Consider the following 240,954-nt stretch of genomic DNA (forward strand, 5'->3'; position numbering starts at 1 on the left):
TCCCAGATTCAATCACCTTTGAGGCTGTCCTGATGAACTCGGGTTCAAACCAATCAAAGGGGTAGATTGTAGGCTTCAAGGCTGATGTCAACCAAATCAGATTTATTTGTCTTGAGAAGGCACTGGTAAAACTTGAGTGATCTTTTCAAAAGTACAAAGAGGAAAACTTTTGGTCGAGTCATATGAAAATGGAGTCGCTTGGACAAAGAGACAACATCATCGTTTTTCTGGAAGAAAGGGGAATTATACGACCGCAACAACTCTCCAGTAATGGTAATTGGAATCTAATCCGTTGGGCTTTTATGTAAGTGTGTTGGTGAAAAAACAAGCCAGAGTAAACTGTATCATTGGAAATCAGGAATACGGTATTATACCAAGAGAAAACGTAAGATAGTCCGCAGAAATACTTGGTTTCTGGTGTGTATCGATGGCCAACTTCTATGGACTCCATTTCCCATGAGCTTTAGCAGCTGAAATCACAAGGTCCATCATGGGATCAGAGCTCTACTTTTTGACAACACAGTGTTAGGGGCTTTTGGTCATCTTTATTGGCATTATGGCGGTGGAAACCATTGCACCTGACTGGGAATTTGACCGTTTCGATGATGGGTCACAAAGTAAGTGCTCCAAACAACCCCGGCAAGCGGAGACAGACTGACGGAACAAAAGTTACCTGCATTTTGCAGCCAGTGCTAGCTAACGTTGCTAGCGAGATGCTTTGCCGCAGAGGATCACGTACTCACCAGAGGGAAACACCTCTTATTGTTCAATTCAGACATTTCTAACTTAAACAAAAACCTTTGGAATTAGTTTGTATGTGGTTACAGTGGGCGTTCTGCTGTCTACTTAAAACGTAGAGTGTCTGTTCATTAAATTAAGAGCTAGCTCTGGCTAAGTTAGCCAACGTTAATCATGACAGCTGATCGGTTTGACAGCTTGTTGTGACAGCACCATCAGCGATGATATTATTCCCTCTCTGGTTTGTCGAAAAGAGTTAACAACAGTGTCTTGTCTTTGGATTTCGATCTTTGCTTTGTGTGTCTGCTGCTGTATTTTTTTCAGTTTCTCTAACCTGATATTTAAGCTAGCGATGATTACACCATGACCACCTGCTGCCATTTTCAGGCAAAATCACAAGACGCGTAGCTCAGCATTTCATTTTACTAATGTACACAGAGTAAAAAGGAGAAGCCTCCTTCAAAATATATTTTCATCATAATGCTTTTTTTCTTTGAGCATTGCCTCTTTGTAGTATCACATGTAAACATGTGGCACTAGTTAATATGACAATAGTTATCACAAGCCCAAGGTTTTTGAGTTAATATGTCATCTGCTTTTGGCTCAGTGATACCCTAAATAAGGATTTTTAAGATTTGTTTTGTAAAGCTGACTGTTATATACAATTGGGTAACTGCGGAATGCATGTTGCTCTATGAGAGTGGCTGTTAATGTGGTGGAAAAAATAAGTATTTTCCCTGATATGTATTGGAGCCGATTTAAACACTGTTACACTCAGTCTCATTATCAAAACTTCCACCTGACAGAAATACACACAGAGGTTCAACTGAAGAACTACAGCAAGTTTCTGGAGGAGTACACCTCTCAGCTGAAGGGCATTGAAGAGGCTCTGGATGACTCCATAGGAGACGTGTGGGACTTCACTCTGGACCCCATTGCTCTGAAGGTAAACCACCAAAATGGAGTTGCTGTACATCCACCTGAAAAGGCCAATATTGCTGTCACACAGATGCCACTTGTAATTTCCTTCCTCTATCTCTCTTCTCTCTTTCAGCTTCTTCCTTATGAGCAGTCATCCTTATTAGAATTAATTAAAACAGACAACAAGGTAAGTAAACACAAAGTTTGTCCTTCTTCAAACTAGAATCAACAGCGTTTTTATACTTTACTCTATAGTGACCACCTTTGTTGTGTGCAGGTTCTGAACAAAGTTATCACAGTTTATGCTGCTCTCTGTAGTGAAGTGAAAAAGCTCAAGTATGAGGTAAGCATGGTCAAAACTGTGTGCTCTCCACTACTGTGAAGATGGTTGTTTGTTTCAATAAAAGTCAAAAGCAGTGGTTACAGTCACATTGCGTATATCCTTGATGTAGCAAACCCATTTAAGTTCAGCTCATGTTTTTTCTGTGCAACACTTACGTGAAAGAGTTTATTTTCCAGGCAGAAACCAAGTTCTACAATGGCTTGTTGTACTATGGAGAGGGAGGTAATCTGTCAGCTCTTATTTAAAGTTATTGCAGCATTGACCTCAGTAGTACACTGCACTTCTGAGACTATACTAATGAAAACAAAACACACATGCCCATTTTTGTTGCAGTGTCAGAAACCAGCGTTGTAGAGGGAGAGTCCCAGATTCAAATGGGCAGATTCATTTCTTTCCTACAGGTGGGTAGAAAATGGTTTCTTTCATAACTTTTTTCACTTGAGTATAGAGAATGTTGTTACAGTAGCTTCTCTCTTTGTCCTTTCACAGGAACTGTCCTGCTTTGTGTCGAGATGTTATGAAGTGGTGGTCAGCATTGTTCATCAGCTGGCTGCCCTCTACAACAGCAGCAAGTAAGCTCCATGAACAGAAGCCTGTGGTGTCCCACAGCCAATGTGCCGTTCTTATTAGATTAACTTAAATGCACCTATTGTTGAGAGAGGCATCTTGTGCTTTGCGTCCAGAGAAAAAAAAACAATTTAGGAACCACAATCGGCAGTTGCTGAGAGTCAGGACATTGCCCAACTTTGACATCTTCCCTGAATTTTCCAACAGCTTTAAGCCTCCTACATCATACATTTGAATAGATGAACAGCAAACACAAAAGCACGCACAGCTGTCTTCTTTTGTGGTTATGGAGTATATGCTGGTCAGGCATGATGATGCTTTTCCATCATATATGCATTAGATATATCTGTTAATACCAAAATCTTTGCCTGTCCTATGAGAGCGAATGAAGCTCATGTTGTGATAATGCTGCTAAAATCTTTGTGCATTGAGCTTTCCATATTATTAACCAAATAATCTGAATATAAAGTTTACCACATTTATTCCAGAAAGCTTGATGTTATAACGTTTTACTGACCTTTATAATTATGACCGAGGCATGTGGTAGTGTAATGACTGGGTGTTTATTCTGTGTAGAGAAGGTCTGCTCACAGCATGAGTGAACCAGTTAAGACAAAGGTCAGAGTTTTTGTATGAAGTCTTACAACTAAACAAGGCTGTCATGTATTAATTGCAGTTCATAATTCTGGTATATTTGTGTTGTGGTTCTGATTTAAACATGTACTGCATGTTTTGCTCAACACTAAATGTGCAAAATCATTGTGCTTTAATATTTTAGGGGTGCAACGAAAATCATTGAGTCTTCAGGCGTCCATTTCCAGGTTAGTTTTAAGAGTTGCTGACCTCCTAAGTCAGCATTTACAAAGGCCCAATTCCAGTTCCTTCCCTTGGTCCTACCACTTGACTCTACCTCTCTGTTTTGCAAAGATATGGTGCCCTTTTCTTTTAGGGAGCAAGGAATAATTGTCATCTAGCCAACCAAATGGTCATGAAGCCCATCAACTCTACGGTTGATGGCCTTGGGTAGGCCCAAGTTATAGGAGTAAACAGAGGAGCTGCGATTGACTCTAAGTCTATTTTTCACACTAAACATGTTTACATGACACTATAAAAAGTTAGCTTTTGTTTTGGTGTTACCAAAATCTGTTGTTGATCTGACTGAAATGGAGCTTCTCAAAACAGCACACCTAGATAATGTACATCCTCAACAAAACTCAAGTGGGCCTAGGTGCTGTGCACATGCTCCAAAATCTTTTTGCATCTTTTTGTAAAAACAGTCAAAAGTAAATGTTTAAAAGCAGTTTGATATGAAGTTTCTTTTGTCAGACAATAAACGCGTGAGAAATTGTGCTTGAAAATCTGACCATTAAGACTGTGTCCACACATGGTCACTTAAAGCATTTCCAGACTGTTGCTCTGCTCAAATAAAATCCAGATTTTTATTTTTATTTTTAATTTTTCTTTGTCATCTGACCAAATCACTTTTTCAAGTAAATTAAAGATGGCGTCTGTGCAGTGAATTCAGCTCTGCTTTCAAGGATGACGTTAGAAGCAGCAAAATGTCTCAAATGGTCCCTCATGTATTTACAGCATTGCATGGTCTGACTTATTTTAGTGAAGAAGTTGATTTCCCTTCCTGTGCATGTACACTGGGGCCAGGACAACGGTTCAGTTGAATGGGCAAGTCGATCTGTAAGTGTAGCTCAACTGAACTGTGCATGAAACTGTGCTGACTATCTGTTCTACATTCCTTCTGCAGATCGTATATGAACACCTGGGGGAGTTGTTAGTGGTGTTGCTCACTCTTGATGAGATCATGGAAAATCACAGCACACTTAAAGATCACTGGAAGATGTATAAAAGGTTAAAACACAGATACACAAACACACACAAAAAAACAGTTGTTTTTCTTTCTTTGTAAAGATTCACAGTTGGAAAACAGAACATGGGACTTGAGTGGCAAAAAACAGGTGCCAAACAAACACAAAAATTTGACAATTATTTTCCTTCAAATAAGCTTCGACTCTTCGTTCAGCTCTGGGGGTTTTGATTCACTCAGGCTGTGTGAGGTGGGTTTAGACTCAGATTTCAGCCAATGAGATGACTGTAAGTTATATGGCCTTTTCTCAGGGATTTAAAGACCTAGTTCAGTCTTCATCCTCAAGTTAGAATTGGCAATTGTGAATACTTCTATATCACCATTGTCTTGTCTTAAATCACATTTGTTTCAGAGCGGACTGAAAAGTATATTTGTAAAATGCAGAATAAGGCTAGCAACATTTGTCATGGTGCAAAACAAACAATGGACACAATATTAAATTATATGCACAGTTACATTTGTAGATAAGTTGAAAAGCAAACTATCTAGTCTTAAAAGTACAAAATACTGAAGATTGAGTACTTACTTCTTAATAGTGAAACTATTTAAATACTTTTCAGTCCAAACTAGTCAGTATATGTGTGTGTGTATGTGTGTGTATATATATATATATATATATATATATATATATAAAATTACAGCTAACAATAAGCTACATAGAGGGAAACCACTAGTCAGACTGTCAGTGGTGACAGGGGGGACAGTGTAGCGATAGAGTTCAGGCATAGAGGGAAGTACAGAAAGATAAAGTGCAGTAGAGGGGGTAGGGAAGTACAGGGTAAGTGCTTGGATAGGAGACGCTCTCTGAAGAGCTGGGTCTTCAAGAGTTTCTTGAAGATATTCAGGGACGCCCCTGTTCTGGTAGTGCTCGGTAGGTCATTCCACCATTGAAAATTGTGGAACATGAGTTGACACGCATAGCAGACTAATGGAGACTAATGAATTAGTTGAAGTTTTCTTTCAGATGTCTTATTAACTCATTATTTGAGGCTTAAATACACCGTGACAATGACCACTAGGTGGCAATATGACACCATGGAAGAATTGATCATTTTCTAACTTCCTAATTATACATCATACAATCTGGTAAACTGTGTCAGCATTTCTCAATCTCATTTAAAACCTTAACTGACTTGTACAAAGATAATAAGCACATTTAACATAGTTTCAATAATCCAGATGACAATTAAACCTGAAGAGAGTTGTCCTCTTCACAAAAGAAAAGGGATGAAGAAGGTCTTCTATTTGTCACCTTGATATCCCTTAAGATGAGTTAGGGTAGGTGTCAAAGAGTTCTTGATTTACGGTTGTTTGTTTGGTTGGGGGGAAAAAACATTTGGTCTCTCCTAAAACTCAAACTCCCATTCTCTCATGTTTTAATCTCTTCATCCATTATGTCCATTATGAATTATGTTCGCACTCCTTTGTGGTGCCTCATTTACCCTTGAACTGTTTAAGTTCAGCTAAAATCTTCTGCTTGTAGGTGCTATATCTGACCTGTGTTTTGTCAGGATTAAAGCATATCTACACATTGATAGATATTTTGGATTATATTGAAGGACAACTGCTGGTGAATTGAAACCAGTATATAGCTAGAAAAAATGATCAATGTTCAATATATATATATATATATATATATATATATATATATATATATATACTAATTACAGCATTAATTCAGGAAATATAATGATGCTAAACATGTATAATGAGCTCGACTCATTAATATTGCCATCGCAGTTTATAAAATATGTACATTTCATCAAGACAGAAATTATTTTCCATTATTTACTACAAGCTTTTATACCTTATGTGCAATTGTAAAACCTTATATATAGTCAACATTGTGCTCCTATGTACTCATCTTCTATGATAGGTTATTAAAGTCTGTGCATCATAATCCTGGAAAGTTTTCCATTCCCGAAGAGAAGCTGAAACCATTTGAGAAACTCATGCTCAAGCTGGAGGGACAGCTGCTGGATGGCATGATACTGCAGGTGACTCTCAGGTTTTCTTTCAGGCCTCTGTTGTCATGTTGTTAGGTGAAACTAACTCTTTTTAAGTGGGTATGAATCACTTGTCTGTATCACGTTTTGAAGTAGCATGCCAACAAAGTACTGATGTGAACATTAACCTTGTGACGTGTGATAGGCTTGTGTGGAGCAGAGATTCGATGATCCAGGGGAGGGAGTAGCAGTTGCCAAAAACAGTGCCTTCGCTGAGGAGTTTGCCTCCAATATTCGCACCATATTCACCAACGTTGAGTCCAAAATTGGTCAGTCTTTCTTACCAGAACAGTCCGGTTTATTTTCTTCCCTGTTTCACTTTGAGATGACTTATGGCTTTGTGTTTGTCCTGTTTTTTTTTTTTTTGTTTTTTTTTTCAGGTGAACCATCAGAAATTGATCAGAGGGATAAATATGCTGGAGTCTGTGGTCTTTTTGTGCTTCATTTTCACATTTTCAGGAGTGTCGACAAAAAACTCTACAAGGCGCTGCTCGATGTCTGTAAAAAGGTAGAGTTGTCTTCTTTGTCCGCTCTATTTGTCCGTGAAAACCCTCACCTTACTCTTTTCTTCTCACATTGATGTGTTTTTGTGGCCACATTTACTCGTAGGTTCCAGCCGTCACTCTGATTGCACATCATCTGGTTTCCGGACACGTTCCTCATCGCTAAGGTCCCGGCTGCAGCTAAACTGATGGACAAAAAAAGTCTCCAGGCAACCAGAGCACAGAGAGACGCCTTCCTGCAGCAAAGAGCTCAGACCTTAACAAAGTCGGTACAGCCGAAAATCAGCCATAGTTAAACACCATAAATAATCTGATGTTTTTCAGCTTTGGCTACATCTACTGCACTGAAATGTGATTTATAGACAAAGAAACTATCGTGTATATTCTTTGTTTCAGGGATGTGCAGTCGTACTACGTGTTTGTGACTTCCTGGATGATGAAGATGGAGTCCATCTTGTCCAAGGAGCATAAAAGTGACAAGCTGACAGAAGATCTGAACAGCAGGTGTAATGTGTTTGTGCAAGTAAGTGATGAAAGTTAATCTTCAGGGAACTATTTTCAAAGTATTGGGAAACGTGGCGTCTTATCGTGAGCGGTCTGATGATGGAATTTTGAGCAATCACCTTTTTAAAAAAAGTTTTATTGTTAGCCAATATTTCTGTTGTCAGAGAAGATGTACGTACCAGCAGTCGTGTAACTGCGATGCATAACTCGAAGCTTGCAAAGTGGACTCTCTAGTTATTGTGATCTTGCAAATCTCATGAGAATCCAACTACTTAACAGAAAGTAAAGGGTTAAAATCTGAGGACTGAGAAGACCTTTCTACTAATAATACTTTATATCCTTATTTGAATTCACCTAAATTCTTTTGCAATATTGTAAGTTTTTATGGCTTTGTTGTTCGTTTCATGCGATGTGAGAATTTTGTGTATATGTGTGCGTTTTATTGTAACAGTTGGTGTTTTGAGCTACTGCGTGTGTTAGCCAGGACAGTCTTGTAATTTTCAGTCTCTGTGCTTTCTGTTGCTCACAGGGCATCCTTTACGCTTATAGCATTAGCACCATCATCAAGACCACCATGAACATGTACATGTCGATGCAGCGGCCCATGACCAAGACCTCTGTCAAAGCACTTTGTCGACTAGCTGAGTTGCTCAAGGTGTGTGTGTGTGTGTGTGTGTGTGTGTGTGTGTGTACATTATTTACCAGAGCTTTTATTGGCAGTTAAAGTAAAACCTGCGACGTAACTCTGCCCTCAGGCTGTGGAGCACACATTTCACAGGCGGTCCATGGTTGTAGCCGACTCCGTTTCTCACATCACTCAACAGCTCCAGTCTCAGGCCCTCAATGCCATCGGCATTGCAAAGGTAAGCGGGAACAGAAGTCACGTTGTTGCTGTACACAGGAGGAAGTTAAATGTTTACTGTATATTATCTTTTTTTATTTTGTCAACCCCTGAAGAAAAGGGTTATCTCTGATAAGAAGTACAGCGAGCAGCGGCTGGATGTCCTGTCATCTTTGGTGCTGGCAGAAAATGCTCTGAGCGGGCCGAGCACGAAGGAGCGACGCCTGGTGGTGTCTCTGGCTCTGTGTGTCGGCACTCAAATGGTATTTTGGGAGGATTCATTTGGGAACCGTATACACCCAGCTTCTCTCTAAACCTGCTTTAATCTTAATTTCCTTAACTTTTTTCCTAGAAAACCTTCAAAGATGAGGAACTGCTTCCCCTGCAGCTTGTGCTGAAGAAGCTGGATTTGATTAGTGAGCTCAGTGAAAGGTGGAATGCTTTTATCTTGTCATGTGAAGCTAATTTCCTTGTTGGTGCATGTCACAGATGATTTTCACTCCATCAGCCAGGAGCAGCAGCGACAGGTTGAACATTCAAACGTGACAGGCAGCTTTGTGAAATAAAGAAGTTTTGCCCAACAACCTTTTTTCTGGTCATCGGGCAACTTGCTCATGTTAGAACTTGTCAGGTCAGCGAATAAGACTGTGGTGCTACTTTTAAGTTGCAGGCTGGGCTTCTTTGTTTTTCAGGGTCAAGCTGCAATGTGACTGTAGTTTTCTTTACTGGCACCGAGCCGTGTTTCCCATTTACTTAGATGATGTTTACGACAACGCCGTAGATGCGGCACGAATGCACGTAAGCACTCAGGATCTGGATGCACATAATTCACAGAGAGTAATAATAATTTATTTTGACACTGTTTTTTTTATTTTTTTTATTGTTAACTCTTCTGCTGTTTGTGATGATTGGCAGTACATGTTTAGTGCACTAAGGGACAGTGTGCCATCCATGCTGCATGCCAAACACATGGAGTCATGTGACCAGCTGCTGGAGAGCTATGACAAGGAGATCATGGATGTGTTTAACGAGGCAAGTACCACAAGTGAGCAGCCATTGGGAAGAAATGGGCAAATTGGAAGAAATCACTCTCTTTTGTGGGGTGTTAATTGTTACATCAGGTACAGAGACTGGATCAGGGAACTCAGTCATTTTATGGCTGCTACACTTAGCACCTATGTGCAAAACCATAACCTTCCCAAGTTTTGCCATCTGTCTAAGGGGTGGTGGACAGACCTTGGAACCTACATTTCTTACAAAAAGCTTTCTTCAAAACTACCGTCTAAAGAAACAAAAAATTAAAAAGCATTTGAGAGGTCAAACCTTCAGCTTTCGTTGGTAGTTACAGAATTTGCCCTCATTTTGTCAATATTTTTTAAAAATTAGAATAGTATAGTTGAAAATATTGATTCAGTGTGTTAAAGAACAAAGAAAAGTCATTTTGTCTCAATATTCTTTATCAGCACTCCAGTGCTGTGTGTTAGTGATGAGCTATTTCATTTAGAAGCTAATTCTTATGCAGTGAATGACCTTAATGTTCCTCCTGTACCTGTTTTTATGAGACGTATATTTTCAGTTTTGGGTCATTCTTTTCCTTCCTGCTTCATCATAGCACCTCCTCAAAAAGCTCTGTAAGGAGATTGAGAAGGACCTGCGTCTCTCTGTTCACACCCACCTGAAGCTCGATGACAGGAACCCTTTTAAAGTTGGCATGAAGGACCTGGCCCACTTCTTCTCCGTCAAGCCCATCCGATTCTTCAACCGCTTCATCCACATCAAAGGTGCAGAAAAGTGGCAGAACATTTTAGTGTTAAAGGTGCACATTTTAAGGCCGAAATTTTCTAGAAAACTATATGGGGTTGTTGAAGGTGACATATTTGTTTTATTTCTAATGCTCTTGCAGCCTATGTGACCCACTACCTGGATAAAACTTTCTACAACCTGACCACCGTCGCTCTGCACGACTGGGCCACCTACAGTGAGATGAGAAACCTCGCTACGCAGCGCTATGGACTCACAATGACAGAGGCGCACCTTCCCAGCCAGACATTGGAGCAGGTCTGTGTGGTTGCACCTAACGCATCATAGCAGAAGAGATTTAGATAAACAGTTGATTAACTGCGTCCTCTGTGTGTTCTCATCAGGGTTTGGATGTTCTGGAGATCATGAGGAACATTCATGTTTTTGTCTCACGCTACCTCTACAACCTCAACAACCAGGTAAGACTCCGCCGGCCCAACAATCCACCACACAGTACTGTTGTCTCTGCTTTGTGTGCAGCCTGCGCTGAAATCAAAGCTTTCCAACAGATCTTCATAGAGAAGGCAAGTAACAACAAGCATCTCAACACCATCAACATCCGCCACATCGCCAACTCGATCAGGACGCACGGCACGGGCATTATGAACACTACTGTGAGTTTAGGAGAGACATGTCTGCAAGTTCTATCAGACATGGATGCGTGAAGGGTTTCACAACTCTTCTCTTCTTTCATTAGGTGAATTTCACCTACCAGTTCCTGCGGAAGAAGTTCTACATCTTCAGTCAGTTTATGTACGATGAACACATCAAGTCCAGACTCATAAAGGACATTCGCTTCTTTAGAGAAACAAAGGACCAGTCTGATCAGAAGGTAAAGTTTTTCTTCTGTCCAGATTGATTTATTTTATGAAGAAGGATGCTAATGTAAACTAGACAGATGGGGATGTTTATCAGTTTATATCCATGTATACCTCAAGTGTGAGAAAATAGAAATCAGATGCACAACTTGTCAGTAGACTTTCTGTGTAGCTCTGTCAGCTATTGCCCAACTTTAATTGTTTATTTTTTTTATTGTTTAAAAAATGTTTGTAGTATCCTTTTGAGAGAGCCGAGAAGTTTAACCGTGGCATCAGAAAGCTGGGCCTCACTCCTGACGGACAGAGCTACCTGGATCAGTTCAGACAGCTCATCAGCCAAATTGGTAAGAAAAAAACCTCTAGAAATATAAACTCACACATCCATCTGCAGGAGTAGGGGGAGGTTGCGCAGTTTAACACTGATTTCTTTAAGGTAACGCCATGGGCTATGTGCGAATGATCCGTTCTGGAGGCCTCCACTGTTGCAGCAGCGCAATCAGGTAAAACAGACTCCATCAAAGAATGGATCAGAAAATGTGTGAACGCAATAATGTTGTGTTTGTCATCAGATTTAAGATGAATCAAGTTCATCAAGTCTTTTCTGTTATATCTCATTATAAAGTTATTGCCTCTGCATCCTCTACAGATTTGTCCCTGACCTGGAGGATATAGTCAACTTTGAGGAGCTGGTAAAGGAGGAAGGACTGTCAGAGGAGACCCAGAGGGCTGCAAGGTAACAGCTTGAGCAACAAAAATATGCATATGTTAATTTATTGTCGTTGGGAACCATGAATTAGAAAAATCAGACTGTTTTAAGTCCAGTGTCAGCGTTGATTGTTGAGAAATATTCACATCATGCACCCCAACAACTGTCCTCTGATTGTGTAGTGGTTTTCCATCATTTAGCCTGCAGGGGGCAGCCCAGTCATCCAAATTAATAACAAGGATAACCTGTTGTTTACGCACTCCTTGCTTTACATTGCGTTTAATTCCCAGCGTCCTGGATTCAGTGCTGAGCGATCTGACAAGCAACTCTGCAGAGGGGACGGAGTACTTCAAGATGCTGGTAGCTGTGTTTGCCCCAGAGTTTCGCAGTGCAAAGAACATGCACCTGAGGAACTTCTACATGATTGTCCCCCCTCTGGTCAGAGCTACAACCCGCCACACTCCTTTTTCCGGCCCCGTTCTTCCGTTAAACTTTTGATATTTAATAAACAACAATTCTCACTTGCAGACTGTGAATTTTGTGGAGCACTCCATCAGCTGCAAAGAGAAACTCAACAAGAAGAACAAAACGGGGGCCGCTTTCACAGATGATGGCTTTGCAATGGGTGAGCAGGCAGGAGAGACTAAAGGATCATTCAGAATCCTTGTTTCTGTAATGGGCTCTTGACTCTCCTCTCCTCTCTCTAAGGTGTTGCATACATCCTGAAGCTGCTGGACCAGTATCTGGAGTTTGATTCTCTGCACTGGTTTCAAGCCGTCCGAGATAAGTACAGGAAAGAGATGAGTGCGGTGGTGAAGGAACAGAACGTGCAGTCCGCCAGCCAGGACGAGAAGTTGCTTCAAACAATGAATCTTACTCAGAAGAGGCTGGATGTCTACCTGCAGGTACAGTGGTCCATTTGTCTGGGAAAAGCACGGCATGTTTATACATCACAAGTTGTATAGCAACAAAGACCTCCACGTTGAAGCTGCTGAAGTGTTTCCTGTGACTGGATTTTAAAGTATATTGCTCAACTCTTTGTCTTCCTTTTATTGCAGGAGTTTGAGCTGCTTTACTTCTCATTAAGCAGCGCCCGGATCTTCTTCAGAGCTGACAAAACTGCAGCCGAGGAAATCCAGGAGAAGAAGGATAAAGGTTAGAGTGCTGTGGTCATTAATAGACTTTAAATTATGCAAAACCACCGACTCACCCACCCTGCTGTGCAGGGCTCAAGTAGATCATTTTTCTGATGTAAATTGAAATTGATGAATGAATCATTAAGTCCAAGTTTGATATATTCCTCTTCTAGAAAAAGCTGCCAAAGCAGGAGGTTCATCTGAAGGCTCCACGTCCACCGAACTAGCCTCAAAGTGAGCGCCATTGTGAGATCAGCAGAGCTCTTCTGTATTAGATTATAACTCGGAGAGCGCTGCACAGTGAGGAGGATGCACCCAACGAAGGAAGCTGAAGTGGGAGACTGCACTGATCTGTGTGTACAGTTCATGGTTTAAGACTGTAAAATGCATAAAATTATTAGAATAACACTTTTATATCCCACAACAGTTATCTTCATTAAAGACTGTGTACTTTAAAGTGCTAGTACAGGAAGTCTTTTTACAGAAATACCAGTGTAACATCTAATAACTGTTTTTGTTGCATTTACATGAGCGCCTGTGATTTGTAAAGGTTTGCAGGTGTAACGAGAAGAAATGATCCCTCCCTTCCTTTTTTTTTTTTAGTTTGAAGGAAGGACCATTTGTACTCGACCTGCACAGACTGGTTTATCTTTTTAGTTTGAAGTCACAGCAGTTTTTTCTCCTGATGCTCAGAGATGAGCTCGCTCTTATAGACTAATTTGCATCTTTGCTTTAACTCACCTGGTTAGTTGCCTGTTTGCTGGTCTGCAGTGCACTAAATGATTGATCGTTGACCCATGAGAATGTTTTCATCGTATGATCTTGTGTTGTGTGCCAGACTAAAGAATTGTATTGTATGAATGATGGTGCCTTTTTTAAACTGTTTTGATAATCTACTTTAGAAACGGTGCTAAAGTTCAGTTATTTTTCTTTACATGTTGCCTAGTTTTATATCTTTGAACATGTGGCACCTCTGAAGTAACATTCCATGAATTCATTTTGTTTAAACTTTAGTCGTCTCTGAAGGCCAAAAAAAGCTTTAAATGACTTGTGGGATTTGTATTACAAGTCTTTAAATATGCTAATAAAGGTCTGAAAGCACAGGTTACCTGTTCACTGAATGTTTGAATGTGTAAACCTTAAACCCATGTGTTATTAAATGTGTATGAAAAATAGTCCCACACACCTCTACATTACTCTTTAGATCTCAGACAAAGATGTAATAAACGACACACAGCGGTTCAGGAAAGCCTTTTCTCCTTTAATACAAAGAAAAGAAGCTTTTAACTTCAAAAAATACAAGATTGGTCTGGATTTTTTTTTTTTTTTTTTTTCCTTCTCCGCAAATTGCCAGTTTTCCGTTTCCTATGAAATGCTGCTGTTGCCTGCAGTTCAGCCTGAAGTGAAATATATCCCTTATTTTGCTTTGGACTTGTAACCCAGGGGTTGATCACATTTTATTGTCTGTGGGTTTTTTGGCGGCTGAGAATCGGGCCTTTCCTTTAATGACATTTTATTTGTAATATTTTGATTTAAGTGCCCATAGTGCCATACGACACCCTGACCAGCAGATCCAGGAAATTTCTGTTACATCCACATATTTTATCCATGCTCACCTCAAAAAAAAAATGAGGTACAAGGCAGGTCAAAATTTCTTCCAAAATAGATGTCATATATATACCTACATATATGTATATATGTATATATATATAGCAATCATATATACACATTCGTACATACATACACTAATTTATGTGATGCAAAGAAAAAAAATTTACACATTTCTTACAAAGTCGTAACAAAGACTGGAAAGTGTTTTGTTTGCTCTGGAGCAAAGTTGTGTAGCTGTTGAGCCTCTGTGAGGATTTATCCACATTTGTGGAAACCAAAGTAGTCTCCCAGATTTGTGTCCACGTTTGGCTGGCAAGGAAGTTAGAGACAAACAGAGGGAGACAGAGAACAGTTTGTTAGTGCAAATCCAGGACTTGGAGGAAATTATCTAAAATGAAGGGAAAAATAAAATTTTTAAAAATAAGATGAGATGAAAAAGACTGCATGAAGGAAACGGTACAAGAGCTTTCTGACCGAAAACAAAAGAAGACTTGAAAAAGGGGAAAAAAGGAAACCATAAAGGAGTGTTCACATAAAAAAGCACAAACAAATTTTGTGTTCTTTTATTACTAAATATAGTGCAACAATAAACATTGCATTTCTTTCACCCCTTCACTTGTGTCTGAGGATGTTAACTTAGCTTTTTTCCGCCTTTTTTTGTGTTCTTAACACTTGCTGTAAATATATGAGGTGGAACTTTTGTTCTGTCCCTGTGCCACAAGGTCAGCCTGGGAGAAAACAGGCTTCAGGTTCAGAGACGTAAACATAACACAGACCTTGCTCTAAACAAGACAAAAAAAAAAAAAACAGGAACAAAATGAATAAAAACGGAACAAGTGTAGGTGTTTTGGGCAGCATGTAAATTCAGAAAGGCAGGACAGTTTTAAGGTTGACGACGACCCCTGCAGTCAAAGAGCCAAATCCTCGAGGAATAAAAACCAAGCTGTGTGTACCACAGCGCCCCTCCTGGACAACAGTGCTGGGACAGCTGCGGCCTTTGGACTGGTTGGGCCTTAGAAGGCCTGCTGGGCTGGATTGTAGTTGAAGGTTGTTGGCACGTGAGGCCTCTCTTCCAGCTTCTCATACTCCAGATGAAATTCCTTAGAGATGCAGGCAGAGTTTTAACATGACAGCTCACATCCACAACAAGAGTCGGTAAACTCAACACGGGGGTCTTTTCACCACATAACAACTCATACCTTTGCTACTTTCCTCCAGTTAAGACAATCAAAAAAGTAGTAGGTGCCTCTCTCGTAGTTGTTGGTCTTGAGTGTGGGCTCCATGCCAGGTGCTCTTGTTATCCAAACCCGCTCCTCTTTGTGGTACCTCCAGTCCCGGTTGAAGCTGGTCGGTGAAAGGAGTAAGACAGAAGGGGAAGTAATCCAGTGGCTGACCGCTGACAGTTACCAAAAACATCAAACGCCACAGGGATCGAAATTTGTGCTGACAATTGTAAAAATGTACCGTTGTGTAACCACTGCTGATACAAATCATTTGCCGCATTTCGAAAGGTTTACAGGTTTTTCCCACAATGCACCACGTTGGCTTTTTCTAAGTGTTCTTTCAGCTTCATTTTGTTGGTTGTGCCTGAATCTCTGTGGTTTATTGTTAATATACCAGCCTTAATTTGGCTGTTTATTAATTAACAATGCTGAGGGTGCGAACAAACAACTTTTCTTGCAAAACAAAAACGTGTCTCATCTCTTTAGCATTCTTTACATTTGACTTTCAAGCCAGAACTGATGCGACTTTGTAGCGCTTCGGAGGCAGCATAGTGGGAGTCGAAGTTGATCCGCAGTCAATATCCGTCGTGAGAGATGCTAATCTAACCCACAACACTGTCATCACTCAGTTGATTCTGTGACGCCGGCTTGATGTGTGTCACCACACACCGATGCATGGCTGAGGTCCCTCTGTCTTGCATGTGTGATTTACCAAAGAAAAAAAAGCTGGGCCACAACCACAATGTGCTTTTTTTTTTTTTAGCTATTAAGGTGCAAATGATATGTGAAGAGAGCTTTAATGACTGTTGCTGCTCAGCATGACTATCCATGCCAGATAAAAACTCTCCGAGTACTCACAGTTCTACTGCTGCCAGAATCTGTAGCAGATCACCACCATTCATGTAGTACAGGTAGAACAGCAGATCTTCACCATATCGGGCCAACTTAATCGCAGCCAACTACAGACAAGACAGCAGAGCATAGGAAGAGTAAATATGATGCCAATACTTCAATAATCAAATGATCAAACACTCACTGTGGCGCCATTACTGAGCTCATAGTTACCTTGTCCCTTATGTGGATATTGGTTAAATACTCCGATGGAACATGGAAGTCTGAAAATGCAGGTGCAGATACAAGTTATGCCACAAGGTAAGACAGAGCCTTGTCAGGACATAAATCTGATAAACTATGACACTTTTGCTCAAAACCAGCTTCCTGCAGTACTAACAGCTTAGTCACACGAACACAAACGGCTTCCCACTGCCCGTCTTACCGATGTCTTGAGGTCGACACGGTGATGAGGCCCAAGGAGACGCGAACTTGGGGTACAAGTTTCTGTCAGAGAGGCAAATTGCTCCTGTTAATATCAATATCGTTAGCAGATGATTTGCTAAACACATCTGAGATAAAAAGTACTAAGAATTTGAAGCAGCTCTAAAATGATCTTGAACATTTGGTCAAGTTAAGGCTCCTTCTCCCTGTGAAGAGACACCTTTGAGGAACAGTTAAGACTTTAGATGCTACAAATCTGATGTTTTCCATTTGTAATGGTCTCTTTGAAGAGATTATACCAATGCCAACACTGGCAGTAATTCATTTTAGTCAAATAAAGCACATTGTAAACAATATTTTTGGCTGGTAGTTTTCTTTATTTCTGCTGGAAAATGAGCCAACTTTCAATTTTAGACCCTGAATTCAGTTTTTAAAAAAAACAACTTTCAATCAATAAATTTTTTTTATTTCAGTTGGCTTTCTCTTCAAAGAAACTGGAAGAAACTCAGGAGATTCATCTCAGCCGCTACAGACCTCAATTAGCATGTTAAATGTTAAAATTCATGACGGTAAAATTAGAAAAGACTGAACAAGTATGGCTTGTTTGGACTTGTTGGCCGGAGAGTCTCTTGAACAACACAGCGGCACGACTTTTGTTTGCAAAGCTGCATCTGAACAAACCAGAAGACTTCTAGAACAATGTCCTTTCAACAGACCAGACCAAAGCAGAGACGTTCTGTCACAGCGCACAGCACAAACACCTCATACCAACTGTGAAGCACGATGGTGGAGGGCTGATGATTGGGGCTTGTTTTGGGCTTATTTTCACCATGGCTGTAAATCCTAATCTTACCCTTTTCTATTCAATCTGTAATGTGAGCTGCATTCAAAATTCAAGTCTCAGAGGTATGGTAAGTTATTTGGATTCACATTATGATTGCTTTAAAATAGTTGGCTCATACTGTTAAAGATTTCTAAACTTCATGCCTATTTCTTTTTTTCTTTTCTTTTTGTAAATCTTCTGTTAGAAAAAGAAAAAAGCCACTACGTGTTATACTGTGAATTTAAAGGATTTTCTTTTTACGAGGCTAAACTTGGCATACACTTCATGGATACTGAAACCCTAAAAGTGTCTGTATTTAGGGTAAAATGGTCGTCTTACTCTGGTGAATTTAAGTTGAGTCCCAGTGTCGTGAGGTCACTTCCAAGTGCCAGATGGACCATCCCTGGATCAGTCTCTGCGGCCCTGATAAACGTCAGCAGACCAATCATGCCAAATTGGTCTGTCACCATTCCTGAGGGAATGTTCGTCACCCGACCTGCAGCGGCAGGAATATCCAGAGTTTAACGAAGCACAGGTCTACAGTGGGGCTGTGATATACAGTAAATACTTACTGTCAAATCATCCCCGTATCTCTAAACTGTCATTTGTGCAAACATTGGAGAGCAAACCAAGCCGATTACTTTTTCTTTAAATTGATGATCAAAGGCAAACTAATAGAACGGCGATGATCTGTCTCACACTGAACATTATTCTTTGTGTCTCCTCACTGTAGCCTATCCGATAATTATCTAACCCCAAATGCAGGGTAGAGAGCCCAACTGCCTCACCCAAGTTGTGCGATTAAGAAGGGATGTCTCTGAGGAATTGGAGCGATACGATTGGCTGTGAGGTCTCACCATCGGGCAACACCTGGATCCCTTTCTTCTGGTTGTTGTTCTGTGCTGAGGCCGTCTTGTCTCCGGGGAACTTTGGCCCATCTGTGCTGGATGTGCTCTTACTTGTGGAGTTCAAGTTCTAAATGAAAAGAAAAAAAATTAACACAAAGAAAAAAACAACACCATAGATATTGAATAACATCTTTTTCTGATCCGTGCCCATGACACATATAAAAATAAACATCCTGTCAGGTTAAGCTGTCGGGCCAGCGGTGGCTCTCACTTACAGTTTTACTGTCATCGTTGTTCAATGTGGGGTCCTTATAGTTTGGCCCAGGCAGCGCAGGGAAGTCCTCATTATGGATGGAGAAATCCTGCGTCTGTTCCGTCGATGGCTTTGTCACCATGCCAACTTGATTGTTTTCCAAAATGTGAGAGCAAAAGATTACAGCAAAAGAGTTTCATAAGCCACTGTCCTCAGCAGGCATATAATCGGGATTGACCCAAATTCTTTGTTGACATTATGAACCGAATGAAGACGCTGAAAAGTCAGCATTTTGCGCTACCTAATGGCCTACCGTAAGGTGCCCGTCCAGCCAGCGGGTTGAGCACCGTTGTGGGATTCCCAGTCCCTTCTCTCCGACTCCTGTCTGCTAATGCAGGGAAGTCTGACAGATCCAGTCCTGTTACATTTTCACTCCCATCTGCACCAAAAGGACAAGAACACATAACATGTAATGACTTGAGGGGATTTCCGATTGTTTTTAAAGGGGAGTCGTGTGAAGTACTTATACATGATACGTATAGAACTCTTCGCAGACAGCATTATCAGCGTGGAGAGACCGAAAGGAGACACAAACCTTGAAATTTCATGGTGATTTAGGCCAACACTATATTGAGGATTTTTACACCGCGTCACTATTGTACCAGATAGTTATTTACTTGTTTCTGTCACCATCTTTTCTTAACCACCGGACAAACTCAGGCAGTGTAATAATCCACAATACAGCGTTTGATTAAAACAGTCATTTTATATTCATTCTACTTGTCTTTGGCAATAAGTTTGATAGCAGATCATTATTACACAGTAAAAATGGCCTAGCCATGCAAAAGTCAATTTCAATTTCAGGAAAGATAGTTTCATTGTATTCTTTCGAAGGAGCAAACCTATATCAAACCTAATTTTCCAACATCTAAAGGTTGTTTTGTTTCATGCTTCAAACAAAATACGGTTAGCCTCTGATAGCGTAAAAGGTCCTCTTGTAACTATAATGTTTAAAAACATGTTTTCAGTATTAGAAAAAGAATACTGAAGAGCAAGTGGTGTTAAATTATTGATAAGATGCAGCTTATATTTTATGATCTTTGCAAACACAGAAATACTGTAGAGATGTTTTTGTAAATCAAACCCTAACGTCTGCCGTGTCAAACACACCAACCTGTGCCATTGAAGATGTTGCTCGATAATGAGTTGTTCATCCCGAAAGCCTGATTGCGATTCATACCAAATCCTGACATGCTGCGGAAACAGAAGCGAACCAAAAAGGAACAGAGGACCATTTAACAACAATTTCCTTCAAATGAAATTGGGGTTTTATTTCTATACTACGAGCTGAAGAGGACACAACCGATCTCCGCAGAGGAAGAATCACATGAGTGAATGCGTGCTGTTACATTAGCTGCATCTACCTGTTTATGGTAAATGGCTGGCGTGCTGGCTGCTGTTTGGGCATACAGATGATACTGGGTGAGCTGCGGTTGGGGCTTCCCAGCCCTGAGCTGCCCATACTATTGGTCCTGCCGCTCATTCCAATGCCTTGACCGACCTGAGAGTGGTTCAGCATGTTCCTTGTATTCATTGGTAATGACCCCCTATGAAAACATCATCCCATTTTGATCAAGTCGTGCATATTGCTTTTATTTTAATTTGACAAGTATGCATCCAAACTGTGCATCCAAATCCATAAACAAGCAACAACACACACACCTGCTTGGTGATGGTGGAGTATGGAGAGACATGGTGGGAACACCTGTTGTCGGGGTGATATGACTCGGTAGCTGCGTGCCTTGTGTTAGATTTCGGTTTAACTGAGGCGTACTGTTTCCCATGCCCCTTACCGGGAAGCCGATTGCACCTGCAGAAAAACATAAGCACAAACAGAGGAAGAACAACAAACGCTGTCAGACAACCCAGAGGATATTCATTTTGCTTCATGTCCAATCGACATCCACGTAATGGGACTAATTCATGCTCACTTTGTGGACCGTACAAACTCGCACCAAGGTGCGACAGCTGACCAGACGATGATGGCGACGGAGAAGACAGCATCTGGAAGAAACCATTCAATTTACCGGATTAACTCAATAAGTTAATGCAAGAAAGAAAATAAATAACTGTGCAAGTATATGCAAGGGACAAAACTCACATCTTTGTCCGATCGATGTGGGAACATCGACGGCTGGTTGTAGTACATGCTTTCATCAGTAAAGTCGTTATCGACTACCTCGACGAACTCAAATTTCTTTCTAGCACCAAACATGCCTTTTGTCACCTGAAGACAGAGACAACTTCGATTAAAGATGTGCAAGCCAAGGAAAACGGGCAATAGGTCAGTAAAGGAACTAAGAAAACATTTGCCATGACATACATTCGTCTTCTTAAAACACTGATTTCCCCATGAAACTTTATTTTGTCAATCTGATCACACGTTCCAGTCATTGAGGCATGATTACAAAATAACTGAAGCCGAGAGAGCTACATTGCAATTATTGTGCATCTACACTACAGTTGTTCAACTGACACTAAATACAAGATGTCTATATAAGGTATTTAATTAACTTTTTATAAAGTACATAGGGCAGCATCCATCCTGGCAGATCAGATCACATGTGGACTGCTCTGATCATTTGAGTTTTTACAGAGTCTTGGCGCTCACTGAGACTGCACCTCTGTTGACCCAAAGACTCAAAAACTGAACCACTGAGAGTCTCTGCAGTTTTCACACTGACCAGACAGTGAAGAAGAGCCTTTACGTGCAATAAACCATAATTTTACAACCTGCAATGCATGATATTTGAATCTAGGTTTAAAAGTTTACTCCCAGCACCTACAGGGGCGATTCCGAAGCTTTGATATGCCGAAATAATCACAAACAAAGAGCAGGAGGATTTCTGTCAATCATACATTCATTTAGAAAGCTTTTTACAGAAATCCAAAGGGGCAGAAAACATCGAAGTCTGCACCCCTTTATGGAGGCACTACAGGTAACTTGATCTGTGCAGGGGAGCAAGTGCTTTTTCAACGTGACCCAGGACACATTTCTTTACACTATTGTAAGAATGTAGCCCAAGCCTCGAATGTGGTCCTCACAGTCCTAAGTGTGTTTACACCTGCACAAAGCAGTCCACCTGCAGCTCAGCCAAGACACGAGAGCATACTAGTGGTGAGTAAGTTTAAATTATGACTATGTTATATATATCATCTTTAAACTTCTACAGCTAGATACTTATATTAAGGCAATTATGTTTTGCATTACACAGGTTTTTTTTTTATTTTTATTTATTTTATTCTAGATTTAAATGTGCAAATTAAGCACTACCCATCATAATATGGACACATTTTCACATAGTTCCAGGCCCAAAATCTGAACACTGGATTATGTAAAGTTCAACCGTATGCTGTCTTTCTGTAGGATAGTATAGGCAAGTGCTTTATTGAGTAGACTTGGATGTATGTTTTAAAATACCATGAATCAGAAACAGCCAGTATCTTCAGAGTATAAACAGAAATAAAGTTGGAAAATGTATCTGCAAGAAACCTGAGATATTATGGTTCTTGTTCTGACTTTTTTTTTTGCGATGATGGCCTAGTTTTTTTTCTAGTGTTATAAATAAACCACATCCCCTGTATGTTTGAAACCTTCCCTAAAAGCCCACACAAATGAGTTAAATGTAAGCATGATGTTTAAAAATAAATAAATAAATCAAAGAGTAATTATTAAGTTTAATAACTGATGTCAGTATTCACCAAAATAATCAGGATTATAATTTCAGCGAGCTGAAAACAACCTTCAAAAACATTTGGAGTGGAAACTTTTAACAGCTATCGCTTGTGTATTACAAGATTTCAGAAATGTTGTGTCAGTATCTGCTGGTTTACACGAACAAACAAACAGTAGTAAAAGTGAAAATCTAAATGTGTATTTTAGAGGTTTTCTTCCCAATTGTTTGAAATGTTAGGGGAGTTTTTTTTAATTGCGAAGCCAAAGTTGTTGCTTGCAATGTCTCATCTTAAAAAATTTCTTTTCATAAACAAGAATCAAGATATATCATCAGGTGTAAGTTATTTGTAGCTCACTGTGACCTACTTTGAGTCTTCATTTTGTTCAAAAGTTTTGTGAGATGTCTGTAAAACTTTGTCATAACGTGGACGAATAATGGATGGAAACATTGAACTTTCAAAGCAGCATAAATAGTAGTTTGAGCTCGTATAAATAACTGGTAATTAAGTCAGCTGGCAGCACAGCTGGCTGCTCATTTTCTTGAGTTTGACTGTTGATGTATCTTCACCTCTGAATAGTTATCTGACGCTGTTAAGAGCATTAACAGCAGCAGCACTGCTAAGAGGCTAGTTAGCCAACACTAGCGTAAATAGCTAACGTTAGCAAGCACTCGGCTAGCGCAGCTTAATGCCAGTTTGCAAATGTGCCACTCTAATGAGGTGTAAAGTGTGGCAACCTCTCAGGAACTAAAGACCACGATATAGCGACCAAGCAGCAGTCACTATCAGGCTATAATGGGCCCTCTCTGCTTCCATATCTCCTCGGTCAGCTGTCCGTTTTCTCAGCTCAGTTTACGCTCCGTTCGCAAGCAGATGCACTAGCAGCGGCAATCTGCTTGTGCTAAAGGCTAACGACCTGCTACTTATGGAAACGGGAGAAAACAGAGGGACAAAGGGCTCCAGCTGAGAGGATAAATGTATGCCAAGCCGTTGAACGTAACGAAATAATAATAAGTAAAATACCCTCACCGCATCAATTTCCCTTCGCTTCGTTAGATCCAAGATGGCTGTATGTACTTTCAGTCGAAAGAGGTGTAGCATTTACCCTCTGACCTTAGAACCTGCGGAGCACTTCCGTACACAAAACTGAACAAGTTTCTAATACAGTATCACGGACGAGAGCATGTCCCATCAAATTAGCCCTTTCCAAAGCATACACTGTAAAGATTATGTAGATATTTCAATAATACTCATTCACAACTGATGCCTGTGTCTCCCTGCTGTGGGAAGCAGTGGAATATTTACTATATTCACATCCTATATTATTAGTACAGCCATGTAAAAATACTTCATTACAAGCAAAGGTTCTGCATGAAGAATCTTACTGAACTAGAAAAATATCAGGAATGTAAATAAAATTAGTCTATCAAAGTAAGTAGCAGTGATATGTTCAATCATTCTCACAAGTGGTAAACACTTGTGAGAAGTTTGAAGGGGAAAATCATTATGTGGTGAAGCTATCATCACATAAACTAATGAAATTTGGCCCCATGCACATTCTGCTCTTAATAAAACATCTAAAGATTAGATAACACTAGATTAATCTTCGATAGTAGGTTGTATTGAAAAACTTTACTAAGTTTTTTTTTTGAAAAATCAGTAGAGTATTTTTATTGAACACATAGAGGAATGAAAGTATGAAAAAGTGTAGAATTTAAGCATTTTTGTAAATTGTAAGTACCACAACAATGCACAGTATTTAGTCTACTGTCAAATTTGACATCTGCTCTTGTCAGCAGAGGGCTCCTGAAGCTAATTGTGATATAAGCGGCGTAAAATGTATTGCAGTTAATACAATGCTAATATCTCTGGCCTGAAGAAGAAAATCAAGTCAAAATCTAGTTTTATGATTATCTTTATTTCAGTTGTGTGCTATGATTATGCATTTTTAATCAAGATCACACAGTAAATGTAAATACAGTGTGCATATAATAGACTGGGGAACTGATGGGTACCCTTTACTGCAGGATACTTCCATTGTTAGTAAATTAAAAGAATTTCTTTTAGCTACTGAACCAGGAGAAAACGGCTGCACACAAGCTGCAAATTATTGGTTGGTTCTAAAACTTTTGACCGTGCATATATTGGCCTTCCTGAATGGATGGAGTTGTTCAGTTGTCATAGATATATCATTTAGAAGTTAGATTTATATCATTGATTTAAGCATCTCCAAATGAGAGACCTCTCTGTACAGATGGAAGCTGCTAGGACATTTCAAGACGCCGTGAAGCGGTCTATTATTGGAGTCACGCGCTGCTTTCTGTGTCCTTTGTCTGATTGAGAGTGTGCCACTGAGTGAAAGCAGATGAGGGTCAACCACTGCCCTTTCTGATAAGGAAAATGAAATTCCTTTCCATTTTATCTGGTTTGAAAATAGCTCTAATGAAGGTATGCAAGATAGCAGGGACAAAATCACACCTCAGGCAGGCAGGGATGACATGCGATTTACAGTCAGTTCAGGAGGACGATTTCCCCACGATGGATGAATAGAAAATGGTTTTCCACTTTGAACTACAGGCCTGTCTAGAAAATCAAATCAGAATCTGTGGTATTTTGGGGATTTTCAGAGTAGTTATGTCTTGACTGCACAAAGACCATATTGTTGAAGAAGGGATGTGCAGTGTGACAAAACTCAGATTTACAGAGACACAAAAAAAATACTCTGCTTCAGTACGGCTTAGCCCTTCCTAAATAAACTTTCTTAGACACCCAAAGGTTTACCACAGTCTAAGGAAGTAACTCAGGCTAGTTGGTCTTGGTGGCACAGAACCAGAGCAGCATCCAGGCAGATTATAGCACAATGTCAATTACCTTTGCTGCACTTTCAGCAGGAAGCTCTTCTTCTTTTTCATGCCACCCTGCCCCTCCCCGTCTCTCTCTCCCACCACTGTCATGTTGGAGAAGAGGGGGGAAAGTCATTATGTACAAATGGGGAGGAGAGATCCAGTGGTTGCTATAGCCATGAAAGTCAGCACCACTAAGAGACAGTGAGGACACCACTGGGGAGTGTCTGCACGGGGAATGTAATACATTTTCAGCTCATTAAGTTGGACAAACAAATGGCTTACTGTAGATGAGAGTCACCCACATCATCAGGAAGACATTGAAAAGTAAGTTTTTTGATTACCTTTATGCTCATTATTATATTTAGTTTTCCTTCTTTAACACTTGTGATAATTACTTTTAGTCAACATCATGGCCTTTTTGTGTGAGATAATGTAATTGCATCATAATCATGTAATAACTGTGCCATGCTTCTTTGCATAGCGTAACATTGTTACAAGGATGTTTTAAGTCACTGCTAATTTGTTTTGTTTTTATAACACGATCAATAAATCCAAAAGGGGCAGTGGAAGAGCATTAATGGAACATCACGAAATTCACTTAAAGACATCAACAGCCCGCTTGAGTGCAACACCTTGACTGGCACCGACTTTATGTGGAGGTCCAGTGTTGCGGGAGAGGCTCTGAGAAAGATGGGCAATGCTGTCCGAAGCGTCATCGCCTTCATTCCCTCTGAGCGCTGTCAGCGCTTCTTAGTTGGGGACCTGAAGGAGATGCCGTTGGACCGAACTCTGGACCTGAGCAGCCTTCAGCTGCGTCGGCTGCCTGTTGCTGCCTGTGCCTTTGATGAGCTGGTGAAGCTTTACCTGAGTGACAACAACCTCAGCAGCCTTCCGGCCGAACTGCAGGGCCTGAGGAAGCTGCAGCTCCTGGCGCTTGACTTTAACTGCTTTGAGGAGCTCCCTGCAGCTGTTTGTAGGTTGCCCCATCTCAGCATCCTTTACCTGGGTAACAACAGGCTGTATCATCTTCCCAGGGAACTGGGAGAGCTCAAGGAACTTAACACTCTGTGGCTAGAGACTAACTGCTTTACTGATTTCCCTGACGTGGTTTGTGAGCTTACAAATCTTAAGACCCTGCATCTCGGTTACAATCAGATAGATAGTTTGCCCGAAGAGCTAAAACACCTGGAAGAACTACGAAGTATCTGGCTTGCTGGGAACTTGCTAACAGAGTTCCCACCAGTATTGCTGGAAATGCACTTTCTGGCTGTCATTGATGTGGATCGGAACAAAATACGTCAGTTTCCAAACCTATCTAACCTGCAAGGCTTGAAACTCGTCATCTATGACCACAACCCCTGTATTAACGCCCCAGCGGTGGGTGAGGGAGTCAGAAGAGTTGGGCGCTGGGCTGACAGTCCAGATGATGAGCAGGAAGAAAATGGGACAAAAGCAGTGAGTGAGACCACAGCTGAGGTGGTGGAGGTCGACTCTGAAGAGCAACACAATATTTAAGGTAAAGGAGCCAAAAGACCCTCAGCTGTGGCGAGCCCAGGCTGCTTGGCCTCTCACTTCAGTGGCGTCCTGGAGCACTTAAAGCAGAGTGGTGTGTGGTGCATCAGACTGCTGGTATTTCATCCATATATGGTAAAGCCAATCACTCTTATGTAGCCCACAAAATATCACATAGTCCCAAAATGCATCCTGCATGAGAAGAGCATTATGAATGCCAGTTTGTTGTTTTATTTGTCAAACCTTGTATGCCTTGAAATGATCAGCTGCAACAACGGGAAGACAGTAAACTTATTATTCATTTTCACCAATATCAGATGTTATTAATCTAAAGTTTTTGGGTGTTTTATTTCATGGTGTAAGACACATTTTTTGCAGTATTTTTAATAATTTTACAAGTATTATGATATATGTACAATGGAAAGGTTGTATTTTCACTTGCTGTATGAATGGTGGTGTATTTGCTGGACAGAAACGCACGATTTTCTATTAAACTGACTATACAGTTGTAGCTGTGCCAGCATCACATCAGGATGAAACATAATTATGTTGATCCCATCTCAACTCACTATTTGTTGTTATTTGTGGGAGTTCTGATTTAGTGCGGAGAATAAGACCGTAAAAGACTTCCATTCTTGTTTCAGTAGCGTCTGAAATAGTATCTGCACCTGCTGTGGCTAAAAACGGTTTTTAATACAAGTGATTGATGGCTTAAGTCACAGTGAGCACTCCTTATCCAGTCAAATGCATAATTCATCTGATAAATTGGGGCTGTGGCTTTGAACAAAGACTGCTAATGGGCCTTAATATCATCACCATAAGCTTCCGGTTTGAAAGAGATAATAAACGGGCTTTGTAGTTCCCCAGTGTACCAGGAAAATGGTCTCTAAACAAGACTAAATGCATTCTGAAGTATATGATGTGACGCATTTTGAACTCTTATTCAAAAAGTACGAAAACACAAATCAGTTAATTATCTTGAATTTTGTAAAACTTTTCACTTCAGTATTTTCAGTTTTCATTCAGCTTTGTATTAAACTTAATACCTAATTATTTTGTGTGTTTTGGTATTCTGAGCAAAATACTAAATGCTCCCACCTAAGACACCTAAATACTAAACTCATGCACCCGCAGCTTCAGCAGGGAGCCGTCAGGCTCTTTTTGGTGCTAAAACAAAATCAGGCTTCTTCTGATGTTTTTGAAACTTTTGCAAGCCAACCTTCACATGAAGTTTTTTATATTATAATAGTTTAAAAAGAGGTCACAAAAAAAGAGTAAATAAAGATTTAGACTTTCTGTATCATTGTGTTCATGTAAGAACCTTTGGGCTGTTTTGAATGGTATCAGTTTTATTCATAAACTGGGTTCCTGTTTGCATACCCTGCTACTCTACAATGTTATCATTCACTGTAAATAAATATCAACGGATGATTTTTTTTACTTCAGTTTTTCTGCCGGTTTCAACTGACCTCGTTGTTGCAAATCAGCATTTTCTATATAAGATATGTTGATTTTTTTTATAAATAATTATTATTTATAAATAGTATCCTTTCTTAAGGATTTCACCAAGGATCCTTCTAATATGTAAAATATGTGATGTGTGAATATTCAAGCATCTTAAGAACTGCATTTCCATCATGAATCTTTCTGAGTCATATTTTATCAGTAGAAAATAGAGAGGAAAAAAAAAAATCAGTAATTGGAGCATGTTTAATTTTTTCATTTTAAAATCAAATATAGTATTTGAGACAGTAGATTTGTGCATGTTGAAAGAGTTAACTCATCTTCAAAAGCTGACAGAATTTGTTTAAAATGCACACAAACTCCACTCTAAACCACCAAACTTAAAAGCAGAAATTCTGTTTTTCAGAGCTGTGTTATTAAGTGACAGGGGTTAAAGAAAGAGAGGTTCACTGCCATTTATTTATTTTATTTGTTCAATGCATAAATAACATCTGCTCATGAATCTTCAGCAAATCCATCATATTTAACAACATCTTTGGTGCAAAGTCCTGTAACCAGTTACACAACTTATACGGTTTCCGACTTAAACATCAATCCAATGGCTTCTCTGAGGCGTAGGTTAAACACTTAGAGGCCGAACCACACGCCAGCAACACCTGCATCACCTTTGATTCGACTGCCTCCACCAACAGCATCAGCTTCAAAATTGTAACTTTACGTATCTCTGTTATCCTGTACACTCAATGTTAATTACAGACATGTTCCACACTTAATAATCTTATAGTACTTAAAATACCCATCTAAAATAGTCTGCACCTCGTGGTAATGAGAACAAATTTTGACAACATCATGCGGCAGACTGCAAACTGCACTTCACAAAGACCTGGTCAGGGAATGAACTCCAACTGTGTAAGAGCACTAAAGCTTAAAGTCAATACTTACACTGTGATGGAACATGTATTTGTTGCATGAATAGAAAAAGAAGCGGAGCATATTGCATAAATCCTGCAAGCTTGACCGACTCTTTTTTCCCCCCTGGGAAATTAAAAACAAAGATGCTTTTTCTCGAGCAAAATTTCCAAACCAAATCGCTCTGAAATACTAAAAGGGCTTCTGAGAAAAATGAAAACAAAAACATCACGTGAACTTAACAATTTAGTTTCAACCGCAGGTCATCTACACATAAAAACAGATTCAACTCTATTGGTGCTTTCAGTAGGCAATCAACACAGTCTCTGTCTATTATGAATTCAAGGACTGACAGAATTTGTAACTAATTCATCCAGGGGTGGCTGCCGTGTCAGAAAATACCATCACGCAGACACAAGGACACAAAAACACAAGCGGGTTCAGTTGATTTAACAGGGTGTGTTGAACTGTTGCCAAAACACCTGCTGACATACAACAATGGACACACCAGAGCTGGAATGTAACACCTCAAGTAATGGACACTAGAAAAAAACAAATGGTTCAAACATAAAACTTGTAATAGTGCAGTTTAAGAGGAAAGAAATACAGTCAAAGTTACACCGAGGTAAACTGTTATCAGTACAGCGAGCTATAATGTGCCAACTAAAACAACAAAGGCAGTATATTCTCAGGCATGTGAATTTTGTCCAACAGGGGGTTTTGCTTTAGCGTACCAACGTCTGACAAATCAGATTCAAGCTACTACGTATGAGACTATATGCAACACTTGAGGATTTATTGCATACTTTATGGTTTAGAGACTCATCCAGGGTCCAGGTCTCTGACGAAGTGCTGTCTCTTCGAGCTGAGACGGAAGGCCTCCATTCGCCACGTCTAAACTGTTGATCTCCTCAGGCGCCATGTCATGAGACTCTTCTTCCTTAATATCTGGAATTTCGGCCCCAGACTCAGAGGCATCAGGATTTACAGAGGGCATCTCTGGTGGGGACTCGAATGCAGTGTCATTTGCCTGTAAATCATATGTCCCATTCATAGATCCAATCTCTGCAAGATCTCTCTGCGAATTTTCCTTCTCAATGCGCTTTCGAGCCTCTTCCCTCCTCTTCTGGATGCGGGTGTTGTCTCCCATCATGACCTTGACTCTAACTTGATCTGGAGGCCAGAGCCCACCCCAGATGAACTGCAGATAGCCAAACAGGGCAATGATGCTGAGGAAGGCAAAATTAGTGGCCACGCCGATCACTGCAGATGTCAGGGGGAAGTTGTACAGAACATATCGTATACCGGTGAAGTAAGCGTGGATACGGAGCTGAGAGGAGTAGATCTGCACCCGTTTGGACAGGATCTCAATAACAGCACCGACTGTGGGTTGATAAGCATTTGTCTTGTAGTCTGAGAAGAGTTCCACTTCTATGAGCTGCTTCTGCTCAGCCAACCCAGTCAGGAGGAGAGGAGAGAAGAATAAAGTGCTCAGGGACAGCAGAAGGTTGGAGCGGTAATGCAGCATTGTGGACCGTCCCACAGTCGAAACAGTCTGCCCACCCCTGATATAACAAGACATCTTGACCATGAACATACCCAGCTGTTCATTCACTGGAGACTCTGGCATTTCTAGCTCCAGAGATACTCGGTATGGTTGACCATTAGCCATCACCTGTTCTCTTTCATTCTTCATGAAAGAGATGTTGGCTGTGGGAAAGGAGCAGAGCACCGACTCTGGGCCATCACAATCCGAGGCGTAGTAGAAGTGTACTGGGGTGGAGAAGCTCACAGACGGCATGTACGAGTAATAGAAGCTCCCATAGAGAAAGATGGACACCCAGAGCAGTAGAATCAGGGTACAAAATAGGATGGCAGCCTGAAATAAGGTCCGACGGGCTTTGTGGAACGTCACAGATGTCACATGCTGCAGCCAGTGCAGAACCGGTCCCACTGTACCCCCCATCGTGTGTGGCCAGGAAAACACTGTCCTTCCCCTGGTCTCGGTTTGGACTGTTGTTCTTCCTGCGAGTCCTGTGAACTGTCGCATCTGTGGCGGATCTTTATGTTCATCCATGAGTGGGTGGCTCCACTCCAAAACTGTGAAATCGCTTATCTTTACCTCCCATGTCAAGACTGCTGAACTAGCTACACATTCAGAGTCCGAGTGTTAGCAATTCAAGCTAGTTACAGCTACTTTGGTCCTCAAGTCGGAAGAAAATACTTGACAAACAAAAAAATATTATGTTCCAGTGAATGTTGAGCGTTGACGTTTGCTTCTGACTAGCTCCAAGACTGTTCAAGCTCATAGGGAACTTAGTGTCCAAATGCGGCAACACACAAAACACAACTCCGTGACCCGGAAGTTGTTGGAAAAAACAGGCAGGCTTCTTCTTTTGTGTCAGCCCCGAACCTCGACGCCGGAGCAGGGAGCAGGCACCCCAAAAGACGGACAATAATGGGGAAGAAAAGTCGCCTTGCTGGTGGAGCCGTCGGTCGAAGAACAATCCTTCAGCTTTCTCCTCCCGGGAGCCGCGGTGGGAATCCCGGAGAGAGGGAAGAGGCGCCCTCGGGCTCTGATGGTACTTTTTGTAATATGTTAGCATAGTAGCATGTTAGCAGAAGGCTCGTTCAATGCTAAATGGTTGAAGCGTGAAAATGGGCCTCGTTGTGTAAAAAGAATATGAATCTGTGCTCAGATTTAACTAGCTGCACATTTATCTTATAATTACTATAAACTGACTCTCAACACCAAGACATATTCTGCTATTACACAAGAACCGACACTTATTACTTTAAGTAGTTGATCATGAGCTAATGGTTCGTATGCTAAACTTGCGTTTTATACATCCACGGATAGGCCCAGGAACAGAGGCTTCTTATGAACAAACACTCGATCAGTCCAAACGTAACTAATCTACATATACCTACATTGTGACATTTGGGTTGATCTTTTTTTCTGGAGATAAAGCATTATGTACGTGTCGGTGAATGATCCTTTTCGATTAGCTAATTGGAGGCCCCATCTGCATTCTCAGCTCTGCTAATTTACTGAAGAAATTGATGAAGCTTTACATTATCTCTTGTCTATTGTCTCCTAATCAGATGAACAGGACGGTGATGGACACAGATTCGTGAGACGCACAAACATGAAGGCAACAGCGATGAAGGCTACAGGTGAGTTAAGTGTGTGTTAAGCTTTGTTGTTTCTCGTGCAGTGAGATTATGTCACTCGATTCCATAACTTTGTTATCTTTTCACGTAGAGGGATTGTCCCTGCTTGGAGCCTATGAAGACAGTGATGAAGAAGATGCAGGGGACTCACATCGTTCAGCTGGAAATTCTCAACTCAACCAGTCCACTGACATCGACAGTACACTTGCAAATTTCATGGCTGTGAGTAAATTATGTTAAAACATCTTATTATGCCTCACTTTGAACTTTTAAGTAGTTATGATGGCTACATTTTTTTAACATGTTTTTAAAAAATTATGATTCAATATTTATCATTGTAATAATATACGGTGTCAATCCAGTTATTTCTGTGCACATTAGGTATGTTTTGAGTCAGCCACGATTCACTTTTATTGGACTTAGACTTGTACTTGAAGGTCAGAAGTCACCCATCCACTAAATATACGTAGAATATTTCAAAATCTCATAGGGAATAAACAATTTATGTATGGCATCCATTATTTATTTTAGAGAGCCCTACATTGTGCATCAATGTAAAGAGGAGAAACAAGATGAAATCATTTGTGATGGCAGTTTAGGTAGTTTATAACTGAAAGAAAAGGATTGTGTGGACCTTGGGCTAAGAAGTAGACTGCAGGGATGGACTTTTCTGACTTGAAATCAAGTGACATTTGGGTCCAATTTGGGTCTATTTTTTCTATCAGTCAGAAAATCGCATAATTTATGTTTGTTTTGTGTATGTTATTAACTTGTATATGTTGATCTTATCTCCAGGAAATTGATGCAATCACAACTCAGCCAAGTACAGACGATGTAGAAGATTGTCCCTCCGTTAAAAACGCCACTCCACCTAGACCTGAGGTTAAAACTCAGCAGCCAGCTGCCGATAATGGACAGAAACAAGAAAGCCCGGAGTTTGAGTACAATACTCAGGACTCACTAGCTGGAGGTAACTATTTTTGTGGCTTCAAAGTGCAGATGTTTTTAGTGGACTGTTGACGTTCTTAAGCAAAAGCAGCCCCAACACTGTCATTGTCTTGATAAGAAAAAAGTATGTCAAGAGTTTCAAACTTTAAACAGATTATTAAAAATCACTCTGCAGTGGAGATGTTTCGACTTTGTTTCAAAACATCTCAAAATGTATGTTCCAGTGGGTGTGGAGATGGGAGACTGGCAGGAAGTATGGGACGATAATTCTGGCTGCTACTACTACTGGAACACACAAACCAATGAAGTGTCCTGGGAACTGCCACACTATTTAGCTGACCAGGTGCAAAGCCTGGGACATTACGCAAACAGGTAGGGTTAATCGAGAAACAGTTTGGAGTATTATCGCATGTTTGTCAGCACCATCTTTTCCTACACAATCTAAGTTTAATATTCTTATTTTGTTCCCGCTACATACATTCTGATGTCAGTGGTATGTTTTGTACTTTTCCTTGTAGCACGAATGTCAATGGCAATGGCACAGCCCATGCAGGTTATTACACAGAGGAAAATGCTGCCGCTGCTTCAGCCCCAACGACAGCAAAGGAGACCAAAGTGAAGGCAAGTTTAATTAGAATTAGCATAAATGTGAATCAGGTTGTTTATGTGCTGTTAAAGTGTTGTTAGTTTGAGTTTAAATGTGTGACTTTTGTCTAACAGGAGGTGATAGAGAGTGTTGTAGGCCTTACAAGTGAAGAGGAGGAACGTCGCGGAGTGGCTGCATCCCTCCTCGGTCCTCTAATTCCGTCTGAAGTGAAAGAAGCAGAAGAAAAGTGGAGAAAAAGACTGCTTAAAGGTTTAGATGAGACGGAAAACAGTTTTGATTCTGATGGAGAGAGTGTGAAGCCTGCAGGATCTCCTGCTACACCCCTTCAGGAGTCAGATTCAGCCCTCACTGTCCAGAAAGACCTTTGCAGCAAGAAGCAGTCTAGAGAGAATTCAGATGCTGATGAGGAGACGGAAGAAGACACAATGGAGCTCGAATTGGCTCTGGAGAGGAAGAAGGTGGGAATTTAATGCTTTTCTTTTATAACTGACAGTAATTACCAAATAACTGTCTTTTAATCCTCTTTAAAACTTGCAATTCTTTTGATTAATCTGACCAAAACTAGGGATGCACCGATCCACTTTTTTCACCTCCGATACCAATACGGATATCTGAGGTTTAGTGTCAGCCGATAACGATTTGATACCGATAAAGAAAAACAGTGCGGAATTATGGTAACAAACAGTGAGTTTCATTGTGTGGAAAAGACTGGGATCATTCTTTTGTGCAAGGCAACATCAGACTTGACTTAAACATTTCTTTCCTATTTTTTCAAGAACAAATAAACAGATATAAATGTACTGAATTACTTATTGTGCACCAGTAAAATAATCTTAACCATAAAAACATAACAAGTGTAACTGGTTCAGTCAGTGCAATTAGGGATTCAAAATCCAATGTAAAACAAAAGATTAAATAATAAAGGAGCTGAAATTTAGAAAAAAAACAATAGCTTCACTAGCTTGGTTGGTAGACTTTCAAAATAAATAGCAATCAGCTCTTTTTATAGTTTAGTGCAAATAGGAATTAAACATCCATTACAAAAGCATCTCAACAAAACAATAGCTTCTCTAGCTTGGTAAAAAACAAAAACAAAAAAAAACGCAGATATGGATCGGCCCATTGTCACCGATACCCAATCTCGAATTTTCTTCGATATCGGTACCGATATCCGATCCAAAAATCGGATCGGTGCCTCCCTAACCAAAACTAAATGTGTCTGCTTCATGTCTGAATGAGGTCACTGGTTACTTGGTCCTGGAGTTGTCAACTCTAGAAACCTGTCATGTTCACTTGGGCTTATTGTTTCACTAAATCAGGATTCTGTGTTGCTCACTCCAAAGATAATGGAATTCAAGAAGGGTGGGAATCTTTATACACCTCAAGATTAGATCAGATTCTGCTGCGATGCTGTTAGAAAATGATTATTTATACGCAGAACTTGTTTTTCTCTTGCTGTGTGACTGCTTGCTACTTTCAACATATTCATACCAACTAGATATAACTAGTCTACAAGAATGTAGAACGTTTATGATGACTTTTCCCTTTCATTTAGCTCTGATCTCATAGAAAAAACATCATGTGGTACACCAAACAATGATGGCATCGGGCATTAAGTAGGGAAACTTTGGAGAGGGATTTCTCTCATTGTGGTTCTCTCTCTGTCCTATGTAAATCATAATGAAACCATAAAAAACTTTAAATTAAAAGCCACTGTCTATCAACCATAATAAATGTAATACAAATTTTATTCTATGAGATTAATCTCAAAATTGGAAATTCTTTGTAGCATAACAATAGTTTTCAGTCGCTGTTCTTAGTCATTGTGTAGAGTTACTGCTGTTGGCAGGATTGAATTCCTGTAGTTGAGTAAGCTTTTACAGAATGTCCCTTCTTTGTTTGATCACTATGTTGTGTAGAGAGTGTGCAGTGCTGTCCATTATATTGAGCAGCTTGTGCAGCATGATTCTTTGGATAATCAGCTCCAGGTCATAACTGATACAGCTCCGGTTTTTAAAAATGATCAGCTCAGTTTAATGTCAGAGTGACCTAACTTTAACCCAACTCAAACATCTGGCTCTTAGGCTGAGCTCCGGGCACTGGAAGAGGGCGATGGTAGTGCAGGGGGCTCCAGTCCATGTTCTGAGGCTAGCCAAGAAGCCACGGCATCTCGTGGTGTTCCTCTGAAGAAGAGCCGGTGGAAAGCTGTCTTCCCCTCTGCAGCCAGCCCTGATTCAAACAGTAGAGGCTCAGAACTACTTGACAACACAGAGATGGGTGAGATCAAGTTTATTTCCCTGTGTTTGTGGAGCTTCCCATGCATGACAGGAGTGGTTAAAGTAATAGTTAAAATTCTGCTTGTTAAATTTCTGCATACATTAATGTTGCTTCATGTGTTTTTTTTTTTAGCACTTCCTAAAGTTTTGGAAAGTGTTGTGGAGGGAGAAAACAAGGAAGCAGATGATTCTGAGGACAAAACGGGTTCCAAACCACCTGTGAAAGAGGAGGTTGAGACACCAGAGCTGAAGGTGAGCTCAAGAAATGTCCCCTTGGCTAACTTTAATAGCTGTTGTAGTGTTTTAACAATTTTTTGATGCTGTAACAATGTAGTTCCAGATTGGAGAACTGGCTAACACCTTAACCAGCAAGATGGAGTTCCTGGGCATCAACAAGAAGACAATTTCTAACTTTCATTTGCTCCTACTCCAAACTGAGGTGAGAGGATGGTTAGTTTTCCAGCTTTCAGTTGCAGCTATCCCTGTGTGAGATCTTAAATATTTAACATCTCATTTTGATTCGCAGGATTTTGCACAGGCATGTATCAGTACTTAATATTTAAAATTCTCATAATAGTCCATCATAAGGTGTCGGTTCAGAAACTTCCTGTAATTACTCTTTCAACTTACTCATTTATCCTGCAGCTGTTTTTATCCATCTATTTGTCTCTTTGACTTTTTGTCATTCATCTCACGATCGTTTCTCTTTTTGCTTCTTCTTTTATCAGACACGGATTGCTGACTGGAGGGAAGGTGCTCTGAATGGGGTCTATCTTCGCCGCAGGCTGCAAGAAGCTGCCGAACACATAAAATATTACGAACTTAACGCCACCCCTAAAGGCTGGTCCTGCCACTGGGACAGGTACGCGCTCCTTACCTTTCACATCTATAACCTCCCTCGACCCCCAGAAATCTTACAGTGTGACTACGCCGCGTTTGCAGACTTTGTAACATGACTTGGGGAGAACCTTAACCCATTTGGATCAAAATCCTTACCAGAAACAGACTCTTCAGGTTTCTGTGATGCAGTCCTTGCAAATACTAATAAGGAAGCATCCACTCTGAGCCAGCTTGCTTCCTGTTAAATATACCTGCCACAGAGAGGACTCCATGTCCCTTTAACTGACTCTTGAGCCCTTTGTTGTGAGGGCATTTGTAGACTGAGTATGGGTTCCTACAGAGGAAAGAGGGCTGTATGTTAGGAAGGTTGGTTTTCGTGGGAGAGCTTTGCACTTTACAGGACTACAACTCCTCGAATGCAAAGCAGACAGAGCGATGAACTGGAAGCAACAAAGTGTCACACGTCAAATAAAAGGTGAAGATGGAGCATTGACGGGAATCCAGCAGGTCAGACCAACTCTTATTTCATATGTCTTCCTGTTTCTTTTTTTAATTTTTATTTTCCTCTTTATGATGTAAAATGAATTGACTGTGTGACTGTTATTTTCTGACCTATGATTGTTATTGTTGTTGATGATGATGGTGATGATGTTGATGGTGTTTCTTCCCTGGTGTCTTCCTTTATCTGGGAGGAAATGGTTGTCAAAAACAGAACAAATGTGACAACCATGATGTGAGCTGCTGAAAGCTACTTTCAGGACCTAGAGATGATTTGTTTTGCATTATTTATTCTTGAGAGCAAGGTGGGTTCCCTATCCACACCCATAACCACACTCAAATTGGGCCCTCATTCTGGATGGCTAAAACTGCTGTCCATACCAACAATCTTACTCCCTATTGTGGCCATTATGTCCACTCCCTTTCCTGACTGTCCCAGGGTGTCATGCTACTCTTCAAGTTTCAAGGACCTTGGTTGAGACTTGCTTTCTATCTCTGTTGTTCCACTCTTTAGAGAGCACAGGCGGTATTTCTATGTGAGGGACCGGACCGGAGCCTCCCAGTGGGAGTTTCCAACAGAGGAGGACGAGGACCTTAAAGGCAACCAAGGTTCCCAGACACAGACTCCGAGCCAAGGGGATACCAAAACAACGTCTGGGTTAGCTGGTGGGTTTACGGGTCAGTCTATTACTGCTGGACCATATATTTTAGTGCTGGTTGAGGATTAAAAATAAATGTTTGACTGTTGCAGTAAGTGGATTTCCTGTTGAAAGTATATAACTGTAACAAAATGATGTATTCACTGCCCTTTGTTGTTCTCTCTTAAACAGAACCTTCCACGTATCCTGCTGCTGCGCCGCCGCCGCCGCCGCCGCCACCACCTCCTCAGCCAAGCGAATCCTCCCTTTTGTCCCCATCCCAGCCACCGCTTCCTGACAGCCCTCCTCCGCTTCCACCTCTCCCCCCAGGCTCACCACCTCCTCCTCCTCCTCCTCCTGACAGCGATGGAGAAATCATGGAGGTTGAGATGGAGATGGATGACGATAATGACGATGAGCCACCAGCCCCTGGAACAGAGGAAGATGGCAGCGGGAGGCCTCCTTTACCCCCTGGCTCTGCCAGCATGAAGGTGTGGGAGTAATCAAGTTTAATTTTTCCAAGTAATTTAAACCTTTTACTTGAGTATGTGCTCAATTCTACAAAGTCAAAGTTTAAACTTTTATTCTACTTCTTGTTTTCGTCACAGACTGTGGAGTCAACAAGCCCTTTGGGGAGGGGGCAGAAGCGTAAAGCTGGTCAGGCTAATAAAACCATTACTATAGGCAGCAGTCCCATTCTCTACTCCCAGCCAGTTGCCACTGCAGGTAAAAACATTACACAACCTCTGCAGCAAATATTTATCAAAAACGGTATGTTCTTCAGTTAGCTTCTGTTCGCATTAGCCTCGGTTTAATGTGCTTTTTCGACCTACAGTCAAGACCTGTAACAATTATCACATAATTGTCTTCATCCATTTGTATAAAACAAATGGGTGAAGATACAGTTGATCTTTTAGTGTCATCTTGATTAATTCATTAATTGATCTTTATTCTCCAATTTCCATTGTAAATAAATGGCTGTTCTCAAGGGTTTCTTACTAAGTCATTGGTTGGCTTATGCAACAATCCCAGCATTAAGATGACTAGATCATCTCAAAATATTTGACAGGGATAACGCAATGATTTATTTGTGATTTGCAAAGAGGATGAGGGAGATTTTAAACATATTTATATGTAAATGGTGATCATTAGCAACATTCAAACGTTCACTCAATAACTAAAGGTTTCTCTCTTTCTGCAGCACCTCTTATGTCAGCAACTGCCTACTGGGGTGTGCCAGCTGTCACTGCCCCTTTGGTCCCTTGTGAACCTCCAGCACCACCTGCCCCGGCCTTACCTCCTCAACCACCACTGCCACCATCCCAGCCACCCTTTGAACAACCCGGAGTCAAGGCTCCGCCAATAGACAAGACCAAGAAATCGAAAAAGGATAAGGTTAGTTCTGAAGCTAACGATGTATACGTCTGTCCATTGGGATTTTCATGAATTTTGTGAAGAGTACAAAGGGAAGGCATCCTTTGTAGTAACCTCTCTCCTGTATCTTTAGTCAAAGAAGAGTAAGACCAAAATGCCTTCATTGGTGAAGAAGTGGCAGAGCATCCAGAAAGAGCTGGATGAGGAAGAGAAGAGCAGCTCCAGCGATGAAGACAGAGATCAGCTCAACAAGAAGAACATTGAGGAGTGGAGGCAACAGCAGCTTGTGACGTATGTTTCTGCACTCATTCTAATCACCTTTTGTAAATTATTCATCTGAAATTGTGTCGCTGATTATATTTTATTTGCTAGTTTCTGCCCCTATCCTACTGGTTATTGTAACTGTTGTTCTGTTTTTTTTTTTTTTTATTCGACAGAGGAAAAGCATCAAAGAATGCAAACTTTGAGGCACTTCCTGCGGACTGGAGGGACCGCGTCAAGAAAAGGAAGACGATGAATAGCACGTAACATCTAGCCCCGGTCATACAGTGCTCAGGCAGTGTTTGTAAACCCACTTCTACCAGTACCATAAGGTTGTCCTTCCCCAGCAATCCAGATTTGTTTCACTATTGGTGGGGTTTCTTAACCATTTTCTTTGTTCATGATGGAGACATTTAGCAGCCCTTACATGGCAGGCCATTCACATACAGGGGTTTGAATGTCCTCTTTTGGTTTTTGTATACAGAACTGTAAATGTGCCAAAAGTCCTGAGTTAAGCAGTTTGTCAATATTTCAATGTGCAGACCCAGTGTGGATGTCCACAGTTTAGCAGGATTGTCTATTTTATGGAGCATTTTTACAATTGTGCACATATAATGAAAAAGCTGATGGGGCAATGTTTATGGAAGGGAAGGGGAGGGAAGGAGAGGGAAGGGGAGGGAATATAATGGAACTTGTATATTTTGTAAAAAGTTATTAAAAAAGTTTTTTTTCCAAAGAAATGTCTGTATCAATATGACTAAAGAATTTTTTTAAATACACCTGACACGTTTATTAGTTTTATTTTAATCCATGTATACTTAAAATATTTACTTATTACAGATTTATGCATTTAGTTAAAGTGACAAAATCATATGGCTGTAGTTTTTATGCCACTTTGTACCCGTTTTACGAAGCATTGCCTCCCGTCTCCATGACAACCACGGTGTTTTGGATTACCTGGCAACGTCGCCTACTTACAGACCCTCGTGTTGGCCATAAGGCTTCTCGTTCAGACGAAAACATTTTTCATTTATTATCTGAAACTGGTATAATGAAACATGAGCGAGGTAAGTGTCCGCCAGAAAACATCAAATACAATCTACCTTCGGGTATCAATAAAGTCAACTTAACTTAACTTGTAGAGAAGAAAATTTTGTCGTGTGAAGCAGTAACTGAGTAAAGAAGCTAATGAGAACGTTAGCATTAAGGAACAGCAAGGACGGAGTCACAAATGAAACTGGTGTACGGTAATAGTGACGATTACAGACTGCGATAAATGAAAGAATTAAAATTTAGTCCTGTAGAAGTATGGGAAGACATAATCTGTAGCGAATATATTGGCCAGTTAGCAGAATTAAAGTGTGTATATGCAGAGAGAAGATGCTAATGAGACATTCCTGTACCATGCGAGTTTCGTTAAAACTATTTTGGTCTCCTGGAAATTCACCCTGAAGGTTGAGAATTTTGCGGTTTGAAAGTCACTTCATGGCCAAAATACAGTATAAGCAGTGGTGGAAGTTATCAACTCAACAATGTTTAAAAAAAGCAAAAGTCTTGTACAGAAAAAGTAAATGTACAGAACAATTTGTATTGAAGTGTTCTGATTATTTTATATTTTATAACATGCAAATACATATACATCATAGTTGCTGAAATATTTGGGCACTGACACAAGATAGCAATAAACATATTCATTATGAATATTTGCATAAAATGCAGTTTTATTTTGAGAGGCTTGCATTATTTGCATTATTTACCAAAATTGGTTAAAGGACAAGACCGTTTTTTTGACATTGGGCCCTTGATTTCACATTATAATATGATGTTCTACTCACCCCTGCTTGTTGTTGGTAATTTGGAGCTGTTCCGAAGATATTCGAGAGGTGTCTGGCTTCTCTCTTGAGATATTCGGCCATGAAACGGTTTCCTATGGGCAACGTTATACAGGCACAAACTATGCTGTTTATAATTTATTAATTACTGTACACTAGCACTGATAACGTGGAGGTGCGTCGCTTACTTAAAAAAATCCGGGTTACTGTAATTTTGAATTTTTGTCGTAAAGTGTGTGTTACTGACGTCATCATCGTGCTACTACCACAGACAGCCCACAGACAAACACACACAGACTTTACGACAAAAAAATCAAAATTACAGTAACCCGGATTTTTTTAAGTAAGCGACGCACCTCCACGTTATCAGTGCTAGTGTACAGTAATTAATAAATTATAAACAGCATAGTTTGTGCCTGTATAACGTTGCCCATAGGAAACCGTTTCATGGCCGAATATCTCAAGAGAGCAGCCAGACGCCTCTCGAATATCTTCGGAACAGCTCCAAATTACCAACAACAAGCAGGGGTGAGTAGAACATCATGTTATAATGTGAAATCAAGGGCCCAATGTAAAAAAAACGGTCTTGTCCTTTAAATTTGTGCACCCTTCAGAATCCATCCAGCTGGTTTATTTAAAGGCCATCTGACACATTATTAGTGGTTTACACTTTGTCGTGAACCCTCTGGTTTAGACTTGGATAATGATATGCCTACATCCTGGAGCGTGATGCTGTACTGCATATGATGACATCAGTTTAAAAGATCCATACATGTTTGAAACATTATTTTTTTGTTTACTGTCCTCGTTGCAACCCTGGTGTTGAACATTGGCCAAATCTGTACAGTTTCCACTCTGTTTGCTGAACAAGACAAAGACACTGATGGCTTTATATTTTCGCTTTCAGGCAGAGAAAACATCAGCCAAGGCTTTCTCTGCCATAAGGAGTTTGTGGAATACCTTCCAGGTGGACAAAGTGGACACTGATGGCTTCAACACAGAGGAAGACGAGGATGATTTAGCAGGGAGGAGGCAGTGTAAGCTATTAACAGTTAGGCTGCATTTGGATGATGTGTATATTATATTTAGCTTAACTGTTGCTGACAAATGAGTGTGAAAATGATAAAGGAACTGTGTGGAGATAAGCAATGTGTTGCTGTGTGGGGGAAAGTTTATCTCACCTCATTTTTTATGGCATTACATATTAAACAAGCTCATTTGTGAACAAGATAATCAAATTGCATGAAGTTAATTTGGCAAAGGTCAGATTTAATGCGCAACAATTATAACAAACATAAGGATTGTAAGAAAAAGGACATGAGACACCATTATTAAAGGTGTGACGTGTGTTCCCACAGTATCTATAGAGCTAAGTCAGACTCTTCGGACCAGGCAGCTGCTCATAAACTTCCATGGTGGCCGACCAGTTCTGAGTCTCCGGGCGCCGCTGGATCTCGTAAACTTTCCAACTATCCCCCGCCCCCGATGGCCCATAGAATGTGAGGTCATCAGTGACATCATCCAGCATATAGGTAATTTTTCTTTTTTTTTTCATAATTTTATGTCACCGAGTTTGTTTCTGACATGCACAAGGACTTATCAAAACCCTCCAAAGCAGAAACAATATATCCAATCTTCAGTAGGAGGAATAAGCGATATAGTTTAAACGTTGTTATGCCCTTTTGTTATGAAACACATAATGACACAAAGATAATGTGTGTTTTGTAGAGTGGGACCCCCCGGAGCCAGAGCCTTTTTATCAGCCCACAGGAAATGAAGGGACACCAATGTCAGTTGGAGAGCAACGGGGGAAGGTTGTCTATTGCAGTGACCCTGGTAACTCCTAATAAGAAGGGTGGTCTTATATGAATCTGAGAGCATCTTCCAGACATTTGTTTATTAATGTATAAATCTCTACTTATATGATTTTATTGCATATTATGTGCCTTGGTCCTCATCTCAATGTGTTTTTTAGATACTCAACTAGCAATTTTTGTGTTTTAAGCAACCAAGCGTCCCTATTTCACCTGCTCTCGTGCCGGAGGAGGCAGAGACCCCATAAAGAACACCACTTCCCATGTCAATCATACAGACTTCACGCTTGAGTTTGAGTCACGCTTTGAGAGTGGGAACCTTCAGAGGGTACTCCAAGTGTGAGTCTCTGCAGTCTAATCAATTAATGTCTTTGCTACATTTTTAGCTATAACATATCCCCCTTGTGAGTTTTTACTGTAGCTCACGGTAAACCTTCTCTCTACTCGTATGTCTTGCCTGGTCAGGGGTGTCTATGACTATGAGCTCACCCTGTGTACGGACATGTACACCGTGAAGCACACACAGTGGTTTTACTTCAGGGTGAGGAACATGAAAGCTGGAGTGACTTACCGCTTCACTATCACCAACCTGATGAAGAGCAGCAGCCTGTACTCTCAAGGCATGAGACCACTCCTGTACTCTGAGAGGGCCGCTGAAGAGAATGCTGTTGGATGGCAACGCACAGGCTCCAATATTAGATATTATCGGAACTGCAGTCAGGTAGGCGGCATCTGGATCCTCTTTAGTTTGTGCAGTCCAATTGGTCAGTGTCAATTTAGGAGATTGAAAATGAACTTTGATAACAGATTACAGAGTTAAACCAGGCAGTACAAACAAAACAAACTTCCTATAAGAATATAATTGATTATTTCTACTCTTTGTTTCAACCAAACTTGAAATTGTGTTAAAAGACAGAATTTCATTTATAAACATTGTTTCTGTGTCTATTTAGAATGCAAATGAGAGCAACAGTGACACCATCACCGTGCACTCACTCACCTGGACTCTCCAGTTCCCGTATGACTCAGACACCTGCTACCTGGCCCACTGCTACCCCTACACATATTCACACCTGCAGCGCTACCTTAGGCGGATTTCTTCCAATCCAACAGTGACGCCATACTGTAAAGTGCGGGTCCTGTGCCACAGCCTTGCCGGGAATGCTGTATATGTGGTAACCATAACGTCTAGGGGGGCCGGCAGGCTGGAAGGCAGCAACAAGAAGGCTGTGGTGGTGACAGCCAGAGTGCACCCTGGGGAAACCAATGGCTCCTGGATGATGGAGGGATTCCTGGACTTTCTGCTTGGGGATTCAGATGATGCTCAACTCCTCAGGGATAATTTTGTTTTCAAGGTGCTCATCATCAACAAAATACATTGCAGTTTGGTTGTGTTGCCTTTGTGAATTACTTTGAAGAGGCCAATATTTTGTGAGTTAGTACCATGTATTCAGTAAAGTATATTCCTATCAAAGTTTTCTGCATTTTTGCTTTACATTCAGAGGGGTACACTTAATCTGTTGGTTCCTTTTTTGTGGTGCTGCAGGTGGTGCCAATGCTGAATCCAGATGGTGTGGTGGTGGGCAACTACCGCTGCTCTCTGGCAGGCAGGGACCTCAACAGAAACTACAAGACGTTGCTCAGGGATTCCTTTCCTTGTGTGTGGCACACCCGAAACATGGTGGAAAGGTGATTCATTACACATGCATGAACAAACAAACCGATGGTATATGAGGGAGCTTTGACTGTAGAAATTTAATTTTAGCCTGCTTTCAGGATTACCTTTTGATGTTTACTTCACTGTGAAATGCCTCCCGTTTTAAAATAACAAAACTTTCAAATATTTAGTTTCCCAAGAATAGTTCAGCTTGTGTTTGCCTGCAGTATCCTTCGCTTTGGTTATTGGATTTGGGAGAGTTGACCACGATTTCTTCTGCATGTAACTGTGGTTCTGTTTTGCCACACCCTCCCCAGACTAAAGGCTGAAATGGATGTACTTCTGTACTGTGATTTTCATGGCCACAGCCGTAAAAACAACGTCTTCATGTATGGATGTAATAACCGAAGTGACGCTTCCCTCAAACTTCAAGAGAGAGTTTTTCCATTAATGATGAGCAAAAATGCCAGTAATAAGGTCAAGTAACCTTTCAAATGTTTATTTGCCTGAAAAACATTGAAAACATTGCTGCTGCTTTAAAATATTGCATGCATTACATTAGTACACATTTACCACCTCTTAGAGATTGTATTCATGGTATTGGTTTATACACTCAACACTCAAAGTCCCTCTCTTCCTTAGTTCTCCTTTCAGAGCTGTAAATTCCGGGTCCGGAAGAGCAAAGAGGGCACAGGACGAATCGTCATGTGGAGACTCGGCATCAAAAACAGCTACACTATGGAGGCCAGCTTTGGAGGCTCCACTCTGGGTGAGTATAAGCTCTGTGAATGTCTGCATGTATTTTGTGTAATTGTGTGTATCGTGCATAAGATTCTACAATATAGTCTATTCTAACTTTAGAAAATAGAAAAGGAACTCATTTTACCACTCGAGACCTGAAGTCCCTGGGCTTTTACTTTTGTGACACCCTGCTGGACTTCTGCGACCCAGATCCAACAAAGGTGAGAGATATAGCAACGTGTCACACCAGAACATATGCAGAAAACTTGGGCTACATTACTGAGCCTCTACTTCACTCCAAGAGAAGACATTTTAACACCTTATACATACCTGGATGCTCTTCTTTTAAAAACTTGAATTCTAAAGTCTGGTATTTAAATGTGTGCATTGTGCTTTTTTGTCTTCTGTGTCTTTTTTTATTTTAGGTCAGTTACTGTTTGACAGAATTGGGAGCAATGTTGAGGAAGGACGTCAGAGAAAGAATTGGCAAGGATTTGAGCACTGACTGTAACTTCTCTGTGTCTGACCTGGAAACAAGGTAATGTGGTACTTATTTTATGAAATCCCATGCTATCCACACCGAGGAAACATGAGCCTGATATAAAGCATGCTCTCATTCAGTAGGAATGTAAATATCTTTCCTCTGTGTCCACAGCACCAGTGGTTCCAACAGTTCAGATTCAGACGGACTTCCGATTAATTTACTGAACCAGCCACAGTCTGTCCTTCCACAGGTATATTGACACATCTGACACTGGCTCATTTTATTTGAAAGATTAATCTCGTTTGACTCTGCTATCAGTTTACCACATGCTCACATTGCTCTCCTGCACAGGAAACGCCGGAGAAAAAGAAAAAGAAACGCTTGAAGAGTCGCAAAGAAAGGAGCAGGCTGCAACCAGACACAGTGAGAAACAACACAGAGCCAAAGGTCCTGCAAAGCAGCAGCAAAAATATCACGAGACTAAGAGTTATCATTGTTTTCACTTTGCATATTTATGAGTTAATACATTGATAAGACTGATGGGTGAGTGGCCTTTGCAGGAGTCCAACCTGCTCTGTGACAACACACAAGACAGCATCCAGAAGAAGCCTGTTGGAACGAGGAAATGGCAGGTATGAAACTAAGAGTAAAATATGTTTAAGAGACAGAGACAACCGGGTGAAGAAGTGAAATTTAATGAGGTGTGACTTTTAAAAGTTCTTTCTTTATTAAGCTTAATGACCTGATAAGAAAGGCTGGGATCCCTACTCCCACCGCTAATGCGGTCAGCCAAGTGACACTGTGGCATGGCTGCAAGCCCATCGAGGTAGATGAGATCACCCCACTCTCTATTCTGCATGATAACACAACAGCCATGTTTGTATAGCAACCAATTTGTTACCTTTAGAATGAAACTAATTGCAGACTTTTGACATTTAGAACAGCAAAATGTTATTCGTAATTATGAAACTAAATTTGGGATATGTGCCAATTTGTGTTTTAGGAAGACCGTGCGGAATACTTAAGGACATCTTTCCAGCATCGCAAGACAAGAGCATGTCCACATCGCAACACGCACTCAGCTGCGTCACCTCCCTCAGGTAGGCTTGTTTTAGCGGTAAGCTGTATTTTGTACGGTTTATTTTGGAGACACAGTCTTTGGATCAAGACAGAATAATCCGTAACCATTAAAGCATCAGGAAATCTCTCTGTAGCGGCGAGTACATGTCTGACTTTCTGCACAGGTGACTTAGTGACAGATAGAAGACAGTGGAAATGTTCTTCTCAGCTGCTGCACTTGAGTGCATTCCTTCCACCTCCAGCAAATTCCCCCTATAAAATCTGCAGAGGTTAGTCTGCATGCTCAGAAGTTTCTCAGTCAATTGTAGCTTTTCTCAAATTGTAGCTCTTTTGTAGTGAAACTTATCTCTCTCTTTCAGGGTTACCACCTTTCTTTACTGCGCCCTGCAGGTAAACTTCACAGACTCATTATGTCTTCATTAATAGACAGTACATGCGGAATATGTTCAGATTCAGAGGTGCTGTGTTTCTCCATCACCATGCATGTCAGTATGGTTCCAGCCATTGTTCCAACGAAGTGCCTGCCGACGACTTCCACCGCCAAGTCCAGTGGTCGGCCTAACTTTAGAGGCAGAAATTCTGTACGGGCTTCGGGACACCACTTTGTGTTAGAGGACTCCTCCACCTCGAACACAGACAGAACTGAGACCAGATGGCAGAATGAGGACCCGGATTCTTCTGAAGGTTCATCTGCACACATCGATTAAGAGTTATTTTTCGTGTCAACTAAGTTTCATTAGGCAAACCTCACCACCATGTTATCTTATTTTGTCAGTGAATCTCTCAAAGATGACATGTGAACCACTTGGTGAGCAGAACCAGGGAGATCACAGCCCTGGCACCCCCCTGAGAGAAACTGAATCATGCAACAATGTCTGTGTGCCTGTACCCAGGGATCTGAGAGGAAAAAGATTATTTACCTTTAAATCTCATGACCTCTATCAGTCTGACTCTCATTCACTGTCTCAGTGAAATGTTTTGTTTGCAACTGCAGTTGAATTTTTGTATTTTTTGATAATAAATAAATAACTGCAGCTTTGTCTCCAAGGTCATTCCTTTCTCATTTTCCTCAAACTATGCAAATCCCCTTTAGTTGTCAAATGTATTTATAAAGCAAACAGAGTTGATAAAAGTGTTGTTCACGAGATTAGGGCACAATAATGGCAAAAGCTACCATGTCCACATGTCATGGTTAGAGTGGTTTCATGCTAAGAATCACAGCCACAATCACTTTGAGAGAGAAAGCTACACAAATACAGATAAATACAAGGCAGTGGTCACAAGAAAGTCTTCAGGTTTCATTTTCTGTCCTCAGGTGAGAACATTTCTTAACAGAGAACTACAAACTGATTCTGGTCACTAATCACAAGCCAGTGATGTGAGGGCAAAGCAAGGTGCAAATGTGTTTCTGTAGCACAATTAAACAATGGCCCAAATAAATTAACTTAATAAATTAACAATTTAACTAAAACTATCAAATGCAGCAGTGAACAGGAAAGTCTAAAGGTTTGATTTTAAAGAAGCAACAGTTGACCTGGGAGTTTGTGCCACATGTACGGTACATGAAAACTGAAAGCAGCTTCTCCGTGTTTAGTTCTGACTTTGGGGCAGAAAGCAAACCTGTTCCTGATGACCTGAGATGTCTTGAAGGTTTATAACGCCCCAAACCTTTTTTAGCTTTATAAACCAACAGCTGTATTTTAAAATCAACTATTTGATGAACAGGAAGCCGATGTAGAGAGCTCAGAAGTGAAATGATACGATCCACCTTTCTGGTCTTAGTAAGGACCTGAACTGTATTGTTTTGAGTCTGCCTGATCAATCTGTTGGGCATTTCAGTAAATATACTGTTAAAAGGACTTTTCTAAATCACTCTGAAACTTTTAAATAATTTAGAGGTTATAGTGAAGCTCGTCTGGTTAGATATGATATTTACAGAGAGATCCACTCAGATAAAATTACTTTGATTTACACCTCAGAGACACAGATGAGATGTAATGTATGAATAAGTGAGAAGTGAAAACATTTAGGAAACACTTAAAAACATTTTAATCTTTGATGTAATCATGCATAAATAAGCTGACAGTCTAATACTGACCAGATGGAACAAGAATTCAGAGCCTTTTGAGCCCTGGGAAGAGGCTTAGAAAGGTTTGAGCTTGTACCAGAGATTCTCAGTCAGACTGGGATCTGGGAAATTTGGGGGCCAGGCGAACACCTTGACTTCTTTTGTAGTGTTTCACAAGCAGTTCCTGACCAGTTTTGAACCAGGGATTCCTACCTGAACAAAGCTTTCCCCTTAATCTGTCAGCGGTTTTGATGTTTTGGCTGATGTGTTGGGTCTGTACATTGATCCTGGATTGATTGTATGGTTTTCTGCACATCTGTTTTGTGTAGTTATGAGACAAGATTTACTGACAGCAAACAATAATGCTTATTATTCAAAGAGTGTGCTGATAGGTAGTCGATGATCAGCTGCCAAATAAATGACACACAGGGTGCTCATCGTGCAGGAATTTACTGCAAAAACTACAAAAACAATGATACAATCCCATCAGACGTGTATAAAATACAAAAATAAATATGTTAAAACACATATGTATCACATACTGCTTGTAAAACATATGTAAGATATATCTCCGGGTGCCACTCCATGACATCAGTTTCAGAATTCAGTCAAACTGTCGGAGATGAAATTGGCTTTGTGTGTATCTGACCATGTCCCGCAGGGCCACAAAGCCAGAGAGGGCCTGGATAATTCAGGAGTAAAAACACATTTCACTCAGTCAGTCACACATACTTAACGAAAACATGCACAAAACACAGTAACATAAGTTTAAACTTAAAGTGGAAATGGTAGAGCTGCATCACTCCGTTTTTAGGACTCATACCTGTGTGAGTATGAATATGGCGAGAACTATGTGGACGCCTCTCTCCAAAGGCTGTACGAGAATGGCTTCATTAAAGAGCTGAAAGAGGATCAGTGGGAACTGCAGCAGGATGCTCAGCAGCCAAAAGCCGGCCAACTCCGGGACCTTGCACAAACACATTACACTCACTTCAATCTGCCCGTCAGTAGGTTTCTACATCAACTGTGTCTTTGGGCCCATCTGAGATGTCTCACCTTTTCTTGGAGGTTCCCGGCGTAACCGAGATAGAGTCTGATGGCCTCGATCAGCGTCATCAGCAGAAGAACAGTCACAAGGATGAACTTGTAGTAGTCTGGTAAGGCAGGATACTGGTAGAAACGACAACCACAGCAAGGTTGAGTAGACAAAGCTTTTTTTTGTGTGTGATTTGAGATTTTTTATGTCGATGAAAGAAAATATATAAACAGTCACATGTTGCAGGCTGACACAGTGAAACATCACAGTCATTTTGAGCACTCCAGACATATTTACTGATCAGTATTAAGGTTTTCTTTTAAACTATTTCAATTAGCTGAACTTTCAGAAAAGCTTCTGTTGTTTTTTGACACTCTTATCAACATAGAATGATCTCGATTATTCCCATGCAACATGTCTGCGACTGTAAACACATTTTCCAACACCTGCACCGCAGTTACCAAAGGCACGTCAATCATCAATTGCCCAATCAGAAGCTGTTTCCTGCAAGGCTACAACCCCTGGCAAATGAAAAACCCCCAAAACAATAGAACTGCCCCACTTAGACAATGGTCATTCGGCTTTTTTTAATTTATTTTGTGAAAAATTAAGAAAACCAAAGAAACAACACAGTCATATTAAATAGCGGAACATTCCTGCTTTGTAAAGAACACCTAAAATAAAATAAATTAATCTAAATTGTTGTTAAGTTTTTGCTTTATTTTCAGCTCAAGTAGAGAAAAATAAAATGACGGAATCCCAAACCAAAAGAATCCCACCGTGGCCCACACTTTGTTTCAGCTCCTCTAGCTTTTACAGGAGCTTGAATTCTTTGCGGCACGGACTTCACTAATGAATAACAATATTCTTAATTAATCAGGTTCTAACTTTCTTGTACAGCAGTTGATGGATCAGCTTTACAGGATGGAGCCTTGCCATGGACCATTTTTCCTCTTGGGCTCGGATCCGGACTGTTTGCTGGCCATGTTGTTGAGTCTTTCCTGAAAATGTTTGAAGACTCTTTGCTCTGTGTGAAGACGTTTTATCATCCTGAAAAATGTCCTCAGCATCACCAAACCTCAACCCAAAAATGTACAAAATTTCAAAGTATACCTGTGTATTTAATGTAGAGGTCTCCACTGGTCCTTTACCTTTTACTGGCTTTCAATTTGTGGACGTGTGCACAAATGACTGGGAACAGTCATACTCCGGGTCAAATGACCTTGTTGAAGGAGTTTTATAATCATTTCCTTTGACTCTTGTTGGGGCCATGTTTCCTGTCAATCAGACAGGTGCAACAGCTCAAAAAGCTGCAAACTATTTATTTTAACCGCAGACTCATTTACACATTTAAAACTTGCAGAAGTATTTGTTCAGGAGGGCAAATTACAAAGTGTTTTGTTCTTCATTTGAATAAAGAAACTGTTTTTAGCACTGGTCATTTATTATAAAGACGGAGCATCTTATATGCGACTTGACTGTGTCATCTGAGTGCCAAATCTACTCTGTCATAACAGTAATCACTCATTAATAGAACCGGTACTATTTTTTTGAAACCTGTATTTGATCTGAAAAAAATGCTTGGCAATTTTTTTTATAACAACAATCGTATTAAAACCTTTTGAAGCATGTTTTACAAAGCCAGGACGGTCAGCTATGAAATAAAAGTGCTTTGTGTCATATCGGTCTTTTCTTTTTAGTTTTTACCAACTGAACTAGCTGAGTGAACATCCTCCAAGTGTCGTTATTCCATCATTTTTGCCAGGGGTTGTGTATCCTTCACCAGAAGTAGTCTGAAATGTGTCCCTTTTAATGAGCCCTACAAAGCAATATCAAAAGTGGAAAAGGAAAGGCAGACAACAACACAGAATATAACATTTTTTAGACTTTGACACAGGTAAAATTTCTCCTTCGTTCTCTGCCGTCTTTCACTCACCTTCCCGTCCTAATCTGTCTTACCTTGAGGTGAAGCATTGCAATTTCACTGATCCACCACAAGGGGAAGAACCACATGTTAAAGTACAAAGACATCTGGAGCTGGAGGCTGGACAAAACCCGTTTGTCTGAAAACATAAAGACAACAGAACGTAAAAAAGATGGGAAAACCCCAAATTCTGCCTCAGAAACTGTACATCCTGATTCAAAACAAACATGGCTCACGCAGTTCTGCGGGGTTCTTGTTGCTACATCAATGCTAACGTGCATGCTAATTCGTCTCTGGCGTTATCTGCATTTCTTAGTACCGTGAGGCAAAAACGTGTCGTTATCTTTTGAGAACGACTCAGTCCAACTCTGGTCAAATAGAACATTGCGAGAAAAGTCCTCTAAGCGTCTTCTAATCGTCTCCGGCAACTCCATCGCGTCAGATACCCTCTGCTAAAAACAACATATCCACAGGAAAAACGCTTCCGCCTCTTCCTTGTTGTGAGGGCACCGAACGCTGCTTTCGTTTCCATGGATACCATAGAACTCTTTGTCTGTCCTCAACATAAAAACACATTTTCATCTTTTCACACACTACATTATGATAAGATAACTTTACAGGTTGATTATCAACACCACGACAATGATTATTACAAATGTGCTAATGTTCTTTGATTTCCCAGAACAAGGATAAATATTGTTCTTCATATCTTTTTGTCTGGCACTGTGTCGACGAATAAATGGCTAAACTAGCATCTATTTTATAACTAAAACCTTTTAATATAACGCCATGGACCCCCACATGGTCGATCACAAACATTTAGACATTTTTTACAAGTTTACAAGGTAGGCCTACAAAAAGAATGCATTATGCACAGATTTGTTGAAATTTGCTGTAAACAAACAACGAAAAAGTACTTTAAAGGACAAAAGCACCAAATCGTAAAACTTACAGATGCACAAAGAAATAATTTTGACCCAAGTACACATCCATAACTTCCTGGATAATCCTCTTAAAAAAAAAAAAAAAAATTAAATATACTTTGCACACTGCCAATTTAACTCTTAAACTCTTTTTTTCTAATTGGATTTGTATGAATGAATTAGACTATTTTGGAAGAGGTGTGTGTTACTTTGATGGGGAGGACCCAAATGCTGGCTCACAGATGAGAGGAGGGCAGGCAGGGATATGAAGAAACTTTAGTGAAACTAAGCAAAAGATGCCACAGTGGCAGGGAGCCCAGAAAACACACATCCACAATAGATTATATTATATTAGATATTTTATACTTGAGAGACTTAATAAAAATCTAAAGTGGGCTGGGATGAAAATCAAACCTACTAAGTCTAGAAGTATCTCAATAAGTAGAGGGAAATTAAGTGATAGAAAGTTTGTAATAGATGAAGAAAGCATTCCAATAATTAGGGAAAAGGCAGTAAAGAGTTTAGGCAGGTGGTATCAGGCAGACATGAATGATGGAGAGCGGGCAGTGCAGTTTCGGAAAGATGTTGCTGAGGGACTGGATAGAATAAATAAATCAGAACATCCAGGAAAGTTGAAGCTGTGTTGTCTGCAGTTTGGATTGTTTCCTAGGTTGATGTGGCCACTGTCTGTGTATGAGATTCCAATATCTGTTGTAGAGAAAATGGAAAGATTAGTTAGTTTTTATATTAGGAAGTGGCTAGGTGTTCCTAGATGCTTAAGTACTGTGGCACTGTATGGGAAGGGCATACTCCAGCTCCCAGTATCTAGTCTAGTAGAGGAGTTTAAATGTACTAAAGTTAGGACGGAGCTCCTGTTAGCTGGGAGTAAAGATGTGGTAGTCAGTAAGGTGGTTCCAAACCCAACTAAGGGGAGGAAGTGGAAACCAAGAATGGCAGCTCAGGAGGCAGAAGCAACTCTTAGACATACAGAGATTGTGGGTAATGTGCAAATAGGCCGGGGAGGCTTGGGACTTGGCCCAGGCAAACCAGTGTGGAGTAGAGCAGGTCCCAAGGAGAAGAGAAAGCTAGTTGTTGAGCAAGTTCGTAGACAGGAGGAAATGTTAAGGGGTGCAAAGGCAGTGGCTCAGGCTAAGCAGGGACGGTGGTTGAATTGGGAAGGTGTAGAGAAGAAAAAGCTTAGTTGGAAAGAACTGTGGAGTATGGAGGAAAGGAGTATTAGATTTTTGATAGGGGCAACATATGATGTATTGCCAACTCCCCAGAACCTAAAACTCTGGGTAAATGGAGACCCGTTATGTCCGTTATGTTCAGGTACTGCAACTCTAAGGCATATTTTGTCAGGTTGTAAGGTTAGTCTGTCACAAGGCCGGTATACATGGCGACATGACCAAGTATTAAGAAGCTTAGCTGCAGGTATTGAAGATAAACGAAGGCAGGTAAACTTAGGAGGGTCTAAGGTGAAGAGAGTATCAATTCAGTTTGTTCAAGAGGGGGAGAAAGTTAATAAGACGATAAGGAGGCACGGCAGCTTGGAGGATGCTTGTGATTGGGAGATGCAGGTAGATTTAGGAAATAAGCTTGTTGTTCCCCAGGAGATAGCCTCTACAAACCTAAGGCCTGCTATAGTCTTGTGGTCTAGGAGCAGAATGAGAGTCTATTTCATAGAGCTGACTGTTCCATGGGAGGAATTACTAGCAGAAGCATATGAAAGGAAAAAGCTTAGGTATGTGGAGTTGGGGGCAGAAGCAGAGCAGCGAGGATGGAAGGTTAGAATCTGTCCAGTGGAAGTAGGATGTAGAGGATTTGTTGCAAAGTCTGTTGTCTCATTGTTGAGGGAGCTGGGTGTAAGTGGACAGAATGTGAGAAAAATAGTGAAAGAGCTGTCAGATAAAGCAGCTAAATCCAGTCAGTGGATTTGGATCAGAAGAAGCAATAGCAGCTGGGGGCCCAGCAGGGGGGAGCACTCAGGGTAAACAGACTTTTGGAAGAAGCAAAGAAGAAATTCAGGATATTTAAGTGGAGGGTTTGGCCCATGTGATCCTTTTGAAATCAGGTGGCCATTTTGGGTGAGTTGGCTTTGAGTGAGGTGTATGGCTTAGTTTTTGGTGGCATTTTTGCTGATTATAGGACTGTTTAGGTGAGTTTGTCTGTTGAATCTGATAGTGTGTCTTGTCCTGCCTCCACCTCTGGCACCTTCTATACTTTCATTACCCCCTACCCGAACCAGGGTTTGAATCCCATTCCCGCTTATCTTACCTCTTTTATTTCTCCCCCTACCCGAACCAGGGTTTGCATCCCCACCCCGCTGTGACTGGTGTGCAGTTGGTGAGAGGCTGAGGTAGCTTGTGGCTGTAAAAGATGGTTGTTGTGGTGTGAGGAGCAGTGATGGCTGGCATTAGGGGGGTGACTCTGGGACGCCAGTGTTCACTGTCTAGCCTCCTGGAGGTGTCGTAGGCCCAACTAGACGAAACACTGATGAAAGGAGGTCCCCACCTGATGACCCCAATGATATGTTGGTCAGCACTGCTCACTGGTCTATATAGGGAGTATAGGGAATTACTCACTGAGTCTGGTCCTTTATTTTTTATTTTTTTCGTTAGCACAAGTTTCTTGTGTTTACCTTGAAAGAATTTATTCATCCCACAAAGGGGAAATTTACTTATTACAGCAGCAGAATGAAAAGTGTAGTATACACTACAGAATTAAAGTAAAAAGGGGCAAAAACAGACAGAAATATCTATAAAATAGCAACAAAAAGTACATTAAAACACTATAAAAACACTAAAAAGAGGAAAAAAAAAGTTCTGTGCTGCGGTAACAAGAGGCAACCCACGCGACACCATCTTGAACTTAGAAAGCAGAACTAGGAAGAAGAAAAACAAACACAACAATGGCAACAGGTTTGCAATTCACAAATGAAGCCTGAAGGTATGTTTTGATGGAGGTAATGGAGTGCCAATCAGTAACTCTACCCAGGTGTTAATCAAGGATAGGAAACAAACTGAACAGAAAGTAGGAAGTGGCTCTACAAAAGAGGGGGAAAAAACTAACTAATATGCAGAAATCAAACAGAAATAAGATACTACAATGCCTAACATGACAGTCAAAACCACACGAGAGCACTTAAACAAATGAATAAACAGTGGATAAACAAGCAAAATTCCATAAGCCTGGACATTGTTATTTAACACAATCACAGTTAGAGATCAAGTCACTCCCCTTTTTATAAGTTTCACTTTCAGAGAAAGAGAAAGTTACACATGCAGTGTCTCACTTTCTCCTTTGCTGTGAAGAAAATGGCTGGAAGAAGTAAGGCACCATATTCTTTATCCTGCTCAATATGCTTGGAGTTGTTGAAGAACCCTGTGACTCTTCACTGCGGCCACAGCTACTGTATGGACTGTGTAAATGGCTACTGGGACCAGGAGGATCGGAGAGGTGTTTACAGCTGTCCTCAGTGTAGATACAGTTTCTCCCCGAGACCTCTGCTGAACAAGAACACAATGCTGGCTGATTTGGTGCTTAACATGACCGAGGCAGAACCCCCCAGCTCTCCTGGGAAGGATGAAGTCAGTCCGGAAGACGTGGAGTGCGATTTCTGCACTGCGAGGAAGCTGAAAGCTGTCAAGTCTTGCCTGGTGTGTCTGGCCTCTTACTGTGCCACACACGTGCAGCCTCACTATGAGTCTGCTGCTTTCAAAAGGCACAAGCTGGTGGAAGTGTCGGCCTGCATACAAGATAAGATCTGCTCGAAACATGACAAGCTGCTCGAAGTTTATTGTTGCACTGATGACCAATGCATTTGTCTGCTTTGTGTGATGGATGAGCACAAAGGTCATGACACCGTCTCAGCTGCAGCAGAGAGGAAAAAGAAACAAGTATGATTATTTATTTTTGGTCACTGTTAGTTGTTAGACCACTTAAAACTGTTATAGTGAAAATCAGCGTGGATTCCATATTTCAGTGTCCAGTCGGTTATAGAGCTTTTTAGAGTCTTTTTCTTTAACGGGAGTATTAGGAACATACTTAATGCACTGTTCAGCTCAATAACAAACAGCAGAGTGATTAATATGATTTTGTTGTTAGCAACAATTTGGAAAGAAGAAACAAGAGTACCAGCAAGGAATACAAGAAAAACAGAAGCAGCTGCGGCAGCTGAATCAGAAAATGAAAGCACTGCAGGTAATTAAATAAATGCAAGCCTTGTGTCCATGTGAAAGGATTGATTTAACTTTTTATGAATTACTGTCAGTGTTCTAGAGATGAGGCGCTCGATCGAAATGAAAAGGCCTATGCTGAAATTGTCCTGATGGCAGACAAAAGACGCTCTGAAATGAAGGGGCTGATCAGAGATCAGGAGAAGACTACGGTGAGTCGGGCAGAGGCACTCGTAGATCGACTTGAGAAGGAGATTGGTGATCTGAGGAAGAGAGAAGATGACCTAAAGGAGCTGTCTCTGACTGAGGATCACATACATTTCCTGCAGGTACACACAAACAAATACACACGTATGTATTATGTACTGTGTAGGTCTGAAGTTTATGCTGTTTCTCTTTTTGCATGTTTTTCAGCGATGCAAGCCCATTTTTGACTGCACAGAACCTCAGGTGTCCTCTGATTTAAACCTCCAACTACATACACATTTTGACTTTGTGACAAAGATTATTTCAGACTTGAAAGACAGAATGGAAATCATGGCCGGTGCCTTGGAAGAACTGTCAGAGAAAAGTAAGGACACCTTTATACAAAAAAATAGTAATTTGAATGCATATATTTAATCATACGTTTTAGAATGTCCTGTTTTTGCTTTTAGTTAAAGTTGACCAGGATCCAAAGACGAGACAAGAGTTAATCATGTGTGAGTTGTTGACATTACACATATTCTGCAATTGAGCCTTTGTGGTTCAGTAGTGAACACTGTATAATATCTCCTCACATTTCAGATTCCTGCTGCCTCAGTTTGGATCCTGATACTGCATTTGAAAACTTGCTGCTCTCCGAGAGAAACAAAAAAGTGACCTGGATTAAAAAAGCCCAGAAGTACCCCTACCACCCAGAGAGATTTATCAAATATGATCAAGTGTTGTGCACTGAAAGTCTTTCTGGCCTTTGCTACTGGGAGGTTGAATGGAAAGGGCCCAGGGTTGAGGTGGCCGTGTGCTATAAAGGGGCAAAGCTGGAAGAAAGTTGCTTTGGATACACTGACCAGTCCTGGTGCATTTCCCTCTCGAATTCTGGGTGCATCTTTTGGCACAATGAAGTCAAAACAAGAATGCCCATCCCTTGTTCCTCTACAGTGGGAGTGTATCTGAACCATAAGGGTGGGAGCCTGTCCTTTTACAATGTGTCTGATTCTGGTCAGATGGGGCTCCTTCACAGGGTTCAGACCACGTTCTCCCAGCCTCTGTACACTGGCTTCATGGTTTCCAGGGGATCCTCAGTTAGAATAATCACACCAGAGTAAAGGGCACAGACTGTCAGGGCTGCCAACATTACATAAGGTTCTCTGTCTAAAACACCAGTATTAAAAAAATACAAGTTGTGCATTCTAAAACTACTCCTGATGATTTTCACTTATTGTAGTAAAGCTTGAGTTTGCTCTTGAAAATATTAAATGTTTGCAAGGCTATAGAAACAGTAGATGTGATGTGTTTAACACTGTAATATACCCCTCATCTGGTGGTGAACTAAAATAAACTCATGATAAACTCTGTCAGTCAAGTGTGTGAGTGTCTGAGTGTATTCACACAGTATTCCAGAGCTGTACAAAAATGTGATGAAATGACTTATTCATGACATATAGTTACATAAACAGTTGTATCACACAATGTTCCACATTTCAAGGAGGTATATTACAAACAAAGATCTATTGAGTTAGCTGCTTTATAACTCAATTCTGTTTTACTTTCAGTGAAAGTGAGTATGTTTTGTAAGTTTTAGTTACATGGAGATTTATAACATTTAGTTTTGATTTTTTCTTTGATAATGGTACTGACTTTGTTGTGTTTCACTTTAAGACAAACAAAGCTGGTTGGAGTGCCCTCCCACCTGGAGCAAGCTACCAACAAACCACTCCTTTAGGGAAATCGAAAGTAACTTTGTTAGTTTGAGCAAGAGAAAATGGCGTACAGTTCGGATCTGTTTGACTGCTCCATATGTTTAGAGACACTAGTGGAACCAGTGACGGCGGCATGTGGACACAGTTTCTGTATGAAATGCATTAATGACTACTGGGATGTAAGAAGTAACAGAAGAGCACACTACAGCTGTCCTCAATGCCGAACAACTTTCAACACAAGGCCTGTTCTTCAGAGGAACACAGTCCTGGCAAACTTGTTGGAGGAGCAGAAGAAGAAAACCAGTCAAAGTGCTGCTGATGGGGATGATGATGCCTTTGCTGCACCGGGGGATGTGAACTGTGATGTTTGCAAGGGAAGAAAACGAAAAGCTCATATGTTCTGCTTCATGTGTTTGGCCTCTTACTGTGAGACTCATCTGCAGCCTCATTTTGAGGTGCCAGCGCTGAAGAAGCACTATCTGATCCAAGCCTCCACAAGGGTCAAAGAAAACATCTGCAGCTGTCACGACAGACGTCTGGAGATTTATTGCCGCACCGATCAGCAGTTTTTGTGCCCACTTTGTGTGGTGGAACACAAAAGTCACGACATTGTGGCAGTCAAAACAGAAATGGAGGCAACTCAGGTAATTCAGTTCAGCCCCATGCTGAAGGTTTTTTGTTACAGAGGTACCGAATAATTCTTGGATTTCTGTTTTAACAGAGAAAAGTGGAAAAGGCAAGACAGGAAGTCACAGACAGAGTGCTGGCTGCGGAGAGCAAAATGACAGAGCTAAAGGATGCTGCAGACGCTATAAGAGTGCGTTTTCATACTCAAACATAAGTATCCCCTTCCTGTCGACTGTCCACATTTATAACTTTTTAAAGATTGATATGAGATTATAAACGTATGTCGTTTGGGTCAGTTGCAGTAGCAGAACAGAGGAACTAGATTGAGGCATGGGTTACAGCTGTTATTTCCTGTTGGGAAATTTCCTGTCACTTTTACAGTCTGTCACATTAGCATATGAAAATAGTAAAATAGTTGTTTAGAACTGTACCTCCAAATGTTATAAGTAATGCTGGGACTAATGGTTCTTGTTTCCCACAAGGCTGCAGCCTGGGAGGCATGCGATGACTATGAGCGAAAATGCGATGAACACATACGTTTATACATCAGCTCTGTGGAGAGGAAGTGCCTTGAGATGAGACAAAAAGTTGGAGAACTGGAGAAAGATGGAGTAGACTGGACTAAAAGGCACCTTGGTCCGCTGGAACGTGACATCTACAAGCTCAGGGGCATGGAGACTAAATTGCGCCAGCTTTCTCTAATAGAAGATCCCACTGAGTTTCTTCAGGTGATTTCTCTGTTTTTACGTGACAATTTGTTGTTAATTTGTGCAGCTTCACCTAAAAATGTATGCGTTTTATGTTTGTTTGGCCTAGGGTTTTGAGGCCCTGAATGGACTCCCTGTGTTCACAGACTCACAGGAAGGGCTCAACTCGCCAGCAGAGTTTGTCTCTGCACAAAACGAAAAATTGAAAAATATGTGCGACAAAGAAAAAAAGGAATTACTCGTTGATTCCGAACGAACAGCAAGTAAGTATGATAAATCATTTTCAAATGGAATTTATTGGATTGGTTGGTTTCCTGAGAGTATTTTTTTGTTTTCCCAGTTGATTTCAATCCAAAGTTTGAGGTGGACTATAGGGAAATAACATCAAGAAAAGACATTTCTTCAGAATGTAAGTAAGAATATCTGAATATCTGTTCAAGCATACATGAAAACACCACCAGGTGAATTATTTTTTTCATCTCCCCTTGCAGACACTGCATTGAAAGTGGATCCCTGCACAGTACAAGCATGTCTGTACTTGTCAAACACAAAGACAGAGATATCGTGGGGTAACAGTGACCAAGGTCATCCTGATCACCCTGACAGATTTACTAACTTTTACCAGGCTCTGTGCAAAAAGGGCCTTACGAGAAACTGCTACTGGGAGGTGGAGTGGGACGGTGGCATCGTGGAGGTGGCTGTGTCGTACAAAAGAATAAAAAGAAAGGGGTCAGGCAAAGAGAGCTGTTTTGGCCATAATAAGGAGTCTTGGAAGTTAACCTGCTCTCACTCTGCTTGCACATTTTGGCACAATAATCTCCACAAAGGTCAGATTCCTCCGGCTCGCTGCCGCAGAGTAGGCGTGCACCTAGAGTATCGGGAAGGAAAGTTGAGTTTTTACAGCGTTTTAGGCCCAGACAGGTTGACACTGCTGCACCAAATCCAGACCACCTTCACTGAGCCACTCTATCCAGGCTTTTCTGTTGATTTAGGTGCAACTTTGACAATGTGTACCATTAGTTCTGACAACTTTAATTAACAATATTTCAGGACTGACTGGCCATTTCATAATCAGGGATTAAAACAAAACAGCACAATTAAGAGCATTTATATTAACTTAATGCAAAACTTTACTTATCTGTGTAGTTTGAGAGATTTTTATGTAAGTATTGATTTTTGAGGCATTTTGTTGTGTTCAAGTGGAAATTCAATAGAGGGATCCAGATTCATCTTTGATGTATTCTGGCTTATTTTTTACGAATATTGCTGAAAGATTCAAAGACCATACTCAAATGTTATTCTTGATTTTTTTTTTTTTTTTTTAATTTTTTTTTTTATTATTTATTTATTTATTTATTTTTATTTTATTTTTTTTGAAAAAGCTTTTCACATGTGTGTTTTAAGATATTAGCTAACACATTTCATGAGTGCAAAACAAATCAATGCTGATTTTAGAAGTCATTCTGCCTTTTTTTTTTAAAGATCTCTTCTTAATTTGCTTTCACTGTAAGTGATGAGTGATTAAACTTATACTCCAGTGTGAAAATATATTGAAATGTATCAGAATAATAAGGCTCCTTTGATGTGAGAAAAATGTAAATAGATCTTGCAGGTTTACTGTTCTTTTTAGTATGTTCCCTAAAATCTTAGATAAACATTTGAACATTCAAATACTCTTTAAAAATGTTTAAACACATCTTTTCAAAATGTGTATATGTTTATAAAACTTTTCACTGAGATAGTAAAAATGCACTTTGATTTTAGTTAGTGGTAAAATCTTGTTTGTTGGTTTGTAAAACTCATAGACTGTTGTATTCCGTAAAATTTGAATGGAATAATCCTCCTTAATGTACCAAATGAATCTCCTTAGAGCAGGGATTCAAAGAGGCCTTTAAAGGTCAGTTTCACTGTAACTTATAGACTGATGTTGCATGTCGGGAGGAGAGCTTGGGACATACATCATTGGGGTCATGTTTTACAAGGTTTTTACATTTAATGTAACAGTGTGTGCTTTATCTCATAACACAGTTTTATGTTGGGGAATCTATGAGTTTATGATTTTTTTCTTTATGGTGATTTTAACTTTTTTTTAGCATTTGTTATATTTATTACACCTATTTGGATTAAAGTATTTCCTTTTTCCATTTTCATGTTTTGTCTTTTGATTCCAAATCGAGCTCAAACAAATTCACTCTTACATTAATGTTTATTTAAAATAAAGCTTTCATAACACACTTGTTTAACCATTTGCTCATTTTCTGTAACAACCACAAAAACATGCACATTAGATAGATTCTTTTTACACAGTCAAGCCCAAAGCTTTTCATGTTACAAAATTTGACACATACTGTGCAGCGCCAGCGCCGCTCACGGGAGACATCTTGAGGAAGGCAATCATAAAACAGAGTCAATGGAGAGATGATCGACAGCGTCGTAGAAGCGCAGAGTGGCTTTGTAATGCAGCAGGGTCTCAGTCAGAGAGCTGATGGTCAGTGCTTTACCCTGCATGCTGAGGTCAATGTACCTGAACAATAACAACAAAATGCATTTGAGTTCTGACACCAGCTGGCACAGAAAGTTAGACTATGGTTGGCTTGTGGTTCTCCCAAGGTTATATTAACTAGAGCAATAAACTAACCGTATTTGCGAATACAGTGATAACAGAACACGCCTGGTATCATACAAAGGTCCACAGGTTTAAAACAGTTGAAGTATTCAGCATTCTGATTGCAAAGACTAACTGTAATGTTGTCCAAAGGTCGACAATAATGTGAAGGTTAGGGAAACATTCATACAACCAAACGGGAACGTTCTTCAGAGGTTTCCCAAAGAGCTCCACGCCATGAGCATTGAGAGAATGTTAAGGGAACTAAAAACTAACATTGTGTATTTGTTAGAAAACCATTCCTGATGAATCACACAAGAGCCAAAACCAAGGCCCCAAGAATGGACCTTAATTGACCTGAATGTAGATTAATCTAATTCTAATCTTTATTACACTTTACGGTCTTGGAACTTAGAGATGATACTGTACCTGTATGATACTCTCCAAAACACCAGAGTATTTATAGCCATCAGTGAAGCTAGGACAAAGAAGAACCTCTCCAGATTCCCATCTTGCAGTGTGTTTGGATAGAAACCACCTGTCGTATAGTACCAGCATCATGTCACTATTATTTGCCATTGAAGAAAACAAGTAATACAGTATCTGTATTCAATATTACCTCCAGAGAAAAGGTACCCTAGTTGAATGATGAAAGCTCCAAGAAAACAGCCCCCTCCATAGGACAAAGTCAGGAAGTGCAGGGAGATTCCTCTGATGTGGCTCGGGGTCAGCTGGAAGGATATGAGGGAACCTGCCAGAGAGGAAGTGACAGCAGAATTATTGACTGAGGTAAGATAAAAGTCATCTTTGATGCCTTTGTTATTTTGTGACAATTCCATAAATTTGCAGTCCTCTGGGAAAGAGCGATAATGCTCCACTCACATGCAGGTGTGACGAGGGCCTCTGCCACACCGAGGAGGATGTACTGAGGCGCCAGCTGGAAGCACGGCATAGACGACACCTGCAGGACCTTCCCAGATAAAGTCTGCTCCACTAGGGGGTAAACCTTCCTATGCAGCTCAGACAAACCTGCCACCAGGACAGACAGAGTGGCACAGGCATGGCCCAAAGCTGGAAGGGGAGGACGGACAGGGTGGGGTGATGAGAGAGGGGGCTGCAGAATGGGGGTTGTGATTTCAGGAGGAGAAAGGAAGTGAGAGAAACATAGGGACATTTAGGTGAAGATGTTTAAAGTTACGTGTGGACGAGAGGAAGTGTACGTGTGGCAGTAGTTACTTATGACTTTTGCAGGAGGAAGAGGAGTTATTTGTCTGGAGAGGAAGTAGGTGGTCACACACTCGATGAGTGGGGCTAAGAGCAGCAGAGGTAGGATGCTGATTACATTCATGGCACCAATGGGCAGCAGGAGGCTATTCAGGTGAAGGTTGGAGTTCATTGTCTGTATGTAGTAACCTGAGGGAATCTGTGGCAAACATATTCATGACCTCTTTGCACATAAAACTAAGAATTTATCCTGTTTCTTGCTGTGTCATGAGGTGTTTCCAGTGACCTGCCTGTGTGACGCAGGCTCTGTACAGCAGCTGAAGCCCATAAAGAGGGAAGAGCTTGGTCATGACCTTGACGTTCTCCACGTGTGTCTCGCTGTACCGACCACCGTTGTTCTCTTTCGCTCGGTCCAGCCAGGAAACCACATCCCCACTCAGGTGACGATAGTGGAGGCAGCACATCTTGAAAGAGTTCAAGAAAACTCCCAGCGTAGTCAGTAGTGATCCACCTTAAAGAAATCCCACAAAGGAAAAGTGAGATGTTGTGATTTAACAATTGTCATTTCCTGGTCTGGAGGGGTTAATTGCATGTTTTTGTGTCTTTGTTATAATGTGTAGCCTGAGTTACCTTGCTTTGGTTTGTAGGTGAGTTTATTGCGCATCATGTGTATGGCGATGAGAGCCAGCAGCACAGAAGTGAAGGGGATAAGGAAGGCCAAATTTTGGGCCACAGACTGCTGAATGTAAGCTATGCCCAGAAACACAACAGTGGAATTCAGGTTCACCAACCAGTAGAACCTAAAAGCATTGAAACAAATGTTAACTTGCAAGCTGTAAAAGAATCGCAACAAATTTTTACCACAAGCAAGCGGTAAAATAGGTCTGATACATGCCATTTTATTCTAAAACATTTGGTCAGCTGGCCATCTGTTCATTTTCTGTACACAATCACACGAAAAAGAAAATATATCCTCTTTCAACTTCTCAGAATATGATAAAAAAAAAATCATCTCACCGAGTCTCCAAAATAGGGTAAATACAACCTCAGATAAACAACGTGACATATTATACTGTGTCATCATTTATTGAATAAATATAAGCCAAATCATGAGGTAGATGTAGGTTATACTGTGTTTTTTCTATTTCCCAGCAAGATTATGACAAACAATCCAAATTTCAAGAAACTTAGTGAAGTTAAACTTGGGCAAAGTGTAAAAACTTAAAAGCAGAAGATGAAATCTCCGAGCTGTGTTAGTGTTATATTTGATGCAACTGTTTCAGATTTCTCAGATAAAATTTAACTTTGATCCACACTTTAGTCCAATTAGATTATCCATAATATTTTTTGTGAACACACAATATATGGTGAGGGCATTCGTTAGGTAAAATATGCAGTAACATTCAATGAAATAGAAAAGGAAAATGGTTGGGGAATTTCTTGAATGCATTCATAATTTTCAGTGGATGAACTCATCTAATTTGAACAGTTCAGTGTTTAGAGTCTGATTAAAGGCTCATAAATTGAATAGCTGTGACCATATAAAATCACCACCCACCAGTTGAAGAAGGACAGGAGCTGGTGTTGGTTGTAGCCCTGCAGGCTGTAGGCTCCCATGGGGCACAGGATGGCCCGAATGCCGCCGATGCCCAGCGCAGCAGCCAGGAGACCGATGTAGAACAGGATCTGCTGCTCCCGAGGTTCCAGCTTGTGGGTCATGTGATGGGTGTTGGTGTAGAAATTTTCATCCACCACGGGTAGCATGGCTGTTCCTAAAGCAGAGCACAGTTGTAGAAGTAGGTCATAGAGGTATCTAGCAGCAGCTTTTGTAGCATTATAATCATGCACTAGATTTATATCTACTATATACTTTACATACTAATCTATCATGCTAATTGCCTTTTTGGATTAATTTACACTGTGATACTGAATCATACTATCTCTTACCAAAGAAATGAAGAAGAGCACACAAGTAGAGCACCTTTGTCCGTCCTAAGCAGGTTTCTGCAAACCATCCAACCAAAACAGGGGTCAGGGTACTGGCTCCTATGAAGCACAAGTTGACTGTTGCAGCCAGGTAGTTGTCATAGCCCAGCTTCACAGTGCAGAAGAGAATCATGTTACACACGATCCCAAAGAAAGTGAACCTTTCACACAGCTCTACAAGCAGTACACAGATGATAACTTGGAGCTTCTTGCGAGACTTCTTTGGAGGTCTCTGCTCCACAGGAGGAGTCTGGGAGATTCGTCGCACTTGGTTTCTGCCCTCTGGCAGTCTCCGAAGTTCTTCTACCACCATAACACCTGGCCAGTGTGGTGGCTGCTTGGTTGCTCTGTTGGATGTCAGCAGTGAACCAGGCAGCTCTGAGAGAGAACTCCTGTTCTTGTAGGACACAAACATCAGAGGCCAGAGCTGGAATCCCACAGCCTGGTGTGATTCTGGAGCTGGACTACAGACACGTAGTATCAGACTCACCCACCTGCATTCTGTGTGTCCTGGTGGCTGATAATCCTTCGTCATGTTGTTACTCAGAGCTGTGGACGCCTTCCGGGAATCTGACACATTACACAAAACTGTATCAAGGTGGAGTGATGGATGGGAGGTATTTAGAGAGCCTACAAGAAATGTTTTTAAAATGACCAACAACAGAGAGTTACGAGGCAATTTTATCATTTTTTTCCATTACTGAAATATGTACAATATATATATACAGTATATATTATACATATACTGTCAAGGTCCCATTATCGCAATGTGGTTGATCACAGACTCATTGAAGATTTGCACCACCACTGCACAAAATATTCACATTGGAATGAAATTAGTAGCAGCATCTCAAGTGGTGCATTCATTCACCATTCAACACACTGAGTTTTAAACATTCTAATAAATAAAATGGCATTGAAGCCCAATAGTAAAAAGGTTCAACCGAGTGCAAAAATAGCAGCTTTAAATTCATTGTTTGTTCAGTGTAGCAATGGCTGTGGGGACAAACTGTCCCCGAGTCTGGAGGTACGTTGCCCTGTCATATCTTCAAGAGGGCAGCAGCTCGAAAAAATGGTGTCCAGGGTGAGTGGGGTCATTGGTAAGGTAAAGGGATTGTGAGAATTGGTTAGTTTCTGTGTGTGAGGGAAAATATTAAAACTGCTATGTACACTTTAAAAAAGAAGACAATAAGAACGCAACAACAAATTTTTCCTTCATGCCAACTAAGAGGTTAACTTGACCATGGTTACTGCCATCTGATGCCATTTGATGTTATGCTTTAAAAGATTCTGAGAAACTCACAGTAATTCTTCTCAATAACTGTGGTCATAAAATGTTTTTTACAATCAAACTCAACAAAACACAAGGTTCCCTTTTAGAGGAGGTTTTTAACACCAACAAACATTAAACACATTGATAAATAATGCTGTGCTGCTGCTTATTGCAAACTCGCTCAAAATGTTGCATCTCTCTGTGAAAACAGCCCCTAACTGTACAAGCTGCTTTTGGGTCGCCTGTGCCTGTTGGTAATTAGACATATAATGTTAAGTGGGAGTGAGACAGAGTGCAAGAACAGATTACTTCAACTGGCTCTGAGCTACAAGATAAGCAACAACCTCTTATCACAGTAAAGTGATTAAATGGAGGAAAAAGCACCTCCCAGGTAGGCACTGAGCAGAAGACCAGAAGACCAACTACCTGGTTGGCAATTAATAATAATAATAATAATAATAATAATACATAGGTTTTATATAGCGCTTTTCCAAATGCTCAAAGACGCTTTACGTAAGGAACAAACAGAAAGCATAGACAAAAAAAAACAAGACATTATAAACAAGAGAAAAACACTGTTACAGACTTTAGGCACATGGGGGGGGGGGGGAGAGAGAGGAATTAGTCAAAGTCATCCTTCTTTAACTAATAAAAGTGGCAGCCATTATCTTGTAATTGAAAAATTTGCATCTCCAGAATCTGCAGTGGTGTTTTAAAATGAACATGATACAATGAGTGGTACATTTAAATGTAGAAAAAATAGTATGAAATCTCACTGTCACTTACTTTCACAAAAAAAGACAACTTACTTTCTATTTCAAAGACTTCAGAGAACAACAGGAATCAGTGGTGATTAAGAAATTGTAAACCTTATATCTTTTATATTCTTTCTGTTTGTTCAAAAAGCAGTCAAAATGCTATCTTTGTGTGGAGGGTCACAGAAAATATTCTTAATAAAGATGGTGTTGTTCCTGCAACAAATGTGTCCCTGCTCTGCAGCCTAGACGTCTCCTCTTCAACTAATCTTGGTTTGAGGTCTTAATCCACGCATTACTTAAATTGCTTTTTAAATCTCAGTTCTCTGCTCCAAACTGCCAATGCACACAGTCAGTTACTTTGCCCCACCCACCATGTGTATTTTTGTACATATTCAATTATTTTTTTTTTAATTCTATTTTTTCTCTTGCTCTTTAAATGTATGTGTCGCTCTTTGCCCTTCTAATTACCCCTCGGGGATAAATTAGGTTTTTTATGATTCTGATTCTGATCAAAATAATATAATATCTTCAGTAACAATTAATACAGTAATCATCATTACATTAGCAGTCCTGTCTACATAGTGTAGCAATGTGAACATCAGCTGATTTCCATATTGTCATATATAATTTCTATAGTTTCTATATGATTTCCTTTTGGGATAAATAAAATATGGTTTGATTTGATTTAATTCAATTTCATTTAATTTTTGATCAAAGAATGGAGGAGATTGACTTGGTCTTCTAACTTAAAAGTGTAAACATTAAAAACATCTTGGTAACCACAATTCACCATAACGTAACACGGAAAAACAAAAACAAATATTATTCAACACATTAGTAGCTAATTTTCAAAAATGTATTTGATATGATATATTAAAAGATTTAGGCGAGATTTGACAAAAAAAAAAAAAAACATGCTCTGAAGGTTGACGTTTTTAACGATGTAATCAAGGTGTAATAAAAAACAGAATCATCAGATTAACTATAATCTAACTACGCCTTTTCCACTTGTTATCTTGCCAGTTTAAAACCCTGGCAACTAGATTTTAAAAGTTAATAAACCACGGCGTCAAGCGTCCCCATGGTTACAGAAACCGCGTCCGTAAAAGCGTAGGGGCGTGGTGTATCATGGGAAAAAAAAAGTTGTTGTTAAATCAGTTCCATTTTTTCTCATTATTGTCAGACACCACGACAGGTGAAACTTTCCGAACTGTAACGCAAAGGTAAGCGATATACATATAAATTAATTCATTATTCTTTTGTGTGTTCGAAAAACTGCACACGACTTACTTGTTTGCATTTAGAGGTCATAGCGCGTAAGGAAATAAGCATGCTAATGCTAACATTAGCAGACTTGCTAATTCCCCACTAATACGAAAACTAACTTCATGCTTGTTGTGAATGAGACATTTTCATACTGTTCCTCATTTGTTGGCGTTTTATTTTTATAATAATTCACACAATAAAGAGTCACACAAACAGCTTAGATGAAAGTTTTATCTTACTCAATGTGTGTGTGTTCTGCCTCAGACGTCGGCTACTAATGTCTGAAGGGAGTATGCCCAACTGTCCTGCAGCAGCGTCAGAGCACTTCAGCTCGACCCCCGTCAAGACCAGCCAAGGGAAAGACTTTCACAATTTCAAAGGTCTGGATAACGGCATTGTGTCCGAAGACGAGGACACATTCTCTCTGCTTTCTCCCATCTACCATGACAGTTTTGACAGTGAAGAAGAAGAGCCAGAGCTTGCAGTTCACCAGACTTCACCGAGGCAAAGCGGCGACTCACGGTCCTGCAAATCACCAGCCAGGTACTGCTGGATTTTTAAAGATATTTGTTGTCTTTTTGTATGGCGTTGTCTTAATATGCTTGTTTGCTTGTATAGATGCGAGTTACCTAAAAAGCCGTCAGAGCAGATGCGCAGTGCAGCTGTGCAGCCTGCAGATTCACCCTCTTTCAGTGCTTGGCAAATGTGGCTTTTAAACAAAGCCAAAGAGGATCGTCTTAAATTGGAAAAGAAAGCAGAAGAGGCAAGTTGTTGCTACTCTTCAGGTCAAGTTTTGCAATATTAAAGCAATGTCTATTTCTGCCATTAACTTGTTTTAGTCAGTGGCATTATTTGTTGCACCACCTCTGAATCACTAACTAAGGCTTCTTGTACCCCAAAACTTAGGAACGCTTACTGAAAGAAAAGACAGAACAAAAGGAAAGGGAACAGGAACAGAAAAAGATTGTTATGGAAGAAAAAATCCAAGAGTGGCTTAGAATTAAAATGGAACAGGTAAAGGAGTACTTGTTTAAAGTTGGTGCTTTTTTTGGTACACTTTTTAATTCTAAAGATGACGTTTGTTGCCATTTTTTTTCTCATTGCAATTCTAGGAGAGGCAGGAGCAACTCCTAAAACAGAGGAAGGAGGAAAAGGAGATTCTGAGGAAGCAAGAGAAACAGAGGGAGATTGAACAAAAAGCTCAACGAAAATATAGAGACTGGCGGCAGAAGAAGGATCAAGAAAGAATGGAAAAGGAAAAGAAAGAGAAGGTATTGTGTCTCTTTTTTTGTTTTCCTAAAAACTTCCCAGAAAAAAAATTAAATATTAAGCCTTTTTTTCTTCTATTTGACAGGAGGAATCTGCTCTGAAGGACGAGCAGGAGAGGGAGCGCCACAGGAGGGCAGAAGAAAAGTTTAAGCAGTGGCTGGCAAAAGCCAATGAAAAAGGCAGAACCAGTCCGAAATCACCTTGTTACCCAACAAGTAAGGTCATTTAAGTCGTTAGGAAATTATTTACTGACACTATGATTAATCAGTTCTATGTTCACTGTGTTTTTCATTCATACTACTAAAGAAACTCAGACTGAATCAAATGTTTGTAAGTTTAATTTTCCTCTGATATTTGCTATTTATCTCTGTCATAACGGTTTATTCTCCTCCAGGCCCCTATGATAAATTGCACCCGGCACCCAGCTTCTACAATCCGATCCCCTGGAAGCCGATTCACATCCCTCCTCCAGAAATGCCCCCAAACACGATGTCTACCAAGAAACCCCAGAAACAAAGAAAAAGCCATCAGAGTCCTTGTGCTGCTTTTAGAATGGGAAACACTGTGAGTGCAGCACATTTGCTGCACAGGAGATGACACAGCGGGCTGAGATTTACGTCTGTAAGACTGTAGCTCAGATACAGTGATTGTACTGTGACTCAACGACACCAGCGCAGCTCCTGGACTGAGACTGCTGAGTCACAGAGGGTTGTTTCCTCTTTTAAGCGGTCGGGGTTATGAAGACATGCCGCCATATTTACACTTTAGTTTGTCACATTCTGTGACACATTAGCTCGATTTATTTTGTAAGAAAATATCTATGAATGATTGGAAATGTTTGAAAGACTGTACAGAGATGTACGGTTTGTTCTGATACTTGAGTTTGCTTGATGTCTCGTAGAAATACTGGATGGACGTTTTAAAACTTGGAGCCTTTTTATTTATATATATGTATATACATAATCTATAAACTCAATTAGTTTTGTGTTTTTTTTTTACATTTTATTTTCTTATAAAAGATCCTGAATCAAAGCTCCCTCTTGTCTTATTGGCCCCATCTCAGCAAAAGTGCTCAGCAAAAATCAGCGTTTAACCCCATTTAATGAGGCACCAACCACACAGAAAGATGGTGGTCGCAGCCAAAGATAGACCCGGCTTGCTCGAGTGCTTCTCACACTCACGCATTGTTCTGTGTCCAGCTGTGCCTTGTTTGTCTGTGGGCTGAGATGACGACAGGAACGAGTGCGGGGGTGGAGAGAGCGCAGCTGATTCAAAGCAGTACGCTCATTCTGTTAGCATCTCTCTGTGCCAATGTGTGAAGCCTGAGGTAAAATCATTTCAATTGCACTTTATGCTAGATTAACCGTGTTTAGGTACTAAATGTGTTCTGCTGCGATTTCGTCTGACTTATTTAATGCTTAACCGCTGTCAGTTGACAACTGCTGTGGAATGTGTTACTTGACAGTAGTCAGGCATGGGGTTAGTAAAGTGGGGCATTTTTGAGTAGTAAATAATTGTGTGGTTTATCAGACTGCTTTTAAAAACGAAAATGGTGTTTACAATTTGTTATGAGCATTTACTATGCAGGGGGGGATTTGTTCTGTTTGCATACTGAGTGTCTTGAGCAAAATCTGTAACCCATAAAGTTTCAGTTCAAAATATGCCTCCAGTTCTTTGGATCTTTGTGGTCTTCTGATTTATAGCAATGTTGTAAGGTTTAACAAGTTAATCATTCAGCAAAGCACAATCTATTGAACACAGCACTTTTGATAATGAATGTTAAGTTTCAGGTCACTAAGTTTTTATACTTGCCTTTTCCAGGTATTGTGTCCTATTATTGAGCCTGAATAGAATACCAATATCCCAAGATGCAGTGGTGCAAGTGGGCTGGCAGTTGGAGACCACACCTGCCAAGACAGGTAGGAGGCGTGTCTTAAGCTGTATCAGAATGAAAGTAAGGTTTAGTGGCTGCTGAATGACAGTCTAAAGGGCAGAAGTACAGACTTAGGTATACTTTAAGACCATGGCCGATAGTGTAGCATAGATATAGAGACCGATTCAGGATGAAAAAATATCTTTTCATGTCTATCAATATCTATTTTTTTTAATTGGAACTTGTTTAGGAAGGGAAGGTGTTTTAATCCATTGCGGTGTATTTTTTTTCTTCTTTGCTTACCTATTAGAGCCCTCAAATGGGGTTAAGATAACAGAAGAAACAGGCTGTTAATCTTAGTTTGACAGTAAAATATTTAGTTGTTTTCTGTATTTTTCAAATCTCAATTGGACATACAGTCCCAGGACCATGTTGTCTGTTATGTTATGGCTCTTGTAAACCTGATTTCTTCTTTTTCTCGGAAGAATGTGACTATTGTGTCTGTAAATAGCCTTGCTTATTATTGACACAACACGGAGGGAACCAGTTCTGTTGCATGGAGGCACAGAGGTCTTAAATTAAGTGTTTCAGCCTCCGTGTTTTTGTCACCATGCAGTCTTTAGACCCGGAGACTGAGGACTCTTTCGACTTTCTTTTTAAAATCATCCTGGTTGGGGATTCAGATGTTGGGAAGACCTGCATTGTACAGAGTTTCAAGTCTGGCATATTCATTGAGAAGCAGCAGAATACCATCGGGGTCGACTTCACAGTCCGCACACTGGATATTGATGGGAAGAAGGTGAAGGTAGGCTCACTCTTATTTCCAACACTCTCATTTAGATTTAGTTTAGCTCAGAATGAGTGCGTGAGTTTGTGGTATGTGTCTTGAAAGAAATGATTTCTTTACTTGTATGAGCTGATCAGTATTTTCTTTCCTTCAGAGAAAGAGGAGTGCCTGACTGCCTTGTTTCAATAATAGCACCTGTGTGTTAGCTTTGTGGGTGTGTTGGTTTACATGGTTATCTTACAAATCAAATGGAAAAGAAAAGCCACTTTTTTTTTCCCAATTTCCCAATTAAATTCTTCATAGTTTGAGGTTCTGTCACTAAAGCATTCTTAAAGAACAACTAAATCACTTTAATCACTGTATTCTGGTGATAACTAGCCCTCATTGTGTAACTATATAAAACTGTACTTGTGTTGTTGCAGATGCAGGTGTGGGACACTGCTGGTCAGGAGCGTTTCCGCACTATAACACAGAGCTACTACCGCAGCGCCCACGGAGCGATGGTGGCCTACGACATCAGCCGACACAGCACCTTTGAATCTGTTCCCCACTGGATCAGAGAGGTGGAGCAGTATGGCGCTGCCAGCGTGGTACTGATACTCATTGGTATGTAAAATGAAAACAGGCCAGACCTTCTATATTGGTCCTTAAACCCCAAAGCACATTCATACTGAGGGGTGTGCATGCCACCGTGTTACTTTTAACCCTATTAAGCTTATTAAAGCAGACATTGTCCGTTTTTCCTCCTTCAAGACAAAGGAAGTGGAAGTGTTTCAAATGAGTCTTCATGTAAGCAATTTTAACGATGATGAAGCTTAACAGAATATCCTTTTTAAGGATATATTTCATAGAAAAAACAATCCAGGATTTTTCAGTCAGGGGTTAAACAGGCAGTAAACTTTTTAAAAATGTGCCCGTACTGAGTGAGATCACGAAAACAAGCAATAACTTAACAGTTACAATGCAACAACGCTGGAAAATTAAACGTAGCAAAGAAATATCGCTTGTAAAACCCCTTGCAAAAAATAAGTAGAATAGAATAGAAAAATACTTTATTCATCCCCCAATGGGGGAAATTCAAATTAGTCAAGTAGCTCAAAAAAAATCTGAATATTTACAATGATTATATATTAACAACAACAACAATACTAATAAAAAATAATAATACTAATGATAATGATAATAAATGACTAAATGAATAAAATTTTAGTAGAACATGTCAGCAGATACTGTTAAAAAGCCTTATGACTGTGGGAACAGCCAAGTTAAAAAGTCTTACTCTTAAATCATTACCATCTCAATGAAATCAGTGCTTACAAAACCCAACATTTTTTTGTGCTCAACAAAATCAAATGTAAATATATCTCATCAGGTTCTCTAATCAATGCATAGTCAGCATTACATAACCAGGACCACTGCCATTGGTTGATATCATCGTATTTACGGATAGACCGATTGCAGCCAACGAGCGGAATATAGTCAGATATCAGTGGATCTCTTTTCTTTGAAGATTTGGATGTATCGGCTGTTATTCACACCAAAATGCAGAGATAATTAAATTCTATTCATATGTTCATTTAAGAAAAGAAGCTCCACCTTTTTAAATATAAGGATATAATGCCTTTCTTCACCATTTTCCCAGATCATCTGTTGGAAAAAAAAATTGAAACTTAACTATTGTAATTCAAACATATTTGATGCAGTACCGGTTTTGTAGAGATGTCCCCCTTCTGTTTCGCCACCTCAGGCAATAAATCCGACCTTCATGCGCAGAGACAGGCGTTATTCGAGGATGCGTGCACTCTGGCAGAAAACCACAGCGCGCTGGCTGCTCTAGAAACCTCAGCCAAGGAGGCGCAGAACGTGGAGGCTGCCTTCATCCTCATGGCCCGGGAGCTGATGGCACGCAACGGCATGACCATCACAGACGAGTCCTCCCAGAACTCTCCACAATTCATTTTGAGTGACAACTCTCACCCAGTCCAGGTCACTGCGTCTTCAGATAAAAAGTGTGGGTGCTGAACAGGCTGAGGTTTGAGGGAAGTATTTATTGCAACTCGGAAAAGCGGCCCGAATATTCAGCTTACAGGTATCTTTGATAGGTTTGTCCTCCAGTAATGGAAGTCTGTTTAAAGACAAAATGTGCATGTTGTGTTTGTGAGAAAACGGGCTTTGTATACATTTGAACTTTAAGTATTCATAGAGTTTGATGGATCTGTAGTACAGGTTTGTAAATGGTATTTGATTATCAAATGTATTTTTTGTAATATTCTACATGGATTAAGTCTGCACCGACACAGTCAAGCAACATTTTCACTGAACATCCAGAATCTTGTGGGTTTTTTGCTTCCTTTTTATTTGTTCTTTCGCACATTATGGCTTTTACAGTACATGGACAGAGCTCCGCATTCTCCCCCTGCAGTCTGTATATTGTTACTCCGACCATTTAGAAATATAACAATCAAAATAAACCTTCAGTGGTGCTGTGACTGTCATTAAAGTCACATTGACTGTCCGATACTGAAATTTACATCAACTGCTCGTGACTTCAATATCATATTAAACCATTTGATAAAAAAATAATATTTGCCATTTCTGTGGTCATTCTTACAATGTTAGTCAGTCAACTTCACAATAAAAGATAAAAAAAAATGTAATATAACATTCACTTGATCGTACCTTTATAAGAACTAGACTAAACGCTGGCAACTTAACCTCTTGAGCGTTAGTGAATACAAATTTACGCTGGCTTAAAACCTAAACACGCTGGAACATAACAGCATTGCAAGCTACAGAGGACCCACAGAGGTGTCTACAGTTTTTGAAAGGTAAGGCGACACATAAGTCTGCATGGGGAAAAAAACACATCATCATCCGAAAGATAAGCACTTTTGTCACAGAGCAACATTCGTGCCTCTCTGCATCCCTCTGAACATCGTCCAGCTGGACAGGTGTAACCATGTTTGAAACGGGCCACAACTATGCAGATGTTTTATGAAAGTCTGAATGCAGTATCCTGTGTAAGTCAACAACTACACTGTTGTCAATAACAATTAATGTGTGCTGTAAAAGACTAGAAAGCTAACACGAGTCCTTAACTTTTTTGTGTAAATATATGAAAAACAAATAAGTATATTAAAAACTCTGGCACGCGACCATGCATGTCATTTTTGTGTTAAAACGGCACAATACAAATTTTTTGCAGGTTTTTCTACTCCATTACACAGTAACAGCCACACTCTGTTCTGTGATAATCGAGAGCATGATTTAAAAGAAAAGAAAAGAAAAGAAAAGAAAAGACACTCACACAACTTCAGTTACAACCAGGTAGAGGTTAGGCTAGTAAGCTGTAAGATGGAGCCAGAGCTTACGAAACTCTTGGTACTCGTCCTACTCCAGAGGCCACCTTTCCTGCTGGAACACTAGTTCCACCGCCTCTTTTACATCATGCACCATGAAAGACGGCTCCGTGAGAATGGGGTCAAAGCGGAAGTCCCTGTGACCGTGGAAGATGCGTTCAGTGACCGTTTGCGCTGGGTCTGAGGGCAGTTCCTGCTGTTCTCTGCTGTACACCCCTGTGCACACCAGGATGGAGCTGCACCCCTCGGGCAGGTCCTCCTCTGAGCCATACACACTTGTTGCTCCTCCTAACTCGGCAGATGTCATTTTAGGGGTGTCGTCGACAGCCTCTGCCATGGGCTCCGCACCTCCTCTGCCACTTTTTGCCTGCATTTGGGCCTTTGTGCGACGAGAGGCCTGGAGGTAGCGATTGTAGAGGTTGGCACCGTAAATGTCTGCCATGGGGTTATCACTAAAAAAAATAGATTAGTGGCAACACATTCAAAGGAGCTTTAGAAACAAAGCAAATGTCATATGTAGTGGGGGGAAAAAAAGGATGAAAATAGTGTTCAAATATCATTTTGAAAATGACGTTAGACTCACCCTATGGCATACAGCCTCTTCACGGGTGTGGTCCAACCAAGTTTCTCAGCCTGCTGCCTGATCAGCAGCTCAGCGTAATTATATGTAACCACACTTGGTTTACCAATCAAAGCCTCGTACTTCAGCTCATTGCCTGTGACCTTCTTGTACAAACTCTCCAAGCACACCAGGAACATACCGTGGCCAAACCTGCAACACATGGAATATGCAGTGAGAGCACTGCCCTAACCCTACAGATTTAACGTTTAAGAGTGGAATGCACATGTGTACCTTGGATTCTTCGCCTCCGCCATCCACAGCAGGTCCATGTTACAGGCCAGGACCGGGATGTGAGGATATTGCGCCGGACTCCAGGTTTTGCCTGGGTTTCCACTGCTTAGGAGCACATCAACAATAAGCTGGAGGTTGGTTTCCCATCTGATTGGCTCACCAAACAAGATAACAGCTGCAGAATAACAGAAATCAAAGAAAGGAATATATAAAAACAACCAACCTGTAACTGTTAATTGTCAGGCACCATGTACATATATATATATTAGCTGCATGTGAAAACCTACCATCTATTGGCCGTAATCCTTTAGTGGGTGGAATCTGTAACGCATTGTTCACGATAAGCAGAACGCCAAACTCATTTGTAATAACATAAACTGGCTTCATTTTTTAATTCTACTTACACCGTCTTTGGGCCTCCTGTTGTGATCCACAACATCTAAAACAGGGTATGCATCTCTGAGCATATCGATCGTAACAACATCCTCAAAGCCCAGGCTAGCATTTGATGGGTTAAAGGAAAAAAATCAGTGACAGGGCTTCAAAGACCCAGCAAAGGCAACAAAGGGTACAAAGATTGAATACTGATAACAACGTGGGGCATGAAAAAAACCCACACTGAATAAATAGAATGTGTACACTTGGCTTAGGTCAACAATCAGAATGAGAGCAGGAACCAGTGTCAGTCAGTTAAGAGAGGATACTTGTGAGCGACTTCCTCGACAGGTCCCTGTCCTGAGACCAACACACACATTTTGTGAAACTGTGTAAACATTCGCAGAGGACTGTGAGACAGCATCACCTGGTCTGGAGACACCTGAGAGAAACAGAACAAAGGACTTGTGTAAAAAAACAAAAAACAAAGACAAGATGCAGCAAGCTGACGCCGACCAAAAAAGGTGTTCAACTTACCTCCACCTCCAGCAGATGTGACAGATGTTCCGCTTTGGTCTGCCTCATGCAGTTCCCAGCGTTGGTGACAAATACAACCGGCACCTTGTACTTCCCATTGCGGTCCACCAGGCTCCTGAAGCACTGCTTGGCTGCGGGGATCAGAGTCCTGCCTCGGACCAGCACCCCATCGATGTCAAAGAGGAGCCCGAAGGAGCCGGGGCCCTGTGGAGGGAGCTGGGTCATAGAGTGGGGGTTTGCAGTATGAACACATAAGGCTGTTCATTAACAATTTGAGCCGTCTCTGTGACTTCATCACTTTACACACGCTTTGACTCAATGAGACTTTGTTCTCAGTTGCCCATATCAAAGCACATAACAAAGGGTTTGATTGAAATAGATTACTCACTGATAATAGCAGAAAGGAGGGCTATAAATGTTGTTATCAGGACTGTTCCCATTTGAACTGCCAGCTCTTGAATCACAACTTCTACCTCCTTTCAGATTTTCACATTTTACTGAAGCATTCACTTACATGACTATAATTTCTTGAGGTGGAAGGCGAGGTGTTTGCTTGTTTGGCTGCTCCCTCACAGCCCGATTTCAGCAGCTGCCAGCAACTTCTAAAAGACCTCACTCTCTGCATGTCTCCTGGCACTTGCGTGGAAAAGCTCCGGCGGGTAAACAACAACAGACACGTCCGAGCTAGCTTTGAGCTAATGCAGTAACCGTTGATTTAGCGATTCTAACAGCTGAGGGAACGGATCATATCTACAGAAGTGATATGTGTCATTACTCGATTTAGCGCTGCCTCTTCATGCTGTTCCTGTGGCTGCCTCCATTCAACAGGTACAAACGCCCGCACTACGATCTAATGACAGTTCGGACGCATGCGCAATGGAGCCGGAGAGCTTCACGGTTGCGTCATAGTTTAACCAACCGGAAACACATGCGCTCGTTTATCGCTTTCGTAGAAAAGAAACTGATCAATTCACAAGGACATTTTGGCACTTTGGCAGCATGAATGTGACAATAAACTTTCAGTTTAACAGATCACGACATATTCTAAATTTAAGTATGTCCTCATCTATTGCAAGCTATGGAATTATTTTAGATTTAATCTTTTGTTTAACTTGAATCACACTAAAAATATTTTTTTTCAGAGCATGTTTAGTTTAACATAAAATTAAAATTTTAAATGTTTTGTCAGGAAACGAAAGTGAGAAGTGAAATGCCAAACTGAAATTTATCTACTTAGAACCAGACAAAAAAAGGGTTTTTAGTATAGGAGTACACACTTTAACAAAAAAAAAAAAAAAAAAGTTTGCATTATAACTGATCAACCCAATCGTCTTTAGAAAATTCCCTGAATGTTTCCAGAATCAAATGTTTTTATCCACTGTATATCTGAGCAGTGAAGGTGTAGAAGCGAAAATAAGGTACTTGTTCAAATCAAATATGCTGGGACATTTTACTAAAACACTGTAGGTTGTTGGCGTGCAAGTTTTACTACTAAATACAGACATCAGTTACAAGATGAAAACTATGGACAGTTGACAAGCAACACTCACCTTAACATTACCACAAAGTGAACACAATTCCCTTAAAAAGGCCCTTTCCAAAGCTGGACAGTTTGCCCCATCGCCACACAAAAGCAGAGAAGTAACCCTGACATGGTCTCCAAACTGCTTTTGAGTTTGATCGATATAATGAAGAAAAAGTGCATTCAAAGATTTAAAATCACAGAAATAAAGACTTTTATTGGTTCAAAGTACAAAATATCAATAACATTCAGTCCACGTGTCAGTAACAAACATGACAGAAGGCATCCACGACAGCAATAAACACAGGAAGACATTATACCGGGCATATAATTACATTCCTCAGCTAAATCTCAGCTCATTTTCCAGTCCATAGATTTTAGCCTTTAGTGCCATCAGCTCCCCCTGAACCTTTTTCGTCCTCGTATTCGTTTGCCGTACCTCATGCAGAATGGCGAGGTCCTGGTTTGGCCCAATAGTTAAGGTAACCTAATGAATTAAGGGTCTATCAGTGAATCACAACGCAAACAGTAAAAAACATTGAAATATTTCTTAATTTTGCTTTTCTTTAAAACTACATGACTTATTGTCAAATCAAGCTTGTCATATCGACATAAAACTAACTTAAAAAGACAGTACTCTTGTCTTCTTACCTTGAGCAGCTGTTTTTCTACATCTTTGAGCTTCTGTCTCAGGTGTTTCAGGTCTGTCTTGAAGCCCTCCACCTCCATGACCCTCCTCTTCTCCAAAGCTTCATAACGCTGAGTCATCAGCTGGAGACGCTTGGCAATTTTGTCTGAACGTTCCTGCACACATAAAGTAGTACTGTTATTCAAGAAAAAAAAGTAGTCATCAATGAACCATAAGATGTATGTATGAAGGACTGTGCAGACATAAGAATTCTTCAAACAAGTGAACCTTGAATATTTCTCTGCCCACGTCTCCTTCCTCCCTGATCTGTGACAGATCTGTCTCCAGAGAAATACACTGCTCCCTGTACATCTCTGCCAGACGGTGAGCTTGCTTCAAGTCCTCCTGCAATGCCTGATAAAATAATTATAATGAAACTCAAAACAAGCCAATGACATTCTTCATGTAAGACAAAGGTAAACAGTAAGTATTATGCTCAGCCAAACTGAATAAAGAATAACTTCTTGAGGTCGACACAAGGTAGCTCATGTTACCTTCAGCTCTTCCTTGTGCGGCTGTTCCAACTCCGGCCGTGGCCGAGGCAGCAGAGGGGCTGTGCTGCTGCTGCTGGGCTGCCACGTTCTCCCCAGCTCACCACTGATAGGCCTGGCCTTTCTCAGACGGTTATGGCAAGAGTCTAACTCCCTCAAAAGCCGATCCTTTTCCACCATCCAGCTCTTCTCGAGAGCCCGAGTGTCAAACTTCAGCTGTAAGAAATCTCTGGTGCTCTCATGCAACAGGTTCTGAGTCCGCTGGAGCCTGACGTGTCAATGGAGTTACGTTAAATCATCCAGAGCAGTTTCATTAAAAAAAAAAAAAAAAAGTCAACAACATTCATAGCTTTGTCTTACAAATGACCAACGTTTAGAGAGTGGAAGTGTTTCATTAAAAAGAATACTGCAGGTCATCCAATGTCATAAACGAGACTCACCTGTCAGTTAGAGCCGTGATGCGTTCCTGGTCTTTTTGCCGTTGCGCCTGTGCCTCTTCATTTTTAATTCTTCGATCCTCCAGCAGAGCCTCGATCTGCTCTTTGGCCAGACGAGTCTGTTCCTCCATCTGAGCCTGCAGCGCCTCCACCTGGCACATGAGTCACACAATTACACAAAAAGTCATCACCAAAACTGTGTTAGTACAGACACTCAAGAGAGAGGGAGATGCTAAACTTTGTTATCATCACCTTTCAAACATATTTACACAACAAGGTTCTGTTTCATGCGTACACGAGTGGAGCCCCACCTGTAGCAACAGCGTCTGGTTGTCGTTCTTGTACCGTTCCAGGCTCTCTCCACCGACCCCATCTGCTGATTTTGTTCTCCTGCTACTCTCTGCTTGAACATTAAATCAAAGTTAAAAAGTTGTTATTCATTTTAAAAGCTTTTTCTTTTAAAAAGCAGTTCTTTTCAAACCTTTTGCAGTTGCAGCTGGTTTTAACTTTGTTGGCCTGAGATTGAGATTTTCCTCTGATCTGGACTCTGGGCGCCTCTGTGTAACAACAACCTGAAATCACAGAAATCTTGCTTTCAAAACCTATTTGGCACATACGTGGGTTTTCTTTTCCTGTCGTAGACAAAAAGAAGACATGTCAAGCAGCGATAAGGACAGTTCATCATTTAAGTGGGCTTGAAAACAATTCAACAAACATTGGAAAATTGTCTGTTTAGTCAATTTTCTAAAATTAGGAAAAAAATTTCGCAATGACACTTCTTACTAGGGCTGCAAAATGTTGGGAACTTTCATTAGAGGTAACAGGAATTTATGGGAATTTAAGGGAACTAACGAGAATAAACTGGAAATTTTCAAAATTGAAGGAAGGGAACTTAAATACAGTAGGGAAAGAATATACTGTAGCATAATCTTGGCTAAAACAATCATGCAAATACAGTTAAATATCTATGCTATTCCTCAATAACGGGCACATAGCACACTACTCCCTGCATGGCTGTTGAGGCCACACCTCCTACATGCACTGTGCATTCCTCCATCACATGCACAGATGATTAAAGCCACTCTTTTGAGCCCACAGCACAGACACAGACTATTGAAGCCACACATTTGAGCCCAAAGACAACATAAATTCCAGTAAGTTTTGATGATATTATGAGGTAGATTTATTTGATCAATGATGTTAAAAGTTTACCTAGCAACTAGAGTATCCCATGGAAAGTTTCTGGAAATTTACCAGGAATTTTCCACCACTTTGCAACCCTACTTCTCACCAATTTAGTACAAACTTCGTACAGCTCCCTTGACACTAAATTTAAAAACTGTGCTGTAAATCACAATTTAATCATCTAATAGCTGATGCTATGTATGCTAAAGACATCTTGTCGTAGGATTAGAGTAAAACATGACATTAAAAAACCTCCAATCTTGTAGAGCTATACCAGTCTATGCCATACAATACAGCCTGTTCCAAATATCTGCTGCAAGAAAGGCTTATGATGAAGTGAGCATGCACCTTGTGAGGAGGTTCCCGGTAAAAATATGTGATCTCGCCTGCATCAGGACCAACAAGGGCAAGGAGGTGTTGGATTTTCTTTCTGTCCTCTAATTCTCTGCAAAACAACGACTTGACAGTGAGACAGTTTTATGCACATTATGAAGAGAGTAAAGCAAAACACTTGAAACTTAAAATTTTCATTTGATAGGTGACTGGTTGACGACAGGTTTTGCAACCGTTTGTTCAACAGTGGCCAAGGAGTCCCGACCGGGCATCAAATATTTGCAAGGGGTTTGATAAATGGTTTGAAATTGATCAAGGATCAGTTGTCATCTTAAGCACTATCAGCTGAGGACCACACGCTAGTGTAAAGGCAACTGCTCGTTTGATTGGGGAGCAAACTGGTAGTGGTAATATACAACAGAATATCTCTAGCGTTCATTATTGTTTTTTCCCTGTGATTGGTGGATGCCAGGGTTGCGTTGACTGGTCTTCAGCCCAGTGTGACTAGGACTATTAAGGTCTGAGAGCCAGAATGAAAAGTAGAAATAATATTCAGAATATCTAGCTGCAGTAAATCAGACAGGCAAATAACTCACTGGTATTAACATAGCCATTTTGACAGATTAATTATTTAAGGAAAAGCAGGGGAGAAATAATAAACTATAATCATTGTTTTATCTGGAACAGTCCACCTACCTGATCTTTAGTCTGTCATTTTCTGCATAAAGCCGCAGAGACTGCTCTCTCTCTTGGAAGAGGTAGACCTGCATGTCACTCAGAGCGTTTTGAAGCTCTGCGATCTCTCCCTCACGCTGTCGTACCTCCCACTGCAGTTTATGCTGGGAGGGCAAGGACACAGAAGATCAGTAACAGACAACAACCAAAGATTCTGGCACAGCTTATAATCACCGTCAAACTGGAAATCCAAACTCCCACCTGGTCTTCTGTGACGCCTTTATACTTCTCCAGCATCTGCAGCATCTCCTCGTGCTCACCATCATACTGAGCGATCTTCTGTCTGTAGAACTCCAGCAGCTCCCTGGAAGGACGCAAGTACGCCAGACGCTCATTGATGGGGGGAAGGGGGGAGTCGGTTTCCTGGCCTGGGGTATGAAAGTTTGCTCTGATGGAAAAAGAAGACATTATGAGTAGTTTTGAGGATGATGCAACAATGCACAAATGTCTCATCTAATTAACAAACATTTACTACTAAATCTTTAGGCACCAAAGGAGATCACATTCAAAAGCATTATATATATGTCTCATTTTTTGTTATAGCAACAGTTTTTCTTTCTTTTCCAGAATGATAACAAAAAGGCCCATTCTCCCTGTTCTTACCTGTGCGGAGTTGCATGTTTTGTTGGAGATCCCATCCCAGCAGAAAAAACTGAAAACAGCAGTGGAAAAGTCCTTGTTATGCGCAGACACTGGAAGGAAAACTTTTTTTTCATTAGCACCGAAAAAGAGCTTGTTCTTGAAAGCTTAACATGCACATCCTGAGACAGCAGTTGCCCATTATACAAGGACATGAACACAGAGAGTGGATTGATCCAGCATATTGGGTAGAAATATACTGCTTGCTACTTATTATTCAGATAATCTCTATGGTGTTTAAAAAAGTAGTCAATACACTTTGCTTGAAAATGCAAAACCTTTGTCATTGTATTGTTACTGATGTGATGAATCAACACAATTGAGTACATGACACAGCCGGGCAGATCGCTTGGTTTATATGGGTTTATAAGCATCTTTATCTTTAGCAGTGATAGTTGCATTACAGAAAGAACACCAAGCCCAATTACAACATTTTGTTTAAGCAGGTATGTATGAAAAAACAGCCTGACAAAGACCATCATTACGCGAGTCTATGAGAAATCATTTTTAGCTTAATAGTGCTTAAGATAACTGCAGTTTCTGGTACCATCTATGGTTACGTTTCTCGTCTTAAGGGAATTATGTGTTTGACACTGGATCAGCCGCTTTCAAATTCCTGAAATATATCTAATAAACTATTCTACATAGTGTAACATACTAGAGTTAAAAAAAATTAAAACAGATTTACAGTTAATTTAGATGATATATATATAAAAAAAGGCGAATTTACGTATTTTAAGGGTGAAATTTAGAAATTTTAATAAGAAAAGCCTGTACATATGGCTTGTTCAGCATTTACACAAGGTATTGCATCCCTGTTGCCATGGATTGGGCGGCGGGGGGTAGTGGGACATCTAAACAGTTGTCTACAAGCTCTAGAAGTGCAGCAACATGTGTCAAAATATTTCAAACGAATTAAGCAAACAGTTCAACTTACTTGAGCGCACTGAATTAACATTTGAATTAACAATTAATTAACGTAAATCAATTTTAAGGTAACATACAACAAAATTTTACATACCAGTCAAAGTGTTTCTTAACTCTGAGCGTCTCTGTTCAGTAGAGCCGCGGTGATGTTTTTTCAAAACCCGGAAGTATCCGCCTCTTTGTCTTCTTCGTGGGAAACTCGGACAAAGACGTTGTTGCCGCCACCTAGCGGCAGGCTGTGCTACAGTGGAGCGTGGATGATTAACATAATGACACGAATCATGAATGATTTAAAAATAAAAACAAATTGAGTAATAGTTTAAGCGAGAATTTTTTTTTTTGCAGTGAAAGTAAGAGTAACTGGATGATTACAGCACCAAAACAGCGACAATTTAGTCAAGTTCACACTGAAACAAACGTTAAACGGTTATCCCTTCAGTATAAAAGTCCAAATTACAGACTTCAGGAGAAAATTTTGCTGAAAAAAACTTGCACAAAAGCGGAACATGAGGGAATGGAATGTTTTGAATGATAAATTTGACTACAGTCATAACAAAAAAACTTATTTCTATGCCGACTTAAACTTGTCTTGTTATGAAAATCATAGCCGGAAAAATCTCTAACTTAACTAACTTAACACTGACCCCGGTGAGGTCCTGTCAAACCTAAACGACACTGGGATCTCACGTTGGATCGTTTTCTACTGTTCCTCAGAGATGGAGCGGAAAGTTGCTCGAGAATTTAGGCACAAGGTAAGATGATAAAACTACTTTGCTTCTGAAATATTGATTGAGTGGCTCATAGACAAAGCTCTTACCCACCTGGCTGGTGCGTCGCTGTCTCAGGTATCTCTGCCGGTGAGATGTTGCGCAGACAGAGGCCTCCGCAACAAGACCCAAGAAAAACAAAGAACTGCTAAACCAGTCAAAAATCAATTTAAAGAGACTGATTTGAAAAAGGAGACCATGTAAATCACTGAAAACAATCATTGGTATATAATAACGGAATTTAAAAATGCACAACTTCTGTTATTATCTTGGATAATTGTTCTCAAAATGAGCTCCCTCCACGACAGAGTTGTATTTGTCTTAAAAGAAATAGCAAATATTTATACAACACGTCTGTTAACTACTTAATTTTCTTGAAAATTTGTTTTGAAAATTATTTCAACATATTAATTCACGTTGAAGCATTGAGTTGAATACATGTTTTAGTTGCTAATTTGTTATTCAGTTTTCAGCCCACAATTACATCAAATTTGGCAGTTCTTTTAAGCATAACTATTCTTTTGTCCTGACAATAATCTTTGCCCACAATGATTGTCCTGTTTTACTCTTAGGATTAAAGATGAGGTAAACAGTCAGCTGAGGTCACCACATCCAACAGCAAACAAACAAACACAAAACAACCAAACAAAACAAAATTAGTGGGATTTTGATCCACATTATGTAGCAAGTCAATTTATACTCTGATTTGTGGTTGGTGTTAGCATATTCTTCCATATTTTTAGCTCCTGAAAAGGAAACAATGAGTAAAAGGTAAGGGACGAGGAAGGCTTGATATGTTCAGGGCTTTTTCCTGCTCCTGAGTGTACATGAATCACCACACAGCCATCTGTACTGCAGAGTCTCATATTGTGTTCACAAAGGGCAACTCAACATGAGATAATTTGCCAGATATGAGCAGCCGAGCAGAAGAGATGGGACAATTTACAGCTTTAATTAGAGGATGAGGAGAGGCCACTTCATAGTCAGGCTTTGTTCCTTTTGGGGGCCATTATCATAGTTATTTAATGAGTCTCAGTTTTAATTTAAGGATTTGTCTAAAGGTTCATCGAGTAACATTTAACACTACATCTTTAGTAAAGACAATCCACTAAATCCTGATCTCTAAACCAGACTTTTTAAAATGGGTGTGTTACTGATGACTGATGTCCCATCTTTTTGTTTTATGGTGCCAAAGTCTGTTGTTCATTCTGTGGGAGAAGCTAACCGAGCAAGAACCATTTATGGCGGTCATAAAGATTATTTTCCACACACCCATTGTAGGTCAGTTGACCTGCCTTCATTTCACACCCCTCATAAAATATTACAGATGCTTCAGAATATCAAGTTTGTATAGGGTAGTTATAACATCAACAAGTTTTGTATCTCAGACTGTTTAAGATGAGTTGTGTGTGTAGATGTTGGGTGTCATCTCTGAGATGTAAGGTGACACTACTGACCTTCCTGCTGCTGGCTCTCCTCAGCTGTCCCGCCTTTATTCTCTCCCAGGGGTTAGATGGTGTGGCAGGGGCAGCCGTTTATGTCACTCTACAGACCCTCACCATCCCAAAGCCTGACTTTAGCTTAGTTTAAGACAAATGTAGAAGTGGATAAAAGTGTGAAATGTGTATCAGTTTTTGGCCAAAGCGTTTCCTCAAAACTGTCCTGCTGCATCTGAGCCGTCATCAGGTTTGTATGCCTCCTGCACACACAGACGCACACATGGCCTACCCCCCGTGGCGCTGACAGAACCACAGGAGAGAGACACTGTGTATCTGTGAGCTGACTGAAGAGGATGGCACCGTTTCTGTTTTCTTGCAGGTGGAGCTGCTGATTGAAAATGAGGCAGAGAAGGATTACCTGTACGATGTTCTCCGCATGTATCACCAGTAAGTAACCATCTATCACTGCTCAGTGTGGTTATACTGTGTGTTGTCATTTTTTATTTGCAGTTCATTCATGCCTAAATGTCTCTGAAATAAAACCGTTAATGGCTATTGAACTGATCATTTCCGAAAAGAAGAACCACATTGAAAAGGAATTATTTAGGAGGGTTTTAGTCCAGCAAATATGTTGATGTGTATTTTCACATGAACAAATTTGATAAACGCTGGTGAAGTTTAAGGTTATGTTCCTATTTGCCAGAAATGCTGATTGTTTACTGTCATGTACTTGTCTAAATGTGTTTTACCCAGTATCTTGTATTTATTTATCCTATTTTCTTGTTAAATTTCTGCTCTTCGTCATGGTTTCTAAGGCTCAGGGGGCTCAGGCTACGTGTCTTTAAGGTTTCATTTCATCTTTGTACAGAGGCAGAGCCCTGTGGCCTCCCTGGCTAAGCCTCTGATCAGTTTCCACTGCGCTTTGACAAGCTTGGCCAGTTATCAACAAAAGCCCCCTTTTTTTTTTGTTCACCCTTCGAATGAGGGCTAAAATGACACCAATTAATAATTCAATATGAAGGCCCCTTGGACATTAGCTTTTATGTAGCTGCTTTTGTTGCTATTCTAATTGTCTTTTGTCTTCTTTTAAATTGTAACAGATCAAGATAGGGTTGTCTTTTCCATCAGCATGTAGATGGGATAGTTTTACCCTTCTTCTCTTGTTAAAAATAGAAAATAAAACATGATGTTTTCAGGTCCTGGGGAGTACTGTTGCTCCCTTTGGAGACTTTTGTGACTCCAAAGGGAGCTGGACTATCTCATAAATTGTGGTAGCTTTGTGCAAAGTATGAAAAATTGAAAACATGATGTTGTTAAGTTTATCTCTCCAACACAGATGACCAAAAATGCTGTTATGAATAAGTTAACCCTGTAAAAAACAACAAACACAAGGAAAAACATACCAACACAAACATTATACAGCAAGAGAGAGGTGCACAAATGTGGATATGAGAGGAGATTGAAGGATTTGAGGATGAAAAAAGCTATTGACAAAAAAACTTTTTTATATTAGCTTATGTAAGGCATGAGGTAATGTAATATCCAACAACAGCAGGTCTAACAATTGTAGGCCTTCATCTTTTAGATTCAGTTGTGATGGTCGCATTGAAAGTATTAAGGCAGGTCTCATATTGAATTTTAAGAGTAACAGGCAGCCGATAAAGAGAGGCTAGCTTTGGCTGCATTTTGGGCCATCTGCAGGTGAGTGTGTGAGAGCTTTGGAAGTTCTAAAAGTAGGAAAGAGTGATAGTCCCATCGCGATGTATTGAAGACATGATGCACTTTCAACATATTGTGGAAAGAGAGACTTGTCTTGAGCTTGGAGATGGTGCCTAACTGTTTCTGACTACAACTTCAATTCATGAAAAATATTAGCTCATCTTGAATTTGATGGCAGCAGCAGTTTTGTAAATTGTTGAATGGTCAGTCCAGCACACAGACTCTTCTACTCCAAACCTTTGTAATAGATGCAGTATGGGATTTAGCATCGTCCTGCTGAAATACGCATGGCCTTCCCCGAAAAAGACGTCATCTGGATGGGAGCATATGTTGCTCTAAAACCTTATCATAGCTTTCAGCACAGATGGTGCCTTTGCAGATGTGGAACTTTGGCACCAATGCATTCCCATAGCATCACAGATTTACACTTTTCAACTGAGCACTGATGAGCCAGATAGTCATATTTCATGATCATGTTCACTTACGTGCATGATAGAGCTTTAGTCTGAATTTATGGTTGTCAGTGTTCACAGACAATGATTTCTGGAAGTGTTCCTGAGCCCATGCAGTTATATCCAAGACAAAATTGTGTCGGTCTTTAATGCAGAGCTGCTTTAGGGCCCAAAGATTGCGGGCATCCAATATTGATTTTGCACACATAGATGTCTCCAGACTCTCAGAATCTTCTGATGATTACATGTACTGAAGATGATTGACTATTCAAAGTATATTCAAACTCCCCAATTCGTAGATGGGGTTTTGGGTGTAGATTGCTGAACCTTTGCCCAGCTCTACCTATAACAGACTCTGCCTGTTTAAGTTACGTTTTTATATTCTAGTGTTTTATTGACCTGTTTACAATTTTCCAAATTAATTGCAACAAATTCCTCAAGCTGTGTCTTTTTAGTACAAACTACTTTTCCACCTCTTTGTTGCAACTTTTTGGATATTTGTGTTGATGCCATCAAAGTCAAGATGAGCTAATATTTGTCATGAAAAGGCAAAAATTCTCACCTTGAATATTTATATTCTAAACAGCTTCCAGTGTTTTGTATTCACTTAGAACTGAGCCTGCAAAACCTATGTTCTTCGTCTGTGCTTCGTCTGTGCTTGAAGCTTGTCATGGAAATATTAGTAAAAGAAGCATCTCAGTGTCTTTCTTTGTCTTTTAATCTTTGCAAAGGGAGCATTACAAGACACTTGAGTCAAACACAGTCCCCAAATGCTTTTTCGTGGCCTCAAAAAGCAGAAGTTTACGAGAAAAAAGTTGACAACTCTATATAGATAAATTGTGCCTGAAGCATAAAACAGTGTGGACTGGCGTATGGTTGAACTTTTCTCCTCTCGTTTCCCAGGTCGATGGACTTGCCCGTACTGGTGGGAGACCTGAAACTGGTAATCAACGAGCCAAAGCGCCTCCCGCTGTTTGACGCCATCAGACCTCTCATCCCACTCAAACACCAGGTGGAGTATGATATGCTCACCCCCAAGAGGTCACGGTGAGTACAGCATGAACATTTGTTTTCTTCAGGACATCATCACAACTTTACCTTTCCTCATTTTGTGCTGGTCACAATTCTTTTTTTTATACTTTCACCCACCTGTTGATGGTGCAGGAAGCTGAAAGAGGTGCGTTTGGATCGAACACACCGTGATGGACTGGGTTTGAGTGTCCGAGGAGGGCTGGAGTTTGGCTGTGGTCTCTACATATCACAGATTGTCAAAGATGGACAGGGTGATAATGTTGGCCTTCAGGTATGGACACATTTGTTAATTTTCTGTGTACTCTGTTTTGTTTTATTTCCTCCTTGTTATCTACCTGTTTCTACATAATTTTGCATACTTATAAAGCATTGACTTAAAAGCTGCACCTATGTGAATAAAAGTATTTGGCCTTATAGTAGCTGTAGAATATCTGATAGTTATTAACTATACAATACTATTGTTCTCCAGTTAAGTAGTGTACATGTGTGCATCCACAGTATTCTATTCTAACTTTTAGCATTTTGTTTGCACTTTTTTGGTTTCGACATGCCACAGAAGCAGTTCAATTGTTCTGTTTGGGTTTGTTCTGGCCTGTGGCCCAGTCATAACAGCAGAGTCCTCTAGGTGGAGTTAACACCACGTTTGTTAAACAGTGTTAACGTCGATGAATAAATTAATGAAAGTGCTTAGATCTTTATCTCACTATATTCAATTTTGGTGACTTACAATAAACGTAATACTGATGTATTTGGAGGAGATGGTCTCTTGTTTAAAATGTATTAAACTCGTCAGTCAAAAACATAGCAGCTGTGCTGTTGAATGTTAGTAAATGTGGTATATTATGCTCTTATTGATGACTAAATTACATTACCCTCACAGGGAAATTGACTTGTAGTAGCAAATTAAAAGCTGCTCAAATTATTGTTTGTGAATATGTTCTGTTGCCATGATCAGTAACCTTATGAAAAAAAAGAAAAAGCCAGAAATGGTTGAGCACTTACAGAATATGATAGTGTACATCACCACCAGGACCTGATAACTAACAAGGTGAAATCAGTGGCTGCTACAGGATCCCAGATTCATGTGTGTCAGGTTTACTGTCCTGTATGTGGTGTATCAATTAAGTCCACAGCCTTCCTTTTTCAAGCAAATAGAATGTTTTTGAGTAAGTGGCCCAGATCTGCTTTATTCAAGAAATAATAAAGCAATCCATGAAAGCTACCGATTTACCTCAAAGGACAATATAAATCTATCTCTGTATATTTCTATCTTTCAAAGAAATTTATGGAAAAAAAATTGCTTGTCCACAGTTCAAGACTTCATGTTATACTTTACGGTCAAAACATTTTTTGTTCCTTGGTCTTAGTCTGACGCTTAATGTATTCATTTTGCAACAAAACACAACATAAACTGACTAACCTGAAAGATTTCCATTAAAAATGTATATTTTTAAACATCTATACCCAAAGAATTGGACTCTTAGTGTGGTAATTAGTCTGAAATACTTTCATTAAACTAAATGTAAATCAATTTAATGAAGGACAGTGTAATTTGTATGACTTAATCTATAGATCACACAAATCAAATGATAAGTTTGTTCAACAAACAGGAACATATATGTAAGTGTTTGACTCACAGCAACCTCCTCTCTGAGTTTGACAGATATATTGAAATTGCCTGTGCCGCCTATAAATTCTCCTCCATGTTGATTCATAGGTTGGTGATGAGATTGTGCGCATCAATGGGTACTCCATCTCGTCCTGTATCCACGAGGAGGTCATCAGTCTCATCAAAACGAAAAAGATTGTGTCTCTTAAAGTTCGGCGTATGTCAGACTTTTGCTTTTTATTTATTTGTTTTTGAATATAGCATACTGATATAAATTGCTCTATTTATGTTCTATTTTCTCACTCTACAGATGTGGGCATGATCCCAGTGAAAAGGTAACATCTTTGTTCCTTTTTCATGCTTCCTGTTGTTGCACTTCATGTGCAGACTTCACCGTGCCGTCTTTGCTTTTTCCCATTCCTCCAGCTCGTCAGATGAACCCCTCAAGTGGCAGTTTGTGGACCAGTTTGTGTCCGAGTCCGGGGTAAGAGATTTGGTTTCACCTTGACAGCTTTACCCAGCTTATGGACCTTTATTTGATATTCCTCTGTACTTCTCTAGGAAAAGAAAAGCAGTGTAGCTGGCTTGACCTCCATTGGTGGGAAGGAGATCAAAGAGAAGAAAGTTTTCCTCAGTCTTGTGGGCACTAAGGGTATGGGTATCAGCATTTCCAGTGGTCCAACCCAGAAACCTGGTATCTATATCAGTAATGTTAAGCCAGGCTCCCTCGCTTCCGAAGTTGGACTTGAGGTGATTCTTTTCAAAAGGCCACAAAGCCTCTATGAAATGTTTTCACTCATAAACCAACATGCAGCGAACTGTAAATGTCTCTTATCCAACTGCAGGCTGGAGACCAGATTGTGGAGGTGAATGGAGTGGATTTTACCACCGTGGACCACAAAGAGGTGGATTTGATTGAATTATTTATCCAATTTTGATAATCACAGTTTCATTACAATGTTTCCTCACCATTAAATCCATTTATTACATGTTCCTGTAGCACCATGACAATGTTTTTAAACACCAGTACTCTTCTGATATCAGTAGGAATTAGTCTCCCATCACCCTGCCAAAAATCCTTTAACTGGCTAACGGAGAAAACAAAACCTTGAAGTATTAGCGCAGTCTTTTTGAGAAACTGTTGCAGTCTTTCATTTAGTGTTTTGTTTGTATTAAAACGGTTTCATATGTTGAAATTTTCAGGCCGTCAGAGCCCTGAAGAGCAGCAGGAGTCTGACTATCACAGTTCTCACAGGAGCTGTAAGTACACCCTGTTTTTTCTGTCCAGTGATAAATTATAATATCATACAGTGTACATGCATTCCTTTGATGACAGAACAAGATGCTGAAGGCTAAATGGCTCAAACTATTTATTCTGCTGGCATCAAAGACTAATATTTAGATAAGGAAAAAGCTGGAATTCAGATCAAATCTGCTTTATTCCCTTTGTAAATATGTCTATGTCAGGAAGTAAATACGTTTACACATCATCTTTAATGGATGTTGGAAACTTCTTCCTCCTTACTATTCCTGCATTGCACAGAATAATGTTCCTATTTGTTTAGATAACATCAAATTACCAATCCTTTGCCTCAGCCTGACTGTCTGCAGAAGCGACATTTATCCTCAGTCGACTCTCTTGGCAGGTTGTTTGCTCTGGAACTCGTTGAAGAGGACTGTGTGAGACAAGCAGTCCTGTTTTATTATGTCTCCTTTAGTACCTGTCTGATGCATTTATCAGTGAGTTTGTTTTTGTTTGGACATCACTGTTATAGGTGATTGAAAGTCAGGGCTGTGTTCCAAAATCAGATGGAAGCTATTTATATGTGACACTTTGTGCCTTTCTTGCCCTCTATCTCAAAGGGAAGTTGTTGTATGCGTAAGGCAAGATCCCTGAAACAATCAATAGTTGGGAATATACACACCTACAATGTACAGAATGTTTTACATTTGCATTTGATAGGTTTTTCTACTTGCATGGGTGCTAGAAATGGGCCAACAAGTCAGAAGCTACACAGACAGTTTACAATATTTTAAGATTGTAGAATTACCTAAGTTATTAAATGTAATTCATGGAAATCATCATAACCTAACAATTTAAGTGTTAAGGCACAGCTATACTGAACATTTTTTTGAGCCAGTGTGTAGCCCCAAATATTGAATTAGTTGTAACCAAAGTAAGCAAACCAGATATGAAGACACTTTGAGAGGATCAATTCATGAAGCAAAAGCATGTTAACTGAGAGATAAAAAAAAAAGCAAAAAAAAAAGCATTTGAAATGAAAAGCTGTTTTTTGAGCATCATTTTGATAAAATGGCAAATACACAAATTGCTTTAATCCTGTACATCACAGTTTTATGGGCATGAATGAGCCTCCAAAGTTCTCAGATGACAAAAACTGACATCTTTCATCTCTGCCTTGTATGGAAACCTGGTTTGAACATACCTGCCTGCCACCAGAGCCAAAAAGTTTGAGAACCCCTGCTGTAGGTCATGTCATTCCCTGATTATCTTCTCTGGTTGTTATCACCCTCACAGGGCAGCGATCTGTTTATGACAGATGAGGAGCGTCACGCAGTGGAGACCCGCAGAGAGCTGGACAGGCAGGAGCTGATGCACCAGAAAAAGGTGGCAATGGAAACCAACAGAATCCTTAAAGAGCAGCAGGAACAAGAGAGACAGTAAGGGAACAACTTCTAATTAACTTTGTCTCAACACAAGATAGATCTATTGCTGCGTGTGGTGTGACATAATGAGAGTCATGAAGGATTGTAGACTCTTTGTGTGTCCTACTTTCCGTGACTATTCTGTTCTGACTCAAAAACGATGCTGTTACATAAGATTTAGATCACAAGAGAAAAAGCTAACAATGCTCTAATGTTTTGTTTGGAGTGCCAACAGAAAGTTTTCAGTCTTTTGAGTTTTCCACATTTTGTTATGGTTCTGACTCTTCTTAAATAGATTTTCTCTGGTGAGTTCTGATGCCACGTGTTCCTAAGATGGCTATTGTTAAATATACTAGAAGATTTCTGTAGCAATGTAGCAATGTACTTACAAGACTTGATAGTAAGCCTTAAGCCACGAACAGGTTTGGTAGATATAGAAATCAGGGACAAAGTGCGTCGTTCAGACAAGAGCCGCTTTCGGACAAGGAACCAGTTTCATGCTGTTACTTTTCATTCTATAAATGGGAAAAAATAGTGTACACTGTATAGTTTTTGTGACAGGTTCAAAATAATTATTACTAAATATTCAAAAACTGTGAGCTTTAAGTCCAACTATCAAATCAAATCAAATTTATTTATATAGCACATTTAATGTACAAAACAATTCAAAGTGCTTTACTTAAAATAAAAGCATTGCAGCAGGGAGTGGAAGAAGCATTAAAAATACATAAAAGAATATAAAGAGAAACAAATAAAATAATTTAAATGAATTTAAAAACAAGCAACAGTCCAGATAAATTAAAAGATATCGTGCAGATTTCATGCATAGACACGTGAGAAAAGAAATGTTTTTAACCTGGATTTAAAAATGTCTACATTTGGTGAAAGTTTAATCTCCACTGGCAGTTTGTTCCACTTGTTGGCAGCATAACAGCTAAATGCTGCTTCTCCATGTTTAGTCTGGACTCTGGACTGGACCAGCTGGCCTGAGTCCTTGGATCTCAGAGGTCTGCTGGGTTTATATTCTCTGAACATGTCACAGATGTATTTTGGGCCTAAACCGTTCTGGGATTTGTAAACCATCAGCAGGCTTTTAAAATCTATTCTGTGACTGACTGGAAGCCAGTGTAAAGATTTTAAAACTGCTGTGATGTGTTCAGTTCTCTTAGTCCGGGTTAAAACTCCAGCAGCAGCGTTCTGGATGAGCTGCAGATGTTTAATGCTCTTTTTGGGAAGTCCAGTTAAAAGAGCATTACAAAATACAACTATACAGCTTCAAAATCCTCTGTAACTTAGTTATTGTATTTATAGATGTTTGATTCTCCCTGTGTGGATCAAACTTCTTCATTTCAATCAGAAATCCCGAATTAAAGGAAGAATGACTCCACAAACGCAGAAGTGTTTCAGCTACAAAGTCAGTAAACAGGATTTTCATTCTGGGCAAGACCTTGTATTGTTCTGTTCCTGCATCACCATGTAGATTTATGTGCCCTTCACTAAATCATTTACACATTTCTCAAGCGCTGGAAAATTCATCAGACATCCTTTTTTTGTCAATGCTTTGATGTCAGCAGTATCTGAGAATGAATAATACTGTATCGACCGCATGTCATATGATGTAGAGCTGACATTCTCTCACAGACTTGATAGCAGCCATAAACTGGATGAAAGTCATATATCCCCTTTTTATTGCCTTACTGTGTGCCTAGAGCTTTATGTTGAGACCTTTATGTTTATGGTCTCTTTTACAGGAGAAAGATGGAGATCTCTCAGAAAACTGCAGAGGAAGACGAGCGCTATAAGGGAGAGATGGAAAAGTACACAACTGTTTTATGTTTTCAGTGACTATCAAGTACCAACCCGATATTGTTTTAGGGTTTATGAAATGTCTCCCACCTCTAGGATTGAAGCTGTGGAGAGGAAACACAACAGAGAGTGGGAGGAGGACTGGGGAGCCAAGGAAAGGACAAAAGCCCCCAAGAGTCCCCGCTCTCCGAAGAGCCCCGCACCCGTCGCGCCTAAAATGAAAACCCCGACTCCAAAGGCCAAGAGTTCTCGTACGAATGCATAACAGCGTCTTCTTCCTAAAATGCATGAATCCTCTGTTTACTCACACTTCTTCTGAAACCATGAAGTCACCTGTGCTTCCATCCCATTTATCCTTTTTCTCTGCATGCTCCCTGTCTGTCACTGCTGTGTGCTGTGCTGCTTTTTACGGCCTTTCCTCTAAGCTGGTGAAGCCTTCATAGAGGAAGATGAGGAGGATGAGCAGGATGCACAAGTGAGTCTGGAGTTCTGGCTGTCACTGTGACAGCTGTTGTAGGAGGAAGGCTGAGCAAATCGGTACTTAAAAGACAAGGGTGAAGTTTCCTTTGACAACCAATTTGTAGGAAGCATATATTAAACTTTTTGTTGCTAGATGCTTCTGAACGTTATTAACAGAGAAGTGATTCCAGCTCTTTCATGTGAAGCTTTCTTGCTTCACATGAAAGGCATTTTTGCCTGTTTAGTTTTAAAGGTGATTAAGCTCTTAATATGAGTGCAGTCTATTCTTTTTTCTCTCTGAGAGCTGAACTGTGGCTTTATTTGTCAGGCCTTGCATTTTAAAAAGGATATGATAAACTGCATGCAGTCTGCTGTGGTTGGATCTAAACTACTGTTGGATTCAATTGATACTTTCCTGAGTGACCTGTGTTCATCTCCGTCCTTAGCATTTGGCTGGTTTTATCGATATGAAGGGAAACTGCCATCACTACACAAGGTACTGTCAGCTGTTTGCGGTGTTTGAGGGTGGCTAAAAAAGAAAATCAGCTTTCTAACTGGTCTTTACATCATCATGTAAATGTGGTTGTTTGAAAGTAGGAAGTTTTATTCTTGGAAATATTCACAAAACTGAACTTGTGTCCTGAGGTTTTGTCACTGCAATGTCCCTTGTTGCATGTCGTGCCGTGCAGTTTGGATCAGCCGTTTGTCTGTTCCTTGAATTTTACTTTCACCGATTGATGACTCCTCAGAAAGGAGAAAAGAAGAAGAAAAAGAAGAAAGTTTCCAACACAGACACACTACAGGAGCAGAGAAAAAACAAGAAGGAGATGGAGTTTGAGCTGAAACTGGCTAAAGAGAAAGAAGAGATGTATGAACGAGAGAAGCAACTTAAGATCAATCGGCTGGTTCAGGAGGTATTAAAAGAAGAGTTTTTCATGTGGATAGCATCAAAGTCAGACAACATAAAAGTGGATCACATCTTATGTTTATTTATATATTTTGGCTTGCGTTTTTTCTAGTAGATCCCTGTTGTGTGCCTTGGTCATTTGATAGCTAAGCATGTGAGCGTATGTGACGGACGGTTTGATGCTGCTTGGCTCTTCCTCCACACCAGGTTTCAGAGACGGAAAGGGAGGACCTAGAGGAGTCAGAGAAAGTGCAACACTGGGTGGAGCGTCTGTGTCAGACCCGGTTGGAGCAGATCTCGTGTGTGGAGAGCGAATCCCCAGAGGTACAGAGTGAGACGACCTCTGTGAGAACCTCTCCATACTGAGAGCTCCTCAGCAGTTGAATGTTGCTCCTTATAATGTTAAAAATGTGCAAACTCTTCAGCGTTGACCAAAAACAACATCAGCTAATTCCTAAAAGTAGATAAAGCAAACCCATGAAACAAATGAGCCACAAATTGGTTACATGATCATTCGTTGAAGTACTGTGATCCAGTACTGTGAGTTGCTCTAAATATTTCCGTCAGATCAGTCCTCCACAATGCTTTGATTTAGATTTCCTAGCTGGGATATGAAACATCAGACAAAGTACTGTTACACCATTATTAGAGCATTTATTTCTTATATTAAGTGAACTAAATGACTAATGATGACAAAGCAAAAGAAAAAGAGTTTAAACTTTCAGCAGTTAAGTTGAGGTTCGACACAGAGAGAGGAGACTTGATAACCATGTAGATTGATGTAAATCACCCTGAAAATCTGAGCAGTTCAAAGTATATGAATAAAGTCTGACTAGTTTACTACAGTTTCTAAAGTAAATACTACTGCAAACTGTCTACCATTAACATTTTTTCTTGTACCTTTATAAAGAATGAGGAGAGCTCTAAAAGGCTTTACACTGATTCAGCCCTACTCTAATGTTAAATAAACATGGGCAGTGACTAAGACATACTTTTCTGTCTGCATAGTACACTATATGTGTAAAAGCTTTAAGCTTTAATCATTAAATACAGATTTAAAAGAGATTTAACTTGTGAGGTGAAATATCTGTCGTTTCATTATGACTTAAAGCTCTCCCCGCCACGCTCTCCTGCCTCTGAGCCAAAGGTGAAGCGCTTCGCTGGTGGTCTCCATCTGGCCACCACTGATCTGGATGACATCAACCTGGACCAGTTGGATCAGAGCCTGAAGGGACCTCTAAAAAAACTAGCTCCCACCCAGCCGAACACCAGTCAGCCGCCCCCTCCCTTACCTCTTCCTCCACCCTCGGCCAAGCTGAACCCAACCATCCCTAACTACACCCCTTCGTCTCAAGTATCACCACAGCGTCGGCCCCCTTCCCCACCCAGTGCTAGAAAACCTCCCTCCACCCCATCTACTCTGACCCACAGGGGACGTAGGCCTCACCCACAGCCCCACCCCTCCCAACATCCTCGCCCGCCGTCCTCACATTACCCTCCCCCCTCTCAGTCCTCGTGGCCTCCATCATCCCCTCAGCCCGCACCTCGACCTTCTCCTCCGCCACCCCCGCCTCCTCCACCACCACCACCACCACCTCCGCCTCCACCCCCTCCCCCACAGCACTCTGATGAACATTTAAGCCCTCTCACTGGTTACCGCCAGCATCATCATCATCATCACCTCCAACATCCTCCCAGTCCTCCTGAGCACAGGAGCGAGTGGGAGGCAGGCGGTTATCTCCCCAGAGGGGGGATTTACTCATCCAACACCAGTGAAATGTCCTACCCATCCAGCCCAAAGGTTGGATTTGTTCATGCTTCTTCGTGTGAGAAGTATGATGAGTGAGGCTTGCTTTTCTTTCGTAATATTTATGTACTCTTGGCATGTTTTTTCCTTCAGAATTAAGACATTTTCTGTAGTAAGATTTGAAGCAAATCTCCTTAGTACACAGGTTTGTGTGCATGTGGTTTTATGCATGAATAGAGAGGTGTACATTGTGTTAGTCTGATTAAACTGGATAGGTAGCTCTCTTTGTTTGTAGCTGTGTTTTTTCTCTATTGAGTGGGATGCTGTCTGTGGTGTGCAGAGGTAAAACTTTCACAGAGTGCCTGTGTGTGTGCTGCTGTTTGAAGAGGTGTAGATTTTTTGGAGGGTTTGCAGCAGATGCTGTTGAAATCAATTTCATGTTGTGATGTCTAAGAAAATAAAAGGGAATTAGGGTGTGTGTTGCTGGAGGGCTGAAAGCTTCATTGTGTTCTACTGCGGTGTAGGTGATGAGAAATACCTCCCATGCCAGTCGTATTTCCAATTCTAGCAGTCTGCTGGTGAGTCTCCTTTTGTGAAAATTACATCAAAATGATGAGCTTATGAATGTGTTGCTTTAAAACATGGTCTTTCACCAATAGCAACTAGCTCCCAGTCCCCCCAACCAGAGGCGTCAAATGGTCCCCGTCATGTCCAAGCCCGTCATGCTCCCCCAGTCGCAGACCCACCGACCAGATCCCCACAGATCTGCCCTCCGTTCTGATGGCCTGGTACGAGACACATCTGCACTCCCCCCCAGCAAAAGCCTCTATCCAGCTTAATCAAGTCAAAGTGCATCAGACATCTGTCACAGTATGCCATCAGCTGTCTCAAGTATCAATCTAGGCCTCTTGTGAGCTCAGGGAGTTTTCTAGTCTCTCCATCTGATTAATACAAACAATCTGTGTTTTTTTTTTTTAGATCATGTAGGTTACAGTAGGTTTTCCTTCCTCTCAGAAACTCTGATAAAATTGAACAGGCTATGTTTTCCAATCTATATTTACCTCGGATAAGTTGACTGAGCAATCCTTTTTACCATTCCACTTCACATGAACAGTCAGGCTGCCAGCTGAGCTCCTAGTACAACCACTGCCTTCAGCATCTGCAGCCAGAGTTGAAAAAGCATTCTCAAACTGCGTTAATTGTAGCAGTGTTAGCAGGAGATGCAATAAATCATTCACTTTACTTCTGATTGGATGAGTATGCAAGCTGGCAAATTAGCTTTTTCGTAATTCCACGCTCAAGTTTACTATTGATTTTTTTTGGGATTCATGTAGTGATGAGATTTAAGCTGAATTATATTAAAGCTATTTCATGATATTGAGCTGTTTTAGGTTTGTTACTGTTTATTTATGAGAACAGTCTTTGGAGTTGTGTGCTGATGTGGACTGTAGCGCTGCAACAAATGATCTGATCAGCGGTTATTTTGATTGTCGAGCGTTATTTATTGTTTATTTTCCAACAAAAAGGCTGGATATTCAATGCTCTCGTACTCAATTGGGAATATTTGAAACTTTTCACATTATACCAAACAAAGTTCCAAGTTTCATTATATTCTACAGACCAAATGAGAAAATAGTCAATATTTGTTGGGTGCTGCCAGTTAACAGCTCGTCACACTGAGCCCTCCTATTCTGCTGCAGCGATGTAGAAGCATATCAATGTAGGATTTGGTAACAGGTGAACCAAAGGGTAACAAATATGGTGTAGTCAAATGGAAGTCACTTCCGTAAATCCACTGTATCAGCTGCCTTGTTTTGTGTTTCAGCCTCAGGAAATGCTAAAGCGGATGGTGCCTTTCAACACGTCTTTTAAGTCAAACAACAAACTACAAGTAACCCCCCACCTCTTCATCACTTAATCTCTTATTGCTCTTGAGTGCCTTTCTCCTGTTCTTCTTTGGTGCTTTGTCTCCATGCTCACACACCCGGTTAGCTCATGGTTGACTGAAACCTCAGTGATGACGCTCCTTTATTTTTCACAGTCCCTCTTCTGCTGGCTGCACGACTGCCTTTTTATTGAATAGCTCACCCATGATTGCACTTTTATTGATTTGGACAGTGGTGGTGAACATGATGCATAGTGTGGAAATGCATGTAACATTGTTGAAACGACACTGCAGTCATTGGTTTTGTTTTTTTATTGGCAAAAGATGGCTTACACTGTAGGAATGGTCCTTTAAAGGTTCAATGAAGACTCCCAGTGGTTCTGACCTGTCCGGCCACTCATGCCAGTGCAGTGTGGATTATGAGAGGGCAAAGAGGTGGCTGTTTTTACCTTTTACTTGAATGAATATTAACAGATTTTTCTACAATAACAAATACCACATCAGTCGTATTGACTTAGCAGATGTCAGCCGCTGGATCACGCTCCAACAAATAAAACATATCATGCAGGACGTCTTTAAAAAAAAAAAAAGTATAATAAACTTGGAGTACCTGTGTAGAAAACTGGAAACCAAAAGCTACTTTATGTGTGTTTATTCTGCAGTGAGAAAAATGACTGAGCTGAACAAACACGATGTCCTCCCTCTGAGAGCTTTGTTCCGTTTCCTTCCTCCTCCTTCCATGAAATTAAATAGCTGTCATCTTAAGATAAACTGATGGTTAGCACGGAAGTTACTGTAAATTACTGTTGTCGTTATTGGATTTATTGTGTTTTTTTTTGTTTTGTTTTTTTTAGATTAGCAATCGCGTCTCCGTGGCTTCTTTTTTTGTAGAGTTGGATTTAACAGTTAACATAGCACTGGTTGTCAAAGGAAATCTGAGCTCTTGTTACACAGCTTGTGTTCACAGAGATGTTCTGTTAATTGTTTACATATTGATCAGTTTTAATGAACTGTATGTTGTTGTTTTTTTTTTCAGGGATTTCAGAAAAATGTGGAAGACTTTGATCCCTACTCCATGGTATTGTATGCCTGTGTGAATTCTTCTGTATGAGAATCAGTTTGAGAATAGCTAAAGGTTACATAATGTGCTTAGAATATTATTACAGATGCTTTAAGAATAAATTAAAACGAGCAATGCAACAACATTATATATCGATTAAAAAAAATAAAAAATAATACTCTATTTACCATATAAAATCTCATGGTTTAGCCTGTAAACGAGCTATTGTAGCTAAGTAAGTGAACTTCTGGTACCTACAGTTGCCAGTGGGTCCAAAAAGGCAGTCTACTTTTTACAGACTCTATGACACACCTTCTTCGTGTTAATAGTTACATTTTAAGGGGAAGGCAGGTTTCTGACTTTGGTTTAGGGTTAAAGTTTAGGCTGTTAATGTCACAGCCAGGTCCACAGTTTTCTGTTTCAGGCTCTGGTTGCTTGGTAAACCACTTGTATTATTCCTACATCGAAGGCGTCATAGGTCACACAACTATATAATCTGATCCTGTTTGAATCTGATTTAATATTCTCAAAGCTGACATCAGTGTTATTACTTAATTAAGGTTGCACATATATGTTGATCACTCTGTTCTTGACCACTTCCAGTTGCCAAACGGTTATTCAGCCTATCATGGCAGCATGTTATTGAATTTCATGAAAATCCATTCATTCTATTGTCAATCTCGGTTTAGATTTAGTGGTTGTTTCATCTTGTAAAGTAGGTGTGTTGTGGACCCTGTGAGGTCTCAGGTACACATTCAGTGTGTATAGCAATGTGTAAAAATATTTATTTTACATTGTCACCTCTGTTATTTTACTACTTCCTTCGTAACCACAGGTGAATCTGTTTTTGTGTCATTTCCATCTTAAATTCTTTGGTGACAGTTCTCCTCGGACCAGATTGCTGGCCGAGATGTGAGACTGCTGAGAATCAAAAAGGTAGTCACAGCCCTCACACGCTTAAGATAGCTCAGTTTAATGAGACAAATCTCTCTTGGTGCTTGTAAATTAGGATGCCTGATGGTGTTTTTGTCATTCATTCATCAGACTGGACAGCTTGATCTGGCTCTGGAGGGGGGGGCAGACTCTCCTTTGGGAAAGTTGGTGATATCATCTGTGTATGAAGGTGGTGCTGCTGATAGACACGGTCAGTTCATTTTTAACCTCCATGTTTTAACGTCATGACAGCTTTGCTCTGTAAGTTTCTTTTAAGATTTGCATGCACTGTGAGATCAGCACATAGTTTAGTAGCAGATTTCAACTGTGTTTCAGAAAGATTTTGTGGTATTTGTCACACATGTCTGAGTCTTTCCTTTATCACTTCAATATGTGTGTCACTAGGCAGGAACTTTTACAACGTTTGTTTTTATTCCTTTGAGGCATATATCATAGACAGATCTCAGTATAACACTACAGAGGTCAGTTTCACTACTGAAACAAAGCTATTGTTGAAACTAAAATCAACATGAAGGTAGGATTGAATTCAGTGTGTTTTGTATTTTATCACTATTAAAAGGATTTGCTTATTACATATCTGTTTTGTTTAGATTCATCTGTTCACTTTTCCAAAATTCAGTTATAATGCATGATGCGTGATAAACACCAAAGTGTATGTGCATTGTGTAGCTATAATTAGTTTTTTTTCCCTTTTTCTGCGAAGGTTAAATGGCGGCTAACCGTTTATGATGTGTTTGTAGGCGGGGTCGTCCCTGGGGATGAACTCATGGCTGTGAATGGGAAGATCCTGACCGATGCCACATTGACTGAGGGACAAAACTCTCTGGCACGGGCGTGGAACAGTGGAGGGGTATGACTGACTTCAAATGAAATACCATGTTGTGTTTCATTCATGATCCCCCTTATTAGCCACAACACTAAATGATTCATTGTGTGTCTTGTAGATTCAGCTCAAGTTCATATTTTCTGTTGATTAAGTCACATGCAAATTTAAAGTCTCTCCATCCTTTAGGATTGGGTCGATGTTGTGATTGCTGTGTCCCCTCCTAAAGACTATGAAGATGAAGTGTAAGCAGTCCGGTTTTATTTTTATTTTATTGATCAAGTACTGCATCTCTGCTATGTTTTATCTGACAAGTTAAAAATCTCATGTAATGATACAGTTGGTTCAGTAGTTTACGGTTTGTGGCTCGTGTATTTGTGTGTGTGCATGTGTATGCAGCCCTAAGTCAGCATCAGTCAGTCCCACTGTGAACAGAAAGGTGTTTGAAGGCAGTGCAACACTGTACAGACATGGCTACCTACTTCAGCAGTAGCCCTTCCTCTCCTCCTACCTCACCCTCGTCCTGGTAATCGCCTTAGTCTTCACCCCTCCTCTTCTTCACTGCACGTCAGAGGGGGTGTTTGGTGTGGAATTTGTTTTTGTTTGGGCCCCTTTTTTGTTCTTGAGGACATGTGACAGTCTCTCTGTCAATCAGAAGAAATCAAAGACAGTGGAGTAATTTGGTGTTTGTTTCCACCCAAACTGCCAGTTTCAGCTCGGCTTGTTCCACGAAAAGCTACCTTACTGTGACTGTATACGATGTATTGAGCTTAAATTGCCAAATTGTCCCGTTCAGTGACACAGTCTTGTTGTCTGGAGACATTTACAACTTGTGGTATCAGTAAGCTACCCCACTGTGTATCTGCCAAATCCATCCTCATTGAGCCTCTGTGGTGTTGTCCCATGTTGTCCAGTCATGGAGTCCTATGGGACTCCTGCCAGCCTTCAGCAGTTGTTCTGATTGATGTTGTCCCACAGGACTGTTACATGTTCTGAAACTTAATTTGCCTCCCAGTGTTGGATCAGGTTTGTTTTTTTTAATTGATAGCATATAAAATGCTATACAGATAAGAGTTTGAATTTCCTCAGCCATGAAAACAAGTGGAAAGACGATAAATTTGAAATTTGAAGTCGTCTGAAACTCAACTTCATACGTTTGTGTTGGTTTGTTTTGTTTAGTGTGCAGTGACTCAAACAAGCACGTAGTAATAGATGTATGTAATAAAGTAGCTCTAATAGAATTATATGTTATTGATCAATTCTTCTCATTTCTCCCGCAGGACATTCTTCTAGTCTCGTCAACCACTTGCCAATAAAACCAGATTGAACTCGAGGAAGCTTCACATTTGCAAAGAAATCACTTGAGATAATCTTTTCTACTTCTACTTTTCGTATCTCTCTGAGATTGGTCTAGTTGTCATATTGAGTGATACCATGCAATCAATATTCATTGTAACTATCTTGTTTTGTCAATGGATCGTCCAGTCAATATTAAGATCCCTCTGGTAGTCCTCTTCACTCCTGTGAAGCCAGGAAATGGTTCAGCTTATTAAACACACATGATCCTGCTGATCTTTTTGTAAACATCTGTCAGAATAAGAATGACAAATTAGTTAAAACAGATAAACTAATCAATAGCACATCTCTTATCTGCCTTTCCAAAGCCCAATAAAGGACTGTTCTGACTACGAGTGAGGTTCTGTTGTGGATACTGATTTTCTGATGCATCTTTTTTAAACACAGCCGTCGGCAACTTTTTTTTTGTCATATTAGCTTGAACTGTCATGGGATTCTGGAAGTAGAATATTAAATAGGCTGTTTAGGAAAAATCCCGAAATCTGTAGCTCCCTCTAAAGCCTGTAATCATGCCTGCAAAAATCGAGCGCTCCCGGCTGTTTTTGACCAATCACGTTAGGTTTATTATTTATCTATTATCTGTGCAGAACAGTCACCAACCACATCTTCCATGCTGAGCGTGAGTCTGCCCCAGCTTGTGTGCGCGCACACTGGTGTGAACTCACGTGCACAACCTCGTCCACAGAGGGGGAGGGGTTTGGGGGGGCGGTTTGGAGCTTGGTAGAGGTTGGGGGAGGGACCTGAAAGTTGTATCAGTTCGAATTTTCCAACTTTAGACTCGGAATTTTGAAAACCTGCCGACGGCAGCTTTAATGATGCATATGGGTTCAAGTGGCAAGTTTAGATGTGGATGTGATTTCTTTTTGAGTTCACAGTACAATATAAAGATTTCTGTCAACATTACCTTCTCTTACCTGGTATCTTTTGTGCTGATCTGTCTGTTTTTTTTCATAAAAACAACCATTTTTTAAAAATGTTTCAATGCATTACGCATTCATGGAAGACGCCACTTCTGTTACAATAAAAATAAATGTGGCATCTATTTCTTTTATTTTCTGCTGCAACGTCTTTGGAAAGCCTGCAGACCTTTTTAACTGGGATTTAGTACTTCAGTAACATTTTTATTCGTTATTATTTCTTTTTTTTTTTTATTTTTATTTTTTTTAATCCAATTTAAACTTTAGATGAGGTAGAAGTGAAAATATCCATTTTAGCTGGAGTTGGGCTGTAAGGTAAGGAAACTTATGGCGCTTTTCCACTAGCTTGCTTCAGCTCGGCTCGGCACGCTATTGCGTGTTTCCACTTGCACGCCGTACCTGCAACCGGCACGATTTTTCGTACCACCTCACGCTAGGCGTCCATTGTTCCGTCACGTCAACTTAACTCGCCGGATTGGATGCCTAGTGTCGCCGTGTTGCTACTACAGTGGGCGTGTATACGAAGTTTTAGATAGAATATACGGTAGAATGGCTCCGGGGGAAAGTACATAACTTGTGATTTTAACCAACCGAAGTTTCGGAGTTTTGGAGGGAAATTAATGTGTATAAATCGTCAGCAATGGAACATTATTTCATATTGCACCATGGATCTGGATCTGCGAGCGAGGAGAGCTGCTATTGTGCTGCTGCTGCGACACAGGAGATCACCTAATTTTTGCACCTTTTCTCTGATTTAAAAATGAAACATGAACAAGACATCTTGTGAAAACATGGCCATGGGTGTAATTTGGTTCTTTTGTTGAAATGAATGCCTATCACAATTATTGATAACGTTTAATCAACTACTCCACCTCTGCCCATGAAATAATTTGATGCACTGGATTGAACCTCTATTCCTTGATGGTCATTACTTTACTGCAAAAGTGGAGATGCTCACACAATTGCCTGATGTTTTAGGTGTGTTTATTCGCCTACAATCGTTTTAGCACAGCCATTCTGGCCACTGCTGCTGTTCATTTTGCCCGCAATAGCAATGACATGAGCAATACCCGAAACGTTCAGGGGTGAATAAACAAAGGGAAAAAAACTACATGATCTACTGTCATTGGGTAACGCACTCCGTCTGCCGAGGCAAATTTGCATAAACTTCGAGCGAGCCCAACTTTTTGACGTGCCGCAGGTCCCCCGCTCGCCGTGCCGGAATCCCAGCATGCTTTGCGAGCACGGCGACAACGATCGGCCGGATTTCATTGAAAATGAACTGAATGCGTTGGATACGGCTTGCGTTGACGGAACAATTGACGACTAGCGTCAGCCCTGGTTCCAAGTATGGCAAGCCTAAAGTGCCATATTGCGCATCTAAGTATCACGTTAAGATTGAAAATCACCCGCTAAAAGCGCCTGTTTCCCTGAAATTTCGCCGTTTTTTTTCGCCGTCTTTCACCAACAAGCGCCGCTTTTTACGTCTGCAATGATGGTTCCGCAAGAGGTAACGACGCTTTAACATTAGTTACCAATGTATGTCGATGGAAAACACTTTTACACGAAAAATGCATGGAAATGGATTCAAAATAACAGCGAAGTGCATGTGTAGGAGTTGTATTCCTAAAATTAAAGCTTTGTGAAACGACAATGCAGTGAACTTTGGCAACATTGCCACACAGAGATTTGTGCAGAACTATCTTGGTCTGGCTGCCTTGATCAGCGATTGGCCGCAACCACTTCAAATGCATTGGCTGTCGGAAAATTATTATTATTATCATATTAGGAAAACGCACGTCTTGAACGCGCGTATTGTCAGGTCAACACGTGCGTTCAAGACGTGCGTCGTTACCTAGACAACGCGCGTCTTGCGGAACCATCATTGCGGACGTAAAAAGCGGCGCTTGTTGGTGAAAGACGGCGAAAAAAACGGCGAAATTTCGGGGAAACGGGCGCTTTTAGCGGGTGAATTTCAATCTTAACGTGATACTTAGATGCGTAATATGGCACTTTAGGCTTGCCATATCCAAGCGTTACTAAAACGTGACGTCAGCTGACTGCCTTCCACTGATTGGGCGATGAGTGTCCACTGGAAGCGTCATAACGCGGATAATAAAAGCTGGCGTTAGCAACCGTTAGCTCACCTACAAACGTCGTCTTTTTGAAGCTCCTAACAAAAATCTCCGGTACTTTTCAATACTGTTTTGTCTGGCGGCCAGGAGTCTTCTCTGGCTCTCTTCTCTTGCCTTCTGTGCGACAAAAAGCCACAGGGTGAGCAGCAACACGCGCTGCCGTGTTACGACGACCCCGCCCACGTCGAGGAGGCACGAAGTGTAATGGAAACACAACCAAACCGAGCCGTGGCGAGCCGTGTAGAGGTAGTGGAAAAGCGCCATTACTGTATTTCAGTAAGCCAAACTTTTTTTTTTTTTTTAATAATTTTCAGCATGTAAAGAAATGAGCATTTAGATTATTTTGTTAGTTTTAAACGAACTTGAGGTCGTCTGTTTTGTCAGTCTGTGCCTCTCCATCTTCTTCCACTGTCTGCTTCGATTTATTTCAACCACAGAATGCCACAGTTTTGTAGTCAAGCGTCCGCAAGGGGCAATAGCGGTCCTTATTAAATAATGAAATGAAAGATTCCTTAGTGTGTTCATAATTCTGCTTTAGGTCAAGATCGAGGTCAATAAATAGGCCAGGATAAGATTCATATATGGCGTCTTAGAGTTTTAGTGATTTTGGTGATTTATTTTGACACATTTCTAAGGGGAAAAAACTTAAAAGAGGAGAAGTGTGCGTGCAGCTTAGCATGTAATGTTACATGTGTGTGGGTTTAGTGGACAGCATCAGACTTCACTCTTATGTAACCGCTGATTGCAGTCATCCACTCCGGGTTCATGTGGCGTCGTGGTTGTGTGTTTGGCTTTGTGACCTCCTAATACCGTTCATGACAGAGTCCAAAGGTGGCCTTACAAGATCTGCCTCTTAAGTCCTCCTCCTCCTTGTCTTCCTCCGCCTCCTCCGTGGTACCCGGGTTCAGCACCGTGGACAGCTCCCAGCCTCCGTACGTAAACCGCCGCCTGCAGTCGGGTGGTTAAAACGTAAAAGTAGGACAGCGAGAGGTCAGCCGCACTCCGAACACATGAGAGACTGGAATCTGGGAGATTTGGCCGCTTTTCTTTTTTTAACATCCAACCGACGGATGTGACAGAACCGAGGAGTGTTTCTGAAGTCAAAGAAAAACGAGGCTGAAACGATGATTTCACGATATAAACCGGTAAGTGCTGGCGGACGTATCACCTGGCTGGTCACTTTGAGCGACACCTTCTTTGTTGATGTCTGTTTGGCTGCGTTCAGACTGCTTTCACAGCGTAACGTCACACAGCGCTCGTGGGTTATGGATCTTCTCATTTAATTGCACAGCCCCCTAGTTTTAGAGACCAGAATTCGAGTCCTTCTTAATGATGTTACAAGTCGTTTGTGGTCATTTTTAGTCAATAAATCCTTGTGTGTAGTCTCTAATGGGATCATACATCACTAGGATTCTGGAGGTGGATTAAGAGAGTGTGCAACACCGCTGGGGCGGGTTTTTCTTTCTTAGGGCTGTGACAATGTGGTAGCCTCAGACATTTTCACAGCAGATGGAAAGCATTTTAATACATGTAACTCCGCCTTCTGTCCCTCTCCAAGATCCATTCCCATGGTAGTCAGGAATGAATGATTAATCGCTCACCTCTCATTATCACAAGTATCACATTACTTTAGCCCGTTGGCGCACTCAGATGCTCTCAGTTATATGTGGTTAGCATTTGTGTGTATCTGAAGTATTAGGACCATATAAACAGTAGCATCGTTGCTATTTTGGAGCTGCTTTGACAGTTAAGAATTGTTGAATGCATTGTTCTTATCACGAGTCTCCCAATATGGGCTACCACGTAATCTGAAGCTATAAAGATAACTTTTCATACTTAATGTTTCCGTAAATGGCTGCTGCTCCTTTCATTCTCTTAATTAATTTCTGCCGACACTCCCCGTTGCTTTAACTCCTCCTTGGTTCATTCATTGATGAGCTGCGACTGTCAGGGATAGGGATACAGCCAGTGCATGATGAAAAAATGTACTTAAAGGACAGATACTGGCGATTTATATTTCAGGGAGCCAATGGGTCAAATGGGCCATTCCGTGTTCAAACAACCAGGGGATTTTTTTTTATTTTTAAAGCTCTAACACTGTGATTAAAAAAATGTCCTTCCTTCCTTCCTTTCTGATGGCAGCCATGTGCTTGTTTAACAAACATATTCTTTGAATTTGATTGTACCCCTAAATAATTTGTTATCCTTTCAAGTGCAAGGACTGTTTTTTCTTTTTTAAACCACACTTAATCCACTCTACACCCTGAATAATTCAGTACAGGAAGTGGATGTGCAGGGCTGTTGTTGTTGTGAGCTTCACTTCATGGGTGTTGAAATGAAACACCAACTGATTTTTTTTTCACTTTGAACTTGGCGTCACTTTACCATTTCACACACATTTCACTGCTTATTATTTCTCTGTAACACATGCCTTAAATTAATTATTATTTAATGATAATGATAACTTCTTGAGTTCTATTTGGAGGCATTTGTTGTTAAAAGCTACTGGTAACCTTTTGTCTCCAGATTTGATTGCCTTCATGAGAATATCTGACTCAGTTGTCATATATAATTGTTATTTTGTAATTAAAGTACATGCTGCATAAACTAGTTTATACTGCAACAGTGACATTTCCGTCTTTAATCAATTCTATTTTCTTTCATTATGATTATTTCTGTGATCTGATCAAAACATTTCTGTATCAATTAGATTAATTAACATTTGGGAGCCTTAAAGGCACTGGTATTTTGTGTCCAATAGAAATTTTAGGTAGTATACAAACTGTAGGCAATGTATTGTCCATTCTCATTTCTGATATATGATACTGTCATTAAAATGGAAACGATTGGAGGCTTTACTGACTATGCCGCAATTTGCTCTCTGTCCATCATTGTATTCCACAAACTTGTTAGCAACACAGCACAGTGACACTGCATGTCCCTAACATCACCATCACCTTTGCTGTGTTGCTACTCTGTTATAAGAGTTGCAGGTTGGGCTGAGAGTTTTTTAAGCAAATGAGTCTGAGCTGCTCTTCTGCTCTTCCGAACAAACAATGCGATGGCACCAATTCTAAAATTTGCTCAGGCACCTTTTCCTGAAAAACTTTCAGTAAGAAAATAGCAAAACAAAAATCAAGTCAGTTTATTGGTGACATCTCAACATAGAACTATATATTGGTTCGGCTCTGTTTGGTTATAAAGATTTGTTTCTATTAGAGCAATGCTCTATAATGTAAGAATCTCCACCAATCATGAGGGAAAATTCAGGAAAAATAAAAAAGCTTTCACCACCATCTTGAAAATAGCGTGTCTTTGAGCTGCTTTAAATGGATTTTTGGCACACCAGCTAATGGAGAATTCAAACCTGCATTCAAAAAGACACCAGCAGTTTTCAATTATTGAATGGAAATAGACTTGCTTGTCTTCTGATGGGTTGCCATCAAGAGCAAAAGTAATTTGACCTCATACTGCTTTAGCACCACATTTTCTTGGAAATCGCTCTCAGGGTTACAATTCTTTTCATGTTACATTTTACATTGTTGTACCACAGCTGCCATCCATGCATTTGAAACGGCAGAAAACAACTGACCTTACATTAAGCTTATCTACTTTGTAAAATTAGGTGAAGGTTAACATGGAATATTTTAATCATGAAGTATTTCAGCTGGCCGGGAAAGCCCATAATGCTGTACCTGATGCTGACAGATGGATTTTCAAAATCTGCATCCATGTAGTTCATCCCTCATCCCTCATAAATCAGTTTCTACTGGCAGCAGGAATTCATAAATATTCTGTTTCTGTATCATGAATGTGTCCAGCCCACAATACCCAGGTGTGATGTTGACAGGTGAATGAGCAGTAGTATAATGTAACTCCTGATATGTGCTAGGATTCACATATTAAGCTCTTACTTATGCTTCTCACATACCTCTCTCTGACGTTCATCCAGCAACTGCCCCCCCCCTCTCTTTCTTCTCCTCTCTCTCCGCTAATCATTCACACTTGCTGCCTTCCCCCCTACCTTTACTGGCTCACACTTCCAGCTCACTAGCACGCTCTGCCCCCCTTTGCTCTCGTCTTCCAAGGTCGACTTTGAACTCTCATTTGCAAAGAGACAGGAATAGCATGTGTACACCAGAATGCGTTATTGCTTTGTATGTGTGCTTGTTTGTGTGCGTGAGCGATGTGAGCGTGTCTGAGCTGTGCAGCGCTGCATGCAAGTAAAGCTTCAGCCTGAGGATGCCTGCAGACTGCACGCGGACGGGATGCAGATGTTTCTCACCATGGGGAAAACAGCTTAAACTATCAGAGAGGAGAGGGAGTTGCTGCTGCACTGGACTCTAACTACATCTGACCCATCCCTCCTTCCCTCTATCTCCTCTCTGTCACTGGAGCTGATATATTGGAAACTGAAAAGAGGAAAGGAGGTCACTTTGGGAAATATCGGGATGTACTGAGGACGCAGCCTGCGTTGCCTTTGAAAAGAGAACATGCTCTGAAAACATCGTTTAAATTTGCCTGTCTCTCCTGTGTCTCTGGTCCTCCCCTCCAACTCTTCCTCCTCCTCTTTTTCCTCGGCCGGTTCCCTGCAGAGTACCGGTTCCACCATGTCTTTGGCGTTTTGTGGGAACGAGAACAACTCGTCAGCCTACAATGTAGACGGGGGTGTTCTGAACAACGGCTGTTTCCTGGATGCTCTCAACGTGGTCCCACATGTTTTTCTCCTCTTCATCACCTTTCCCATCCTCTTCATCGGTGAGTCTTGCTGGGAGGTGAGGTAGTCAACCTCTTCACAGCACACCGTCCTGCACAGGCCACACACTCAGCACATAGACATGGTGTGTCAGCACAAGTACATGTTCTCTAACTGCCCTTGCAATTTCCCCCCCTTTGGGTTTCGCTTTGTATCATATATTTAATGTTTTATTTCCCTTTTAGAGTATAGAATTTCATACACTTAACCTATATTTGATCAATGACACTTTCTGACTGTGTATTTCATCTAGTTAAAGCATTTAGAGATGCCTGCAGGCGTAACCATTAGTGATAAAACTCCATTTTGAGTGTTGTGACAAAGTGACTTAACAGAGCTGGAGTTCTGCAAGCGAATGTGACACCTCTGATGATGTGCACTGTTATGCACAGAGGCAAAACTATGCTGGCATTAGGTTACACCTCTTTTGCTTGCTGTCCTGGCTGCTAGACATTCTATTAGTGTCATCACCAGTGTGTAACAAACCAGCTCTGCATCACTGCCCACCCTTTGCTGCCATACAGACACGTGTGCTGTGGCCTCATCATCTGCTCTTTCACTTAAGCTTGTGTGTATAAAGTGTATTGGAGTGTGGTTCAGGAACTTAAATTTCCAAATCCAGCCACATCATTGGGATGTGTTCCTTATGAGGACAAAAAAAATGCAGATAGAAACACTGAAGGGATGTTACATTCAAACAGCAGTTGATAAATGAGTTAAAACATATATATAGCTCAACAAACCCTTTGCCTCATTGTTGCCATTGTCTTGGTACATTATTTAAAGAACTCTACAAACTGTTGTTTATATGGATCAAGTTTGACTTATATTTACAATTGTTAATGTTAATTAGCAATGTTAATGTTAATGTTATTTACAATAATACTGGTGAATTAATGTTTTTAACCAATCACTGCTCAGTAATGGCAGAGAAGTTTTATCCTCATGCTGGGAGAGCACCTCGAGCTCTGTTAACAGTTATCATCAGTAGTTCCTGCAGTGAGAACATCAAGGAGAGGGGATACTTTCTCCGATATTTATGAGAACAATATTTACTGTGGATATACGGTGCTTTTTCCTCCATTGGTCCAGTTATTTGGAGTCAACTAAAATCAGATTTTCTTCACGTCAACCTTAAGTTGGTAACTTTAGTTTTTTTTTTACATTTATCGGACCAAACCCCCACTCTACACTGACAATCTAGGATATTGAAGAATTATGGCTAATTTTCACAATTTTTAGTGACATTGTCACTGACATTTATTCATATTTATTCTTATTTTCACATTTAATCATTGTTACTTTTCTGTGAATATGTAGTTACGATATTATGAATCTTATTTGAAATCTCGCCTCCCAAAATGTTTCTTCTGTAATAAACTCTTTCTGATAGAAATGAGGGCTTGAAGTGTAATGGCAAAAACCGTCTTTAACGGGATGGTACGTGGCCTTTGCCAGAGAGATTTTTTTTTGCTGTAAGCTATAGAGATCCTCTTTAGCCCCTGCCATCCAAAGCTGATGTGCTTTCACTAACAACTTTGGCACTAAATACAAACCTCAGGGGATTTGGAATCATTTCTGTCCATCTGACAGAACCTTTTAAGCTAGAGTCCCGTTCATATACTGAATGCCGCACTCCGTTGTGCCCTGTGGTGATGAAATGTGTTACTCAGCTGGTGGTCAGGAGTTCAGAGTCACATCAAAGCTGCTAACATAAGAGAAAACACTTCAAACAATGGTTGAATGAATGAATGAGCATGTGCTAACACACACGTGCAAGACTGTTCACATTACTGCAGCACTCAGAGAGGAAGAGTATTCTACCTCAGTCTTCTGTACGGTCAGATAACAACCCTGAGTGAGTTCTAGTTACCCAAGCTGGCCAAAGTAGATTTATTTAAATGGCAATTCCATCCATCCATCCATTTTCTATACACGCTTAATCTGTCGGTCGGGTCGTGGGGGGGCTGGAGTCCAACCCAGCTGTCTAAATGGCAATTAACTGGCAAAATTACATGGTATATGTTTTGTTTTATTTTACACATTTTGTCTGATATAAATGTAGTTATTGCATACATTACAAAACATTTTTAAGTGACTCATACACATTGGTCATAATATTTAACTTGAGATTCTGATTTGAATCATAATAAATAGTGTTTGAGCAGTATTTGCATGTGTGAAAAAGAGCTGAAGAGGAAGATATGATGTTCATATCAGCCTGTACCAACACCTCTCAGTGACAGTAACTGTGAAAGGGTCCAAAGGCACAAGAGTCCCTTACATAACTTCATTTGGAGGAATTTATTTTGACAGCAGAGGCAAAAATTTATCATAAGAATTGCACTTTGATGATTCAGTCATTGTTATTTCATATCCTGTACTGAGGCCAGCATCTGTTTAAGTTAAAAGGATAAAGGACAACGAAGCCCCAGCCAAGAGAAGAGATGGAAAACTGTCTTAGACTCAGGCTGACAGCCATCTTCCTGCCAAGATGCATTGTAATTAAAGTGAGAATAAAACAACCCTACTGAACTCCAAGACCGACCTTGGCAGGCTGCCATCTTTTCAGTTTATCTTCTGCAAATTATCCATCCTGCTCTGTTCATTAAATCACTTTGCCATGCAGCAACCATTCAAGGATACAAAATGCATATTTAACTACTCACATAGGCACAAGTCAAGATAAAAGACTTGTGTTGTCTGACTTACTCACAATTTTTTCTTTCTTTGTGCATAACCTTTGATAAGAATCTCATGAATGTATTTAACGTTAAACATCCCTAAAACAAAACTTATTTCTTTCCTGTTTGAGGTTGGGGCAGCCAGAGTTCAAAGGTCCACATCCACCACAGCACCTGGCTTCACTTTCCCGGACATAACCTGCGCTGGCTCCTGACCTTCGTCCTGCTCTTCATCCTCGTCTGTGAGATTGCTGAGGGCATTGTCTCTGATGGGTATGTTTCATACCAATAACCTAACCCCAGCAGCCTGTTTTAAGTCAAGTGCATGAGACATTTGTTACATGTATACTGGGACTGGGAGAGTACACCCTCCACCAATTCCAATGCTCTATCTCAGGATTTTAGGAAAGTAAGAAATGTCAACCAAGTCTAGTAAAATTCCTCTTGAGACAGTAGTTTTTGTATAATTGTGCTGACAGATAGATGCTTCAACTCTCACCTCAGTGGAGGACTACACATCCGTTTTGTGTGCTGTATAACAAATTTTTTTTTTTTTAATTCCTCTTGATTACTGTGTGTCAGTGGTCCCTCTAAGTGATTTTGTCATCTAATCAAACAATGTTATTCATATATTTTAAAGAGTAAGTGTAATTGGCACTTTGTTAAACAGCTATTCATCATCAACATCAATCTCCTTATTGACTTTGCTCAACGGTGCTCACTTGAGAATAGCTACCGTCTAAAATTATGAGAATTCAATGATTAGTAAAGTGGAATGGATTTTATTTAGAACTACACCAAAGCATATCCTGCATTAATGTCAACTATATGAAAGTGCACATCCACTTGTATTTTGGCTTATTCATTCAAGAAATGAATTTGTCCTGATTTATTTATTTATATATTGTTTGGGAATTTTTAATGTGTTTTAATAGATGGGTAGATGATGTTTTATTTACATATATGTTGTGTTGCTGGCTGCAAAACAAATCTAGGGTATGAATGAAGGCTAAATTCAATTCAGGTAGAGTACTATTTGATATCCGTTCCTTCTGCTCACCAAGGACACACACACCATTGCACTATGGATGTTTTGCTGTGGGAGTTGTTGAATTGTTATGTCTCTGTATGTAAATTGCCTTGAGAAGGCTTTTGTCAAATCAAACCAAACTGAACTAAGGCAGAGGCAAGAAACTGATGTTGCTCTGGGCATTCAAAATTGTTGCATATATATTATACATAAATATAATAATAGACCTATGCAGTAATTCTAAGCCTCGCCATCTAAGACCTAATCTTAACCAATCACAGATGAAAGCAGAAGGGTAAAGAAAAGAAGTACAGTTAAAGGATTTTGCAGGATGAGTCTAGAACCTGTAATCTCATGTTTTACCTGCCCCGACATCACCATATAGGGACATGGTGACGATATGATGTTGATGCACCATCAAAGAAAACTGACATGCAGATTAATCGAAACTGAAGCTGCATCTGTGTGGGGAACAGAGTGAGGGACACATGCAATTGAGTTTAGATTGTGCCCTGCCAGAGCCCCCAACCTTTTGACAAGCAAATCTAGTAAAAGGTAAAGCTTGGAAAACTTTTTGACAGCTTTATGTCTCTGTAAATCTTGATTAAAGTTGTCAGATAAATGCAATGAGGTGAAGAGTGCTGCATTTTTCTTGGTAGTAGAAGAAAATGATAAAGTGTTTTGAAGCTGTTCTATCGGATTGGCTGTGCCAATTACAAGATGATACTTCTAACCATAACATAGAGTTGATCCAATAAATGAAATCAAGCAATCACGTTTTTAAATTCAAGAAGGATTTCCATTATAGTATAACCAAAAGGAGAGCAATTATAAGCAGGAATTCAACACAGGAATTTTTAGGTTTTGTAGAAAAAGTAAATAGCACAAAACAACAAAGACTCTTGTTTCTACTGAACCCAAAACAAAGTCCTAGTAAATACTTAACGGTAATTATTAGTTGCTTTCTGATAGCTGACTGGTGGTCTCTTCAGGTCCACCACCAGCCAGCACAATATAGACAAAGCCATCATGTGCCAAGTGCCAGTGTTTGTGCCCCATTTCTCACAGTTGCCAAAGAAAACAAATCAACGAGCTGTAGTGAGTTTACTCTACTCTGCTGACACCAGAGCATAGATTGGTCGGAACATGTGCACCATCCAAATGTAGCAAATCAAAAAGGAAACTTACTACAATTTGTCATATTTTAACCACATGAACAGCCTCTCAAGGCCGTTGCTGGATGTAGATTTCTTCTCTGAATTCACCCTCTGTTTGGACCCTTCTGTTGTATAGTGAGTCCATGTGTTCCAGGATCATTGTTAATCAGTTTTTTACTGCAGACCTTTTCAACAGAAGGGCCTACAATATGCTTGCCTCTTCAATGGGCTTTTTACACCGACTTCAGTGTGAAGAGCCAAACGTGGCTGGTCATATCAGTCTGGTGCACCTGGTATATTGGTTAATTTTAAAAGAGTGTATCTCCTCTACAGCCTCTTTCCTCAGACTACTGTACTAACAGCACATTACAGTTCATAAAACATCACTGGTGTCAACCTAAACAGTGCTACGGATTTACTCAAACCAGTTTCTTCTCTTATTTCAGGTTCAGCCAATGTCTCCATCTTCATTTGTACATGCCTGCAGCTCTGGCCTTCATGGCTGGAATCACTTCTATTGTCTACTATCACAACATCGAGACCTCCAATTTTCCGAAACTGCTATTAGGTACGGTAATCTGAAATCCTTCAAATGATTTCTTTTTCATTTACCTTTATCCACTGAACACAATGTAATATAGTAGCACCCCACCCCCCTTTGTGATCTGTACTGTGGACCTCTGGGTGTTTTCACTGAAACACTTTCCGGGGAATTCAAATCAGAACCAAGAACATTTTGTACCATAAAATTTTGATCATATCATTTGAAAAACATCAAATAGCTATGACTTAGGGCTTGTTCTAGAAACCCAGGATTCAAATTTAAATTCAAACAGATCATATCATATCAAATCAAATCTAATTAAATAAATTTTTTACTGTCAATGTTCAAAAAATGATATGACAGAGCACCACCCAAGCAGCATAGAGCAGAAAATGTAATAGTAACAAGACCGGAATGATTAGATATAGAACTGTAAAATATAAAAGTAGCAGCATTTCAAGGAGACTAAGGTCTGCTGTGTCCTTGGGCATCGCCATTATAACTTTTATTTAAGAACATTATGTTTTTTTCAAGGTTATGAGGTTGGTTTCACTTCTTTTTGGGCTACATTTTCAAGCCAATTCACCTAACCAGCTCCAGATCAGGATATATTTGAGATAACATACAATTTAGTATGAAAGCACCCCATAATTTCAATGAAAAAGAGCCATGAATGTTCATAGAGAATCTAGATGAGGGAGTCTGTTAGGAGGCACGATTTGGAACAGACACCCCTGTGGCTTTCCATCATAATAATCTGAGAAATGTAGATGCCTTCAAATCTACTGCAGGGAAAACACACTTCTTACTCTGACACCTTTTTAAAATTCTTTACTCATCTTTTAGCACTAACTGACTTGTTGAAACTTAAATTGGGTCTTATGTTACACCTCCATCCACCGCTCTCATCATAATGACCCACTATGAAAATAAAGCAATACATTAGTTAATTGAAAACAAAATAATTACAGTCAAACGTGTTCATGCCTTTATGAGGATTTATTTGTTCTTCTTGTGACATGTCCATGTGTGTTATTTGTTGTCTGGTACCAAAAGGCCCCTTTCATCTAAACCCAGTTAATAGTCATGTGGCTGTTTAGGATTGTGAATGTTTGGGTAAATGAAGTCAGAGAATTGAAATATTCTAGGTATGTTGAACTAGCTTTGTGGATAAATCCCAAGGGTTTGTTAAAGCTTGGATAAACAAGTTATGTAACGTATAACTGAGCCTTGTTTTACATGGATGGTTAATTACATTCAGATAAGATTTAACATGATTGAGGGCAAATCAATGAAAACATATCTCGTCGAATTGCTCTGCTTTGGGCAGATATTAATATTAAGATACTTGTTTTTGTTTGTTAACGAGATCTTCCCAGTTTGCATATTCAATATTGTGATTTATTGTTATGAAACAATGTGTAAAACTCACTGTCATCCCCCAGGTAATGAACTCGATCTCCACCTTTCACCTTTGTCCATTAGTTCTTAGCCATCATGCGGGACGCACGTGTCTCATGAATCAATCACCCCATTGCTTCTCCTCAACCGTTTACCTTTACTTTTCATGCTTCATTAATTCAGTGATCAGCCCTTAATGTTTTACTCCCATCCGGTCACCAAGTGACCTACGGCTTTTGGGTTTTTGTATCACAGCCAGACAGATATTAATCTTCTAAATAGAGACTCTAGTACTGACCCTCGTCCTGATAAAGGCATGCTTTGTAAACATCTATGTATGAGTCTTCTACAAAGATGAGCTCTATCCTCTGATCTCATTCTCCCATTATCCAGCAGCCCATCCTGTACAAATCTTCCTTATTTTATCTTTGTTGTCACAATAAGCTTCTCAGTGTTTACAATAAACCTGTTGGTCTGACATTATGTGACTCTCTCAAAACATTCTCTTATCTGCTGGATTAAATGTGTTGACCCTGACAGCTATTAGAATCACTTTGCTGAAGCTTTGATGTCGGCATACTGGGGGAAGTGGAAAGAAAGGAGAGAGGGGTGAGGGAAAGAGGGAGATTTATATCACACATCCAAGCTATTATATGAAGGTTTTCAGTATAACTCAGGGCCTGAAAAGTCCAACTATATCGTGCAAAAACAAAAAATTGTACCATCAGTTGAGTCACGGCTATCTTTAATGTGGAATGTGTTTTCTCATATAACACAATTTCAAGTTCTAACACACTACAATACTGACGACATGATTACTTTCAATTTAGACCTTTCCTCTTTTGTCAGGTTATTTATCTTTTCTCCTTGGTTGGGAAGTTGTTATGTGTCTCTGATCCCTGCTAAATCCCCTCAGCACTGTTGATCTACTGGGTTCTGGCCTTCATCATGAAGACCATCAAGTTTGCCAAGTACACCGAACATGGCGTCGGCCCCAGGCAGCTACGCTACTGCATCACAGGACTGTTGGTGCTGCTGTATGGACTTCTACTGGCTGTAGAGATCAATGTCATCCTGGGCAGGGTGAGCGTGCGGCTTCTTTTAGTCAGGGATGGTCTATGATTAATGACGCTGCATACATAGAGGTAAAAATAATTTGGATACAGTGATGCTGCTTGTTTAGAGGGGTTGTATCTATATTTGGACTGACAGTGCTGTTGGTATGTCAGTGCTGTCATTTGAACGCTGAAATGCAGTAGCTAAATCCTAAAATGATACATTTATAAAGAAGCAAAGACTAAAATGTTTGTTGTCATTTTAGTTTTTATGTTAGACTACATACTACTGGTTTTATCACACAGACCTGCCAACCAAACACAGCCTTTTTCCCCACTGACCAACAAGGTTTTCAAGGTTTTAATTTGTGAGACCTCACCACCATCAGAGTCTTATACATGTGACTCATTACCACAGTTTGAGTCTACAGTATCAACAGGGGGCCACAAATTGGGCTGCTGAGAAACCTGGAGGCTCATGAATCGGATAACAAGATTTCATTCTAGTAAGCAGGAATCATCTTAAAATCTGGTATCCATTATACTAAAATTAAAGATGTCACTGGCTCGAAGGTGTAAACAAGGGTTATCTGGTGCGTGAGCCAGAGGATGGACTGATTGATATCTTTGAGCCTGATTGTTCATTAGTCTGAGGATTAGTATTTGGTCGTAAACCAAAGTTTTGGACAGATGGTCATGATCAAAATTTTCTCATCACTGTCACTGAAATAAGAAATGAAAATATTCTTATTGACAGAAACTACGACTGCCCCTAAAGGGAAATGCATCAAATGTAGGAGAGAAAAATGTTATAAGCATGTGAAAAGCTAGAAGTTTTGAAAGCAAAAACTAAAAATTTAAAGCATGAAGGCAAAGGCCACTGCTTCACAGCGTTATGAGCCAGAAAAAAAAGAGCTCGGGGCCAACCACTGGCTCATATTCTGTTCAAATGTTGGCCAGACCAAAATGTGACTGAAATATTGTCAACAATATCTGTAAAAGTCGTCACGCTCCGATCCTAAATGCATTCATTTTTTGACATTTACAGCCATCTAACCCTCTTTGAACAAGAGGCAGAAAATGCCAGAGCAGTGTACACTTCTCTGTCTTTTTTCTCTGGACACTTTAGAGTGTGTTTATCTGTGTTAACCTCTGCACTGAGAGCAGAGCCTCAACAGCCTCAGCATCCCTGGTGATTCTCTCATCATGCCCTGCACTCAGCCTGTTGGAACTGTATCTGTTAGAGTACATTTGTCGACTCTGTCCTAAGGATTTAAATGTTCTTGTGATCAGTAATTGTAGTGCAATTATAAAAATGAATATTACTTGAATGATTAAATGTTTGCATCACATTTTCAGTAATCCACACAGGACTTGGTTCAGTTTGGCTGCCATCATAAAACCTCATTTGTCTTTCAACATTTAAAACAAAATCCAACATTATTGTTGAATATTGTTCCTATATCTCGACCGTTTTTTAAATAAAAGCATAAACAAACAGACTATGATAGACTTTGCTGTATTCATGTGGATGTGCAGTATGTGCAGTGTTTTGTCCTGTATCATATCATAACTGTATCATATATATTCGGTTCGGTTCAGTTCATTCTGCTCTGTTAACTATTCCTAATTCTAAAATTTTAGTCTGTTGTTGACTTTGTATGCACCGTTTATATTTGCCAAGTTGCCAAAGTGATGTAATATAACTTGAAATCAGATACAAAATGAAGACAAATTGTCTTTCAGTGGCTATAATTAAGCCCACTAATAACAGGGTGTTCAGCTGGCACATCCATTATGTTTTTAGCTCTCTTGGGAAGATGTGTGAAATCACAGTTATTACCCAGAAAGATAGATTGATGTTTCTGTTTTGCTGGCTATTTAATCGAGAGTTTTAACGTTTCTCTTGCTGCCTGTTTTTTCAGGTCATGATCTAAGGTCCAACTAAAATCAACCTCTTATTTCTGCCACAGCGCTACATGTGTTTCGCAAATCCCCCAGAGGTGAAGCCTCCGGAAGACCTTCAGGACCTTGGTGTTCGTTTCCTGCAGCCCTTTGTCAACTTGTTGTCCAAAGCCACCTACTGGTGGATGAACACCTTCATTACCTCCGCTCACAGGCGGCCCATTGACCTAAAGGTTATTGGCAAACTGCCCATCGCAATGAGAGCGCTGACCAACTACATAAAGCTTCGCAAGGAATTTGAAGACCAGAAGGTGAGTACCAGTTGTTGGATCTTTGTGAACAGTATGGGATCATTGTTGCTGTGAAACAAGTGAGATCTCAGATCCTTGTGACCGAGGTCTGAAGTAAAACACACATACTGGCTGTTCTTGACATGCAGGGTTTACTTCAAAACATTTTCCATTTAGCTATGTGTTTGAAGCCTTTCCACTGTGGTTTGTGCGTTAAGATGACTCACTTGTTTCACAGCAACAATAAGTGTGTTTGTGGCTAAATCACTAAATGTGTACGTGTCCTGCAGATATCAACAGAAAGCAACATTTTATGATGTGTATATCTTACACAGATTGGCCATGGGTGGAAATATCAAGCTATTTCTTTCCCAAATGTCTGTAATCTTCCACCAGTGTCTAAGTGAATTTAAATGCTTTGTACTTACAATTTTCAATATATCAGGGGTCCTTAAGGGTTGTTTTTACTGAGTGTTCTCTGAGGACAATAATACAAAGTAGAATAAAACTGCTGTTCTTTTCTAAATTAAATTATCAAGGGATCAAACTGGATCTTCCTCTCAAAAGCATAAATAAAGTTTCAAGTATTTATGTGCTCTTTGTGCAGCTTGTTTGGCTCCTGATGGCCACTACTTGACTTTATTATATCCCATTTGTTAGTTTCATGTAGTAAATCTTGTGTCTTGCATGTCTGGTTTCAATAACTTTGCTGCGATTAGTCTGACATGTACTTTAGTGAGCTGAGAATCCTGGAAATGTAATTTTTCAATGTTACTCTTTTTCCTAATTTGCTGTTGTCATATAAAAGCAGTTCCTGTGATGATTCAGCCGAGACTAAACTGGGACAGTTGAACTTTATTTAGACATGAAACAGTGGATTCTTCAATAATGTAAACAGGAAAGTATCTCACTGCCAAAAGCGAGCACGTACTGTATATCCTTCTTTATTTTCTACTGCTGTTAATTTATTTAGTGAAATGCCATCACAATATCATCAAGTTTTCTAGTTACAAGATGTATACCTTTGGTACTACCTGGTACTGTTTCAGTTGTTATTTGACCACATGGTCATTTCTGTAAGGGTTTATTTTGCTTTTGTTTCACTGGATTGGATTGATGCATTGACTACAGTCCAGGTGTTTGCAGTATTTTCTTTATTAATGTTTTTGAAGATAAAACTGGCATGATGATGCAGTGGTCACTAAGTGCTGCCACAGGCAGCCTCATTGGGTTTGCATCCTGATGTTCAACAAAATAAGAGAAATGGGTTAGTGAGTTTTTACTATCACAAAGGTGATTCTTTTTCTTTTCTTTTCTTAATTTCTTTTTTCTTTTTCTTTTTTAAAATCTGGCTATGTCACAGAGTTAATGGTTAAAGGTTTGGATTTAGAAGCCTTTAGCCAACTTTCTTCCTTATTACATTCTATGCGACCGAAGTAGAGTCTAAACTGAAGGGATATTCAATTGCCTCAGTGATCTGCTGAATTAATTTGCAAATGCAGAAAATATATAGATAAGTTTGTATTTATTGCAGCCTATGCGTGTTTTACTCTGTTTGTACTGCAGCAAATAAAGACAGATTAGAGAATAGTAAACATGTATTTATTATAGAGAAATTTAGCAAAATGAATACAGCATTTCCTTATTAAAGGAAGGTGTCAAGACCTAAAGGCTATTTTTTAAGTATGATGTTGAAATGTATCCTAAATATTAAACTATATCTAAGAGCTCTGATTAAGCCACGGAAGAATTGATTAACTTCAGTGCGACTTTACAGGATAAGAAAAATTCTTCTTTCAGCTTATTTGCAGCAACAGTGTAGCTTTTTGCTATGATATGTCCCTGCTCTCTATTTAAAAGACAACATTTATCTATTGACTGAAGTAAGTGAAATTATGTGTAACATGTTGTGATGCACGTCTCTGACAAGGGCTTTAAAAGGATTAAAATCAATAAAAGTCCTATCAAAATCTCTCATTCTAAAAATATTTCTCCTCTTAAACTGATATTTGTCTTTTTTCAGCCCTTCCTTCTCTTGTAGAAAACTATTAATGTTTAATACATTGATACAGATTGTGTGACATTTGGCTGAGAATTAAACAGTTTATAAACTGTTTTTGTGCTCTTGCTCTTACTCTGAACCAGCGGTCTTCCAGATATATTAATGCAAGTCCAAAGTGAGGGTAATTCCTCAATATTTGTTATCCTTCCTTTTTTCCTCTTTGCGCCTCCCTTCGTCTTACTTTTGAAGCACGTGTCAGGGGTCAGAGGTAAAGGGCCTCCTCCAAAGGGTCGTTGTTTTCCAGTATTTGGAAGGTCAGCCGAGATTCGGCACTGCTGTGCGTCCGGTGTGAACGTAACCCTGCTTCCTTCCGGCAGGAGCGAGGGATGAGAGAGACTGAGGGATCCCAGTGGAGCTGTGGGGAAGGGCGGTGGCGGTGGTAGGGCATTTAGAGGAGGACTGGAAACGTGGGGTCATTCTCGTTTTACTGTGAACGAGGCGACATCCCGACCCTTGCGGGGGTTAAAGCACTGCACTTCATGGGAAGCAAGTTTCACTCAGCGTGTGAGAATGAAACCGCCTCCTTTCTAGTTGTTTGAACCTGAGGTAGAAAGAGAGGATGTGTGTCCATGTGCGTAACTGTGATGCGTGCATTGACATGTGTTACGTATGAGAGAAGAGGTTCACTACAAGCTCAAATGGAAAGATAGGGACACGAGACAACAGTCACGTCTGCTCTCACAGTTCTGGGAGTGACTCAGTCATACTCACGGGGATACACATACACACTCTCAAAATGTTGTGGGACTGTTTACAGCACCGTCACAGTCCAGATGTTTTCCTCTGATCATTGCTAAGTGTCTCACTAACCCGAGCCGTCAGTTTTGGAAATATATTAAGACCTCAAAGTGAATTTTTATGTCTTGAAATATTCTGACATTTGAAGAAATCAGAACCTGATTTCACTTGCTGTTTTATCCTCTGCATCACTAATGTGGTTGTTACTTATACAGCAGCAGGATACAGTGTGTGATAGACTGAGGTGCAGTGTGAAACTTATCATTAATCCTCACATCCTCTGATGCAGAGCCATGAACTTGGCCTCATTTTATGAGTTTCTGCTGCAGTGGTGGACCAACTCATCAGTTGAGAGTGTTGATTCAGCTTTTGTGTCCAGGCAATTAGGTCCTTTTACTCTGTTACCATCCATTTTACTGTAAAACCTAGTTGATTGTCCTTTTATTGTACTGCCAGTTTAAGTTCTTAGAGAAATAACAGGCTCTCCACGAAAACACAATGCAGTTTACTCCTATCTTTACCAAAAGATTTTTTCATTAAACTAATGAAGCATAGTCTCATTGACAGATGGTGATTAATGTTTGCAATTTAGAATTTAAAAAGCCAAAAATTGTATTTATCAGCTGCAGATGAGCTGCATTCTGCATCTGACTTTGACTAATTTCCCCTTAATGTGTTTAGCATGCTAATGTCACCCGTTTCCTATTTATTTCACCTCTATTTAGAGTCCTCAGGGCACAGCACCCCAAGGTCCAAAGTGGATCTGGTTGGCCTTGAGGAAAGCATTCGGCAAACGTCTCATCCTCAGTATCACTTTTCGCTTCCTGGCTGATCTGCTGGGCTTCGTTGGACCCCTCTGCATCTCTGGCATCGTTCACCATATCAGCAAAGACAATCGTACCATTCAGCAACCGGTGAGGCACTGCTATGCACATACTAGGACAAAATAACATAAGAACAGAATAAAGATCTTTTCCCAGAAAAATCTCTATATCAATAGGATGTTTTTGGCAGGCAATTTATGATAACATTTGTGCTATGCCCTATCTTAAAAATTAGGTTAGTACATTTTTAGATTAGATGTTTTATTCAAATATCTTTTGTAAAAGAGAATATACTGGATTCAGACAGTTACTGGGAATCAGCAAAACAACACAAGAAAAAGATGTCACATGATCTCCTCTTACCTCTTAAAGGTCATGGTTCAGGCATTTACTCCTTCCCTAGTACACCTACTCTATGGTGCACTAATCTAAACCTCATCAAATATTTAAAGATTTATTGCTACTGGTGTCTTTCAGCTTGTTAGATTCCACACGGGGCAGTCAGTCACTCAGGCTTCTAATCTGTTAAAAAAATATATATATTCAAAAAGTATTTGTTTGGAAGTCACTGCCAAGAGATGTTCTTTGAAAGAGGAGAAGAAAATAGGCCCCTTTGTAGATAGTGACTACGGTGGCCAGTGGCTCAGTTGCAGGATAATGAATATGTATCTCAGAGTCCCAAAGAAAACAAGACTGAAACGTTTCAAGGATGAGTTGTTGTGAGCTTGAGGCACACTTACAATCAATAATGTGTTATTCCTCCTTCATGAATAATCTGCCTAACACAGAATTAATGAATAGTTGGGGGACATCATGTGTTCATCTGCTATAACTCAATTGTATTCTTCTTGGGTCTCCAGCTCACACCTACATATCAGATGTGGAGGCTCCACTTCAATTTACATTAACTGTGGTACACAAATATCGAATTCTGGTGTAAAATGGAAATCATACATTTGCTATGGATGCTGGCATCCTTGGTTTTTGAAGAAAATTACAAGAAAAATTTCTGTTGAACTTGACAGAACCTCTTCAGTTCAATTTCAGTCCTGATGGATTCATTCAGTCTTACTGACCTTCAGGTTTCTGCCTGACTAACAATGATAAATCACCATCTCCTCCCCTGCCTGCCTGTCTGTGCCTTCAGATGAAGCTGCTCGGTATCAATTTCATTTCCTCCAAAGAGTTCCTGGAGAATGCGTATGTGTTGGCGGTGCTGCTCTTCTTTGCCTTGCTCCTGCAGAGGACCTTCCTCCAGGCGTCCTACTACGTGGCCATTGAAACAGGCATCAACCTGCGCGGGGCCATACAGGTGTGCTGTTATCTGTGACTTTCTGCATGATAATTAACACATTGAGACCTAAGGCTTTATTTAGAGAAAAATTAGGGGTTTTCTGGGAAACTCCAAACTGTCCATTAAAACCTTAATTTTTTCACCCTCAAAAAAAACCCCATTTAAAACATTAAATGAAAACCAGGTTAAGCCTTTAACTTTAATTGGAAATTTTCAACTGTGGCTCTATGTTTATCAATAGTTGTTAGTGTGCTATGAAAGAACTTGTGTTGAAAGGTACAAAAATTTTCATTTAGGTATGAATTGATTATAAATACAACCTGTATATAATTTTTCTTGTTCGTTGTAGTTTAGTAGTGAATTATTAATATTCCTCACATACAAACTAAATTAGTCACTGACATGGATGGATTGTCTTTAAGTGAGATCATTTCTCTGCAGAACTGTGTTTCAATCTTGTTTTCAGCAAGACAAATTTGAGGATGCTGATAATAAATGAATTCAATGCTCATTTAAAATCTAAAGGGACTCCACAAAGCCATGATAACTATAAAGAACCTGTTCTTTTTCTGCTGTCCTCATCTTTGTCAGTTTGAAGAAATGAGATGTTGATTTATCATTTAACCTTGGTGTGTTTGCCCTTTTTCTTTCTCAAGACAAAGATCTACAACAAGATCATGCGCCTGTGCACGTCCAACATGTCCATGGGAGAGTTGACTGTCGCTCAGATCTGCAGCCTTGTTGCCATAGATACCAACCAGCTCATGTGGTTCTTTTTTCTTTGTCCTAACCTTTGGGCCATGCCAGTACAGGTAAGAGACATATCTGTCTGTTCTGCTTTGTGTGTAGATGCATCTATAAATCGTCCACAGGCAGCAGCACAGCATCAGCAGATGATTGTGTTGACATCTCACACATTGTTGGGCTGTCTCAAGCTTTCAAATTTGACAGCTTCTTGACATCATCTGCTGCCTCTGCGCTACAGAGCGGTGGGAATATGAGATCGCAGCAGAGAAGGCTGTGCATGGTTTGTTTTTTTGAAAAGGAGAGGGCAACTGAGTCCATCTAAGTCCCGTAGTTAGGTTAAACCAAGTTAAATGTTAGGGAGGACAGTGTGACGCATCACCCATAAACTAAGCGTAGACAAGGAGCCTAAACCTCTGAACTGAACCTTTAACTCTTCGAGACCAAGAACAATTTTTAGAGTGCCAAAATATCTTGTAGTTGTGTGTTTTTTTTTTCTTAGACGTCTCCTGGCAATGAACATCAAGAGTCAAGTATCCCTGAGAATCTGAGTTTCAGCATAACTCATTTAATGTACCGATTTCATATTTGATTTGTCTAAGAAATGGATGGATAAACGTATATTTTTGAAAAAAAATTTAAGAATTTGATGATGATGTTTTTGTCCTGTGAACACAGACAAAACCCCAAGAATTACTTACATATTATAGACCTATAGTAAAATCTTGTACACGTCTAATCTTCTCTTAGTTGGTCAAAAATGGTAATAATTGATGTTATGAATAAAGCTGAGCCTCAACATTCAGATTTAAAACCGATTGGGACACAGAAGGTAGGACTAAGTGTCAGCAACTGTTGCCATTTGGCTCAGTGGCTGATAATCCAATGCTGCAATATTGGGTGATGTTTCCACACTCGCTATGAAACCTCTGAATGTCCAAATGAGTTGACTCAAAATGTATTACATATTTTAGAACAGTATCCAGTTTTAGCCACGGGTGGCAGTTTGGGCCTTTGGCGATTCATTGGCACAAACACTTGCTGGTGGAAACAAAGCAGTCCAAGCTCACACAGTTTTAATGGTCCCTATGTGTTATATCTACAACCGTTAACAAATATAGGCTCTCTAGGTACTTTGTCATTTCTTAATACAAACGTATAGCTAAATGAAGGCATTGCATGGTGTTATAATGTGTTGTAGAATTTTTTTTTTCTTTTTGCCATTGTATTCATTCTCTCATTTGCTCATTTGGGCTGTTCTCATTACATCCCAATGTGTTGGATTGCACCCTGCTTTTTTTCAAAGGTGTTAGACAGCATTTATTTTTATACCAGATTGTAGTCAGCTGTGTTGTTGAAGCATGCCCCCCTTGTTTACATCTGTGCACAGCGATTGTTCAATTCATAAGACTCATTTAGGGCAAAGCTTCGGATCATGTAGGAAATAAAGGATTGTATACAGAATGATGTGAAGATGTGAAAGCTGAAACCTGAGCACAAGGTGTTGCCCCTGCAGGAGTTAAACTCGTTAGCAGTGTGATTGCAAACATGTGATATTCTCCCTTTGAAATGTCACTCGGCAAATCAGAGCTGAAAACAACCACTGTTGTATTTAATGAAAAGACGATTTCAGCAAACCTGGAGGTCGAGTATTTCTTCTTGAAAATGAATCATCAAAGGAAAGCTGCTGAATTCATATCTGTCTCTGAACCTAGTACATGTTTCATTATCTCTCATTATTCCTTTTAAAGCTCTACACAAGATCATTTTTCATGTCGTACTTATCTGCTGTCTTTTTCCCCTATTTTCTTCTATCCAATTTGGCTTGAAATAGAAACACGGTTACAATCAGTCCTCATTTATGTATCTTGCTGTGACTACATATTTTTCCATTTGTTAATTTTTGATGCAAGAAAAGATTTATGTGGAGATAAACGTTCTGGAAAACTAGAAGTAGCAATAACAGACAAACAAATGAGCGATCAAACACAAATAGAAATAAAATCTGAGAGAGTGACAATGTGAGGAGCTTTGATTTGTTGGGTGCTGGCAACATGTTCACACTATTTTATGAAATGTCTGATTTTGGTACCCTTTTTTAGAGGCTTGAAATGCAAGCATATACAATAATTATCCCTTAAAAATGTGGACAAACTATGGGAGCTGCAAGACAAAGTTTCACAAAACCACAAAATGTCTGTCTGAAACTGATACAGAACAAACACATTTTCAGCATCTTTCCTTTACATCTTACAGAAATGATCTGTTATCATAATTCTTAACACAATTTTGACTTATTTGGGCATTTGTTGGCACCTTGTAATATGTTTAGAGAACAAACACATCTATCTCCTTATGGACAGGACACTGTCCCAAGAACATGTTTATGTCCTAAATGAAAAAGCTTATGAGCAGATTTCCTTTATTTGCTAAAGGTGAAAAAAGATGAAAGAGATGTGTTAGCATAAGAACACAACCAGGATCGCTTTTTTTTTTAGCACAAAATGACACATGTGGCACACAGTTTTCATATCTGATGGTATAAACCATTGACATTTTAGATTAAAGATCAAGAACACAAACTTCCTGTTAATTTTTTATTAACTATGACTGACTTTAATAATTTTAATCTTGTATTTTCAGTCACATTGTATCTGTAAATGGTTTAAAAGCAGATATACAGCCTGTAATGCTTATATATTTCCCTACATTTTCTATGACTGCAGCAAATCAAACTCATCTTTAAAAGAACATTCTCAGAAACAGGATGGTTACATCCTTCAAGGACACTGTAAGCCTGCTGAGATCTCAGATGGTCGAGCAGCATTAGTATTCACCGTCCGTACACACCTGTCTGCCTCAAACCACGAATAAAGCTGTTGTGTTCAATCTTTACTGCCTTCTGCCCTGATAGTGAGCTTTTCAAGTTCACCGGTGGTCTTTGATGCACCAGAAATCTTCTGTGGCTCTTTATCTTTTGGTATATTTTGTCTTAAGAACCAGAGGAATCAAAATTTTGACTTGTCATAGAAGAAAAAGTTTAGCAGTTACTGTCCCATTAATATCAGGCCCCTAAAGCAGTGGCTGCTAAGTGCAATTCGATTTCTTTGATTACTGACCATGTGACCAGTTATGTGTTTTTTTTTTTTTTACAAGCAGGTAGGAAAAAACGATAATGTGATCAGTCTTTTTTTTATCGCGTTTTGACATGTAACTGCCTCCGTCAGCCATGACACTGAACCAACATTTAAAATGACAAATGTAAAAGAAATTAAATTGCGTTCGTTCTCTTCAGGTACATGTTTGCTTGACAGCGATCTATCCCCTCCTCTCTTTTCCCAGTGTGTACATCTTCGAGTCCTCTCCTCACATTTTAGGCCCTCCCATCTGAGATGCCATAAGCCTCCCTTCTTCTCACTCTTCTCCCCTGCGGGTGCCTGGGTTTGAAACATCTTTCAAGAAGTTTGATGAAATTGACATCAGGGTTAAATGCAGTAGGATGGAGGAAGCAAAAATAAGAGAAATGAGAAGAAGCTTGTGAAGACATCCTTGTGAGCTGCTACATAATTCAGCTCATATCTTTGTGTAAACAAATAACCTTTCATTTCAGATTTGTACATTTCCTTAAAATCTAGTGCTATAAATGCATTTAGGGAAAGAATGCTAAAGAATATGCTGTTTTAATTATACACCTGAGTGTAAAAAAAACAACTTCAGTTCCTTTGCCTTAGCATTTTAAATTTTAGAGAAATATCGAAAAAAAATCATGGCTGCATCACCATGAAATGTCTTGCAGACATGCATGTTCCCCTCAGGATATTCTCTTTGGTGAGCCTCTTACATCTTACCTGGCTCCTTAGCGGTCAGTGGGGCTCGAAATGCTGCAGTCAGAGAGCATTGTTTCAGTTATAAAGGAGCAGATGGTCGTGTGTGTGTTGTGTGAACCTTTTATGATTTGCTTTTAATGTGAGGACCTGACAGAACCTGTGTGGGGGTTGGTAGCTTAGATTGCTGACTCCCTCAAGGGTAGCTTGTGAGAGGGAGAATCTTATCCCGCTGCTCCATTACCATACCTCACTTTGACTCCAGCAGCGCACATTATTCTGTGACTGATAAATGGAGGATGAGATGTCAAATCCATCTCCATCTGGCTTCCTGTCTAATTTCTAAAGCTGGTAAACAATCAATGCAATGCCAAATACATGGGTTGGAGAGGTGCCATGGACAGGTTGAAATATGGTTCATCACCCTTCACATTCAAAGGGAGTTGATCATGTTTAGGAAGCTGCACAATCACAACATTACTGTGTGTGATTCTTCACTTGCAAACCTGTGTTTGTGTGTTCAGTTTTCCAGGTCAACAGAAAACTCCTTTCAGACGCTGTAAACATTCACTTCACATTTACTTTGTCAAACACTTTTCTTGCTTGGAACAAACAGCTTTAATGTCATCTCTTTTCCTGTATGCTGCCGCTTTATCATGCTGGATGTCACAGCATCTCACTAGCCCTGAGGGCATGGTGCATTATATGGTTGCTATAGGGTCAGAGGGATTTGTTATGTATGTGCAAGACACCTCTTTGGAAATGTCTTATTACTCTCACCGCACAATACATTTCTATTTTTTTGTGTGTGTGTGTGTGTGTGTGTGTGTGTGTGTCTTTGTCTCTCAGATAATTGTGGGAGTGATCCTGCTCTACTATCTCTTGGGAATCAGTGCCTTGATTGGAGCATCTGTCATCGCTCTGTTAGCTCCTGTACAATACTTTGTGGCCACAAAGCTGTCCCAAACACAAAAGAGCACTCTGGTGAGTATTGTCATTGGCTGTAGTGTTTATGACTGTATTTATCTATTCTTAGTTATACTTTTGGCTGTGGATGGCACAGTTTGTCCTGCAGATTGAAGTATTTCAACAAGTGAAGGATGAATAGCAGGTAAACCCATATCTTGACCATATGCCCTTCTATATAGGGACTGAAGCTTTGATTTATTCAGGAGGGATAGCCAATCCACTTACTTCGAGTCTATCTGTTCGTTTGATTACTCTCGTGATTTCTCTTGCATTCACCTTGTGTAGTGTATGAGTCCTTGAAGTGTCAGATTATGGTTTCTTCTTTCAGGAATACTCCAGTGAGCGTCTAAAGAAGACCAATGAGCTGCTGAGGGGCATCAAGTTGCTGAAGCTGTACGCCTGGGAGCACATCTTCCGTGAGAGTGTGGAGGAGACCCGGGGTAAAGAGCTCACCAGCCTGCAGGCCTTCGCTCTTTACACGTCCATATCCAGTACGTCACTTTGATCGTTTTGGGATTGAGATAATTGATCATAATGATAAAGATTTAAAATGTACGTTTGTTCACATCACAATAACACATTTTCTACTGTAGGTACAGTTTAGTTTAACTCCACCATTTCCAGGTAACTATGAAAATAACAACAATAACTAATCTTTTACAGCCATTACTATGATGAATTATTACATCTCCATTCATTTCCCATGATCAAAGACACCAGATCACAATATTGTCAGTCAGTACTGATTTATTTCCCACAGTCTGTTCTGCTTGTCTACTTCTTCCCTTTTACCATAGATGAACAGCAGCTGCAGTCTGCATGGCTCCGGTCCTGATATATAGACTGTGTATGATCTGAAATCAATAGCTGAAAACTAAGAAAAGGGTTCAATCAGAAGCCGCTTGGCAATTTTACGAGATTACCTGGACACAGCATTTTATCTACTTCCCTTTAATAGCATTGTTTTCATCCTAACTTCTATGTTTTCCAGCTCAGAAAATGAGAAATGAATGGGTTTGTCCAAAACGTAGCAGTATAACAATAAAGTCATAAATATTGTGAGATGGTGATATTTAATTTTAAGTGTTGCTCTGTATATCCCATGAATACTTCATGGGTGATGCCGACCTGTAACTGTATATTCATTAATGTTGAAGCCAAACCATGAGTTATTTCATTCCTAACCCCAACCAACTGCAAAATACAATTGGGTTTAAAAGTGAAATTTAAAAAAAAGTGAAACAATAGTGGGTTGGGTGAGGAACAAGCAGGTGGTGTTGGTGGTGCAAAGGAAAACTTTGGCACAATTTTGATCCTAAATTGTAAAATATCTATATTTAGTTGTGGATCAAAGCAGTTTCACAGAATGAGAATAACTAAGTTGACCCACAGAGCAAAACACAGCAGTTTTCTAATAAAGAATTTAAAAATCCTAAAATTGTTACATTCTCTTGTAATTTCTTAATTGGCTTTTGTTTGCCTTTCAAAAGTGTAACCTATTTACCTTTTACATTACATGAAACTGCCGCACATCTTCAAAAATGGTAAAATTACTCAATTTTTACGGTTTTCCTTTGTAAACAGTACATGCTTACTTTTGTGATATTACAAAAAATAAATATGAGTAAATATGAGGAGGTAGGAGGACATGGGTGGTGGTATTACAAAGCGAACTGTCGCGCCAGAGAACCAAGTTTGAATCCCATCCAACCAAATGCCTTTAAACCTTGCTGTCGGTCACAATTGTTTTCTGCTAGGCATAAAAAGATATATGGTTCGGTTTAGATTTTAATCAAGATATAGAAACACTCTCACATTACATCGCCTGAACAATTCCCTATTCAAATCAACAGGCCATCACACATTGTTTTCAGTCTGCTACATAATTCCCAAAATGGAAGAAAAACGTATATATCAGAGGGAGTAACAAATATTCTTTTGAAATTCAAACACTTGTCTTCAAGTGCTGGCCCCAAATCACATTTGAGCCATTCAGGACTGAGCCTGAAACCAAGGAAATATTTAAATCTGCTATCCTATTTACATCTACAGTATATAAACTTCAGCTTCTTTTGTTAACATGCATTTTTTTCCATTTCATGCTGTTTGTTTTCCTCCTAACTGATTAATCCTGGAAAAGCCTTAACATATTCTTGTGGTTTGTGATTTCTCCTTCTAGTTTTCATGAATGCAGCTATTCCTATTGCAGCTGTACTGACGGTGAGTTCCTCTAATGATTCCCTTTAAAATAAGCAACCATGTCCTCAGGATAGCTGAATAGCCGTACTTGCTATAATTAAAGATGAAAGTACACTCTGTTGTCTCTTACACTGTGCAAAGGACAGTGCAGACACTGCCAGGCAGTCTGATTGTTAGACAACGTTTCACAGCGAAAGAGGAAAGGACTTTCTGACAGCACTAAATCCTGCCTGTATTAATAGAAGTCCTTCAAAGCTGTTTACTTGAGTGATGAAAAATTAGAATTGACAGACAGACAATAAGGTTTTACCTTGAACTGGCCTACAAGTGCCTGTCGGACAGTCAAAACTTAACAGTCTAAGGAGATAAATTCATGTATTTCAAATTAACCTTGTCCTTTGTGCTTTTTTTGTTGTTCTTTTTTGGGTTTTGTTGTGATCCCACAGACATTTTTGGTACATGTCCATATTTCTGAGGATGCTGATCTGTCCCCAGCTGTGGCCTTTGCCTCTCTGTCCCTCTTTCACATCCTGGTTACCCCCCTCTTCCTCCTCTCCAGTGTGGTGCGCTCCACTGTCAAGGCTCTTGTAAGGTGAGAAACTAAATTAATTTGGAGCGTCTATAGATAAATGGGGATGATTTATCTAGAACAGTCATGTGGAGGCAGAGTTAAACAGAACCCCAGAAAAACTATTGAGAATGAGTAGAGTTGTGAAAAGAAAAAGCAGATGGATCAGCTGTGTTTTCGAATCATGTGCCAACATCATCACTTCTCTGCACTTTCGTAAACTTCTCTCTAACACTAACATTTATTAGTTACAGCCACAAGCTTTCCAATAACTCTGGAAACCACATCTGTTATGAGACGGCTTCTGCAGAGTTCCAGATGTGTTTCCATCACATCGCCAATATGCAATTATTGAGGTAATTGAGTCAAGCATCAGTTAAATAGATGCTTTCAAACACTTCAAATAGAAAATCACAAAAGCAAGCGCATTTAACATGAAAGGCATAATTCACGAAAATAACGCTGAAAAACTGACAAACAATAAAATTAGCAATATTTTTGCGCTTGCAATTTCAATTAAAGGACTTGTCATGCCTTGAATATAAACAAGCTTTAGCAAACGCAAGTAAATTACCAGATAAAATAGTCTCTCTAAGGATGTCACATAACTCAGTTTCTTCTTAACACTGCTCGGGTGATAAGGGCATGTGACTTTAAATCTAATCTTCTTTGTCTGTGCCTCTAGGCTATGATCACCGGTTGGAGTGTACATAGTTGGTGATTGACACTGCAACAGGATTGCCTTATATCATGTACAAATTGTATACCACACATTTTCTTCAGTTTTAAGAAGCCATCTTTTATCACCGTGTTGACGTCGGGAGTAGTAAATGGACTTGTTTTAACACGTACGGATGTGAACGCTGCCCGTGATCCTCAGAGGAGCCTATTTTGGGGTCGAGTGATGTGACACACTTTACTGTATCAGGGAAAAGAAAAATGGATTTATAACTATAGTTTATTTTCACCTTGGTAAACAGGATTAAATGGTAGCAAAATACATAAACTGTGCTGTTTAAGCCAGTCTCATAACAAAATGCAGCTGTATTCTTCTGTGCAACAATCCCCATATCGATGTCACTATTGAAGTTGTTTGGATCCTGATGAACGTTACTGTACTTATTTAATGTTTACTTTGTGAAATCAGAGCCAGTTGAGATTAGGCTGATATTTACTATTCAGCACAGTTATCAGATTTAGTTGGCATGCATCAGAAGAGAAGCACAAATGCTCATTAGGGAATAAAAGATGAGTTATTCATCCATAGATGTAAATATATGTGACTGTGTGTGAAAGAGTCTGAATCCATGAATGGAAGATGAAGCATGTTGTGATCTTCGTTTGAGATTAATGTATATCTCTTTGTATCATCAAGACTGAGTCCAGTATTAAGTGTCACTCATACTGGTAAAAGTATTTGTATCATGTTAACATACTTTTTTTCACACAGCTTTAACTTCATTTTTAATTATCAGAGACTGGATTTCTCTGTTTATTCTGCAGTGTTCAGAAACTCAGTGAGTTTTTCTCAAGCGATGAGATCGGAGATGATCAGGAGCCCAGAGCAATATTAACTTCTGGCAGCAGCAATCACAACCAAAATAGGTACCAGGCTGTGGTGAGTGCATACACACCTGTTTGGCTTGACTGACAACAAAAGACACAGTGATGATTCACTATAACTTCTGTTCTGATGTGTCCTGACTGTCTCATTGAGCTTTCAATGCTGTCATGTTCCGCCATCCTACTGTCCTCCTGTTTACACCATTACCTCTTTACCTTTTGTTGGGTGTTTTTTTTAACCCTCCTGCAGTCCTCCTCTAAACCTGTCCCTTCATCCTCCTTTCCCTCTTTGGCCCGACTCCTTCAGCCCTTGAAGGTGGTGAACCGGAAGCGCCCTCCAAGGGACGACTGGAACAACTACAGCTCACAGGGGGACCAGGAGGGTGATGGAGCATCCCATGATCTGGACCAAAACATCTGTATAAAAGTAAACCAGTTAAACCATTGTTACGCTTCACAATGGTCTTCAAGTTATATGGGTATCAGCTGGTCTTGATTATAGTTTTAGAAAAGCTGTAGCATTGAAGCAGCTTTAGCATTTACAAGCTTCAAATGTGACTTTTGTAGAATGTCAGATGATAGAAGAAAAACATTTAATGACCTGATGGGAGAAAAACACTAATCTTGAAAAAACGATGATGTTGAGTTGTATTTTGCGACTGGGCTGTGTGATATTATTATGTTTTTATATATTATACAGTTTATCCCGACTTTGTTAATTCTGTGTCTATATTTGTGCAAATTTATTTTCTCAGAACCTACAAAGCTCCTCCAGAGCCAAGATATCACAACCCAGTTGTGATATCCTCTCTGTGCATTATATCAACAAAATATAGGTTTTGAATTGTTTGCAAATCATTGTTCTTCCCTACTCATCTTTCTTTATCTATCCACTTAAGTCCCTAAGTAGTGCTCCATAGAGCAGGACTATTTTTCTCTTTTTCATCTTCCTTAACAGCACGATCTTAACATGACCGCCCTTCTACTGCATTTTCAAAGTTAAGCTAATTGGCTTGAAATGTCATCATCAAAGCTCTGCACATTATACACAACATTTTCAATACTGCAGAGAAAATTCTGATTAACTTGGAGTGATGAGTCTCTCTTATAATTCAAAAATTTGCAATAATCAGCCTCCGAGCAGCTGTACCACATTTCTTATAAACTCTGAAATGGTGTAGACCAGACTTTCGTGACCCACTGCAGTCCTTTGCTTACTTAGTTCATTTGCACTATGTCACTCAGAATATTCAAGGTGCAAATTAACAGCACTTGATATCTTTCCTCCCCTGTATGGCCTGAATAAGAATGACTCAACAGTTTTCTCTAATTTCTGGAAGAATAACATGTTTACTCTGTGTTTGTTAAAGAGTGAAGTTGATAATTGTTTGACATATATTGTGGCTGAGACTCTGACATGTTTTCAGATAACTGGTGGTTATTTCACCTGGACAGATGGACCACCAACTCTTTCTAATGTGGATATAAAGATTCCTTTTGGTGAGCATCAGCAAATGTCTCCTCCGTGAGTCCTCTCTGTCACATTATTCCCTTTTTCACTTGCAATATCATTGCCCCCCTCTCATCAAATGTCTCAGGTAAGCTGACCATGATTGTGGGCCAGGTGGGCAGTGGAAAGTCCTCTCTGCTGCTGGCAGCACTTGGAGAGATGCAGAGAGTGTCGGGAACAGTGACCTGGAACAGGTCAGTTTTACATTATGAATATGAATTTTTTTTCTTAAATAAATCTTTTTGAGGACTGTAGTGGTGTTTATTTGCAGTTGTCAGAGGGCAGAAAAAGAGATGGCTGACATGCAACAAAGGATCACTGATTGGGACACAAACACAGTTTTTTCCCTTGATTATTCGCTGCATGAATAGCATTTCAGAAATTTGATTCAGAATCTTAAATTTTTTATTCAAATGACTGAGTTTACATTGCTTATGCTGGAGGAACACTCACGCTAATCCTTCATTCTCCTGAACATGTGATGTTTTGTGTGTCTCCTGTTCCAGAGTAGCTTGTCTTTTCCTCTGACTCATGCTTTTTCAAGCTGGTCTACTAATTGATTTGTGTGTGACAGCTCCGAAATTTATATGCAATGTTTTTGTGCATCTGTCAATTCTGAGTGCTTGACAGAGCAATTAGTGACAAAACCCATTTTGCAGGCACCATGATGCAGCAAAGAAAATAAATGGATTTGTAAGTTATTAAATATAGCTGATAGCAGCTCTCATTTATTCGTGTTTGGAAGATGCAGAGTAGAAGAATGTGGGGATCTTTTTATACGCCACTGACCCAGATTCACCAAGCTGCTGCTGGTAAAAATTCTCAGATGATTTTCTGTAGCTGCGAGCTAGATACATACCTAAGAACGCCTCTCTTCCACTTACCATCTAATTTCTGCTGCAGTTCTTCACACCTGCCTCATACTTCGAAATTGAGAAACTTATTGTTTTTTATGTAGCCTATTTCATTCATTTTATCATTGTTTATCTTATCAATGATTCTTTATTAACAAAATAACCACAGAGACCTGATTATTTAATTTTGTTTATTGCATATTGTGCACAGGGAAAGACAATGAAGAACCTGGTTCCTTGTAACTTGTTGCCGCTCCTTCAGATTAAGGCCATATTTACCACAGCCTTTTACATTTGGTTGGCATCTCAAAAAGTAATATATGATCAAATGTATTCATGAAGGTATCAAGTGATAAGATGTCATCATATACCGTACTGTCCATGAAAATAAAAGCCCTAATGGAATGTAGAATGTTTGTGAATAAGGTAAAGGGGCTGCACGGTGGTGTGGTGTTAGCACCGTCACCTCACAGCAAGAAGGTTCCAGGTTCAACTCCCGGCTGGGGCTTTTCTGTGTGGAGTTTGCATGTTCTCCCCATGTATGCGTGGGTTCTCCCTGGGTACTCCGGCTTCTTCCCACTGTCCAAAAACATGCATGTCAGGTTAATTGGCATCTCTAAATTGTCCTTAGGAGTGAGTGTGTGTGTGGTTGTTTGTCTCATTTGTCTCTGTGTGGCCCTGTGATGGACTGGCAACCTGTCCAGGGTGTACCCTGCCTCTTGCCCGATGACTGCTGGGATAGGCTCCAGCCCCCCCGCGACCTGAGCGACGGATTCAGCGGTATAGAAAATGGATGGATGGAGATACCATTTATCAAGCAGCTCAAGATCTGCAGTATCCATGTTGATGGACAGTGTAAAATGTCACTTTGGCTTTTTATATTGATTTGTGTTAATATCACACAGCAGTGCAGATGCTGAAGCCTCAGAATCCTCGGTTGCTTGTACTTCATTGCTTTTGTGGTCGGGTGTTTTTGAAAAGTTCCTTATCTTGTTGCAGATGTGAATTGCCTGCTCTAAGTTTCAGTGAAACAAAACTTTCTGGCCATAGAGAAGCAGAGCACATTTTGAATAGGGCAGTTTAAATTGAGTCCTTACATACATTTGGTGTACATTCCGGCATTGGAATATCTCATCACCAACCCGGAATAGTGCTGCTATCAGTCTCCATTTGTCAGCAAAGTTTAGCCTCTTCTAAAGTTGATCACAACTGTGTCCTTGGCAGTCACACTCAAACTCACGCACTCTATCTGAACCTGTGCCAGGGTCATGCTGTCGCTTCATCTGATTTTAGGTTGGATTAAATAACCGCCTGGGTGCCAGAGCGTCTCACCTATCATATGTTCCTGAAAGACTATCGAGCTGTTGTCTCAACTTATCCCTCCCGACGTATTGAGACACATATTCAGGGGAGTTTGTCCCTATATTTCCACCGTGTTTGTTTTTGTTATGGTGCTGTGTTTCAGTCAGGAACATTAAAACTACAGTACACTTGGATGGGGAGTTTCTGAGAGGAAGCACAAAACAAAAGGCAGAAAAAAATGATTTGTTTATATTAGAAATGCTCATTTGGCAGAGGCTGTAGAGGATAAATGAGAGCTCTTTGTGCCTGGCAGGGGTAGGAAGAATGAGTAATCAGGGGACTGAGAGTCCTGAGCCTGCCTGTCTGGTTTGTAATGACGGTCTCATTGACTTGTTTGAAGATAATTGGTGAGTCTGAGTTAGCCTTGAGTTTATTTTTTTTCTGGCTAGGACAACTTCAATTACATCTGAATTTTAACCACAAGTAAGGCAGCCTACACCACCTCCCTCTGGCAACGCTACACAGCCTAATCTATTCGTTCAACCAGTTTCAACCAGTGTTTGATTCACATTTCTTAACTGTGGCATTTCAAAAGATGCCTTCAAATTAGCATCGTTAGTGAATGGAAACCCAACTAATTAAAAAGACATTACAGATCTCCCATTATTTAAATTCCCCTTTTGCTGTTACACATTTCTTTTTACCAGAAATTCTCTAAAGCAGCTGCTGATATCCACATGCCTGAACACTCATGAATAGCAGAGCACTCATACTGTGTATCACAGTCAATCTTACTTATGTGAATATTGCTATTTGCACCACCTCTCACATTTACACCTCAGATCTATTGTTTGATTCATGTAGTCTCTATGTTGCTTCTGTCTCATGTAATTTCTGTCCATGAATAACTATTGGTCATGAGTGTAGTGTGTCTTCACCGGCTAATAAAACTGATTCTGAATCTGATTCCCCTTGAAAATAAAACCTGCATCTCTCTGAGTGAGCAACACTGCGTTTGGTCACCACAGTATTAATGATGAGCATTATTGATACTGTGGGACTGTTTTTGGTGAAACCAACCTATGTTCTACTGTCTATTACTAAAGGACTAAAAATGGTAGAAACAAACTTTTTTTCCTGATGAAAGAAGAGAGTCTACTCTTTCGTTTGGTAATTTCGGTGTGTACATAGTCATAAGACACACTTTTCTGTGGGTCTTGGAAAATCAGTCAAAATACTGTAAAACACTTGGCAGTATGGGTCTCTCTGCACTGAAAATGGCTGGCAGCCAATGAGTTAAACATGTGAACACATGTCTAAGTTTTGTTTCCCATTTTTTATTTTTACACTCTGACAGCTGTGTTTACATGTTCAAGTGCAAAATATCAGAGCTTCTTAGATGACAGCCACCACTTCCCTCCCGAGCAGCTGTGTTCTCTGGAGCTTTAATGGCTGCTACAGTGAACTGGAGACCTTGCTCCCAGTTGTACTCTGACGTTACAGAAGTCACCTTCTGAGGAAAAATGAGAAAGGTGTCAACTGAAACCTAAAAATACACCAACTTATATTTAGCATGTCCTAAAGCTGTGTTAATGGTTATGTGTGTACTGTACATGTTGGGGGTATTTATTAATCAAGAATAGAATTTATGAGTGTCAAATGACCTCAATTCAATTCTCAAAGAGATTTCTCTTTACTTTATCCAGTCTATAACATGGATAATTTGTAGTATATATACATATATATTTGTGTCATATCAATATGATATATATGTTTTATAATTTTTTGCTCAATTGTTTTGCAGCCTGCCAAGCTTTGAATCTGAGGGAGATGAAAGGTGAGTACTGCAACTATAGACATCCACACTTAAACACATGAACCAACACTGTCATGTATTTTTAGTCAGGCCTTAGAGAACATTTTCCAAAAGGAGCTCTCAGACTGACTCAGATTTGTTACAAATATTTTCCGCCTGAATTACTGCAAAACTTTAAACTGCTGTTCTGTAAACTGCACACTGTATACTGTGCTCTATTTTTGATGGGAGGAAGATATTTGCCTGAGTTGTTGCACAGAAACAATAGTGTAGGGTATGAATCAGTGTTTTAATAAAGCTCTGTTGACAGTTTAGCCTTTAACGCTAGAGGAGTTATTCTAATCTAGCACTCTGTCGATCATTGTTTCTATTTGAAAATCAACTTGTCATCCATGCTTGAATTACATTCCACTCACAATGAGACATATGTGGGCTTGAGTTGTGTCACATGCTAATGCCTCCGTTCTATGGGGCACCAACTGAACCAAAAAGAATCTAGTTTGAAACTGACAAAAAAAAAAGAAACCTGTAAATATTCCAATTCAGTCACTTAAAATGAATTTTTTATAGGAAAAAAAATGTTTAAACAAAAATAAAAAATTCAACTACAGCTATAAAACTAAAACTGTCTAAGAAGGAGAAGTTCCCAGCAAAGGGACATTATTTTCACAACCACCTCCTCCCACAAAGAAACCACATTCAGTACCAAAGATACATAAAAAGAACCAAAACGAGGGTAGATACAGTGTTGGTTCTCTTCTCTGGAAACTGCTCTGGGGCAGTAACGGATTTAAATCTGATACAGAATTGACAACTTTTAGAACAGAATGTACTGTAAGAACTGTAACTTTTCTTACAGTAATATGTTTACGTGCATCAGAATTTGGCCTGACCAATTTAATTTGACCACCGTCCTTGTCCCAGTATACACGCACACTTTGAGAGGCATCAAGTTATTGACTGAAGTATGTTGGAGCCGTGATGCTGTGGACTTCGTGAGAAACTTTTAAGACATTCTGTCTCTGGGGTAGAACATTGTCTGTGTAAATATTACCAAAGTCCCAGCACAGATGTTGTCTTTAACTTAAGGGTTTAAGGCAATAAAATCATGAATTTATAAGAGCAGAGTGACAGATTTGAAATGCTTGTGACCGTGGGTGGACACATACTCTTCATGGACTGAATTTCAGTTTCAATTTCGGATGTATTGAGCCGTCTATTAAAAGAATAGAACAAAAATATGTGAATGAAAGCAGCTTCATTGGGAACACAGCTGAATTAATATTACGGTTATGCCTTTTACATGAAAATACTTCTTAAAGGTAGGGTAGGAGATCCTGGATTTTGAGTCCAGCGAAGCTGCATTTTGAAAATACACAGGTAAAAAGTCCCAACCCTTTTCTTCACTTTCCCCCCGAAGGCACGCCTCTAGAGTACATGAACGCGCACGAAGGTGCACGAGCGCTGTTCTGACAGCAAGCATCGATCGTTGCCGTATTTAGTATTTAGTATATGATAACTATACGTTTAATAATGCTAGGTGCTAGCCAAGCTGGCTCTAGTTTAGCTTCCTGCCAAGCTTCTGGACGCGTAATTCGTTCACGGAGCAGGGTACGCGCACAGGGGGAAGGAGGGGGAGGGAGGAGCAGGTTGCAGTTTGATAGACGGCATCAGAATCCAATCATCGTTAACGGTCCGTTCAGTATGATTGGATAGTGTTTTTCCTAGATTGTACGTTCTAGAGGCCACTAAAACTTTTCATATTTGTGTCAAAACTTTTAATTAATTGGTTGCAATGGGGGTGTGAAGAGTATTTCAAGCAATATGTAAAAAAATGCTCCAGAAAAAGATCCCCTACCCCACCTTTAAAATCAGGAATTATTTGGCCATTTTTGACAATCATCCTACTTGTCGCAAACTGTGTTATATATCATTAGATCACAGTGCATAGTTGTGATAAGCATAGGTTTCCCAGTTCAGTTTAGTGGGGAGGAGTCAAGCTGCTCAGTGTATAATGGCAAGCCCCCAGCAACCTGAGACCATAGCAGCATTACCAAGGGATAGTTCACTATCACTGACAATAATCTGTACAAAAAAGGGAACGTTTTAAGCCCTTTTTTTGCATTGGAGTGGGTGTGACCTTTGGTTAACCTGGAAACCAAGGACAATAGTGTGATTATGGCAGGTTCTTCTTCCTATTCCTGTCTTAGAAATTCATCATTATCAGAAGAGAAAGTAAGAAAAAGTTGAATAGTCAGGGAACAAAACAAACTATGAATTGGTGCAGAAAAAGTATGAATCATGTATCATGAAAATGACATTTTACACTATATGTTATTAACTTATTAACTTAACTTTGCAGTGTTAATGCCTGATCTTAACAAAGTAGTTTGTATTGTGTAAAACAGCAACACCATAGAAACCAAAAGCACAAGGGAATCCCAACTGAATCCTTAAATTACATGTGAAAGTAAAGTTATGTGAGAATGTCAGTGGTTGAGACTCAACCATGGACTGTCATTGTTTTTGTAGCTCCATTTTCCAACACCTCTGACTTCTAATTATTAATCTGCATGTTTTTCTCACTGTCTGTCTTCAGAACCATATTCACTCATTTTACAGAATTTCTTTTAAAATTTGTATTATATGTGCACATGCACACATAAATGAACCTGTGTAACCTCAAGCAGTCTGCCTCTCTGTACAGTCAGTGGGCAGCTACACATATGCAGGATGAGCAGAACATCAGAAAACGGCAACAAACATCCCACCAGTGTCCGACCTGGTGTTGATAAACTGATCTCAGAACTTAATGCGTCAAAGTCCAGACGGGCTGAAGCAATTTTCCGTATCAGCAAACTATATGGAGACAAACTGGGTAGGGGGTTGATGTGGGTGTTATTTTTAGGAAGAATAAGCTCCCAGCTAATGATAGATGTGTCCATGCAAGGCAGTGTTTGGCCTGTTTGCGTTTGGGCTGCTGAGCACTGGCATGATTGCCATAGTGAGGACAGAGGACATTGGTCAGTGTGTGTTTGCTCTTTGTTAATCATTTCAGGAATACTGTGAAGCCAACAATCTATTGTCCATCAAATGTTTCAGTTGTGTCTCTAATGCGTCTTGTGTGTTTTTTGTATCTCCCCTGCAGTCCCACAGACAGAGATGCAGCCAGTGACGGAGACATCAGGTGAGCTCAGACATGATAGCCCATCTCCATGGATACACATCACCATTTAGAGCCGCGCTGAGCAGCAGTGCTCGCTGTTATCCAGAAATCCACTCTCTATTCCCTCTTCTTGCATACTTGCCCCTGACCCTTGGCTACATATTGACTTTACAAATACACACAGTCTCTAATGATCCCCAGACCATTTGTTAAAGGACTTGAGTCGTCTTAATGCAACTCCACCTTCTGAGGCCGAGTCGTCCCTGTGTCTCAGAGATTAAACAGCTCATTGAACTCAACCCATGTGTGAAACAAAAGACACATAAAGCAGTAAAATTTAAACATGGTCAGATTATCCTGTTTGACAACTCTGCTTGTGTTGCAAAAATCTGGCAGGAAGAGAGGCGCCGTGGCCTACGCTTCCCAGAAACCCTGGCTGTTGAACGCCACTTTAGTGGAGAACATCACCTTTGAGATGCCAATGATCAAATCAAGGTAAGACCTCATAACCTCGTAAGAATAATGGTTTGACCATCGCATCTGCTCTGGTTTAAACCTCACTGAGCCGTTGAGTCTTGCACATAGATGTGACTCATCGAGAGGATATTTTAACTGCAAATATTCATCTTATCTCTTCATTTTGTGGTTGTGCAAATTAGGAAAAAACCATAATAACCAGTGTGTGGAGGCTCTCAGGTTATTAATTAGTGAATTTGATTTTGTTGTTTGTTTGTCTTGGTGTTTTCTTTGTGACATCTGTGAATGTAATAAGCCCTTTTAATGATTACAAAGTATTTGTTATAATCTATTTACTGTGGAGCCAAGTTGTTAAGCCAAAACAGAATAAACAGCCTTTCGTGTTTTTACTTAAGGTGAGCAGTTCCACTTTAACTGACTCTTTCCACAACAACACATGCTGTGCTCGCCTGAGGAGCAAGATTCAAACTAAACATCATTATTATCACACACTGAAACACGCACTCATAATTTTCATCTCACAACTAATAATTTGTGTAAAAGGTCCTGCTTTTTATGGCAAAAGGCAAGTTTTCTGCAGGCCTAATGGACCATTTTTTCCTTTCTTTTTTTATTTATGAAATATTAATGGGCCGCTGTGATTTGTTGCTGTGGAAATGTTCTCTAAAATAGAGCCCACTGTCTCCTTACCTCCTTCATCCTGTCATGCTGTTTATCTGGCATATTCCAGAAGGGCTATCTTTCCTTTTGGCTGCAGCAGGTGTTTCCATAACCTGTTCATTGCACCCAAAGCTTTTATGTCTGATATGTTTGCAGCAAGAGGTTCAATTATACTTCATATTTCAAAAGTTATAGGATAAAATTTCCCAATACTTTGCTGTAAACTAATAACATATTCTTCAACCGCGCAACTTTCCAGTTGGTTAAGTCCTAAATCCTTAGTCAACTGACAACTGATTTTATTTAAGAAATAGCATCACATATCATTATTTATTTGATTTTTTTGGATTATGAATGGGTAGCAAAGAATTGGACTTGGATTGGCTTAAACTGGGCTGTATAATTTGAAGTGCATCGCAATGACACTTGTTGTGGTTTGGCCCTAAATTAATAAAACTGAACTGAATATATTTGAATTGATTAAATTACTTAAAACATTAGCATTGTGCAGTTGGCACATTGTTTTCCAGTACAGACTGTTGACTTAAAGTGTAGCTTTCTGGGGGTCATTGAGGACAGTCTTTGCTTAAACACTGTGCTGCAACAGATTTAGCTGGTTGTTACATTTGAAGCAAAGCTATGACTGTGCACCCAAAGCATGGGCCACAACCTCAGTTATTTCTTAATACACTACTGATCCAAACTGTTCATGTTTATACAAAGCAGAACAGGTCAGTTTTCTTGGTCATGGCGCCATATTTTTGGGGTACATATGTCTCAAGGCTCTTAAAATATCAGAATCTCATGTTTAGCTAGTTGTGGCATTCATTGAGTTTCAAGAGTTTGTGGATTGCATTAAATGGATGGCATAGAAATTATATCTTTAATTAAAATAACATGAATGAACGACTGATAGAGACCTGAAATATGTTCCTGAATTTCTCTTCTTTTTCATTCTGTCTGTGATGTTGAAGTGAACTAGATTGACCTCCCTGGGCAAAAACTTTTAATGCCTTCATTTTGGTTTTATTCAGAGACTTTCACAAAATTGCATTATTCATTCACAACAGCGGGGGACATGAGAGATCATCTGAATAAATGCGTTATCTTGGTTAATGGCTGGCAAGGAAACAATAATTGGGGCCACTGTCTTCATCTGTATTCTGTGTCTGTTTGTGTCTGCCAGATACAAAGCTGTCATTGAAGCCTGTTGCCTTCAGCCTGACATCGACATCCTTCCACAGGGGGACCAAACAGAAATTGGGGAGCGGGTCAGTATCAACAGCAATGTTTTTTCCTCCTATTTATCCTCCTTATCCGGCTGTTGTTCCCATGGTGGTTCACTATAATTCAGGATCATTTGTCATCATTACTGTGAAGCCAGGATTTGATTTCCCTGCGTGCCGGGAACTGGACTGACTTTGCTCCGCCAAAGGACTGTCATGTTGGATTTCTTCATTCACCACTAATGCAGGAAACAAACCATGACCCACTTAATTTTTCAAGGGGCGAGTGCCACACGGGCACTGTTTGTTGGTGCCACTGTGCTGTTCATTCTTCTTTGTGGTGAGATCTTGTCGTTTACACACTTTCCTGTCCCCTGATGCAGGGCATCATCCTATCAGGGGGCCAGAAACAGCGAATCAGTGTGGCCAGAGCATTGTATCAGCAGACCAATGTGGTCTTTCTGGTGAGTCCACAAAAATGTATCAAAACCCAAAAAATCTAAATAATGTATTAAGTAGCAACTTTGATTTTTCAGTATTCACTGTAAACCAAAGACAGAGGTGATTATATTTTTGATTCCCCAATATGACAAAAATGGCAACATAAGATTGCTTCTTAAACTTCAAGCAGAACACACTGAAAATGTCAGACCCTGACAGATTGTACTGCCCGTCATTTAATAACAATAATTTTGTAATAAATTGTTTAAACTGATACATAAGATGTCTAGACAGAGAGAATTAAATGTGAAAAGATGTGGAAAAACCTTCAGAATTGTACATAAAAATGACAAGTTAAATGTGAAAACAGAACCCTAAAAATTTACAACAAGTGAGGGGATCTAATGGCTCTCTATGCTGTGGGGGAACTTTGTGGGGGGCAGCGCATTTCTATTCTGATTGGAGTGCTTAAGGAAAACAATGCCTCCATTTAAAGGAGAAGAGAGATTTCAGATTGTGTGCTACCGTCATAAAAGCACCAAAGAGACAACATATTTCGGAACAATAGTGTAGCTTTCTTCGCAGTAGTTTTCCTGGAAATCAATGCTGAGGTTCATTGAGGTTGTTCTGGTAGCTCGCTCGGGTCCAGCATTTTACTGGCACATTTTATATTGGTTTTCCCTTGAATTTGTCACCCAGTCTGAAAGCCTTATATGATATATATTATATATTTACATTATTATGAAAATGCTTGGAACTTACTCAGAAATCAGCAGTAGATTGATTAATGTTGTTGAATTATTAGAGCTCCTAAATTGTAAACACAGAATTTAGAATATCTTAAAGTAGATCAAACTCAATATGTATTTATATAGAGCAGTGTGGAGTGATAGATGTTAGTCCACAACATATGCTGTACACTGAGTCAAGCATAGATCCAGTGAAGTCCAGGGAGGACCAGACTAAGGATACAAATGCTCAAAAAGGCAAGAGTGTTTTGCTAAAACTTTCACAGATGAGTCTTCCTGAAATAACATTTTGTGGGCAACCAATTCAGATGATTGCTGTAGTAAAACATGGTGGAGGTTATATCAGGCTGTGGGACTGGTTTGTTGCATCATGTCCTGGGCAAACAATAGGGTCAGTTCTGCTACATTTACCAATGATGCGGAGTATTGAAAGTACATTTCTGTGAGCAAAAATGACCGAAACTCAAATGTATAGAACATGTAAAAATATACAGGAAGCAAAACCAAAGAAAAAAGTTATTTAAAAAAAAAAGTATTTACATCTAAATATAAAGCACAGTAGTTTAAATATATATATATATATATATATATATATATATATATATATATGTTTAAAGGTTAAGGGCAAAAGTGGTGAAATAAAGGGTGGTGGTGAATTATTAGAGTGAAATCTGATCCCCGCAGGAAGAAAACTCAGTTTGAGGTGAAGGTGTTTCTGTAGCCTGTGGCACAGTTCCAACTTTTGAACATTTGGGAAGTGCTAAGATCTGCTTTTTCAAAAAGAACTCGTCCTGCAAACTTTAAAGTGATTCAACACATAGAAACAAACATAAGGCAGAGACTACCAGCAAAGAGGTGCAAGAAGCTGCCATTGTTGCCTAACTTTCAAGGATGACATAAATTGCCTCTGGAGTGCATTTGAGTGTATAAAAGCCTTTTTTTGTGGTGTTCTATGACTTAGATATTGTCTCAAAGTATTCTGGTGAAAGGGTCACTGTTGATGATTATAATTTAGAGTTATCACTCTTTCTGTGTATAATTAGGAAAGTCCTTTGGGTTAAGAAGGTGTTTTTCTCCAAAATATAACTTTTTGAAGCAATTGATATATGAAGACATTACAAACTTCAAACTTGTTGTTTTTCTTTTGTTTTCTTGTATTTTTAAATGTCTATTTATATATTTTTAGGATGACCCCTTTTCTGCCTTAGACATCCACCTGAGTGACCATCTGATGCAGGACGGCATCCTGAAGATGCTGACAGAGGAAAAGAGGATGGTGGTGTTGGTCACACACAAACTTCAGTATCTACCACATGCAGACTGGGTAAGATCTAAACGTGTAACACTTTAACAGTCGCAGCAGGGAATATTTTCATGATACTGCTTCATCATTTTGAATTAAAACATTCTATTACCGCTTATTCTCTGTCTCGGCTAAGCACAGACTGCATTTCTTTCCTCTACTTGTGTGTTCATTATCAGATTATTGCCATGAAAGATGGCACCATTCAGGCTGAAGGGACTCTGAAGGACATCCAGAACTCTGACCCTCAACTCTTTGAGCAGTGGAAAACCCTGATGCACAGACAGGACCAAGAGTTTGAGACGGTGATTAATGAACACTCATGCAAAGTGTTAATGAGCTTTTAATGGTACATCTAAGCATGTACCATGATGGTACATCTTTGTTTAACTTTAGTTTGGATTGATGTTAGTCGTGCATGATCCAGAACAGTTCTGTTTGAGAGTTAGATTACATGAGTGCTTGCTTCATAGATTGCAATCTTTACTATTTTGGAAAAAAACAAATCTCACTGATCATTCCTTTATCCCTCTCCAGGAGAAGGTGGAAGCGAGTATGACTGATCTGGAAAGGAAAAACCTGCGGAGGGCCATGTACTCCAGAGAGGCGGTGAGAACTGAGGAGGATGAGGAAGGTGAGAGGAAGGTGACCATTTGGTCTAAATGTGTGCATGGCCACGGTCGCTGCTTCTCTGATTTCAGCATGGGTGACACACACACGGGATGTGATTTCCCCTTCACCCGCTGTGTTTGTGGAGAAGCACCATTTGTTACATTGAAGCTTAGTGTTTCCAGTGTTAGTGTAATGACTGCATTGATTTCAGTGAGTCCAGATACTCTGTACTTTGTTTCAACTTGCCTATTTATACAAACGTTGGAAGGCTGTTAAGTACCCTGCACACTCCATCCAGCAGCCTCCTGCCGTGGTTATACACTGTCTTAATCTGATCCTTTTTTATGTGTCTCTGCTGTTGAATATGAAATCATAGTGGAAAGTATTAAAGTTCTTTGGCTGGACTCTTTACCTGTGCTCTGTGTTGTCTCCCGTGTGCTGGCGGCACCCCGGGGTGGACTTGTGAGATGGCTCCAGCACCAGGTGCTGCCCTCGTGTTCGCTGGAGCAGGTGTGGTCAGACAGCATGGTGTGAAAAAGAAAGAGCAGAATAAATGTCTTTGTGGCATTGTGACGCTGCTAGTAAATTGAAGTAAATCTCATCACCCATTTAGTCACTTGTTTCGCTCACTTTTTCCTCTAAACATTTCTCACTCCTGCTTTTGAAAGGCTACCTAATGCAAGCATGATTGTAGGTGATGGTTGTAGTTGTCTTTTTAGCCCTGCTAGTATTTAACTCCTTTTCTTTTCCTCCTCTATCCTCCTGCTTCTTCTCTGCAATGTGTTATATATCCAGGAGATCAGGGGTGGGGAGGAGGTGGGAGGTCATTCACATTAACTTCCCACCCCTCACGGGAATGAGTGTCTGCTTTGAATCGAGCTATTGTAGTCTGTAGAATTCTATTCTTTGGAACACTTGTTTTCTTCGTCTCTTGATAGTTTGTCAGACTGGTGACCAAAAAGGAAAGAAAAAGGATAAAGAAAAATTTGATTATAACAAGGAAGGGTAATAGCAGAAACATCTAAAATGTCAGAGAGTATTTAAGCCATTAGTTATAGCAGCTGACAGCTCAGGTAAATACAGAAATAAACACTTCAGGGTCAAGGTGAAGCAAATCTCACCCTGTTTAACATTTTTTGTCTCATCCATGTTTTGCTGTCAGAGGAATCAGTGGAAAGTGAAGACGATGACAACCTGTCCCAGGTGATGCGTCAGCGAGCCACCATCCCCTGGCGTTCCTGTAGCACCTACCTGTCCTCTGCCGGGCTCCTCCTGCTCACCCTGCTCCTGCTCTCACAGCTCCTTAAGCACTCCCTCATGGTCGCCATCGACTACTGGCTGGCACACTGGACGTCGCACGTCATCGCGGCCAAGTTAGATGCAACGGCTCACAACTGTACCCTTGTAAAGGTGAGAGGCTTAACGTCTTTGTTTTTAACGAGACGATTAATGGTTTTCTGTCCAAACAGCTCTTTTGTTTCTGCTTCATTGTCTTTGCTTTTAATCAATAGTTTTTTTCAGCCAGATACAAAACGACTGCTTAACTCATCCCACTTGTGAGGACTGACGTGTGAGTGTGAGTGAGAGCATTCACGTTCACACTGTTGTCTTCATGCAGCGACTCATCTCTCGCAAGATTTTGAGAATTTCACACTTCACAGTCATTCAGCAAGACTTCTGTTAGATGTTAGATGCACATCTATCTCAGTAGGAATCCATAAAGATGTCAGACTTAACAATATGAGTTTGCATGTTGTAAAAAACAAGAGGAACAGCTCCCATTTGGAGTTATTGCAACTATTCAATGTCAAACCATTCCAAACATTTTTGTCACTTCTGACTGCTCAGTAAGTGTAATGATAGCAGATCCTCTTTTAGGGAAATCATCACAACCTTTCTTTCTCTTTTTTGTTCTTTTACATTTTTTCTCACTAACTCTGATGAATCTCAGTTCAGCAGAACTGACCTAAACCACAAACACAGGCATGTCATCTCCAGGTGGAGCTTTCACCATCATCCTAAAGCAGCAGCTACAGCAGCTTATCTGCAGAAAGCAGCAGACACGCTTTTAAAAACAGATAAGCATTTTATTAAAGAATATATGGACAAGAGCACAAAAGAGGACTGAGGTTAAGGATAAATGTAAAAGTGAAGTGCTTAAATCTTTGTGGATGCACAATTAAACAACAGGAGTAAACTCAGAATTTCTTAAATGTGAGTATAACATCACAGCTGATACGACTTAAAGCTGATGTTCATGAGATTTGCTATCGATATATATATTTCCTTGAACTATATTCTGCTATAAACAGGACTCACTCAGCGCCCTCATCCTTGATATGGTTGCTACACACACATACATAGGAGATGAATGCACATTCAGAGAAAGCTGAGAATCACATATGCTTTGAGATTCAGTATAAATATGATACAGTACACCGAGCACCGTCATTTATAGTCATAGGTCACACTGGCTGTTGACAAGATACTGCGCTCCAGGGCCAGTAGAGCAACGCATTCATCAATAGTTATTTATGTGTGTGTCTTTGTCCTGTGTGTGTCTTTGTTCTGTGAAATGCGAGGTCATATTTCATGCGGTCATGTGAATGCCATAAAGTCAGCTGGAGATGAGGGCAGCAGTCTGAAAGGCACTGCAGAACACAAGCACAGCGGTCATCTTTTACACACACACACCCACACACTGCAAACACAGCTAAGTGTGCATAGATTGTCGCTCATCTCGTTTGGCTGAGCTTCAGGGTTCTTCCATCAGGTTTATCTTATCTGCGCTGTGGACAAATGCACGTGGGGACACTCAGAAGTCCTGTTTGGTCGTCAAACACACACTTCATATAAATGTCACACAACTATGTGACAGCACAGCCTGACAAGGTAAAACTGTTGAATCACTTCACTGTTAACACACTTACAATGGACCATTAATTACTTTGATCCTATCTGATACTGAAAAGAAAAGAACCAGATACTGGGATTTTTTTTCAATTGTTATAAACAACCAGAGGGTCTTTTTTTTTTTTTTGATTGATTTGACTGATATTTTATTTTTCTACTGAGAGTACAGAGGTAATTCTTGCTGCTGCTGGCTTTGCATTGAGTCCTTTAAAAGAGTAGAGGCTTTTCTCTCAAATGTAACTTCATTACTACATGTAAGAATGGTTCAGTCCTTTCCTTCAGTTCTTTTATTGTAATCCACGTGCAAGATGACCTGTTATCTGATAAATCGCCAGTTTAAAGAAAAAAAGAAGACAAAGAGAAATCAACTCTTGTATATTTGTTTTTGCGCCAGGAGGACAATGTGATTTTACTTGATTACTTGTCTAAAATGTAATGTGATTTCAAGAATTTCTTGCTGTGCTGGCATGATTAAATTAGGGTAACATTACAGAATTCTGAACAACGCCGACAAAAAAGCTTGAAACAGAAACACATGAAGCAAAGTGAAGAGAGTGATGAGTTGAACTTTAAAAATGGACACCAGCAGCTCATCGTCAGCGCTGCCTTTTTGTGTTTGTTCCAAAGTTGCCAGATCAGCTTTGAGAGCTTCACTGGCTTTAAACAAGTCAGACAGCTAATCTTTAACCTGCCTCAGAGTTTAATTATGCTTATAATTACAGTACAAGCAAACTAAGTGGTGCCTCCTGAAACACACACACAAAGTGTTGCAGCCATGTCTTACAAAAACCCTGTTTCTCTGTGTGCTGTAGGACTGTGGATTCAGTCACTCGTGGTATCTCTCTGTGTTCAGCGTGCTGTGCTGCCTGGGCATCGTCCTCTGCCTCGCCACCTCCGTGGCTGTGGAGTGGACGGGCCTCAGAGTGGCCAAAGGGCTCCAGCACAACCTGCTCAATAAGATCATACTGGCCCCCATGAGGTACGTTACTCAGTTTGAGAGTGTGTGTTGCCTCGTGACAGGTGAAAACAGGAAGTGAGAAAGAAGCTGGCTGGCTGATGTTCTGGATGTGTGAGAGCTTAAATACATCATTTACATGAGGACACCGTTAATAGCACCATGCTTTAGCTTCATTACTCACAGCACCATCTGCTTTCCTCACACAAACCCACGAGGCAGCACTTGCCCGAACAAGCACATACCACATTATCATGAGCAGTGTATACACTTGCATTTGCAAAAAAAAAAAAAAGATATTTCAGACAAAAAATTCTAACTGAACCAGCTGCTTGCAAAGAGTTTGCAAGCATAATTAGTTGAATATTGTTGTTTCATTGTGTATAGTAAATCTCTGAAATTTACAAATGCACATAGAATATAATTCAGAAGATAAATCAATTTTGACTAAATAATTTATCAGATTAAGCTAGGTTTTGCTAGGAAATGTTTTATCATATAACCAAAGAATAAGCTGAATAAACTTCAAATTACAAACTCGAATAAAACTAATTAGTGACTATCATCATAGTAATTAATTTACAGTTACAGTTGAGCATGTTGTGCTTCTTTTAAATGTAGTTAACAGTTATAGATTTGCCTTTTTTCTTCGTGGCTCCAGGCTGTTTGAGACGACCCCTCTCGGCAGCATCCTGAACAGATTTTCCACAGATACAAACACCATCGACCAGCACATCCCCACAACGCTGGAGTGCCTCTCCCGCTCCACACTGCTGTGCGTGTCTGCTTTGGGTGTCATCTCCTACGTGACACCCGTCTTCCTCATCGCCCTCCTTCCACTGGCTGTCACCTGCTACTTCATCCAGAAATACTTCCGAATGGCCTCAAGGTGAGTCGGGCAGGACAGAGGCATGAATATTACAGACACACTGATGGTTTTGTTGTTTTTATCAGATCATGAACGGTACCTAATTGGACGGAGAACTCTTACTTGGTTCAAATTGAATCAATAGAATTGTGTTCACTGTTCTGAAAAGATGTCCTGAAAGGCTGATATAAGAATGCATTTTTACATATTCCTGTTGTGTGACACAGTATATTGTTAGACCCTGATCTTATTTTGTTTTCTAATAGATTAAAGTCCCTATTCCCCCAATCGCATAATGTTTGGGATTTGAACATTGCTTGAGTTGATATTTTTCTGTTTCCTCTGTTTGTCGGTCAGGGACTTGCAGCAGTTGGAGGACGGCACCCAACTCCCTTTACTTACACACTTCTCTGAGACAGTAGAGGGCCTCACCACTATAAGAGCCCTCAGGTAATAACTGACACATTTTTGGCTCTCACACCTTCTGTAACGGGAAGTCGTAAGCGGTACACATAAAGGCTGAATGACCAGCAGTGTTCAATAAGTGTTTCAAGAAGTTTGATGATTTTTGGGCTAGATAAATTGTATGATTGTGTCATCGGCTTCATTTGAGAGAGCTACTGACATCCATTTTCTTTATGCACATTTTTTTTACGTCTAAATTTTAAGCAGGCAAGCAGTGTCTAACAAACACAACTCCACTGTTTTATGTGAAGTGTAGGACCCTGGATTTTTGCTGTAAATGTCTGCCCCAGCAACTGATTGTTCTCTCTTTTAGAAAGGCACCTCTAAAACGCTGTATTGTGTGTGTGGCTGTTAATTGAAATGATGACTGAGGAGAGATTCAAGTGTAAAGCACTCTGCCTGGCTGAATTCTTTTCTCACGGAGGTCCTTCTGGTTCTGACTGCGCTGACTCACAGAAGATCCACTTGAGATAGCAGTAGAAAGTGGAAACGACTGCTTTGGCACAGTTTGAGCATTAACCCTGTTTGAATATGGGCTTTGCCAGTTAGGTTTTGACACCAAGCTTAGTTTAGATATATGCTTGTCCTTCTTACGGATTTTTTTTTTTCTCTTGATATACGAGTAGTTTAAGAGCACTTTTTAAGATACTGGATTTTACTTTCAGAGGCTCAATCCTGAAACTTAATCATCCTCCTAATGAGCTTTCTATTTTTGTCAGTGACACTGAGCCAGGCAGAAGGGAAAAGTTGTTGTCAGGTGAACAGTAAACACTCGAGCAGTGAAATTAAATCAAATGTCTCTCCCGTGGCAGGTACGAGCCGAGATTCAGGCAGAGGCTGCTCCAGTTCACCGATGCCAACAACATCGCCTCACTGTTCCTCACAGCAGCCAACCGTTGGCTGGAAGTCCGTATGGTAATGACCCATCTGCTGTTCGGATCTATCAAATTCAGCTCAGTTCTGCTTCACTGTGTGACACATGTCTGGTTCACAGTCATGTAGATGTTGTTGGGTAACTGCTCCCTCTGTTGGGTTACTGAAATATTGAATATTGACACGATCTGCAGGCTTCATGTCATGTTTTATGTATCAGCTGCTGCTCACTCCTCCTTGGGTTACACATCGGCAAGGACACAACCTTGAGATGTTTATGGGTGTGTGAGAATGGATGGAGAAGTTTTTCTTATCTTTTTGCTGTAATGTTGACATTGTGCAGGAGTACATCGGAGCCTGTGTGGTGTTGGTGGCAGCTGTGGCCTCCATCACAAACTCTCTCTATAACCAGCTGTCGCCCGGTCTGGTGGGGCTCGGACTTACGTATGCTCTCATGGTGAGTGTGTACGTGTTTTATTGCTTATCAAAGTTTTTTGGTTTCTTTATCTGGACTTTGTGCATCCATACCGAACGTATCAAAGAATCTCTTCTTCATTTAGATGAATAATAATCATACCAAATATTAATCAGCACACATCCCTTTTTCCTGTGCAACACTGATGATAAACAAAATACAGTCAGTTACTGTGAGGAGTTAAACATGTAGAAAATGTAATCATCTCCAAAAGGCACAAGGTTTAAAGATCACTTATTTAACCATTTTAATCAAGGCTAATGTATTATCTATGTTTTGAATACTTTTCTATTGTGAAAACAGAAATTAGCACTTTGAAAAAGTTTGGACACTCGTTGAGATAGTGAGTTAAGGAAAAGGTTTGCTCACAGTGTTTGCTAGGAAATACCAGCTGATGCAAATTTCAAAGCCTTGCATTCTCAAAACTAATAGGATACAAAGCAGGAAATGGCTGTTTCCTCAATTTGCAGAGTAATGAAGAAATTACAGTAAACAGGAAATGTTTAGATCAATTTTAAGTTTGGAAGACCAGGACGGCTTCCGAAGAGCTGATTCAAATCACACTTGGAGACCTGCTGGAATATTTTCAGACTCTGTAGCTACACCTGCCCAATGAAGGTCATTGGAAGGAAACCTTTCATTTTAGTTTTGCAAATAAAAATCCAAAGAGGCCTGAAGCATTTAAAAAAAGGCCTGTCGTATGATGAAGCTAATAGAATAAATTGGCTCCAATGAGCAGAGGTAAATGTGGACAGAAAGGATTGTAGAATGCAGCTCTCCAACTGTTCGGCCCTGGATTGATGATGGCTTGGGCTCGTTTTGCTGCCAGCTGCATATGTCACTGGGAGGGGTAAAATTGTGGAGGCAAACATCACACCATCTGCTAAAAAGATAAAGATGAAAAGTGGTTGACTTTTACGACAGGATAATAATCCTAAACACACTTGAAAATCCATGATGGACTCCCTTATAAGGTGCAAGCTGGCGGCTTTGGCGGGACTCTCATAGTCTCTCAACCTAAACATCAGAAAAATGTCTGCTTAGACTTCTCAATACAAGATGTCTAAAAAAACACAAAAAAACACTGGCTTCCAAATACATTCGAAAGCTTCAGCAGTTGCTTCAGTGGGTGTTGCTAGTAACTGACCTGTAAGATGCCAAAATGTTTGCATAAAGCCTTTTCTAATCCTATATTAAAAATCTGTGGTGCGATGAATCACTTGACAGAACTAATTATGCTGTTAAGTAATTTAGTTTTTTAACTGCATGGCTCTTTGTAGTTAATCGGTTTATTGTAAATGTTGTAAAATTGTAAAATAACAAAATTAATTTTGTTATTTGACTTTGTGGAGACACACTGTGGATGAATTAGTTTTGTGCATGTTATAACTTGACTGTTTCAGGCTAAAACATACAGGAACATGAGTCTTTTACAGTCTCCAGTACAATCGTACAGCCAGACTGTGTCCAGACTGAAAGGACTGAACGCTGACATTTATCCAACCCAACTCTCCCTCCTCCTCTCGTGTATCAGGTGTCCAACTACATGAACTGGATGGTGCGTAATTTGGCAGACATGGAAGTGCAGCTTGGCTCAGTCAAGAGGATTAATGGCCTGCTCAAAACTGAACCGGAGAATTACGAGGGACTCCTCTGTGAGTGCAGCAATGCAGTCACACTTTACCTTCAAATAAAACCTTCTTTCTTTAGGCCCGCCTGGGCTCTTTTTGAGATGTTTTTGGGATTTCCTCCTCAGCCACGGCGAGGTTCAAGCTCAGCCCAACTTTTAATCACAGTCAAGTCATTTTGGATATCATAAATCTCAAGGGGATTCTGTCTATATTCCTCATAAGATACATTTTTTTTTCATCTGTTTGTTAAAATTTTCCACCAATGATTTGTTTTGAATACATGTATTTTCTATTCATAAGTTTCCCAAAGTGCTGTGTCTTTTTTTTCTTTGTTATATGATATTTAATCACTTTATTAAACAACTGTGAGGACATCTTCTTACAAATGCAGTGATAAGAGCGAAAAACTTGTGCCACCAATAGGACAGTAGAAACAGCTGTAACTTCCCTTTTTCTGATTCTCGATAAGTGAGAGCTTAAAAATATTCCTGTAACGTTCCCGCGTGTCTCAGCTGCGTCTCAGGTCCCCGACGGATGGCCCCGGCAGGGAGAAATCAAGATCCAGAACCTGAGTGTGCGCTACGACGCCACGCTGAAGCCTGTGCTCAAAAATGTCAACGCAGACGTTAGCCCCGGCCAGAAGGTAACCAGACCAAGGAAAGCAGTGTGTTTGGCTAAAGGAAAATTGGTGATAAAATATAATCATGGTGACTTTGTTTGTTTTCAGGTGGGAATCTGTGGCAGGACTGGCAGCGGCAAATCTTCTTTCTCCTTGGCATTCTTTCGTATGGTTGACATGTTTGAGGGTAAAATATGAACACCAGTTTCACCTCAGCCTACATACTGAAGCAAAAATAACAAGATTTTACAACAATTCAGATACTATTAAAGAATCTGAATGTAAGACAAAACAATAAAAAGTGTGTTTATCGTTTAAGAAAATAGTGAAAATCTGTTTATTTTTGCAATGTCTCGTATAATTGTCTTCTTCTTTCTCCCACAGGGAGGATTGTGATTGACAACATTGACATCTCCAAGCTGCCTCTGCAGACCCTCAGGTCTCGGCTATCCATCATCCTCCAAGACCCCATCCTGTTCAGTGGCACCATCCGGTACAGTGAATTATCAATAAGAAGTTTGATGACCACAGTTTAGATTTGACCATACTGACAACAGTTTAAGTGAAGTAGAGGGGCACACAACATTTTCAGTTGGCACACTGTGCCACACTTCAACGACACTTATCTAAAACATGAGGAGAGCTGGTTTTAGATAAGAGACCATTCCTCTGAAAACTCCAGTGGAGCGGTTTATTTTTAGACCTCAGCGACACTGACCATAAAAAGCCTTGTCGTGCTGGGGAACAGATGAAGAGGAATTTAGAAATGCTGTATGACTACAGTTTTAGTTATTTCAGTCACTCAAATTACAAACAGCTCATTATAAAGTTTATTATTTCTTTACATGGTTCGTGTCAGTCCGGTAATGATAGCTGGCCGTGCAGGGGTTTGTTGATGCTTAACACTGAGGATGAATGTACAAAAGGTGGTTATAAATAAAAGATTTAAACTCTCTAGTTTCAGATTATCAAATGTGAGAAATCACTGTATTACCTTTACATCGCAAACTGAACACCTTTATGTTTTGGATTATTTGTCAGATATCAGCTCAGAGTCTGGAACATAACAACTGATATTTTTCAGTTTTTCAATGGTTCTTTTGGACCAAATGTAGTCAGAAATGACCTGAAAGCTTAAATGAACATGACTACAACCCTAAATGCAGCTTGTGCATGTACATGTCCATGTTTGCAGGTTCAATTTGGACCCCGAGATGAAGGCGACGGATGAGATGCTGTGGGAAGCACTGGAGATTGCTCAACTGAAGCCTGTTGTGAAAACCCTGCCAGGAGGCCTGGGTGAGTGTGCCTGTGTTCAAACACATACACACCTGTTCATATTCATTTCAAAAGAGAGACGCTGCATACAGTGATTCCCTCTCTGTGGTAAAATGCACATTGTTGTCATCAAGTGTCTGAGCTCAGGGATCAAACTCCTGCATCAGGTTACATGAGCAGCAATTCTTAACTCCCTTTAAGTTCTGATGCAGCAGATCTGACAGCTGCAGGCTGCTGCAGAGTCAGATCAGATATTAGCCAAAAGCCATGCACCTCCTCTACTCACAAAACACATGAACATTTGGTATGCTGGTACATGGGGACCTCCTCTCTGCTCTGAGTTCTACTTTAGCACTGGCTCATTCATATTTTATCGCTCCGTTTTTTGTCATTAAAAACCAGAGGAGCTATCAGCTGCTCTTGAACTGCTTCTCATCTTGGCTGATGTCTTTCTGCCACAGAGACAGAAACCTGCTTTCACCTCTCTTACTGTGTTGGGGTGTAGCATGTTGAAGCTATAGCTACTCGTGGATTTAGATTTTGTGCAGGGGCGCCTGATCTTAAATAAGCTATTGATCTGTGACCCAGGAGTTAATGGTAAATTAAGTTTGTCTTTTCATTATTCAAAATTAGAGCGGTACTGATGTTGCATGTAAAGCACTTTAAAGTGTAAAGTCATCATGAATGAGGAGAACTCTTTGGTACTGCAGTGAAAGTGGAGTTATGAGGGAGAATATACAGTCAGACCAACTGAGCCCTCATCATAAACTTATCTCATCGATTTTCTAGAATTTCCTTTTTTATTTCATTGATTTTTCTGGTGGAAGATAAATCTTTATGAAACCCTGATTATTTTAGCCACATGGGAATTATTCATCAAGTAAGAGGTACTTTTACACAGAGTGGATCAGATGAACAATTTCACTTTAATTATTGAGCAATCTTAGGGGTTAAAAAAGGCCAACTGTTGTGACCTATCATTATGCTCATGAGGACAGATTTGTATGTTGTCCACGGGGCTCTGATCTGTTTGACACATTTCCTTGGGTTTTTTGTCATTGAAAAATGGATCAAAAACATTTTATATGAACCTGTGCTGCTTTAAAGCAACAGATGTCTTATTGTGACAGAAACGGGCCTTTAGCAAGTGACTTATCTCCTATATGGAATACAATCAGAGGTCCGTTTCACGTAGCAGGTTTAGTGAAAACTCTGAGTAGTTTAACCCTGAAATGAGGGAAACCCTGAGTTTTCCGTTTCACAAAGGGAGGTAACTCAACCCCGAGAAAGAGGGGTAACTCTAGCCTGTTTCACAAAGAGAGGTAACTTAACCTCTCGGTCAGTTACCGTAGTAACAGACTCTCTGAACCTAACCTGGTCGGGACCAGGTTTTATTCAAGAAACCTTGAGTTTCTTTCTGTCTCCGCCCTCTTTCAGCCACACACGCCATTTGATTTCCTCATTCATTCAGTCAGCAGAGCGAGTTCTTCTACTTCTAGAAGTCCATCAGGCACAGTAGGAGACAACTTTTTTCACGAACATGTCCTTTTGACAACGATCCTGTGGATGAAGGTGCAGCATTATTGCGCAGAGAAATAAATATTCGTCGGAGATGGTTATCAGACCGCGCATAGATTTTTGCATTCACAGACCATTATCTTTTTGAGCGGCACCATCAGAATTTTGTTGGGACAAAAGAAAAAAAAGACATAAAAGACAAATAAATATTTGTATGAATAGGCTTAAAAAAGACATATATAGGCCTATTTTATTTTATAAATGCACTCGTGTCTTGGGGGTGGATTCCCTCAGCCACTGCCCTCCTGTTAGAGGTGGTGGCCACCACCCGTTTTACGGGCATCTGCCTTCTTTCTGTTGGCTCAGTAGAAGTCTGTGTTAGTTTAAATAGGCTTAATTATTTAACAGAACATGATATAGATGATGACTCTAAATTGTCCTTCGGAGTGAGTGTGAGTGTGCATGGTTGTTTGTCTCGTTTGTCTCTATGTGGCCCTGTGATGGACTGGCGGCCTGTCCAGGGTGTACCCCGCCTCTTGCCCATTGACCGCTGGGATAGGCTCCAGCCCCCCCGCGACCCGACTGACGGATTCAGCGGTGTATAGATAATGGATGGATGGATGGATGGTATAGATGAGAAGACATAGTTTATGTGTGTGAAAACAGCATTATGTTGGGAATAAAATAACTGCACAGTCAAATAGCCACTTAATATTTATTTTACAGTGTAAAACATGATCAAAATGAGGTACCTCCATGCTGAGGTCTCACCTGTTTGAACAATGTTTTTATATTTCATCTTAAACTGCTGCAGTGCGCTTCTCTCCTGCGGGATTGCACCTAAATGAAATAAATGAATGGGCTACCATTCAAGCAGTTTCCCTGTAATATTATTGTGATTGCAAAGGACCACATTTAAACTTACACTTTTGCTGCTGCAACGGTGTTGCACTTATTTCTAAAAACGTGTTGAAACTCGCCGCATGAGCGCATTAAGATTTCCAATTCGAGGTTGGTGAAAAACGTAGCCCCTCCTCTTCCCTGTTGCCAAGGTGACTCGTCGAATCGGGGCTCCATTGATGCTGGCTTTTTAAAGTTGTGGTGCACGGGCTAAACTCAAGGTGAACCTACTCAGAGTTGATTAAACTCACTCAAATCAGCGTTTCTGGAACCGAAAACTCAGGGTTTTCTATCTCAGAGTAGATCAACTCAGAGATCAGGAATAGACTCAGAGTTGGTTGAACCTGCTTTTGTGAAACGGACCCCAGGTGCGCAGATAAACTGAAAACAGTGCCATAAATATTTAAAGAGGTTAGAAATGTGGGTCGCCAGAAATACAAATAATAAACCAATTACATATTGATCAGTAGGCAAAACTTGTTGACCATCTAAAAAAGTAAATGATAAATTGATATCACCAGATATAAAACTTTAGTTTAAAATGAGAGCATCTCTTACTGTGAGCATAATTGTTGGATGTGTCTTTTCTTCTGTTATATTTTGTGTATTAAAGTTTTATTGTGCCCTCAGATGCCATTGTGACGGAGGGAGGAGAAAACTTCAGTCAGGGTCAGCGGCAGTTGTTCTGTCTGGCCAGAGCCTTCGTGAGGAAGAGCAGCATCCTCATCATGGATGAGGCCACAGCCTCCCTCGACATGGCGACGGTCAGTGTGCGACTCACAATAGAGCAAAAGAACCTTTAAGGCTGTAGGTGGAGAGGAGGCGTAAAGGAAGGGCAGGAGCCGTAAATGACAAATGCAGAGATAGAGAAGGCAAAGGAGACTACAGTTCACTGGGTAATTTATACCCGTCGACACAGCAATTAAGAACAAGGAACATGGAGATATAGATATATATAAATTGACATTTTAAGTTTGAAGGTGTAATCATGTGACCTTATCATAAAGGAAGAATTAAAGAAAACCATTTCTGTGACCCTCAACTGATCTTAAATTGAAATCCAAGCTGTTGATAACAGAAATAACGGAAAACATTAGTGAAAAGGATTTAAATATTAAGAGTGTAGAAACAGGGCAGGAGTGAAAGAGAAGTTGGGAATGAAGGAGAAAAAGAAAATATAGAATAGAAGTAAAAAAAAAACACTAAGAACATTAATAGCCTGAGGGGTGTGTCAGTGAATAGCTGCGTCTTAGTTAAGAGACACACACACACATGTTCGGACACAAAGAGAGTCGGTTGGATCTTCTATAACAGCACGGCCCTCGAGGAAACACAGTTCTGCTTTCATCCAGAGACAATATGAGGAACAGGAGAGGGGACAGTTTTAAAAATAGTAGAAACTGTGATATTTTTAACCAATATGAAGCAAGTGAGATTATGATTAAAGGGTTCTTTAATTTACACATACTTTGAGTCAAAGTCAAGACAAAAGTGTGCCCATTTGAACCATCCTCCTCTCCCTCTTCATCCCTCAGGAGAGCATCCTGCAGAAAGTGGTGATGACCGCTTTTGCCGACCGAACAGTCGTAATTATAGCGGTGAGTACTTCCTCCCATACTGCACCAGTTTCTTACGCAGGTATTTACAGTAATACGTACAGCTCAGCCTTTTTCCCCTGAGAGTAATGACCTTCATCCTGCACTGCTAATGCATTACCTGAAAATGAATGCTTGGCTGCAGATACTGAGCGACAAATGAAAAAAGGTAGAAAACAAGGGCAGGGGAATCAGAGCAGATGCATGAATTGTCCTTGCTGTTATTCAAAGCGAAAATATTTTACAGAAATGTTAACAACTCATAAGTTTAACTTTGGACTACTCTCATGAAATGATTAGGAGAAGAGAAAGGTGACCTGGAACCCACAGTAACCTTTAGTATTAACTGCTGACAAACCACAACTTCCCATCTAATCTCCTACTTAAATGTAACAAGCGGCCAATTGAAATTCCAAACTCAATGAATTATGAAACATCAAATCACAGCATCTCAGCTCGAGTGGCAGTTTGATTTCCTGGTCGTGCTCGTTGGAGTCTCTCTGGTTGCTGCGCAGTGCAGTAATGAGTCTCTTCCCTTCCGCCACGCAGCATCGCGTCCACACCATCCTCAATGCAGACCTGGTGATTGTGATGAAGCGGGGGATCATCCTGGAGTACGACACTCCCCAGGCTCTGCTGGACACTGAGGACAGCGTCTTCGCCTCCTTCGTGCGGGCAGACAAGTAGCACAAGAAGAGGAAAGCATGGAAGTGTTAAAGGAAGACATTCAAAGTGCAATTGTACCATGGGATATATATATTCCTTTTATTTTTTAATCATGTTGTATCATATTTGTACATAGAAATATATTAATTCTTTGTTATTAAAACATAAATTATCATCAGTTTGTTTTTATGATGGTTTTAGGGAAAACAGTGGGATGATGACTGAGGTGATAAGTGTGTTTTGTGTGTGTGAGAGACAAGATTTCAGGTTAGAAACGACCTGGAGCCAAGCTGACAATTATATAACGCTGTGCCTTTGCATTGATGAAAGAATAAAAGGGGCAAGAAACTTTTAAATTTAAAAAAATGGATGTCAAAAAAGATCTATATCTGGTTCCTGGGATGTTGATGTGTGTGTCCCCTGAGGTAAAGTAGCCTGAGATAGACTTACAGTTGAGTGGCCTATATTCCAACCATTACACATTCAGAATATGAACTGCCTGTGGGTTTAGGCTGTGCAATTGACCGGTTTTTCTGTGTAGCTGGAGAGGCCACTCTCTCTTGCATCCTCATTAAACCCTTTCACGCAAGAATGGTGAGCCTTTATTGGACGTGGATTCTTTGTGGGAGGAAGAAATGGAGGAGCTTTCAGGAGTGTATTACGTTGGGTCTGTTCAGTGTGAGTAAATGAGCAGCAGCGCCATGTGGGGTCTTCATGGCGACATAATAGCGCGATATTTGTGTTCAAAACGGCAATTGAAAATCACAGTAAGGGCACGGAGCGGATGGTGGGGGAGGGACTGCCTCTCCACCTCACGTCTCCATCTCATGTTACCGAGCTACAGTGAAGTGTCGAAGTCAGCAGAGAGCCACCTGCGCAACATGAGCCTATCCCCTCATCCAAATATCATAAAACTCCATTCAGAGGCCAATTACACTCCAGCATCAACGTTTTACCTCTCACCCAATCTTTTTTACGCGTGAGGCGGCGACGAGTGCGCACGGTGTGGCTGGTCGGCGCGGCTATGCCAGATCGGTTGGTGTTGTGAGAGACGGCGGCAGCTGCAGAGCTGGAAGGAGATTCCCCTCATGGGACTTTACAATCCTGAAGCGCCTGATCCGGAACGTGAGGGGCGCGCATATCTCCAGAAGACGGAGGACAACAAGACTTTCTGTCCTGCGCCTGATAGCTACTGAGGACCAGGCACCGGTCAGGGCCCAGAAGAGGCACTAGGAGAGGGGAAGAATCCATCTTTCAGTCTGACATACAGTTAATTCGAAGCCTAGAGGCTGTGAGTACATAGTATGGGAGCGCAATGTTGTCCAGGAAAGGACTTATTCTTGATGATTACCTGCTGACACGTTTAGCTGAGGATGTACAGCAGCCCAAGTTCAAGTCTAAACAGGGGAAGGCTCGATTCGTCGCAAAGAACGGCGCCTGCAATGTAGCGCACACCAACATCAGAGAACAGGGTCGATTCTTGCAGGACGTCTTTACGACCCTGGTGGATTTGAAATGGCTCCACACGCTCATCATTTTCACCATGTCTTTCCTGTGCAGTTGGCTTCTGTTCGGGATGATCTGGTGGCTCGTTGCTTTTGCGCACGGCGACCTGGACCAGAGAGAAGACGACTTTGTTCCGTGCGTAACGGACATTCACTCCTTCTCATCTGCTTTCCTGTTCTCCATAGAGGTCCAGGTGACAATAGGTTTCGGGGGTCGGATGATCACAGAAGAATGCGTCTCTGCCATAATCATCCTCATAGTGCAGAACATCGTAGGCCTGTTGATCAACGCCATCATGCTCGGCTGCATCTTCATGAAGACTGCTCAAGCCAACCGGCGCGCAGAGACGCTCATTTTCAGCAAACACGCGGTCATCTGCGTCCGAAATAACAAGCTATGCTTCATGATACGCATCGGGGACCTGAGGAAAAGCATGATCATCAGCGCCACCGTGCGGATGCAAGTGGTCAAGCGAACCACCACCGCGGAGGGAGAGATGGTGCCGCTGGACCAAATCGACATCCACTTGGATAACCCGGTGGGCACAAACGGAATCTTCCTGGTGTCTCCCCTCATCATCTCCCACGTGATCGACAAGGCCAGCCCCCTTTACGAACTGTCACCGAATGACCTGCAGTACCAGGACATGGAGGTGATTGTTGTGCTGGAGGGGGTGGTGGAGACCACCGGCATCACTACGCAGGCCAGGACTTCCTACGTGTCGGAGGAGATCCTGTGGGGGCAGCGCTTCGTGCCAACAGTCTCCGAGGAGGACGGCATGTACGCGGTGGACTATTCCAAGTTCGGCAACACAGTAAAAGTCCCGACACCGTGTTGTAGCGCGAAGAAGCTGGACGAATCAGGTGGCATCGCACGGTTTAAGCTGAACGAGGGCGTCACCTTGCGGGCTTCTGTAAGAAGGCGGCGGGCCACGGCGGTGGTCCGCAGGTCCAGAATGGAGAGCCAGTGAGGTGTTGTTCAGTGTTTGTCTGCATTTTGTATGGCAACGGACTGTTTGTTAGGGTTATATTTATTTTATAATAAGATTATTATGGATTGTCAGTCAACAAGCCAGAATATCCACAACATATCTGTCCACGAGCACGAATGTATACACAAGACATCTTTAACTCAGGGTCAGAGTGAGAATTGAATAATGCACTGATGGTTATGAGTGTGAGATATGAGCCCTGGTATCCAGAGTGAATAGTTTTCTCTTTTAAAATTCTGAGTGACTGCATGGATTTGATATTAATAAAGGAAATGTTCAATGTCAAATGTGCATTTACTCAATTTTGTGCTTCTTTGTACTTATATACAGTTCAAAGGCATATATTGTAGTTTTTATTCCACAATACATTTATCAAATAAAACAAGTTAGTGAAATGAAAATAGAGCCTAGTCTACAAATATATATTTTATAGCTCAACATAAACTTTATTTATTTTTTAAGTTGATTTTGGTGGAGCTCTAAGTCAGCAAGTTACTTGAAATGTCAACCTGATTACACACTAAGATTACAAGACAATAGATAGGAAACGACTGGTTTAGTCTTTGTGTTGTATTTCATCCTTTGTGCAAATTCTTCTTAAAATAAAGTTGTTTGATAAATATGGTTAAGTACAAAGCACAATAATTCCCTCCAAAATGTAGCACTGTTGAAGTACTCTGCAGCTATAAAATGGAAATTCTCAAGTAAAGTTCGAGTACATGAAACTATTCAGGAGCAGCACTTGCTGAAATGTTTGTTTCCACTATCTTACATACACTTTTTTTCTAAACAAAGATTTATTTTTATGTCAGCTTTTCTAGGTACAACAGTACTTCTTAACAGTGGGATTGCTACTTTTACTTAAGTACCAAGTCTTAGTGCTTCCTCCATCTCTGGGGACACAGCTTAAATGGATTTATGAGACATTTTAACAACAGTTTCTCATCATTTGTTCTGAAAACTATAAATCTGTTATAAGCTACATCATTTGCATCCACAAGGGAACATTTAAGCTGACGTGCCTCAACTTTAAATCTGTAGTTTGGAGCAAAAAACATAAATAAGCAAATAAATCTGAAGTTTTCCAACATGCAACCAGTTTATTTACCATAAACTCAAGGCTGCTCCACAGAAAACTTCACAACTGGATGCCTGAAAACAGTTTGCAAACACAAGAGCTTCCTTTGAGACAAGCTTAATAAGAGACAGAGACAGGGTGGCATTTATCTCTTTTATTAGATTATAATCCGCAGAGCTTAAAATATTAAATTGCTTTTAACTTAGTTAATAATTAAAATACATAAAAACGAGCCAGAACTGAGGAACCCTGCAAAAAAAAAAAAAGAAAAGAAAGAATTAAAATAAATTAAAAAGGAGAATTATAAATCCAATCCTCCTCCATACAGAGGCTATATCTGACAGAACCCACTCGTGATTCTTTGTACAGTAAAGTCCAAGCAGACTGTGCATTTTCTATACATGTGTGACAATATCACTGTTATCACTTCCAAACTAATATTTCTCTGATAATCTTTTTAAAAGTAAATTTAAAGGGGCTGGTAAAAATAAAAGTGTTTAGTCTTGCGCTGGGAGTACTGGTGACTGTCATAGAGCGGAGCAGCTTTGCACCGTTTTCCCCACCCCTCCTTTCTGTCTCCATCTTTGTCTCTCCGAGCCAGCAGACATGACCTCATGTCTTTGTCCTTCTGTGCTGCTGGAGTGGGTGGGGGCGTTGCTGTTGTGCTGAACACCAGCACACAGCTGTGATAAACCTTAAATGGGCACCAGTCTGACTCAAAGTATCACTTCACTGATCTGATTAAATGTCTAGCATACAGTCTTTTCTTCTTCGTCTCCCTCTTTCTGTGGCGTCCTCGACACGTTTGCCGCCCTTTGCAGGTAGGCGGTAGGACACGTTTGTTATGCGTTCACCAGGACATTATGCGAGTATGTTGCGGTTAAACTCCATCAACGTTTGTCATACGGAGGACCAAGCAGACTGATGAACAAGGGACAGAATGAAAATGAGAGTAACTCCTCTCTGGCAGCAGTGACTTATTCTGTCAAGTCCTGAGAAGGAAGCGCTTTAATCATCCCCCACATAAACAACCCAAACAGTGATTGGCTAGTGTCGCCCCGTCGGGCGGTAACGTGGCTCCCTACTGGCCAGCGTAGTGGCCGTGCGCCTGCAGGCGGCCTCCCGCTGCCGGAGGAGGGAAGGACGAGCCTGCAGGCGAGCAGAGGCCTTTTCTCCACACATTACAACACTGTACAATAGTAGGTTGAAGCAAAGCAGAGCCCCCCCACCCCCTGTACTGTATGCTAGGTAGAGGATGGAGGGAGGCGGACAGACACACTGCACAACCCTCCAGCAACAAAAAATAAAACTGAATAAAACTTCCAACAAAAAAATAACTGGAAAATAAAAACCAAAAATAAAATATACACATACTTTTTTGTTCCTAGTTTAAATTGCAGAGAAGATGGGAGGGATTTGTCCCTGGGAGGAACGCTCACGCCAATTCCTGCTGGCGTGACAAACCCCTCCCCGCCACCCCAAACCCCCAGAAACCCCCCCCCCCCCCCTTTTTTTTTTCCTTCCGGCTGGTTGGTTGGTGTCGTAGCGAAATATAAGGGTAGTGGAAGGTCTCTTAAGTCCTGCTTGCACCGAGGAAGGGGGCCAGGCTGTTTTTCCTTCTCGCCTCTATCTCATCTTCTATCACCCTCGGGACCGCTGTCTCGCCGCCGTCTCCCCGCTCATCTTTCCGTCACATGGTTTTGTGAAGAGGGGGAGGGTGCTGAGGCTGGGGCGGAGGAGGCCGGGGCGGGCAGCGGGGCGGGGATGCAGAGGATTTCGGACAGGTCGTCCATGATACAGGTCTCCTTGGGGTCGACCAGGTTGAATTCCCTTACGAAAACGATGAAATGTGCATACAGTGTGTTCAAGTGGCCCTGCAGGTCCATAGCCACCGTCTCTTTAAAGTGCGCCCAGTAGAGGTGAGCCAGCACGTGGAATAGGTACCGGCAGATCTTCTTTACCAAGGACTCAAACGAGTTGGGGAACTCTTTGCCTAAAGGAAGAAAGGAGGCAAACAAAAGCAGACAAGAGAAACTGGTTTATGACGAATCACCACGAGGGAGAAAAGATTAAGGTCAAGTCTTCTGTTGTGCTAAAGTTTTTATTGTTGACGCATCGTGTGAGAAGACCAAATAAAACCTGTCTAAGCTTCAGGCCAAAGAAAGACACAAATGTTTAACTTTCAGTTGGTTCGAATTTCCTTTGACAACTGGACACTACAATTCTACCAAATGACAATAAATATTAACTCTGGTCTATTTTCTGTCTCGGTCACAGGTCACCGACCATAAGATATTTTCAACAATTTCTTAAAAAAAAAAAAAAAAAAAAAAAAAACGAAAATAAGAAAGATTTCAGACTAAAAAAGGTGGAATGTGAAGCTGCAGCCTCTTTGTTCCCGCCCTCTTTGCGTCATACTGCCGATCAACCTGCCCGGTGCGTATTGTTTTGTTTTGTTTCTTTGCTTTTCTTTTCTCTGTCGTTATCCCCTCATTCTAACCCCTTGAAACAGATCCAACATCAAATCTCTTGAACACAGTCACGACTTTCTCCCTGACATTTCTCATTGAGCCCCAACTGTATGTCTGCATTTCTACACCTAAAGCAGCAGGGGGCAGTACAGCGTCAGTTACTTTAGAGTCCAACACTTAAACATTATGCAGGCCTGGAAACGGAGGGATACTCACCATATTTTGTGGGAAAGATTTCCTCATCTGTGACCAGTTTCTGACAGAGACTCATAACAAAATCGACATACTGTGGAGCAGTGCACTTCGTCTTCTTCCCCCTCTCGTCATACCAGTAGTATATTCTGAAAGACAGTGTCAAACAGATCATGTGAATCCCTGTAGTCTGGTATCTGTTTTTAAATCACGTATTACTTAAGAACAGGTTATGATAACTAAACCACTAACCTTTGAACAATTATACAAAAGACTGTGTGTGGCAAAAAAAAACAAAAAAAAAAAACAGAGTATTTCCATGAGTAATCAATCGATGAACAGGAAGATGAATTACAGGTGTGACGTGTGGGACCTGAGTAACTGCTTGCAACACCTGCTCCGTTTCGTCATTCAGGAAAAACCCTACATGATTTTCTGAATTAAATGACTATTTTTGTAACCAACTGTCTAAACTCGGCTTGGATTTTCCCTGCTGTGGTGCCCCCGGGCTTTAATTTCCTGATTGGGCCAAGCCCCGTGCCGTAGACGGGACACTGGTCGCTCCTGCTTCCTCAGGACCAGTCCTGGTCAAACATTTCCGTATGGGCGAACCCGGTCAGCTTAGTTATAACTTGGATGGCTGGGAACATAATTAACTAAAGGTCAAAAAGGAGGCTGGCGGTACTGAGCTGGTCATGCCAGCAGCTCAGTCATCAGACACCTTAGAGGTTGATGAATTAGCAGCAGGCGCCTTTTAGCGAGCCAGCCGTGAATCAGACAGCGACACGAGACAAGTGAAGCAACCACAGAAGACCAACTCATCGAGCTGGACCTTGTTGGTTAGCAGGCTGATAAAAATCTCAGAAAAGGTGAGTGCAGGTGTAGCCGTGGCAGTGCAAGTCTGGGAGGTAGTTAGGCCAGACATTACAAATCCTGAGGAATGTAAAGAGTCCACATAACTGACCCCGCAGGAGGAGACATACTGACCACAGGCCTCTTTCAGTACACTTACTCACACTGTGGTAGAGGCTCTGACTAAACTGCACACGGAGCGCATAATATACAACAACATGGGTGGTTAAATCAAAGTTCAACAGCGATCTTACTTTTCGAAATGAGCAGAATCCAAAGTGGAACCAGCTATAAGAAGCCAACACTAATGAACACGACATCTGTCCACCCACTCGTACAAAATGGGTCTAAATAGCGACTAAATGGTTCCGTTCTCTCAAACTCATGGAAACATTTTCCTCTAAAAATAGCGCTGAGCTGTGCCCGTGGGCAGGGGCACTGACGCTGCTGCGACTGTGGCTCAGGCAGTGTTCACCACAGAGGGGTGCGGGTGCCAGGTTCTGCTCCGGCAGGAAAGGGTGGGGTGCTGCACAGCAGGCGATGGAGGAAGGTAGAGCGGTACCAGGAGAGCCTCGTGTTGCAATATGGACCACTCAATCCAGAGAGGAGCTGTGTGACTAACTGCATTCAAAACGGTTTCAACTCAACAGACTATGCTATCAACAAAAAACATGCTAATCCGCACTGCTGCCTCCTCCGCATGCAGACTGGAGGCTAAACATGTTTCATCTTTCAGGGTGTGGGTTAGTAAGAGTAGCTTAAGGTGACAGCAGCGGAAAAATCCACCGCTGACTGAGAGGTTAACTTGTCAAGCTTCTTTCTCACAGCAAATCTTTGTTAAAGCCATCATTCATCAATGGCCGTGTTGTTGGTCGTCATAGTTTTTTTCCAACGTGAGCACGTGGGTGGGTGTGTGTGCTTGCAGTCTACATGAAATGTGTTAAGAGCCGTTTAAAGAGTATTGTTAAGTGTGGCTAATCAGGTTTTACCACCATTCAGTATACACAGAGGAAATGAAGGGCTCTCTTTAGAGTCAAAGACTCATAAATAAAGACAGCACCACACCCTGACAGAGCAAACCTGTTAGATAAATACTATACTGCAGCTACAACAACTACCTGACTAACTAACCTCCACCTCCCCCACACTCCATTTCCTTTTAAAATAATCTGGGAGTTGACTTCAGAGGGATTTAGCCCCAAAGTTGACTTTAATCTCTGGAACAAGTGGCCAAAGTCCAGAGGGTAACAGTTTGATCAAAGCATCAAGAAAGTGTGTGAGATTTAAATATAATGACATCAGCAGCCTTTAGACAGAAGTAACGAATACACAGACTGGACTACAGGGGACTTTGGAAACGTTAGCCCGGGTTAGTTATTAGCACATGGACTCTACTTTTGCATATCATATAGGATTATCTTAGATGTATTGGGCTGGAATATTTAAGAAAATTGAGCTGAAGTGATACGAAAAATGTTGCAAATCATCACTGAACATGAAACTGCCCTAAGACTGTGGGCTAAAAATTAAGTTAAAACATAGTGAGGACCACAAGTTGTGCACAGTTTGACTGTGGGGGGTTGCTAAAAGACCAAATTTAGCTCGAGTTTTCCTTTTCGGTTGTGAGTCGACCCTTGCCGGCCCTTTATAGCAACCCTAATGAATTAACCAACGGGACACTAGATTTCTGATGAATAAACCAATTTGGCTCTGCAGGTGAGCTATAAATGAACCATAAGCGTAGGAGGTGACTTACGTGTTGCAGGCTGTCATGGCCTGACAAGTGTCCCCAGTGCAGAACTCTGAAATGGTGCTGTACTGCAGGTTGATAAGATTAAAGAATGTCGTTGCTGCAAAAGACACAAGAGACAGAAATCACAAAATGTTATCCATCGCATGTCACACAGGAGTTTTTCATTTCTATGTCGCAGTGATAACAATGAGTCACTTAAAGACTGCCCCTGAGCATAAAAACCAACAAATCTGTTGTCACCTCATCAAGTCACAGTGCTGTGATGAGTGGGACGAGAAATTCAAACAGGTTTCACAATCTGCTGCACAGCAGAGCAAACATGGGGGCTATTCAGGGTGTTGCAACGGTCCCAAACATTTGTCCCACATGTTCGACGGATGCAAACTTGTATTTTTCTGGTCAGGTGACATTCCTTCTTTAACTGACCCGTTTATTTAAAGCTTGCCACTAGAATGGAAACCACCCTGAGAAATGTTTTTCCCCAAAGAGGGCGTTGCACAATACAATCGTCTCCAAATAGTGAAAATAAATGAAAAATAAATTGGTCATCTGTGATATCAACAACCACAGAGCTATTTCTTGTGACCTTTTACAGGTTTATTAAAAAAAAAAATAAATTAAAAAAAAAAAAAGTATAGCGGGAACACAATCGTCCCATTTCAAATTCTTCGAAAGGCAGAAAAAGGCTATGATCTTTGAAATCTGTCTCGTTTTGTTTCATCCAAAGCTCTGCTCTTAAAAAACAACGGCTGATTTGTTTTGCTTGACAAAGTAGCCGCCAAAACATTTTGAGCTAAAGTGCTGTAGAATTGAATTACTCATCTCATTAAAGATTCTGTAAAAAAAACAACATAACCGAAACATCACTTATCTCCATTGTTTGCCTTTCAGCTAAAATCCAATTAGTGGTGGATACACATTCATACAAGGTAGCTTACACAACATCCAACTTCATGCTGACATGTGAAATCACTCCCCCGAAACACCACTCCTCTCCCCATCTGGTTTTTATTTTTCTTATCAGCCTAAAATAAAAAGAAAACAAGAACCCTTGTTTCCCTTTTATCCCTGCAAGGAACTGGCTGAATTGGATATGTAACCTAAAACAAAGTCAAGGACAAAGACAAAATAAAGACCGATCTCATCAGACCGATCAAACAGCCAGGCGGTGATAAGTTGACCAAAGTCAACAAATTATGCTCTTAATGGAAACCGTAAATTTCCGTAAAAGCACCGGGAGTGGCCGTAAACTATTGTTTTTTTTAAGTAGGTAGTGTGTGGTGTTACTGGAAATAGTGTCAATGCAGCGCCAGGCCTGGATCGTATTAAGGGCTTGGATCGCTTGCACTGCAAGAACGTCTTGTTATCTCCGCATGACAAGTGCCTACGGATCTGGAAAAACAACTCCATACCCCCGAGGAAAATGTTACAAGTTGGAGCTAACGCAGAGCTTTAGGGAAGAATTACATCTCAAATGAGATCATATACGCACTTCTCATCTCAACAATGATGGTGCTGAATTATATAACATATAAAAAGTTCTATTTACTGTACAAGAAATCCTCCCCCTCAGCTATGTTAAGCTCTTTGGGCTTCAACATCTAGTGTTCAGGTCTATCATTAACTTCAGTGAAAGTCACTCACTGTTGCTTGCTAGCCATTCATTGAGGTCTATCTCTCTGGGCAGCACCACCAGCTCCTTAAGGTCAAAATCCACCACACGGATTTTCGTGAACTCTGGCTCCAAGTACTGCTTCTTCTCTTCTGTCGGTGGTTTCTTTCCATTTGGCTTCGTCTTCGACTTCCTGCAACAAAGAAAAAGAGAACAGGTTAAGGAACTGCAACGGTGCTGATGAGGGCAGTGAGCGATGGAGTTTGCCCATTGCTTTTTAAAACTGGACAGTGCAAAGAGCGACAGGCAACGTAAACCCTTGATGGACAGCTAGAGCGGGAATTTTCCAAACGGCTCTAAAACATGTTGTTTAAAAAAAAAAAAAAAGACATCCAACCAGATTTTCAAGAAGTGCTGATCGGTAAATACGGAGGAGGAACCCGGACATGTTAGAGTTGTGTGGAAAAATTCCACAGATGAACAAGGAAATCAAAACAAATTGCTTCTCAACCTGAACCTAAACACACAGATCTTTGAAAGAAAAACATGGGACTGAATCCAAAACCGCCTACGCACCGATTACAAAAATCAGAGTAACAAAATCAAATTTCTGGGACGTCTGCACTGGATTCACGGCAGCTTTCACAGACCACACAAAGACCCCTCTGTAGCTGCGTCTGACCTCTGAGTCTGACCTCCGACCTTGTGTCAGGTAGATGGCTTCATTCCCAGCGCATTGTACTTCCACTGCTAGTTTTAGCACGAGGATGTCATATCACACCCTTTCTTCACTTCCAGGGCTGTAACCTCTCCTCCCCCAGCTCCTGCTCTCTGTCTGTATCAGTGGAGGCAGAGCAGTCTGGGGTCAAAGGTTGAAGAGCTTGACACAAAAACAGACTAATGCAATTAACTACCACACCATTTTCCTTTTTTTTTTGTAACTTTAGGAGTTGGAATCCGTCTCGATTGGTACTCTGACTGATTAACGACAGCTTCCAATTGTCCTTACATCTGTATTTATTTCCCTGCTGCTGGTTGCTTGAGGACAGGGAAAATTTGATTTTCCTCCCTGGATTTATTGTGCTGTTGTTGACCCTCATTTCCAGCCTTAGTGCACTCACCCACTCTATCTCGAGTTCTCATCCTCCTCCATCCACACCCTCTGTCTTAACACAGCGATCCAGCTATGTGCTCTTGGCTCTCGCTTCTGTTCTTTCTTTCCGATTTGCTCTCTCGGGTCCATTGCCATGACAGAAAAATAGCTTTTCTGGCTCCCGAATCACGGTGGGCTGTTCTTACAGCAGAAATGACAAAGGATTTTATACACCGTTTTCAAGCAGCAGTAAAATCCCTTCTCATCTTCACTCAGGCTTGACTGCAATAAAACACAAGTTTACAGGTTGGTTTTCTGCATGAAAAATGGTATTACATTCATGGTCCACGTGGGGCTTGAGATTTTTAGAAATCAGTTCAGCAAGCAGAAATGGAGGTAAGGGAAAGATCCGAGGGGGAGGGGAATGGAGAGGGGAGTTAGATTGACGCAGGCCCAGCTGATATCCATGGGAACTAATAAACACTTTCCAAACATGACAGGACTGAGGTGCAGTTTACACATACCCGGGTATTTTGAAAAACGAAGACCTTTCCCTTCGTTTGTGCCTTTCGTTTATACACAAACGGAGTTTTTTCCTCTGAAAATGAAGCTAAATAAAAACTCCGTTTAGCGTTTGTGTGTAAACTGATTGAAAGAGACGAAAACGGAGTTTTCAGAATTGAATGCGGAGTTGTCGTCATAGTACAGAGCCCCGCCCCTATCCGTCATGTTTTTTTTTTTTTTTTGAACATTCTTTTTTTATTTTCAGTTCAGAATATACATAACATATCTGAGTAAGTTTTAACATGAAATGTAGTAACTGACAATTACAAAAATCCCCAGTAAAATAATAACAGAGAAAATAATAATAATAATGATAGCAACAATAAAAAGACAAAGACAAAAAAAAAAAAAACACATTACGGAGAGGCCACATTAAAATGTGTAATGACCCTATCCGTCATGTTGGCAGAATGCTAGCGTGAGAACGCCTTTCTCTCCGTCCATTGTTTATCTGGCAAGCATGGAGGTTTTAGCAGCATTTCTGTTGTAGAGCTATACTTGCTTGTGTGATTTTGAAAATTACAGTCATACAATGTATTGAACAACAAAGACATTTTTCACGGATTTAGCAGTTTTATAGTCCAGCGCAACGTGTAAAAGTAGCTCAGTCTCGCTATCAGTCCACACACATGAGCCTGGCGCCATATTTTCTTCTTGAAAAGGATCCGGAAGTTCTTCCTGTCAGCGGTTCTCTATTAGGCTTCTGATTGGCTTGTGTGGAATTCTCATTGTTCTAACACTGCCACCGTCAGGCTTGGCGTAATTTAACAGCTCTTGATAGCGTATTTATGCTGATCAATGTAGACGTGTTTTTTTTTTTAAACGGGGCTGTGTGCATCTAGTTTTTTTTGCAAACGAAGGTTAGAAAATATGCGTTTATCAAAATACCCGGGTATGTGTAAACGGCGCCTGAGAGGCACGAGGCCTCTTTGGCCAGAGCATAGTGGTCAAAAACACTGTGCACTTCAAGTCCCTTCTCCAGGAAGCACAGGAAGCTATTCAGCTCCTTCAATCACGTAGAACCCGAGCTCGCTGTGGCCTCATTTAAAAATCCAAGGACACCGCAGATAACACTGCCGGCTAATTATTAATGACTGACCACTTTCTGTTTCACCTCATTTTCCCTGCTGTTCTACCTTTCTTTATGAGACCGTGGCTGTAGGCTCACATGTCCAAACACCCTTTTGTTCAGGGTCAAAAGCGTCCCATCTTCACCTTATCTTCTCATCTCTTTGTGGCCTTTCCCTTCATCTTTCTTTCCCCATCAACTAACCATCCCCAAAACTACCACCTTCCTTTAAAGTTCCTGTAAATGCTAACTTTTTAATGTCTTTCATTTCTCCTTATCTCTGTCTGCTTCCTCTCTTCCCAAAGAAAAAAAGAAGAAAAGTCTTCCTGCTCATGAGGGCACAGACGGATTCATGTGGTCTCTGTGGTTTTGCGCTGAGCTACATGTTCCATCATGTGAAGGGGCTTTACCCAAGGAGAGAGCTTCATCTACTGATACCGTCAGTTCTAACAACATTTCAAAGGCTAAGCTAAACCTCTCGGAAAAAACTGGCCGACTCCTGTGAAAGGATCCTTTTGAAAACATTCTGTTTGACTGAGCCATTTCCTGCCTCTCTCGCTCTGTAATTCCGTCATTTTCCACACAAAGCGCCTCTTCCACTTCTAGTGAACATTTGTGTCGTAAGTGGAGGTGAAATTCTGGAGCCATTACTTTATTTTAGGATAAAGAAAACTTCCTCCATGCCAGCACTCCTCCCTACAGACATACATACATAGTCTGACTTTCCTGCCACAAATACACACACAGGTTTGCCTTTTCTTGGTAAAGTTCTCCAAGCAAAGCCTTTGCCATAAAAGGCAGCAGATGCCTCTTCCTCCTCACCAGATCAGGGCAGGCCAGAAGGAAGGAGTGAAGGGGAACTGAGGCCAGGGCCAGGCACATGTCTCCTGACTGGGGGGAGAACCCCAGCCTGCCTGGCACCAGCAGGAATAGATCTTTAATTTTCTCAGGGCTGATCAGCTTTTCTCGATTGTCAAACTTGTTGTCTTATTTAGATTTTAAGTAGAGGTGGAAAGGAAGAAGGTGGAAGAATGACCTGCTGGTGTTTATCTGTAGTAAATACAATGAAATAGGGTTGTATAGTCGGGTGACAGGGAGGTCAGTGCAGCAGAGCTGTGGAGTGAGTGACTCGACAGCTGTTCAACTCCGTCTGTTTGCCACTCTTACCCTTTCACTTTTACCAGAAATACCACATCCCCCACCATCAAGCCACCCTCACGCTCTCTACCTTTTCTCCCTCGTACAACGCCACAAGTACACAGCAAACCCACTGTGTGACACACACACACACACACACACCTGTGTCTTATACACACAAAAGGCAATTCTGACTGTAGCCTCCTTTCCCTTTTCATGGCTGACCCAGCTGGCCCCAACAGCTGCACCACAAGCCTGATCCCGCCAGAGATCCCGAGAAAATCCACAAGAAGCAAGTGCTGTCTGGTCTGACACTGTGTTTGTCCAAGCACGTGTGCGTGCACCAAGCCTTTTCAAACATACATGTGCTTGCCCTCAGACTGGTGCAAATATTAGTTGCTGTATGTTAGCCGACTGTGTGCCAAAAACCGACTACACTTGGTTCTAAAATAAGCTGTAAACTAAAGATGAGCAGCCCTCTGGCAGGTACGCAATCCAGTCTCATTACCAGAACCTGGATCCAATTAATCCTGGAATCACATGGGACCACATTACAGAGTTATGCTGAAGAATTAGCTTAAGTGCTTTCTTGAGAGCAGCACAATTTGCTTCTAAATAGCACTCCCCTCACTCCATCCCGTGCACATCGACCAATCCGTCAATGCTCAACATTAAATGAACAGAGTTCATCAACACTGAGATTCAGGCAAGAAAACCATGGATATTTTTAATCTTACTGGTTTTTGGTGTGGTGTGAATACAACTAAATGCTGACGCCAGTTTAAAAACCCCATGTAATGACTTTTGCCCTGAAGCCAGAGGCTTTTGCTCTAACTGTTAAGTACTTAAACTATTAAAAAATTAACCAGTGGGCAAAGTGAGTCAAATGGAAATCCAGTAAAACTGGAGGCAGAAAAAACAATGACTTTCAAGACTCAGAGGATAAAATCTCTCAAGTCCAGAACATATCACTACCAGTCTCAGAATTTACAATACAATCACAGGCCCTCCAACCCAGGAGAAGTCTGGAAGCTGTCCCCTTCTTGTCAACCGTCTGTGGGGTACACCGTGGTCTATTAAAAAAGGGAAGGAGATAGAACAAGCAGCACTGCTCTAGTGTTTGATTATAAGACCAGAACTGAGTGAATGAAGTCTACCATTTTGCAAAAAGAGCAGTTTTAGGAGGATAAGTTGTCTCCAAGCCTGCTGATCTATTTCAGGATCCAAACTCAATGGCTCTTTTCTCTTTAAAAAAAAAAAAAAAAAAAAGCTACAAACAGAGGAAATGCAGGCAGTCTAAGCACACCGAAGTTTAACCGCAGCAGCCATTACGGGGCTAAAAAGGGACGCAGCTAAGGCAGGGATAAACCTTCAGCTCCGCGTTGCTCAACTCTATGAAGTAACAGCTCTGTCAGTTATTACAGTTTATCTGTCATTTCATTTCAACAGAGCGCTGACACACGAATACCTTTAATTCTGGAGTAAAGGGATAAGGAAACAAACACAAAGGAGGTTGAGCTGCCACCACTTAATCAGGAGCACCTTTGGGATGAGAGCAACACAGTAAATGAGGATTTTAGCCCGTGTGAAGGCCTAAGAAACTAAAAAAAAAACATTCACACACAAAAAAGAGTGTACTGACCAAACCATCTTCCCTTGGTCATCCTGTGCTAAATCCCATTCAGTGGCTGTAAGGGCTTTTAGAATGTATAAGGACCCCCTACCAGCACCATAATGGAACCTCATCAACATCACAACACACATGTGAGACAGGAGGGGGGATCTGGGACAAGATAACACAATACTGCTGGTTAAGCACTCTGCACAAGAAACCTTGTTGAAGAATGTCAACTCTGATATTGATTTGACATGATAACAAACGATTGGCAGAGATGTTATCACTGAAAAGCCGAACTAGATTCCTCTACAAGCCGATCAATCGAATGTGAATGGTTACTTGCTCGAATAGTTAATTAAAGAGGGTATATGAGGGACGGGGATACTGATTTTTTTTCCCCACACGCATTATTCAAGCAGCCTTTCAATGAAAGTGAAATTAAGATTATACAACGCTACATGTTCACCCTAAAGGAACCAAACCACTTAAAGGTAACTATTTATACCTGCCTCTAAGTCAAAGCATTCACTGGAAGAGAAAAAAGGTTAAAAGTGGGGCCATAAACAGTTCTACAGCCCTTCCCACCTCCTCATAAAACCCCAAAATATGCATTTTTGTTAACTTGCTCAGTTTTCCCCTTAAGGCAGCAAATTAGCCAAACTCCCCCTTTGTCCCTCCCAGGCATCCACAGAGCACTTCTGTGGTGATCGTCTAACTTCTCGATAAAAAAGGTGCAGCAAGACTTGTCTCTACCTGTCCAAGGTTTTGCAACAGACATAGCATACATTAACAATTTCTGCTCTGCCCATTACATCCTAACACACTGTTGAGAGATCTTAAGATGGTGGTTGTTCTCCCCACCGTCTCAGTCCCCACTGTCACGAAATACAACGAGTTTTAAAGCTCGAGCCCTTTGGAAAAAGACACCTGTCCCCGGAGCTGAAAGGTAAAAAGAAACCTAAGCATTAACAGGATGGTCCGTCGCCTGGAGGAACACACTCACAATGATGATAACACAGTGTGGATGAATGAATGGAAACCGGGTTTCCCTTATTAGGAACTGCCATGCAATGAGCTTGTACTTTTACTCACTTACTGCACTTTTCCACAGGGATTAAAATACCGACTGGGGTGGTTGTTTGGCTCACTTTGCATGACACATAAACACAGTTAACCCGCCTATTTGGGTCATGCATTCTTTTGAGTATTAATCTAGCATATTATGACCTTTAGATGGGAACGGAAATAACGTATTTACACATCAAATATGGGTCAGTGCGTTTACAGTTTGAGGAAACAACACCAACTCTGTGACTGAAAGAAAGACGTGTAAACAGGGCAAGATGGACTCATGTACTTTCATCCAGCCCTGAGTTATAATCAAGCTTGTAGTGTAGATGTCGTGCTGTAAGAACTTAATGACTATTTACGTTTTATCTAATTAGACATATGTTAATGAAAATAATTCATTCTAAAATAACATTTTTGGAGGAGTCTTAAACAATTCATTACACGACATTAGGAGATGGTGTCACATTACGCTGGCTCTTGTTGAGGCTTGTCGGCAACAGTTTAAGGAGACTCTCAGGCTACACGTCCCCCTTCATCACCGGCAGGTCATTTGCTGTGACCCCGGACTCAGGGGTCTTAATTCTTGTGTAATTACAGGAGAGAGGAGACGGCTACTTTGTCCGTCGTGTCGAGCTACCAAGACCACAGATACGTTCAGGTTTAGATGGAGGGACGAGCACAACGTAGCAACAAATTTCGACATGTAGGCGCGTTGAAAGTCAGCGGACGTCTGTGGTCACGTAATAAATAGTATTAAATAGTTTAATAGATAATTAAACGGGATGTCAGAGATAATGATATCACTTCCGTTAAAACATGTCGATTACGGTTTTGGCGTCTACAGGTAAAATTTGTGATGTATCTACGGGTTATTACGATATAGAAATTAAGATAATTAAAATAGAAAAAGATGAGAGTTTTACCTCAGGACTTTCCCGACTGCCTGAAGCACCATTTTGCAACTTAGTCCGTTTTTAGAGTTTTTTTGAGGGTGCATATCCGTCTTTTCTCTGGAGTAGGAGGAGTAATCTCCGACCATAGCTTAAAACATGAAGAAAATATTTCAGAAAGTCTCCCCTAAAGATGCGGCCTGTCTGACTAAAATACCACGGTTTGATCTAAGTGAGACCTATAACTCACTGTGCACGAGCAAGAAAAACTTTGTGAGGAGACTTTACAGAAAGCCCTCCTCCCGGCCGCTCTGGTCCAATCAGAACAGAGGAACGGAACGAGTGGGCGGGCCGTGGTGACGTCGCCGTCTGCCCATGTGGACGTGGTTCGTCCTTTTCCCTGAAGTGCAGTTACAATGTAGCAACAGGTGGTCAGCTAGTAACTGTCGACTACAATCAGGTAAAAAGGTGTCGCTGCGTTTTATATGCATGCTACAGTGTAAACAGGTTTACACGAGCATGACCTTTTCAGTAAAGACAACAGTAAAAAGTAAATAAACTACCTCTGCTAATGATGCACACACACACAGATGAACCTGTGAATCAATGAAAATGTGCCCTAAAGCCAGCTGCTTTCATGGAAGAGCAGCGGTCACTCCTTAAATTTCCTCTTCACTCTTATGTGCATCAATGTACATACAAAAAGCTGCCGAACATGAAAATTACAGCTGTGTTTACGGCTAAATTTACCAGAGTAAACCGCCTGTGGTTAAAAATATGTGCCAGAGTGTCACTTCATGCAAATTGAGAAGCAGCACCAGTGCAGTGTGCATGCAGGGCAACATTCCTCCTTTTGATTCTGCACTTAACCTGGCGTCCAGTTATGACAGCGGTTAAGCGTGTTCAGACATGACCGTCGAAGCTAATGAACCAGTGAGAGAATCAAACAAAGCATGTTTGAAAGCAAAAGCTGTAAGAACATCTAGACCTTTCTTTGCATTTCTGCAGGGAATTGTTCAGAGACTTTTCATGTTAGGGATACGGTTTGAAACATGGATATGATTTGAGCACGATAAATTCTCATCAAATTGTCACCAAAGCTGAGACAACAACATCACATAATGATCGAGCACAAAGCACATAATGAACAAGAATGTATGAACACCGACTTTCGGAAGACGTTCCACTCATGGGAAGATTATAACTGGTGTTGCCAAACTATCATTCCCTCACAGTTCTTCCCTCTAATTACTGCCTCACAACAGACATCCCCTCTTATTGTCTCCTCTGTTGCTCTGTTCACACATTTCTCCACCCTTTTTCGGTTTGTTTTTGTTGCCCCTCTCTATAATTGTCTCCCGTTGTCTACAACAAGTCGGATTTTTGCTCAGACAGAACTATTTGGGTTGATGTTGCTGCTGCAGATGTGGCAGGAACTGGATCGACAGTTTACTACAGCATAGATGCACATAAAAACACAGCAATCTGTGAAATTTGTGGAGCCATGTGAACCGAGTATGTGGGCTAAAGCCAGGGAACACACGAGGTGCAGATAAGAGATTGTGAGGGTTTTGTGTCCACATGACAGGGTTAAATTTGTGTATGTAAAGATGTGTGAAGGGCCATGCAAAAGAAGCATGTTTACAGTGGAATGCTGGACCATCTGAGACATTGCTTATTTATGTTTAAAAGCACCTCCCGCCCCCATGTGATCCAAAGAGACAATCTGAAAGAATTCATGGGATTGATGGTCTGATGAGTGCCTCATTCTGCATGACTGACCGTCTTCCTTTATGCTGCACAAGGGCTATCCACCGAGCTTAGAGGCAGGAGATGGGTGATCCAAAGGCCCAAAAAGTGACTTCTGCTGTGGTACAAGTTGTGAGAAGTATGATAAACGGGACAGAGGCCAGAACAGGGCGCCGATTCTTTCCCTGGTGCTAATTATAGCACCAGTCTGCTTGGCCAGGCCCATAAAGAATACAGAAAACTGCGCACAGAGAAGGTGGTGGAGTGGGGGACATGCCATGTGTGCGCCTGGGTATGCACAAAGCAGCTTAATCAAAGCAGTGACTGTGTAAGCAGACAAGAGACTGAGCTGTCGAGGGGACGTAAGGACCCATAAACAGATGTGGGGGTGGTTTATGGAGGGGTTGTTACGTCACAAAGGCCAATTATCAAAAGTCAATATTCTTTTTAGTACCCACAGCAACAGATATGGAAAGCAGCATTGCAAACTGACATGTATTTACTTTGTACACGTGTTTAGTTATATTTTTTTTAATCAGAATTTTAACAATTCAATGCTCAGTTTGACATCTCTGCCATCTTAATTTAAAAATGAGTTTTGCATAGTAGAGAAGGGTAAGTGGGAAATTCATTTCCAGTTTTTTGTAAGAATTCCTACAGTGTAATATTCCTGTTTAGCTTGTCACAAAGAATCATGAGAAAACAATGTGTTGGCTCTAATGGAAATCCCATGCTTAGGGAACTTTCCATTAATTTACCCCAAACTATTGGATCCGTGAGGTTACTTGAAATAGGAGGCATCCATTCAAGATCACTGGGGCTTGGCCTGGGCCTCCACAATCACCGCTTCAGAGGATCCGGCATGAAAATTAAAGAGCAGGGGCGATTCAACCTGGAGTGGCCTTTTCTTTTATTAACCAGGCAGTATGAAGTCACACCTGTAAAGCTGTATGTGCTGTTATATGAGCAGGTGGAGACAGAGATGCCAGTAAGCTGCACATGCTGGACCTTTCCTGCACAATGTCTGACGTGGATGGAAACCAACGGTCACATTCCATCGTCTGTGACGCTGAAGCAGAGGAGAAAGAGTAAACCATTGTCTGACTGCCACCTTCCCTCCAACTACACAGACTCCAACATGGCATCACCCGTCTGCTACCTGGTCTTACTAAACCAGACGTTGCTGCAAAGAACTGATTAGTGGCAGATCTATATAATCGCCTGATCACAAATATCTGAGCCAAATCACTTCTCGTTTCTCCATTTATAATCGTCTCTACTCGCTAAAACACTGCCACCTATATACTACTATGGCTTACTGGCACTAAAAGGTCAGCGCGACCCAATATCTTAAAGCACCAAACTTATGATAAACAAGCGACTGCATTTCAAAGGGGCAGACTTAGTTATGCGTACAGAGTCTTTAATTGGGGAGTGCGACATGCTGATACATGTTGAAACTGCGTTCCTTTGATTGCACACTGATTTGTTTGCTGGTGAGGTGTGAAACTGCTTACGATGCACATATATGTTAGTCCAACATGTGTATCAGTTCAGCCCATTGACTGCAAAAGGCCTCTCGGCAAAAAATAATCATATATTTGTACATCTAAATTCTAACTTTATGAAGTGCACAGGTCATAAATAAGGATATAAAGCAAAATCAATCAAAAAAAATAGATAGTATCTAAAAAAGTTTTGACCACATCCCCATAAACACAAGAAGAGGGGATAGACAAAGACTTCTTAACCAAAAAGAGAGCAGATGGATTCATAATTTAAACGCCATGTCACACCCGGGTTTAAACGATAGCATTGATATGATTGCGTTTCTTTGATTTGGTGTTGTGTGTGTATTTCTGGTGGTTGTTTTGGGAGTTTGGTGTGATGTATTTATTTCTTGAATACTGTGGTATGGGTAGTAATGTGTCCACTATGTTTGATTTGGGTACCTGCGCAAGCACAGACTGGAGAGGGCGCGCATGTTCACAGGCGCGCACGGTCTGGAGACCTGATGACGCGCTCCTGAACATTACATTTACATGATAATAGGGAAGTGGTTGGTGATTTTGAATTTGTTTGAAGCCCTGATGAAGGCCTTTGCAGGCCGAAACATGTTGGCAATTTTATCTGTTCTAATATGAACTAGCTCAGTTTATTAAAAGTTTTTTAACAAAGAAGAAGAGTGCCTTGGATATCTTCATACCTTTGTGACAAGTCTAACCAAAGAGCACCTTCGCACTACTAAATTGAACGCCGAGGCCCTCTGACCTCCCGTCTTTGTCAGTATCTAAAAAAGTTTTGGATTAACTAAGAAATCGGGCCACTTACAAGAAAAGGAGGAGGGAAGAAGAGATAAAGGCAGGTTATGGAAACACAGACGTCACTGGCCAGGCGTTTTAAAAGTTTAAACAAGAAAGAAAAACACATGCTAACTATAGCAATCACTGATCAGACCAAAAGATAAGACAAGGAAAATAAAGGTTGTGGTGGGGGAAAAAAATCTAAGAAATTCAAGCAATCGCTTGATTTACGTCAGAACGCACCAGGGAATGTTTGGAGGCGTTACTGTGTTAGGGTGAGATGTCACAAAACTGATATAAAATCATGAGAAGAATTGTTCAATCGAGGGCAGCACTTTAGATAAAGCGTATGGATCAGCACCAGCCTTTGCACCGACTAGAAAAGGATGGCTGGCCAAACAGGTTGAAAGTCAGCCGACAAATTCCACCTATCAGAGACGAAGAAAAACAGTGACTCCAGGCGAGCAGCAGATGAGTCACAGCCATGGCAGATATGACTTGTTAGCTGAAAACAGCCCAGCCAAAGCAAACCTCCAGCAAATCATTGCTGTGATTAAAAAAAAAAAAAAAAAAAAAAGATAGACGGGACACGAGCCCAACCACGCTAAAAACCCAAAATGAATGAATAAAACTGAGTCCAGGTCCACGCTGCTCTTTAAGACCTGTTGATGTTACGTTCTGGGGTTGTGGGAGTGTGTTTAGGTAAGGTCTTAGCCAGTGAAAACACTGAAGACTGAAGGTCTATAGACCCAGATACGGGTCAACGGGGCCAAGAGACACTGAACCCACTGACCTTTACTGCAATTCCCAAACTTTCAAACAATTAAAACACTTGTTTGCTTGTCACAGCTTGGAAAATATAATAAATACATCATATGCTGCTACCCTCCACCTCAAAAAGGCAAACAAGAACCGGATTCAAGAAAAGCCAACTAAGTTTATCTGGAACCCTGAAACAATTCACCTCTTTATCTTTTACTTGTGCAAAACTCTGCAGATAAATGGTCTGTGTGCTGCGTAAAACCCTGAGCATGTGTGGCCTGTATCAAGCACCTGTGGAGTGTTTGTAGACATGCAAACAAAACCAGAGCCAGAGAAGGCAGCTTCCAACTTGCATAAGTAACAGCGGCCTACTTAAACTTATTGAACCCTTGCACTTTTTGCACTTTTCTACAGACCAATTCAGGCATTTTTGCAGCACAACTCGTGCTTTTACATTACCGTTTGTAATGGAATATTTGTTGGAATTCCAGAGATAAACGCATCATGCCTGTTTACCTATTCTCCCTCTTCCATCTTTTTCTTTTCGACTCCTTCTCCTTGGCTTCATCACTTCGTTGCTCTGCATTCCTGAAAGGGATGGGCTGCATGCAAAGACATGTCATCGCCCTCTGCACACACAAGCTGGCTGAACAAAGGAGTGAAGAGAAGCAAACGGCGACATGAAGAGTAAACTCAAGGAGGTCAAGAGCAAGTGAGCCCAAAAAAGTATCGCTTTGGTTGAACTTGGCTTTTTTCTTGTTTGAAGGGGTGTGGATCTGCGCTTTTTATGAGCAAATGCCAGAGAGTTTAAATTCATGCTCAATTTAACATCTGTAATGACAAAGAAAAAGTACCCGTCTGAGCAAATGCCTCTGCAACTGTGCTGCAGAATGGCTGCGCACTTCTTCCACTTAAAAGTCAAATACAAAAAATAAAAATTAAAATTATAAAAATTCAACTGTTTGTGGACCCTTAGGCTGATTTAAAACGGAGGCCATCCTTTCATGGCTGAATGAGGGAAAGGAGGGCTTTCGTTAAAAAAAAAAAAAAAAAAAGGAAGGAGATGAGAAATACCAGACATGTCCAGGCGTTTATAAATCACCAGCACCATGGATACTTCATACATTCATGTCAGCAGGAATTAACCAGAATGGAATATGAAGGGGATGAAACAGGAGAGGGAAAAGAACAACGAGGCAGGAGGTGAGATCGAGGGAGTTGAGATTAGTTAAGTGAAAAGAGGGGGGCAACTGAGGTTTAGGGAACCGAAAAACAGAACAGAGAGAAAAAGAGTTAAAAAATAGAGAACTTTGGATGATAAGAGTTTGTATCAGGGTGCAAGGCTGTCACAGAATGCCCTGGGCGCCTGCTGCACTCCTCCTCCCTGCATTCCTTTGCAGAAGAGAATCTCTATCCATCTAATACTTTGCCATTTGGGCAGCCAAACACCTGTCTGTCAATTGCAAAAGTCTGTGCACAAACCGCGTAGGTATTTAGCTACTCTGAGTACCCAGACTCAAGTGCAAGGTCAACTATGATGCTCCACAGACTAAATGAGAAAAGCCAGGAATGCACAGGAGAGATTAGTTTGGTGGTAAACAGGTAGGATAACTTGTGAAAAGCTGCTGCATCAAAGGTGTTCATAGCCCGGTGAGAATGTGACTGTACTCAGGCCTGAAGCCATAAGGGGAAGAGTAATGAGGCTTAGTCCTGTGAATGGCTACAGCTCTGTGGTAAAGGTCACTCCTTCCGTGTCATGAGATTGATCACATGACAGTAGGAACTCAGGCATGAAGACAGGTGGGCTGCTCTTCTTCTTAATAGAGCCAAAGGACTCGAATGAAAATGAATACAGCTTGTACCCTACTGTCTGTAACGTACAGTTCCAAAGATGTGAGTACTGATAGTCTAGTTATGTGCAGTATGCTTCAACTATGCATTGGTGGAGGAAACTGATAAGCTTCCCCCCAGGGCTCAAAACCTTCCCAAAACTGTAATAAACCTTAAAAAAAAAAAAAGAGAAAAGAATGTCTCGCTTCCTGGGACGTGTATCATATCCTTGGCCAAGAGGCTTGGACACACAAACTTGCTGTTTTTCCAACTGCAGATAAAATTAAGTACATTTCTGAACCAAACGAAAACATTACCTGGAGATTACAGCTCCTATGAAACAACAGCGCAGGGTGGTTTGGCACGAGTGTCCAGATTGTGGGAGAGGAACATTCCACGTCTTATACGCAGAGCTATGACTTTGATGTTGGCTCAACACTGCCATCTTCTGGCACAAGCTTTAGGTGCGTAGAGGGTTTCATATCAGGTAAGTCAAACACTTAACCTTTTGGTGACTCGCACACCAGCAACTTGACACTGGAGAGGAAATAAAGGTTTAAGTTTTGCATCCGAGTTAGAAGAAAGCTGAGGAGAGGAGTCCTCCCACCCCTGGAAGAGGCCTCTGAGTGCAGACATTCTCTGAAACGTACCCAGCCTCACACAGCTAGACTGACTTTTCCATTCAAAGTTTTATAATAAGGGTGTGGATGCTCAGATGTGAGCTTCTGTGAGTATTTTGTGCACTTTTTGTAACATTTGGAATCAAACCAGGACTGTGCGGACTCTAAAGACTCCAGCATCCTTTGAAGATTATAAAACTTATAGAGTTACTTTCCACTACTGGTGTCGTGGTTGAGTAAGATGAGTATAAGCAAAGACACAGGGAGCAATGGTGTAATCCTCAATAAAAGCACTGAGTAACAAAAGGTGAGGTTAGAAGGAAGGAATGGGGGGAGTCTGACGTAAGAAAGGTGAATCGAGAGAAAATGTGAGCAGATGTGGTCAGACGGGGTCTAATGTTTGCTCAGGAGCACAAGAGGCAGTCTGTGTGTGTGTATGCAGATTTGGGTATGTGCAAGTGTGAAAGCGGTATAGAAAAAGATGGAGGATGGAGAAGAAGGAGTGCTATGGAAAGACGAGATGGTGGGTAAAGGATTAGGGTGGCACCCATATTTGCACAGGATACATGGGGTGGAGTAGGATAGGTTTGAGCTCGGAGCTTCAGGGTGAACAGAGCTCTCTTTTCACAGTTCACGACAAAACTAGCCTGGAGAGGGGTCTCCTTCAGCTTTATCTGACAAGGAAAAAACTAAGTTAAAATAAAGAGAGCCCAAAACTGACAGGGCTGCAGAAAATATGACAGTACGGTCAAGATGGGACTCCTGATGTGTTTGGGAAGGTGAAACAGAAATGAAGCCCACAAAGCACTGAATGGACTGTTGGGTAATCTTAAAAGCAACTTGGGGCAGAGATAAAGAGAAGGGTGTGGAGGTTTTTGCAGTTTGGGTGGTGCTCTGTGTTTAGCTCCAAGGTTGCCTTGCCCTGATCCAGCTCATTAACTCCAAAGTGAGGGCGTTTAGTCACAGATTTCCTAGAGGGGATTGTGGACGCATTTAACCTGTGGCATTTCCAAGAAAACACGCACACTAAAATGCACAGCATGTCCTTTAACGTGGAAACTGTGCCAAACGATACATGGGCAGGGGATGACGCTGAGCAGTCTATTCGTCACCACTGAAGTAACTGCACTGAACACACATAATACACAGCGTGTAAAAATCGACTGCGACATCCATGTGAAAAATGTGGCGAATCTTAACTTCATAAAGACAGGTATGACTCAGTGTTACCCGGGGCCAAAACAAATGATCATGATTGATCCTTTACGCATGTTGCCTTAAGAGCAGACGCCAAATTGCATTAGTCTGCTTCTTATCATACACCAGCTGGTTTCTAGGTATATTGCATAACTCTGCGTTCTCTTTGCCTGCGAGATAAAAAAAAAAACAACAAACAGACATGAGAGATGAATGTGGTGGTTTAGGGGACCCTTTTCCCAGAGGAAAAGGCTCCATTTCCTGCACAGACAGGACAGAGAGTTCAACCCAATCAGACTGTCTGGCATGTTGGTGTTTGATTTGTTATTTCACCCCAGCCAATGCTCTGCTGCTCTATAGCCCAAAGAGCATGGGACCAACTGACCCGTCATCTGGGGCTACTGACGAATTGTTTAAAAAGTCATACAAGCTTCTTGTGAGGTTCTTTAACTGTTGTATTTTTTGTGGCAATTCCAATTTCATTCTAGAAAAGTAGCAATTTTTCATTGCTTCTGAATAATTTTTCATTATTCTTTGAGATTTTTCTCAATTATTCAAAAATGATAGCGGGATTAGTTAAAGTATAGATATTAAGGGAAATTTAACAGCTCTGTTCGAATATTTTCCCGAAAAGTTTTTTTTTTGTGGTTTGTTCCATTTCAATACTGATCGATGCCGTTTCTCACACCATGCTTCTAACGTGAGTGTAAGAACATAATGCGTCCATCAGCTCGAGCGTGCTCTGTGCAGAAGCTATCTGCGAAGAGCATCTCTCGAGTTGTCGCCGCAGCCTCAGAGAATGCATGGCTTTAAGAAAAACAGCCGACTCACATCTGCTGCTCCGCTTATCGCAACAACCGCCCGGTCAAACGGGGAGGACAAGGACAATTTCCAGATAACAGTACAGCCGGTGCCTCTCTGTCCACACAAACACACACAACCCTCTGATTTGTGCATTTCCAAAAACTAAAAACACCAAAAAACTATTCATCAGTGCTGTGAATTGAGGAACTGGAGTCACAAGATGCCAGATTAAAAACCTTCATCAAATACACACAATATTGTCCGTAACGTGAAAACACACGCCGCAGCCGGTCTATTAAAAAATTCAAAGATGCAAGCACAGCCAGCAAAAACAAAGAATACTTCAAATAAAAACATTCTCAGTTCTCAAGAGTTTTTGTTTACCCTAAAATCCTGGAAGGGCAAGCAAAAATAGAAGTTAGGAAAAAAAAAAGGGATAAAGAAAACAAAATTCCCCTCCCTGATGACTAGACAAGATCTCTGCACAATCTGATAGCAGAGGAAACTCCGGTCCATTGTGTGGGTTTGATTAACACTAACAGCGATGAAAGCTTAGGAAGCAGTCCCACCCAAAGAGCTTGCAAAGAGGTGAGGAGAAGCATGTGGCCGAGGGAGGCCAACAGCTGACCAAACCAAAACCAAGCTGGTGGAAAATACGAGCGGGTCGGTGCTCCTCGTAGGAACTTCTAGTCAAGCGAATTCATTCTAACCTCTAATCGGCTTAGAGAAGTTAATTCAAGTCAATGTTTGTGCAACAGCTCTCCTGTCCCGAAAGGAACTCTGATCTATGAGGAAGATCCCTGGATGGAAAGGCAGGCTTGTTGCAACCCCCCTGCACCGTCTCTCGTGGACATCCACACGTAACAACGCAACGGATTAAAAGAGAGACGCTGCGATGCAAGCCCCACATCGCAAAGCAAAACAAAGACTTAAATTAACTTTTCATCAGGCAGAAGATCTGTTCTACTCCAAGGCTTATTTTCATGTAATTAGCTACGGCACCCGTTCACGTAGGGCTGTCCGTGAGTCCAAGTCTCTGGAGGTTAATCAGCAGGAAACAAACAGTGAGCACATGCTTGTCAGGAAGTTGTTGTTAGGTGTAACATAGTGACTGAGTCACGTGTATCTGAGTGTGCGTGGAGACAAAGAAAATTCCAAGACAAAGGCACACGTGTTTTTGCTCCTTGGGGGGAATTGATGGCATGAGAGTGAAGCTACAGCGAGACCTCCTCTGCCGGCAAAGAGGATATATTGCAGCATGCCCCTGTGTCGGTCTGCTATCAAAATCCTACTGTACAACACAAACTAACTGTACACACAGGTTGGGGCTACTCGTATTTAAAGAACTAAGAAAGAAAACAAAAAGAATATTCCCCCCAACACGCATTGGTGCCAAACAAAAACGCACGCGTGATTTTGTCAGATGGTGCTTAAATGAGCAAAAAGGGTAGAAAGAGGGCGGAGGCAGCTGCTGCCCTTTAAGAGTTTCAGAAAAAGACAGAGAGAAGACAGAGTGAGGTCAAATCAATATCATGTCCCCAAGCAGCCGACAGCAGGGACCAGCGTGCTCCCCACTTCACTGATGAGCACTTATGTTCACATTTTCCACCTCCCTTCATTACGTGAAAGGATGAGCCGTTGTGAGACCAATATAATCTGATCCTTATGAGACAATGAGATCAGCTGCTATTAAGTTGTGCGTGCTGGTGTGGCTACGCCATCAAATTCAGGTGTAAACAACCCTCTGATTGGCTGAGGAGTACCTGAATCCCACCTGGGAAGATGGGCTTATGTAGTGACATCATCCCTACAAGTGAGGGGATGGGAGAGCTGCTAGTGCAGTGTGCACATCTGTCTGCAACACAAAAGGCTTCGGGAACAGCAACCTTACAACAGGCTGGCAGAGGAACTCCAGTAGTATTCAAGTTAGTATATGCAGCTTTTAAGTTCCTGAAGTGCATATGGGGACTTTTATGAATGCCAGCTCAGAATAAGGTAGAGTCAGCACTGTGCAGCATCCCTTTAACAAAGCTACTCTCTGATTAAATAAACTCTCACAAGGAAGGCATTCATTGCATGTGTTGGTATCACAAACCTGTGATGTGGATTATAACAATATGATTAAAATGTCTTGGTTTCCTTTTCGGTCTGTTCTCTGCAACACCCTCATGTGAGGTGGAAGATAACTGAAGCAAATCAGAGGTCCCAGCTTCCAGAGGCACAGAGCAATTAGACAGCCAAGAGGACAAGAGTGTACAGTGCATTTTAGTTTGGAACACAACAAGAATAAGCAAATCTTACCTACTCAACACCGTCTTCGCCATTCAATTAGGCTCTCCCAGACCACCCCCTCCCTCTTACCCTTGCCGGGGACAAACCCAATAAACAGGAAGTGAGGCGCCCAGGCCCTTCCCGTCTCCCTTCAAATGGGCCTCTTGTTCCCAGAGGCTAAATGGACAAGCCACAAGCTGCTACAATAACTGCTATGACCAATTTCCACGCCACCTTTCGAGGCTATACAAAGTCTGCTGGCAAGCCGTTTTGGTGGTGAATTCTGTCTTACCCTTTTCCTGTCATCTGACCAACCAACAAACTGAGCTAAACACAATGAAACCATTATCGACTTGCCAAACGGGCCACCTTGCAGCTGTTACAAGGTTTTCCATGCCTACAAGGCACCTGCTGCCACACACATACAACTTTTCATGCAATATGTGTCTGCTACAAATTAGGCATGTTCAGCATGCCGGGGGTTACAGGGTTCCTTGCCGAGTTAGTTAACCTTTTTCTAGTTTATGTATTTAATGATCTCAGCGCATGAAAAGTGGAATTTAGGTGTTGCAGTAACAGAAGAGGTCCCACAACTGTGTGTGCTGACTGCGAGGATCTAAATGTGGAGGTGAGGTTAGTGCAAGGCCATCTCTTTCACCTCCCCCTGAGCCAGCAGAACAAGGCTTCGCCTGAAAACACACACGCAGTTTCCTTGTTATGCAATTCGTCTCGTTTGTGTGAGGTCCGCCCTCTGCAGTGACTGTAGTGCAGATGAAAGTCGAGAGGGACGGTCGTACAGGTCGAGACCGTCTATCCTCTTAAATGTTCACCAAACAGCCAGTAACGCTGGCAGTAGCGTTTACTCACAAAACATCAGGAAGGGTTTATCAGATCCGAGTACGTAGTGACAAAAGAGTCCAAAAAAACCTAATTCAAGTTAAGAAAATCTTCTTTCAGGGCATCCCCACAGCCAAAGCAGAAAAGATTCTTCGGGAAAACTGGGGGAGGAAATCCAAAGGAAAATATCCAATTAAAGACTTTATCTACAAAAGGCCAAGTCCACAGCTGGAACTTCAGCTAATTTTGGGAAAAGCCTTCAAATTATAAAGTCAAAATGGATGTTTCTGCCTACTAGGCATAAGCCAAAATAGCTCATTAGCGTCCTGCTTTTCGAATGCATTGTTAACCACAAGCAAATAATAGCAATTTCAGCAGGAGGAAGTCTTGAGTTATGGTTTTCTCATGAAAGATCATGGAGTCAAAAAACCTTTGCCAATTCCCACCCGTTTAGTTTAAGAAACAATAGAACACTGACTGCATAACTAAGTTTTTCCTGTGCACAATACAAGGCAGCGTTTTCAGATCTGTAATCTCTCAGTTATCTTCGGAAAAACAAGTATTTAGGCGGAGTAGCGTCTGATAAACGCCAGTTGGGTCACAGAGTCAACAGAGACAGGAACTGACTGAAATTAATATCAGTAAATATTACATATTTCCATAAAATTTCATCCTCAACAGACCATCAAACATTTGTTTAAAATATAAAAGGCTGATCTTGCTATTTAGTCAAATGTCTGAGAATTCCTTTGCAGCCACAATAACAAATCAGCTTTTTTTTGTAAAGTGCAAAGGCCACAGGAAATAATGTCATCCGACTCCTCCAGGCAAAGCTTTTTTAATAGACGATGATTTCATGAGACTTCCATCCAGTAATCATAGCTACTTTTCCTTTTCTAAACCAATCGAGCATTTCACCGAACTCAGACCCATGTGGCAGGCGGCCACAGAACGGGGAGTCTGCTGGGCTGAGGGGAAGGAGTGCAGGGTTTGTTGGTGGAGAAAGGCGCTCTTGTTGAGCTGCACGTCTCAGCTCCGTGGAAGCAGCCAGGTCTGCCAAAGAGAGCCTAATGAGAGACACATGGCAACCAGTAAGGACTGCTCCGTTGATACAACACAGTGTGATGATACACTCAGAGCTATTGTTCCACACCACATATTATAAAATTTACCAACTGATTCGCCACAGGCAAACACACACACACACACACACACACATACATACATAAGCTCATATCATGTGCTGGAGCCTCGAGGTCTAAATGTGCTCTCCAGCAGTGACTGAATGATTTGTATTTGGGGTATAGACACGTTAAACTACTAAACTCTGAGTTGTTCCATGCAACAGTTGTGTATGAAGAAGCGATGACCTCATGTTAAAGCTTTGATATTATTTCAGATTTCAGCTGAATGAAAATCCGACCCACGATTGAACTTAAGTTGTGATGGCTGCATCAGGACTGATGTGGTGGACCAGAGACCCCTATGAGGAGATTAAAGTAAGGACACAATAAGGTCATTCTAAAGGAGTCCAACAGTCCAAACTATAAAGTAGTAACTACTTTGCTGGTTTTATTATTAATCAATACAAAGTGATCCAAACAGCCCCCCAGAAGAGAACATTCACTACCCAATTCATAAAAAAAGGGCACGTTTCCTCTTCCATCTACCTTCCTCCTGTTGACTTCTTCTTCTTTAAGAATGCTAAAAAGCTCATTTCCAAAATGACCAACTATTAGTTTAAGATGAAGCAGAAAAACCATATGTAACATATGTAATAAGACTGTACGTGAAGTCACGTAGATTCCATTTTAAAAATGAAAACGTTGGGGGAGGGGGGGGCATTTAGTTATGGAAATTACTCAGGATGGGAGGACCTTTCCTACTGCAGCATCTTCTCACGCTGGTCTGGGTAGCTGAAGTGAGGAAACTGCGTGTGACACAATGTCATTTTTTCAGACTGTAAAAAAAAATATAGCTCAGGGTGAAGCATGCAAAAGCTCAACACCAACCGTGTGGTAGTGGTGACGTAAGCTGTTCTCACAACTACTGCAGACTTGCACATTTCCAGACATGTTCCAGAGAGAAACTAATGCCTGAAACGTTTGTCTCTGACGTATTGCGAGGCTTATCTGCCCAGCTAGGAAGTCCAGAGTGTCAGAAAGCGTTCCCATGTATGAATACAACTCAAAATGATCCAGACAGTTTATTTGATCTAGAAAGCATGTGTGTTGTTAAGAGTTCTGTCGACACATTTGTTGCTTTCCACTAGCTTTCCACTTCATATATTTCTTATAGTTTTTCTTTTTTTAATGTATTATGTGTGGACTCATCTGCCAATCTCGACGAAATAGAAACGTCAGTGTTTCCCGCAGCGCATTATATTCAAAGCGGCCGCCTTAGCAAACTCGCACTGCCGCCTTGCCAACGTTCCCAAAAAAGAAATAATAATAATAATTTTTTTTTTTTTTTTAAACCGAAGTAATGACGCTTTGCCAGGCTCAGACATTAAAAGACAGCATTGATAACATTGAATTGCGACACCTACTGGTTGTTAATGTAAATAGTTAATAATGTAAATAAAAAAGTGTTACAGCTCTTAAACAGCTTCATTATTGCTCTAACAGCCCCCGTCCCATTCCAAGTAAAAAAAACCTCCTGGAAGTGGTGATGTTACTTATTCTATTGGTGTAATCAATGTCCGACAAATTCTGAAAGCCCTGTTGTGTTGAATACATGTGGTTTGAATATCTCCATCGTCAACTTATCTGTTTGTTGACTCTGTACTTGGCAAAGTGGTCCAGCTTCTTCCAATGTTTACCATGTTAAAAAGAAATCACTGCTCCTGGCTCAGCAAAAGGTTAATACAATAGGAGAGGGAGCTAAAAAGAGGCCAGTTCCATTTCAATTTACTTAAAGTCCAACAATGACAGGCTGTTCAATAGCTCTACTCTTAAAAGAATGATCAAAATCAGAACTGACAGAGTTTGAAGGCGCGCTGGCAGACAGTTTCATTTCCACACAATGCTACTGTTGAACGCTGAAACACCAGGGGCCCAGGGGACAGAGGGTTGGCTGGAGCTGAGGTCATCGAGGACCTACTCAGATGGGTGTGCCTCCAAAAAGACACATCAATCAAAACATATAGCATCACTTCCAAGCACTCCGACTGGCTACATGGCAAGGGATGGGAAACGCTAAAAATAGACAGTCCATTTTGGCTTAATGAGTTCCTGAGAGTGTGTTGTCCATGTCCCACCCTTGCCTTGATTCTGACTGGGGGATAGAGGAATATTATTACATCTGGCTCATGCCCTGCCTTCACAAGGCTTCTGTGTGCATTTTGGTCAAGCCTACAGTATTTAACAGTGTTTAACACATATGGAGCCTCAGATTTACACGACACACACACACAAATGGGTACTCTGTTATTCATGTTAAGAGTTGCAATGAAGTGTAAACAAAGTTTGAATCACAGCTAGGGATAATGTAATCCAGCTGTGCAGTGTGTGTTAAAGCTACAATTTTACCCTCACCATCAAAACCCTCCTTTCGAGCTGGAAAGTTATATTTAGACTTTATACAGCAGTTAAGGCACGATCAGGCTGGCTAACCCCACGACCACAAAAGAGGAGAACCAGATCCTTTCTGCTCCGACTGCCAGAGAGTCCAACCTAAATCATTTCAGCCTTTCTCTTAAGCACAAGTAATGGCTATATGGATGCCAGTAACTCAGTTAAAGTTAGAATCAAATGCATAAGCTCTGCAATAAATAATAGCTGAGTCAGGTCTATGTGACCAAATGTTGACCAAATGGAAAGAAATGTTTAAAAAAAAAAGTGCACAATCGGTAAAGTCCAATGCTCTGCAAACAACAAAAAAACAGGGGTGAAGGGAAAAACACTTTCCCATCCCATTATAAGGGAACACTGTGTACCAAACAAACAGTACTGCACTGCCAAAAGGGGCACAGAGGAGGACAAGAGGAAAAGTTGGTCAAGCTCGACCGACTATCTGCCTTTTGGCTGCAATCTGTTTCATTCCAATTAGTCCTAACCTCCCCATAAACAAACCCTGTAACCAGCGGCGTCAAACACTGCTCTCCCTGGTCAGCTATAGAAAGCTGGCTGTGTGCCATTGCTGTCCCTGCGTCCGCAACTCACACCCTCCCTCCCTACCACCTTCTCTCCTCCTCCTCCTCCTCCTCCTCCTCCTTGTCCTCCTCCTCCTCCTCCCCTCCGACAGTTCAAGATACCTCATGAGTCTGACTACAGCAGAATCTCGACTGCTACAGCAGCACTGTCCTTAAATGTCTCCTCCAAACCGCAGCAAAATAACAGAGAAAGCGAATGAGCAGCATAGGAAAAGGGAGGAGGGGGAGGTTGGAGAAGTAAACAAAGTATGAAAATTGGAAGGTGAAAATTGCCATAAAGTCAAGCTCAGAGTAACAACAACATTAAAAAGGAAGGAAAGGTCAGGAGGTGAGACGGGAGAAATACCTATAGAAGAAGCAGTCGCAGCATACAAGAACCCCCATCCAGCAGGTGATAAAGCAGAGCAGAGGTAAAGATGCACCCTTTCCTCCTTTTCGTCTCACGGTCTCTGCTCCTCTTTTAAAAACTTGGCTACAGGTGCACCAGGATAACAGCCGTCAGCTCCAGCACAGCGCAGCACTGTAATCATACGGCTTTTGGATCAGCCCTCGATGTAAACACAGGTCACGTAGGCGGATGGAGCGACGCACACCGGCAGAAACACTTTGGAACTATCATTCACAAAAGCAGACGTACTTCTGAGTGTGTTTCTCCCTCCCTCCAACTACTGCAACTGCCCGCCTCACTTTCACACTCTTGCTCTTTCTCTCCCTCTCTCCCTCCCTCCCTCCCTCCCTCGCTGCCTCTCTTTCATATGTCGGCTCCCACTTGAAAGGCGGGAAGATTAGCTTGGCAAACAGAGTCCCATAAACAAACTGCTGACTGTTAGGCAGTACAGGGTGGACTGCAGGGGAGGGCAGCGATATCTACCATCTGTATACACCCCAAACAAGCGCTAAACATCCTATCTCCACCCATCACTCGCACAGACCATACACACACTACTGGCAAAAAAAAAGTCTGAGTCAAATCCGGTCGAACCACTGCGGAGGCTTGCAAAAATCAGTGCACCAAACTGACAGCGACATATAATTGAGGAGGGATTAAATAACCATGCGGCACAGAAAGTACGCTTATTCTTGCATGTATACAATAACCATGACTCTTCATTCACACAGCTGATGCAGAGGTGCAGAATGGGAGGAGCAGTGTGGAGACAAGCCTCCCTAGAAGCAAGCCAATCCCTGCAGACTACTCAAATAAGGTGAAGGACACAGAGTGAATTATGGGCCTTGCAACATCCCTGCATCGTTAGGGTAAAGCCAATCACCTGCTTTTGCTTGATGCTGTTTACTTCCCCTCTCCTTCCAGATCAAAGACGCACACAAACCCTTTGAGAGACTGCAGTGCACAGATCAGTGTGTGCTGCTGCAATAGAAGACTGCAGACAATGCTGGACCTGACACAAACAGTGTCAGTGACCGTGACAAAGGCGAACAACAAAGCTGAATGCTAAAGCTCAATGCCAAATGCAGTTCGCCTAGAAAAAAAGACAAAAACACAGAGGCAGGAGTCACCTTCAGATGGTGACGGTGGCAGTTATGCAACAACTGCAGGGGGACGGTTCTGCTCCGTCACTGAGTTATCAAAGACGCTCTGAACCATGAGATGGATCTTAAAGCAACCAGAGCTCACCCAACACTGGCGCTCTAAGCTTTAGATAGCACCACAAGACAGAACTGAGCTCTATGCTGCTTCACTTTCTCATTTTATCGCTCAAAAGGAGCAGGAGCAAAGAACTGCAGCAGCCCAGAGAAGCTCTTCTTCATCTAATGATGTCACCCTGCCCCCTCCCACGCCATCGCCTCCTCTTCCTCCCCCTGCTCCCAGGAGCCCAATCACCAGGAGCTCCAGCTAACAACCCTCTTCTTTTACTGTGTAATTACCTCGTCTCTCCCACCTGCACATACACAGACGTGAAAGCAAACTTGGAGCACACACTTACACACAGTGGCGGCGGCGGGGGTGGGGGTGAAAACACATTTACTGCAAGCACGTTCCTAACTGAAAACAGAAAGGGGGTGAGGTGGTATATAGCGACAACATCATTCTCACACTTTCAGCTGTGTGGAGAAGTCAGCCTCCAAGCTTGGCACTCGTTAGCTCCCTTTGTGTTTCAGCACCTGAGAATCAGGATGTGGGTGTTGTGTGTGTCAAGTGCGGCGGAAAACAATGTGCCCGGCAACCAGGCAAAAGGGAGGAGGAGGGCCGAGGGAAAAGTGTAAGAAATTAAACTGCCATTAAATCAACAGTCACTTTCAACAATATGCCCAAGTCTTTGAGGGTCTACGTCAGCGTGTTTTTGTCCGCGCTTCCTCAAACCTGTCGGCCTTATCGTGAAATCCAGACAATTAACAAAAGCAAGACATCCGGAGTTGTGACTTGGTTGGTGGAAAGCAGATAGACAAAGAAAGTATTTTTCTTTTAAACTTGTGACCTGGACAGTCGACGCAGCAAGGGAAGAGACAGAGACTGAAGCACTGAGCTGGGGAAAGACCCAACTCGTGACAAGGTTTAGAAACACTGAGACATGAATGGAGGCCATAGCCATCATTTCACCAGAAAGTGGGTTAGGAGGAACGAGGCAGAGAATGCAGAGCACATCATGCTGCACATGTACGAAAACAAAGTCGCTACACACACTCATCATCGGCACCCGTTAAGAAAAGTTTCAAAATGTCCTCATATGCTTAATGTGCAAACATTAAAAAGAAAAAAAAAGGTTTATTTGACAATGGGGCAGGACCACAGAGCTCAGTGCACATCTGAGAAAGAAGACAATAAAAAAATAAAAAAATAAAAAAACAAGCTTTTCAAAACCCAGATTATGGTTGGGGGTTGAATCACTCCTGCATGTATACGCTCAACAGGACTCAAATGGGCCTCGGTAACTCGGCGCACGCTCTGAACCGAATCTTTTTGCAACTTTTTGTAAAAACAGTTGCATTGAAGCGAACACCCATACAGCCTAATTCCCATTTAAGCCGCTCTCATTCCCAAGAAGACTATCAGCGCATTGAATGTCAAATCGTGGCCACTTAAAGCATTTCCAGACTGTCGCTCTGCTCCGAAATAAAGAGAAATATCCTGCTTTTATTACTGCGTCTAACATTTATTCTAACATCTGTGCAGGGGATTAGGCCACACTTAAATGCACGATGATCTCCCACAGAGAAAGTTAGAAGCGGCAGACGATCTCGAGTCCTTTTTCACACAGTCCACAGCGTTGTGGCGTCAGACATACTTTGGTTAGTAACTTGATTCCGATCCCCTGCATGTATACTGGGACAAGGACAACCGTCCACGGCCACTAAAGGCCTCTGGCTCCTCGCCAAGTAAAGTCCAACGATATATTAGGTGAGCCCTATGGATATTTTTGACTGTGCAGTTATGTATTGAACATTAGTTGCTTTTTCACCTCATTTACTTTACTGTCCCACCCCATTTGCATTTTCCAGGTAAAACGTGAAAAAAAACAACGGGTGGCTTTAGACTTTGGCACGGTACTTTCAGAAAACCCAAAATGCATCAACTCGGCTCCAAATTCTTGAGCAAGGACCGCACAACTCCAATGTTCTGATTCATGAACACTGATTTTGATGAGGAATACAGATGACGAGCATATCCCTTCGAAAAGTTATACGTGGGGGGGGGGGGGGGGGGGGGTTGGAGCAATTTAGCTCTTTTTTTGCCCAAAATGGAAGAGGGAAAACAAAAAAAGTGAGCCCAACCCCTTAAAGCAAGACAGACGGGTTTCTCCCAAGGCAGCCACAGATTGAATTACAAAAGGGTAACACATTGGTGAGAAGCCCATAGTTTACATCACTGATCAGATGTAATCAACTTTTAAGGGTATTCAAGCCTGACAAAAAGTAGAAAAAGACAAACATGTATTCATATTTGGATTATAAAGAACCACAGTTTTCATTTATTTGACATCAGGAGGCTTGAAGAGGAGCAACACTTAAATGTAGAAATAATAAAGTAAATGTTGCAATAAAAAGTCTTGTCTTACAATACCGGAGCGTCGGTTTTTATATATATGTATATTTTAAATCAAAAGATATGCCATGAAGAGACCACCGTGCCGCTATGAGAAGCACTGTAAGCCATTATGGAAACAACACAAAGAAAGTGAACTGATTTACGAGCTTAGGACATGACAAAACGCGCCTCCCTTCCTCCTCCTCTCCACACAAATTTCCATAAACAAGTTCCCGCTGCGCACATTACATCACACGCTTACCTATTTAATGTATACGACCCGTTCCTTTTGAACCTCATCCTGGACGACAGGAAGCGGATGAAGAAATCCAGAATTGATGGCGTTTCGGGGTTTTTTTTTGGTGGCGCCTCGGAAGAAACGAGCCCCACCGCGTCTGTCTGTGGACGGCTGCAGGACAAGCGGGGAACAAAACGGAGTTGCTTTCTTTGCAGACCTCTCTCACTCCTCCAACGCCGCGATTCTGTCGTCGCTACCCCAGACCTCCACCCTCTCCTCCTCCTCCTGTGGTCCCCCCCTTGGTTTAGTTTCCGTGGGGCAGGGTTATTGAGCGCACATCTTGCGGGCGTTGCGAATAAAGCAGAGAGAGAGAGAGAGAGAGAGAGAGACGGCACCGGGGGGACATGTGCGCCGACCGCAGCCAGGCAAGTTGGGGCAAATCGAGAGAAATGAACACGGAGTCTGGTTGCGGCTGCTCAGCTTTTGAGTCTGCGAGCTCGCTGACGCAAAACACGGCGCACTAGCTCCAGATGAAAAACACCCAAAGTAAACTCGATCTTTCTGTCAGTATGCCTCCGTCTGCACCCCCTCCCCCGGCTCCATCCCGCGACATTAAATCCGTATAAAAAGTAACGACTCAACACAAAAAACCCGCAAAGGAAATAAGGCAGCAGAGCCCTTTATGTGGATGCGCGCCGGCTTCCTCCTCTCATTCACGGTCCCGAGGAGGCTCTCATGTTGCAGCCGCGTTTCCTATCTGAGGAGCTATATATACACACACCTTTCTATCCCTCCACAGGCTGAACACAAACCAGACGCCACCGACACAGGTCTTATCAACGCCTGTAGGTTGAGACAGATTTGGCTAAGAATAGGGCTGAGGACTCATTAATACCATTTAAATCCCAAGTAGCGCTTCCCGTTCTTTGAGCCTCTTTGTAATGCAATCGCACGCAGACAACAACTTTACATGTTGGACACAATAAGCTCTCAAATTCAATTAGGTACTGCAGCTTTTATTGACAAAGTTCTGGCACAGATAAACTAAATGATTAGGAGTATATTTTAAGAGGATGTAGATTAATATAAGAAACTTGGCGGTAAAACTGGAGGCATAGCTACTGCACCAAAGAACTATTTTGCCCCACACCAGGGCTGCTGCTCACTATTCACAACTAAGCATAATCACTGACATATTCAAATACTTACACTACGGAACACTTTCTGCATCTTTTCTGCCAAACACGCCAGAAGCAACACTGAAATGAGCCGCAGGAATGTCAAAGAGTGGAGAATCGATGTGGTGAATATGCAAAGTGACTTGACACAGAAATGACTTTAAATCTCTAACATGGGAACTTTGTCACTATGACAATCTGCCTCCCTCCAGCCTCGGGTTCGTCATGCATATGTCCTCTGGGAGGAAAGCTTGCTGCTCCCTGCTGGATATGTACATCACCCGGTGTGTACACCAACTGCAGCCGAAAGGTGAGTCAAAGCTCTGGTTGTGTAGAGGATGGATGGAGAGAAGGAAAAAAAGGGGGAAGGGTGGTGGGGTGAAAGTATATTTAGCAGAGGGCCAGACCACAAAGACTGAGTTATGAGAGATCAGATGTGCTCTTCTTACGCAGCCATCTGAGGAGGCTTTGGGAAGGAGACTTCTCACAACAGACACAAACCTGGATCATGTGCATCCACGAGTGAGTAAAGTATTTTGGTAACCTGCACTTGACAGCATTCAGTTTTCAGAATCTTAATGAAGACGTTTGCCGGAAAATTGCCAACAACCGAACGCATTTTTCTCTTTGAAGCTGGTGACAGAGAGAGCGAACCTCCAGCTCAGAGAATCCTGAACGCTATGCGTGATAGACAGTTTATTAACAGGAAAATTAAACGTGTCATTAACTTCTGTGTGCGTAGGTCGCGAGGGCTTAAAGCAATAAGCGGTACAAAATGATGAATCCAGACAAGCGGTTGAGTCTGAAAGCGCGCGCGGGTTGTACAGCATTACATCATGGGAGTGCGGTGCAGCATCTGTTTGCGTGAGTGACTCCTCCACTCTCACAAAATATTCAGCGTTGGTTTCATGGCTCCAAGCTCGTTACAATAAAAGCAGCCTGGGACCAAAAGTGCTGATCGGTTGCGCTGCTGCTGCTGGTCGTCAGTCACTGCAGAGTTACACAACAGCTAGGAGGAGGAAGAAGATGATGAGGGAAGACACAGATAAGAGGAGGAATGAGGGTTGAAGCGAGATTCAGAGGTATGGTGCAGATAGCTTTGGAGTAGTGGTACTTAGTTACATTTTTATAGTACTTGACACTTTGACATATGGATTGGGGAAAAGCCAAAGTTTGAACCTCCAGTTTGACTGGTGGACAACCGCTCCATCTCCCAGCTGCCAGTGGAGGGGAAAGAGGCAGAAAACTGTGGACTACAGGAGGTATAATTCATTTTATTGGTGCAGCTCATTCCCTCCAATTCATTCTCAATCACTTCCTCCCACTTGCACCATAACTGCCCTTATTATCCAGTCTTTTTTCTTTTTTCACAATTCTTATATCTGTTCAAGCCTTTTGTCCATCTAGCCTATTTTTCCCTACACTTCCATTCCTAGTGTGTCTTGTGCAAGAGAGTTAGTAATGACATTAAAGATGTCAGTCAGTGCGCGTAGCCTGCCCCTTTTGTTGTTCCAAAGTAGAGGCGGCCAGACTGTTAATACAGAGGATACAATAAAACGCCCATAAACTTTTTTCGCTCGTTTCTGTTCCTTGCTCCAAAAGGCCGGGAAGCATCCAGAAAACAGTCATCACTGGCTGCGGAGCGGCTGTGAAATAACCCTGGCACCTCCGCTCCTACTCAGGCTTTCCAGGAATACATCGCAAGGCAAATGTAGGACCGCAGTGCACAAACACACACAACCTGCGTGCATGCGTGAGCAGAGAGGCCAGCTAAAGAGAGCCCAGGCCACAGCAAGTGCCAAGTTCTTATGCATAGACAGAGGTGATATTGACAGAACACACAAACACACAGATCTTATGAAAACAACTGACATGAGTATATTATGCAATTTAATGTACATTTGGTTCCGCTGCCAAGAACCAAGCGCATACTGTTTTTCTCTCTTACAGAAGTGGGTACACTCTAAATATGTTTCAGCACACACAAACAGAGCACAGCTTGAAGTATATGTGAGCTGGGGCCCAGCCAGCAGTATAAAAAGGCCTACATATATACGACCAGGCTGGGAGACGCCAGGAAGCAGTCAGTCTGTCTCCATTTGTCACATCCAGCCAAACATATACAGTAAACAGAGGACACTACAATGCAGCTTTTATAGCCCGTCCATTCTTAAAGGCTGCTGCTCAATAGCTTAATGGCACCGCATAGCCAATGAAATGGTCCAATACCGGTCCGTCAGTGTGCAGATGCTCGACGAGGCACGACTGTGAAAGAATATGCAAAATGACAGTTATGTTGACTTCTTCTCAGATGTCTCCTGGACCTCGAAAGGTAAATGTTATGCCTGAAAATGGACGGGCTCTGCATCCGTTCACTGTTATTTCTGAATATCAAGACCGGTTTGGTTTCAATTCAAATTAAGCCTGATTTTTTTTTTTTTTTTTTGGGGGGGTGAAATGCAACCCCATTTACCTCCTCTCAAGCATTCCAAGAACAAGAAAACCCATCAGTTTCACCAATCTTTTTGAGTGGCGAACCACCAACCTTCCGGTTATTGGACGAATGACTAACAACTAAGCCACAACCGCCTCAGTCTGGAACCATTCATTATTTAAGTCCCTAACAACAATAAAAAGAAATGATATACAGTTTGATGATGCAAGTTTCATTCAAGGTTCTACATTTAAACCAAAAACAGGCTGATTATGAGACTTTAGAAGCCTGATTATTAATGATTAACCACAGCTTTGTTCAAGGACTGGCACTGATGAGGTTATGATGCCACCTACTGTTATCCTGAAATAATGCAAGGCTCAAGAAGAAAAAGACATGTATCTCCACAGTTTAGCTCCTGATTCGTGTTGGAGGTGAGAAGTACTGATGAGAGGATGAAGGAGAGGTGGGCAGAAACCCTGCAGGCAGAGGCGTGGGCCTCCACTGACACCCTGTTGGCTGGTATGAACTCTGCTACTTCTGGCATGCGAACAAAGACTTTGCACCGGTTTTGATGGAATGAGGCCCAGGCAGAAGATTACACAAAAAAAAATAATAATAATTAAAGTGATGAAAATGATGAGGCAGGAAGGAGATGTGAGGCAGAACTGATAGCTCGGTGACATCTGGTATGAATGGTATGTCAGACACATTGTACACATAAATAAAGGAAATAAATGCCTCTGCTGCTTAAAATTAGCTCTCATGAGTGCCCAGAGCATATTTTGTGGTAAAAATGTAGTACACCAAGAATGCACCTGGAAACTTCTGTGCACGTTTCTCCACAGTAGAGACAAATAAGGCCTAAAAACACAAGTGTTTCACTTGAAAGGGGGAACCTTAAGGACATATTCCGTCTATTCCAATTTAAATAAACTAGGCTATATTCTTTAAAAAAATAAAAAAGAGCAAACCTCAGTGCAAAAAGAACAGAGCTATTGGTCAGTCTGCCTCTGGCTGGTGGTAAACTGGTACTGCTGGTTTAATACTGCAGCTGCTTGATATGGTCATGTGATACAAGAGCTGACAGAGCCCGGTGCATGCTGGGAAGGCCTGCAAGCCACGATTATGCAACAAGATCTGATTTCATGCCCACTGGACCTCTCCCTTCTGTTTTTGCCCTCTCTTCTCTTTCTACTTTTGTCTGCATTTCACCTGCCAACAGTGTCTTCAACGTGCTTTTCTTTTGTCTGTTGCTTCCTCCGTCTCATCACTCAATCACAGAGATTCAGGGAAAACAGCAGAGGATACGTCACTCTCCTTTTGAAATTATGAGACTCATCTGAAGTGTTAAAACGGAGCAAACTAAGCTACCCAGTTGGTGATGGTATTCTTACCCAGGAGCACGTTCTTGGAGCTCAACAATAATGTCTGCTGGAGTTGTGCTGCCCTCTTGTGGCAGAAAGAGAGATTTGTGTTCTGTCAGCAACAGATAATCATCTTTTTTTTCCTTTTCTTTTTTTTTTAAGTCAAAGTAGTAGTTTGCTTCAGACGACTTCCTGTGACCGAGCTGTGATTGCTTGTTAGCGGTAAAAAGGTGTTGGGCAGAAGAAAGGTTGAAATGCTGAACATCTAGGGTTCCCATATCTCAGATCTAATGTACAGTAGCATGCAAAAGCTTGTGCCCTTTGAGGTAATTAATTGTGGCTTTTGGGTTAGCATTTTTTAAGACAAAAAGCCACCCGTCCCCGTTATGTGTCTTTGTGGTGTCATACATCTAGCTTCTAGAATTTGCTTTAATTTAATGTAATTGAAAGGTTTTCTTACGGTGGTTGTTCCATAAAGGTCGTGTTTATGCAGGTGTGGCTGCCGAGAACACCGCTAAATCTGCCTGAAAGTCTTTTGCAGTCAATTTGAGGCACCTTACAAGCATGTGAGGTCTTATATCTTGAACTCTACCTTTCCTAAATCACATTACAAGCGAAATGCTTTTCTATGTTCTTCTTACAAGCCTTCTCCCGCTTTCTGGGCAAACATTTACATTTTCAGAGTGACAGTCCGCTCTATTGGTTTACATTGTTAAGTATTGATAAATCATTGACATCTCCATCACCCGGCCTCTCCTAATAATGACTGTGAGCATGCACAGGCCCAAGGCTTTGGTATCAGGGCTCCAACTGCAGAGTTATTAGAGCAGCTCCCCACACATTTACATGTCTGTTTGCATCTTCTGTGGTCCTGGGAGGAGATTACTAACAAACTACCATCTTTGACAACAACTGCTCCCTTTTGAGCCTTTAGAAATGATATCCGGAATGTAAGAATAAGGTAAGAGATAAAGGAATATGGCGAGTTCAGCTGTTCCCTGCAACACAGACAATGTGGAACGAAGAAGTCATGTCTTTCTTTTAAGTTTCTGGGACAACCAGGCTGATGAAATGATTATTTTACACTACTTTAAACATAATTCCAATCAATTAGCACTCTTAAGAGCTTTCAGAGACTCTTTCTAAATTTGCTCACCCTTTCGTCAGCGTTTGCAATTAAGCTTGGAGTTCAGCGGCACAGCTCGAGTGGCTACCACTGACAGGGAAAACAGACATGCAGTGAAAGACACGTTCACAACGCTGCTTTTGGATTTCAGAGCCACAGACGCCTTACTGGAGACCGCATGAGAGAAGCAGCACTTCCTGTGTTTGTGCATCTCACGGTCTCCTTTTACTTCAACACAACAAACAACGCTTCCTGCAAGCTTGTTCTTCTTCTGACTCCCTGTCCAGGCGGAGAGGCTGAACAATGAGGAAGGAAAGGAGAACATGTTACAGTACCTGAGGGGGAAGGTGGAGGAGATAAAGCAGTATCTCACACATAGCCCGGCATGAGGCCATATGCAAACACAGGCACGGATACAGGTGTACATGGGGATACACACGCACACACACCCTGGTTAAACAAGCAGGCAGAGCACAGATAACAGCAATGACGCCAAGTAAAACATGAAATAGGAGAAGCAAAGATGGCAAAAAAAGAAAGAGATGCAAGGAAACATTAGACCAAGCAAAATGTTAAATTTTCTTTTAATAAAAAATAAATAAAAAATTCAGTGAGAGGAGTAACTGCCACCTCATCAAGGTTACTTAAAATCCCCAGTGGTGGTGAGAAATGCCTCATCTGCTCTCCCTTCCATTTCTTCGGCCCTGAGCGACACATGAACCCAGCAGAGCGGACCGAGCCCCTGACCTACTGTTCCTCTGTGGGAGGAAACGGATGTGGGGAATGTCTCTCACTCTTTATTTCTCTCTGAGGCGCATAAAAGAAAACGTGCAAACTGACACATCATACAACAGAAACGGCTTACAGAGCGGATATCCCGCGCAGAAGAGTTCCTACACATATACGGCCTTTTACAGAGCCGGAGATAGACTTCTCCGTCTCCATCTGCAGCTCCAGTCAAATCCTACCTTTTGAAGTCGAGTCAGCAAGTTCAATGGCACAGCATGGAATGCATTTGAAGTGATATCATGATTGCGGGGGCTCTACATCTGCCTTGATTTAGGTTTTAAGGCCAGAAGGTTAACTGCTGCAGCTCATAATTTGAAAGACATTTTCCCAAATGGGGGGAGCACAACGTTGCAAATAAGTGGCATTTTGGGAAATGCGATCAATATGCTTAGATTCAGACTCTTTCCCCGACTCGTAAGTCGCCATGGTGTGAGGAAGTGCAATAAAAACGCATCTAACTTAGTGCGAGTCTGAAGAGCGTGTAGTTACATTAACAGGTCTGCACAGGTAAGGGTGTGTCTCAGTTTGGCATACGATCAAACCTTTCAGGGGAATCCAACAGATCGCATCATCAAATAAATAACACGTCCCGATTCCTCCTTCTCCGTGGTTTTCTTCACAATTATTACAGAGGCAGCAACTGAAGGTTCCCCCCCCCCCACAGCACCCAGGTAAAATGAATGGGGAAAAACTCTACACTGAATGTTATCTACCACATTATCGTGTTATTCCTGGAGCAGCCTCGACTCTCTGTCTAACACATGGTGTGGAAAGCAAAGAAGCAGCAATGGAGAACTAAAAAAAAAATCTCCTCTTGTTACTGTAAGTGCAGCAAAGCCTTCACCCACAGGAGCCGGTAAGAATATTTAAAAATCACACCAGCGGTTAAACATGCTTAAATTTGCAAAAGAGTAATACTTTCCAGAGCACCCAGCAACACTTCAAAAATTAACTTTGTGCTTCAGCTATCACTGCCGTCTTTGTTAGGTTAATGAGGGCTGCACATTTCATCACTGTAATCCAATAATGTCCGGCAGCATTTTCTGAATTTTTTTTACCCACAAACGTAGCCACTTAAAAGAAGAGTAATTCTCATGAACTCAATGATCGGCGAGGAGAGATGTGAGTCACTTGATCCAACATCCACTCTCATGCAAATAGCAAATATTGTGGCTGTAGCGTGACTCTCTCCATTACCGTTGTGGGTATGTTTGAATGAAGTCACTGTTAGGCATTCATCTCACATCTTAAAAAGGACTAAATCTACACACAGCTAGATGAACACACTGTCCATATTTTCAATATGTGTGCTTTAAAGCTTTATTTTCCTTTAAACATCATCATTAAACACACAGTCCATTAGGATAACTAGAACGACGACACTAATGGTTAAAGAAAGAGTTTTTCGAGCTCAGTGAAAATGTTGCTGCAGCTCTCAATAATTTAAGGTAAACACAAGTAACTTGTGCTAAAGAAAAAAAATGGACCAGACTCAGTGAATAATTCCCTATACTCCCTATATAGACCAGTGAGCAGTGCTGACCAACATGTCATTAGGGTCATCAGGTGGGAATCTCCTTTCATCAGTGTTTCGTCTAGTTGGGCCCACGACACCTCCAGGAGGCTAGACAGTGAACACTGGCGTCCCAGAGTCACTCCCCTAATGCCAGCCAACACTGCTCCTCACACCACAACAACCATCTTTTTTTTCCCACTGCCACAAGCTACCTCAGCCTCTCACCAGCTGCACACCAGTCACAGCGGGGTGGGGATGCAAACCCTGGTTTGGGTAGGGGGTAATAAAATTATAAAATGTCCCATGCTGCCAGGTAATACTAGGCTCCCCCTATGTGTTCAAGTAACAGTCCAACGGTCAGAGATGTTAAGTTTACAAGCATATATAGCAACAATAACAAATAATGTCTCAAAAAAAGTACAATTTATTTTATATCTACCAGATCAAACTGCTGGTGTAAATGATCTCAGCAGCAGATTCTTTAAAAAAAAAAAAAGACTTGTTAGCTTGTGGTTAGTCAATGTCATCAAGTAGGGGTGGGTATTGGCAAAGAAGTCACGATTCGATTCGAATCACGATTCACATGCCACGATGCGATACTATCACGATGCATCACGATACTTCAATTATTGCGATGCATTGCGATATTTTCACTGAACATACTTAAAAAAAAAATACAGCCATTACCAGTGGCTGACTGGCTGTGTATGATCTGGATAGTGTCTTCAATTGATACATAACTCAAAGCAAATCAATTCATAACTGTATTTATTGAAACAACTTTTGGAGGTATTGCCATTAAAACAAATATTACTATTACTGGACACACTCATCACAAAAAGTGCATAGGCTTTATAAAACTTAAAATAACAAAATAGGGATGATCAGTACAGACAAAAAAAAAGTGCATCGGCTATATAAAACTAAAAAAATAAAACAAATATTGCAAACATCCCTTGCAGGGAAATGCATCAATTGCATGCGTCCTATCATTAAAGGCATAAAAAGCCCCCCCCCCCCCCAAAAAAATAAATAAATAAAATGGGGAAAAAAAAAAAAAAAAACGATACTTGGCGTCAAGAATCGATGCAGGAGATCGCGAAAATTAGAATCGCGATGCATCGTCATGACGATTATTTTGCACACCCCTATCATCAAGCCAGGCTCAGAGCTGCCGGGCTGCAGACAATGACGATGACACGCTAACGTGTTGCATAATAAGTTGACAGCACAGAACATCGTTGGACACTTTTTAAAAACAGCAAAGCGCCAAGCAATAATGTTTTGTGCGAGACATTTGGGAGGAGGATGCCAGAATGAGGACGATGAAAAGTAGCAGAGAAGGAACAAGAGAGAAGATAAAGAGAAATGGCGTGCAAAAGATCGAAGGTCAGGAGTCACCGGCTCGCTTCAAAGATCGTCTCTCTTCATCACTCTTCATGTAGGCTAATCTCTTCCATCACACCTCCCTGAACTGGCTAGCTCACTTAGCCTCATTTAACCATCTAACGACTGGTAATAAATCAGAAACAAACTCCTCTCACCTCTAATCTCTGGTAGCCTGTCGTGCTCTGCACACTCCCCCTGATGTATGACTCAGCCCACTCTGTCTTCCAGTGTGAGGTTGTTACAGTAGGTGGAAAACTACTGCTGGAAGTATGCGTTCCACAGCATGAGGACAACAGGAAAGCATTGATAAAAATGGAGACATAAGCCAGATATTCCTAAATTAATCATTTTAATAATAATAATAATAATAATAATAATAATAATCCTTGAGTTATCAATGTTTAATATTTTTGAGTTGATAGATTTATAGAAACATGACCCAGAATCATACGAGTCGAAGAGATGATAAAATGTCAAGTTCTGTCTACAGTCAACACCTTGCAGTCCACCATGTTTCCACAGTAGCCCCCAACAGAAACCAAACACTGGCTGTAAAGCAACTCTTTTGTATATTTTGTGGTATGGCTGCCTCTCAAATAGCCTAGCAAAAACAAAGAAATCAAAGTCTAGTCTATCCTTCATTTGCTCCGCTTCCTCAATTAAACAGAAGCAAAGTGAACGGGCCCCCCCCCTACAGCCAAACTTCCCACAATGCTGTGTTCATAGGCAGCTGTTACCCTGGCGAGCCTGTAACCGAGCTCTCTTTGCTAACCTAACGATGGCTTAGTGTGACCATTTATCACGTGCCACCCAGCTCAGAGGCCACTGGTGATTAAGAAGGCTTTTAGCACAGTCCTGTTCAACAACTCTGAGACTACATAACAACGGAGGAAAAAGGGCCAGCATTGTGGCACTGTGTCAGACAGCTGTGTGCATGCAATGCCACGATTATTTATTAGAATGTGTGTGCATGAGAACGACAGCACGTGGGCCGAGCATGTTCCCAAGCGTGGCCCACAGTAAGCTCTCACTTGATCAGACTTATCTGTGTTTACACATGCACACTTCCTCAACGGGATATCGGAGGCCCTATAGGGGTCAAATGCTCTGCTGAGTGTCTTGTTGTGTCATGTTTTTGTGTCCAGGCTCGAGCCGCTCAGCGTCGCTCCTGGGAGGCCTGGTCAGCAGCTCCCATACAGTGACCCCGACCCAGCAGCGGAAATCTGACGACCGCGAACACCAGCTCCCTCTCTGTTCTCTCCCTTTGCCTTCATTCCAAATCAAACTCTTCCCTCCTCCACATCCTTTTTTAGATGTGAAGCGCATCACAGAGCTGGCTTCCAACACACTCACAAGCTCACACACTCATATTTAGCAGTCTCTCCACAACTTAGCCTTGACAGAATTAGCAGATGTTAAAACCCATAAGCTAAAAAGCGATAGCTGATGAGACTGAGACTTTGATTAATCAATGCCAACCGCATTTTCTTTGATCGTAGATGGATCAGGCTTAACGTGACTAGATAAGCCGGGTGTGGATTTGGATGTTTTGCATCAATTACACTGCGTGCGCTTGTTTTAAGTTCACCCTACATCAGCCAACGCCCTTCTTCCCTCCCTCCATCTCTGCCCACATGCTGTCCCATCCCTCCCTTCACAAGCTGAAGAGATGTACACGCCATCTGGGCAGATCAGAGCCATGCGGCAGGGTCGTCAGCAAACACATATGAAACATATGGCTGCCGGGGCTGGCCTGTCAACGATTAAGCCTGTTCCATCACCGTCTCCTCGATAGCCTTGCCGCTGTTTAATTTCTCCCCACAACCACATACGCATGTGCCTGCATGAGTGTTAACGTACATAAAAACACATGTACATATACAGATAAAAGGCAGAGCCGCTCGGTTGAGGGGAAATCCTCCCTCTTCTAACTCTTCCTGTTGGTTGCTTTAGTCTATTGTCTTCCTTTGTGCTCCCTCTTAAACAACTAACCTCATACAAACAACATACTCCACGCAGTCTGCTCACATATTACATAGGCAAATAACACCTGAAACATTTTGCATGGAGTTATTTCTTTATTGTCATTGTACTTTGCCAGTGATGTAATGTTTATTCATCATGTAGACACTTCTAAGAGTTGCATTAGTAGCAGAGACGCATTCTTATAAGAATAAATTAGTTAAAATGGGTTATGTAGGCAATCAGGATGCACACCACCCATTACATCATCTTCTTACTTCCTGTCCAAAGCTCCCCAACAGGAAGACCACAATTAAAAAGGGTCAAGAGCAGCTCTCTCACTTCTTTCTCCAAACAAGACAGCTTCCCAGTCACATCTCACATCTATCATGTTCAGTATGAAGACTCACTTCAGCCTCCCAATAATTTCCCCCCATACTTCACTGTCAGTTTAGGTTCAGCTATAACTCCTGTAATCGCGTTCAGAGAGGGCATCCATGGCACTGAGATGATCCACAAACATTAACCTGCTAATACACACCGATACACACAGAAAAATCTCATTTATACACCTACATATGTGCTAACAGCCAAGAGGAAGGGGTGAATCACTGATCAGAGGGGGATAAAGAAAACAACAGGATGCTGAAGAAAGAAGAAAGGGAGATAAAATCTGAGGCGGTGGAGAAGTGCAGCCTGGAGTACTTAGACGAACTTGGCTCCCTGGGGCATGTGCACTTTTAAAGAGTCTGTCTGTGTGTACACTCAGCTCGCCTTGCCTCATGCAACATAGAGATCTCTAATCCAATTATAGTTCAGATGTGCCTAGCAGCCTAGCCTCAGCTACCAAGGACAAACGCAGCTAGCTTACACCAATGCCAGCAGCCCACCGGCTCTGCTCAGATTTAGCAGCTCATCGCTCAGCTCAAACCTCCCCACAGGGTGCCCACCACATCTTGGTGATGAAAAGAAAAAAGGAATGCTATCACTTAGAATTACAGGCTTTCCCCTTTAAAACAAATTGAGTCTCACTGGCTGAACGAGGACCTGTTCTACTGGAGAAACACTTAGTTTTAAGTTTTGCAGATGGTATCAATGCATTTCGATTTCTAAATCCCTTTGTTGGATCTCCCTCCATCTCTGAAATGCAAAAACCTCCAAACTGCATTTCTCTACGTGTCACCGGCAGTCTGGGCCCCTGCTGTTAAATCTCTCCTCCTGACCTCCTTTGCAGACCTCTGCTGTTTCTAATCGAGCTGCCTGACCCATGTTGCCACCTCCCATTTATCTCAATATCTCACCTTCTGCATCTGCTCCAATATCATTTCTCTTCTTCCTCCACCCTTTCTCACGCTGCTCTCCTCATCAGCTGCCCTCTCGTTTTCCTCTCACGCATTCAATTCTCGATGCTCTTGCATCGCCTCTCCTCATTTTCTTTTCTACATCTTGGAAAGCAGACGTGTGACGTGAACATGTTTTCGATGCAGACGAGACTACAAGGTTTAATTTCCAGTGAAATTTCAAGTTCAAGTTTGGGGATGTGAGGGAAAACTAGATAGCCAGTGAGCTTAATGATTCAGTTGAAGTTCAGCAAAAATCAGTTGCTCATACTCCCTTCATCAACCACAATCTGAGGGCAATCAATATGTTGGACAGCCCACTGTAACTCAGCGGCGCAATTTATCGGTTTACTAGACACAGAAATGTGTGTCGCTTTTACAAATGTGCCACTTTATTTAAAACTATCGCCAGAAAATAACACACATCCTGCTTCAGAGGAGGTCATTTTATTTTAGCTCATCTAAAGACAGCTTTAGCCGACAGGGGACCCTGGCTATGACTCTCTGACAGAACAGTGACGTTTCCCAGGCCTGTATCAGCCTGTCATGCCACTCGAAGAGCCAGTGAAGCCTGTGTGGTAAAGTTGGCCTGAAATCAAACTCATGTGGGTTTGGGAGAAGATGTCCCGTCATGGCCGTCCTTGCTGTGCGTCAGTCGTTTCTTTTGTTTCAGTTTGTTGGCATTGGCAGGTTGTGCGGGCTGGGCAAGACAGCCCGGGGCGTTACGAAAGAGTAAACACAGTCACAGCGTGGTGCCACTCTCCTGCCGAGTGAAATAATGGCACACACACACACACACACACACACACACACACACACACACACACACACACACACACACACACACAAACAAAAGCACCAGACCATGCCAGGAGCTCATCAGAACAATGTGATCTGAGCAGATCATCTTCAGAATGAAAGCAGCAACTAAATGCTCTCTCTCCAAGATATGGTTACTCCATATATAAAAGTCTAATGTGTGCATGAGTGGTTACCACACCCTACGTATCAGAGGCTGCTGGTTAACTGTCAAATTAGTGCAGCTGACATTGTGAAACATAGCCTGTTAGAGCTTTAGAGCAGGTCAGGACTCATTTGAGTAGGCGGAAAGTACGGCCTGCTCTAGGCATTGCATTTGCTTTCATTTGCAGCATCTTGATCCATCGCCATATTTAGTTACACCATGTTCACACAGCACCCACTGTTCTGAACATATCAGCAAAGAGGGCAAAAAAAAAACAAAAAAAAAAACACCCCACCTTGCAAAAGATTCTATCTAAAGTGGGAGCCAAAGTGCTTAATGCGGACGTGCATGCCTTTGGATTCTTCTCTTATCCACTTATGCATATTCAGTGAAAGGCAAACTGCAGAGTCATTCTGGTATCACATTCGCCCCCTGAGCCTCTCCCTGTCCCTGCCTCAGAGGATGGGAAGAGTGGCGTCGTATGAGACAAGCCAGAGAGTACAGCGGTACTTACCAGCTGTTTACCTCCTCAAAACGCTTTCAAAGGAGCCTTTATATCTACCAAAATTATAAACTATGATACACTGTGTCCTCAAGCCTGAGAAAAGCTCACTTAAGAGTCCCTCAGACTTTTCTTTAGACACCAGCCCGTTTAAGGGAGCGCCGCAACATGACTGCTCAATATCTTAATAAAATACAGTTTTTTGTATCGACTGCAAATGCTCACAGCTGTGCTGGGATTGCTAGTCGTCGCTGTTATCAGGTCAGTTAACTCGCTCTGCGCGTCACCTTCCTGTGAAGCCTGAAGTCATCGACACCTCTGAACTATGACAGTAAAGCTTTTTATGGTGTGGCTGGCTTTGCAGTCAAAAAGAAAAGGGGAGAAAAAAAGCTGCTACTGTTGTCCCAAAATAATGACGCAGCCTTGACAAGCAGAGAACAACACCAAGGGTCAAACAAGGAGGCTGATGTCAGAGAGATGAGGACTCGTTTGTTTAGGCTCTACCCTCCAGCTTTGCTTCGCTTTCCACCGTTTCCCTTCCTCCGTCATTCCCCAAAGATTCAAGATGAAAACGCACAAAAACCAGCATGATGGAGCTTGTACGGTATTGCTCAGCATAAAGGTTTTCTTCCTATGTGCCAGCTTTTGTTGTTCAACATTTATCATGGAGGGCTGAGGCTGCCCTGGGCCTGTTCAACATTCTTTCGCCCTCTTCGGCTGCAGCAACGCACGCAAACGTCTCTGCACATCAGTGTCTCGAGAGAGGGTTACAATTAAAAGGAGAGGAAGACAGACAGCGAGGGAGAGAGTGTTGAAGGGTTGGCACCGACTAAAATGTCCTTTCTGGGGAGTAAACAAGCTTCAGAGGCCTGATGCTGAACCCCAGACCAGGGCCAAGCTCCATTAAAGCAGTGTTGAGTTGATCTTGGCTTCAGTTAAAAACCTAAGGCACAATGATTAAAAAAAAAAAGGATCAATGTAGAGTTAAATGCAGTTTAATTCAGTGGAAATGTCGTGCCATACATACAGTCTGAAGCCTTTTTGCCTTTGATTCTGTGTAAAGGAAGGTCTCGGCTGACTACACCGGAAGCCTGAGACGTTAGGAGTTTCTCACATTTGCTACAGTTGCAGATAAATGAAAATGGGAAGAAGATTTCTTGTTTCACTGTGCAAGTCAACAGAATCTAAACATAGCTGGCCTAACTCTTATTGAACACTGTGAAAAGAGCAACTTTTGGCACATCATTCTGGAGCACATGCTGAAAAAAGGAAACCGTCCATCGCATGATTAGTAAAGATTATTCATTTGTTGCCAATAATAGTTTTTATGGAAAACCCCATTTCAAAAAACTCAAACTACTGAAAACAAAAGAGCTCAGGCCTCCACACCCGAGTGGATTCCCGGGCAGACAGGTCCTTCACTGAAAGGGCTGAATGACTGGAAACTTAAAACAGTTTATGAATAAGTCATGCACCTAACACTGTCAGTCAAAGGAAAACAACTGATGTTGCAGAGCAACTGATGTGAACCGTGGCGTCATTTAGTTCAGTGCTGGGAGAAGCCGTCGTCTGTGCAGGACTGGCAGGACTTACACGAACTGACTTTATAAAACAACGCTGCCTTGTCGTTATTGCAGATTGTGATCTTAAAATTCCTGTAGTTTTTAAAGAAACTTTACTGACAGGCACAGAAAATTGAATCTTGATAGAGAGCAGCATTTTTCTCTGCTCTGACATATATAGAGCCAGGCTCTCATTTCCGAGAGAGTGACACGACAGCGAACAGCTCTTTCCGAGGAGGATCCAAAGTTCGAGACCGTAAAACAGCTCTCGTATCAGACCTATGGACAAAACAGGGTGCCAGAGAAACGCTGCGGATGATCTTAAAGCTAAAAATAAACAGCAGCGTCAGACTACTCTAGACCAAGCTGCACGCCGAGAGCGCTGCCTAGTTTCTATTCTTGAGCAAGTGACTGTGCTTTCAGACCACATCTGCTCATCCGTCGCAGCCTTTTATCAGCACTGCTTCTGAGGTGCGAGCAGCGGAAACAGCCACCTTGGCTGAGACTGCGTGCATGGGTTCCTGTCTGAGTGGTGGAGAAGGTGGAGATGGAAATAAGGCAGCGAGGTCACATGAGGAAAAAAGGGAGAGCAGTGTGCAAAATCCCCATCAGGACTAAGCTTTGTAAACATACAAACAGAGGGAGTGAGAAGCGTGAAAGGGATCATCTCACAATGCGTTACCGCAATCAGGCCTGGGTTCTTTACGACAAGTTAAGGGAGTTTTAGACCCAAACATGGTAATGGGGGCGCTCTAAAAGATGGCTTGTATTACATTTTCAAAAGATATAAAGAAATATACATAGAGATATATAAATCTTTACGTTTTTATTCAGATTATATTTGCAGGGTATCTTCCTAGAAGCTCTGTGCAAGCAAAGTGTCGCAATGTTGCATTTATCTTATTACCGACTATACAGCTGAAGGAACAAGAAATCAAAATAATAAAGAAAAATGTTGTGATCATCAGTAAATATCTAAGTTTGGTGTGGTGCGGCACAGTGGTGCGACAGAACATCACAAGCAGACGTTTCCCCACAGCGGAGGAAGTTGAATCAGCCCCAAAGAGGTTCGTGTGAAATCCCCTTCTCCATCGTCACCAGACGGCAGCTTCACTCATTTTATTTGATCGTTTTCAACCATTTGTCTAGGTACCTAACTTACCGCACTTACTCTAGCACTGGTTATGCTCTTAGCTGTTTGGTTTTGGAAGGAAATGCACTTATGATTTCTTGTGACCTGAAGTTCTTTTGCCGACCGATGTGGAACACACTTATTGTAAGTCGCTTTGGATAAAAGTGTCTGCAAAATGACTGTAATGTAATTTTCACAGACTGCGAGTGAAAAGACACATTTTCCAGAAGAGACCATATTTCTGCTGAACTATAAATCCCATGTCACCAAACAATGCAAATCAATATGTTAGAGTTTAACATTATCTTACAGTACACCTTCCAAAATAAAGGTTCTCAAAAAAAGAGTAAAGCTGGGATAAAAATCCCCTTGCAAAATGCATACCTGAGAGCATCAAGCCTCTAGTTCAACATCCAGCACGTCAAACGAATACAGCAACCAAAGCCTGTATTATTGGAATCCTTCATATCATTACTTGCTTTATTCCCACAGAGTAAGACACATAGCATAGTGCTTAATACACCATTAGGTCACAGGTGATGCAGTTTGAGCTGAGTGCACATTAAATTTGACTTTTGTTCAGATCAGACAACCAAAAGTAGAGCTCTACTTAGCCGCTTTTTGCCTGCAGTCTCTCGCTCTTCATTCAGCATTACAGACCCATCACTCAAAAGCAAGGGGATTAAACATCTGTCAAAGCCTGCCCACTTCACCCAGCAGGAAAAGACACATTTAGACATCGCGCATCTCCACCGCTGATTTAACGTCCCATCTGACTGAATCCAGACAGATGAGGTCATTTAGCTTTTAAATAATGCTCTCCCTCTCCAAAATAATACGACACGCCGCGTTCATAAACACGTCGAGGCCCAAACGCAGGCGATAAACAAGAATGCGTGTTTGCAGAGAGAAATAAAGGAGGTGTTATTTGTAGCCTCCAGCTGAAGGGACAGAAAAAACATCTTTTGCTTTTTTACTTCTGTTATCTGTAGCTCTCTTCTTCTTGCTGCCTATTCACCGTTAGTAGGCTGCCACTGGATTCCCCAAGGAACTTCATCTTTCCTACAGACTGCACCCCCCTATGCCAATTTCATCCATTGTTCTCCCTTAATCAACCACTCAATCAGAAGCACTAATATCTCCTTCCTGCTGCCTTGCTTCCTTTCACATCCATCGGTCAAAAAGAAAAATTAATTGCGCATCTCCCCTTCCTTTTATCCCTAAAGATAAACCGAGCTTTCCCCTCATCCATCCTTTCCCCTTCACTTATCATCCTCTTTCCTAATCTGCACTTTTATCGCCAAGCCAGCCACTCTCACGTCACTCTTTCTTCCACCAGCCTTGAGCTCACTGTGTCCTCACTTCCTGCCTCCATTCGTCGAGGTGTCCTTCAGCACGGGTCTGCATTCGGGGTGATTACATGCTTGGTTAACTCATTCATGGCCTCCACTTGTTCCGTTCGACGCACTCTGGATGCATTACTGCTCATCTCTAATGCAGGCAGCTCATATACACACCTCAGCCCCTGCACACGCACCGTAGACAAAGTGCTCCTTTAACATGGAATCTCAGCGATCAGCGGGGATGCGGCATGACGCCTTGATTGGTCTCACAGTGGGCTCCCTGCTACACTTGTCAAACAAGCATGACTCATTTTTCTCGGAGAATATTCAGGAAACGACACCGACTTCTTGATGACTTATTCAAAGGGAGTCACGCGGCAAAAGAAAGCCTAGGACGGAGAATGTAAATTAATAGTAATTAAGCTCAATGACACCCATGAGAATCCTGAGACAACAGGCCTCCTCGTTTACTCGTATGTAGTTCTGAACCATTCTCATCTCCTCTTAGATCAGTCTGCATCTGTGTGTCTCTGACACATCCAATACATCAATAATCAAAGTAGTTCAGCACCAGCTGAGCATGAAATGTCTTTTTCCTGCCACTGACCCAGGACAAAAGGGAAAAGAGTTTAAGGCGTAAAGTTTTCAATTAGATTCACACAGAACTGGTAAACCAGGAGAACTGGAGTCGTAACAAAGAAAAAAACTCAAGTAAATCATAACGACAACAACAATCCTGAGTTTGCCACCAATGGCGTGCACAAAAAGAGACAGAGAACATACACTAACTCTTCTCAGCGTCATTCCCATGTGTACTTATCATGACTTGAGATATGAGAGGAAACCAGTTTATCACTCATTACAGCTCAAAAAGGCAACAATAACTCGGCGCATTCTAAAAAACGCTTCTATGACGTTCTATTTAAGGTATCGACAGACAGCACTGTTATCTCACAAGCAAACTGTCCCGACACGCAGAAAACACCCCTGACAGCAGGCCTCCGCCCTTCCTCAACCCACGATCTGCTTCAGAATTGCAGCAGCCAGCCAACCTGATAACCTGTCACCTGAAAGAACGACGCGGCCACACAACTTATCGTGTCAGTCCGAAACATTTGTGACTGTGACGGGACTTCACGATATTTGATCCCACCACGCTTCATAACTAGGCTTAAGGAGAACGAAATGAAAGCTCACAAAAGGAAGCTCCAAACACACCTTGAGCTGCACGCTCACAGGAAGCCTCCTTTACTTGCAGGCATACATGATGAGACAGGCAGACCAGGGCTTCAGAGTTTCCATAGCAAATGCACACGTAAATGCAAGACAACACATCTGAGTTCAATGACACTAGGCTTGACGTCTTTGAAAAGTTACTGTGTCACTTGCACTCATGTCAGAGGTTAATCCTGAATGCACTGATCATGACTTTGAACTTTGGCTGCAGGTGCCACATCGAGACAAGATGCATCCAGTACTGATCACGAGCTCCAACTCGAACTGATGACTTGGACAGCCCCGAGCTAAAAATAAAATGACATATCAGCATCAACTTCTGTCAAGTGTCACTTGCTACATGACCCCCAAAATGACACCCAGCTTATTAAAGAGCTTAAACCACCGCGTTAGTGGAAAACATACTGGTGTGCATCAGTTCAATTATTCACGGTATCAATGTTTGTTTATCCTGTAAGTGTGGGACTTATACTCTCCATCGGAGACCAGAACTTCTGCTGTACCCCATGGGTTGCACAGTTGAAAAGCTAGCCTGATTGCTTACAAGCGGCCAGCGCACCTTGCATTAGAATTAAACCAACAAACGGTCATAGTCGCGTTAACAGGACTGTCAAGCTGCTAAAGCTAGCCCATTCCCGTGTTTATCATTCCTATTATGGGCACCACATACAGTAAACTAGCCTCCACGGCGATACTGTCACGACCAACTCGGAGTGCTGCCATCATTGACGAGTTATCATCAGGCCCCGGAGATGCCAAAAAATACCGCCTGGCCCTGGGTAACGTTGTCATGAGGCTGGTTAACCGTTGAGGGATGACACGGTTACCAGCTTAGCTACCATGCTAGCCCTCAGAGCGAAGCTAAGCTAAGAAACATGCTACCTGCCTCCAGTCAGGTTTATGCGTTACAATGAAAATTTAACAGTACTCGACACGACAGTGCACCTGTCCAACACCGACTCTTGTGGCGACACCAACCAAGACGAGAGTTTGGAGCCGGCATCGCCAGGACTGCGCAGTTAGCTCGGTAAGTTAGCTGTGTGTACTTACCCCATTAACCAATCCATGGTGCTTCTTGGAGCTAGCTTAGCTAACGTTAGCTGGTAGGGGATAAATCCACCAGGAGCTGGAGGCAACCCCCTAGTTTAACCAGCCACCACCCTCGCTAGCCTGGCTGTCTGACTCCCGAGTCTTGTCGCTCTCTTCCTGGTGCCTGTGTCTCTTCCGGCGGCTGGATCTTCTAGGTGGTCAAACACAAACGTCGCTTAAACTTTGAGCGATTGTCCTTGTTTTGATCCCCAGTTAGCTCGGATCATAGAGTGGCAGTCAGATCAGTCCGTTAGCTGGTAGCGGGAGAGCAGCATTGCGTGACTTTGAATAGGAAGGCGGGTGGAGACGAGCAGGGCAGCGGTGTGGGTCCGCCTGGAGTCGCGATGTCCAGTGTGATGTGGCGCCGAGGGAGGCTTGAGTGCTGGGATGCCGCTGGTCAATCCGGTAACCTCTGTCATGAAGCTTTGTATGGCTACCGTACTAGCTGCCAGCCTGAACCTCCACTGGAGCTGCTGCTTTCTGAGCGAAGTCTAAATCGGAGTCCGGAAGTAAACACAGACCCGACCCACCGCTTCTCCTGTGCGTAAAATGCGTTTGGTCATAGCTGCAATGGGATTTGTAGTAAACGTGTTTAAAGATAAAAAATAAAAAAAAGATAGAATCAGTTCATTTTGACTACCAGAGCCATAATAGACATCCACAAACATTTTAACGTTCAAATGACAAAATTCTGCTGTTCGTATATCAGCTTAAAACTTTTTTTTTTTTTTTTTACATAAAAACTATATATGTGCAGAAAAGTTTTAATGTCTTTTTTATTCCTACACAGATCCCAAAGGCAAATAAAGGGAGCAAAATTGAATAAATGGGATGAATCAATGATGACTCCTCTTTAATTTATTATTAAGAGAATGATCAGTATTAAATGTCTGGGAATGGCATATGTTTGTGGCCCCCCCAGGATTAAATTCTGTGTTTAATTGGAAAGCGAGAACAGAGTCAGGTGTTTTAAATCAATAAAATGTGTGAGTCAAGCAAGTGTGAGTGAGCGCTCAGGTATATTTAAAGAACCGATATCTGTCAAAGTCAAAGATCATAATGACACACATGTGGAAGTGTGTTGTGGCTCAGAACAAAGGAGACTTCTAAAGACTTCAGAAAAAGGACTTAGTGGGGATGGAAAAGGTTACAAAATCGTGTGTTTGGACTGCACCTATTCACAGACAGAATGTGTGCAAATGGAGGAAATTAAAAACCACTGTTACCCTAAGAGGTCAACCAAGGAATGTCACTCAAAGAGCAGTGTCCAACGTTATAAAGAACTTCTGAGCAAATAAATTCCTGTCTTGAATGTTAATATTCATGACTCTTCTGTTAGAACATTGGACAGCATGGCAGGAGTGCAAGGGAAATAATGTGACTCTCCAAAAACAACACAGCTGCCGTGTGCAGTTTGCAGAAGATCACCTTCAGCACAAGAATCTCCAACACATGTTGGTGGTAGTATCGTAGTTTGGACCTGTTCTACTGGACCTCAGACAGGTCAGTTTACCACATTTGATGGGACAATGAATTCTTCATTTCACAAGGGAATTCTAAAGGAAAAAATGTCAAGACATTTATCAACAAATTATGTCGTTCAACCAAAGAATGGATAAAGACGAATAAATTAAATTTTTTGCAATGGTGAATTCAAAGTCCTGACCTTAATGCAAGAGATGCCGTAGAAGGACTTAAAGTGAATAGTTCAGCGACATTGGGCTACTTTTTTTATTGGCTTTGTATGAATTGGACTAATTTGGAATTTAATTCACTGGATTTGGTTGGATTGTGATTGTCACACAATGAAATTGATTGTAATTTGCTTGAATTCAATTATATATTTGAAGTGCCTTGAGATGGCATTTGTTGTCATTTGGGGCTATATAAATAAAATTTAACTGAATTACACTGGGATTTACACTGTGTTACAGTCAATTAAGATTAAGATCAGATTTATTGTCATGCATGCATACATGCAAACATACACACAAAATTTGTCCTCTGCTTTTAACCCATCCAGGTTGGCACCTGTTGACACACTCATGCTCATGCACAGGGTCACACACTCGGACAGATGCCATACACTGGAGCGGTGGGCAGCCATTCACAGCGCCTGGGGAGCATGGGGGTACGGTGCCTTGCTCAATTGCTGTACACTAACTGTTTATAGCTCACTGTTTATACTGTTAATTCTGTTTATACTGTTAATTCTGTTTATACCGCCATGTGCCATATTTATACTGATTTGCCACTGCCCTTTTCTTATATTTTTTAGCTTGTATATATATTTTTTTGATATATTTTTTGTATCTACTACTTTATATTTTATTTCATGTTATTTGCTGTTTGCACCAGGGATAAGAGGGAAACGCTTTTTCAATTCTCTGTATGTCCTGTACATATGGCAGCATTGATAATAAAAGCTGACTTGACTTGAATTGAATTCAATTGAATTTGTCCAAGCTGATGTGCAGGATTGATCCACTGTCATACGATTTTGTCACTCACAGGTATGTAATATCTCATCATTTTTCTTCCGGAATAGATAATAGAGAACAATATTTTAAAGGGTTCAGAAAGTTTAAAGCACCACAACAAAACACAGAGTTAAAATACTTTCGAATTTCATAAAAAGAGAGAATTACTTGTCAGTCTGCACTCAGCGATCGGGGTCCCTCCATTTGCAGATTAATCTGATGGCGCATTCAAGACATAAAGAGTTTGTGGTTACCTTCACCTCTCCTGGACTCTAAAAATCTTCAAATCTGGCCAATACCTCTGTTATTTATCCATTTATTCACATTACTTTTAATGAGAAGGGGTGAGCTCTGAGTTCTAAAGGGCAGAAAATGAAAAAGAAGGATCATTGTGTATCGGATCTGTCCTTCCACTTAAGATTTTTCTCCAAATTTGTCGTAAAACTTGATTAGCAAACAGTTGCACGACAAACGTCCTAGCCTCAGTTTAAGTCAGAAGGTCTCATGGTGACCTTTTGCATGCAACTCTACTTTTAGAGCTCTGTTATTTTAGTACATGTTGTTCTCATGTCATGTTCCTTCTTAAACTTAACTAACTCATCTAAAGCCAAACAATATTACCTCCAATTAATATAATACCTCAGTTGTGTGCACCTTAAACACTTTTATGCTTGAAGCTTATTTTTTGTCTCATAATTGTTGATCATCAGTCAGTCATTGAAAGAGGCCCTGAAACAAATCTAATTAGAAAATGAATTTTCAGAATCAACTGTCAAGTCTTTCGGACATGATTCGGATTGACTTATTTTGTAGCTATTCTGAGTTTTAGCTTTTCTGAACAGTTTGTTAAACAGAACAAGATATTTAAAGATGCTCACATAAGCTCACAGAAATGTAAATATATTTGTAATGCGGTTTTCTAACATTTATTGATATTCATTTTCCATTTTCACATAACAGATTAGTCAAAAATATGAAAAGAAAAGAAATGTATTGGTTTTCCTCCCAAGGTTTCGCATTATACCCTGATGTTACAAAATGCTAAATGTGATTTGCAAGTCCTATTTACAAATTTTTCGAGTATATTATTTAGGGGATCCCATTTGGATTCAAAGTGAGGTATCTATTTATCACATAACCCATCACAACCAGGATTAAATTCAACCCTTGCCAGGATTTATAGCTTTCGTTAGCGTCTTCCTCTTCCATTGACTTTTCTCCTTCAACCCCATTTTCCTCTTTACGGGAAAAGCACCAATCAGACAAATGCAGTTTGAAAAGATGGGATCAATACCTCTTTTACCCTGCCTCTCTGTATCTGAGCGATCATAACAGCAAGACAGATAGCATCATCAACCGTGAAACTTTTCCTTCTTCACTGTATCCCTCTGTTCTATAAATAACAGAACCACACTGGCGAATGAAGGGAGGCCATTCAGAATAGGAGCCCTGTTAACAGGAGGCAGAGCTGCGTGATTGGCTCGTTGACGCTGAAGCGTTCTGCGGGCCACCAATCAAATTAGTAGAGGGCGGGGCTACTGCGATGATTGACAGAACGTCAAAAGGGAGCCTTCAGCATCAGTGTATTCTTGTTAATGACCACACGAGGGCGGTGTGGGATGAGGGTTAGCTGCATCACCATAGCAATCAGCTGGTCTACGATGAGCGGCAGAAGTTGTCTTTTATTCCAAGATAAAATGTATTTTCTACTCTTTCTTTATTTTCCTCGCAGACATTTTCATGAGTTTTGCTCGGGATGGCAACACAATTTAAAAGTTACACAGTACAATTATCAGCAGTGAAATATCAGAAAGTTATAGTTCTGGTAGCCTATGTTTCATCCCTCTGTTGAAGAAATGATCAGAGAGAAACATTCTCCAACTTTAACATATGGATTCTTCAGAATATTAGGGTCAATGTCTCTTGGGAAGAAAAAGAACAACTTTTAATTGACAGTGAAGAATCTCAAAATCCTAAATCAACTTATCTTATACCAAATTCATGATGTTTCAGCATGACTACAGTGACTCTCCAGATGAACTCCAGTGAACCAGTGTTTACCTCTCACGGGCATATAACCTGCAGAATGACTTCAGAGAGGTGGCTGGTGCCAGAAAGGAGCTCTGTGGGAAAACGAGCTGAGCATTGGTCAGGTGCTCGTCTGAGTTGATCAAGGTCACTTCCTGAAATCCATCCATTTGTCGATACTTAGCCACCCGGGGGTCGATATGTTCCCATTCCACGCCACCCCAGCCAGCGCACTGAATGAGAAAAATCTGCATCAGTTTCTCCTGCATCGTGCCAAATCTGAGAGACATGAACAGTGAGTGCATTAGGAAGCCACACACTGTAATGCAGTCCAAACGTCATTCATTCAATACTTCTGTTTTTAAGCTTGTCATGTTCAATTTTAGACCAGATTTGTATAAACTGTAGTCTTTCCTTGACCTTGTTGTTTTGTGCATCTATTACTGTGCAAGAAACAGAAGACATTACAATCTGTAATTCATCTGGAACAAATTGTAAATCCTTTTTCTAACATAATATACACCAATTTCACTGTGCAATACGTCTAGCAACAATAAAGGAATCTTTATCTTTAAACACAGTGAAGAAAGTCTTTTAACTATGGCCAAATCAAGGAACCAGGGACCTGATTTTAAGTTATGTACAACTGCTGTTTTCCTGCTGAGACACCAAAATACCTCAGTAAAAAAAGGTAAAACTTAGTCACTATCAGCCTCACAAAGGTGCCATTGTTACTGAAACAGGACGCATTTCACTATAAAGATTGGGACCCTGTTCATCAGATAACTGAGAAGTTATTGTAATGATTCGCAAATTATATTCAAATAGCTCCAAGACGACACATCAAACGCTGTTTCTTCAAGAACGTGTGCTCATTAAGAATTTGACATCAGCGACACATTTTTCAAAAACCTGAAAAAAAACCTGAAAATCTGTGTAATGCTAAATGAAAATGCTACATGCAATGAGAACCTGAATGCAGAAAGAGGAGGTAGGCGAAGCAAACAAAAGTGAGTTTTAATCAAATTCCTGAATGCGCGAAAAGGAACATTGCAAAAAATGAATAAATGAATAGATAAAAAAGCAGCAGTCCACAACTAAAGAGAAAATACAGGGAGAGAAACTCAGGCTCAAGTTCAAACTAAAACTAACACAAGAATCATATCTGGTGGCACTGCAGGACAACACAGGGAAAGATAACAAATGGATTTACAAAGGAGGAGAAAAACTCTATCTCATTTACTAATTGGAACAACAGTTTTTTTTTTACTCTTCTCCTCGCAGTATGGGGTTGCATTAAAGCTCATATATGGGTAACGTACCAATCTGTGAGGGCAATATCAGTATTTAATGACGTATACAGCAATATGCTGCCATCTAAATGATGTTGTTTTCAGGGAATGACTTTCTTATTTCAGCAAAACAATGCCAAACCCTCTTCTGCATTTATTTGCATCTCTCTGAAGTTAATGAGTGCAAAACCGCTCTGTCTGGAGTCCAGACCTGTTACCCTCTGAAAATAGTTGGTGCATTATGAAACAAAAGTTCAACCATCCTGAACTAAAGCAGCTGAGATCCTGCATGTGTCTCTAAACCTTATTTTCTATCTGAAAAAGATGATACTTATTGTTAATACACACACACACCAAATAACTTCAGAGTGCTGCTGATTGAGAGAAGCTTTGGCTGCACCATGACTGATATGATTAATTCATAACAGGCGGCAGTAACTCAAAAAGCCATTAGGAGGCATTAAAACTGAGACACCTCACATTACTCTTGCATGAATAATAAATGTTTAATAGATGCAATGAGGGGCGTGTGCACATTTGAGTGTTTACATAAATTACACAGTAGATGAGACATTTGTTCTGATAGGATGTTGTTTTTGGTTTTTCTGCATGAAGAAGAGAGTATGTTTTGATTGAAAACTGATGTGTAAATTAAGTAGATGCTAAATGATTAGTCTATACAGCAGCAATGCTGTAGAATATTCAAATATAGGATACAAACCCATCAACATTCCCCCAGGCAAATGTGTGTGTGTAGAAGGCGTGTTTGCTGTTAGCTGTCTGATCTCACCACTGTTGGATTCATTTTCAGTTTCTTAACAGTGATCACATAGTATATGGTGCTGATAATGGCTGTTTGCACGACTTAGTTTCAGACTGTCGGCACCGCCAAGTCTGCCCACCAGTGTGTCGATTCACTATATATAATGTGTGTGTTTGGTCTTGGGCTTGTGTCATCGCTGGCTCCACAGTGACGGCCGATGTCTCGGTGAATGAGTAAGTCTCAGCCACATTAGTCATGTCTGCAGACCTACCTGGCTCCAGTGCCTCCTTCCAGAGGTGGAGAGGATCCAAGGATGAATAAGAATCTTCAGATGAAGAGTCATCTTGGTGATGCAATTGTTTAAAACGAGTTGGAGTGAAACAAGAAGCATTTTGAAGAGGGAAATGTGGAGAGTGTGCAGCACTTGCTGAGCACTCAGTTCTGCAGCCAGTGCATCAAACCCGAACCAACACGGGCACAGAACAGTTGAAGCAAACCGTATTAATACAACACAATTTCCATGAACTCAGTGTTGCAGCCCCGTCCCGCGTTTTCAAGCAAATCAGACATGAAGTCATTTTCAGCTAGAAGCAACTCAACAGAAATAGCTCACATGTGGCTCTGAGGTCATGGGCAGAAAGAGGAGAAATGATAACAGAGCTGCAGCCACAAACACTGTGTCAGCAGCCATCAGTCTGCTATGTGAGACATTCAGCCTTACCAACATACAAGTCATCATGTCTCCGACTGTTGAACCAGTCTTCATCAAACAACAGACCTAATCATGGACAGGTGTTTACAGAATGTCTTGCTTTCAGTTGGTGTATAATCAACAGAAAATGCTCCATAAATGCATAATATATCGATATGTTATTGCTATTTTTTCAGTTTTTGTGCTTTGATGTATCTTCAACAGGCAGCACAATGAAGACCAAAGATCTCTCCAAGCTAGCCAGGGGAAAAGTTCTGGAGAGGCACGGATCAGACTGGGTTATAAAAGTAAAGTGAAAACAGAGTCCATAATATCCACATTTAAATCCAAGAATATGGCTCCACAACAAAATTGCCAAGGAAATGACAGACCAGTAAAACCCACAGAGCAGGCGAGAGGGGCATTGACCAGAGAGGAAACAAAGTGGCCAAAGTGGTTGAAGGAAGGTGCAAAGCTCCGCAGAAAAGACTGGAGTCTTTCCAAAAACCAATTTCAGTCATACACTCAGGAAAAGGGGGACTTTTCTTAAAGAAAAAAAGACAAATAAAAACCTTTAAATTTTACTCTCAATGCATCTGGTAGACTCTGATCTTTCCAGCTATCAAAACTGTAGAGATGGAAACAAACTCAACACCTCTTCCCACAGTAAAGCATGGGGGTGGCAGCGCCATGCTCTGGGGATGTTTTTCATTAGCAGGGCCTGGAATATTGATCAGAATACAATGAATGAAGTGGGATGAAGCTAAAACATTAGAATTTATTTATCATTCATATAAGAAATATAATGTCCGCTTGGAGATAAACTAATAGGCTTCAGGGTGGACCAAGGCCAAAACAACAACAAACAAAACTATATTAAAAAGGGAAGCTGACCTAAACAAAGCAAGTTCAAAACAAAAGACAACCACTTACCTCCCTAGACTAATGAAATGCAAGAAAATAATATGGCAGCTCACCCCTACAAACTCCAAGATACAATTTTTTTTACAACTCAACAGGACTTGTGGTAACAGTGTCGGTGGTTGGGAGCAGAGGGAGATGAGTCCACCTGTTTTCATCATCCCAGGTCTTTATCAAGAAGTCCACTCACAGGTAGCTAATCCTCTACGGGCTCTTGAAGTCTTAGCCAATCGGAGCGTGGCACCTGCACACTGGCTTTTGCATAATATTAACACAAAAAGACACAAACTGTAACAGTCTTAAAAACAACTCTTGGGATAATGTTGAGTTTGGTGCCAGCTAATAAGGTCAAAATGTACAGTTAATGCAGTTACTTACTTACTGTTATGAATGCAATTAACATACCAAAAGATAAATGGAAAAAAAAGGGAAAAAGAAAGAATACAATAAGTTGAATTAGTTCATAGTGATGTGGGGTTTTTTTCTCCCAAGTTTTTCTTCTTTGTTTTGTGAAAACGTGATATTGTAAGAACCCTTTGAGACACATTGCATCAACCCAATAATACAAAGCCCACCAATTGAGTTTTGATTTTCTTTTTACAAAACAAGCACTGTTTACATCATTATATGAGCCCGGAGTAGGCGTATGCCTGTGTAACAGAAAAGGTTTTAAGATCACAACACATCAGTCCAGTTTATGAATAGAGAAGGATCAAAACAATACTTACAGATTAGTGGAAACCCTGTGACTGGGCGGTTGGACTTCAAACACTTGGTTCTTGTACTCTATGCAATTAAGTTATGTACGGTACTTTTCATACCGGATTACAGGGAGATGAATTTGTTTCTGTGGTACCACTTCTATCTGAAGAGCTGTCCTTTTCCTTGGTGGTCCAGGATGTGGTTTCTGAAGGTGCAGATGTTGGGATATGGGATACATGCTGCTGTGTGCTGTGTGTTTTTGACTACAGTAGCAGGAACAGTGTGTGTGTGTGTGTGTGTGTGTGTGTGTGTGTGTGTGTGTGTGTGTGTGTGTGTGTGTGTCTGTGTGTGTGTGTGCGCGTGCGTGTGTGTGTTTGTGTTGACAGGCTGATGGGGTTTGGACCTGAGCAGAGACTGCTGATGGGGCTGATGCGGTGAAAGAGAGGGAGAGAGTTGCAGTTTGTTCCACCGTTAGAAAGACAGAGACAGATGTCAGCACCACCAGCCGCTTTAGTCAGCACTCTGAACAAACATACACACTCTCATTCACAGTGAAGAGAGGCTGCCACGCTCACACACACAGTGCGTGCAGAGGAAACGAAGATGCTCTCACATTCTCATTTTGTTTCATTCCTGAAAACAGAAGCTAAGCGAAACCTGAGGACACATGGGCTGATGTACATTCAATCTGCTGCTGGCTCTCACTCGTGGAACTAAAGTATCGATCGCCTCTCACCTTCCTGTCAGAGGACAAACAAGAGCTGCTGAGCTTCACTGGGAGCCAGCAGTAGGTGGCAGCAGTCAGTTACACAGCACCTGCCTGAGTAATCAGAATGAGTGTGTTGTCTTCTTTCTGGTGCTGCTTTTGCAGAAATCAAACCAGTCATCATCCAAACACACTCCAGCTCCTGTATAGATGGCACCTTTCCATGCAGTAGCTAAATGGAAATCAACCAGATGGATGTCTGATTGTTACCATGACCCATTTCTGTGAGCAGTTTGGTTTGTGTTCATGTCAAAAGGCTCAAGACAGAGCAGTGTACCCCTCACAGCCTTTCTTTGTTTTCCAGGGTTTTGCCCATCTATACACCCCCCTCTTGTCTTGCTGTAATGCCGCGGTGTGTAATACACAGGTGGTCATAACAGCGCTAACTGCATTAAGCTGGATTACCTGAGGCCTGCTGAGCCTCAGAGCCAACCAGGGATTCCTCCTCACCACAGGCCTCACACACGCCTGTTGCTCAACAAAATGCTCTAATGATCTTTCCACGTTCATTCATTTGGCTCATTTCACTGCGGTTACATATAATTCATGTAGAAATAATGAAGATGGACTTATGAGCGTGCTTTTGCAGAAGGAGGAGAATATTGGACACATATGTTTGTACCAAGGCTTTTGCTGGCCTGGCATAGAGGAGAGGGGAACTACCACAGTCTGCCCGGCCTCTCGGTACTCATAGTTCAACTTTTTGCCTGCTGGTGTATGAGATGGAAAAGGATGAGAGAGTTTAGGGACAGGGAGTAAGGCTGAGAGAAAAAGTAGGATGAGCAGGCTGCCAGACTTCAGGGTTATATAAGGACAAGAGTTTTCCATGGGAAAAAAAAGGCCTATAAATGCTATTTGGCGTCAGTCATCCTTTGTGACGTGTGGAAAAGTGTGGAATGCTGTGCTGACGCAACTTTCACACAACAAATCTGAGTAATGTTAATAAGTATGCTTGAGATGAAAGTGTTGGAAAAGAAGCAGCACGCTGAGAAGAAAGTGGGCATGCACTCTAATGATGGGTGAGTTTGTGTGTGTCCGCTTTGGATGTGTGCGAGTGGAAAAGCAGAGAGAGAGAGCGCTGTAGCTTGCTGACGTAACGGTTCCGAACTGTTTCCATACAGAAGGCCTGGGAGCAGGCGCCAGGCCGCCTTTTGGCACATGTCTGGTGCCCATCAGCCTCTGTGAGAGGGAGGAAACACACTCTAACACTCACACACATATGCTCGCTGACATGCTTACAGATGTGCAACACACACTCATGTGAACAGAAGTTCATTTTAATTCACATATAAGCTTTTCTGCGAGCACGAAAATATGGATTTTTAAAATTCATTTAAGTGCAAACAGCATGTAAACAGTTTGTAGTTACAAAGTTGTCGAAATGCCACACGGAGAAAAAAAGAGTATGTTTAAACATCTTGTGAAAGCAGTATATTTCACTTTGATGGCTTGGTTTTTCCTTTACATTTACATTACCAACATCGTTAGTGAAGTAATATTTTACAACTAGTTTACCAAAAAGTTGGGACAAAAACAGAATGCAATGTTTAGCGTAAACCGATATTCTGTTCACACTAGAACAAAGGAAGCATTTCAAATGTTAAAAGTGTGACGTTTTTGCTCCATACTCCATACCTCTGCCCATCTTTATTTCTGAGAGACTCTGCCCCTCTGAGGTGCTCTTTTTACGCTCTCCAGCTGTTTTTTTTTGGACCACTTACTTTTCTAGCTGTTTGCTACCCTGGTCCCAACTTTTTAAAAATGTTTTGTGACCATCAAATTCAAAATGTGATAATTGTCAAGAAGGCAAAAATCTCCCACTTTCAACATGGGAAGCTATGTTTTTTAAATTCTATTGTGAATAAAATACTGGTTTGTAAGATTTGCAAATGATTGTATTCTGTCCCAGGTTCTGTATATAATATCTATATCATTATTGGCTGTGTGCCTTTAGTAGAATATTCTGATGTGCTGTAGTTTCATTACTACAAACCCAAACCACAGTTTATTCCAATTGGAGTTGTTTTTTTCCCCCTCTGTTGCAGTGCAGTTGTCATTTCCCAAGCCCCTACACATTTCTCCTCATGATATTTCCCATCAAATTAACAGAAATTATTATTATTTAGAAAATAATTCAGGAGGCAATTTTCTTTGACTGTTCAACCGCACGCATGTCCGGTTTTCGATCCTAAGTGCTAATTATCAGCCAAAACGAGCTCACATAAGTTTTGGCTGAGAGTTAAGTCTGACCAAACCTGGCAGCTATTACTGTACCAGAGCTGGCTTACCAAGAGTGAGCCATTGCCAGAACAAAGAGTACTCTTCCAACATTTGGCCTCACTTGGCACAAATCACCTGACTACACACAAACACAGAGAGGCGGTGCTTATGCCCACATGTTCATAGTGCACGTCAGAGTCTCTTTTAAATTTGTCACTTTTTGCCAAGATGCGTTATCTGTTGGGTTTTCCTTAATCTTTTGTCTGCACATGCATCATACAAAAACAAATGCATTTACATCTGATGTGCATGCCTTCAAATTTGTTGTCAATGAATGCACACAAAGTTGTGTATCCGATATCCAGACACACACAGGTTTACTGTATTTTCTGTCCACATGCATATTTTCATATATATTCCTGTTGTTTCCCATCTGTCCTGGACTCAATCATTCTTATTACTTGTTTTTTAATTAAGCAAATCATGCACAGAGTGGAAAATTACTGAAATCTGTTGAGATATGAATTCAAACAGGCAAAGAACTAGATAACTATGGAAAAATTAATTGGAAAGCTATTTAGGAGCACCAAACACAGGCAATAGGAAACCTGCAGTGAAGTGCAGACTGCAGCACAACTTAGGAGAGACTGTAGACGAGGCAGGTTACCCGAGATACAGATCTATATAATACAAGCTGAGGGCACCTTGAAAGACAAATACAAGCACACACATATAAAGTAGAAGCATATTGTGAAAGGATTATCTGGTATGATCCATGTGATAACTACTCACATCAGCACGGCAGGCCAGAGGCTCATGGTAGAGAGAATGTATGTAAGAAAGTGGGATTTACAATGCATTTCACTGGCGTGGGGAATTCCCTTCATGGCCATATTATGAAATACAAGAAAACCAGAGGGGCTCAGCTGGAGCTGCTGGCAACATCTCTACGTCTGCCTGTCTCCTACAGGGCTAACGGAAAAAGTGCAAAGGCCATTTGGTTTTTGTAGGTTGTTTATGCGTCTCCTTTGCTCCTCCTCACCCCACAAGTCAGCCCCAGAACAAAACACAGGTTGTTTGAGCTTCATACGACCAAATGGTCGGGCTTCGGGGGCTTTGTTTGCAGAGAGTAATGGTTGATTCCACAATGACATCATGAAACCAAAACTGCCTTTGTAGTCAAGACCCCCTAGAGATGAGGCGGTGAATCCCTATCTAGATTTGGGCAATGTTTTTTTTGTAACATCCCTGTACACTGTATCATCTTGAGGCAAATACTTCTCTTTGTTTTTCTCACACAACTGCGCACACGCACACGCACACACGCACGCA

General features: G+C 41.1%; 19 protein-coding genes across 29 annotated transcripts; 12 read left to right on the forward strand and 7 right to left on the reverse strand.

The window, feature by feature from the left end:
• The first annotated feature begins 474 nt into the window (after positions 1-474).
• On the forward strand, positions 475-13,153 carry washc4 (WASH complex subunit 4). Its single transcript, XM_075469465.1, is given in 34 exon segments — positions 475-617; positions 1,545-1,684; positions 1,793-1,846; positions 1,937-2,002; positions 2,179-2,224; positions 2,336-2,403; positions 2,492-2,574; positions 3,348-3,390; positions 4,329-4,432; positions 6,325-6,445; positions 6,600-6,723; positions 6,835-6,962; positions 7,064-7,086; positions 7,088-7,222; positions 7,354-7,480; positions 7,991-8,116; positions 8,217-8,324; positions 8,419-8,565; positions 8,655-8,734; positions 8,995-9,100; positions 9,218-9,334; positions 9,915-10,083; positions 10,206-10,360; positions 10,447-10,521; positions 10,612-10,716; positions 10,800-10,934; positions 11,156-11,264; positions 11,354-11,420; positions 11,567-11,653; positions 11,917-12,064; positions 12,155-12,251; positions 12,335-12,531; positions 12,685-12,781; positions 12,936-13,153. Coding segments are annotated over 34 exon segments (3,513 nt in total). The 5' UTR covers positions 475-556; the 3' UTR covers positions 13,001-13,153.
• An 849-nt stretch (positions 13,154-14,002) lies between these two features.
• cnot2 (CCR4-NOT transcription complex, subunit 2) lies at positions 14,003-23,625 on the reverse strand. Of its 2 annotated transcripts, none has more exons than XM_075469467.1 (15): positions 23,560-23,625; positions 20,957-21,082; positions 20,787-20,859; positions 20,518-20,665; positions 20,220-20,402; positions 19,970-20,049; positions 19,109-19,234; positions 18,818-18,942; positions 18,552-18,669; positions 18,034-18,190; positions 16,873-16,934; positions 16,662-16,711; positions 16,455-16,555; positions 15,573-15,717; positions 14,003-15,473 (listed from the first exon to the last, which is right to left on the reverse strand). In XM_075469467.1, exons 2-15 carry the CDS (start codon positions 21,068-21,070, stop codon positions 15,387-15,389), a joined length of 1,569 nt encoding a protein of 522 aa, XP_075325582.1. In that variant the 5' UTR covers positions 21,071-21,082; positions 23,560-23,625; the 3' UTR covers positions 14,003-15,386. The 2 variants fall into 2 exon arrangements, with proteins under 2 accessions (XP_075325582.1, XP_075325581.1); XM_075469466.1 differs by having other exon boundaries at positions 19,097-19,234.
• A 1,875-nt stretch (positions 23,626-25,500) lies between these two features.
• On the forward strand, positions 25,501-28,321 carry lrrc10 (leucine rich repeat containing 10). Its single transcript, XM_075469472.1, has 2 exons — positions 25,501-25,700; positions 25,935-28,321. Exon 2 carries the CDS (start codon positions 26,028-26,030, stop codon positions 26,889-26,891), a length of 864 nt encoding a protein of 287 aa, XP_075325587.1. The 5' UTR covers positions 25,501-25,700; positions 25,935-26,027; the 3' UTR covers positions 26,892-28,321.
• Positions 28,322-28,625: 304 nt separating this feature from the next.
• Positions 28,626-31,829, reverse strand: LOC142383764 (seipin-like). The gene has a single exon (XM_075469471.1). The coding sequence runs from the start codon at positions 31,336-31,338 to the stop codon at positions 30,076-30,078; it is 1,263 nt and encodes a 420-aa protein (XP_075325586.1). The 5' UTR covers positions 31,339-31,829; the 3' UTR covers positions 28,626-30,075.
• Positions 31,531-40,678, forward strand: fnbp4 (formin binding protein 4). Of its 3 annotated transcripts, none has more exons than XM_075469469.1 (17): positions 31,531-31,843; positions 32,367-32,438; positions 32,527-32,657; positions 33,231-33,405; positions 33,608-33,755; positions 33,902-34,004; positions 34,104-34,448; positions 36,075-36,267; positions 36,400-36,518; positions 36,607-36,705; positions 36,995-37,128; positions 38,119-38,282; positions 38,435-38,733; positions 38,851-38,968; positions 39,444-39,637; positions 39,750-39,907; positions 40,054-40,678. In XM_075469469.1, the coding sequence occupies exons 1-17, from the start codon at positions 31,720-31,722 to the stop codon at positions 40,142-40,144; spliced, it is 2,667 nt and encodes an 888-aa protein (XP_075325584.1). In that variant the 5' UTR covers positions 31,531-31,719; the 3' UTR covers positions 40,145-40,678. The 3 variants fall into 3 exon arrangements, with proteins under 3 accessions (XP_075325584.1, XP_075325583.1, XP_075325585.1); XM_075469468.1 differs by having other exon boundaries at positions 31,533-31,843; positions 36,601-36,705; XM_075469470.1 differs by having other exon boundaries at positions 31,533-31,843; positions 36,601-36,705; positions 38,119-38,270.
• Positions 40,679-40,935: 257 nt separating this feature from the next.
• On the forward strand, positions 40,936-48,457 carry agbl2 (AGBL carboxypeptidase 2). The gene is made up of 21 exons (XM_075470871.1): positions 40,936-40,944; positions 42,617-42,746; positions 43,068-43,241; positions 43,438-43,545; positions 43,715-43,862; positions 43,989-44,244; positions 44,477-44,878; positions 45,070-45,212; positions 45,498-45,657; positions 45,823-45,949; positions 46,042-46,142; positions 46,347-46,459; positions 46,577-46,655; positions 46,757-46,891; positions 46,966-47,037; positions 47,139-47,231; positions 47,409-47,505; positions 47,650-47,754; positions 47,845-47,875; positions 47,976-48,169; positions 48,261-48,457. Exons 1-21 carry the CDS (start codon positions 40,936-40,938, stop codon positions 48,455-48,457), a joined length of 2,874 nt encoding a protein of 957 aa, XP_075326986.1.
• Positions 48,458-49,888: 1,431 nt separating this feature from the next.
• tmem17 (transmembrane protein 17) lies at positions 49,889-53,012 on the reverse strand. The gene is made up of 5 exons (XM_075470919.1): positions 52,833-53,012; positions 52,549-52,652; positions 50,610-50,723; positions 50,377-50,520; positions 49,889-50,235 (listed from the first exon to the last, which is right to left on the reverse strand). Exons 1-5 carry the CDS (start codon positions 52,945-52,947, stop codon positions 50,158-50,160), a joined length of 555 nt encoding a protein of 184 aa, XP_075327034.1. The 5' UTR covers positions 52,948-53,012; the 3' UTR covers positions 49,889-50,157.
• A 3,701-nt stretch (positions 53,013-56,713) lies between these two features.
• On the forward strand, positions 56,714-59,173 carry LOC142384625 (E3 ubiquitin/ISG15 ligase TRIM25-like). Its single transcript, XM_075470920.1, has 6 exons — positions 56,714-57,335; positions 57,544-57,639; positions 57,710-57,943; positions 58,029-58,185; positions 58,271-58,315; positions 58,401-59,173. Exons 1-6 carry the CDS (start codon positions 56,718-56,720, stop codon positions 58,919-58,921), a joined length of 1,671 nt encoding a protein of 556 aa, XP_075327035.1. The 5' UTR covers positions 56,714-56,717; the 3' UTR covers positions 58,922-59,173.
• Positions 59,174-59,534: 361 nt separating this feature from the next.
• On the forward strand, positions 59,535-62,179 carry LOC142384626 (E3 ubiquitin/ISG15 ligase TRIM25-like). Its single transcript, XM_075470921.1, has 6 exons — positions 59,535-60,159; positions 60,237-60,332; positions 60,625-60,870; positions 60,959-61,112; positions 61,190-61,258; positions 61,341-62,179. The coding sequence occupies exons 1-6, from the start codon at positions 59,578-59,580 to the stop codon at positions 61,886-61,888; spliced, it is 1,695 nt and encodes a 564-aa protein (XP_075327036.1). The 5' UTR covers positions 59,535-59,577; the 3' UTR covers positions 61,889-62,179.
• A 1,064-nt stretch (positions 62,180-63,243) lies between these two features.
• Positions 63,244-66,977, reverse strand: slc15a5 (solute carrier family 15 member 5). The gene is made up of 9 exons (XM_075470922.1): positions 66,626-66,977; positions 66,237-66,450; positions 65,309-65,478; positions 64,969-65,189; positions 64,691-64,877; positions 64,337-64,525; positions 64,074-64,205; positions 63,884-63,992; positions 63,244-63,373 (listed from the first exon to the last, which is right to left on the reverse strand). The coding sequence occupies exons 1-9, from the start codon at positions 66,975-66,977 to the stop codon at positions 63,244-63,246; spliced, it is 1,704 nt and encodes a 567-aa protein (XP_075327037.1).
• Positions 66,978-69,821: 2,844 nt separating this feature from the next.
• ccdc34 (coiled-coil domain containing 34) lies at positions 69,822-72,262 on the forward strand. Its single transcript, XM_075469475.1, has 7 exons — positions 69,822-69,918; positions 70,226-70,504; positions 70,580-70,724; positions 70,868-70,975; positions 71,074-71,232; positions 71,316-71,445; positions 71,625-72,262. The coding sequence occupies exons 1-7, from the start codon at positions 69,824-69,826 to the stop codon at positions 71,825-71,827; spliced, it is 1,119 nt and encodes a 372-aa protein (XP_075325590.1). The 5' UTR covers positions 69,822-69,823; the 3' UTR covers positions 71,828-72,262.
• A 98-nt stretch (positions 72,263-72,360) lies between these two features.
• On the forward strand, positions 72,361-76,473 carry rab19 (RAB19, member RAS oncogene family). 2 transcript variants are annotated; one of them, XM_075469476.1, is made up of 5 exons: positions 72,361-72,557; positions 73,052-73,149; positions 73,720-73,908; positions 74,313-74,496; positions 75,638-76,473. In XM_075469476.1, the coding sequence occupies exons 2-5, from the start codon at positions 73,099-73,101 to the stop codon at positions 75,910-75,912; spliced, it is 699 nt and encodes a 232-aa protein (XP_075325591.1). In that variant the 5' UTR covers positions 72,361-72,557; positions 73,052-73,098; the 3' UTR covers positions 75,913-76,473. The 2 variants fall into 2 exon arrangements, with proteins under 2 accessions (XP_075325591.1, XP_075325592.1); XM_075469477.1 differs by having other exon boundaries at positions 74,319-74,496.
• Positions 76,203-79,872, reverse strand: hdhd5 (haloacid dehalogenase like hydrolase domain containing 5). Of its 2 annotated transcripts, none has more exons than XM_075469474.1 (8): positions 79,529-79,872; positions 79,015-79,218; positions 78,807-78,919; positions 78,507-78,600; positions 78,390-78,423; positions 78,103-78,277; positions 77,833-78,021; positions 76,203-77,701 (listed from the first exon to the last, which is right to left on the reverse strand). In XM_075469474.1, the coding sequence occupies exons 1-8, from the start codon at positions 79,637-79,639 to the stop codon at positions 77,281-77,283; spliced, it is 1,341 nt and encodes a 446-aa protein (XP_075325589.1). In that variant the 5' UTR covers positions 79,640-79,872; the 3' UTR covers positions 76,203-77,280. The 2 variants fall into 2 exon arrangements, with proteins under 2 accessions (XP_075325589.1, XP_075325588.1); XM_075469473.1 differs by having other exon boundaries at positions 79,015-79,230.
• Positions 79,873-80,726: 854 nt separating this feature from the next.
• Positions 80,727-86,121, reverse strand: ccdc77 (coiled-coil domain containing 77). Its single transcript, XM_075470923.1, has 12 exons — positions 86,066-86,121; positions 85,009-85,057; positions 84,607-84,793; positions 84,367-84,509; positions 83,686-83,782; positions 82,634-82,724; positions 82,464-82,552; positions 82,156-82,304; positions 81,719-81,983; positions 81,453-81,578; positions 81,188-81,340; positions 80,727-81,023 (listed from the first exon to the last, which is right to left on the reverse strand). Exons 2-12 carry the CDS (start codon positions 85,041-85,043, stop codon positions 80,877-80,879), a joined length of 1,482 nt encoding a protein of 493 aa, XP_075327038.1. The 5' UTR covers positions 85,044-85,057; positions 86,066-86,121; the 3' UTR covers positions 80,727-80,876.
• Positions 86,122-86,623: 502 nt separating this feature from the next.
• On the forward strand, positions 86,624-106,988 carry LOC142383770 (harmonin-like). 3 transcript variants are annotated; one of them, XM_075469481.1, is made up of 23 exons: positions 86,624-86,723; positions 88,557-88,624; positions 91,252-91,395; positions 91,513-91,651; positions 93,098-93,206; positions 93,300-93,324; positions 93,416-93,473; positions 93,551-93,739; positions 93,835-93,894; positions 94,193-94,249; positions 95,529-95,671; positions 97,408-97,473; positions 97,559-97,713; positions 98,368-98,417; positions 98,671-98,835; positions 99,036-99,152; positions 102,401-102,466; positions 103,497-103,538; positions 104,403-104,456; positions 104,565-104,664; positions 105,215-105,324; positions 105,487-105,542; positions 106,578-106,988. In XM_075469481.1, the coding sequence occupies exons 1-23, from the start codon at positions 86,688-86,690 to the stop codon at positions 106,588-106,590; spliced, it is 2,022 nt and encodes a 673-aa protein (XP_075325596.1). In that variant the 5' UTR covers positions 86,624-86,687; the 3' UTR covers positions 106,591-106,988. The 3 variants fall into 3 exon arrangements, with proteins under 3 accessions (XP_075325596.1, XP_075325594.1, XP_075325593.1); XM_075469479.1 differs by lacking the exons at positions 98,368-98,417; positions 98,671-98,835; positions 99,036-99,152; positions 102,401-102,466 and adding an exon at positions 97,888-97,937; XM_075469478.1 differs by lacking the exons at positions 86,624-86,723; positions 98,368-98,417; positions 98,671-98,835; positions 99,036-99,152; positions 102,401-102,466 and adding exons at positions 88,299-88,424; positions 97,888-97,937.
• Positions 99,508-101,313, forward strand: LOC142384539 (uncharacterized). Its single transcript, XM_075470842.1, has 2 exons — positions 99,508-99,566; positions 99,882-101,313. Exons 1-2 carry the CDS (start codon positions 99,508-99,510, stop codon positions 100,672-100,674), a joined length of 852 nt encoding a protein of 283 aa, XP_075326957.1. The 3' UTR covers positions 100,675-101,313.
• Positions 106,989-110,606: 3,618 nt separating the features above from the next.
• Positions 110,607-168,540, forward strand: abcc8 (ATP-binding cassette, sub-family C (CFTR/MRP), member 8). Its single transcript, XM_075469482.1, has 39 exons — positions 110,607-110,850; positions 114,301-114,463; positions 117,277-117,418; positions 119,779-119,900; positions 122,194-122,360; positions 124,306-124,548; positions 128,053-128,241; positions 129,299-129,463; positions 130,102-130,257; positions 134,863-134,997; positions 135,311-135,473; positions 137,162-137,202; positions 137,628-137,773; positions 139,253-139,367; positions 139,620-139,739; positions 140,740-140,812; positions 140,911-141,016; positions 144,783-144,815; positions 147,943-147,981; positions 148,357-148,455; positions 150,284-150,368; positions 150,707-150,787; positions 152,700-152,837; positions 152,996-153,121; positions 153,354-153,450; positions 154,591-154,838; positions 157,154-157,320; positions 157,958-158,185; positions 158,522-158,614; positions 159,442-159,544; positions 159,846-159,959; positions 161,512-161,632; positions 162,121-162,251; positions 162,336-162,414; positions 162,612-162,720; positions 163,423-163,526; positions 166,554-166,687; positions 167,459-167,521; positions 168,068-168,540. The coding sequence occupies exons 1-39, from the start codon at positions 110,830-110,832 to the stop codon at positions 168,203-168,205; spliced, it is 4,797 nt and encodes a 1,598-aa protein (XP_075325597.1). The 5' UTR covers positions 110,607-110,829; the 3' UTR covers positions 168,206-168,540.
• A 439-nt stretch (positions 168,541-168,979) lies between these two features.
• kcnj11 (potassium inwardly rectifying channel subfamily J member 11) lies at positions 168,980-170,968 on the forward strand. The gene has a single exon (XM_075469483.1). It carries the CDS (start codon positions 169,500-169,502, stop codon positions 170,658-170,660), a length of 1,161 nt encoding a protein of 386 aa, XP_075325598.1. The 5' UTR covers positions 168,980-169,499; the 3' UTR covers positions 170,661-170,968.
• Positions 170,969-171,898: 930 nt separating this feature from the next.
• On the reverse strand, positions 171,899-228,250 carry mob2a (MOB kinase activator 2a). Of its 4 annotated transcripts, none has more exons than XM_075469487.1 (5): positions 227,721-228,250; positions 178,672-178,832; positions 177,031-177,124; positions 174,447-174,571; positions 171,899-173,752 (listed from the first exon to the last, which is right to left on the reverse strand). In XM_075469487.1, exons 1-5 carry the CDS (start codon positions 227,735-227,737, stop codon positions 173,439-173,441), a joined length of 711 nt encoding a protein of 236 aa, XP_075325602.1. In that variant the 5' UTR covers positions 227,738-228,250; the 3' UTR covers positions 171,899-173,438. The 4 variants fall into 4 exon arrangements, with proteins under 4 accessions (XP_075325602.1, XP_075325600.1, XP_075325601.1 ...); XM_075469485.1 differs by lacking the exon at positions 227,721-228,250 and adding an exon at positions 206,855-207,101; XM_075469486.1 differs by lacking the exon at positions 227,721-228,250 and adding an exon at positions 202,954-203,265.
• Positions 228,251-240,954: the final 12,704 nt, after the last annotated feature.

The sequence above is a fragment of the Odontesthes bonariensis genome, chromosome 7 (genome assembly GCF_027942865.1).
Source record: "Odontesthes bonariensis isolate fOdoBon6 chromosome 7, fOdoBon6.hap1, whole genome shotgun sequence".
NCBI classification, from domain to species: Eukaryota; Metazoa; Chordata; class Actinopteri; order Atheriniformes; family Atherinopsidae; genus Odontesthes; species Odontesthes bonariensis.

What these genes read in the sequence shown, in the direction of transcription:
- cnot2 (XM_075469466.1), bottom strand. Translation starts at nt 21,070, where the DNA reads ATGTTTGGTGCTAGAAAGAAATTTGAGTTCGTCGAGGTAGTCGATAAC. An exon ending in ACTCCACCATCACCAAGCAG is followed by an intron (nt 20,403 to 20,517) that starts GTGTGTGTGTTG and finishes ATGTTTTCATAG; the next exon opens with GGGGTCATTACCAATGAATA. An exon ending in ATATCCACATAAGGGACAAG is followed by an intron (nt 16,556 to 16,661) that starts GTAACTATGAGC and finishes TCTTGTCTGTAG; the next exon opens with TTGGCTGCGATTAAGTTGGC.
- lrrc10 (XM_075469472.1), top strand. Translation starts at nt 26,028, where the DNA reads ATGTGGAGGTCCAGTGTTGCGGGAGAGGCTCTGAGAAAGATGGGCAAT.
- LOC142383764 (XM_075469471.1), bottom strand. Translation starts at nt 31,338, where the DNA reads ATGGATGAACATAAAGATCCGCCACAGATGCGACAGTTCACAGGACTC.
- fnbp4 (XM_075469468.1), top strand. Translation starts at nt 31,720, where the DNA reads ATGGGGAAGAAAAGTCGCCTTGCTGGTGGAGCCGTCGGTCGAAGAACA. An exon ending in CACTTGCAAATTTCATGGCT is followed by an intron (nt 32,658 to 33,230) that starts GTGAGTAAATTA and finishes TCTTATCTCCAG; the next exon opens with GAAATTGATGCAATCACAAC. An exon ending in TGGCTCTGGAGAGGAAGAAG is followed by an intron (nt 34,449 to 36,074) that starts GTGGGAATTTAA and finishes TCTGGCTCTTAG; the next exon opens with GCTGAGCTCCGGGCACTGGA.
- agbl2 (XM_075470871.1), top strand. An exon ending in GGGATAATTTTGTTTTCAAG is followed by an intron (nt 44,879 to 45,069) that starts GTGCTCATCATC and finishes GTGGTGCTGCAG; the next exon opens with GTGGTGCCAATGCTGAATCC. An exon ending in GGACCCGGATTCTTCTGAAG is followed by an intron (nt 48,170 to 48,260) that starts GTTCATCTGCAC and finishes TTATTTTGTCAG; the next exon opens with TGAATCTCTCAAAGATGACA.
- tmem17 (XM_075470919.1), bottom strand. Translation starts at nt 52,947, where the DNA reads ATGGAGTTGCCGGAGACGATTAGAAGACGCTTAGAGGACTTTTCTCGC. An exon ending in CGACACGTTTTTGCCTCACG is followed by an intron (nt 52,653 to 52,832) that starts GTACTAAGAAAT and finishes TTATGTTTTCAG; the next exon opens with ACAAACGGGTTTTGTCCAGC. An exon ending in CCGGGAACCTCCAAGAAAAG is followed by an intron (nt 50,521 to 50,609) that starts GTGAGACATCTC and finishes TGTTTGTGCAAG; the next exon opens with GTCCCGGAGTTGGCCGGCTT.
- LOC142384625 (XM_075470920.1), top strand. Translation starts at nt 56,718, where the DNA reads ATGCAGTGTCTCACTTTCTCCTTTGCTGTGAAGAAAATGGCTGGAAGA. An exon ending in AGAAAATGAAAGCACTGCAG is followed by an intron (nt 57,640 to 57,709) that starts GTAATTAAATAA and finishes AATTACTGTCAG; the next exon opens with TGTTCTAGAGATGAGGCGCT. An exon ending in GAGACAAGAGTTAATCATGT is followed by an intron (nt 58,316 to 58,400) that starts GTGAGTTGTTGA and finishes CTCACATTTCAG; the next exon opens with ATTCCTGCTGCCTCAGTTTG.
- LOC142384626 (XM_075470921.1), top strand. Translation starts at nt 59,578, where the DNA reads ATGGCGTACAGTTCGGATCTGTTTGACTGCTCCATATGTTTAGAGACA. An exon ending in ATGCTGCAGACGCTATAAGA is followed by an intron (nt 60,333 to 60,624) that starts GTGCGTTTTCAT and finishes GTTTCCCACAAG; the next exon opens with GCTGCAGCCTGGGAGGCATG. An exon ending in TGATTCCGAACGAACAGCAA is followed by an intron (nt 61,113 to 61,189) that starts GTAAGTATGATA and finishes TTGTTTTCCCAG; the next exon opens with TTGATTTCAATCCAAAGTTT.
- slc15a5 (XM_075470922.1), bottom strand. Translation starts at nt 66,977, where the DNA reads ATGGTGGTAGAAGAACTTCGGAGACTGCCAGAGGGCAGAAACCAAGTG. An exon ending in ACAGAGCCTGCGTCACACAG is followed by an intron (nt 64,878 to 64,968) that starts GCAGGTCACTGG and finishes TGTTTGCCACAG; the next exon opens with ATTCCCTCAGGTTACTACAT. An exon ending in TTTTGGAGAGTATCATACAG is followed by an intron (nt 63,374 to 63,883) that starts GTACAGTATCAT and finishes GTTATTGTTCAG; the next exon opens with GTACATTGACCTCAGCATGC.
- ccdc34 (XM_075469475.1), top strand. Translation starts at nt 69,824, where the DNA reads ATGGGAAAAAAAAAGTTGTTGTTAAATCAGTTCCATTTTTTCTCATTA. An exon ending in TGGAAAAGAAAGCAGAAGAG is followed by an intron (nt 70,725 to 70,867) that starts GCAAGTTGTTGC and finishes CCCAAAACTTAG; the next exon opens with GAACGCTTACTGAAAGAAAA. An exon ending in AAAAGGAAAAGAAAGAGAAG is followed by an intron (nt 71,233 to 71,315) that starts GTATTGTGTCTC and finishes TCTATTTGACAG; the next exon opens with GAGGAATCTGCTCTGAAGGA.
- rab19 (XM_075469476.1), top strand. Translation starts at nt 73,099, where the DNA reads ATGCAGTGGTGCAAGTGGGCTGGCAGTTGGAGACCACACCTGCCAAGA. An exon ending in GACCACACCTGCCAAGACAG is followed by an intron (nt 73,150 to 73,719) that starts GTAGGAGGCGTG and finishes GTCACCATGCAG; the next exon opens with TCTTTAGACCCGGAGACTGA. An exon ending in TTGATGGGAAGAAGGTGAAG is followed by an intron (nt 73,909 to 74,312) that starts GTAGGCTCACTC and finishes GTGTTGTTGCAG; the next exon opens with ATGCAGGTGTGGGACACTGC.
- hdhd5 (XM_075469473.1), bottom strand. Translation starts at nt 79,639, where the DNA reads ATGCAGAGAGTGAGGTCTTTTAGAAGTTGCTGGCAGCTGCTGAAATCG. An exon ending in CACATCTGCTGGAGGTGGAG is followed by an intron (nt 78,920 to 79,014) that starts GTAAGTTGAACA and finishes TGTTTCTCTCAG; the next exon opens with GTGTCTCCAGACCAGGTGAT. An exon ending in GCGGAGGCGAAGAATCCAAG is followed by an intron (nt 78,022 to 78,102) that starts GTACACATGTGC and finishes CATGTGTTGCAG; the next exon opens with GTTTGGCCACGGTATGTTCC.
- ccdc77 (XM_075470923.1), bottom strand. Translation starts at nt 85,043, where the DNA reads ATGGGATCTCCAACAAAACATGCAACTCCGCACAG. An exon ending in AAACATGCAACTCCGCACAG is followed by an intron (nt 84,794 to 85,008) that starts GTAAGAACAGGG and finishes TTTTTCCATCAG; the next exon opens with AGCAAACTTTCATACCCCAG. An exon ending in ACCAGCTGCAACTGCAAAAG is followed by an intron (nt 82,553 to 82,633) that starts GTTTGAAAAGAA and finishes ATGTTCAAGCAG; the next exon opens with AGAGTAGCAGGAGAACAAAA.
- LOC142383770 (XM_075469481.1), top strand. Translation starts at nt 86,688, where the DNA reads ATGGAGCGGAAAGTTGCTCGAGAATTTAGGCACAAG. An exon ending in TCACAGTTCTCACAGGAGCT is followed by an intron (nt 94,250 to 95,528) that starts GTAAGTACACCC and finishes TCACCCTCACAG; the next exon opens with GGCAGCGATCTGTTTATGAC. An exon ending in TCCAAAGGCCAAGAGTTCTC is followed by an intron (nt 97,714 to 98,367) that starts GTACGAATGCAT and finishes CTCCGTCCTTAG; the next exon opens with CATTTGGCTGGTTTTATCGA.
- LOC142384539 (XM_075470842.1), top strand. Translation starts at nt 99,508, where the DNA reads ATGACTAATGATGACAAAGCAAAAGAAAAAGAGTTTAAACTTTCAGCA. An exon ending in CTTTCAGCAGTTAAGTTGAG is followed by an intron (nt 99,567 to 99,881) that starts GTTCGACACAGA and finishes CATTAAATACAG; the next exon opens with ATTTAAAAGAGATTTAACTT.
- abcc8 (XM_075469482.1), top strand. Translation starts at nt 110,830, where the DNA reads ATGATTTCACGATATAAACCG. An exon ending in TGATTTCACGATATAAACCG is followed by an intron (nt 110,851 to 114,300) that starts GTAAGTGCTGGC and finishes GGTTCCCTGCAG; the next exon opens with AGTACCGGTTCCACCATGTC. An exon ending in GCCAGTGACGGAGACATCAG is followed by an intron (nt 147,982 to 148,356) that starts GTGAGCTCAGAC and finishes AAAATCTGGCAG; the next exon opens with GAAGAGAGGCGCCGTGGCCT.
- kcnj11 (XM_075469483.1), top strand. Translation starts at nt 169,500, where the DNA reads ATGTTGTCCAGGAAAGGACTTATTCTTGATGATTACCTGCTGACACGT.
- mob2a (XM_075469484.1), bottom strand. Translation starts at nt 186,230, where the DNA reads ATGGTCGGAGATTACTCCTCCTACTCCAGAGAAAAGACGGATATGCAC. An exon ending in TGAATGGCTAGCAAGCAACA is followed by an intron (nt 177,125 to 178,671) that starts GTGAGTGACTTT and finishes TGTCTTTTGCAG; the next exon opens with CAACGACATTCTTTAATCTT. An exon ending in GCCATGACAGCCTGCAACAC is followed by an intron (nt 174,572 to 177,030) that starts GTAAGTCACCTC and finishes ACTGTCTTTCAG; the next exon opens with AATATACTACTGGTATGACG.